The sequence below is a fragment of the Talpa occidentalis genome, unplaced genomic scaffold, assembly GCF_014898055.3.
Source record: "Talpa occidentalis isolate TD23 unplaced genomic scaffold, MPIMG_talOcc4v2.1 talOcc4.13, whole genome shotgun sequence".
Classification (NCBI taxonomy): Eukaryota; Metazoa; Chordata; class Mammalia; order Eulipotyphla; family Talpidae; genus Talpa; species Talpa occidentalis.
In genome coordinates, this window is record NW_023601322.1 from 74675383 (window position 1) to 74917039 (window position 241657).

Consider the following 241657-nt stretch of genomic DNA (forward strand, 5'->3'; position numbering starts at 1 on the left):
GGCCAGAGAAGATAGTGGAAATGAAGGGAATTATTCCAGGGAAGCAGTGGTCAAATGGTGCTGGGGTGTCAATGCTGCTGGGGTCTTCAGCAGATGGGGACAGAAGAATGACTATTCAATGTAGAGACAATGTAGAGAGTTTAGTGAGGCCTAGTTTGATGTTGTGAGGGGTCCAGAAGGCCCACTCTAGGGGTCTGAGGGGTGGCAGGGAGGTGCAGACAGGTGTTTCAAGGAATGTTGCTGTGGTTGAGGATAGTGACCTTGCAGTAGTTGGTGGGGTCCATTGAGATTGTCTTTTTTTTTTTTTTTTAAGATTTTGTTTTTATTTATTTATTTATACAAGAACCAGGGTACAGGCCAGATGAGTGGGAGGGTGAGAGGATTCACCAGAGACAGCGGGGAACAGAACAGGCAGACAGACGAGATACACTGCTGAGGGGAGCAGCGTGTGCCACAAGAGAGGTTTGCTGCGCCATGTGGGGCCCTCAACGGGGCCGGCCGGGATTGAACCTGCGCAGCAGAGGCTGCTGACAGCTTTACAACGTGTCGCGCTCAACCGCCTGCGCCACCAGGGGAGGCCCGAGATTTTATTTTCATAGTAGACGCTTGAACATAATTATAGGTCAAGGGAAGGATCTGTGGAGAGGGTGAAGGTTGAACATTCAGAAGAGGGAAAGCATGATCCACAGGGCAAGCTCCTGAGAGTAGGGGGGTGAAGGGACCTGGGCAAACAGAGGAGACTCCTGTGGCATAACAGGCTGTAGCAGATGCAGAAGGGTTGTTTGTTTTTAGTTGAGCTTTGGTGGGTGGTTGATGCAGGCCATAACAGTGACTTGTTCTGGGTTTTGTGTATAGTGTGTGTGTGTGTGTGTGTGTGTGTGTGTGCGCGCTCACTCCCCAGGTCTGGGCTGCCAGCCTGTACAGTGTGCTGCACAGAATATCCGCACAGCGCCTGGGCAGAGGCTGAACGCCTCCCACTCTGGGCTAGCTCCCTGATGAGATTCTCAGATCCTGTTTCCCCTCATCTATGACCAGGAAGGTTCATAGAACAGGCGTGGGAAACTGCTCTCCTGCCAGGGCCTCTGTCAGCTCAGGCTGAGGTCGGCTGCATCCCTGCCTTGCGCCTTCCCATCCTTGCTGAATGAGATGTCCACTGTTCAGGGCCGGAGTTGTACAGGAAACATGGGCTGGCCTAATGTGCCAGGCAGGCACTGTGACCTCACCTCCAACACAGTCCCTCCCCCCTCCAACCCGGTCCCCTCCCCCCCAACCCCACTCAATATTTGAAGGGTTCCCTTCTCATTAACCCAGCACCCACAGATCACCAGGAGTGCCTGCCTCGGAAGCTGAGGGCAGTCTGAACCCTTCTGGGAGTTTGACCCTGGCGGTGGACTCCTTGTTCCTCCCCTTCTGACACCCCAGCTCCTGGTCCCGGGGGACCCCAGCCTCCTGTAACCAGACGGTGGTGGTCCTGGGGAGCGAGCAGTGTGCCCTGCAGGACTGCCGAAGAAACGGGCTCGAGCTGAGGTCAGAGGAGCTCGCCTCATCCAGGCACGCTCCCCCGCTCCCCGCCCCAGCACGCGCGCCGGCTCGTGGGGTCCGCCCTTTTCCAGCGGCGCGGGCGGGCGGAGCCCCACAGGTGGGAGCGGGCCGGGGGGTGGCGCGCGGGCCGCGTACGTGCGGCGGCCGGCGGGCGGCATGAAGGGCGCGGGCGGGCGGCCCCGCGTGGCCGGAGACCCGCTCCCGGGGCCCCGCGCTCCGGCGACCGGGCCCTCCCCGCGGGAGTCGCGGGCGGTGGGGAGCCCCGCGCCGGGACGCTGGGGACGCGGAGGCCCGCGCGGGCGCCGGGGCGGGGGGTGGGGACGTGGCGGCGGCTCAAGGGGGCGGAGCTCGCGCGGGGGGCGGGCCCGGGGGGGGAGGCGGCGCGGGCGGGCGGGGCGCCGCCGCGGGAGGTTCTGGAAGCGCCGGGGGCAGCGCGTCCAGGTGAGCGCCCCGCGGGGTCCGCCCCGGGCTCGGGCGCGCGCGGGGAGAGCGGGGCGCAGCCTGCCCTCCGCGCTGGGCTGGGGAATCGGCGCCCGGGGTCGCGCCGTCGGCCGCTCGCGCCGGGTCCTGGTCCCCACCCGCGCGCGCCGCGCGGCTGCTGCCCGGTCCGGTTCCTGCCCCGCCGCGGCGGCCCCTCCCGGGCCGGGCGGGGAGGTCAGCGGCGGCCGCCCGGGCGGGGAAGTGGCCGCCGGGTCCTGTCAGGCTCCCCGACGAGGGGCGGCCTGACTACCCTCGGGGCTGCCGGAGGTCAGAGGCGCGGGCGGAGGGAGGGAACCGGGTCCGGCCAGGCCCTGCCCCCAGGGGCGGCGCTGCGTTCGTGATGTCCGGCACTTTCTTCCCTCGGAAAGGCGAGGAGTCTTTGGCCTTGGGCGGGCAGGGTCCAGCTTGGTGCCCATGAGAGGGGTTGTTGGATAACAAAGTTTCTTTTCCCTTCTGACACCCTTGCTGTAGCTGCCACCCTTTTCCTCAGCAGCTGTGGAGATCTAATTGGTGCTAATTGGTCGACTGATGCAAGGAACAGTCTCTTCTGTGTGTCAGTAATTGAGGAGCCACTAGTGCCCTGGGGCTGACAGACTGAAGACTGGAGAAAGTCCAGGCCCAGAGCTGTGTGGTGAGTGCTGTGCTGGGAGGGAGGATGGGGTGTGTTGGGAAGGAGGACCTGGGTGTGGTAGAGCACAGAATGCCCCAAGCCAGAGGGCTTCCTGGAGGAGGTGACCCGTGAGCTGGCCAGGTTAGATGAAACCTGAAGTAAAGGTGGTTTGGAGCAGACCTGGACACCAGTGGAGGCAGGTGATGGGAGTAGAGACACTTTCGGGGATAACTGCCCCTGTACTCTGTCCACCAGAAGTTCCAGTGAGAGGACGGTGCCTGGTATTGTCCCTTGTGTGTGGAGGGTGCCCAGTGAACCTTTGCAGTAGGAAGAGGATCAGGGCATTTCCTGCTTCAGGACTGCATAGTTGGGCCCTGTTTGTATTCTAATCTGACACCTTTGAGATGGTGTTGGAGAATGTTAATGAGACTGAGACTGGTGTCTTTGTAGAGTGACACCTCAGGCATGTGCTTCTTGATGTAGACTACGCTAAGCCTCACAACCTCACCTGTTTGCAGGAGGTCCTGGCTCTGAGAACAAGGAGACATCGGTTTGCAGAGTAGAGCATTCTTAAAAGTCTCAGATTTTGCAGAGGATCCACTGTCTACCTAAGAATTTATGGAATGTTTTTGCAAGCTTCTGCTGCTTCTCACTTCATGTCACAGGTTCCATGATTTAGTTCTCTATTAAATAAGCCAAAATCTCCTTTGGCTTGTGTTCAAATGGAAATGTCCAAGATGCAGCCATTCACTGTTTCTTGGCCTCAGCACTCAGTTGTTCTGTTCACTTCTCCCCATTTCTGAGATGTCTTGGCTTTGAATCCTTCAAGAGCTATGTTTTTAGATAGTCAAGTGTGTCCACTCTGGCTCAGCCAAGGAAGCCACGTAGCAAGGATGGAGTGAGTTGGCTGGGGGCCTCATCCCAAGATGTTGTCATCCAGCACCACTCTAGTTTCTGAGAGCTCAGCAGGCCAATGTGGTGATGATGTGACACCATCTGTGGCTTGTGATAGGCTCATCAACTGTGTTTCAGGCTCTGAAGTGGGGTGCCCAGGGGAGTGCTTACTTTGCCACTGGTTTAGTCTGGCCACAGCTGATCTCTTTTCATTCCTTGAGTATCTCATGTGCCTGGTTTCTTAGAGTATGCCTGGGGCTGGAATGAGGGAGGAGGGAGAAGAAGGTGACAGCCGCACTGCCCTTGTGGGTAGCACATAATCTCTCTGAGATTGCTGTTTCATGCTGGCAGCTGGCCACGCGCCAGAGGAGGCACTGAAAGTGTGAATGCTCATCAGAGGGAGAGACTGTGTGGGTGCAGCCCTGAGGAATGAGTAGAGTGAGAGAATATGGGGTCTACTTATTTCCCAAGAAAGCCTTTGATTCTGGAGTCTACTCATTTCCCTAGAAAACCTTTTGACTCTGCCCTCCCACATCATAGGGAGGGTCTGAGATTGGATGCAAGACCTTGGCCGATTTGTGGCCACGCTGGCTGATAATGTGCATTGGGCTGACGGGCGTGTCCCTGGCTCCTGGGATCTGTCAAGAGTTTAATTTTATGCAGATGGAGGTTGGCAGGAAATACTGTGATGCAGGCACGTGCAAGCCCAGACAGAATGCTGGAGGAGAGTTGAACTTTGAAAAAGCTGCTTATCTAGGCATTTTGGATTTTTTGAAGTACCCCAGGGTGAGGGCTGGTGATCTCTGAGATTTCTGCTGGGAATGTGGAGTGAGGGATATTCTCAGGAGCAGAGGGGAATGAAAAGCCTGGATTCTACTTTTTGGAGCCCTAGAAGAGAATTTTTGTTCCAGTGGTGTCCTTGCAGAGCAGGAGATAAAGTGCTTAGGCAGTGAATTCTCTAGCTCAGATGAGATCTGTCTCAACCTAATTGTTAGGGGGAAAGGATGTCCTGAGCAAACTCCACACAGGCTTGTGGACTCCACCCCCACTCCAGTGCTCTCAATAAGAAGGTCAGAGACACTGGGAACTACAGATCCCATGATCACCAAAGGGAAGGTTGCGAGGACCTGAGGGCGAAGTTAAACGACTATGTTCTCTGTTTGAGTATTTAACTGGCCATGTGGCTCAGCGAGCGCATTCTTTTTTTTTTTTTTTCCCAGAAAGAGATTTTTTTTTTTTAAAGATTTATTTTTATTTATTTATACAAGCACTGGGTACAGTCAGAAGCGCAGGAGGGTGAGAGAATTCACCAGAGCCAGAGCGGGGAGCAGAGCAGGCAGAAGGACCAAAGTACACTGCTGAGGGGAGCAGCGGGCAGCAGGAGAGGTCTGCGTGCCATGTGGGACCCTCCTCCGGTGGCCGGGGAGCAGCCGGGGATCGAACCGCAGAACCGGCACTGCAGAGGCTGCGGGCAGCTTTGCAACCTAGCGCTCAACCGCTGCACCACTGGGGAGGCCCCAGCATGCTCGTTCTTCCGTCAGCTGGGGGGTCATTGGGATTCCAGGTCAGCGGAAGGGGTAGGATGTATTTACAAACTTATCTCCCTCTTTTTCTCCCTGAGTTATTCATTCTCCATTTCCCCTTCCCTTGTAAATAAACTTTTTATCTACATTTTGTGTGTGTGCAGTTTAGCATTCATAAGGCCCCTTTAAGCACGTGGGTGAGGACCCACAGTCAGGCAACCCGTTTTATATCAGGGTTGCTCTGTAACATAATCACAGACCAGCATCTGCTCTAGACCTTTCAGGAAGTGCTTGCAAGAGTATAGCCAGCTCTGTACCTAGCACTCTTCGGGGATAAAGGTGTGGTGGAGATCCTGACACCTGGTACTTATCAGTGCTCTGAATAAGAAGGTCAGAGACACAGATATACATGAGACACTAGAGTGCTGGTCCAGACCTGTGCCTTTTGCCTGAGAATTTTCCCTGGTGAGCTTTAGAGCTAATGATGATCCCCTGATGATCAGTGTGCTATGTTGTGCAAAACTCTAGTCTCGGGCCTCCGCGGTGGCCTAGGGGAGGCCTCTCCTGTCTCTCCTGCTGTTCCCCTCAGCAGTGTATTTCAGTCAATCTGCCTGTTCTGCTCCCTACTCTGTATGTGATGAATCCTCTCAACCCTCTGCACCTCTGGCCTACACCCCAGATCTACTACAACAACAAAAAGGACTCTTAAAAAAAAAAAAGATTCTGGTCTATTCTGAATTAATGTCTCATCTCTTCTGGAGATTACCAAATATTTGCTTTGTTTTCATCTTCACTGTCCCCTAGACTGGGTTTTCTTCCTCCCCAGGGATCACTTGGGTAGCTGGCCCCTTCAGGTACACCGATGTTCCTTTAGCACCCTAGGTGCTTATGATTTATAAATTGCAGCTTGCACAGGGCTTCCCACTGATATCCCTCATCTCACTATCACCATTATTTCGATGGATAAGTCAAGACTTAGAAAACCTGCAACTTGTCTAATGGTCACAAAGCTAGGAAGTGGTAGCAGGGCTGAGGTTTAATTCTGGGGCTGTCTCATCCCAGGGTGGGTGCCTACCCACTGACTGTTCTTCCTTGCCCTGAACTGAGCTGGTCGCACATCTGTGAGGGCCATTGCTGTGATGTCTGGGGCTGGAGTGGCTCTCACCTGAATGCAGGCACCATGATCCTGACTTCTGGGCCCATGTTGCTGCCCTCCCTCTGGTGGGATCTAGCCAGGGATGTCCGTGAAGCTGTTGTGTGAGTTTTTGTCTCAGTGTGGCCACCCCATTTGGGAATCCATTGTGCTGTAAGACTATAGATATTACTGTAGGAGTGCATGGTAGCCACATCAAGTGGAAAATATGTTTTGGTTCAGTCTTGGTTCTGCCATTGATCTGCTGTGGCAAGTTAGGTGTAGTAAGCTCTCAGCCTCAGTTATCTTATATATCTGTATATGAAATAGAGATGATTATGTAGCTTACAAGGTTTTGGTGAGGATTAGGTGGTAGCAATGAAAGATTTTTGGAAACATCAATGGTGGTTATCTTAGTCTAGTTCCCAAAAACCAGAGCCTGAGGCACAGCTTAAGTGAGTAATGCTTTATTGGAAGGGGCAACTGCAGGGCAGCAAGGATGAAGGAAAAGAAAAGTGAGGTAGAGGATAGGAAACACATACAAGTCGTGTTTTAACAAGCTGGCCAATCTGCACACAGATGTACTAGTTGTTCAGCCATATGGGGCACCCCTGGGCAAGCGCTACAGAACTGCCATGCCATGTTCCTAGTCGGGAAGCCTGGAGAGGGAGCCTGACTGCTGACCTCCGCTTATCTTCTGTTGTTCACTGGTCAGAATTGCTTCATGAGGAGCTAAGTCCCCTTGTTTCTGCCTCTTGGTTGCATGACCAGCACCCTTCCATAGCCACTTGGGAGGCCAGTGTGGCACATCACTGGAGTTTGGAAGTAGTGGGAGGAGCCAGAGATTTGGGACCTGTATAGCCTCCTCTGTTGCATCTGAGGCAGAAAGAGCAGCTCAATGCTCAAGGGACAGAGAGGCTGAGAAACTATGACATGGTATGGCCAGGGCATCCACTAGTGATGTGTGGATGTTGTCCTTGTATAGTTCCCTCTTTTTTTCCCTTTTATGAAGATACTGTAACAGTGTGATATCCAGGGAACAGGGTGGTTTCAGGTTCCCTGTCCCACCCTAAGGAAGGGTAGAGCTGGGTAGGTAAGCTAGAGAGGAGCTACGAGAAGCAGAGATGGAGGGGGAAGAAGGCTGGAGGAGGCACACGATACAGAAAGACATGTGAAGAAGCCACTGTTGCAGGGAAGACTCAGGGTGTAGGCTGGAGGCTCTGGAATGAAAGAATTCACCAGAGACAGAGTAGAGAACAGAAAAGGTGGATTTATGGAAATGCAGTGCTAAGAGAAACAGCGGGCAAGACAGGAGAGGTCTGCTGTGCCTCATGGAGTTCTCTCTTACGAGTTCATCTCCCCTAGACTGCCCAGTCTCTGCCAAGACCATGACTGAAAACAACCCTGGCTCTTGCCTGTTTTTGCTGCTTTATTGCTTACGTATTGAAGCAGGAGACTGGTTTTGATGGTACTCAAGTGGGAAGTATAAATCAGCATGTTCATGTGCTGAGGACTGAGAAAACATTAGAATAGAAACAGGTAAACATTTAGGCTGCATTAGGTTCTCAGTGAAGGAGCGTATTTTTCATGTGAGGTAGTCGCTGAAGATATGAAAGCTGGAGTCATGAATTGGTACTGGAGAGGGTGATAGGGTCAGGTCACACTGAGTCAAAAAGGCCCTTAGGGTTAAGGAGTTTGAACTGTATCCTGAGGGCAGTGGAGAGCCTTTGGTAGTTCTTAGGAAGAGAACAAAAAGGAGCTTCAGTAAGCCATGTTCTCTACTCTGTAAAACAGAGGGGGAAGGGAGGTCACATCACATGGCAGATCAGCTTAGGCAGGGGCAGGAGAGAATTAGGGTGGTTTAGACCAGGTTGAGGACTGAGATATGACCTCAGGTAAGGAGAATAGGGTGCCTTCTATCCCAGGGGTATCCATGACAGCAGTTGTGGACCTGAATGGACGTTCATGTGCTTAGGTGGCAAGGCCTCCTGGAGCCTCTGCACAGCTCTTGTCAGTTGAGCTCTCGGCTCTGCCATCCCAGCATTGGCCACACCACCAGAAAGCAGAGTCACTGCTGGAGGTGCCCTGTTCAGGCAGGGTTTGCCCCTTCAGAGAAGACACTTGGTCTCTTATTCAATGCCAAGCAGGACCTGTTCTCAGTAAACCCATGTTCTATCGCTAGGCTGTTAAATACATTGTTAAAACTCAAGCTGTTGGATTTGGGCTGCAGCTGGGAGCTTGGCAGAGGTTCTTGCCTGATGAAATAAGGGGAGAAACTTAGGACACTGCTGGTTTGCAGCTGGAAACATCTTTTCGTGGCCATTTGGCCAGGTTGTAAATGTCCTTTCCAAAGAGCAGGCTTGTTGGGGCCTCTGATTGTATGTCTTGGAATTGACCTGTGCTTAGAAACAGTGGTGATCACCTAGTGGGTGAATCACAGTCATAGGGGTTTGGCAGGCTTTGGAGGACCTCCCCCAGGGGCCCAAACTTGGGCTATCTTTTTTTTTTTTTTTTTTTTAAAGATTTATTTGTTTATTCAAGCACTGGATACAGTCAGAAGCATGGGAGGGTGAGAGAATTCACCAGAGCCAGAGTGGGGAGCAGAACAGGCAGAAGGACCAAGGTACACTGGTAAGGGAAGCAGCGGGCATGGCAGGAAAGGTCTGTTGCACCATGTGAGACCCTCGCCGGCGGCTGGGGATCGAACTGGCGCTGCAGAGGATGCAGGCAGCTTTGCAGCCCAGCGCTCAACCTCTGCGCCACCGGGGAGGCCCTGGGCTATCATTTGAGAGGGGCCTACTTTGTTTTTTCTTTTCATTTTAAATGTGTTATAAATTATTTTAAAATTTTCCTGTAGAATTGCATGTAGAAAAAGTAGGACATACAAATAAACATGTAGAGAAAAATAAAATTGCCATGCTATAGCTCTCTTCTTGCATATATACATATATGTTATAGATATAAATTTTTCCTTGCAAAAATAGAATCATAGAGAACATTGTTTGAGAATCCTCCTTTTCCACTTAGCATTACACTTTGATCTTCTCTCTGTTAATATATATACTTTACTCTTAAATAATGCATAGCAAGCAATCCATTATATGAAAGAAACAAAATCTTCTCTAGTAGTTTCCTAATTTGAACAAGTCTATGATGAAATATTACTTATTGCGTGCCTGATAATGGGCCGGACATTGTTGTAAACTTTGGAATGCAGCTCAGATAAAGCATAATTGGTTTTGTACTTGGGCTTGATGTCCCTTTGTCAGAAAAGGAGGTTTGACTCCACCCGTTTCTGGGCCTATTCAGCATGGATTTCTGAGGGTTCCTGGGAGGGCTTTTGGCAGCCCTGGACACTTTGGGGTGGGTATACACACTCTTACCTGCTCTTTTCTAAGCAAATGATTAGAGGTATGAGATAGGATGAGGTAGGGGCCATAGGGTAGGTGTGGATAGTAGGTCTTTCCACGTTGTGGGTCCCAGTCTTTTCTGGATGCTGCCTCCTTCTAACCTGATGGTGATCAGATGACTTGCTGTACAAAGCCTAGGATCAGGAAATGGGAGGAGTCCTGGGCTCCCCTGTCTGAGGCGGCAGTGTTGATTGTGGTTGTTAGATGGCTGCTCCGGGGTGCCTAGCAGTGTTGTCATCCACCTCCTCTACTAGAGGAGAGTTTTGCAACTGTTGGTAAGCCCCCTCCCAGAACTCCACCTGTAATTCTTTGGGGCTCTGCCTCCAGACTCGGATTCATGGATAGGCTCAGTCTAAGCCAGATAGCACATTCCAGAGAAATGACAGCTGGTTTTCATGTAATGAAGGAACCTGGTTGCTTTTTCCTGAGAGCTGTAAGGCACCAACCATGCACGGGATCACGACGGTGATTTGAAAGGAGAGCGGCTTTTCCTTTTCCTGAATTTGTTATCTGATCTCTGAAGGGGTGTGCCATTGAAACTGGTAACATAGCTGGGAGAAGCTTTGGGACCTCGCATTTCTGACCATGCCTAGTCTGGTCTCCCAACCATTCCATCCTGATGGGCAGTCAATGGCTCCAGCAGCATCCACGGATACAACCTTCTGGCCCTGCATTTTTACTGTCCCTTCCTACATGCACATACAGAAGGTGCTCTCCTGGGCTAGTCAAACTTCTTGAGGTACAAGTAACAGAAACTCCACTCTCTGTGAATGTATAAGCAAGAAGCAGGGCTCCAGGCCTTCTGGAATCCTGGACTGGAGATGTAGTATTGTTAGACCTGGGAGCAACCTGTGTCCAGAACACCTGGCCTCCACCTCAGGGCCACTGTGGGCCTTCTCAGGGACTTGCTTTTCCTCTGCTATCCTAATCTATGATGGGTTCCTTAGCCCCATACTCCCTACCTACCAGCCGGTTCTGGGCTCTGCCAGACATTTGGCTGGGGCATGAACAAATGGGACTATGTCATTTAATGTCCCCTTTTCCTGATATAGGATATAGCCTGATAGGAGGGGGTTGGCGATGGGTTTTCCTGAGCCTAGCCTGGAACCACAATGGATTGGCGTTTCTTCTGAAAGGTGAGGTGAGGAGTGGTGCAAGTGGACTGTGTCTCATGAACCATGGCAGGTAAAACATTGGTGAGCTGGCATTTGTCAGCTCAGACCTAGAATTCTGCCAGATAAATCTTACAGTTTTGCGGGGGGTATTTGTATTTTCTTTATTTCCTTTGTTTCCTCTTAGTAAATTTCCAATGGGGCTTGACCGAAGTAGAGTAGGAAGAGGAGGGACGGACAGAGCTGGGGCTCAGATAGGTGCTAGTCCTCCATTGTGCTTGTGCTGAGTGGCAGAGTGGGGAGACGGATGTCTGAGCTGTTGTGTACTCAGGTCCTCAGCCAGTGGGGCTTACCCCAGGCTGTGCCTGCTGTCTTCAGAGCTGATACTGGTATTTCTAGGCTAATGAGGAGACAGCAGTTGGCCTCTTACCCATGTCAGCAACCCAGTCTAGCCCAGCCCAAGTTTTTGGCTCTGCGTGGCTGATTCCTTTTTGTGTCCCAAGTGCCGAGCATTGGGCCTGGCATATGTGAGTCTTTAGTAAATATTTGTGAATGGTGTCCTGCCAGTGAGGACTGTGTCTGCTGAGAAACCTCACTACAGGAAGAGCAGTGTCTGCCCAGAGTACCCATTCTCCTGCCTGCTCTCACTGTGGCCAGCTGTGGACTGGCAGGGGGCAGTTTTATTCCTCTTCGGCACAATCGTCTGAAGTATACCTCATTTTGGCAGTGGTTACCCTGGAGCATATTGTGTCTAGTTCTCTTTCTAAAATTGTCATTCCAACACTGTGGCCCTTGTAGTGGGCAGGGACTGTGCTTTAGGTCTGGGGCCCCAGCCCCTGTAGCCCCAGCACTGGCACATGTGTTGGAAAGAAAGACTGAAACGGACAAGCTGTCTGTAAAACAAGAAGGGGTGGGCCAGATTTTTGGACTAATTCTAGAACCTCTGATTCTACTAGTCCCTTGTGCACTTCAGCCTTTCCGTGTGGCCGGTAGTCACTAGTAAAGAGGACAGCATCTCTCCCAATGACAAGTGGCCTCCAGAGCAGAAACAGAACTGAACACATATCACTGTTCCACACCAAGGTCTCTACACTGGTGATTCTGAATATCTTTCTTAGCTTCTGTGTGTTAGCATTTTCCTGTTTTAATGCGTGTGTAGCTGTGCACATGCATATGTGTCTCCTCTCCTAAGTTGCTTTTTCCCTCTGTTAATCCAGTGACCAACCCTGAGTGGCCTGCAGTCACTGCTCCCTGTGACCATGAAACTTCAGGTGTCTACGTTGCTGATGGCCTGGTTTGGTGTCCTGGGCTGTGTGCAGGCTGAATTCTTCACCTCTATTGGTATGTGCCAGCATGACTGTTTCTACCTGAACTATCCTTGGCCCAGGTGCCAGGGATGTCATTGCCTGAGGCTCATTCTCATTCAGGGTAGATGTCTTCATCCACGGTTCTGACTAGTTCTGAGGAGAGTGGAACTTGCAGAGTTGCCATTTCTCCCTCTGAGGCTCTGATGACTTGCTTCTGATAGCCAGCTATCTCAACTGTACCCCCCCTCCACCCCAATCCTCCCTGGGAAGTACAGGCTGCTTCCAGGCTGTCTAACCTTTTTACCTGTCTTTCCACTGCACCAAAGAGTAGTTCTGAGCAGAGATTACTCTGTGGCCAGTGGACACCTGTTCCTGTCTTTCTGACCTGAAATCTCAGAGCATATTTTCATGTGATAAAGTCTCCAGGATTTCCATGCCCCAGTGACATGCCCCAGCTGGACGGCAGTAGGAGAAGATTTGGAGTTTCTTCCTTAAAGTATCCCTGGTACACTTATCTCAGCATCTTGGAACCTTTGTTTCTCTTTTCCTGAAGCAGTACGGGACCATGTAAGTTCCTACCACCCTTCTTTATCTTCTGGTCCCCATAATACAACTCTGAGAGACATGCCCTTAGCACAGGGGACTCCATGCTGGTGTTTGATGCCTCAAGGAAGTGGGCTCTCGACCTTATTCATTTCTCACTGGCTCTTTCTTCGTTCCCTTGCAGGGCACATGACAGACCTGATTTATGCAGAGAAGGACCTGGTGCAGTCCCTGAAGGAGTACATCCTTGTGGAGGAAGCCAAGCTTGCCAAGATTAAGAGGTATCTAGTGTTCTAAGTTTCTATGCCTGCCTTGAGTCATCCCTCCTACTCCTCAACAGACCATTCAGGATACCCATCGTGGAAGTCCTTGAGAGGGTGATTTGAGGATGACATGGAGTCGGCTTCATTCTAGCCCTTCACAGTGGCTAAATATGTGGGCTAAGGACACATGGCTTCCCAGCTCCTTATCTAGATTAAGGGGCTGGTATGTAGTGAGTTACTATATTTTTTCTTTTGCCTTTTGATGAAAAGGACCCTCAGTCTAACCAGAGAAATTACCACAAAATTACCTGTGGTGTAGGTTACAGGTTAGTCTCCCTTTTCCTCTGATACCACAGCTGGGCCAACAAAATGGAAGATCTGACCAGTAAGTCAGCTGCTGATCCTGAGGGCTACCTGGCCCACCCAGTGAATGCCTACAAACTGGTGAAGCGACTGAACACAGACTGGCTGGCACTGGAGGACCTTGTCCTACAGAACTCGGCCGCAGGTGAGCGGTGGTGAGCAGGTGTTGGATGAGCTGGTATGCTTGTGCCTGCACTTCTGGGCTACATGATTATATTGTCTTGATTCTGGGTGTTGGTGGGCATGTGCAGTTTGTGAACACAGGCCCATGGCTCTCTGCCTTTTCTGTGGGAACCTGGCAGTTGGCTGTCCCTATTTCTTAATACGTTAATAACCATCAGTTCTTGTCTTTTCCTAGTGTTTTCACTTCCCCTTTTTTTGTAGTGACTTCTTTTTCTATTTCTATTTTAGTAATACATGTTTTTATGAAAAAGGTGGTAAACATAAATAATCACAAATGAAAATTATAATTTTTTTTAAAGATTATTCCATTTACACAAGAACCGGGGTACAGGCCAGATGTGAGGGAGGGTGAGAGGATTCACCAGAGACAGAGTGGGGAGCAGAACAGATAGACTGATGAAACACACTGCTGAGGGGAGCAGCGGGTGAGACAGGAGAGGTCTGCCACACCATGTGGGCTGGCCGGGATCGAACTGGCGCTGCAGAGGCTACGGACAGCTTCACAGCGCTGCGCTCAACCACCTGCACCACCAGGGGAGGCCCCCAAAATTATAATTTTTAATCAACAGCCTAGAGGTAAACCCAACCAAAAATCCCAATCTTTCCTCCACACATGAATTGAAATTTTAAAATGTTAGAAATATATATATATATATGTGTGCATGCCAGGCAATGCAATCTGTCATTTGCTTTGACAGATCAAATGAATTAACAAAAGTTGGTTTGGGGTGGTGGGCCCAGGGCACACAGGGCACACAGGGCACATGGGCTTCTTCCTAATTGATTCCCATTCATATCACTTACAAATAAAACATAACCGGGTGACAGATTTGTGATTGTATGTTAGCATATACAGTTTTCCTGAAGTTTTGGCTTTTCTGCATGACTAGTACATGTTCTTCTGTGACATGGTTTTAATGGCCACCTAGTAATCTTTCATGCTGAGGTGTTGTAAGACCGGTCAAGTCATAAGATATGGGATTGTTCCTCAAATTAATAGTAATCTTGTACATAGATCTTTGTGCCCACCCCTTAGAATCAACTCCTAGAAATGGTATTAGCACGTCAGATTATGAACTTTTATAAAGCATTCATTCTGGTAGTACTTTCTAACACTTTCCTCTCAACTGGAGATGGTGGGGTGGGCCTGACTCCCAGCCTCACCAATCAGCCCCCTGGACTTTGTTGATTAACTTCAGACTAGTTGTCTCTCTAGCTGAGACATTTCAGCCCCTGTGGCCAGACTGGGCTGGGCTTGGCTGGAGGCAGGGTGGCCTCCGGGGAGGGATTGGTGAGCTCAGCCAGGCTGGAGCTGTGCCCAGTGAGCTCACTGCCTCCAGAAGCCATGACTGCCTTTCCCAGGCCCCTCCACCCCGCCTCCTCCAGCCTCAGCCTGGAGCTCAGAATCAATTGTTTTGACTGCACTATGGGGGACTCAGCCTGCCCAAACCCCACCCCCACCAGCAACATCTGGCTTCTTTGGAAAACCTTGTAATTACCTGAAGGAGACGGGACAGGCTCACAGAGCAGTAGGTTATTTTCACCTCTGACTTAGGATTCTTGACCCTGAAATGAAGGGGACACACAGATATTGTAGCTTTTTCTAGGAGTTATATTTTCTTACCCCTGAATTTTAAGGTCTTCAGAGCCCCTGACCATGCAGCCATGAGGAAGACAGGGTTGCAGCTTCTTGGTCCCTGGGTCCCAAGGCATGATGAGGAGTGGTGTTTAATCCTGTGGCCCTGAGTAGGTAGCTGGGGGTATTGCTGCTCTGCGGAAGAGGCTAGGAAGATGTGATCTTAGAGTTTGCCCTAATACTCAACTCACAGGCAGAATTGAAACCCCTGAATCAATATGGGAGGGCCTGACCCCCACCTGTAGTGCTGAGATTGTAGGAGATGCATATTTTGCTTGATAGTCAGGGCTTGGAGTCCTAGAACAGCCTCCTTGGGCTACTTCTGTGGCCTCTGGGGACTCTTGCAATTCTAGACTGTGATCTTGAACACCACAGTCAGGATGCTCGCAGCAGGTCTGAATGGAAGGAGTTCCCTAGAGAGTATAGTGAGGCCCATTGTGATCTCTCAGGGGACCATGCTGGGCTCCTACAGTCCCACTCAGTGCTTGCCCTGGCTAGATGCTACTGACTATCCCTAACCCAGAGGGTGGGGACAGCACCAAATGCCTACAGGCCATTTGGGCTCCCTGAGTTCACCGCCTCTGTCCTTGGGATCCTCAGCCTGAGTTGCAGGCTGGTTCAAGGTTGTCCATGATTCATTTTCTATTTTGTGGGTCAGCAAGTCTTCCCTGAGACTGCCCCTGCACCCCTCTAAATTAGCCTTCTTGTCCTCTGTACCTTCCAGGTCTGATTGAGTGCTTTGAAGCCAAGACTCCCAGACTCCCACATGTTAACCAATGTGAGGAGCCATTTCTATTCAGTTTTCAGTGAGCAGCATAAAAGCTTTTTGTGCAGTAAGGAGTAAACAAGGACAGGCTTGAATGGACTAGAGCCATCAGAGAGGGCATCCTGGTGGAAGGGGAAATGCCTTCAAGGGAGGAGGCAGGGATATTGTACTAGTCAGAGACCCTTCAGGGGTGTCTCTGGTCCCAGGTGGAATTCTGTCCCTGGATTGAGGGTAACCTTGTGTCTTGTTCTCACTCCTTTGGAAGATTTTATTGCCAACCTCTCACTGCAGCGGCAATTTTTCCCAACGGATGAGGATGAAACAGGTGCTGCCAAGGCCCTGATGAGGCTTCAGGACACATACAAGCTGGACCCAGACACAATTTCCAAAGGGGAACTTCCAGGTAACTAATTGCTCCAGGCTTTTTACCTGTCCAATGTGTGTCTCTACAGAGTTGGAACCACTGCCAACCCATGGTCTCTACCCTCAGGTGCACCCTCACCTCTGGCAGGGATCCTCTCAGTTTTCCTGTTGGTACCAATCTCCCCTTCTCATGACAGCCACCTCCTCTCAGTCCCTGTCCCCATCCATGTATTTTACGAGTCCACTTGCTCCTATATCTCAGAGAAGGAGCGGCTGCTAGGAAGAACTCCCTTGGCCTCAGCCCCCAGGGCTTCCACTCCTATCCTCTGCTTTCTTCTTTTTTTTTAAGATTTATTTTTATTTATGCATACAAGAACTGAGGTATAGGCCTGAGGGGTGGGTGTGGGGGTGGGGAGGAGAGGATTCACCAGAGACAGAGCGGGGAGCAGAACAGGCAGATCTACTGAAATACACTATGAGGGGAGCAGTGGGCGAAGGAGGAGAGGTCTGCTGCACCATGTGGGTAGCTCCCTGGCCAGCTTTCAACTCATACAGCAGTGCCTGGTGATAGCTTGATAGTACTGAGACTTTAATTTAACCCCTGTACCACCAGGGAAGCCTCTCTGCTTTCTTCTTACTCAAGACTGACCTCTGGTCTTACTGCCCTGTGTCCTGTGTGCCCCCAGTTAGGGTCTCTTCTCTGTCATTGTGCATTTTGTGTATCAGCCTCTGGGCTCTGGGCTCGTCCCCTTGAGAGAACTCTATTCTTGCATCTCTTACAGATTGCCCACCTCCTATAGGGTCCAAAGTCCTTTTCAATTTCTGTAACTGATTGATTTCTTCTCCCTCCTGTTTAGGCTACCTTTAGTCATTTACACTCTTTTCCTACTTCTACTTTCTGCTTGGTTCCCATGTCTTCCCAAACACAAAGTCTCTTTCCCCACTGCCCACCAGCTCTGCCTCTGGGAGGTCATTGGTGGCCACTTGTCATATTGGTTGCTCCCTTTTTCTTGATATTCCACTGTCCCTTGAATTCTAGAACACTGATTTTGGCTGCTTCTCAGATCATATGTTCTCTCACTGACTTTTCAGCAAAAGACCTATCTATGGGCCCCGGACCTGCTGAGTGGATGCTCACCAGGGTTCCTGCCACCTAATGGCCAGAAGTGGCACTGCAGTCTTGGCTCTGGCCTCTCTTAGTGTCTATCACTGCTCCAGCTCCTCTTTCTTTTACCTCTTAGTTCCTTCACAGCGTTAGTGACTGTCTGTCCTTTTCGTATAGGTGCTCTTGGGGGTCTGGCCTAAGCCACTTTCTCTACTATTTCCACAGACTCTTCCTGGAAATGATTATCTTCATCCTCGCCTTAGGCTGCCACCTAAGCAGTTTTTTATATTCATCAAATTTTTCTTCCCTTCAGACTCATATTGTTGGCTGCCCAGCAGACATCTCCTATGTGGCTCACAGGACCTTCGTATGCTCCTGCACACTAATTCTTGGAGGGCTTTCTGGGGTCCTCCAAAACAAGGCCCCTTTCCCAGTTGGGAGGAAAGTCTAAGACTAGAAGATTGGCTGTGAACCCAGCCTGCTTGTGCCCACCTTGCCAGTGGCCCTTTGAGGTGTGTGGTCTGAAGACCTGGTGGGACTCTGCTAGAATGGTGCCCCTCTTCCACTGCCCAGGCTCTCCTCATTGTGGGAATTCTCTCTCCCCAATCCAGAGGCTCTTTGGAGCCTGATGGTTTCCCTTTCCTGCTGCAGGAGCCAAATACCAGGCAGTGCTGAGTGTGGACGACTGCTTTGGGATGGGCCGCTTGGCCTACAATGAAGGGGATTATTACCACACAGTGTTGTGGATGGAGCAGGTGCTGAAGCAGCTCGATGCTGGAGAGGAGGCCACTACAACCAAGGCCCAGGTGCTAGACTACCTGAGTTATGCTGTCTTCCAGTTGGGCGACTTTTACCGTGCCCTGGAGCTCACCCGCCGCCTGCTCTCTCTTGGTAAGGTTCTAGGGGATAGGTTGATGTGGATAGGGAAATGGCAGAAGTCCCACTCTCCTGGGACTGAGCCACTGACCTGTCTGCTAGTCAGTGACTAATGCCTTACTGTGTTCAGGCCCAGTTCACCTGCCAATTAGCTTATTACCCACTTTAGTTCTGGTCTTAGCCCTTGCCCAGCTGCTGATAGTTATACTCAGAACTGTGTCGTCTGTGGCCCTCCACACTCCCTTCCAAAATATGAACTGAAACTGCAGTGCCTTCACTGTATCAGGAGTACTTCTGGAGGCAAGCTGTACTTTGGAGTTGCTCCAGTGACAGTGACCTCACCTGTTTAGACACCTGAGGTCTAAGGCATGGGACATTGCTGTTTTAAGTATTTTGTGCTGTTGAGCTAAAAGAGATCAAGAGCACTAGGTCTTTAAAGTCCATCAGCTCCACCCCTTAACTGACATCATACATTGTAGGTATTTCACAGATAGGCAGACTTTCTTGTGCTGCTGCTTTTCATGGGTCCTAAGTCTGATGTTAGGTAGCATATGAGTGTCCTGCAAGACTGATGTAGGATGACAACTCTGTAGATTCTGACACATTTGTAAGTGACTTGGGTGGGTAGTCGGGACATCTGGATTCCTTCTATCTATATAACCTTAACTTAAATCTCTCACATCTTTGGGCCTCAGTTTCCATATCTGAGAAAGGACACAGTAATCCTGCCTGCTGGCTCCTTCATGTTGTGAGACCCACAGATGAAGCTGTGACAATGTCATGTGGCTATTCTATGAGCCAGTATTTCAACCTGCCTTCAAACTGTGGCCAGCATGTCCAGGGTTCTCAGTAATAGATGTATTCTAGGGGTCAGGTGTTACCAGCACACATGTAACCAGCCAAGTCAGGAAAGAGAGGCAGGACTCTGCCTCTCTGAACCTATATCCTTGGGCCCTCCTGGGAGACCTGGGGGTGGGTAGAGCCACCTTGACTGGCTAAGCATCTCCCCTCTGCTGTTCCTTTCTTATCTCTGATCAAAGCAGAGAGAGCCTCTTTTGGTTTTTCTGCTCTGCCCAGCGAACCTTGGGTTGGTGCTGTGGATGGCGACATGCTGCGTGCAAATGAGCTGCTGGGAGAGAAACCGCTTACAGGATAATTTCTCTAAATGACCTAACAGATGTTTGTGGTTTCCTTTTTCTTCTTATTCTTTGCTTATTCTAGACCCGAGCCATGAACGAGCTGGAGGGAATCTGCGGTACTTCGAACGGTTGTTGGAGGAAGAAAGAGAGAAAAACTTATCAAATCAGACAGAAGCTGAGCTAGCAACCCAGGAAGGCATCTACGAGAGGCCACTGGACTACCTGCCTGAGAGGGATGTCTATGAGAGCCTCTGTCGTGGGGAGGGGGTCAAACTGGTGAGACACATGGGTGGGTCAGGGCCTAGGTGTAGACATCGACTTCAACTTTGAACAGGCAGATTTGGGGAGAATGTTTCCATCTCTGTACGTTGTTCTGTCATCATCATTCCCAGTTCCTTTGGAGCCTGTTGAGGCTGATGTCTAGGTGTTTTCTGAGGTATAGGTCAGGAAACTATCTCCCTTGATGCCCCAGGGAAAGTTTCTGACCTTGAAGTTATTACTGAGCGCCCCTCCCCACCCCAACATGCCCATCCTGCCTGACTCTTTTGTGAAGAAAACCATGGGAATGTGCCTCTGGCCCCGAGGGCAGTGTGGTCTCTGTAGCAAACAGGTGGCAGTTGCTAGAGCTTGATATTGGTCCCACTGACCTTGGAAAGCACTGGAACCCCAGTGCTCCTCAAGGAAACTCAGGTGTGAGGCACACTGTCTACCTTTTCTGTGACCCTACTTTTCTCCCCTAGCTCCACCTGGATGGCTTCTCCCTGTTCCAACCCCTTAGACCTTTGAAAGGGATGAGGGACTACCCTCTAGCACAGGATTTGTGGGTGTGAGATATTCTTGGGAGAAAAGAACCATTGTGTGATTTGTGGGGTGTCATTTCATGCCAGTCCAGGCAAGAGGCTTTTGTTTTCTTCTGTAGTGGGTGGGAGGAAGCAGCTGCTGGACATGGGGTATGAGACAAGGGTTAGGAATCAGTCAGTTCAGGGCCTGTTGTTCTCTGTTCCCCAGACACCCCGGAGGCAGAAGAGACTTTTCTGTAGATATCACCATGGCAACAGGACACCACAGCTGCTCATTGCCCCCTTTAAAGAGGAGGACGAGTGGGACACGCCACACATCGTCAGGTACTACGATGTCATGTCTGATGAGGAAATTGAGAGGATCAAGGAGATTGCAAAACCCAAAGTAAGTGTCTTCTGCAGGTCCCTCTTGGGTTACTCTTCCCCGGTACCATGGGGCAACTGGTTTGCTCACCCAGCTGGCCTTGCTGGAGTTTATGTGAGGTACTACAGGCTCACTTTGACCTTGTGAGTTCATGGTCCAGAAGGGAGAGAAATAAGAGAACCAACATCAACAGCCAAGGTCACAGCCCGTTATTGAACTTACTTATTCCTCTTTTGTTTTTTAGCTGATTTTTTTGGGTTGTCCAGATAGTATTATCACTTACAAATTAGAAAACTTTTTTTCCTGTTACTTGTAGTTTGTTTTTATTGTCTTATTTATTGTCTTATTGAACTGATCAAAACTTCTAAAGCATTATTAAAATAGACATTCTTGGATGTGGCATTTCACTACAAGTGTTGGTTTTGTATTACATTTCTTCATGTTATAAAATTATCCTTCTATTTCTCGTTCATGAGAGATTAACTACTTGCTGCCATATCCTCACCCTTCTCCTCTCACTGGTGATTAGGAGAGAGGATTTAGCTTGATACTCTTTTGCTCTGCCCCTAATGGAATTGTAATAGCCAGGAGGCCCAACAGAGACATCTAAAGTAAGTTCCTGGGGCCTTCCTGGTGGCACAAGGGGTTAAGACGCAACCTATGAAGCTGTCCACAGCCACTGCGGCACGAGTTCGATCACCGGCCAGGGAGGTACCCACGTGGCGCAGCAGACTTCTCCTAACTTGCCCGCTGCTCCCCTCAGCAGTGTATTTCAGTCAGTCTGCCTGTTCTGTTCCCCACTCTGTCTCTGGTGAATCTTCTCACCCCACCCCCCACCGCCTCTGGCCTGTACCCTAGTTCTTGTATGCATAAATAAATAAATCTTTAAAAAAAAATAAAGTAGGTTCCTATCCTGACACCTAGACATAATCTTAAAATGACTGTGTCTCATTCTCTAGGTCATGTAGGAATTAGAGTCAGTTGTTTGTATCATTAATGTGGCTGAAGGAGGGTCTCGTCAGTGTGTGCGGAGAATGGGAACAAGAATCCCTACCCGCTTACACATCCTGGGTTGGCTCTGTAGTCCTCTAGGGAAAAAATTATTTTCCTAGTTGCCAGAATAGAGGAACAGTCTCCTGGGAGATTCCTCATGTGTCCCTCTGGCCTAGGCACTGAAACATTTCTGTGTACGTGTGCGTTTATGTGGGAGGGTATATCCATGTGTGTGGCAGGGGCAGTGAGGGTGGAGAGTGTCAAGAAAACTTCTTTGAACTGAAGCCATGTGAAGAGCCAAACATGCTCACCATCACAAGCTGACCTTTCCTTTCCGGAGCCTGTGAGGGACAGATGCTATTCTGGCTTTGAAGTAGGGCCCGTGAGCTTAACTTGGACTCTGAGGAATGCCTGGCAGCTGCCTGTGTGTCCCCCGCCTGTTTTCAAAATAACCCTGTCTGTCCGCAGGAGCACAGCACAGCTGCCCAGAGACTCAGTGTGGGCTTCAGGCCAGCATGAGGCCCTAGTATTTGGAGGAGGTCTAGCTGCAGCTGCCCTTGTCATCAGAGAGGGACCAGCATGAATGGAAGCTCAGGAAGGGCCTGCAGGTAGCTCAGGGGAGCCTCTTTGCCGGGCGCAGGGCTGTTTTATGAGCACATGCTGCAGCGGCAGTGTCCAGCTAGGTTAATTTTACCTCCTCACCAGACTTCTCTTCTATCCGTGCCTCTCTGCTCCTTCTGCCATCACCTGCCCAGGCCACCTGGTACCCTGGCTTCTGCCCTAGGCTCCTCACTGGCCTCCTTGTTCCCACTCTGGACCTTCTTTAGTCAGCTCCATGAGGTGTCCACATTGATTCTTTTTTATATTGAGATTGTGAGTGTCCCTCCCTTGCATGAATCCTTTGCTTCCCTGTTCCTGTAGTTGTCCCCCACTTGGATAATTCCTGCTAACCTTCAAGTCCCAGATAGGTGGTACCCTCCTCCAGGAAACCACACTTGACCCTATAGACTGAGTTCCCACAGACATTAAACTTACCCCCTCTCAGCTCTTACTGAGATCTGATTTTCTGCCTTCCCCACTGACTGAATTATATGAAAGCAGTGGGGCCATGTCTTGGTCCCCCAGCATAGTTCCAGGCACATAGTAGGTAGTCCCTAAATATTTATTGAAATTAGGTGAAGTGTGGTTCCGGTGGGGCTCTCTGGGTCTGTGGTCTCACCCGTGCTAGATACTAGGACGCTGGGTGCTAGTTCTGTCTGGGCAGCAGGTCCTTCCTGGGAGTACCTCTGTGTTTGTCTGTGGAGTCGGGTTGTGTGTGTATATGAAGTGTGTTGGGGAAGTGGGGGCACGTGGCCTCCAGATAGCAGTTCACTTATTTCAGCTTATAGAGTCCTTACCTGATTCTTTCATCTGACCTTATGAGGCTCCTAAGGGAGGGAAAACTGTGTCTCCTGTCGTGGTTTCTTGCAGAGTGGGAATTCAGTGTGAGTTGGTACATCAGGAGGTGTTTTTTAGTAGTAGGTTCTTAGTAGAGAAGGCTGCTGAGGTTCAAAAGGTAGTGGACTTGACAAACTTGAGAAGAGCCTGCAAGGTTCAGCCTGGATATGGTGGAAGCAGCCAAGTGCAGTCTGTGCTCAGATGGGTTTATTGTCATGTGGTGAGAAAGAGACTGTCCAGCAGATGGGTGGATGGGCAAAGCTGGCAATGGCATAATTCTGCAGCAGCATGGATCTGCGTGGGAGCTGGAGTAGCCAGTGGCCTGCAGGGCATCAGCCAGCTTCTGATAGAAGTGCAGGAATGTGGAGGCTTCAGATTCATGTCCTAGCCTGGCTTTCAGGATCATGGAGACTTGACTGGCAGCAGTGCCTGAAAAGCTTCCCCCACTGCTTGGACTGGCAGATCTGGTCCCAGTCTCTTCAGGAAAACACTCCAATCCAAGAAGGATAAGTCTGTTCTTCTCTTTGCCTTTCAGCTTGCACGAGCCACTGTTCGCGATCCCAAGACAGGTGTTCTTACAGTTGCCAGCTACAGGGTTTCTAAAAGGTTAGCAAAGGTGATGGTGGTGGTGGTGGTGTGGCAGTGGTATAGTGGCTGCTCAAGTCCCACCTCCTGGACCTCACAGTCCTTATTCAAGGGAGGATGGCTTGACCTCGCTCTTCCCTCTAGCACTTCTCCCACCTGGATAATTCACCTGGTGCTGCTTGTTAAGTGTTGGCTTTGGGGAGAGAGTACAAGACTTCATCTAAGCCTGCTTTCCTAACCTCCCTCTTTTCCCCTTATTTTGATCCAGCTCCTGGTTGGAGGAGGAGGATGACCCAGTTGTAGCTCGAGTGAATCTTCGGATGCAGCATATCACAGGACTATCAGTAAAGACTGCAGAATTATTGCAGGTATGATTGGTCCATGGGGCCCTGTGATTGGGCTGGGATGCATATTTCTGGCTAGGTGGTTTCCTAAGATGCCTGAGGCCAACCCTACGAAGAGGTGGCCAATAAACTGAATGTGACTGAACGGTGCAGTGAATATGGAGTGACCTCCCATTGGGAAACCAGAATTAAGCCTGCTTGCCCACATTCAACAATTCACATTCAACAAATGGCGATTGAGTGTCTTCTGTGTGCCCAAGTGTCATGCAAGGACTAGGGATCTGTGGTGGGTATGGCAGGCCAATTTCTGTCTTCTTAACCATAGAAGCTAAAGTCCTGAGTTATTCCAGGGATACCTCTAAGAAAGATGTAAGTATCTTCAGAGGTCATGGTTCTGAGTCACAATCAAATGTACTTGTAGATAAAGTGTTCTGTGATATGTTGGTAGGAGAAGCGAGAAGACTGGACTGGTTGTTGATGAAGGGGAATGCTCTTTTCAAAGTGGAACGCTGGTTTCTTGCCTTTATTTCAAAGGTAAGATTGTCAGGACACCTGGCAATCCCTTCGTGAAAAGTTTTGGATAAAGCTCCTAATAATGTAACCTCTCATCTATTGAGTTGTAATCAGCATTGGTTTTCCTCCTTCTGAACATTGGAACTTCTGGATTCTGTACTAAAGTGAAGACCTGAGACACTGTCAGTTTTCTAGAGTCTTCTGGATCTTTCTTTGTGACCAGCTTTTATATTTTTAAGGATTATACCCTTCACCTTTAGGTTTGGCGTTTGGGCCTGATCTACCATAGATCTCATCAGAATATTGAACTGAACATCACTTGGAAAAGAACTTTTGCCTGGACACATGCAAGCAAATAGCATCTCCCTCCCCGCTTCCCCATGACCATATTAGCATTCATGGCCATATTAGCACTCTCTCCCCAATTTTAAAGATGATTTATGATTTATGGGTTTTGTGAAATTCACCACATTTTAAAAAATATGCTGACTATCTTACAAATAGATTTTTGAAAATTTCATATAGTCTTCAGTTCAAACCAACTTAGTGTTCTCTAATTTTTAAGTAAGTTCTGTAAACAAGCACATCAATATAGAACTTCAGTCACAAGTCCCACTCCCCTGTAATGTGTGAGAATACCATCATTTCAAAAGCTCTAGGTATATCTCTATTGGCTCTATGATTCATACCTTCCTGGAACAGGTTTTTTCTTTTTTTTAAAGACATCAAAACTGGTGTTAGGATTCCTATGACCCCAATTGAGGACAGTAGTCTGCTTGACTAGCTGATTGTATATCCTGGTCAAGAGGCTGAGAAGACTGCGTGGTACCTGTGCCCCTGTTGCACTCCAGCCTGGCTTCCCAGTGGCACCCTTGACACGCTGGCTTACACACACCTTCAGAAAACATCAGTGTTGTCCTTGGACTGGCTTTTCTACCACAAGTCTAGCTTCATCTTACCTGGCTCTAGTCATATTGTAGTTCAATTGATGGTAGGGATCTGAAGGCCAGAATTCTCAGAGGGGGTGTTCTTATAGTCAAGGCTCTTCTGGAAGATCCAGGCCACAGCTTCCAAAGGATGAGACATCATTTCTGTTTACTTCCTTCCTCTTTGCCAGTCTGCAGTATTGAAAGCTTTGATCCTGCAGGGTCTGGGGGACAGGAACCTCGGTTTCCTCCCTGGTCTCTAGGTGTATTCTACATGGTTGGCTTGCAGTGCAGTAAATTCCTAGGTACCAGCATAGCCTTCACACCAGGTTCTCTATGAGAATGCTGCAGGCTTCTGGAAAGGAACAGGTTTTCCTGCACCTGTTGACCTTCTTCCAGCTATAGTTGATGTGTTTGCCATAGACCACTTAGAAGGAAAAGGGTGATTGAGGTTTTCTAGTGAATTGGTTGAGGGCCTGTTTGGTAGAGGAAGAGATGCTACACTGTCAGATTCTTTACAGTTGGAGACGCTTGTGACTTGATGTCTTAACCTTACCAGAAAAGTGATTTCTAACAATTTTTGGGAGTCTTCACTCTGACCTCTATCACAAATAACCATTTACTTCACATGGTTGATGCTTTTTTGGTAACAAATGCAGAGATTCAAATGAATACTTCCTCACAGAGGACAGTTTTGATGTACATTGCTAGTTAATAAAGGTGTGAGTCTGAGGACTGGAATTTGCCAAAGTGGTGAATTTGAATGCTGCAAATCCAGAAGTTCCCATGCTACTTGCAGTGTTGAGGGAAAGTATTAAGTAATTTTGGTGCAGAAGCTTCAGCACCATGATCAAATGTGATTCCCCAAAACTGTTAAAACATGAGTCGGCTATGGCAGCACAGCTTCTTTTGCTAACTAGGGTATGAAAGTGTAAGCACTCCATCCTACCGGGGCGGTGTGTGTGTGTGGGGCAGGGGTATTGAAAACACAGCTGTACTTTGTAGCTCCAGCAACAGCAGCAATTGAATGTTCCTGCATTGGCATATTAATCAGTCATGTTTAAAATTTTCCTTAAGTTCTCAAATAGAGTAGAGCCAAAGAAAAACATTTGTAATGCCACTTAAGCTGTCTAGCACTTCCCTCCTTGGATGTACCTCCAGCCTTTAGGGCCATCTCCCCAACCAGGCCTCCCTGTGCTTTTTTTTTTTTTAATATTGCTGTGAACTTTATATTTTTTCCTATTATAATGGTGTATTTTATTTTATTTTATTTATTTATACAAGCACTGGGTATAGTCAGAGGCACAAGAGGGTAAGAGAATTCACTAGAGCCAGAGTGGGGAACAGAACAGGCAGACCGACAAAATACACTGCTGAGGGGAGCAGCGGGCGGCAGTAGAGGTCTGCATGCCATGTGGGACCCTTGCTGGTGGCCAGGGATCAAACCGGCGCTGCAGAGGCTGCGGGCATCTTCACAGCCCAGCGCTCAACCGCTGCGCCACCAGCCCGCTGCTCAACCGCTGCGCCCCTCCCTGTGCTTTTGATGGGGCTTCGAAGGGTTCTTGGCACAGGAATCCTGATGACCAAATCAGTTGAGACAGCATATTTTCATCCACTAATTTTTCATATCAACATTTTTATTTTTATTTTTATGGACACTGAAAATCATGCTTTCCAAATTCTGTACTTTATCACATTTGACTGTTTTTTGCTCCAGTGGGAGAATTTCCTCTCTTGTAAAGTCCACCTTTCCTTTCTGTCCCTCATGTCTATAGCTCTCCTTTATTGCCCATTTATAGCATCTCTCATCTGACTGTTGGAAAGAATGTACCAAAACAAAACAAACAACACAAAACAAAAAAACACCAGCTTTCTGAGAATGAATAGCCGAACCCAAAGTTGTTTAGGGTCGTAGCCCAGTGTTCCCACATGGACATTGGTGGTACTGCTTGATGCAAGCCTCCTTAACAGATCTATTTCATCTTCAACTTTGTCTTTCATTCTGTCTACTGAAACTAAAATCGTCATTGTGATGCAGGACTTACGTTGTGCAAGTAAAACTGATCACAAAGGCATCTACAGTTTCTAATCCAATAATGTTGCGTGGTAGCTGCAAAAGTCCCACTGGTGATGAAGTAAAGCAGCAGTTCTTAGCCACTCTGCAGCCCGCTGCCCACATCCTGCTGCTGAACCTGGCAGCAGAAGTGTCCCCTGCAGCAGGTCACTGACAATGGAGGATATGTGTACCCTTCTCAACCTGACCACAAACAGCTCCTGGGGCCTGGTGTCAGGAGCAGTGCCAGACACTGAGTAACTTCTAAATGGGTGTAAAAAGGAAAAAAATACCAATCTGGGGTTTGTTCTTGACTTTCCTTTGAATTATCTTCTCATCATCTCCTAAACAAATGGCCCAGAGCAGAGCCTGCCTCACAAAGGGCTCCCTGTGCTGCTGAGTGTCCCTGAAGGGCTGGAGCATGTCCATGGTGGCACGGTGGCCATCTGCAGGTTGCCCGTCTTTCTGTTTATGCTGTGACTACTCTGGGACATAGCTGTGCATATATTTTCATCATTTGCTCTGTCCATGGTTATTCCTCACCTTATAGTGTCTGTTCTTGGGGGTTCTGGTGGTGTGGGTATCCAGGTTCCTGTGGAGATGATACCCTTTGGGAGCTGTGCTGCTTCAGGGCTGTTTATGCTGCTGACAAAATCCAATTCTTTTTTTTTCCCACCAGGTTGCTAATTATGGAATGGGAGGACAATATGAGCCACACTTTGACTTTTCCAGGGTAAGACCCAAATCATGGGTGTTTTTAAAGGGCCCTGTTTCAGCTGATTTGAGAAGACTGGAGCTTCTAAGAGCACTTCAGTCTCCATACGAGGCTCACCCTTTCTTACTATGGCCTCCTGTTACTGGAGCCTAAATCTGGAACCATGGGCCCTGGGAGCCCGAAGCAGCCTGGCTTTTGCCCCTGTCATATCATTCTCTGTGATATCTAAAAAGCAGAGGACCTTACTAGGTCTTTGTGAAAGCTATTCCTGCCCCTTTCCCCCCATGCCCTGACCAGGGTTTCCTTTGCAGCCCTGGCTTATGATCCAGTTATATGGAACATTCTCCTCAACCTTTTGACCCCAATCTGTGGGAGGTGGGTGAAATCAGTTTGCAAACTTGGGTGAAAGTTGTTGTTTGTTGCAGCGACCTTTTGACAGCGGCCTCAAAACGGAGGGGAATAGGTTAGCGACGTTTCTTAACTATGTAAGTATCGGGTCCAGGCCCAGCTGTTCATTCTCACTTAATTTTATAGAACCATGAGCGAGATGCTTTCAAGCGTTTAGGGACGGGGAATCGTGTGGCCACATTCTTAAACTACGTGAGTATGATGTGTGTAGCATGTGGCCCTAAGGGACCCTGGGTCCAAAGTGCTTTCTTATACCCACTCCTGTAAGGGCTGACACACCAGCTGTTGCTCACTGACTGGAGCTCTCGCCCTTGGCACACATTTTGACTGGAGTGGAGTTGGCTTTTGTTCCCATGTGTGTGCCCCTTCCTGCCCCACCCCCCAACTTTTGTGTCCTTGGATCCTTTTTGATGGGCCCAGTGCTAGTCTGGACATGTGGGATGAATGCTCAGGAGGGTTCTCTCCTTGGCAGCAAGGTGATGAGGGAGCTGTGAGATGCTCTTTAATGAAAAGCTGCCTTTGTTTCCCCAAAGCTCAGTGCCTTCCACCTGCTGCATGTGCTCCAGCCACTGGCCTTTGGGTTTACCCCTCACATGAGCAATTGTCTCTGCTCTGTGAGAGAACCTACTCTAAAGAGGGATAGAAGCCATCAAGTAGCTGAGAGAAGCCTGTGTCCATTTTTTCATTTTGTGTCTTATTTCAGTTTTTATTATGTGGTAATTTTGTCCTGGGGAGGCAAGAAGATGCTGGTGAAAAGGAACTGTGTGGTCTCTCTTGGGTGCAGATAGTTTAATAGGGGAGACCTCTTTTAAACATAGGAAAGGTAATTTGTTACCATAGTAATGAGTACTTTTCAAGAAGTAGCTCAGGGTTGGTGTTCAGAGGTTTCCCTTGGTTAGTAATGTGTTCAATGAAGACTTGAAAGTTAACTGGAAATGAGTTGGTAGATGATGGTTTCTGGCAGAGGAGAGAGTGTGGAAACCTGGAGGTGGGAAGGAGCTTGGGATGTTGGAAAAATAGAAAACTTGTGTGAGTCAGAAGAAGCTTAGGAGTTGAAAGTGACTGGAATGAGAGGTGGTGCGACTGGCAGGGCCTTCGGGTTCTAGAATGGAGTTTGGATTTAATCCCTAGCACTATGGGAAGGCATAGAGGGTTTCATTTACTCATTTACCATATGTCTGTTGAGTGTCCTTAAGCTGTCTGGTATGTGTCCTGTGGAAATACTCATTAGCTCCAAGTTTTATTACATTAGTAAAAAAACAAAACAAAACAAAAACTAATAGTAAGACAGCCAGTTGAGAGCCAGCTCTCGTATTTTGGTCATGAGTTGAGACATACTATGTGGGCCTGAGTGCAGACTCACTAACACTCACCCCATTTAGCCTGAAGCCTCACTGTAGAGGAAAGCAGGGCTACATGACACCCTACCTGCCCACCCAGGTAGAGGCTGAACTGGCAAGATGAGGGTCTGACTAGAGTAACAAGTTACTGGAGCTAGAGAAACAGAACCCACACACGGTGTTGGAAGCAGCAGGGAGCTTCCATCAGAGCAGTTCAGGGGACACAGTGGCATAGGCAAGGCCCAGACTGGACAGGACAGGGTGAAGGTGTCCAAATACAGACTCAAATTGTTCCTATCTGAGGACAGCTGGGATGTGGGTCTCCTGCAGGCGCTCAGCTTTCTGCCTCTGATGAGCCACACAATTAAATTAGTGCTTAGGGAAGGTGAGGGTGTAGGAAGAGCCTTTCTTGGCTGAAGGACGGGCCTTGGAGCAGATCTTCCATGCAGTCTCACTTATGCTCAGGAGAGGGTAAGATCTGCACAACTTGTCAGTTCTTGTAGATCAGTTTTGAGGGCCTTGGCTAGATGGGCCAACCTCTATGCCTTGTATTCCCAGATGAGTGATGTAGAAGCTGGTGGTGCTACCGTCTTTCCTGATCTGGGTGCTGCAATTTGGCCTAAAAAGGTAAGTTCTGGTTCTCGTGGGTCAAAGGTTAAGGTGGGGCTCAGACCTTATCCATGTCCACCATTCCCATTCCTCTTAGTGTGTGAGGAGCCTTAGCCTCTTTTTGCTTGAACTCTGACCTTGTGGTCCCAGCTTCCATCTGGAGGTGATGGGATGGTGAGGGAAGTTGCTGGTTTCCAAACATCCACTCCACTGTGAAGATGGGTATGTTTTGGGGAACTTCTCTATCACTGGAGTCCCAAAACACTGTACCCTATACATGGGAAAGTGAAGGTATTTCTGCTCAGGGAGGATTCTTTGGTGCTTGGTGTTAAGTCCTGGAGCCCAGTTTCTGAGATATTGTTTGACAGGCTGTCTCTTTTTTCCAGGGCACAGCCGTGTTCTGGTACAACCTCTTGAGGAGTGGGGAGGGTGACTACCGAACGAGACACGCTGCCTGCCCTGTGCTTGTGGGCTGCAAGTGGGGTGAGTGGCTTAAAGTGTGGTCTTAGCCAAAGTCTGGGCTTTGATGGTTGACCTTAGACTCTGAATTGGAAACAACTGCTGCCCCAGTTTTCACAAAGTTGAGACCGTCCGTCCCTTCAGCTAGTCATGTGTCAAAACAGCTTGTTGGGTACACACTCAGAAATGCCCAGAGAACTGAGGAAGCCCTGAAGACTAGCTGTATCAGCATTGTAGGTCCAGGATGGCTCCCCAGAGGAAGGGACTCTGGCAAAGGTTCTGAAGGGCTATGGGAGATAACTGGATTCAGCGAGGAAAAGGAGAGCCCCAGGCAAGCATGTCCCACATAAAACAAGGCACAGGGTAAAAGCAGCGTCGTAAGTGTGAAGACTGGCTCTCTTGTCACTTAGATAAGAGGAGACATGTTGCATGGGCCAAGAGATGGAGGGTTAAGGCTAGAACCAAACCACAGAGGCTGAAGGTTGAGCCTTTTCTGGTATGCCATGGAGAGGCTTGGACCAGGATGTAGTAGGCAGTGATCACAAAGAGATGAGTTTATAATCCTCCTGAACTTTGGAGGATATAGTGAAAGGTTCATTGAAGATAAAGCAAATGAAAAAAAAAAAAAACAACAATGAGGCAGTTGTTGACACTGGAAAAGCAAAATGCGTACAAAAAATGTCAGTATAATCTGTGATCCTACTCAGGTGCAAATATCTTTTATGTCATATAATGTAAACACTGAATATTAAACTAAAACTTTTGATTTAACCATATTGGGAACTTAGGAGATTTGAAATAGGTATGTGTTTTAGGGATGGTATAAAAGAATTCCAAACTCGACAGGCAAATCGTACTGTAGACATGTTATTCAGAAATATGAGGTAGAATATTAGCAGAAACAACTAAAGTTGAAAATCCTCTGGAAGTGGTGATTAGCATTGATATGAGCATAGATTAGCATAGATATGAGATTACTACCTCATAAGCCTTGTAGAATAATTAGATTTTTTTCAACTCAGTATATTCCTTTAAAAATTGTGGTAAATTATATTTTTAAAGTACTGTGACTTCAGTAGTACATTAAAAACAATTTTTATTTTTATTTATTTATTAAGATTTATTTATTTATTTATTTATTTATACAAGCACTGGGTACAGTCAGAAGCATGGGAGGGTGAGAGAATTCACCAGAGCCAGAGGGGAGAGCAGAACAGGCAGACTGACGAAGTACACTGCTGAGGGGAGCAGTGGGTGGCAGGAGAGGTCTGCGCGCCATGTGGGACCCTCGTATGGTGGCTGGGGATCGAACCAGTGCTGGAGAGGCTGCGGGCAGCTTCGCAACCCAGTGCTCAACCACTGCGCCACCAGGGAGGCCCAAAAACAAATTTTTAATTCATTATAAAGGAGTCTTTGTTAAGGAAAGAATTCATGGCTCATGTATATATCACAGAGCTTTAGATGACAATGCTAGCACCCCTCCCTTCAGAAGAATAGTGAATCAGCACTGTAGGTCCAGGATGGCTCCCTAGAGGAGTGGACTCTGGCAAGAGTTCTAAAGGGCTATGGGAGATAGCCACAGCAGACAGATGGATTTGCTGCCCACGGCTCTAAGGTTGACACCCAGGTCCTCGAGAACCAGACAGGCTTCCTCATGCTCATCTTTGATCCCTGAGGTCCCACCCATCACATATCAGTAATATCATGCTGCGTGGGCTCCTAGACACACACAGGGTGGTTCTTGTTATCTCTCTCATCCAGTTCCCACTTCCTGGACTCCTGTGGTATGGGAACCATCATGGTCTATCAATCTTTTTCCCCTGGAAAACTACTCAGATTCTTATCCTACCTCAGGGGCTTGACCTCTTCCTCCCCTCACATGGTTAGACATGCATTAACTCTGTTTCCAGGCAACACACACACATGTATCTTGTGTCACTGGTGACTTTTGTAGTTAATCTGTTTGCACATCTGTCTTCCTCATCATCTATTGAGCAATTTTCCACTGAGACCATGTCTCATTGTGTCTGATTCCTGGGGCCCAGAGAAAAAAGTCATCATGAAGGAATCATTCATTTTGCTGCTAAACTATCCAACAGAATTATAACATAATTTATTTCTGTTCACAGTCTCCAATAAGTGGTTCCATGAACGAGGACAGGAATTCTTGAGGCCGTGTGGATCAACGGAAGTTGACTGACATTCTTTTTCTGCCCTTCCATGTCCTGGCCCCACAGCCCATGTCATCTTCCAGTTCAACAAGACAGACGCCTTTGTATGTTCCAGCCCATCAGGCAGGTCTTTGCAAGAGTGAATGTTTGTCTGGAACAGAGGGAGAGTGCATTAGAGTGGGTCTTAGGCAACCTGAGTACCAGCCTCTTTGATCAGTTTGTGCCCGTTTCAGCAACTGCAGCAGTCAGACTGCTTAGCACCTACCAGGTGCCTTTGTACCTCAAATATTTTAGGTGTGAGAGATGTTTCAGTGAACCAAAGTTCTGAAAATTTGTTTACATGTTTGTTTTTATGGCATTTCTATCAATATGGCTTTAACCAAAAAATAAAATGTCCCTGCCAGAAGCCTTAAAGAGCCTCATTTGGATGTATTTTTTGAGACTGGGGAGCTTTTACCAAATTCACCGTTTCCTGTGCATCTCCTCTATGCAGGCAGTCTGGATAATCCATACTTTAGTGACAAAATCCTGACCATGGATCTAGACCTGGTTTCAACACTTAATCTCTAGTAAGCTTCAGTGCCCTTTTTGGAAAGTAAGGAAAACAGACTATTTTTGCCTCCCAGAGGACACAGAGAGCATGTATATTCATGATTGTGATGGGGTTATAATTTGAAATTTCTTAAATTTAGAGATATATACAATAAAGTGTTTGTGATACATAGATATATGGTTTAAAGAATATAAAGATGAACACAGCACCCATGTCACTACCGCCAAAGTTAGAGATGATTCTCAAATCTGAATCTTAGAAGCCCTTTGTGAGCACCCTCGTAAGTCATATCTTCTTCCCTGCCACTAGCACCTTGTCCAGTGATTTTTGGTGGTCATATCTTTGCGCTTTTTTTTTTGTAGCCTTACTACCCATGTCTATATCCCTAAATAAATAGTTTTGTTTGATTTTGAAGTTTTTATAAATGGAATCAGAATAGTATTTTTTGGGTGTTTGGCTTCCTTTTGTTTAAGTTTCTTCCCTGTCTTGGGAATTTTGACTATATAATGAACATAAGCTCTTTGTTGATAATATATTTTGCAAATACCTTCTTTTTTGCAGTTTGTCTTTTCACATTTAGTTCTTTCGATGAACAGAGGTTATTTTTGTCAAGATTTTCCTTTTTTGGTTTATGCTTTTTTTATGTCTCATTCAAGAAATTCTTCTATGTTCCAACATCATGAACATATATTCCCTATTCTTTTCTAAAAACACTGTCATTAATATTTGTGGGCTTTATTTTTGTATAGGGTATGAAAGCGAAGGGTCTACTTAAATTTTTTTTCCATGTTTTGTTAGGGTAGAGCAAGTTTATATTAGTAATAACCCCTAAATAAATAAACCAAATAATAAATAAACCCTAAATTTCAGTGGCTAAAAAACAAACACTGAATCTAGTGGTAATGCTGCCTATCTACTGTCATCAATATTCCTATAGTGCTTTCCATTTCCCAAAGGAAAACAAGCAGTGAACGAATCTGGGAAGTACAGTTAACAGAGTAACAACTCCAGTATAACAACAGAGTGTAGGCAGATGAACTTAGAGCTGAGAAACAACAGAAAGCTTACTGCACACTGGGTGGGTTTTTTTTGTTTTTTAAAGATTTTATTTATTTTTATACAAGAACCAGGGTACAGGCCAGATGAGCGGGAAGGTGAGAGGATTCACCAGAGACAGTGCGGGGAACAGAACAGGCATACTGACGAAATACACTGCTGAGGGGACCAGTGGGCAAGACAGGAGAGGTCTGCTTTGCCAGGTGGGATTCTCTCTGGCTGGCTGGGATCAAACCCACGCTGCAGAGGCTGTGGACAGCTACACAGAGGGGCACTCAACTGCCTGCGCCACCAGGGAGGCCCACATTGGGTGGGTTTTAAAATTTTTTCTGCTTGAGATTCTAGGGACTTCTTGAATATAGTAGTATCTTTAATCATTTTTGGAAAATTATTAAATCAATTTACCTTTCACCGTTTCCTGTATTCCTTCTGAAACTGATTAAATGTTAGTTAGATTATATTGAACTAGTCTCATATTTTTGCCTTTCTTTCATTTTATTTTTTTTTTTTTAAATATTTATTTATTTATTTATTTATACAAGCACTGGGTACAGTCAGAAGTGCGGGAGGGTGAGAGAATTCACCAGAGCCAGAGCAGGGAGCAGAACAGGAAGAAGGACCGAAGTACACTGCTGAGGGGAGCAGCGGGCGGCAGGAGAGGTCTGCGCGCCATGTGGAGCCCTCCTCCGGTGGCCAGGGAGGAGCCGGGGATCGAACCGGCGCCGCAGAGGCCACGGGCAGCTTCGCAACCCAGCGCTCAACCGCTGCGCCACCGGGGAGGCCCTCTTTCTTTCATTTTAATAACCATGCTATGTTTTTGTAATTACAGGTGTCTTTAGTTTTCTAATTCTCTTTCCTATTAATGGCATCTAGTGGTTTTTCTTTAGGTACTTTTAAAGATATAGTTCTATTATTTCCTGGATTACACCATTCCTGTTGAAAAGTCAGCTATCTTGTTTTTTTTTGTTCATTTAAAAGTAATTTTCCTCCCACCCCCTCCCTTCTGTGTGGTATTTGTTGTTGTTTTTGGTTTTTAGTAGTTTTATTGTGGGTTTCTTTTGTTATTTTCTGGCTTGGGGTTTACAGAGATTCTTGACTTTGTGGGTTGATGCCTTTGATCAGCTTTGCTATTTCTCAGACATTATTCAAATTTTGTTTCTGTTCCATTTCCTGTCTCTCCTCTCTTTCTGGGACTCCAAAAATCCACGTTAGAGTGCTTCACTGTGTTTCATGTCTCCTGTCCTGTTTTCCTGTTATGCTTCATTTTTTTCTTGATCTATCTTCCAATTCATTGATCTCTTCTGCTAAACCCATCTACTGAGTTCTTAATTTCAATTCTTTTGTTTTTCAGTTCTAGAGTATCTATTCACTTGTTTTTAATAGAATCTCATTCTCTGGAGGGAATTTATCTTTTGTTTTCCCCAGGTTTTTCACAGATGAGTGGATCAGTTATTTGGAACTTCTTGTCAAATACGGGATGAAACTACAGTATAATTTTTGTCTTTCAGTGCTCTTGAAACTGCCAAGGGCTCTGCTGGTTTTTATGCCTTTTCATAGTTGCCCATTGGTTGGAGTCTTTATTTGGATCCTTAGTCTCTTATCCCAATGCTTAGAATCAGTAAATGACCTAAGGATAAAGAGGCTAGACTCCCAACCTGAGATTCATCCTTCTTCAGGATCTTGATGTCGAAGTTCCTTCTGTTTCACCAGTTTGTTGACACCTTCAAGATGTTTAAGAGTTATTATCCAGCTTTCATTGTTGTTTTTGACATGAAAGTTGGTCTATCATAACTACTCCATCTTGGCTGGAAATGAAAGTCTCCTGTTCCCTTGATTTTTAATTTTTTTTTAATGTGAAATAAAAGATGAATACAGAAAACCTTGTCTGGTACCTTACATGTATTACAACTGTTTTATATTTATCTTGAACTTTTCCTGTAATAAGCTTGAATCAGCCATGTTGCCTGTTTGTCAATACCAGCCCTGAAACAAACACAGGATACCTTTAGCTATTGCACTGTTTTCAGTAACCTTCATTAGCATGTTCTTATTAACATGTTCACTGTGGCACCAAAGAGTTGAGTATTTTATCAATAGCATGTACTTGATAGTGTGCTAGGGATATTATAGTCTATTATTTAAAACTCACAACTCCTGACCAAGCTAAAGGTTGAAAAAATTAGGCAGTGTACCTGAAGTTACATGAGGTCATATTGCTAGTTAGTGAAAGGCCTGGGACTCATAACCCTGCTCTGGCAAATTCCCAAAGCCTTTTCACTAAAGATTAATTTATATTTTCATCCATTTAATAGTTATTAAGTATCTAATGAGGAAGCAACGGTAAATAAAATACTGACTTTACCTTTAAAGAATTCATAGTAATAGAAGTGATTCTTAAATAAATGTGTAAAATGTAAGATATCTCATTATAGAGAACCCAGTGCTCAAAGTACAGGAGCGTGAAGATGGAATTTAACTAGGGAAGCTGGTACTAACAGGAAACATTAGATCTGGATCTTGGAGCATAAGTAGAAATTTGCTTTCTCTGCTATCCCAGTTTAAAATACATGCATATGGCTTAAAAAATAAGGAACAGAAGACTTTAGCATGAATAATTCTTCCCCACTATACTGCTCTCTTCTCCTATTCTCCCTTGTAGAGGGACCTGTTTCAGTTGTGTTTATTTTTAATTTTTCTGAGTATAAACCATATAAAGTACTGCCTCTTGATTTTTCACTAGAAATTAGAGGAAAGATCATCTAGCTGTATTCACTATCCTTTATTACACCTCTCCCTACCTTTGCCACTTTTAAATATATTATTCACAGTCCTCTCTGGTTTGCCTTTTGTTCCGTATGTCTAATGTAGTATTTCTGACATTTTAGTATCTGAAATGAAAGTTAAACTAGTGTTTGGCCAAATGATTGGTAATCGTCTAGCACACTGACATGCCCTCTTTCCCAATTTCTGTCATTTATACTTTAGATACTCTTAGTATTTGGGATAAGTTAATTCTAAAAGTTGAAAAATACTATGCTTTTTAAATGAACTTTCAGTTATTACACTGTTGATGTAGCTCATAAAAAGGAATATGCTTTATTTGTCTAATAAAATTCAAATTAAATTTACAATGTATATTCGTTTGCTAGGGCAGTCATAACAAAATGTCACAGACTGGGTGGCTTAAACAACAGAGATTTATTTTCTCACAGTTTTGGAGGCTGTAAGTCTGAGAGCAAAGTGTCAGGAAGTTGTTTTCTTTTTAAGCTCCCCTCAGCTGCTCTCTCAAGTGTCCTCATATGGTCACCGTTGATATGTGTGTTGTCAATGTCCTAATCTCTTATAAGGACACCATTGTAATGGATTACGGCCCATCAATATAACCTCATTTTACCTTCGTTACCTCTTCTTAGAAGGCCCTATTTACAATTTTAGTCTCATCCCAAGCTACTTGGAGTTAGAACTTCAGCAAGAGTTTTGGGGGAGGGTCCTCCCTGGTCGCTCAGGGGTTAAAATCTCAGCACTATCAAGCTGTTGCCAGCAACTGCTGCATGAGTTCAATCCCCAGCCAGGGAGCTGACCTACATGGCACAGCAGACCTCTCCTGTCTCACCCACTGCTCTACTCAGCAGTGTATTTCAGTGGATCTGCCTGTTCTGCTCCTCACTCTGTCTCTGGTGAATCCTCTCACCCTCACACCTCTGCCCTACACCCCAGTTCTTGTATGCATAAATAAATCTTTTTAAAAAAAGCATTTTAGGGGCCTCCCCTGGTGGCACAGATGACTGAGCATAGCACTGAAGCCTCTGCAGCACAGGTTCAATTCCTGGCCGGCAAGAATCCCACATGGCGCAGCAGACCTCTCCTGTCTCGCCCGCTGCTCCCCTTAGCAGAGTATTTCAGTCAGTGTGCCTGTTCTGTTCCCCGCTTTGTCTCTGGTGAATCCTCTCACCCTCCCGTGCATCTGGCCTGTACCCTGGTTCTTGTATGCATGGATAAATAAATCTAAAAAAATAATTTAAAAAAATCACAAAAAGCTTTTTGGGGGAACACATTGCTAAGGAAGTCATGTTAGATCTGAAACACTACTGGGAATAAAAGAGGAAAAACACTTTCCATTATAGTTTGTACACCAGGGGTATCCCATCACAAGTGTGTCAGATAAGTATATTTGCATTCAGAATATCAGTAGAAGGGGCCTCCCCAGTGGTGCAGCACGTTGAGTGCAGCACTGTGAAGCTATCTGCAGCCTCTGCAGTGTGGGTTCAATTCCCAACCTGCTAGAGAGAAACCCACATGGCACGGAAAACCTCTCCTGTCGCACCCGCTGCTCCCCTCAGCAGTGTGTTTCGGTCCGACTGCCTGTTCTGCTCCCCGCTCTGTCTCTGGTGAATCCTCTCACCCTCCCGTGCCTCTGGTCTGTATCCCAGTTCTTATGTAAAAATAAATAAATCTGGGCCTCCCTGGTGGCACAAGGGGTTAAGCACCACACTATGAAGCAATCCATGGCCTCTAGAGCATGAGTTCGAACCCCAGCCGGCCAGGGAGAAACACCCACATGACGCAGCAGACCTCTCCTGACTCGCCGGCTGCTCCCCTCAACAGTGTACTTTGGTCAGTCTGCCTGTTCTGTTCCCCACTCTGTCTCTGGTGAATCCTCTCACCTCACCCACATCTCTGGCCTGTACTCCAGCTCTTGTATGCATAAATAAATAAATCTTAAAAAAAAATGTCTACAACATTTAAAAAAAATAAATCTTAAATATCAGTAGAAGAAAGTTTTACCTTATTAAGAAAGAAAGGAACATGGGCTATCTTAGGAAATTATGACTAAATTGGAAAAAGATGATACTAGTATAAGTCTGTGATGCCTGGGTTTTGATAAATATACAAGGCTGTACCAGCCTTTTCCCCTTGACCCCTATGATTATGCCAAATTTGTGCCTTACCTAAATAATATTCAAAAAGACTGCTTTCAATGAATTTAAATCTAACCTTTTTAGAATTGTAGAAAAGGATGTATGTATTTTTTGTGAATTCAATGAGCAGATAGAATATTATGCTTGTTTTGAAATTCATATTAAAAACATGAGTTCTTAGTCATGAAGATCAAAAGTAATCAAGGTACTGCACATAAATTAAAGATGTTTGTCAAATACTAAAAGAAGTAACATCAAATAACAAAATACAATATGATGAAATAGAAAGCATCTTAGGACAAATTACAATTTTTTTATGTACCTTACCTGTACGGGAGGATATTATAAATTAAATATAATATTATATTATTAACTAAGAAAAATATAAAGGTTTACAATTTTTTAAAAAATCTGGACTAAACACAAAGCTATGTGCTTAACAGAAGCCCTATCCATTTGCTTATAACAAAAAAGAGTAAGAAACTCTGAAAGTAGGCTTGAGTAATCTAAAACTTTAGCAAGTATGAATATATTTTCTAAATATGAAAATGAAAATAAACTGGAATTGTACAAATCATCAGGTCAGTATCTATCATAGGAAAATTTTATCAAATACAAATTAAAGCAGATAAAAATATCCTGGAAATCAAGAAAAGAAAACTGTGTCTTCAGATATTTTCAATTTTCACCTGGAGAGAAAAGTTCTTTTCTTCAAAAAGGAGTCTCTTAGGGCCTCCCTGGTGGTGTAAGGGGTAGAGCACAGCACTGTGAAGCTGAATACAGCACTGTGAAGCTGTCCCTCAGCACAAGTTTGATCCGCGGCCAGGGAGCTGCCCACGTGGTGCAGCAGACCTTTCCTGGCGCCCTCTCCTCCCTTCAGCAGTGTACTTGGGTCTATCCTACTGTTCTGTTCCCTGCTCTGTCTCTGGTGAATCCTCTCACCTCCCGCACCTCTGGCCTGTACCCCAGTTCTTGTAATCATAAATGAATAAATCTTAAAAAAAAAAAAAGCAGTCTCTTAAATAGCCTCATGATTTAAATCGTGCTAAAATTTCCTCTGAAGTAGTTTTAGGCAGCATACAATGTCAACAATTTGTAATGTAAAATCAACATTGAGTCCTGTTATAAATTGTTACTTCCATAAAATATTTTACAAACCAGCATTGTTTGAATCCTCTAAAACTGATTTAAAATTTTCTTATTGCATTCTAACTCAAATTTGGAAGTGTTTGGGGAATTCTTATGAAACAATACTAGTCATCCTAGCATGCTACAATAGTTTCAGTAAACCGAATTAAAAATTATTTAATATCATTTGGTCAAAAGAAGTAGATTTTGAAATTTTTACTGAGGTGTTTGCTTTCATTAAAGCCAAGAGGATAAAGTTTATTATAAATTAAATTTTTAATAAAAATATTTAAACTTAATGTGAATTTTAATATACCAGTTTTTCAACTATATTTTGGGAATATTAACCATTAAAAATCACATTTCTTTTTTGTCCCATGTGGCCTGGTATAGCACTATTCTAAAGTTTCCAAAGTTGGCATCTGAACTCCAACACTAGGTTTGCCCAATTTAATAACAGCACACCCAGCTTAACTTCAGATAAACAACGAATAATTTTGCATGGCATATACTTAAATTAAAAAATTATTCGTTGATTATGAGAAATTCACATTTAATTGGGCATCCAGTAATATCTGACATCTCTAAACAATTATCTTCCACTTTTGAGAAGCTGCCTGCCTCACACCCAGTTTTATTGTTCTACCAATGCCTTCTTTTTACTCTGGCTACAGGCTATGCATTGGTGACAGGGGTCACATGGGGAGTGTCACGTGGCTTCCCTGTGAGCACATTGGCACTTACCAGGTCAGGGAGGGATACCAGTCCTCACCTTCACCAAGGGCTGGTGGCTGAGGATGGCCAAGGAGAGCACATTCCTGCTATCAATCGCCCTTCCCACTAAGGAGGGTGCTTCACTCCAGCCGCCTCAGGACCTTTGCACTCAATGGTCCATCAGTATGGAATGTTCTTCCCCTGGGTAATCACAGTATCTATTCCCATTCTTTTCAAGGCTGATCAAATATCACCTAATACGACAGGCCTTTCATGACTACTGTGATCTGTGCCCTCATTCACCTCCTTATCCTGCATTTTCTATATAGCAAGGACTACCACCCATTGAATGACATATTTACTTGTATATCTTACGCAACTGGTATAGAGACTCTTTGAGGGAAGATGCTGTTTTTCCCACTTCTCTAGCTCTGGTGCCTGAAGCGTTGGCCAGACAACAAAACGTTCCTCAAGAGTGACAGAAGAGAGGCATTCAGGAGGGAGATCAAGAACTGGGCAGGGAGATTTGCGGGCAGTCTCGTGAAGGGGCGGGGCTTGAGGTCGGCCACGTGAAGGGGCGGGGCTTGAGGGTGGTCTCGTGAAGGGGCGGGGCTTGTGGGAAGCCACAGGAAGGGGCGGGCTTGTCGTAGGCGTCTCCGGAAGGGGTGGAGCCTGTTGTTGACAGACTCGGGTAAGGGTGGGGCTTGCTTCAGGCGGGGCGGGGCCTGAGTTTTCTGGAAAAATCTTGGCCTGTGGCAGGAGTTTCCGGAGGTGAGAGTGGCCTCGCGGGTGTTTCCGACAGACCTTGTGGTCGTTTATATGCTTAAGGGTTTCTGCCTGGCCCCTCCTTTCAGGTTTGTCCTCACAACCAACTTTGGGGCGGCTTCGCGGGCCCTGGGGGGCTCCGTCCCTGTGAGGGGAGCGTGTTTTCCCAGGGCGGGGGGCGGGGGCGGGGGTGGGGGAGGGGAGTCAGAGGCTGTGGGAGGAGAGAATTCGCCCTGAAGCGGGGTGTGGGGGGCGTTGCCTAATGATTTCTTGGACATCATTTCCAAGACTGAGACTACTTAGAAGAGATTTTTTTTTAATTTTTGTGAGGACTTTTTATTCTAAACTCGGGGCGGGGATTTTTTTTTTTTTTCCTAAAGCGTTAGGAATTTAAGAGTGAATTAAATGATAGAAATAGATCATGGGTATTTGCCAAGCCCCAAGTTTTGTGTTTTAAAGGCATTTTGTGACTTTCTGAAAGTGCTTTTATAATGTGGAGGATTGGAATGCCCCCAGAGGCCTGTCTCTTTGAAAAGTATTGGCTGTCCTGCTAGTGGCCAAGCTCTGTAGACACTTTTGACTTTTTTCCTCTTTAATCGAGCACTTCACGGTTCTTGGCACTTTTCTTTCTCAGTCTTATTTGGTCTGCTTTTTCCCTTGCACATGTCCCCTGGTGTAGTTCCTGTTTCCTTTTTCACAAATCATACTGTAGGTGAGACACGCCTACTGCTTTCACACCATTTGTATGCTCATGACTAATTAAGCCATCTTTAGGCTCTCAAATCTTTCTGTTGAGTGCTATGTTGTACTATATAGATCCTTACAGCCAACTTGCTAGTGCACATATCTTCCTTGACTTCACATCTAAGCTTAAATAGGATTTCCCAAATTATTCATAATGACCATAAATAGGGCCCAAGGTAGGAAAAAAGATACAGTTACAGGGATATTAATCTTTGGGGTGACAGACTCTTGAGAATCTTCTGAAAAATCAAGACCTTTCACCCTAAAAATATGCACACTAATGTTTGCCAATAGTTTGAGAGCTTGCCAGGCCTGCTTCAGTTCAAGAACTCAATTCTTTTTTTTTTTTTTTAAGATTTTATTTATTTATTTATACAAGCACTGGGTACAGTCAGAAGCACGGGAGGGTGAGAGAATTCACCAGAGCCAGAGCGGGGAGCAGAGCAGGCAGACGGACGATGTACACTGCTGAGGGGAGCAGCGGACGGCAAGAGAGGTCTGCGTGCCATGTGGGACCCTCGACCTGTGGCTGGGGATGGAACTGGTGCTGCAGAAGCTGTGGGGCAGCTTCCAACGCTCAACCACTGAGCCACCAGGGCGGCCCAAGAACTCAAGTCTTAGGACTTCACAATATGATAAAGCTAAAATGAAAATGTGTCTTTTCGTAGAAAAAGGTCACATTTAGAATCCTACAGTGAGAATCATTGTATTACAGCCTCTGTGGTGCATTACTGCATATTAATCCATAAGTCTGATTTGTGGACTTTTGGTTTTTAGAAGAAGCATTAAAAAAAGAAAAATACAGAACCCAAGGAAGAGCATTTCTGATTAGCTTTGTAGATTGTATGTTTTACAGCCCATATGGGATCTACCTTAGCCTGGTCAGAGACCCCTGTTAGTAATGCTTACTATGTAGCCTGCTCCCCATCCTTTTGATGACCAGGGTATCACTGAGGTTCTGAGCCCCATTGCCTTGTAGGAGCCCTGATTGGGCAGGCAAGAATCAGAGGTGTGTGAGATGTCAGGGATTTTCTTGTATCAACAGCAGAATCTTCCATCTTCAATAATTTGTAAGACCATTGATTTCCTAGTTCTGGAGTTACTCCCACAGTGGTCTTAAAGTGGTACTTTGAGATTAACTCCACTCTTTCCTGAATTATAGCCATTTCAACTCTTTTGTTCTTGTGCCGGTAGGTTGCTTACTATTTTTTTTTTTATTATTATAGAGATGATGTCTAAGTAGACATAAGCTGCTCTTTCTTTACACCATTCTCTTGATCCTACTGTCTTCTGGTTTTTCTTTTATCTCTCTTGGTTGCGACTTCTTACCTCTCCTCTGACCCTCTGTTCTCTGTTCTCATTTATGGCTCACAGTTTCTTTCTAGCCTTTTTGTTTTCCCTGAAGGTTCATGACTTCCGAATGCTACTTATTTGTTGACAACTCTTGAATCTTAATGATAATGATAACATTTGTCACTTTCCAGCTAGCAGCTCCAGCTCTACTTAGATGGCCCACAAGTTCTTCTATCTTAATATATGCCAAACCAAGTTCTTTATACTTTACTTAAATGTTTTTTTTTCCTGTTTCACCTATCTTTGTGAAAGGTAAAAATAACTGATTGTACGTGTACCTACTGTGGGCTGACTACCCCTCTGTGAACAGATGGACTGGTTTTATAGCAGGGAAAAAGCTTTCTTTTGGTAGACTAGTTGAGCAGAATCTGGGTGGACATGACAAAAATCAGCCTTCTAACCCATTAAATGAATGGAAGAGGGGAAGATTGGGGGACTGGTCAGGGAAGTAGGTGTGGAGTTTTCATCTAGAAGGCATCAGGATTGTTGCTTCTTCATGGGTCACATGTTCTTTGGGGAGGAGGAGGAGGCTTGGAGAGCTCATGGTCATAAGGTTAATTTTGGTCGGGCGTCAAGCATGCCATCTTAAGACAGTCAATGTATGGTCAGTCTAACCCTCCCTTAGCCAGTCCCCACTGGTTATGCTGATTGATTCTATGATAACAATCAGGCTGTGTTGTAAAACCTAAGGAGGGGAGACAGTCCTCATAATCTGTGTTTTATGGAACAACTTCTGGCCACTTTAACAGGTTCTGGTATTTTTGGTAAACAATGTCTGGCTATCATTTCATGAACACTTCTCCTGGCCACAAACTCAGGTGTCATCCTAGGTTTCAACTTTACTCTCTACTGCCTTTAATAATTTTTCCTTTGAACTATCTCACATTTTTTCCCCACTGTACCAAGAAATTGGTAATTTTTTGTTTTTCTTTTCTTTTTTTTAATAGAGGCATGTTTTATTTATTTATTTGTTTGTTTGTTTTGTTTATATTATACATGCACTGGGTACAGTCAGTAGCGCCGGAGGGTGAGAGAATTCACCAGAGCCAGAGCAGGGAGTAGAGCAGGCAGAAGGACCGAAGGACACTGCTGAGGGGAGCAGCGGGCGGCAGGAGAGGTCTGCGTGCCATGTGGGACCCTCCTCCAGTGGCCGGGGAGCAGCCGGGGATCGAACCAGCGCCGCAGAGGCTGCGGGAAGCTTCGCAACCCATTGCTCAACCGCTGCGCCACCAGGGAGGCCCCCTTTTCTGTTTTTCTTTCAATAGTTACAGCAACCTTGGAGTTTAGGTATCAAGTTCCCACTTGACCTATGAAAAAATAGGCTTACTTTTTAAATGGTAGCATAAAGGTTATGTACATGTTTTCTATAAACACTTTAGAGGAAACAGAATTAGAACAAAATGTTACAATGATCCCTTCCCCCCATTTTCTTCCTATCTTGAGCAGTGGTTCTCAACTGGGGGTGATTTCTGCCCCAGGGAATATTTGGCAGAGTATAATAATAGTTTAGATAGATAGATAAATGATAGAATTTGTAAACAGAATGACTGTGGAAATGATTTTGGTTTTTTTGAATTGGCCAGCTCAAGGGATAGAGTTATAAGGATTGAAAAGTTCTGAATGAATTTATAGTATCACTCTCAAAAACTTTGGGATAAATGGGACATATCTTAATAAAAGCCATATATGACAGATCCACATGTAACATCATTCTGAATGGTGAAAAACTGAAAGCTTTTCCACTAAGATGGACTGACAAGGATGTCCACTCTCACCACTACTATTCAACATGGTATTGGAAGTTCTAGCTACAGCAGTTAGGCAAGAGAATGCTATAAGAAGAATCTAAATTGGGAAAGAAATAAAGCTGTCACTATTTGCAGACAACATGAAAATATACAGAGAATCCTAAAGACTCTGCAGTATATGAGTTCAGCGAAGTGACAGGTTATAAAATCAATACACAAAAATCTATTGCCTTCCTGTATGCAAACAATGAGCTACAATAAGTAGTTAAGGCACACAGACCTCTCCTGCTGCCCGCTGCTCCCCTCAGCAGTATACTTCAGTATTTCTGCCTGTTCTGCTCCCCACTCTGGCTCTGGTGAATTCTCTCACCCTCCCGCGCTTCTGACTGTACCCAGTGCTTATATAAATAAATATATAAATCTTTAAAAAAAAAGTAGTCAAGAAAGCAACCTCATTTACAATTGTATCAAAATTAAATAACTAGGAGTAAACCTAAAGGAGAAGAAATAAAACTATAAGACGTTTAAAAAAATAGAAGAAAGCACAAAGGAATAGAAAGATATGCCCTGCTCATGGATTGGAAGAATCAACTTTGTTAAAATGGCCATCCTACCTTAAAAAAAATACAGATTAAATAAAATCCCAATTAAAATTTCAATGGCATTCTTCAAGGAAATGGAACAAACATTACTGAAATTCATACTGAAATTCATACCACAGAATAACCCAGACTAGCCAAAGCAGTCCTAATGAAAAAGAGGAAAAATGGCAACATCACACTTCCAGACTTCAAACTATACTATGAAACCTTAATAACTAAAACAGCATGGTCCTAGAACAAAAACAGACATACAGATCAATGGAAAATAATGGAGAACCCAGAAATAAATACACACAGTTAATCTATCACAGAGGAGCCAAGAAAATACACTGGAACATGAAGTCTTCAATTAATAGTGTGAAAATTGGAAAATTGATGTGAAACTAGACCACTCTCACACCACACATAAAAATCAACTCAAAATGGATTAAAAAAAAAACTTGGATGTAAGTCTTGATACCATTAAATACATAGAAGAAAACATAGGGGGCCTCCCTGTTGGCGCAAGGGGTTAAGTACCGCACTATGAAGCAATCCACAGCCTCTGCAGCATGAGTTCGATCCCCAGCCTGCCAGGGAGCAACCCACATGGCGAGGCAGACCTTTCCTGTCTCGCCTGCTGCTCCCCTCAGCAGTGTATTTCAGTCAGTCTGCCTATTCTGTTCCCCACTCTGTCTCTGGTGAATCCTCTCACCCCAACACCTCTGGCCTGTACCCCAGCTCTTGTATGCATAAATAAATCTTTAAAAAATTAAAAAAAAACATAGGAACACTTCATGACATAAACTTTTGTGGATACATCTCCAGCAGCAAGGAAAACAAGCAATTATAAACAACTGTACATCAAACTAAAAAGCTTCTATACAGGGAAAGAAGCCATAACTAAAACAGAGACACCCTACTGAAATAGAAAACATTTGCAATCCATATACATCTGACTAGAAACTGATATTTAAGATCTATAAAGAACTCATGCCACTCAACAACAACAAAAAAACCCAGGTAACCCAATCAAAAAAATGGGCAGAAGCACTAAAGAGGCCGTTCTACAAAGAAGACATACAGATGACCAACCTCAAGAAATTTAAATTTTATTTATTCATGTTATTAAAACTGGGGTTTTATTTAATCATCATTGCTTATTGCTTATCATGCAAATCAAAACCACAATGAGATACTACCTCACACCTGGAAAGTGTGATGTGGCTCACATCAAAAAGACTATACACAACAAGTGATGGAGAGGATATGGAGAAAAAGGAACCTTCTTACACTGTTGATTGGAATGTTGACTCATCTAGACCCTATGGAAAACTGTGGAATTCCAGGAATTCTCCTAGGTATTTACCTGTACAAAATCACTAATTCAAAGGGATATACACAATGTTATGTTCATTGTAGCCCTATTTATAATAGCCAGGTTATGAAAGTAACCTAAATACCCATTGACATAGCAGTGGATTAAGAATATGTATATAGGGCCTCCCCGGTGGCGCAGCGGTTCAGCACTGTGTTGCTAAGCTCTCTGTTGGCTCTGCAGTGCTGGTTCAATCCCCAGCCACTGGCGAGGGTCCCACATGGCACGCAGACCTCTCCTGCCACCCGTTGCTCCCCTCAGCAGTGTATTTCATTACTCTACCTGTTCTGTTCCCGCTCTGACTCTGGTGAGTTCTCTCACCTTTCCATGCTTCTGACTGTACCCAGTGCTTGTATAAATAAATAAATAAATCTTAAAAAAAAGAATATGTATATACATGGAATGGTATACTCCCCAGCTATAAAAAAAAATGAACTCTTGCCCTTTGCAACAACATGCATGGAACTGAAGGGGTTATGCTAAGTGAAATAAGTCAGAATGAGATAGACAAATACCAGATGATTTCACTCATGCGTGGAATGTATAGAAGGAAACCCCACAAAGGAACTACCAAAACAAACCCTGGAAATATGACTGCAGAAGGATACTAGAAGATGAGGGAGGGGCATTAAACAAAAGGGGAGAGTGCTGAAACAGTAGGGGCTGTTGTAGCATACTCCACCCCCATGAAATACAGGAAGAATTTCAAGAAGAAAGTCTGATCAGGGATAGTGGCTTTCTCTTTGAGATGATGTCTGTAAGACCCATGTGGTCTAGTTATTTGCTTAAGGCTATAGAATTCCTATTTTCTGTCTGATTGGTGTGTCCATTGGTGAGAGTGTTGTGTTGAACCCCCCTATTTCAAATGTGTTTTTCAGTGTTTGTTTTCAGAGTTAGTTGCCTAATATATATATTGATGAGTATTATGTCTTCCTGATGTATTGTTCCCTTAATCATTATGTAATGTCCACCCCTATCTTTTGTTACCCTTTTTTTAACTGGAAATCTATTTCATTTGATATAAATAAGAATCCCTGCCTTCCTTTTGGGTCCAGTTTGTTTCTGGATTGTTTTCCAACCCTTTACATTGAGTCTCTTTTTAATCTCTGGAGCTCAGGTGTAAGTCATGGAGATAGCAACAATTTGGATTCTGTTTCCTGATCCAACCATATACTCTATGTGTTTGGTGAGTCAGTCCATTTACATTTACAGTGATTACTGATATGTGAAAATCTTGCTTCCATTTTGACCTTAATTTTGTGATTCTCTTTCCTTGTTCAGTTTTTTTTTTTTTTTTGGTCCATATTCTTCTCTTTGGTTTAGATACAAGAGCTCCTTTCAATATTTCTTGTGGGGTGGGGGACTTGTTTTTGTAAACTCCTTCAGTCTGTCTGAGAAAACCTTTTTTTATCCTTCATACCTGAGAGAGAAGCCTTGCAGGATAGAGTATACTTGGCTGGCAGTTTTTTTTTCCTTTAAGTTATTCCATCTCTCTGTACCCATAGTGTTTCTTCAGAGAAGTTTGAGGTTAACCTTCTTGGGGTTCTTTCATAGGTTTATTGCTTCTTCCCCCTAACCAATTTCAATATTCTTTCTTTGCCTTGAAACTCTTGTTAAGTTTCACTAGTATATATCTCGGTTTGTTTAGGTACCCTTGTGGTCTTTTTTTTTAATTTATTTATTTATTTTTTTTTATAGAGGTATGCTTTATTTATTTATTTGTTTGTTTGTTTGTTTTGTTTATACATGCACTGGGCACAGTCAGAAGCACGGGAGGGTGAGAGAATTCACCAGAGCCAGAGCGGGGAGCAGAGCAGGCAGAAGGACCGAAGTACACTGCTGAGGGGAGCAGCGGGCGGCAGGAGAGGTCTGCACGCCATGTGGGACCCTCCTCTGGTGGCCGGGGAGCAGCCGGGGATCGAACCGGCGCCGCAGAGGTAGCGGGCAGCTTCGCAACCCAGTGCTCAACCGCTGCGCCACCAGGGAGGCCCACCCTTGTGGTCTTTTAATTTTTTTTTTTATTTTTACAACATTGTTCATTTTTGTACAATGTTTGATTTCTCCTCTCAGGTGTTGTCCCATAAAATTACCACCACCAAGATAGCCATGAACCATCACCATAGACTCTTGCGCTCTTCTCGCCTGTTTTGATCCATTTCCCTCCCCCTCCCCTGATGAATGTCTCTAATTTATAGTTTGACTGCTAGCTTTGTCTTTTTTTCCCCCCAATCCCTTGTATGGTTTTACTATGGTCCTCTTATAAGTGAAACCATCTAATATTTTTTTCTTTCTGACTTATTTCACTAAGCATAATCCCTTCCAGCTCCATCCAAGTTGCTGCGAATGGCATAAGTTTATCTTTTTTGATTGCTGAGTAGTATTCCATTGTGTATATATATGCCACATCTTTTTGATCCAGTTATCTGTTTTTGGGCATTTAGGTTGTTTCCACATGTAATCTGTTGTAAATAGTGCTGTAATGAACATAGGCATTATGAACATAGGAGTGCAAGTATCCTTTTGAATTAATGCTTTTGTGTACTTTGGGTAGATTCCTAGAAGTGGAATTGCTTGGTCATATGGTAGATCCATTTTTAGTAATTTGAGGGTCCTCCACACAGCTTTCAATAGTGGTTGGAACAGTTTGCATTCCTAGGTATCCTGGTAGTCTGTTAGCTTCATGGATTGGTATACTTAGTTCCTCTCCAGATTTGAGAAAATTTCCTGTATTATTTTTTTAAAGTAAATTCTTTGTTCCTTTCACTTTCTCCCCCTTTCCCCTTTTCATTCCAATTATTACTTTTATATTACCTATATATGTATATATATATATTATAATACCTATATATTATTTATCATTGTGGAGGTGGGTAGTTCTCAAAGTATTTCTTTTTTTTTTTTTTAAAGATTTTCTTTATTTTTGCGTAAAAGAACTGGGGTATAGAGCAGAGATGTGGGGGGTGAGAGGATTCACCGAGACAGAGTGGGGAGCAGAACAGGTGGATTTACTAAAATGCACTTCTATGGGGAGTGGTGGGCGAAACAGGAGAGGTCTGCTGCGCCATATATGGGTTACCTCCTTGACTGGGGTTTGAACTCAGGCTATAGTGGTGATAACGCTGAGACTTAACCCCTAGGCCACCAGGGAGCCCCCTATTTCTTTATTTTTTCATAAAAAATATGCCATAGGTAGGTTTCTTTAAACTTTTACAGTATAAGTCAATTATTGTTTTGTGTCATGTGTTTCTACACATGTGCTTGCAGTTACATTATTCTATTCATATTAGTCACTCTATGTTCTAACAATGGTGTGGTCTAATGAATGTTACTAAATTGCCTTTCAGATGCCGACTTCTGGAACCATGAAGCTTCAAATGTCCATGCTAGTGGTGACCTGGTTCAGTTTCCTGGGCTTCACATGGGCTGAGATCTACACATCTGTTGGTATGGGCCAGAGCACATAGTTTTCTCTGCAAATGATTCTTAGTTCTGTTCGTCAGTTGTGGACCACTTGTTCTCTATCAGGGTGGAATAGCCTCACCCACATGTTTTAGGGGAAAGTGAGAAAGGAGTTTCCAGACATTAATACTTTTCCTTTTTGGTGGCTATTAACACACTGACCCAAAGGCTTTTTCTGGTTAACAGGTGTTTGTGGTATGTATCTTTTTTTGTGAAGTATAGATATTCTCAGGACCTTTAGGAATGTTCAGATAGTTCTTGTGAAATGTCTATGATTAGATCTGAAAGTCCTGTTTGTTCTTTTCTTTACCAGAATCTTAAAAATTAATTCCTATGTGTTGAAGTGGTTTGCCCCCACTCTTTTCCATGGTCTATGTGACAAGATTACCCTTAGGGTAAAAGAATGAGACAAAGCTTTCTCCCTGATAATAGAGTTCGCTTTATGGGTTCTGAACATACCTGTGGGTATTTCTGTCTGTCTCTTCTTGAATCTGGAGACTAGAAACATGACCATTAGCTCCCCTTAAGCTCCAACATCCAGTTATCCAGAAAGAGTTGACTGGAAGGGATCTTTCTTTCATTGAAACTTTTGTGCTAATGAAGCAAACTGGGATGTCATTTTTCTAACTCTGACCCTTTTTTCTGTTCCCTCGTAGGGCATATGGCTAGTTTGATTTCTTTGGAAAGACAACTGCTACAATCTCTGAAAGAATATATCCTTTTGAATGAAGCCAGACTTTCTATGATGAAAAGGTAAAGGTAATCTGTTATTCCCACAGTCTGCCTAAGATCTTTCCTTACTCTCCACATACAGAAATTAGTATAATTTTGGCCTTTTACTTTTGCTTAGCAGAAGTAATTACAATTTTTTTCAAAGACTTGTACATTTGAAAAGAAATATATTTTCTAAAAGTTAAAAATAGTTCTTGAAACCGAAATTCACCGAATGAATTATACACCATGTGCTAGTTATTAAGCTAACTACGAGACATCTTGAATCCAAACTTACCCTTTTATGTTCTTTGTGATGCTGGAGATAGTATTTGGCAAACTACCTTTCTACTTTATTATTTGACTTCCTGTTAGATTCTGTCAACTGAAGAGCATAGAAGTAGACTAAAATGAAACAGGAAAAAGAAATGACCTTAGCTCTTCCTGTTTTGATTGCTGTTCCTGTGAGTGGCAGTTTATCAATAGTTCTAAACTTCAGCATTGGTAATTGTTCCCCTTTTCCTGTTTTTTTTTTTTTTTCCCCCTTCAGTGCCCTAGAAGTGAACTTACTCTTCCTTCAGAGATAGCAGTACCGTCAATTCAGTGCTCTTTCCTTAAAGGCTTTAGTTCTAAATCCTTGGTGCTCCCCTTTTCACCTCCAGAAACAGTTGGAAAACATAATTCCCTTCAGAGGCCTGGGTCCTAGTACCTCAGAGTCCCTAGGTTTAAAGTTCTGTGTATAATACTTACACTTTTCCCTTTATTCCCTTGGTTGGAGCTGCTTTCTGCAGTTATTATATTGTGTTATTTTACTGTTTCTTTTTTGGACATTTCATTCCATGTAGTGAATTCTCTTTGATTTCATAGTGTGGTCTCACAACAGATACACAGACTATTATACATGGCTAAAAATACAAATAGTTTCCTGGAAAATTCCTGGAGAATTCTACCAAAGTACAATTTGGACAGATAAAGGGAGAAAATAAGAATGAGGTTAACATGTCATAAGGAATTCCCCTTTCAACAAAACTGAACAAGGTTGTTTTGGGCAAACATTCCCTTTGAGAGTTGTGAACTACTGGCCAGATTGTTGAAGGCATACCCCAGTACACAGGTAGAGACCCTTGGCAAAGACTAGGAAACCTGTTGGTTCAAGGCATCTAAGGAAATCTCTATTTGATCATTAGCTTACCAGTAAACTACCTGAGTAGAGACTTCAGTAGCCACATGAAACAAAGAATATAGATTTTAGAGATTTAGTCCATCTAAGTCACTAAATAAACAGACATCATGTCATAATCGTCATCATCATTATCAATAATAGATCACGAGAACAAGACAAGGGGAATGTGTCAGACTTTCACATTTTATTTAAATATCTAGTGTTGACAGATAAAGACCTGCAGTGCACTAGAAAGTAAGTTTCTACACAAGAAACAAATAGTCAAAATCTAGACTTACTAACCAAAAACCTTAGATCAGTTATTTTATTTTCAAAGAACTGAACACAACTATGTCTAAAGAATTAAATTATAAGAATGTAGTTTCTCCAAGTAGAAAAATCAATTAAAATGAGTGTAGTTGAAAGTTATAGTAGTAGATAGGTAAAAATTCACTAAAGGGGTTCGGTATCAGATTTATTGACAGAAGTAATCAGTGAACTTGAAGATAGGTAAATTGAGATTATGCAGGCTGAGGACAGAAAGAAAAAAAGACTGGAGAAAAGTGAAGAGAGCCTCATATACCAGTAGAAAATCACCAATTATACCACTTTCACACAAGGGACATCTCAGAGACAGCAAAGAGAAAAGGGCAGTAAAAACATTTGAATAGTCTAATCCAAAAATGTCCAAAGTTCTGTGAAAAATATTAATCTACATATCCATTAATGTATGAAAAAAGGGCCTCCCTGGTGGCGCAAGGGGTTAAGACACAACCTATGAAGCTATCTGCAGTCTCTGCAGCATGATTTTGATTCCTGGCCGGCCAGGGAGCAACCCACATGGCACAGCAGACCTCTCCTGTCTCACCCGATGCTCCACTCAGCAGTGTATTTCAGTCAATCTGCCTGTTGTGTTCCCCACTCTGTCTCTGGTGAATCCTCTCACCTCCCACACCTCTGGCCTACACCCCAGCTCTTGTATGCATAAATAAATAAATCTTAAAAAAATCTATGAAAAAAGAAAAAGTAGGATAAGGAAAACTGGAGATGCTGGGAATATTCTCAGATTCAATGAATAATTTTAGCTTTATTTTACAAAAACAAATATAAAAGCCAAGTTACAGAAAGGTTGATAAAAGCATTGTAAAATATACACCAGGCAATTCATAAAGCAAGCCAGTATGACAGTATCACAAAATTACCTTTAAGGCAAGTAATGACATTAGGGACATTAAAGTTGTTTGGACATTATAATGTAGCATACAAATAAAGTACAAAAAGCATGTTTACACACACAAGTAATGGGAAAAATTGATAAAGTCATAATTGTGATATATTTTAATATATACATGGTCGATGATAGAGTAAATCAAAATATGTTAAAGACAATTTGAGTAACCTAGTTAATAAACTTGATATAATAAATACGTACAAAACCCTGAATGCTCATTTTAAATGATTAAAAGCATTGATTTGGGGGGGTTATACCTTCCTAGGCTGATATCTTGACTTATTATTTACATGTTGTGTGACTTTGGGAAGTCATATGACAAGTTTTAAAAACTAGTTTTATTTTTACAGCTGGGGAGAAGGATGTTCATGTTTGATTTATGCAATAGTCGGGAAGATTAATGAAGATAATGTTTTCAAGTCCATAAATTAGGTAGTGGTACATAATTAAGTCACAGTATTTGAGAGTTACTTTTTAAGTTTGTTAAAATAAAATTTCTTAAGTTTGATTTAATTTTTATCTTTTGATTCCCTACTCCATCAAATTCCACAGCTGGGCTGACAAAAGAGATGGCTTGGACCTTATAATCCCAGAAGACAAGGAAGACTTGGGGAAATTAGTGGATGTGTACAAGGTGCTAAAGCATCTAAATAAGGATTGGTCAGTAGTGGAGAGCTTTGTCCTTGAGGAACCATCCATTGGTGAGCTGGACTGTGTGCATGTGCATGCATTCACATTCATATATGTGGGTGTTGATATGTTTATACATGATGATTCTCTGTATTTCTGAATCTCTTTCTGAGATTGAGACAGCACTTGAGAATGGGTTCCTTGAAACTATTAGATCTCACAATTAAAACTATGAAGAACTGGGGAATTTTTCAGAGATAGGTATTTTATTTATTTTCACTTCTTTAATGTTTTTGGGTCTGTTTAAGTGTTCTCTTTCTTCTTGTCAAATTTTGTCATTTTTTTCCCTAGATTTTAAAATGTATTGGCCTATATTTGTTATTTATTCCTTTATCATATTAAATATCCTTTGTATTACTGATCATTTTCATTCTTCATTATTAGAGGATTTATTTTTTTCTTAACCATTTTGATATTTTAAAAAATATTTTTTAAAGAATTAGCTTTTGTTTTATTTTTCTCTATTCTTCATTGTGGTAAAATATGCATAACAATTTTTTATTGTAAACATTTATAATTGTACGACTCAGTGTCATTAAATACATTCATGAGATAATGCTGTGCCTATCACCACTATCTATCTCAATACCTTTTTAAAAATCATCTTCAACATAAAGTATGTGGCTGTTAAACAATAATTCTCCTTTAACCCCTGGTAACTGCTATTTTGCTTTCTATCTCTGTGATTTCTAGGTTTTCTAGGTACCTTGTGTGAATGGAATCATATACCATTTGACCTGTATCTGACTTATTTCAATGTTTTCAAGATCTGTGTCATGTTGTAGCATATATAAAAACTGCATTCCTTTTTATGCCTGAATAGTATTCTATTATGTGTATGTTCCACATTTTATTTATTGATTCATCTGTTGATAGTCACTTGGGCTATTTCACCTTTTGGTTATTGTGAATAATGCTACTATGAATATGGTACACAGATACCTGTTCAAATCCCTGGTTTCAGTTCCTTTGGATATATATCTAGAAGTTGAATTGCTTGATCTTATAGTAGTTACATGTTTGACTTTCTTGAGGAAGTGGCAAACTGTTTTTCACAGTTACTTTTCTATTTTATTTTCCCTCCATCAATGCATAAGGGTTCCAGTTTCTCCACATCCTTGCCAACACATCCTATTTTCTATTTTTGAATTATAACCATACTTGTAGTTGTGGAGTGCTATCTCATTGTGGCTTTATTTGCATTTCCTCAATGACTAATGATGTAAATCACCATTTAATGGGTTTATTGGGCATGTTTGTGTGTTTAAACCATTTCTATGAATTTATCTTCTTTGAAGAAATGTCTTTAAGTCCCTTGCACCTTTTTTAAACTGTTTTTTTTGTTTTGTTTTGTTGTTGAGTTTTAGGAGTTCTTTATATAGTCTTGAATATTAATCCTTATCAGATACATGGTTTTCATTTTTTTCTTAATCAATAGATTGTCTCTTCATCTTTTGTCTTTTTATCCTTTGATTCACAAACTCTTAATTTTAGTGAAGTTGGAGGATTTTTTTTTTTTAATGCTGCCTATCCTTTGGTCAGATTCATGAAATGAAGATTTTCCCCATGTTTTCTTCTAAGAGTCTTACTGTTTTTATTTCTGAAGTTAAGTTCTTTGACTAAACTTAGTGGGTTAGACATTAAGAATTTTGAATTAATTTATATGTGATGTAAAGTAAGTACCTAATTTATTCTTTTGCATATGAATATTTGGTTTTCCTTGTACCATTCATTGTAAAGACTGTCCTTGAATGATTGTGGTGCTTTTGTTGAAAAATCAGTTGACCATATGAAGATTTATTTTTTGTGCATTCTATTCTATTCCATTGTGTATGTGTGTGTCCTTTGGCCAGTTACATTCTGTTTTTTAATTTTGGTAAAATACATGTAACATGAAATTTACCATCTTAACTATTTTTAAGTGTATAATTCAGTGGTGTTAAGTATTCACAGGTGTACAGCCAATCTCCAGGAATCTTTTTATGTTGCAAAATTAAGAGTCTGTAGTCATTAAATAACAACTCTCTTCCTTTCGTCCTTGGAAACCCCTATTCTGCTTTGAGTCTCAAAGCATTTGACTATTCTAGGTACCTCATATATCTGGAATCATACAATATTAGTATTTTTTGACTTAACAGATGTTCTCAAAATTTATCCACGTTGTAGCAAACTTTCAAATGTACTCCCAGAGTTCCAATCATTTAAGACAATTTCTGGCAGTACAGTTATTATTTAGGTGGAAAGACAGAATCCTGGCTCTTCCTACACCTCTGTATTATCTGATGTCACTCTGGACTCTGCATTTTGCTTACTTTGTACTTTTACCTTTCTGTTCTTCAGACTGGGCAATCTCTTTTGATCTGCCTTCAAGGTCAGTGATTATGTATGTATGTATGTATTTATATCTGCTGATAATCCCCGCTAGTGAATTTTACATTACAGTTCTTGTATTTTACAATGCCGGATTTCTATTTGTTTTTTTTCCCTCATACTTTCACTCTATATTGTTACTCTCTTTTTTGGTGAGACATCAATCTTATTCTTCCCTTTAATTTTTTAGACATAATTGCCTTTAATTCTTTGGAAATATTTATAATAGTTTTTTTTTCAGGTGTTTCTCTTCTGTATCACTTAGTTACAGTAAATGCATCAAGAAAGGGTGAATAATGCTTCCACCATCTTAATTTTTGCATTTTTACTTTGAGGAGGAGGATTGTTTATAATAGTTTATTTAAGTTTTATTTAATAAATTCAATTATGGGCTTCCAGTCTTCTTTTATGGACTTCCAGCTTTTCTGTATAGAGCTATACTTTTCTATTTTTTTTTTGCATGCCTTGTATTTTTGGAATCTAAAAATTGGACACAAGTAATATAACATGGTAATTCTGGAAATCAAATTTCCCCCTACCAAGGTTTGTGGTGGTATTGGTGATGTGTTTCATGGTATAATTCTGTACTGTATTTATTCTTTGTCTTGTGTGGCCACTTAAGTCATAGTTTTAAGGAGTGTTTGCCCCAGTCCTTCCATTTCCACTATTTCTAGATGATTTCAGTTTTATGCAAAGTAGATTGCATTGGGGTCATATTGCATGCTCTTATCTGTACTTTACTTGATTTCTCGCCTCTTAATTTTATGTGTTCTTTTTTACCTCTCTCCTTTGCTTTTTGCCTCTGTGGAATGTGAAAGAGTTTGCTGCTAGGCTCACATCTATGCGTAGGTTTTTCCCTACAGAGGAAGATGAAATTGGGGCTGCTAAAGCCCTGCTGCTCCTTCAGCGTACATACAAACTGGATCTGAAAGCTCTTTCTCAGGGTATCCTACCAGGTAAGCAATGTTCATGGGTTTTATTTGTGAATAGTTGCTTTAAAGTTGTTCTTTTTTTTGCCTTTTGAACTTGCTAGTTTTTCCTGTAGGACTTGAGAAATATAGAAAAAGAAGCGACTTTAGCTCTATTATCTTTTAGAATATCAGTCTTGTGGTTGTGATGTATTCTGGGTATTCTGAACCTTTCATGGGGATCTGGAAGAGGAAAACCAGGAAGACTTTACGTTTCAGGAAATAGAGATCTGACTTTAGAAATGAGAGAAATTGAACAGTAATCTCTTGTGAGTGCCTGTGGTATATTAGGCAGATTACTTTTAGTATCCTGCTTCATCAGGTATAGCCTTTATTAGTGTTTCCTTTATCATCTTAGATCATAACCTGTCCATATCTCCTGTTCTGTACTTACTCTCTTCACCCCACAGTACCCCTTTAAAAATGTTTTTTTTGGGGGGGGCCTCCCTGGTTGCACGGCGGTTGAGCGCTGGGTTGCGAAGCTGCCCACAGCCTCTGCAGCACCAGTTTGATCCCCAGCTGCTCCCTGGCCACTGGAGGAGGGTCCCACATGGCGCGCAGACCTCTCCTGCCGCCCGCTGCTCCCCTCAGCAATGTACTTCGGTCCTTCTGCCTGCTCTGCTCCCCGCTCTGGCTCTGGTGAATTCTCTCACCCTCCTGCGCTTCTGACTATACCCAGTGCTTGTATAAATAAATTAAAAAAGAGGAAAAAAATGTTTTTTTTAATGTGAAACACTTCATGAATTTTCATGGCATTCTTACACAGGGGCCATGCTAATCTTCTTTGTAGCATTCCTGCTTTACTATATATGCTCCTGAAGTGAGCACCACCCATCCCTTTTAAACAAATTATATCCCCATCAATCCACTGGTTTGTGGGAGCTTACCTCAGTACCTTCTGTTGGGGGTAAACCCTTTACCTTAACCAAACATAGATATAAAGATAACATGATTATTTTATGAAACATGTATCTGGAGATTAAATATGAAAGGAAATAGCTGAAAATAATTGTTGAATTTTTGGTAAGGGAATGGAATAGGGTGAATCTTTTCTTTATTGATCCTACCGATCACCCTTATGTCCTTTATTAGGAATAACACTGTTCTTATTGCTTCTAGGAACCAAGTATCGCGCTCTCATGAGTGTTAGTGATTGCTTCAGACTGGGCCAGACCGCCTACAATATCAGTGACTTTCATCACTCAATGCTTTGGATGAAACAGGCACTGAGGCAATTGAATACAGGGGAGCAAAGCCCTATCTCTAAGGTCCAGGTCCTGGATTATCTCATTAATGTCAGCTTCCAGCTTGGGGACCTGTACAGGTCTGTGGACTTCACCCATCAACTGCTTTCTCTTGGTAATACTCAGATACTCATACTCAAAGTGATATAGAGCAAGTGATTTGTTCTGTCTTGGCTTGACCCTTTATTTTTTTAATTTTATTTTTATATTCCCCATACAATTACAACCCCCTTATTTTGACCCCAATCCCTCCTTCCCCCCCACCATAGTGTGTCTCTGGTTCGTAGTTGTTTGTTGATTTTAATTTTTTCTTTCTTATAGTTATTCTTTTTCCTGGTCCATTATTTAGGTTTTATAGATTCCTGCTATGAGTGAGACCATCCGGTATTTTTCTTTTCCTTTCTGGCTTATTTCACTGAGCATGATCCCTTTCAGCTCCATCCATGTTGTGCAAATTTCATGTGTTTATCTTTTATATTGCTGAGTAATATTCCATTGTGTATATGTACCACATTTTCTTGATCCAGTCATCTATTTTTGGGCATTTGTGTTGTTTCCAAAGCCTAGCTATTGTAAATAGTGCTGCTATAAACATAGGGGTACAGGTGCTCTTTGGAATTAATGTTTCTATGTCCTTTGGGTAAATACCTAGGAGTGGAATTGCTGGATCATATGGAAGCTCTATCTTTAGTAGGTTGAGGAATCTTCACACAGCTTTCCATGGTGGTTGGACCAGTTTGCACTCCTACCAGCAGTGCAGGAGAGTTCTTTTTTTCTCTACATCCTCTTGGCTTGACCCTTTATCTCAGGGTCAAAGTCATCCCAAAATGGCCCTTGCCCTGACTTTGGGTGGAGTATTCCACAGAACTTTTGTGACTCGGTTGTATTAGCATGGGTTACAGTATGTCTGGTCAAACAAATATATTCCCAAATCTTTTTTTTTTAAAGATTTATTGATTGATTGATTGATATATACATACATACAAGCACTGGGTACAGTCAGAAGCGCGGGAGGGTGAGAGAATTCACCAGAGCCAGAGCGGGAGCAGAGCAGGCAGAAGGACCGAAGTACACTGCTGAGGGGAGCAGCGGGCGGCAGGAGAGGTCTGCAAGCCATGTGGGACCCTCCTCCGGTGGCCAGGGAGCAGCTGGGGATCGAACCGGTGCTGCAGAGGCTGCAGGCAGCTTCGCAACCCAGCGCTCAACCGCTGTGCCACTGGGGAGGCCCTATTCCCAAATCTTAATGACCCAACAGGATACATTTAGTTTTCATTCATGCAAAGTCATATGCTGGTTGGGTGACTCTCCTCTAAATGTTGATTTAAGATATAGATTTCTTTCATTCTAGGATGACTCTGCTATTTTGGAGTCTTTTCATCCTTGTACTTAAGAAATTTCATGATACATGTTAGAGTCCAGGCATGTAATAGCATCTGTCCCTGCTCTCCACATTCTGTTGCCCAGAACTATCGAGGCACTACTCTAAAATCAAGGAAGGTTGTGAGATGTAGAGTTTTTCTGTACCCAGAAAAATGAAATAGGAGTGATGAACAAATAGTATTTCACCTAGTAGTGGACATTTACTAAAGAGGTACATATACAGTGAAAATTCTAACTATGTGTTTTGGTATAGTATTTTTTTTTTTTTTACTTTTTTTTTTTAAGATTTATTTATTTATGCAGACAAGAGCTGTGGTATAGGCCAGAGGTGCAGGGGGTGAGAGGATTCACCAGAGACAGAGTGGGGAACAGAACAGGCAGATTGACTGAAGTACACTGCTGAGGGGAGCAGCAGGTGAGTCAGGAGAGGTTTGCCGCGCCATGTGGGTTGCTCCCTGGCTGGCTGGGGAATCGAACTTGTGCTGAGGCTGCAGACAGCTTCATAGGTTGCGTCTTAATCCCTTATGCCACCAGGAAGGCCCTGTTTTGGTATAGTATTAATCATTTAATGCATCGTCTTACTGAAGAAATGATTGCGGTACAGCCCACTTGTTCTTTGGTTCCTAAGCAAACTTAGATGTAATGATAACTTAATTATTTTCTTATGTATGTATTTAGTGATAAAATAGGAAAGTAAAAAACTGAAGAAGGCGGCTACTTTTAGGACCTGGGAATAGAGAGGAAGGAGTTGAAGTAGGTGATTACAATTCTTTTAATAAGCTTTTAAGAACTATTTGAATTTAAAATGTAGGCATTGACCTCAAACTATTAAGCAGAGAATCCTTTCACCATCAAAATGGTTTTATTCATATACAACAAAAAATAATTTGAAAAGTACGGTCTCATCGCAAAACATGCACATACTTCACCAGAACAAAAAGAGAAATATAAATAAATTCTTCTGTGGATTTTAGAGGGGTGTTATAAATGAAGAGTTCATTGAGGAAACTGGGAATTTAAAGTATAGTGGCATTTGTTGTGTTATGGCATTCTCTGTTCAGCTGGGCTGTTGCTCGGCTGGGACAACAAAGCAGTATCACTTTAGATGCAAGGTTTGTTTAACTGTTTACTGTTCACTGAGTGCATGTGTAAACTCTTCTAGCCTCCAAACCTCATTTAAATATGGGTTATGCATATTACCTTTCACATGAATTTGTATGTCTTTTTTTTTTTTTATAAATTATTTTATTTTATTTTTTTTTAAACTTTTTTTTTTTTTTAATAGAGGCATGTTTTATTTATTTATTTATTTTGTTTATGCATGCACTGGGTACAGTCAGAAGCACGGGAGGGTGAGAGAATTCACCAGAGCCAGAGCGGGGAGCAGAGCAGGCAGAAGGACCGAAGTACACTGCTGAGGGGAGCAGCGGGCGGCAGGAGACTTCTGCGCGCCATGTGGGACCCTCCTCCGGTGGCCGGGGAGCAGCTGGGGATCGAACCGGCACCGCAGAGGCCGCGGGCAGCTTTGCAACCCAGCGCTCAACCGCTGCGCCACCGGGGAGGCCCTGTATGTCTTTTATAAGATAAATTATAGGAAGAATAAACCCCATTGGTATATTGGAGCGGTGACTGTGAAATCATGACATTTAAATTGATAAAGGGGATATCAAAAAGAGAGTGAGAGGCCATTAGGAAGTTAGAATTTATGCATATCCACTAACTCTTAACCTCTTGGTGATGTTACTGAACTCATGGGGTTCTTCACTTTATTTGCATCAGCCAATTGATCAGACCTGTTGGGGATACTAGTGGTAAAGAGAATTTTATTATTCTTATCAAGCAAAGAGATGTGTTAGTCACTCTCAAAGCACCATCTTTCCTTCCTTCCTAAAGGGAATGAGGCTCTTTATGTGACTGTTGGTATTTGAACAGGGCAGGGGCAAGGTGGAATATCCAGATTCTTGACTAGACTGGTACGTTGTTGTTTCATGACCAGATTATGCCTCTAATAGATTGTATATTCAGAAAATGGTAGCTAAGTGTTCCCTTGAGTAGGAATTTTGCTATGTAAATGTTAAGGAACCTAAGGTAATTTTTGGTTGTGGAACTGAAACAGTGCCACAGCACAGTGCAATATGGGCCAAAGGACAGTGCCACGGTAGGGAACAGGTCACTGTCTATGTCACCTGTGCACTCAATTGCAAGACCACTCAGGGTTCAACTACAACAGAGTTTATTTATAAAAGAGAGAGAAGTGGGAGAGAAGTTGGGAGGAAGGAAAGAGAGGCAGCACCAGAGATAGTAGCAATGATTTGAAGGCCACGAAGGTCTTGAAGTTCTCAGCAGAGGTGGCAGCACAGATGTCAGCAACAGCAATCCACAGACTGGGCCCAGGCAGCAGTGAACACTGGACCAGGCAACACCAAAGGCAACAGCATCAGCCAGTGGTGCCAAACATGTCATTGGCAGGGACCAGTGTTAATTGCTCTCAGAGATGCGAGTCATAAAGCCAATAGCAACCAGCTCTTAGGGACATCTAACACAGGACCACTGGTGTCATTCGACATGCAACGCCAGAGGTAGCTGGAAGTCAGACCTGTGAAGCCTTGGTGCCAAAAGAAAGGGTTCAGTGTTACAGCTTCCAGATGAATCTGATGTTCCTCCAAGTACCTCTTCAAATCCTCTTCAAGTTTTCTTCCAAGCTCCCTCACTGGCTTAAATCCTCTCCAGGGTGCTCACCTTTTGCACCTGATTGGTCCTTTTAATTGAGTGGCATCCATGGGATCTCCAAACAGCAATGGGAAGCTTACCATCCTATATATGCGTAATTGTTAAAAGGGGTAGGGTAAAGTCAGGGGGTAGGTCTGCTCTTATTTGCATAACTGCCAAAGAGGGAAGGAGGCAACTCCAATACCAGCTGTTTGATTGGTGCTATTTAAGCTCCACTCAGATTGGTTCTTTCTTTAGTATATCCTAGGGCCTGCCCAGACTGGTCCTGCATTGAGGTCAGGACAGGCTCCTGGGCTGGAGGGTTCCAGTAATTTAAGGGTCTAATAATTTAGGGAGTCTTGCTTAAAGGGTCCTACTTCAGGGACCTCTCTGCACATGTTGCTTTAGGGCTTAGCCAGTTTGGGCAGAATTAGACAGCTCTAAACAGCCTTAAGGATTTTCCCTGGTAACACAAGTCTGTTTTGTCACCTTTTTATCTTTTGAATTTATAGCTGCACATATCACCACCATCCTAATACCTGAAACTGGGAAGTTTGGAATATCTAGATTGCTGCAAGCTTTAACAGAAAAGACTGATAAATACTAGCAGAATTTCTGCTTCAAAAAGGACAATCTTTCATCTACACAGGCATGCAGACATACCTCCCTTTTGCCTGTTTTCCCCTTTTAAAAATTTTTATTAGTTTACGTATAAACGGCAGCTCTGTCTATTTTAGCTTTGTATTTTTCTTCCTGCATTGGAACACTTACTGGCTTTGCAGAGTGTAAGATTACCATTATCTGAAATAAAAGCCTTGTTTTCACTTACAAATGAAATGCTGACTTATGGTTGAATTATTTGTACCAATATAAAGCTGTCTTTAAGTAACAGGGCTCACAATTGAGGCATTCTCTTTTCTGATAAATCTATTCTAACATCCCTCTCTTCCTATGTACTAGTATATCTTCTATTTGTTCCATAGTAGTCTGTGATTCCCTCTACCATATGTTTACTGTGCTTTATTTTGTTTGTATCACCTTTATGAAATTGTTCCCCCCCAAGCAAAGACTTACTTTTACTTTTTTTTATTTTTTTCAACTCCTAGTGTAATACTAAACACTTAGTTTGATCTGTGTTTACTGAATGTGATGTATAGTAGACATATATATTTGGTCTTCATTTGTTATATTAATGAGGTGAGTTTTGAAAAACTTCTAGATACTTAAGGATGAGGGCTACTTGCCAGGGGCACTAACCACGTTAATCACTTGGTTAAGGTTTTAGGACTTTCAGTCCCATGCCCCTGACCTTCAGTGAAACACACCTCCAAAGGCCAATGACTTAATCATTGCAAATTTGTATTGAAGCCTCCTTAAAAACCGAAAGGGTGAGATTTGGAGAGCTTCAGAGTGGGTGAATCTGTGGATGTGCTGGGAGAGTTGTATGCCCAGACAACGTGGAAGCTCTGCACTCCCTCCCACATGCTTTGTCCTGTGCATCTCTTCCATCTGGCTGTTCCTAAATTATATCCTTGTATGATAAGCTGTTAATTTTCAGTAAAGTAAGATGTTTCATAAGTTCTGTGAGCCACTCTAGCAAATTAATTGAATGCAAGTTCGAACTTCCAGTCTGTAGCCAATACATCAGAAACATTGATTGCCATGCCTAAAGCAGTGTGGGGGAAAGGACTAAACCCTTTATATCACTAAACTCTTAAAGCTGCAGAATCTGGGGTTATCTCTAGGTAGATAATATTAAAATTGAGTTAAATTATAGGAATTACTTGGTGGTATTGGAAAATCCACAAACTGGAAACAGAGTCAGAACTGTAATGAATAATTGAAATTATTGTAGGAAGGAAGTGTTAACTAAAGAAATAGTTAATTCTTTAATCATTTAATTCTTTAATTAGCTAACTATGTTTCTCCTCTGTGACTCTGAGGGTTAGCCCTAGAACATACGAATAGAGTACACAGACACAGGGTTCTGTATGAAGAGAAAAGACATAATTGCCAAAAAGTGGAAGGAGCTCCTTGATAGGTGGTACATTCCCTTTTTAGAGGAAGACGTTACATAAAAGGCAACCAATAAATAGAAGTATTATAGAGCCAGCTCATTGTTACTAAATTTAGCAAATGTTGTATCTGTCAAAAAAGTGAGATATATTCTTTTTCCCAGAATATCTTGTGGTATTATGGGGATGGCATTGGTAGATTAGACATACAAACAGATAAAGTCAGAGGATTTTGCAAAGCGATATGATAGAGTTTCAAAGTGCAGTAGGAGCTTGGTGAAAGGTACTCCAGAACTGGATTCATAATCACTTCACATGACCAGAGGGCCACCTCTAATTTGATTGTGTTATGTTTTCTTTTGAAATGAGCAGTTAAACCTCATCAACACCTCTTTTATAAGTTTGGAAAGATTTCACATTCTTAGACTTTGCTGCCCTGACTTAGATTAGGAAAATTTTTCTTATGTTGACAATACTGATTGTTGTTTGCTTTTCTTTGTTCAGACTACTCTCATGAACAAGCCCAATTGAATCTGCCATACTTTGTAAAATTATTGGAGGAAGAAAAAGCAGGAAAGCTTGGAAATGGGGGATCAGAGACCAAACAGGAGTCACTGAGCAGTGGTCAGCAGAAACATCTAAAAGAGCAGGAAGTCTATGAGAGCCTGTGCCGAGGAGAGGGTGTCAAACTTGTAAGATGGGAATGAGGGTCCGCGGGGTTGAAAGAATTGCTTATGGACTTAGGAGATTTTAAGTTCACTTGGCAATGTGAATACTTGAAGCTCTGAGCTTTGGAGAGCCAGATTTGAGAAAACATGCTAGTTTTGAACCTGTTCTTTGAATGCACCATTGGGTCTTTTTCAGTGTTACAGTTATAGTAAACGTTTATTTAAATTGATGACTAATTATATATTAGACATTAAGATAATTACATATTATTTACTCAACAATTTTGTATTATATTTCTATGGAAAAGAATTAAGCAGTTTTTTTTTTCAGTCCTTCAAATCTTTTTTGTGACCTACTTTATAAAACTTGAAAAATAGTTTGTTACTGTCTTTGGAAAAATACTTTTTGCGTATATTTTGGCATAGCTAGCATTAATGTTTTGCACCCACTATCTTTTTGGATCAGTGATAATGATATGTGTGTAAAATGAATATATGACCCTGCCCTGCTCTAGAAGAATGTAGTATAAAAAAGGGAAATTAAAAACATGCCATAATTTTTTTTATTTTATATATTTTTTACATCATTTTTCATTTTTGTGCAATGTATGCATTTTCATCATGGTTATAGTCCCCATACAATTCCCACCCCCTCTTGTTTTCATCCTTTCCCCCCCCCCCAGCCCTCATAGAGTGTCTCTGGTTTATAGTTGCTTGTTGATTTTGATTTTTACTTTATTATAATTAGTATTTTTCCTAGTCTCTTATTTAGGTTTTCTAAATTCCTGCTATGAGTGAGACCATTCGGTATTTTTCTTTTTCTTTCTGGCTTATTTCGCTGAGCATAATTCCTTCCAGTTCCATCCATGTTGCTGCAAATTGAATGAGCTCATCTTTTTTGATTGCTGAGTAATTCTCCATTGTGTATATGTACCACATCTTCTTGATCCAGTCATCTATTTTTGGGCATTTGGGTTGTTTCCATAGCTTAGCTATTGTAAATAGTGCTGCTATAAACATAAGGGTGCAGGTGCCCTTTTGAATTAATGTAAAAATATGTCATAATTTAATAGTGATATGTATAAGGTTTGGTGGTAATATGAAGATATTATAAACTCTACTTTAGGACAAGGAAGAATGAAGTTTCTTAAAGAAAGAACTCTTACACTAGATTACCATGTGACAGTGTATTAAGAGAAACTTTAGGCTAAGTCTGCATAGTGTGCAAAATGTATAGTAAGAAAAATTATACTGTGCTTTGAGAACAGCAAGCATTTTTTTATGTTAGTGAAATACAAAATTTGAGAAAAGAAACTACTGTGTATCAGATTTAATATATGCAGCCTTATATCATGGAAGGCTAGGTAAATTATGATATAGACCGGGACTTTACTTTCTTAGGCAGTGACATGCATAGGGATCACTGAGGGATGATAAAATGTAGATTCTGATTCAGCAATGTTGGGGTAGAGCCCAAGATTCTGTTTCTAACAATCTCCCAGCCAGTGCTAGTGGAAATGGCACATTATAAGTAGAAAGGCTACAGAGAACAGAAACTACTTAATTGTTCAATTAGGAAGTGATGCAGTCACTCCTGGACATTATAGGAAGCTGGATGGAAGGAAAAGGATCATGTAAGATGAATTGTCACTGTTATGCATGTCCAGAGCAAGGGTGGCCTCCCTCTAGGGCTTGTGCATGAGAGGAGGGATGTTTCTGAGAGAGTGGAAGACATTGACTTATTTATATGCCCTTTATGCTGACCAAGATATGGCATTTTGTATTCTTTCTTTTTCTTTTTCTTTTTTTTTAAGATTTATTTATTCATGCATACAAGAACCAGGGTTCAGGCCAGATGCACAGGAGAGTAAGAGGATTCACCAGAGACAGAGTGGGGAACAGAACAGGCAGACTGATGAAATATGCTGCTGAGGGGAGCAGCAGACGAGACAGGAGAGGTCTGCTGCACCATGTGGGAATCTCGCCAGCTGGCCGGGATTAAACTGGTGCTGCAGAGGCTGTGGACAGCCTCACAGTGCTGTGCTCAACCTCCTGTGCCACCAGGGGAGGCCCCATTTTGTATTCTTTCTGAGGGAAAAAGTAAATGGACCTAAAAAATGAGGCCAGTTTTTCTGTACCCAGACTTAGATCAGGGCTTGTGCTTTCTGCTCCCCAGACACCACAGAAGCAGAAGAGGCTTTTTTGTAGATACCACCATGGCAACAAGATGCCACAGTTGCTCATTGCCCCATTCAAAGAAGAGGACGAGTGGGACACCCCACACATTGTCAGGTACCATGATGTCATGTCAGATGAGGAAATCAAGAGGATCAAAGAGATTGCGAAACCCAAAGTAAGTTTCTCAGTTGATCCTGACCACGTTTCCCTCTGCCACCCGCTGGGATCTACCTTGCTGTTATTATTTTGGAGAAACTTAATGGAAATGCAGTTTTCTTAATTTAAAAAAAGACTTATTTTAGAGCAGTTTCATTTTTACAATAAAATTGATAAGACAGTGCAGTGATTTCCCATAAATCCCCTTCCCTCACATATAACAGTCTTCCCTACACTCAGTATCACTTACCAGAATGGTACTATTTTGCCAAGGATGAACCTATGTTGACACATCTTAATCACTCAATTTCCCTAGTTTACATTAGAGTATGTTTGTGCTATACATTCAGTGGGATTAGACATATGTATAATGACATTTATTCATCATTATAATTTCATACCGAACATTTCAACTGATCTGAAAACCCTCTGAGTTCTGCCTATTCATTCCTCCCCACCTGACATCCACTCATCATTTTATTGTCTCCATTGTTTTGTCTTTTCCAGAATGTCAAATAGTTGGAATCACACAGCTTGTAGCCTTCTCAGAAGGTTGACTTCTTTCACTTGCTAATAGGCAGTTTCTGCTTAGAAATATGCTGCTAATATTACAGGGATTCCCTTGTACATTACTAGTTATTTTCTCTTGCTGCTCTTAAGGTTTTCTGATTGTCTTTAATTTTTGGCAGTTTAATTATAATGTGCCTTGGTGTGGACCTCTTTGGGTTCATTGTATTGGAACTCTCCAGGTTTCCTGGAAGTAGATATCCATTTCTTCCCCATGTTAGGGAATTTTCAGTCATTATTTTTCCAAGTAAGTTTTCTGTCCTTTTCTTTGTGTCTCATCCCTGGGGCCCTAGTAATGTGAAAGTTGATCCACCTGATTGTCTCTCAAATTGTCTTGTGTCTCTCATTTTTTTTTTCTTTTTACTGTTTGGATAAATTCCACTTTATTTTTTTTTTAAGATTGATTTTTTTATGCATACAAGAGCTGGGGTTTAGGCCAGACGTGTGGGGGGTGAGAGGATTCACCAGAGACAGAGTGGAGTACAGAACAGGCAGATCGACCAAAGCACACTGCTGAGGGGAGCAGCGGGTGAGACAGGAGAGGTCTACTCTGCTATGTGGGTTGCGCCCTAGGCGGCCAGGGATTGAACTCATGGTGCAGAGGCTGCCAATAGCTTCACAGGTTGCATCTTAACCCCTTGTGCCACCAGGGAGGCCCAAAATGAGGATTATTTTAATAGGGAAAGGAGTAAAAACAATATCATATAGGTCACTATTCTGCCTCATCTGGTCAATGCCTAAGTGAGAATTGGCATGCCTAAGTGAGGGATACTTATGAATTTAATATATTATTATCCAAAGTTTTTTGTATGCTTGAAATAGCTCAGAATAAATTCTTTTAAAAAATGGGGCCTCCCTGGTGGCACAAGAGTTTGAGTGCAGCGCTGTGAAGCTATCTGAAGCCTCTGCAGTACTTGTTCGATCCCGGCAGTCTGGGGAGATACCCACATGGCGCAGCAGACCTCTCCTGTCTCGCCCGCTGCTCCTCTCAGCAGTAGTATTTCAGTCAGTCTGCCTGTTCTGTTCCCTGCTCTGTCTCTGGTGAATCTTCTTACCCTCCCGCACATTTAGCCTGAACCCCAGTTCTTGTATGCATGAATAAATAAATTGTTAAAAGAAATGAATGAGTTAATGATAGTTCTATATCCATGATTTCTGGATATAAGTTGATAGTTAGGGATATAAACTGAGACTATACTCATTCTCAGTTTCTATTCCCTAGTTGAGAAGATCCAGAATCTTTGCTAGTGCTTCAGATTTTGTGGAATCAGATGAAATCAGGGTCAGCCAAAGGTAATCTGGGGATGGAGTGGTTTGGCATCCTACTTATATATGTGAGAGTTCTCAGACATGGCTGTTTACTTTGTGTCTCTCTATTTGTTTACTGTTTGTCTCTTATACTATCCATAGGTAATACAAGACTGTGCATATCTCCATGTATGATTGTGTGTGTATGTGATGTGTGTTTGTTTATAATACCTAGGCATGATTTTGTCCTAGCCTGAATACACTCCTTTTGATTATGATTTGACTTAAATTTTAGTTTGGCTTAAAATATGGTTTGACTTAAAAATTTGGGAAGTCTTATTATATTACCAAAAAGTCACAGTACTAAAATCTTGAAGACTTGAGTACAATCCCAGCTCTGCCGCTTACTGCTTTACAAACTTGTGCAGTTCACTTTTTTAGTATTGTCTCAATCAGATGAAAGATTGAAAGGGATGAGTACCAAGGGCTCCCTGAATGCTGATGTGGGACTTTGAATGTTCTTATATGGCATTTCTGAGCCAGAAATGACAGTTGTGACACACTGTCCAGATGTGAGAAGAATTATTTCTGAACCCCTCTAAACTTTTCCCTCATTTTCTGTCCTATTCTTACTCACCTTGATTCCCTTTTTCCTTCCACCACATTTACCCCCATCCAGTGTATTTCTGGAAGAAGAGGAAGATCCCGTGATTGGCCAAGTGAATCGAAGGATTCAGATAATCACTGGGCTGTCAGATAAAACAGCAGAATTGCTCCAGGTATGCGATATCTGAGTCAGCCTGCAGGGGCTCTATTTCCCTTTCTTGCTCTTTACCATCTGGCAAGTGAGCCATTGTCTCTCTACCCTGAAACTTTCCATTACCCAGCCTTGGAACACTGACTTTGTAATATTGTGGACCTCACTTCTTTACCTCTTCCCACAGAAACCCACCCAGTCTGATTGTTGGCTGCCAACAATCAGCTTCTTTCTTCTTTCTCTGTGTCCACAAATAGCTAGACATTAAGAGCATTTAAGAGCATGGACTGAGGGACCAGAAGGCCTGGGCATAAATGCAAATTTCACTAAGTTCCACATTCTGCTTGATCTTAGTTTCTTTGTTTAGATGCTGGTGTTAAATAAATTGTTGATTGTGTCACTTTTAGGGAGCAGACCTGGGAAGGCAGGTTTTATGGGCTGGCCTGCAGGCTATCCACCTAGATAAACCTGTCTGTTTTTGTTTTGTTTTATTTTATTTTTGTTACTTCTAGGTTGCTGATTATGGTATTGGAGGATTCTTTAGACCTCATTTGGATTATTTTTTGGTAAGAGCAAAATATTACCCATTTGGGCTATGTTTTAGGTGGCAGGATAAGGTCAGGGCTGACATGAGAGGTTTGACAGAAATTTAGAGGCTCGAAATTCTTAGAGATGAATCTTTGGGGACTTTTGAAATCAGAAGACAAGATAACTTTTACCTTCTTCTCCTAATGTGATCTTGTCTCCACCTGGCACCTGGAATAGGGATGAATTCCTGGGCTGGAATATGCTGGAAGAAGAATCACATAGAGTCCTTTGCTCACACCTACAATCCCACTTTCCTGGCTTACTCTGACTCAGGCAGACCTCACTGTCTGCTGATAGGAGGAACACTTTAATCTGTTGCTCTGAGCTCTAATATGTAGTCTAACATAAGCCCCTGGAGTGCCTGAGCCAAAAATAGACTGAAGAGAGACATTTTGTGCTTTGGGAAAGATAAGCTGAATTAGCAAACTAAATAACAAATGTTCCTTTAGTACCTGTGATATTCTGGTTATTCTGCTGAGAACTAGGGATAGGAAGACAAAGAAAACTCTATCATTTCCCATAAAGAGTCCTTGTTATTGTTGTTATTTTTGGTTTTGTTTTTTCTCTGAAATATATAGAGGAACAGCTAATTTAACCCTTTGCACTCCGCTGTCCCCTCTCAGGGGACATTGGTAGCCAATGTTCAGAATGGTTCGGAGTGCAAAGGGTTAAAAAAATTGAGTAAGTGCTGTAAAGGAGTTAATATATACAGTGTTCCTGGTATCCAGTAAACGGGTGTGCAAACTGAACATTCAGAGAAGTCTTCTGTTCTTAAGAGCTAGGTCTGAGCTCAGATTCTTTTTTTTTTTTTAAGATTTTATTTATTTATTTATACAAGCACTGGTTACAGTCAGAAGCGTGGGAGGGTGAGGGAATTCACCAGAGTCAGAGCAGAGAGCAGAGCAGGCAGACTGATGAAGTACACTGCTGAGGGGAGCAGCGGGCAGCAGGAGAAGTCTGCATGCCATGTAGGACCCTCGCCATTGGCTGGGGATCGAACTGGTACTGCAGAGGCTGCAGGCAGCTTTGCAACCCAGCGCTCAACCGCTGCGTTACCGGGGAGGCCCTCAGATTATTTCTTTAAACCTGTACCTTCATAAGAAGATGTCCTGGGCTAAAAAAGGGAAGAATGATGGTATTACACTCCCACACTTCAAACTACACTACAAAGCTATAATAATTCTGGAACAAAACACACAGACCAGTAGAATCAAATTGAGAGCCCAGAAATAAAACCACATATATATGGTCAGCTAATCTATGACAAAAGAGCAAAGAATACATACTAGGACAAGGATAGTCTCTTCAATAGATGGTGCTGGGAAAACTGGACCACTACGTGCAGAAAAATGAATTAGACTACTACCTCACATCATACACAAAATACTCAATGGATAAAAGATTTGAATGTAAGACCTGAAACCATAAAATATATAGAGGAAAACATAGGCAATATACTCCATGACATGCATCTCAGAAACATCTTTGAGGATCATCCCCAGAAGCAAGGAAAACAAAGGGGAAGATAAACACTGCATAGTTTCCATTCTCACCTCCCTATTTGCTTGTATATCCGTCCCAAAAGGGTGGTGTGTCCTTCATTTCATCATGATGGCTCTCATTTTTACATTATATCCTTAGTTATAACAGATAGAAAAGCAGTCATTTATCATGCTTCATAACTTGTTAAGCCTAAGACCTGCATATTTACTTTCACTTAATACCACAGGGACCTGGGATCAAATCTTTGGATATTGACGGCATAGGGGATCGTGTGGCCACATTCTTGAGCTACGTAAGTGTGATCAATACTGAATTGCCCTATGAGCCCATTAGTCATGGACTGGAAGGGCCCCTACTGAATCAAAATACTGAGACTTGGGATATAGAAATTTGCATGCGTAGAAACACCCCAGAAAGTTCTAATCAACCTGTTACAGGAGCTGCTGTCACTGAGGAATTAGAAGTGGAGAAAGAAGGAAAGTATAGAGGAGAAAAATCTCCTGGGGGACTTTTACATTTTATACAGCACCTATTCATTCTATTACTCCTTCAGTTTCAGTCCACTGAGGAGTAAAAAATGCTGAGAATCATTTGTTTTCCCAATCAGCTATGATATCCTCCACTGGACAAAGACTAGTTTTTTAATTCTTAAAATAATCATTTTATTTTAAAGTGAATTTTAAAAATAAGCAATGAGGGGAAAAAATTCTGAGTCTTGAGACATATACCAGGTATTTTTTACTGCCTTTCTTTTTCTACCCATAATTGTATCAAATAATGCTCATGTTATCACACTGTTTTAAGATTTCTTATCTCTAAAGGTGTAATAGATTTAGACTTCTACTTTTGTGAGGGACAGTCCCAGAGAATATTGCTTATAACTAGTGACTACTTCAAAGGGAAAATACTTCTTACTCATTTTTATTCATTCCCCTTGAAAAGAAATGCATGGCATTATTGAAATTGTCATACTTTTACTCAAGGTGAAATTGATACAGTATGAAAATTCTTTACAGTTCTTTAATAATAGCATCATTGATGAGCAGAAAAGAAAAAGAACTCTATTTTTTCAAGGATTTATTTATTTATGCATACAAGAGCTGGGGTACAGGCCAGAGGTGCAGGAGCGTGAGAGGATTCTCCAGAGACAGAGTGGGGAACAGAACAGGCAGACTGACTAAAATACACTGCTCAGGGGAGCAGCGGGTGAGGCAGGAGAGGTTTGCTTCATCATGTGGGTTGCTTCCTGGCCGGCCAGGAATTGAACTCGTGCTACAAAGGGTGCAGATTGCTTCATAGTGTGGTACTTAACCCCTTGCACCACCAGGGAGGCCCAAGAACTCAGTTTAGACAAGGAGTTTTTTTTTTTAAGTTGAGGTAGCACTGGTTTATGATGTTTGTGTTTTAGAGGTATAGGATCTCCCCCTTCAGCTGTTGTTGTACACACCCACTACCAAAGCATCCACAGTCCCCCACCATAGTTCACTGTGCTCCCTCCTCTCTCCAAGGCATGTTTTCTTCATTCTTTTTCTTTCTGTTCTTCAGACTTTGTAATCTCAAATCACCTATCCTCATGTTGCTGGGCCTTTTTTTTAATTTGTTCAAATCTGTTGTTGAGATGATCTAGTTAATTTTTTTCACTTTAGTCATTGAGCTTAACTCTAAGATTTGAAAGTATTCAGTAAAACTGTTTAGTACTTTTTAAAATATAGTTTATATATTTGTATTGATATTCTGTATTTGGTGAGATATTACTATCATACCTTTAATTCAGTAGGCATAACTTTCTTTAGTTCCTTGAGCATGTTTAAAGTAACTGATTTAAAGTCTTTCCTCAGTCCTTAGAGACAGTTTCTGTTGGCGTTTTTCCTCCCTGAGTATGGACCATCTTTTCATGATCTGTATGTATGGTGATTTTTTTTTTTAAACCAAGTATTTTATGTTAGGTAATGTTGCTGCTCTGCAAATCACATTCCTCCTACCCCCCAGGTTTGTTGTTGTTTTCTTGTTTGGTGACTTTTCTGAACTAAATTTTAAAATTCTATATTCTTTGTTTTATCTAGAGGCTCCTTTTCTTACCTTTTAAAAAATTATAGTAAAATAATATACAGTAAAGTTTACCATCTTAACCTTTTTTTTTCCCTCAGTTTAGTAGTTTTAAGTACATTTACATTGTTGCGCTGTTGTTTGTCTTTTCCAGCTTCTTGAGACTGTCTACATGGTTTGCTTGACTTATGGTCCCTTTCTCCATCTCTAAAGCTAGCTCTTTAGTATCCTCAAATATCTCTGACTCTGAAAGCCTGTCTTCCTCTTCATTTGAAGAACCATTGTGATTATGTTAGGTCCACTTGGATAATGTAGGGTAATCTCCTTTTCTTAAAGTCATCTTATTACTTAAAATTCTTATCTTCTCTTTCCCATGTAATATGACATATCCATAAATTCCAATGATTAGGACATGGATATCTTTATGGGACTTTAATTTTCCTACTACACCCCTCTGTCTCTCAATCACCTAGGAGCTATAACAGCCAAAGAATTCGTTTCCACTGTTATCCCATCCCAGGTCACCTTTAGTGAAAATTTGAAAATTTATCACACTGGGGACTTTCATTATTCCGCTTAGCACTTGTGATGGAGTCTTCCATGCCAGGCACCAGGCACATGAACCCATGATATAATAATATTTTAGAACCTATGTCTTAGGGCACTCAGGGTACCAACTTTTTTTAGTGTGATTTGCCTAAATACTGACTCTGAATTAAAGGTTTGCATTCAGGAATAGCATTATAATGCATTTAGGGGAAATGAGGTTGGGCAGTGCAATAAGGTGAACTAGTTTCAACACAGACCTCAGTCAGTGCTATGGAGGGCTCTTAAACTTGGAAGGCTCTTTACTATTTCCTTAAATTGAGGCAAGATGCCTAAATGATTGTTCTCTAGGATCTGCAGTCTGTCTCCAGGGAGGCTGGATAACTCTAGGTAAGGCAGTTCTTTTCAAATGTGACCACTGTCTTGTGAGGGAGATACCTGTGAGCCATCAGCAACTAACAGAAACTTTAGGGATGAACATCTCAGTCCTGAAATAACCATCTAGATGGCTCACCACACTGCTTAACTTTGCCCTGGGCTGTTTGTTTGAAAGGAGTAAGAGAAAAGGAGTAGTAGATTTCCAGGGGTTAATAATATATTATTTCTTTTCAAGTGGCCCTGTCAAGGCAGAGTGGAGAACTCTTCCTAGGGCAGTTGCAGACAAAGTCTGGTCCAGTGACTGTTGGTGTGGTCTCCTGCTAGCAAACCTCAGGGAAGGGAAAAGTGGGCCAAGTAGTGTCTATAGAACCTTTCACATGGGTTCCAAGAAAGAGGTAGTTGGAAAAAAGCTAGGAACCTATCCTTGGGGCCTGCAGAGACAAGTTGTAGAGCAGAGATTCTAGCTTAAGTAAGGGAAAACAGCGGGACTTAAGCACCTGGGGGACAGATAATATTGCAACCTACAGATATTGTGCAATTCCGAAAATGGAAGGTTATGGGGAATCAGGGGGATCAGTCCAGACAGTTTCCTTAAGGGGATACATTAACTGACTGAGAAGTGAGTAATGAATTCTGGCTTAAATATCCTCCACTTGGACTCTGCCACTGACTGCTTTAGTGGTCAGACTCCTATAGATTTTTCTGCCCTCACTGTTTTCCTTTGGGGATCTCAGGATCCTATCCAGGTATATGGCTACTGTGACTGGGGTTAACCCTTCTGACAGAAGGAGTTTGTCAGGGGAAAAGTAAAGTTGAGCACCATGGTATGTTCCTGAAAGGTCCAGATATAAGTCAGGGAAGATAATGTGCCTATTTTGTCTGTCACTATGTCCCAGAGTCGGGATCTGTCTTATGGTATAGGAGGTACTTACGAATCCTGTGGAATGAAGGATGAGCAGCTATGCCAGGTTGAGGAGTTTGAGAGGTAGAGGACTCAGGGCTAGGAGAAGGAACCACAGGGAAAGTCTTAACATAAACCAACTTGTTTTATGAAACAGCTCCCCCTTCTTGGAAGAAAAGGGCCTTAGAATAAACAACCAGAAATAACTTGCGAGGCTTACTCTTCATTGAGTCCTGAGATGTGATGAGGAAAAAAACCAGTTTGATATACACCATCCCCACCCTGAGTCAAGCAGGATACAGTCTGGGAGCCTCAGAGAAGAAGGACCAACCACTGTGTTTTGTTTTCCTAGATGAGTGATGTAGAAGCTGGTGGTGCCACAGTTTTCCCAAAACTGGGGGCTGTGTTTTCTCCCAAGAAGGTAAGTTCTATTATTTGTAGATCACTGGTTGCTTTAAGACTCAGGCTTTTCCCATGTCCCTGCTCCATACTGTGGCCTGCTTGACTGTGACTGTGATGGCCTCAGGAATTTCTACCTAGACTCAGATCTTACTTTTTGGAGAGCCCCTACTTTTGGAGAAAGAGCAAGAGCTGCATCAAGGACTGGTGAGTTACCAGACACTCTCCATATAGCAAGGGATAGATGCTGCCTGGGGAATGTCCCTGGAGACCCAAAATTCTGTCATTTTTGTAGGAAGTAAGAGCACTTTCTTTCAGGTTGGAGTTTCAAGAGCATGTCATGGTCAGGTCCTAGAGATCACGTAGACTTGGGGTGATGTGTATATATGTAGCTGAAGACTTTCACTGAATAAAAACAAATCCCCTATTCATCATGCATGGAATATCTTGGAGTTTAAATATTATCTCCCAGAGACCCTCTGATTTGTTTCCTCAAAACCAGTTCTAGGATGTGTTCTGAGATATTGTCTCTCTCCAGGGGACAGCCTTGTTCTGGTATAATCTTCTGCGAAGTGGAAAAGGCAACCCCTTAACAATACATGCTGCCTGCCCTGTTCTTGCGGGCTGCAAGTGGGGTGAGTAATCTGAGATCTGGGGTTAGCCATGTTGGCCTCAGACTGGGATTTGGTGGTCTGAATTTTCTGGGAGTAAACTGTCACCAATTTCCTGTATAAAGACAAGAGAGTTGCCTTAAATAGAATTTTTCTATACTAGTTTACAAACTTCTTTTAGTTATCTAGCTCTCTATCCTCTTAGCTGGTTAAGTATACTAAGACAACTGATTGAGTGCTCCTTGAGCACCCTAAGAGTGCTATGAGAGCCTTGTAGAGGCTTCTTCAATATGGATGTCAAGAGGAATCAACTCTGGCAAGGGTTCTGAGGGGCCATTAGGGAGAACTGGAATCAGAGAGGGAGTGGGGTGTCCCATGCAAGCAAGGCCCATATAAAACAAGGCACAGGCTAAAACCAGCATCGAAAGTGTGGGAACTAGATGTGTTGTCACTAGGATAATGAGAGACATGTGACACAGGGGTCAAGAGATGAGGCTTGAGGCTAGGACCAAACCACAGAGGCTGAAGGTTGAGCCTGGAAACAGCTATGCTTTGCTGTGAGGAGGCTTGCATCAGGATGTGGTAGGCAGTGATCACAAAGAGATGAGTTTGGGAATAGTGATCAGTTCATAGAAGATAAAGCAAATGAAATGAGACAGTTGTTGACCTCAGGGAAAAGAAAAGGTTGTACAAGAAAGGAAATAAAAATATAATCTACTGGCTGGCTCAGGTATGAGCAATATTTGCATGACATAATGTAATGTCATAATGTAATGACATAATTTAATGACATAATTTAAATGTATTAATTTAAACTTATGACTTAACTATATTAGAGGATAAAAGAGGGACATATGTAGTTTAGGAGTGGTTAAAAAAAATTCCAAATCTTTGTCCTCTATGATAGCCCATCAATATATAAGACCTAAAATTGAAAGTCAAGAAATAGCATTATTAAATATGTTACTTAGAAAATGTGGCTATCAGAAGAAACAATTAAAGGAGTTGAAAGTTCTGTGGAAGTGGACTTTCCAGAGGAAATTGGGAGTGATTAGGTAGGAGATTACTGTTTATCATAATAAGCCATATAGAATAATTAGATTTTTTCAATGGAGTATATTATTTCTTTTTTTAAAAAAAAAGATTTATTTTATTTATACCAGAGCTGGGGTACAGGCCAGAGTTGTGGGAGGGTGAGGAATCACCAGAAACAGGGCGGGAGCAGAACAGGCAGACGGACCAAAAACACTGCTGAGGGGAGCAGTGGGAGAGACAGGAGAGGTCTGCCTCACCATGTGGAATTCTCCCTGGACAGCCGGGAATCGAACTGGTGCTGGAGAGGCTGCGGACAGCTTCACAGCGCTGTGCTCAACCTGCTGCGCCACCGGGGAGGCCCTGAGTATGTTATTTCTTTCAAAAATGGTGGTAAATTGTATTTTAAAAATAGTATGACTTAAGTAGTGTATTAGAATGAGTTTTTTTATTTATTTAAAGATTTATTTATTTTATTTATACAAGCACTGGGTACAGAAGCACGGGAGGGTGAGAGAAATCACCAGAGACACAGCAGGGAGAAGAACAGGCAGATCAATGAAGTACACTGCTGAGGGGAGCAGCGGGCATGGCAGGAGAGGTCTGCGTGCCATGTGGGACCCTTGCCTGCGGCCGGGGATCGAACCGGCACTGCAGAGGCTGCGGGCAGCTTCGCAGCCCAGCGCTCAACCACTGCGCCACCAGGGAGGCCCAAAGTTATTTTTGTATTCATTATGAAAGAGTCTTTGTTAAGAAGTCTTTGTTAAGACTCTTTGTTAAGACATGTACATGTCACAGAACTTTAGATGGGAGAGCTAGCATCAGCTCTGCCACTCTGTTACCAATACCTCTGAGGTTGATGCCTAGATCCTGCAAAACCTGACAGGCTTCCTCATGCTCATCTTCTATCCCTCAGATCCCCACCCATAAAATCCCAGTAATACCAAATTTCTTGGGCTTCTAGACACACAGTAGTGTGGTTCCTGTCTTGATATCTCTCTTACTCTGTTTCTACTTTCTGGACCCCTATTAATTAGGAGCCATCATGGTCTATCCATCTTACCAAAATAACTTCTACTTAACTTCTTGTTCTAGCTCTGGGTTCCCCTTTTTCTCTTACCTGAAATATTTAACTCTGCTCCCACTGTAACCTGTAGATACCTGTTCTTGTGTCACTGTCAGAATAATGTATAATTATTGTTGCCATATCTGTCTTCTTCATGGCTCATGAGCACCTGAGAATGTATCTTACTCATGACTGATTACCAGGTCCAGCACGAGACTGGGTTGAAGGGGTAATTGATTTTGGCTGCTGATTGAACTAACACCATCGTAACACACTTTTCCCCTGTTCAAAGTTTCTAATAGGTGGTTCCATGAGCGAGGACAAGAATTCTTAAGGCCATGTGGATCAACAGAAGTTGACTGATGTCTTTTTCTGCTCTTTCTCTTCCTGGCTCAAAGCTCACATCTTTAAGTACACTGTGGCAGACACCTTTCTGTGTTCCAGCCCCTGTCAGGCAAAAATTTGGAGAGGTATTTGTCTGGAGCAGAGGGGGGCAGCCAGGGTAGGTTCTGGGTAAACTGGCTTCTCTTTTGGTTAGTCTTTGCCATCTCTGTAACCAAAAGTTAGGGTCAAAGTGGCTGTAACAAAGTCAACCTTTGTAGTGCCTAGTGGTAATTTTATAACATATTTTAGTGAATCCAGGTTCTTATACATTATTTACACATTTATTTTATAGTATTTCCAATGATTATACATTACCCAAAAAATAAATTATCTCTGCAAAACACTTAAAGTCTTATTTTGGGTGTGTTTTTAATAGTGGAGATATTACCAGGTTCAGCATTTCTTAAGTATCATCTTAAGAACAAATTCAAGAGTTTAAGTAGTGAATACCTTAGTGGAAAGAGTCCTGGTTTGAGTTCTTGACTCAGATTCAGTATTCTCTGTGTTGACCAATCTTTTGTATTCCTGCTGCAAAGTGGAAGAGATGTTTTCTCCTTGCCTCACAGGGAATTATGAGAACTGTGATACTGTTACAATTTACAGTGATGCTTATTTTTAAATTGTGAGATGTATTCAGAGAAGTATGCATAAATCATACAGTTGGAAGAACAATAAGGTAAGTGGCCATGTAACCACCATCCAAATTATATCTTCTGTACCTTAAAAGCTCCTTGTGGGAGACTTCTGATGAAACAGTAGATGTTATTTTCTCTTTCCCTCTTGCTAAGTACAGGTAACATCTCTAGATTTAAAATATAAGAATGCTCTGAAAGGTGGAGAAAAGGCAGACCAACTAAGAATCTTGGGACACAAAGAATCATGCAGCAGTACATTCCCTTGGTTTTCTTTTTGCCTCATCTACCTAAGACATGGTGCTGAAAAAGTTGGCAGCCTGGGAATGCCAACAGATAAAATCAAAAAATGCCCAAAGAAAACCTTGCATCCTCTAGCCAGACACAGTCCAGCAAAGTAGAAAACTTTCTAGCTAATTAATAAATTTTCTTCTAGCTTTAGCTGTACTCTCCAAGTTTTATATTATTTCTCAGTCCAATGTATTTTTTTAAAGATTTATTTATTTATTTATTTATACAAGCTTTGGGTACAGTCAGAAGCACAGGAGGGTGAGAGAATTCACCAGAGCCAGAGTGGGAAGCGGAACAGGCAGACTGACGAAGTACACTGCTGAGGAGAGCAGTGGGCATGGCAGGAGAGGTCTGCATGCCATGTGGGACCCTCGCCAGCAGCCGGGGATTGAACTGGCACTGCAGAGGCTGAGGGCAGGTTCACAGCCCCGCACTCAACCACTATGCCACGGGGGAGGCCCAGTCCAATGTATTTTTATTTTCTATATGATTTGTTCTTTAACTCATAGATTATTTAGAAGCATATTTCTTAATTTGCAAATGTGCAGAGATTAAAATCTGTTACTAATTTCTGATTTAATTATATTGTAGTCAGAAAATGTAATCAGTTTTTTTTAGTCCCATAAAATTTTGTGAAATTTGTTCAATGATCCAACAGTCCTTTAGTTTAATATTCAAATAATGTACTATATTATTTAGCACTGGGAGTAGTATTCTATATATATATATATATATATATATATATATATATATATCAATTAGATCATATTTGTACACCATATTGTTCAAATAGTCCATCTCCTTATATTTTTTCAGTGAGTTATTAAGACAGATTAAGCAAGATTCATTAAGCTCTCCCACTATGATTGTTACCATCTCTAGTTATTCTTTTATTTCTGTTAATTTTTATTTATTTTATTTTTTTAAATAAGTTTCTGATTTTTTTTAAACTTTTTTAAAAAGATTTATTTATTTATTTATTTATTCATACAAGCACTGGCTACAGTCAGAAGCGCAGGAAGGTGAGAGAATTCACCCGAGCCAGAGCAGGGAATAGAACAGGCAGACTGATGAAATACACTGCTGAGGGGAGCAGCGGGCACAGCAGGAGAGGTCTGTCACACCATGTGGGACCCTTGCCAGTGGCCAGGGATTGAACTGGCGCTGCAGAGGCTGCGGGCAGCTTCGCAGTCCAGCACTCAACCACTGCGCCACCTGGGGAGGCCCTGTTAATTTTTATTTTATATATCATTTTGAAGTTATGGTGTTAGGGGCATAGAAATTTAGAATTGATAAATTTTCCATGATATAACTTTTATCATGATTCATTTATCATTTTTATCTTTAGTAGTGTTATTCTTAAAGTTTATATATTTTTTTTCTATTGTTTCATCAGATTTCTTTGGTGTTTGCATGATAGATCATTTTACATTCTTACACTTATGTTTTTTGTCTTTTATATGTCTTTTGCTAACACACAATATATAGTTGGACATTTTAATGCAGTCCTTTTTTGCATTTAACTCGCTTTCAATTAATTAAATTATTCATGTATTTGAGTTTTAATCTATTTTCTTAAGTTCCTTCTGTTTTATCCTACCTGTTCATATCCCTTTTTCCTCCTTGCCTTTTTTAAAATTACATTTTTATTATTCCATCTTCTCATTCTATTAATTGGAAGTTATAAACTTACTGATCTTTAAGTAGTGAGTTTACGAAGTATGACATGCATGGTTGACTTACCATCTTCTAATGTTACTTGGCACCTTTACCTTTTCCTCAGTAATTGATAGTGCAAGGATCTTAGAATGTTTTCAGTTTTTGTATATTCCTTTCTTAATGTTCTGCCATTGTTACCTTACTTGTTTAGGTTTTGAGATAATTTTAGATATATAGAAGAGTTGCAAAAATAGTATATTCTCTGGCCTCCCCTGGTGGTGCAGGTGGTTGAGCGCCGCGCTGTGAAGCTGTCCACAGCCTCTGCAGCGCCGGTTCGATCCCAGCTGGCAGGCAAGGGTCCCACATGGGGCAACAGACCTCTCCTGTTGCGCCCGCTGCTCCCCTCAGCAGTGTATTTTGTCAGTCTGCCTGTTCTGTTCCCCACTCTGTCTCTGGTGAATCCTCTCACTCTCCCGCACATCTGGCCTGTACTCTGGTTCTTGTGTAAATGAATAAATAAATCCTTTTAAAAAAATAGTATATTCTCATATATAGCTTGCTCTATGAGGCAACTATTGAAATAAAGACTGTAGTGAATACTACTGATAAAAGTGAAGAATTTTTTCAGGTTTTTTTTAATTTAAAATTTTTTTTAAAGATTTATTTATGCATGTAAGAACTTGGGCACAGGCCAGAGGTGTGGGGATGATTCACCAGAGACAGAGTGGGGAACAGAACAGGCAGATTAACTGAAATACACTGCTGAGGGGAGGACTGGGTGAGCCAGGAGTGGTCTGCTGTGCCATGTGGGTCACTTCCCTGGCCAGGGATCGAACTCGTGCTGCAGTGGTTGCAGATAGCTTCGTGGTGCTGTGTCTTAACCCCTTGCACCACCAGGGAGGCCCACATTGGCTTACATTATTGTTGGGATTTTAGAAATACAGGATTGCCAGTGTTGTTCACCTTCCATCAAACCACATACAGTCCCAGCACCATAGTCCATAGTGCTCCCTTCCCTCTTTGTTCTCATTCTGCTCTCCCCCACCCTCTCCTACTCTGGATGCTTCAGTTCTATAGTCAGCTTTCAAAGACTAGTTTTTAAGCTTGTCTTTATCAGACATTTAGTTTGGATTCTCTCTATTCCACATCTAAATGATGCCATCTGGTATTTATGTTTCTCCTTCTAACTTTTCACTTAGCATTATTTCTTCAAGCACCCATCCATGTTGCCACAAATGGCATGAGTTTATCTTTTCTGATCACTGCAAAGTAGTCTATTGTGTATATATACCACCACCACCTCTTGACTCACTCATTTGTTTTTGGAAACTTAGGTTTTTTCCATAGTTTGGCTATTGTAAATAGTGCTGCAGTAGATGTGGGAGTGCAAGGTTTCTTTCGAATTAATATTTTTAAATTTTCAGGTAGATGCCTAGGAGTGGAATTACTGTATCATATGGCAAATCCATTTTTTAGTTTTTTGAGACACCTCTATACTGCTTTCTATAGGTCCTGATCCAGTCTACATTCCTATCAACAGTGTTGGAGGTTTCCCTTTTCTCCACATCCTCTCCAGCATTTGTTGTTTCTGGCCTTTTCAATATGAGTGATTCTCACAGGTGTGAGGTGGTATCTCATAGTGGTCTTGATCTGCATTTCCCTCATAAGAAGTGATGATGAATATTTTTCCATGTGCCTGTTTGCCATCTGTATGTCTTCTTCGGAGAATGACTGGTTAGCTCTTCTGCTCATTTTTTTTTTGATGGTTTGTTTTCTTTTTGTTGAGTTGTATGAATTCTTTGTAGGTCTTGTTTATCAGTCCCTTGTCAGGTACATGATGTTCAGATATTTTCTTCCATTCAGCAGGTGATGGTTTGCTTTTTTTTTTTTTTTTTTTTTTTGCAGGCACTTTTCAAATTAATGTAGTCCCAGTTTTTATGTTCTCTTTTTTTTCCCCCCTAGTTTTTGGAGACAGATCACTAAAGGCATTGCTGAAGCTTATCTTGAAGTCTTTTTACCTATGTTTTCTTCTGTATTTTATGGTATTGAGTCTTACATTCAAGTCTTTTATCCATTTTGAATTGATTTTTCTGTATGGTGTGAGATAGTGGTCTAATTTCATTCTTTTGCATGTAGTTTCCCACTTTTTGCAACACCATCTACATCCTGAATCTCAATTGTTTTCTTATTCAGAGCTTCAATTGCTGTCTTCTGTTTCATGGTTTTATTTCTAAGGACACTCATCTCTTTTTCTGGGGTTTCTCAGTGTCCTTACCGTCTTTGAATTTCTTTATCATGGAAAGTTTTAAACTTTGCATCTGAAAAGAAGAACATATTTTCCATGTCTTTGAAGTTGGGGTCTGGAGGTTTGGTCTGTGTGTATTATCCCCCGAAGTCTCATGTGACTGTTTGTTGTGTTTTTCCTCTTCCCCATTATTTGCTTTGCTGCCACACTGCTATACGTGGATCTTCTGCTGGGCAGGACTCCTTGTCCCTCACTGGTCTGAGGGCTTACTGGTAGGGGCAAGTGGCTGGCAGGACGTCTTGGTGCCTGGGCAGCCTCTAGCTCCTTCCCCATTGGTTTTCTGGGATCCTCAAGTGGAAGACAGGAGGAGTGATGGGATCTCATGGAGCTCATGGGACATTGCAGGGCTTGAGGTGGGTCCAGCTCCTCCCCCAGTAGAGATCTGGGGTCTTACAGGGCTGGCTGGGCAGCTGGTAAGGTGTCACAGACTCAAGGAGCTAAAGATGAGAACGTCATGAATTCTCCAAAGGTTTCTAAATTCTTATAACCGTGTCCTTATAAGAAAAGGAACATAGCACAGAAAAGAAGGCCATATAAAGGTGGAGGCAGAGATTGGAGTGATGCAGCTAAGGAAGCCAACAGATGCCTGGTGCCACAAGAAACTGAAAGAGGGAAGGAAGTATTCTCCCTAACAGCTTTTGGAGAGAGTGCAGTCTTCTGACACTTTAATTTTTAGACTTTTGGCCTCCAGCATTGTGAGAGAATATATTTCTGTTCTATTAAGCTACCCAGTTTGTTGTAATTTGTTATGACAGCCATTGGAAACAAATGCATTTGGAAATACCACATTTTATTTATCCATTCATGAGTTGAAGGACATTAGGAGTGAACCTTTTTTTTTTTTTTAAGATTATTTATTTATGCATACAAGAACTGAGGTGTAAGCCAGAGGTGTGGGGTGTGAGAGAATTTACCAGACAGAATGGAGAGCAGAACAGGCAGACATACTGAAATACACTGCCGAGGGGAGCAGCTGGCAAGGCAGGAGAGGTCTGCGGCGCCATGTGAGTTGCTCCCTGGCCAGCTGGGTATCGAACTCGGGGATCAAACTTGCTCTGCAATGGCTGGCAATAGATTGATAGCACTGTCTTTGAACCCTGTGCCACCAGGGAGGTCTGGTGATCTCATTTTTTTTGACTATTATGAATAGTGCTATTATGAATATTCATATACAAGTTTTTATTTAAAAACCTATTTTTAATTCTATGAGTGGGATTGTTGAGTCCTATGGTAATTCTATGTTTAACTTACTGAGGAACACTAAGCTTTTTAACACCAACCATCCCATTTTACATTCCAGTTTCTCCATTTTCTTACCAACACATTCTTTTCCTTTGATTTAAAAAATTATAGCTTTTTTAATGGCTAAGTGATCTCATTGTGGTTTTGATTTATATTTTAATAATGAATACTATGTTGAGTACCTTCTAGTGTGTTCATTGACCATTTATACATCTTTAGAGAAATGTCTATTTAAGTCCTATGCCTATTTTTTTTAAATTTTTTTTTAAAAGATTTATTTATTTATTTATTTATACAAGCACTGGGTATAGTCAGAAGCGCGGGAGGGTGAGAGAATTCACCAGAGCCAGAGCAGGGAGCAGAACAGGCAGACCAACGAAATACACTGCTGAGGGAAGCAATGGGCGGCAGGAGAGGTCTGTCACGCCATGTGGGACTCTCACCCGGAGGCCAGAGATCGAACCAGTGCTGCAGAGGCTGCGGGCAGCTTCGCAACCCAGCGCTCAACCGCTGTGCCACCAGGGAAGCCCTATCTTTTTTTTTTCTTGCACAGAAGTACTGGGGTGTAGGCCAGATGTACAGGGGATGAGAGGATTCACCAGAGACAGAATGGGGAGCAAAACAGGCAGATTGACTGAAATACACTGCTAAGGGAGCAGCAAGTGAGAGAGGAGAGGTCTGTTGTGCCATATTGGGTTACCGCCTGGCAGGGAATGGAACTCAGGCCAGAGCAGTGATAGCACTGAGACGTAACCCCTAGGCCACCAGGGAGGCCCCGAAGTTAAATTTATTAATGTCAGAGTGGCCTTTAGTGATAGCCCTTTTTTCACTCCTAATATAGATAATTTTCTTCTTTTTAATATCAGTCTGATTAGAAGTTTTGACTTTTTCCAAGAATAAACTTTTAGTTTAATGAATTTTCTCTGTTGTTTCTTATTCTAGTTTCTGCCCTTAACATTATTTCCTTCATTCTGCACTCTTTGCATCTAATTTGTTCTTATTTTTCTATATCCTTAGAGTAGGTTAGATTGTTGACTGGAAACCTATCTTCTAATGTAAGCTCAATATTACAAATTTCTTTGTAAGCACTGCTTTGGCTATGTCATGTATACACACAAAGACAGAGTTTTCCTTAATGCTAACAAGTAGCGCAGTCGTGGTTTATTTTCCAAAACTAAGAAATTAACATTGATATATTACTATCAGCTTACTGTATGATAATACTACCTATGTTACTATCACCTTGCCAGTTACATTTCCATAATACCTTACTAATATTTTTGCTTTAGACAAGTCAGTTATCTTTTAGATGATTAAAGATATTTTTAAAATCTTTTATGTTTATCTTCAGTTATCTTCTCTAGAATATTTATTTGTTTATGTAGATCCACATTTTTATAGGGCAGTTTTAAGGATAATGAATGATCTGCTTTGGTTTTTCTGATAAGATACTTAGAACATCTGATTTCTATTCTAGCATGCAAAGAACTTAGAAGTTCTAACAAGAAGCTTCCTAACAAGAAGTGAAAAGCCTGAATAAACTTAAAAATCAGAAGTTCTTACATAATCTCCCAGAGAAGTAAGGTCACAGGAAATGTCTCTGTATCACAGAGAGATAGATGGATAAACAGAAAAAAAAAATCATGTTACTGGACCAGAAACCTATGTCCATGGGAATGAATGCAGGGGTAGAAAAACCTGAACTGAGATTAACAAATTGTTTCTGCTTTCAGATTTCCCAGTGCACTTGCACCTCAGGGGGCTTTTCTCGATGCATTCTTTCCTCTCTTCAAAAGTAATCTCTGTTGCCTGGTACACATACTTGCTAGCCTAGTGGTGGGGACCAGTGAGGATCTTCTATTGTCCTGGTCTAGCCTCAATCTTATATAGGTTATAAACTTATGTTGTCCTATTGTGTGGGGAGGGAAGGTTTGGAAGGAAATGCTCTGGCCCCAGATCTTTAGAAGTGTTCTACCACTGTGGAAGAGGGATAATAACTCTTGAAAAAGGCCCACCAAAGATGCGAGTCATAGAAAGGATGTCAGGATCACCAAGAAGGCCCAAAGGGTAGGAGATCAGTCTTCTGTAAGCACCCAACTAAAGTATGTGGAGAAGAGCATGTGAGAGGTGTGAATTTCCCTTGTGTGTTCCATTCCCAGAAGTTCCATTCTCTCACATAGCCTTACTTTGTCTTAACAGTTTGTTTAAAATTTTATGCAAATTCTTACCTTCTTCAGTGGTAGCCACTGCTTCTTCCTTTAATGCTCTGCCATAGGTGAAACCCTGCTCATGATCTGTCTCTCATTGGCGGCACCTGTTTTTCCTTTGATTTTAACTTTGTCTGATAATCTTGGATTTCTGATGGGTTTAGGAAAAGTTACAATTACATAGTTTTGTAATTTTGTTGTTATTGTAAGGGTGTGAGCAATACTCTCTTCATCTTGCTACATCCTGGAGTTTTTGTGTCTTAAGAAATTTTTTTCTCTAATCCATCACATATATATTAATATATAGTATGGTAATTGACATATGCTGTTAGTTATTAGCAGTTTTGATTTTTCTTTGACCTATAGGTTTTTTAAAAAGATTTATATATTTATGCATATAAGAGCTGGCTTACAGGCCAGAGGTGTAGGGGTGAAAGGATTCACCAGAGACAGAAGGGGGAACAGAAAAGGCAGATTGACTGAAATATACTGCTGAGGGGAGCAGCGGGTGAGAAGAGAGGTCCGCTGTGCCACGTGGCTCAGCTCCCTGGCTAGATCGAAATTGTGCTGCAGTGGGTGTTGATAGCTTCATAGTCCTGCAGCTTAATCCCTTGCGCCACCAGGGAAGCCCCTACAGTTATTTTTAATGACTTTTTAAAATCTTTCAAGGTGCTAGAGATTTTTATTTAGCCTTTTGCTGTTTTTGTTGATATAACATATCGTCAAAGAATGCTTCTGCTTTGGGAATATATTGAGGTTGTTTTATGACCAGAATACATATTCAGTAGTTAATGGGATGGGTGTTTCATGTCTCTGTTGAATCAAGTATATTAATAATTAATAATAGTAAAATTCTCTATATGCTTATTATCTGTTTGATCTGTTTAAGATGAAAAGAAGTATGTCAAAGGTATCCATTATGCTAACAATTCTACCAACTTTTCTTGAATACCTTTCTTCCTGGTTGTTTTTATAACCTGTTTTTCAGCCCAGAATATTTACATACTCATTTAGTAATAGCATAGTAAAATAACTCTATATTTCATTTAGTCCTTTTTTTCCTATTGCTACATCTAATTTCTCTTTGTTTCATATATCTTTGCCATCTCTTTATTTTTAATTTATCTATTTGTCCATATATCCCACTACAGAAACTTAAATCCATGTTTACTGTTATTCCTTGTCTAGGTGATTGAACTAGGTTCTTATTTAGTTTTCTTGTTTGTTTTTACCTTGCTTCAATCCATTCTTCACTCAGCAGCCAGGGTGATTATAATCCATCTAAAAGTGCTGGTTTTAGATGGTTTTCCAGAAGCCATGGTATCCTAACACAATTTTTACATTGATTTATATAATTTGCCTCAAGCCTACTTCTCCCTTCTCCAATCTCATATCATTTCCCTTGCTTGCTGTGCTTTAGCCATACTGTCCTTACTACTTTTCCTGAACCGTGCCATGCATTCACCTCAGAGCCTTTGCTGTAGTTATCTCTGCCTAGAAGGCTTCTTCTCATGACTTGTGCCTTCTTTTTATTGAGGTTGCCCCCTTAGAGAATTATTTCCTGACTACCCAACCTGAAGTAGTTATTCTATCACTAAGTCACTCCATTATGTTGTTTTATTTTTTTCTTTAAAGAGTTTACTAATATTTAAAATATCCTTGGTTATTTGTATACTCAGGAGGGCAGATACCTTGTATGAAGCATTCCTGCTATATTCCTGATATCTGGAACCCTACAAATTTCAGGGAAATTCTCTTCAGCTATTTCCTTGACCTTAGGTCTTCACCTTATCCATTCTCTCCTAAAACTTCCTTTTTACTTCCTTTCCTGTGTCTGGAGTTTTCTCCCAGTTACCATAACTTCATTCCTTTTTATTTTTTCCCTTCTATTTGTCAGAATTTTTTTCAGTTTTCCTAATTCAGTGATTCAGTTTTCTACAGTACAAATTGTTCTCTTCACTGTTGGAATTTTGGAATTTTATTTTTAGTTTTGGAATTTTATTTTTTAAGTGGTTAATAAATTTTACTGAAATAAATATCTAAGCCATAGACATAAATTCTATTTGTAGTTAAATCCAGTTTCATAATATGCCATTAACTTTATGGTTTTACATAGATCAGAAAACAGTTTTTCTTTCTTTATATATATTTACAATCAGCAATTCTTACTTTTAAATTTCTTTCTCATATCATTAATTTTTGGACAGTGTTTGATTTCCCCCTTCAGGTGTTGTCCCTATAATTCTCCCACTACCAAAGTACCTGTGATCCATCTCCACTTACCCTCCCCTGTCTTGACCCCTCTCCTTTCTCCTCCCATGCTGTATGCCTCAGATCTATGCTCAGCCTTGCAAGTTTTGTCTTTTTTTAAAAATTACTTTGTTAGGTTCCCTATATTCCTCCTATAAGTGATACCATCTGATATTTTTCTTTTTCCTTCTGCTTATTTCACTGAGCATAATCCCTTTCAGCACTATCCATGTTGCTGCAAATGGCATGAGTTTACTTTTTTGATCACTGAGTAGTATTCCATCATGCATATATAACACATCTCAATATATTAATTTATTTTGGGCCATTTGGGTTGTTTCCATATCTTAACTATTGTAAATAGTACTACAATAAATATCGGAGTGCAGGTTTCCTTTCGAAATTGTGTTTTTGTGTTCTTTGGGTAGATTCCTAGGACTGGAATCACCGGGTCATATGGTGGATCCATTTTTAGTGTTTTAAGGAACCTCCACCCAGCTTTTCATAGTGGGTGGACCAGTTTACAGTCCCACCTACAGGGTAAGAGAGTTCCTTTTTCTCCACATCTTCATCAGCATTTGTTGTTGTTTTTGTTTTTTTTTTTTTTAATAAGAGCCGTTCTCACCCATGTGAGGTGGTATCTCATTTGTAGTTTGGTTTTGAACATTTTTTCATAATTTTGTTTGCCATTTGCATTTCCTCTTTGGAGAAGTATCTTTTTAGCTCTTCTGCCCATCTTTTCTTTGAAGATTTATTTATTTATTTACACAAGAACCAGGGTACAGGCCAGATGCGTGGGAGGGTGAGAAGATTCACCAGAGACAGAGTGGGGAACAGAAAAGGCAGACGTACGAAATACACTGCTGAGGGGAGCAGCGGGCGAAACAGAGGTCTGCCGCGCCATGTGGGACCCTTGCCAGCAGGCCAGGATCGAAGCAATGCTGCAGAGGCTGTGGACAGCTTCACAGCACTGCACTCAACTGCCTGCACCACCAGGGGAGGCCCTCTTCTGCCCTTTTTTATTTATTTGTTTGTTTATTTATTTATTTATACATACAAGCACTGGGTACAGTCAGAAGTGCGGGAGGGTGAGAGAATTCACCAGAGCCAGAGGGGAGAGCAGAGCAGGCAGAATGACGAACTACACTGCTGAGGGGAGCAGTGGGCGGCAGGAGAGGTCTGCGCACCATGTGGGACCCTCGCCAGGCAGCCGGGGATTGAACCATCGCTGCAAAGGCTGCGGGCAGCTTTGCAACCAGGGAGGCTCTCTTCTGCCCATCTTTTGACTGAGTTGTTTGTTTTTTGTTGAGTTTTGTAAGCTCCTTATAGATCTTTGACTATCAGTACCTTATCAGTTGTATGAAGCACAGATATTTTCTTCCTTCAGTAGGGTGTCTCTTTGTTTTGGTTATTGTCTCTTTTACTGTACAGAAGCTTTTTAGTTTGATGTATTCCCAGGTCCAGGTATTTATCTTCCCCTTTGTTTACCTTGCTTCTGTATATGAATCCTCAAAGATGTTTTTGAGGTATATGTCATGAATCTTTTGGCTATGTTTTCTTCTATGCATTTTGTGGTTTCAGGTCTTATATTCAAGTCTTTTATCCCTTTTGAGTTAATTTTCTCATTAATGTGTGAGATTGCAATCTAGTTTCATTCTTTTGCATGTAGGAGTCCAGTTTTCCCAGCACCATTTATTGAAGAGGCTTTGCTTGTTCCACTGTGTATTTTTTGCTCCTTTGTTATAGATTAGTTGACTGTATAAGTGTGGTTTTATTTCTGGGCTTTCAATTTTATTCCATTGGTCTGTGTGTTCATTTTTGTTCTAATATCATGGTATTTTTATTACTTTAGCTTTATAGTATATTTTGAAGCCCATGCATGCAATACCTCCATTCTTCCCCTTTTTAGTCCAGAGAACTTTAACTGTTCGAGGTTTTTTGTGATTCCATATGAATTTCAGCAATATTTATTCCATTTCTTTGAAGAATGCCATTGAAATTTTAATTGAGTTGCATTGAATCTACAAATTGCTTTTTACAGGATGGCCATTTTGATAATGTTGATTTTTCTGATCCAAGAGCAGGGAATGTTTTTCTATTTCTTTGCATGCTCTATTTCTTTTAACAATGTTTTATAATTTTCTTGCATAGATCTTTCATCTCCTTTTTTAAGTAATTTGGGATAGTGTATAACTGTAAATGAGAAGGTTTTCTTAATATTTTCCTTTTCAGATTGATTATTTGCATATAGGAAAACTACTGTTTTTTGTGTTTTGGTTTTGTAACCTGCTACTTTACTGAATCAGTTTATTGTTTTTTGTTTTAGTTTTTGTTTTTGTTTTTTTTTTTGATGTTGCTAAATTTCTTTTTTTTTTCTTTAAGATTTATTTATTTATTTATAAAAGAACCGGGGTACAGGCCAGATGCGTGGGAGGGTGAGAGGATTCACCAGAGACAGAGCAGGGAACAGAACAGGCAGACTGACGACATACACTGCTGAGGGGAGCAGCGGGAGACAGGAGAGTTCTGCCGCACCATGTGGGACCCTCGCCAGCTGGCCGGGATGGAACTGGCGTTGCAGAGGCTGCAGACAGCTTCACAGCGCTGCGTTCAACTGCCTGCACCACCAGGGGAGACCCTCAGTTTATTGTTTTAATTAGCTTTTCTGTGGATTTTTTAAGGGTTCTGTATCATCTGCAAATAATTGTAGCTTTACTTGTTTCCCAATTTGGATTCCTTTTTTGTCTTTCTCTTGCCTAATTGCTCTAGCTAGGACTTCCGATATTATATTGAAAACAGCGGTGAGAGTGGATTTCCTGGTCTTGTTCCATGTAGTATTGTAAAGGATTTCAGTTTTTCACCATTGAGAATGATGTTAGGTGTGGGTTTGTCATATATGGCTTTTATGTTGTTAAGATATGTTTATTTTATTCCAAGTTTTTCAATGCCTTTCATAATAAATGGATGTTGAATTCTATGAAATGCTTTATCAAATGATATGATAATCTGGTTTTTCTTTTTCTTTTTGTTGATGTGGTGAATTATGTTAATTGATTTTCACATTTTGAACCATCCTTGTGTCCCTGGAATAAATATTACTTGGTCATGGTGCATAATCCTTTGAAGCATTGTTGGATTCTTTTTTTTTTTTTAATAGAGGAATGTTTTATTTATTTATTTGTTTGTTTGTTTGTTTGTTTGTTTGTTTATACAAGCACTGGGTACAGTCAGAAGCACGGGAGGGTGAGAGAATTCACCAGAGCCAGAGCGGGGAGCAGAGCAGGCAGAAGGACTGAAGTACACTGCTGAGGGGAGCAGCGGGCGGCAGAGAGGTCTGCGCGCCATGTGGGACCCTCCTCCGGTGGCCGGGGAGCAGCCGGGGATCGAACCGGCGCCGCAGAGGCCGCGGGCAGCTTCGCAACCCAGCGCTCAACCTCTGCGACACCAGGGAGGCCCGCACCCATGTTCTTTAGGCAGGTTGATCTGTAGGTTTCTTATTTTGTGTTGTCTTTGTTTGGTTTTGGTGTTAGTGTGATGTTGACTTTGTAAAATGTACTTGGTAATATATTCCTTCTTTCTCAATTTTTGAAAGAATTTTTGTAGGATAAAAAGATAAACAATGTTTGAAAGTAAAAGGTTGGAAAACAATCCTACAAGCAAATGGACCAAAAAAAGAAAGCAGTAACAGCTCTACTTATGTCAGATAAAATAAACTTTAACAAAGGTGAAAAAAGACATAGATGGTCTCTACGTTATGATTAAGGGGACAATACATCAAGAAGACATAACACTCATCAACATATACTCACCAAATGAAGAAGCACCAAAAGGTGTCAGACAATTATTATCATCTCTGAAAACATACATCAAAGAAAATACATATGTAATAAGAGACTTCAACACCCCACTCTCACCAATGGACAGAGCAACCAGACAAAAAATAAACACTGACACTAGAGCTCTAAATAAGGACCTAGACCTCATGGGCTTAACAGACATTAATAGGCCTCTGTAGACATCTATAGGCACCAAAAAATGTCACTTGTCACCATTTTAAGCTGGAAGTCTATTTTATCTAATATAGGTATGACTGCCCCGTCTTCTTTTTGTACCATTTGCTTAACAGAATTGTTTTCCAACCTTCTACTTTCAATCTATGATTATCCTTTGGAACTTAGGTGTGTTTCCCTGAGGCAGCAGAAGGTTGGATTCTGTTTTCTTATCTAACGTGCTACTCTATATCTTGTTATTGGTGAGTTTAGTCCATTAGTGTTTAGGATGATTATTGATTTGTGGAAGTGTGTTGCTGCCATTTTGTTCATTGTTTTGTGGTTCTATTCAATACTTTGTTCAATTTTTTATGTTCATTCTTCTGTTGGTTTAGATACTAAGTCTCTTTGTAACGTATCTTGGAGTGAGGGTTTAGTAGTAGAAACTCCTAAAGATTTTGCTTGTCTGAGAAAGTCTTTATTTTTTTTTTTCAGATAGGATAGGGAGTTTTGCAGGATAAAGTATTCTTGGCTGGCATTTTTGTCTTGGAGTTTTTTGACTATGTCACTCCATTCTGCTCTTGTCCATGTTGCTTTTTGGAGCAGTTCAATGTTATCATAATTGGTTTTCCTTTATAGGTTATCTGTTTCTTCTCCCTTGTCAGTTTCATTACTTTTTCCTTGTATTGGACTCTTAGAAGCTTTACTGCTATGTGTCTTCCTGTAGTTTTCCTTTCGTTATGATATTTCAATGTCCTTCTAGCTTCTCGTATTTCTATTTTCATTCCTTTGTTCAAAGTTTGGGAAGTTTTCTTCAACTATTTCCTTGAAGAGCTTTTACACTCCCTTTATCTCTATTCTTCTTGTATTCCTATGACTCATATTTCCTTTCCTCATGGTGCCAGCTGATCCTTGAACTGTTTTTTCATTATTTTTCATTTGTATCTCTCTTTCCTTTTCTTTCTTTGTTCTTTTCATATCTCTGTATTCAAAAATTTGTCCTATTTTATTTGTTCTTCCATATTGTTTATTCTATTTCCATGGCCTTTTCCATTGGTATGAGAGGGACAGAATGTAAGATGTCTTCTCTTGTATTTTTCTCCCTTATCCTCTCTGTCTTTGTTTCTTCCCTCCCCGCAACCTGAGTCAGTATCCTGAGATTTGCTAGAGTGGTTTCTGATTCCTACCATCCACAATGCAGTGATAAGGTCAACACCACACACCTTACTTGATAGTAGCTATTGTATTCTGTACCCTGGCAAATATGCCAGATATAGCCACGGTATTAGTTTTTCAAGGGGAAATTTTGCATCCTGAACTCTTATTAGGGGCATACAAGATGGATGTTTTGTTCTTTTCATATGGATTATGAAAATTGGTCTGAAGAAAATAAATAATGAGTGGAAGGAAAATTATATTGTCTCTTCATGCGTTGGAGCTGGATAGGGAGGAAGGAGTATTGGATTCACTGATTGTATGATCTTCTAAGATTTTTTTTTTAAAGATTTATTTATTTATTTATTTATTTATACAAGCACTGGGTACAGTCAGAAATGTGGGAGGGTGAGAGAATTCACCAGAGCCAGAGCCGGGAACAGAACAGGCAGACTGACGAAATACGCTGCTGAGGGGAGCAGCGGGTGTGGCAGGAGAGGTCTGCGCACCATGTGGGACCCTTGCCAGCTGCCAGGGATCGAACCGGCGCTGCAGAGGCTGTGGGCAGCTTCACAGCCCAGCGCTCAACCGCTGCACCACGGGGGAGGCCCTGATCTTCTAAGACTTTTTGCATTGTCTGACGAACCACCTATAAAGCACAGGAGATTTTCAGGTAGTATAATGGTTAGAAAGTTGAGGCATCTCTCAATCTATCACCCTGCCTCCTGAGTCACTGCCTACGGAAGACAAGGAAGTCCAGTCTTAGCATTGTGTTCTATGTTCCCAACCCAGTACTTCCTTTTGCCACTTGCCCAAATGGGCTTCTCATTCATGAGAAGATAGCATCCAGATAGCATCACAATAGATATCATCACCAGAGGCTCCCCAGGCACCATGACATCCTGCCAGCCACCTGCCCTACCAGTAAGCTCTCAGACGAGTGAGGGAGGAGGAACCCTGCCCAGCAGAAGATCCATTTATCATCATGATTATATTAATTACCATTCTGAGTCTGCTATATCGGTTTCATATCACTCCATTTCAGTAATACATTCCATTCCCTTGGACCTTCCTGACAACATCACTCATACAAAGTTTTTGTGTATGCAGCAGGACTTAAGACTATTTGAGGTGTCAAAGGTGTTTTGTGTAGCCATGTGCTCCTACCTTTATCCATCATGAGGTTTTTAGTCTTACCTGTCAGTAGTGTTTTCTGCTGCCAACCTCCATTGTCCATCTTCTACCTTTTGGTAAATTCTGCCCCAAACAAAAAGGACAGATTCAAGCTAGAAATGTGCTTGCTGTCCTATGCAATAGCCAGTAGGACACATACAGCTATTTAATTAAATATGAATAATTAATTGAAAATACTTAAAATTCTCAATTGCCTTAACCATATTTCAGTATTTAACCATTTTTCAAGTACTACATGTGACTTGCATCTCATTCATTGGGCTGTGAAGATATTTAACATCCTCATCATCACAGAAAATTATGTTGGATAACACTGATCTACAATAATACCGCCAAATTCCAGCAAGACTGTCCAGGTGGATAGGTGGGTATAGGTGCTCCAAGGCAAGTTCAAGTTTTTCATTACCACTATGTAAAGCAGATATACCTCTTTATTACTCCAGTTATGCATCTGGTAACTGTAAGATTAGACATGTACACAGTCACCCATTCTTACAGGCTGGTATTGTAAACTCAGAAGGAAGAAGAGAAGCATTTTCCAAATTACTCCATTAATTTTCCTTACTCACTATAATGTTAATACTTCATGTTATTATGTAAATCTTGTCTACTCTTTAAAATTGTGCCCATCTATGCCTATCATAAAGAAGAAATAAGCCCATCTCTAAGGGATGCAGAAGAAGCTCCTCTTATCTCTTCCTTCTAAGAGTATTCACCTTCTCCCCAGTCTCTGAGGAAACTTTAGAAGTAGACCCAGGGAGTCACAGCATTGGGAAGGCCTCAGATGTAGTCTTTCTTATTTTCACACCTTAACCATAAAGGAAGCCCTTCTTTTTCCTGGGATGGAGCATTGTAGTTCCCACAGCTATTCTATGAAATCATTATAGAGTGGGTGGAAGAGGGTGAGGGTAATGCTTTGGCATGAACTTTTTTGGTAACCTTAGGAGTGGATCTATAAAAACCAGAGGGTTTTTTTTTCCTTTACCACACCACCCCCAGGATTCCATTTCCTGCATATATGGCATCAGCACCTCTAGCCATGGGCCCAGGCCTTTGGACCTTGCCTCGGGAGGCCTTTGCCCTCTGCTTTGAGTTCCATTTATATCTTTCCAGTGGAAACAATGACTTTACCTGCCCTTGCTTGGTTGGCAGGCTCTTTCTTCTCTTACTTGGTTGACTGCTATGGGAATTTGTCTTTACCCACAAGGGTAAAAGTCATTTTGCTCCATGTTGAAGAAACAGGTCGGTAATGGTTTTATCTGCCAATACTACCCATGTATGTGAACAGAACCTCTGCTCCCAGTGAAGACCCCTGCTTCTGTCTCTAGCCCTTTCCTACTTCTATTCTGTTTGACTTTTACTCTCCTCATTTTCTGACCCTGATGTTGTCCCAGATCTTTATTTCTCCCTCACTCTACCCCAGATTCAAGGTGCATGGATAAGTACAAAATTTGGGCAAAGAACCTTGGGAACAGATGTTTCTGAGAGGCAAGGTAAGGACATGGGGAAAAGTGCACAGATTCTATGAATGCTGGTGCCTGCCTGCCAGACTTGACTTTCCACAGTGTTCTCACCTTTCTGTCTTAGAACTTCTTTCAACAGAGGAGCTCTTATCACCTGGCCCCCTGGCTGTTTTATGCCTTGTGCCTGTCCAACATGCCAAATTTGTGGTAAGTCAGCTATGCTGTGGTAATGAGTTGGCTCATGTCCCCACCTATAGGGGGGACCAGATTGATCTATGAGCATGGCAGTGAGGCTGAGATAGAGACAACAGGAAAACATCTCAAATCAAGTCACTCTTTGGCCACAGGGCTCCCTGCAGAGGGAGCAGTTCCCTGTAGCCTTTGCTTAGCTGACTCCTGATGATTTAATAAAAATTAATTTTGTTTTTATTATTTTTTAAAGACTTATTTATTTATACAAGAATTGGGGTACAGGCCAGATATGAGGGAGGGTGAGAGGATTCACCAGAGACAGAGCGGGGAACACAACAGGCAGATTGAAATACACTGCTGAGGGGAGCAACGGGTGAGACAGGAGAAGCCTGCCGCACCATGTGGGTATCTCCCCAGCTGGCTGGGATTGAACCCAGCCACAGGGCAGCACTCAATGCCTGCACCACCAGGGAAGCCCTAATTTTTTTTTTTTAATTATCTAAATGATGCAGGAATATATTATCTTCTTGTGACATATTAATATTAAATTTCTTTGAATAAGACAAAGTTATTTAACCTTATGATTGCAAAATTGTTATGTGAAAGTGGCTCTTTGACTGTCACACAGGATCCCAGTCCACTCCTCTCATTCCCAGAAGTTAAGGTTCTCACCTAAGTGTATATCCTTCCAGATCCTTATTTACATATTTATTTACTGACCCTAGATAACTGTAGAAAACAGAAAGGAGTGTTTTATAGCTTTCAGCTATTCTTTGTCCCCCTTCCTTCCTAAGTGATGTACTGCATTTATTACTGTGCATTTATCAGTCATTGAAATCTCATAGAGATCTCTCCATATTGCTTCTGAGATATATGAATTTTTTTAAAGATTTATTTATTTTTTATACAAGAGCTGGGGTACAGGCCAGAGGTGCAGGAGGGTGAGAGGATTCACCAGAGACAGAGCGGGGAGCAGAACAGGCAGAGGGACCAAAATACACTGCTGAGGGGAGCAGCGGGCACAACAGGAGAGGTCTGCCATGCCATGTGGGTTTCTCCCTGGCCAGCTGGGAATTGAACCCGAGCTGCAGAAGCTGCAGACAACTTCACAGCACTGCGCCACCAGGGAGGCCCAATATATGAATTTTTGAGTAGCTGCACAATATTCTCTAGCATGAACACACCTCAGTTTATTTCTTGTCTCTGGTTTATATTTTATGTATCTTCCAATTTTCACTATTACTAAATAAGATGCAAGAATGTTCTTATATATGCCTTATTAAAGCACTTGAGCAAGGGGCAGGCGGTTGAGTGCAGCGCTGTGAAGCTGTCCGCAGCCTCTGCAGTACCCGTTAGACACCCCCTCCCCCCAGCCTCGGAGCAACCCACATAGCGAGCAGACCTCTCCTGTCTCACCTGCTGCTCCCCTCAGCAGTGTATTTCCGTCAATCTGCCTGTCCTGTTCTCCGCTCTGTCTCTGGTGAATCCTCTCACCGTCCTGTGCATTTGGACTGTATCCCAGCTCTTGTATAAATAAAATAAATTTAAAAAAAAAAAAGATTTCTTAAAAAAAAAAAGCACTTGAGCAAGTATCTTTCTTAGGTGAATATGACAAAAAAATTACAGAATCATAGGGTATAAATATTTACATATTTTTTGGAGAAAAGTTAGGCCCCACTAACAGACACTAACATTACACACCCACTTACATCCTGTTGAGATCATTGTTTTTGTATGTCAAATGTTGCATACAGAATTTTCTGTTATATTTCTCAAGTTCTTTAGTTATGCCAAACATCCTTTTATCATATCATTGGGCATTTTGTTTCTTTTCTATAAATTACTTGTTCATATCCCTTTTTTATTGTTAAGATTTTGCTTCTTTACTTTTAGATACCCCTTGTATATTCTGGGCATTAATTCTTTGTCTATCACAAGTGTTAACAAATATATTTTCTGTGTATCTCATTTGTCTTACTTGGTGCCAAAGTGTTTTTCTTTTGATGGAGTAAAATTACCAATTTTTAATTTTTTAAGTTTATTTATTTATTTATTTGTTTAGAAAAAGAAAAAGTTTATTGAGGAGAAAAGAAACAGAAATAAAGTGGGACTCCCAGTCCATGGAACCAGGCCAGGAAGGGGCAAGGAAGCCCTATCAATTTTTTAAATGACTCAATTTTTTACATTTTATTTTAAAAGGTTTCTTTTCCCCCAAGGTAATAAAAATTTTGTCCTATATATTTTCTACTATGTTTATTTTTTTTTAAATTTTAATGAAGAAACATGGGTTTATGACACTGTATGGATGGCATTATGATTTGATTGCTCTATATACTATATACATTATGATCACCATCAAATGTTTAGTTTTTCTGTTAATACCGTATGGTTGAGTCCCTTTACCCAGTTTTTCCATTCCCTTCCTTTTCCCTGTGGTAACCACCATTTTCCTCTTCTAATCTAACAGTTGGTTTCTGTTTGTTTTTTTTTTTTATTTGTTTGTTTTAATATTTAAAGATTAACAAAAGGTTTATTTACAAGGGAAGGGGAATGAGGAAATGTACAACTCAGGGAGAAAAGAGGGAGATAAATTCTTAAATATGTACTACTCATTCCACCAACCTGGAATCCCAAATGACCCACCAAGACCAAACCTGCCTGGCCAAGAGCACGAGCTAAGTGTGCCGGACCCCACTAACATGGCTGGTTTTTATTTACAAACAGAGAAAATGGCTGCTTAACTCCGCCCTTAGGTTCTCGCCACTTCCCTTTGGGGATCCTGGGATTTGTATTTTCTGGTGTCTTGATGGAGTGGGGGTGGTATCCACAAAGCCTGTATGGAATTAGTTTCACTTTCTGCCATCATTTCCATGGTGTTGAAGATCAAATGTGTGGATGCTGGGGTATAGTCTCAGATGAAAATTTTTCTCAGGGTTCCCATTGGAAAGCAAACCAGTCTCTCCAGGTATTGTCTATTATGGAAAGCAAAAGTCCTCCATTCCTGGGAAATAGTTTATCAGTCCAAGCCAAAAACCAAAAAACAAATAAAAAAATAACTGGAGGCATTAGCCAAAACAAAACAGCAAAGATACCAAATCACAGGAAAAATATTAAAATTGATTCAACTTACGCAACAACAGGTTCTCTCAACCTTGATCCCAAATTGTTTCAACAGTGTAGCAAAAGTTTGCAATCCAAATCTACTTTTAAACCATATTACCTATTTTGCATAAAATCACAGGGCAGAATAACTAAGCAGCAATTTTAGCTGCTTTGTTGGAATACTTCATAAAGAATCAGAGCGAACTCTTGACATACGGTCCACATAGGATTCAAGAACAAAGTTGGTCTCATCCGACTCTACCTGGGCTTCCATTTCTCGAGGGTACCAGGGCTTTTTCTTTTTCTGGTTGTCCAGTCCTGCCATGGAGGCAGCTTCCCCACCTCCCTTGTAGGTCTCTGGAGCCTATGAACAAAGCAATAGGTTCTCTTCTTCTTGGTCCAGCTCTGTGTCAACTTCCTGGAAGATTCCACTCAAAGCCACACAATGAAACTCATGTCCATTTGTTTTAGTTTAAGCAGACAAAATCCCTATAGAAGTTATGCAAAAATAGACTCTGAGATAAGTAGTAAAAAAATTACTACCACTATTTTCATGTTGTGTTGATATCAAGGGGAGAGAAAATGTGAACACAAGTTAGCTTTGCTGGAAAAAAACAACATTGGTTTCACTTATAGCAGGAATATAGGGGAACCCAACAAGACATTAGTGTAAAAAAATAATAACAGTACAAAACACAACAAAGCAAAAACGGACAATTATAAATCACAGACATACTGCAGGGGAGGAGGAGAGAGAGGGATGAGAGGGAGGGAGGGAGGAGCACAGGGGACTGAGTTGATGGTGCACGGGTGCATTGGTGAAGGGAACTATGGGGACTACACCTGAGGGGGTTGGGAGAACCACATATTGTTTAAAAATGAACAGTGATGTAAAAAAAATTTTTTAAAAAGATGAAAAAAAGGAAAAAAAATTGAAGGTTATGTTTTGATTGTCAACATTGTAATACTGAACTAAGCTGGTGCCTTCATGGAGATTGAATGTTGTTGTTTCTGCTGTTTTCTGATATTTATGGCAAAGCTTCCCAGAAATCAAGTAAAAATTTGGTTGTCTGTCATTTGGTTGATAGAAGGAAATTTTGTGGAACCTCAGTAGAGCTCCTGAGACATTCCACAAGATTTCTCCCTTTCCTCTTGGGAAAGGCATTGGATGAATATGTCCTAGTAGAGTAAAACTAGAAGGGAAACATTGTCACTTGGGAAAATGGGAAACACTTTGACATGTACAGAAATGTTCACATTGGTTTTCTAAAATGTGTATATAACCCCTCAATACCTGATACATATGTAAATTGTCAATGGTGATTGTTGCCTTGCAGTGTTATATGGTACAGAAATTGTTTCTGGAGAAAATAGGGAGTAAAGGCCTCAACAGATTCCTATTGATGGAACTATTGAGAGTAAAAAAAATTTCCTACAAAGAACTGAATAGACCTGGAAATACACCTGATTTTTACTAAGTTTTCTTTGATATAATATTGGTAATTTTTTTTTTTTTTTTTGCGTTTTGTTCTGAATCCACAAAGTTTTCTTGTATTGAGTGACCAGGATCTGTTTTGTTTTAAATGCTTGTTTGTTTTGTTTCTTTGGCTTCATCATCTGACTTATTTCATTTATCATAATACCCTTTAGGTCCAACCATGTTGTCACAAATTACAAAATTTCACATTTTTTTAAGAGCCAAGGTAGTAGTCCCTCAGCTATATATACTATATCTTCTATAGCCATTCATTCATTGATGAGAATTTAAGTTGTTTACGTATCTTGGCTATTGAAAATAATTCTGCACACTTTTCACAGTGGCTAAAATATGGAAATAACCCACTTACCTGACAACAGATGAATGAGTAAAGAAGATGTGGTATGTATACATAATGGAATACCACTCAGCCATAAAAATGATAAAATCTTGCTATTTGCAATAGTTTGGATGTTTCTTAAGGTAATTATGCTAAGTGAAATAAGTTAGAAAGAGGGAAATACCATGATTTCACTCATTTGTGGAATATAAAGGAAAAAAAAAACAAAACAAAAAATAAACCCTTAGACTCTGACAAGAGAATAGTTATTACCAGAGAGGAAAATAGGGGAGGAAATAGGTAGAGGGAGCTCATTGTCTAGTGATAGATGGTGATTGGACATTTGCTGGTGGATGTGGTGAGAAAATGTAATCTTGGAACTTATATAGTGTTGTAAACTAATGCTACCTTAAAAAAACAAAGAATATTTTCAAGCTACATTGAAAAAAAGGAAAGGGAGGGAGGGAGAGAAAGGAGGAAAAAGAAAATGAGAAAGAGAGGGGAAGGAGGGAGGGAAGAAGGGAGAGATGAAAAGAAGAAAGGAAGGAAGGAAGTCCTGCTGCAGTGAACATAGGGGTACGTATGTCTCTTTGATTTGTGTTTTCATGTTTTTTTGGTTGAATCCTAGTGTAATAACTGGACCATATGGCATTTCCATTCTTAATTTTTTTAGGAATCTCCAGATTGTTTTCTGTGTGGTTTAACCAGTTTACATCCCCACTAATGATGCCTAAGTGTTGCTGTTTCTCCACACCCTGAAACACTTATTGTTCCTTGTCTTTTTGATATAATCTGTTCTCACAGATATGATATCTCATTGTGGTCTTGATTTTAATTTCCTTAAGAAGTGATAATGGGGCCTCCCTGGCGGTGCAGGGGGTTAATACACAACCCTTGAAGCTGCCCACAGCCTCTGCAGCACAAGTTCAATCCCCAGCTGGCCAGGGAGCAACCCACATGGCGCAGCAGACCTCTCCTGACTCACCTACTGCTCCCTCAGCAGTGTATATCGGTCAGTCTGCCTGTTCTGTTCCCCACTCTGTCTCTAGTGAATTCTCTCACCCCCCACATCTCTGGCCTGTACCCCAGCTCTTGTATGCAAAAACAAATAAATCTTTTTTAAAAAAATAAGTGATAATGAACACATATTATGTGACTTTTGGCCATCTGCATGTCTTCTTTGAGAAGTTTCTGTTTGGATCCTCTGCCCATATGTTGATCAGATTGTTTTTTTGTTGTTGAATTGTATGAGTTCTTTATATATTTTTTGTATTACCTCTTGTGTGAGTTGTGAATATCTTCTCCCATTCAGTTATTGTTGTAGCTGTTGTTTTTTGTTTTTTGGTTTTTTGTTTGTTTGTTTGTTTTATGGTAGTTTCTCTCACTATGCTAACACTTTGTAGTTGATGTAGTCATGGTGGCTTATTTAGCTTTTGTTTCCCTTGCTATTGGAGTTAAATCCCCAAAGATGTCTCTAAGGCCAGTATCAATGAACTTAATGCCTTTGTTTTATTTTATATATATTTAATGGTTTCAGATATTACATTCAAGTCTTGAATCCATTTTAAATTAATCTTTGTGTATGGTGTAAGTTTCAGTTTTTTAGGTGTGGCTATCTATTTTTCCCAACATTTATTTGAAGAGATTTTTCTTTCTCCATTGTATGCTCTTCACTCCTGTGTCATAAATTAACTCTTTATATATGTATGGATTTATTTCTAGGCTCTCAGTTCTTCCAGTCGATCTGTGTGTCTGCTTTTATTCAAATTATTACAGCTTTGTAGTGTATTTTAAAGACAGGGCACATGAGACCTCTATTTTTGTTTTATGTTCATTCTTTATATTCAAGGCTTTAATATATATGAATTTATTTTTGTGAATGGTGAGATTAGGGATCTAGCTTTATTTTTCCTCTTAAGAAATAATCATCTCCCCAGTACTTATTCTTGTCTTACCTTGATAACACTATTCTGAATTTCCCAGTTGTGTGGTTTATGTGGATCAGTCTTACCGTCATCTCGTAAAGTGTATACTACTTTGCTTACGTCAGTGAATGCATTCCACCCCCCTAGGTCATGAGTGGTTCAGGTGGTGAATGACCCTTTGGGGGCCACAATGAATGAATTAACATTTGATGGGAGCTTCTGAGTAGGAGGCTTTCTTTTTAGTACTGACTGTTTCAGTTGCCACTGATCATCATCTTCTTCCCTCAAGGAAAAGCTAGCTATAGGATGAGCCAGTACAGAGAGCAAAAGACACCAGGTTATTGCTGACATCTTTGATCTGCTGGATCAGTCCTTTTCTGAAATCCAATGTACCTCTGGGCATTTCCTTTACATGAGCCAGTAGATTTTCTCTATTGTTTAAGCCAATTTGAGTTGTTCTTTTTTTACTTAAAACTAAAAGTATGTCAAGTTAGTTTAATAACAATTATTTCAATACTATTTATTTTCAGATTCATCTGTTTCACCACTTGTGGTAGATTCAGGCCCATTCTTTGAAAGGTCCAAGTAAACATGAGCAGAAAATTCTTAAGACTCTACCGTTAGGTAAGGTTAGATTGCCTAAAATACTTGTGACAAGAATTATGAAGACCTAGAATATGCATATAAGTCTGTGTGATGTGGCTTACTGAAGAGCAGAGTCATCGCATTTGGTGGTATTAGCTGTTCCTGTTGCTAACATGGCTAGGATTGTAAAATGCAGTGACTGCTTTTCTGGGCTCTTCTGACTTGGTAGACATATTCTATGAAGGCTGCAATCCCATTAAACTTGGGGAATGTCTTGTGAGAAAACAAGAAGGTTAATGAGAAACCACAACTCCCTCATGTCATGAATATCCTTTGTGCTCCTAATTATTAACTGTCAAGAATAAACCAAATTAAAGGCAATTTTGAACGGAATCAATCAGCATTATCATCCACCAAGTCTAGATCCCTAAATCTGAACTTTTCCCATTCTATAAATCATATAAATATGTGGGATTATTTCTGGACTGTTCTCTGGCTCATTAATTTACTTGTTTGTTTTTTATAAACCAGTACTGCACTGTTTAAACACAGTTCCCCTATAACACACTCTATCATATAGGGAAAATCTTCCACCCTAGTTTTTTAAAATGATCTCAAATACTCTTTCACATGAATTTTAGTATCTATCAGGATCTATGAGAAGTTTTGTAGGGATTTTGATTTTGGTGGAATTGAGATAGTAGTTGAGATAGACTAATTGGAAGAGAATTAAATTTTGTGGTCTTTGAAAAAGCTGCTGATTTTTTGGTAGTTAATCACGTATCTGATCACATTACTCAACTCCTGGGTTTTCTGTGTAGAGCCTCGCATCATCACAGAGTAATATAATATAATGATGAAGAACACGCTATGAAGTCAGACTACCTGGATTTAAATTCTGGTTCTGCCATTTACTAACTCAGTATCTCAACTTCCTTATTATTTAGTTTCCTCATCTGTAAAAATGGGTGTGATAGTTATGCCTACCTCATAAAGTGGTTGTTAGGATTGAACAGCTAACATATAAATCATTAAATATACAGCAAGTGGTAACAAATTCCTTATTTATATTTAAATAGTCATTTTTTTTAATCCTTATAACTATTTTTCTTAATGCTCTGCCTAGGACTTAGTAGCATAGATAACAGCTGTTATTGTCTTATTCCTTCCTTTAATGTTTTCACCTAATGTTTTAGTATTAAAATACATTTGCTATAATTTTTTGGTATATTCTTTGATCTTATGAAGGATGCTCCCATGGCATTACTACTATAAATAGTTGGCTAAAATAAAAAACAAGGGCAAAGCACTAAGCACTAGACTAACCATGCCCAGAGCCTTTTAGGCATAAAGTAGCTGGAGCCACAAGGAAAGTGGAGGCTGCAGGTGCTCCAAGCAGCCAGCCACCTGCCCTCCTCTGTACGTGACTCCAGGCTTAGAGGGGCACAGTGGTGATGTGCTTAGATTGTGCATGTGGTTGTCTCTCTCTAGTAATGGTGAAGGCTTTGACCTCCATGGACAGGCATGTATGCAGGGATGTGTGTGTGTGTTTATGTGCATGCGTGCTTGTGTATGGGTGCTCAAACTAGTCTGGTCACTGTAGCATCAGCCATATGGGGTCCTTGTTTAGCCACTCTTTCTGCAGGAAGGGGTGAGGGACTCCTGGAAGTGGTGTCTCTTTTGGATTATTATAGTTTTCTTTGTGTACCACCCTACATTATCTGCCCCCACCCCCTAGAGGCAGGCAGGGTGATGACTGAAGCATCAGACCTGTGGTTTCCGTAACAGGAAGTGATTTAGATGCTGAAAACTAATTTTAGATGAGCTGATATGGGGTTTTCAAAGAATACTTTAGGGGTGGTTTTAGACTCAAGGCTCATCCCCCTTTTCCTCTCATCTACAAGGAACTGGCAGTTTCCCACTGTCTTTGTCACTGTCTAGCTGTGTGAACTCATGCACAGCTGGGCAGTGTACTTGGGTAGAAAGCCAGGATTGATTTTCCCTGGATTCCAGGCTGCCTGAGTCATTGTTTTTAGCCCTGAGCCCCAGGCAGACTCTTGTGACTCAGCACAGGCTGACTGTAGATCAGGCTGACCTAGTACCTCTTATCCCTCGTGAGGACAGATTGGAGACGCTGAGAGTCCCGTCAGGACAGGGCTGTCCATCCTTACTTGGACTGAGCCCTGGGCTAGAGGTGATTTGAAGCTTCTGGGGCAAGGGGATTATCCTCTTGGATTGCAAGCATTGTAATGGGGTATCTCCCTCCCAAACCTCTTAGAATGGAGGGCACTCAGACCTAGGATGATTATACTAGAGATGCCATTAGTGCTTTCAACACTGGAATTTGGGACCCCTGCTGGTAGCAGAAGACACAGAAAAGCAGAATAATAGGCAGAGAACTCTCAGAGAGAGTGAAATCCCACTGGTTGGCACCCCAGAGTCAAATGGTTTCTGTTTTTGCCAAGCTTTGAGCCCAGAAAACAGTAGTCTGGGGATCCCTGAGCACCTATACTAAGGTCTACAAAACCCATTTTCATCTGCTATTCCATTCCCCAGGGCTTCCACAAAACCCCTGAAATGGAGAATGCTACCCTAATCTCAAAGAAGCAGCCAGACTTCACTACACTAAGGGAAATGGCCCAGGGCTACATGTAATGCAGGTTGCATCAGAGCTAAGTCAGGTACTAACCTTTCATCATATTGCCAACAGGAGGCCCAACATTCCAGGGAAGAGCTCTGCACGTGTGATACAAGCAGTAGTCAGTGTGAGCCTCTGCCATAAGCATGGACTTCTGGAAGACTGGGAGAAGTGTAATTGAAGTCTTTGCCAGTGCCTATTCTACTCTTTGCCCTCTTGTTTTGGGGTATAGTGGAGTCTGGGAGATAAGATCAGGTCTCTAGGTATTGGTTGGTTTGCAAGAGGAATCACCTCCACTCTGGAGAGACTGTAAACAAACATTCCCGGGGCAAACAATAGTCAACCTTCTCTTTGGCCTCTGCAGCAATCAGTCTTCTGAAGAGGACTAATCAGCGCAGGACTGATGGTTCAGGCTGGCATCAGACCCAGAAAGGAGAAGCACATGCTCACAAAGTTCCAGTGTTTGCAGCCTAATGGCATAGAGTTGTAAACTAAGCTCTGCTTTGAGAGTTCCATAGAAGGTGTCTTTGACCTATTTTCAAGGGCTGTGGTGGCAGGAGGAATTTTTGGTCACATCATAAAGGGTTTTGTGGCCACCTGTGATAGACCCAGCTCAGGAAGTTGTAATTTTCCACGATTAGGTTATTAGTCATCAATGTGATCCCTGCCTCCAGCCCTGGTCCCTGTGCTCCTTCAGCTGACAGAAGTGCCACTTCAGTGTGGCAGCCTGTCTCCTTAGGTTAGATCTCAGCAGCTGGCTAAAGCCCTGGGGGCCCTGAACACTGAAGTTGGGCCCTCAGTATGTTTGCCTTGTTAGCGGAACTTCACAGTCCCATTCCAGGATTTACCCTGCTTTTTAAGTTCTTTAAGCACCAGATTTTTTTCATGGAAAAAATCCCTCAAGGTCTCAATGAAGTGATGTAGGTGGAGGAAATCTGTTACATGGAAGGCCTGTGTGCTCTGTGATATGGGTAACTATGAGGGCCCAGTCTGTGACCTTTCTGGGGCATTTCCATTTTCAAAACAGAGAAAGTCTTAAACCAAAGGAATACATTAATGGAAGTATTTTATAAAGTGCTTTCAGGGAAAGTGCTTGCCCTTTTGAAAGATGGAACTGTGTGGCAATCATTCTTGGTCCCCCCAGCTTCATTTAGGGGGAGAAAATTAGGTGTAGCCTATCCCTTCTTCCAAACTTCTGGATTGTCTCATCACAGCTCCTGGACTCAACCAGAAACTTCTGAGAAGCATTCCTGTGCTTGGTTGGTGGACCACCACTGAGATGAAGAGAACTGCCCCTTGAGCCTTATGAACAAAGCCATGAGGACAGTTATGAACCTTGGTTTCCAGCTGGTGATATTTTCCTAAATGGGAAGGGCCAAATTGGGTGTCCTCTCTGGCCTCTTTCCCAAGCCTGCAACTGCCTCTGGCTTGGACTCTCTGTTGATTCCTCGTTCAGGGCATGCTTGTGTTGAACACAAACACAAGAGGCAAGAGTTGTTGCCATTGAGGCACGCAGGATGGGATGGGGTTGGAGGAACTAGGCTTTTCTTACTCTAATTTCTATCGGAAACAGTCTTGATGTAGCCACAGGGGTGTGTGCATTTATTTGAAAGTAAACTCTTGTTTTCTGAAGTCCTGAAGGCTACTTTGATTCCGGAAGAACCAAGAATTAGCCCAAAGTTTGTGGTGTTTCAGAGCCTCCAAAGATCGTTTTTATGTCTGTAAAGTGCTGTAACCTACCAACTTGACCAACCCAGGTCTCAGGTGCTGATGTGAGTCAGAGAATGGGACTAAGAAATACTTTAGCCTCCAAGTTTTGGACAGTCTTCTCAAAGAATTCAGGAAGAGTATGGCTTGCCCCATGTGGGGAAGTGGGAGTGGCAAATGGGAAGACACTACATCCAGGGTAGGTTTAGAGGGAATCTTGTCAGGTGAATGTGGTTCATGTACAAACTATAAATAAGAAACCTGGAGGAGGGGGCCTCCCCGGTGGCGCAGCGGGTTGAGCGCAGCGCTGTGAAGCTGTCCGCAGCCTCTGCAGTGTGGGTTCAATTCCCGGCCGGCCGGGGAGATTCCCACATGGCGGGCAGACCTCTCCTGCCTCGCCCGCTGCTCCCCTCAGCAGTGCTTTTGGTCTGTCTGCCTGTTCTGGTCCCCATTCTGTCTCTGGTGAATCCTCTCACCCTCCCGCACCTCTGGCCTGTATTCCAGCTCTTGTATAAATTTAAAAAAAAAAAAAAAACTTAAAAAAAAAAAGAAGAAACCAGGAGAACTAGTGTGAACGAGATGACCACTCTGCCCTCAGAGAAACAGAAGTCTGAGTTCATAGGGAAATGACTTTTAAATATTCCAGGTGGGCAAGTCCCAGACATCATTGTATGCTTCTTTGACAGACATCCTTATCAATATGTTTCTCATTTCCACACCTTAAACATTAACAGTGCTGACCACAACTGAGGACTTTGGGAATGACTCAGGATCACTGCTTAGGCTGGCCATTGTGCATTGAAACCATCTCAGTGCAGGTGCAACTGGAGAAGGGACCAGCCCTAAATGGGCACCACCCTCTAAAAGAGTCTCTAGACTGTTTTTGAGGCACAAATCAATTTTCTTTGAATCCTTTTCCTCATTCTTTCTGAAATTCATTTGGTAGATAGAGCCGGATGTTTGAAGCACAAAAGAACCAACTCCATTTCTTGACTGTCACCTACTAGTTGCAGACCTCATTGCTCCTATTCATTTATTCATTCAGCATATTTTGCTTGAGCATATATGTGTGTAACAGTTTCTAGTTTAGCTACTTGGGAGTCATCGGTGGAGGAAACAAAAGAATTATTCCTGCCTTCATAAATATGTATCTTATTAGGGGAAGCACAAAATAAATACAAGTCTGATAACACATTAGAGGGGAATAATTGCTTAAGAAAAAAAATAAGAGCAAGGGAAGGAGGAATTGAGGTGCTGGGAATAGGGTAGAAGGGACTGCAGTCTTATGTAGGGCAGGGCAGATCTCTTTGAGAACACGACATCTAAAGGAGTTAGCTTGTTCCAGGCAAAGGGAAAAGTCAGTAGAAAGATGCTGACTGTGGTGTGTTGAAGGAACAGCAAAGGGGTGGCAGGACCGGAGCAACATGACTGAAGTGGTGAGGGCCACAGAGGAAGAACTCAGAGAGGTGATGGAAAGATGAAGGGGAAGATGACGTTGGGCCTTAAGATCGTGGGAACTTTGGCTTTCGCTCTGGTAAAACACAGAACCACTGGAGAGTTGAATAGAGTAGCATGACCTGACCTAGATTGTAACAGGATCACTCTAGCTGCTGAGTTGTGAGTTGACTGTAGAGCACGGTACAGGTAGAAGTAGGAAAATTAGCGAGGGTCCACTGAGGTATTTTCTAGGCAGAAGATAACCAGGGCTTAAACCATCATGGGTTCAATGGACATAGGAAAAATGTTGGATTCTGGATATATTTTGAAAGGAAAGACATCAGGATTTGCTGGTGGGATTAATTATGGGATATGAGAAAGAGAAAATAGAGTTAAGGATAATTTCAAGGGTTTTTCTCTGAGCAGGTGGGAAGGACTTGACAAGATCTGAACTAAAGAAGGCTAGGAATGGGATAGATTTGGAGGGGAAGATCAATAGTTCATTTTTTTTAAAGTTTTATTTTTATTTATTTACACACTACAAGAACTGGGTGTAGGCCAGAGGTGTGGGGGAGGAGGGAGTTGAGAGGATTCACCAGAGACAGAGTAGGGATCAAGATAGGCATATATCTACAGAAACACTGCTGAGGGGAGCAGTGGGTGAGTCAGGAGAGATCTGCTGTGCCAGGGATCTAACTCGTGCCACAGTGGCTGGTGATAACTTGATAGCTCTGAGACTTTAACCCCTATGCCACCAGGGAGGCCCAAGAGTTCATTATTGAATATATAAAATGGGACAATAAACACACATAGGGCTTTAGTGAGGGTTAAATAAAATAGTATTTGCATGGATAGCTCTCCATAAATGCCACTTTCCCTTTTTTTTTTTTTTATGCAGCAATTGGGACGCTTCCAAGCCAGTTTGACAGATTGCCTTTCTACAGATATATAATGAGCCAATCATATGCCAAAACCACTCAGGTGGTTTTCTCACTCTTAAACTTTCACTGTCAGTATCAGGGTCTTTCGATTTGTCAGTTTCTTGGTGATGTTAACACATGGATATGATGATGAATTTCCGCATTAGTGGAACCTCAGGCCCAGGCAGCCCCTCATCTCTATTCTCTCTCTTTCCATGTTTCTCTTGCCCTGTAGGTGTCAGATGAGCAAGAGGTGAGACCTTATAACAGTGATTAAGATATATGGAAGGAAAAGAATTTCTCCAAAAGCTACACTTCTAATTTAAAAAGGTAGCTGACTTAACATTAGGTCACAGCTTTCTTTTAGCTCTTTGACTCATTTGGTTCTGAATAAATTTGCTGGCATGTAGCATATTACAAATGCTGAATGAATAAAAAAATGGTTATGACATCCACATTAAGAAGCATTTCCATAAAGAGAATGAATGTAGGAATGGAGATTCTCAGGATGGAGAAAGACAAGTGTCCAAAGGATGCTAACCAAAGTGCCAACTGTGGATATGGAAAGTTCTTTATATGTTTGTGTTTTTAACAATGAACTTATTTATAAGATAGTAGATAAATTTTTAACAAGTGTCTGAAATGTTAGGTGATATTTGTGTGGTTACCCATGTGATAGTTTTCTCAGGGGTAACATTGCTTCATCTGAGTCACAGCCTGACACTGCTGTAATAGTGATGTGTGAGAACAGTCAAGTATATGTGAGGTGGCAACAGCTTAGGAAAACAGATAACCTTCTTCAGAAGTGCTCAAACTTCCCTCTTTTGCTGAGGTTGGTGACTGCCCAGACACAAATCTTTGCTCACTGTCACTCAATGGGTCACAGATACCTGCTTATTCTAAGAAAGAGCCTTTGCCCCAGGCAGAGATGGATGAACTCAAGTTTTTATGCATGTATATGCTGGCTGATGGCATGGGGGCTCCAGCTAAATACAGGACTTCTCTGACAGCTTCAAGAAGAACAAAATCTTTGTATCTAGAAATTGTACTTGAGGCACCTCTGGGGTGGTATATATGAGAACAGAAATTGTGTTTAAGTTCTGAAAATTAAGTTTGTGGACTCTTGTACTGTGGGTATTAGTATCCCAAATACATAGACTTTATTGACTGTAAAATAGTTCAAGATACAGGCTAAGTTCTCACATGGTCTCTCAAGAAAACCATCAAAATGTACAGATGTAGTATTTGAGTACCTGTCTTTGAGCCTTGGGGTCCTCAAATTGGAAGCCCTAATACTGTCTTGATCCAGCATTGTTTTCCTGGGCTCATCCTTAGAGCCCAGAGTAGCTCAGTTACCTAAAAATGACACCGTTCTCATACTCTCTTGATTCTTAAGGTTCCATTGCAGGGTGCCAAATCAGGTCAGGTAGGGAAATATCACTGAATGGGTCACAGGTATCTACCCTGCTCCCTAAGCCACTGAGGTGTGCTGATGGGAGTGACTTTGGTGGACAACTTTGCTTCAACACTGAATGCCCCCATAGGGCTGCTGCCTCATCCATTATAGTGACATTTATGTTGGCAACTGTCCTTGCTTCTGTTTATGTCCCCTTCATCCTGATGCCCCATGTCTCTTTTGGATTCTCTGGGGCTTGGGTGGTGAGTGCAGATGAGAGCTCTCTTCAGTACCGAGCAGGGTATGAGTAGATGGTAAGCGCTGAGCCTCTGCTGGCCACTTGCTATTCCTTCTCCTGGTAGTTGTCTTTCCCTGACTCTGCATTGCTAACCTCTGTCTAATACTCCTCTCTGCTTTCCCATGCCAGGCATTCAGAACTGCTCCCTGTGGGGAGAAAAGCAGCTTAGGTGCCTGGTGACCTACATGTTACATTTTCATTGGGCATTAGCCTGTTGGGTATCAGCCAAGATCATGGCTAGGTCAAGTTACTGTGTGGCAAATAGTTGCTGGGCCACCCATCAAACTTCTATCAGTTTAAGGTACTGAAGTATCAGACAGAAGAGTATTTGCTGCATCTTAAGTCCAAATCTTCATATGACCAGAATCAGGGTACCCTGAGAGTGAGAAGAGAGCCTGTCTGAATCCTGGCTCATGAATTCCCCTTCCTTCTAGTAATTCTGCCTCTGTCTAAGGGCATCTGGTAGCGTCTCCAAGAGCCCAGGCCAACTGAGGAGCAGAGAAAAGTTGAGGCAAGGAGCATCTACCTGCCAGAACCTTGAGACTGTGCCCTCCTCTTCCCCTTGTGCTTTATCCTCAGTCCCCTATTCCCTATGATCCATTTCCTGACCACTTCTCCTTTTCCTTGCCTGACCACCCAGCTCAGGTCATCATCTTGTCAGGGTAATTATAAGCCCCCTACTGACATTTTGATTAGCACAGTAGTCTGAGTGAGTCTTTAAAAATGAAAATCCGGGCCTCCCTGGTGGTTCAGGCAGTTGAGCACAGCGCTGTGAAGCTGTCCGCAGCCTCTGCAGTGCCGGTTCAATCCCCACTGGCCTCGGAGCAACCCACATGGCGAGCAGACCTCTCCTGTCTTGCCCGCTGCTCCCCTCAGCAGTGTATTTCATCAGTCTGTCTGTTCTGTTCCCCGCTCTGTCTCTAGTGAATCCTCTCACCCTCCCGCGTATCTGGCCTGTACTCCGGCTCTTGCATAAATAAAATAAATAAATCTTTTTTAAAAAAAAAAGAAAATCCATCTCCTTGTTAATCAGATCTCAGCTAATGTCACCTCCTCAGAAAGGCTCCCACTGACCCCTCTAATATCATCATACCATCATGTTTTATTTGCTCCGTTGCTCTTACCTCTGACATTATCTGAGAAATTCTGCTTTACTGTCTGTCTTCTCCACTAGAATTTAAGCACCAAGAGAATAGATAATTTGTCTTATTCCACTAGTTCTCAATCTTCAGGACAGTGCCTAATGCATATTAAGTAGGTTCTCAGTAAGTATTTATTGAATGAATCTCTTCATCCTCCAGAAGAGTTCACATTCCAACCACTGGTTGTTTGGCAATCCTTAGAGTGACCTGGGAGCTGAGTGGAGAAGAGATATCCTCTCCTTGGTGATTAGCAAGGTGTGAATCTGCCATGACCCCAAGAGATGGGGTAAGAGCATCTTGGCAGGTGGCCAACCAGTAGGCTGCAGGTCTCTTTAAAAGCAGCAGGAAGTCAGGCTCTGAAGATAAGAACTGTGACTATAAGTGTGATAAATGTGGGAAGAGGGCCAGAGGGCAGAAAGTTGGGGGTGGCCAGGCAGCCCCTGTGCTGCTCCCTGGGGATGCCCAGATCTCTGTGGCTGGCCAACCAGCACCACATGCTTCCTGTGGGGAGCAAGGAGAGGAGATCCCCTGTGAAGGCCCTGGAGTTGGGGCTGCCCCAATTGCTTCATCCTTGTCTTCACAAAGATGGCTGAGAGACAAGACTGCTGTCCCTCATATCACCGTTCATGGACACCTGGGGGGTCTGCCCAGGTAGGGCATTATATATACGTGCACTCTTGTCCTCTGCTCCTCTGTGTTTTTTTTTTTTAATTTTTTTAAAAGATTTATTTTTGCATACAAGAGCTGGGGTACAGACCAGAGGTGTGGGGCGGGGGGTGAGAGGATTCACCAGAGACAGAGTGGGGAACAGAACAGGCAGACTGACCAAAGTACAGTGCTGAGGGGGGCAGCGGGGTGAGTCAGGAGAGGACTGCTGCACCATGTGGGTTGCTCCCTGGCTGGCCCGGAATCACCTTGTGCTGCATTGGCTGCGGGTAGCTTCATAGGTTACGTCTTAACCCTTGCAGCACTAGGGAGGCCCTCCTCTGTGTTTTAGTTTTTACATTTGTAAATGCTTCCACCATACTAGTGGTGGTGAAGAGTCTAGGATATCTGGTGGGAACTGGGGGATGAAAGCTCAAGGAGGAATGAGGCTTCAGAAAGTTAACATATGAGGTATGAGAGGCAACCCAGGGCTGGTGGAATGGCCAGGTAAGACCCCTGTTGGCCACTCCAAACTCTCCATGCCATCATCCTTTTTGTTTTTAGGGTCCCGAAGCAGCCATGGGACTTAGAGTCCTCAAGTACTAGGTAGCATCCTAATGCTACAAAACAAATATCTGGCATCTCTCTTAGTATCTTGTCTTCACTGGTTCATTGCTGATGGCAGGGACTGGAAGAGCACCTAACGTGGAGCCTCAGGAACAAGAATTCAAGGGTCATATCTGCTATTCTCTGGCTCTGTGACTCTGGACAAGTTAATTCTTGCTTGAAGCTTTGGTTATGCCCTCTGAGAAGTAGAAGGTCATGGTCTCTCTTTCTCTCTCTTGCTCTCACACACATGATTGTGACTAGCATGAAAGAAATGGTATAAGTCCTTCCAGTGACTATGGGATTCAGCTCCCTACTGTTACGAGGGTCTTCTTCTGGGGTAGACAAAGTAGGGGATCTGTGGATACAAACTAAGGAAGCCAGAAAACCACTGTCCTGACTCAGTGTCTTGCCCCACCCTGGCCTGTGGCCCACATTCTGAAGGCCTTAGTCAAGACCTGGGGTTTCCCTTTAGATCCCATGGGACAAGAAATATAGCTCTGTGGAAAACCCTCTAAACAACTAGAGATAGCCCTGCCTCAGAAGAGCTTAGAGCTGCCAGAATAGATGGGTGGACCAGTTATGCCTGCCTCCTGGGGAAACCCAGGCATGAGTTGGCACCTGGACCTGAATTCAGTTCCTGTCCATCCTGCTCGAGTGAGACTCTGAGGGAAGCTCTGGAGGGAGGCTGAAGTGACCAGCTGAAGTGACCAGCAGGTCAGGGACTGCTCCTCTCTGAAACATGCAGGACATCCTACTTTTCCAAAGGTCCCCAGCCCCAGTACCTGAATTATTCAGTTGTCTTTCACTCATATTACTTCCTGTTCGATGTTTCCCTCTCACCCTAAGTCCCTGTCAAAAATGCCACCTCAAAAACCTGCTCTCCATAGGATTAGGGATAGTTCCTAACTTCTGGGTCTTCCCTGACTCCATGATGCCACTACTCATTACTGTCTCCCTCCTCTGTGACCAGTTACTGGCCATATCTACAACTGCCTCCTCCTAGTTTTGCAAGTTCCTTAGGGCTTGGTCCTGTCTTTTGTTGGCTTTTCTAGATGTCTCAAACTTATGATATAAAGACCAAGTCATGGCCTACACACTCAAACCAGAGTCCCTGCCTTTTCTTAATGTGCTGCCCCATGAATAAAAGACTTTATTCCCTAGGTATGCTTCTGCATGTCCTTCCTTGGGGAGGTATTCCACTATTATGGAATGACCCTAACTGTGAGCTGCTGGACCCAGAATTCTCCCATCTGATTTTAGCTTCCACCCTGATATCATCCCCTGCCTACCATGCCTCTCACTAGGCCTCCTATCATGGATGAGGACTTTCTCTAAGGCATTCCCATCACAGGTTGTTCTCCCTGACTCCTTTACTACTTGCAAATGATTTCTACTCCCTTCATATACTGCCCCGGGACTTCTTGTCCAAAGTAAACACCTCTAGTGATTGGCAAATGTGAGATGTACTTCCCTTCCCTAGCTGGGAAAACACTGAAGGACCATCCCAGGAGAGCTGGACTCAGCTGGAACTTTTATTGAAATTGCATGGCAGCTCAGCCTCCCTCTACCTAAGTTTCCAACCTCCCATTTCCAAAGGTGTCAGTCCCACAAACTCTCCTTTATAAAGGTCTTTTATGCTAATTTCTGACTCAGAGTCTGCTTCCAATGGCACCTACTGTATGGTATTTGATTCTAGGAATGACCAAAAGGATTGCTAAAATGGAATTTGGAGCTGAATGCCCATCATCTGGCTGCCGTTGAGGACCTTTCTTATCACAGGTGGCAAGTTAGGCAGAGACAAACTCTGGCACAAAATAATAATGCAGTTGTTAAAACTTTAGTTGCCATTGGAAAAGAATATATTAGTGGGGGCGATTTATCTGGTATTTGAGAAATATGGAGGAATGAGATTCTCCAAGGACAGAGGAATTGGTTAAGTATTGCTAAGCTTGAATCATTCTGGGGCAAAAAAATAAAAGATGAAAAGTTTATAGAGTAATTAGTGAGCGATTAAAGCTAAGTTTGAAGCCCTAGGCATCCTTGGTGCATATAAATAGCACTCATCTCTTACAATAAAACAGAAAAACAAACAAACCTGAGAACCAGGCCCACGCCTTACCTATTAAAGTATTTAAGCTTTAAAGAAGGATGAATTCTAAATCAAGACAGATTTCCTGTGCCAAGATGAGAGTTCAGGGTAGGGAAGAATGAGACCCTGGCACATGCAATGGGGACATCAATAGCACCTGAAAACCTTGAATCCTCAGATTTCTCCTGAAACCTCTGAGCCCACTCATCCCTATTAATAGTTAGGGGCTGTAACTCTTGCCTCACTAGAGATGATGCAGAGGCCTCTGTTCTGCAATACACATTCTCTCATCTTCTCAGGATCTGTTCCCATCTCCATTCTTGACCATTAGGCCAAAAACCAGGATTAAGTCACAACATTAAGTGGCCAGGGATGTGCTGGAACCTGCTAAGGGAGAAAAGGTTCTATACCTTTCCTGCTAGGAAAGGTAGCACCTAGCAGGAACTTTGGAGGACTAGATTGTGTATCAAGTGTGTGATACAGACACTTGGGTAAAAGAGTTTACGAATATAGGCTCACTCCCCAAGGATATGGTATTTTAAACTGTGGCAAGGACCCCAGGAGATGGTGCAAATATAACATTAGGACCATGGAAAAATAAGTGAGACAGATATGGCAGAATTGTTATGGTAGCTATGGAGGAAGTGGGTGTGCAAGAGTGGCTATACTAAGCAAGATCAATAAACCCACCCAAAGAGGTCAGTAGATACCAAAACAATAAGGAATGTGCTGAAAAGAAAGGTACCAGCATCACTAAAACTGACAGAAGATATTACAGAACTGAGCTCACTGATAACAATTCTGCTTGTTTGCACAATCCCATCAATCAAGGATGAGATAGTCACTTTAGTCAAAGGTTCCTTGCCATGTTTCTGGATTTGTACCAGTTTTTGAACTCAAGACACATTGACTGATGAAGCCAGATTCCTGGAAGGAAGGATCTGTAATATTACAGCACTTTTGCATGATAAACATTTCCCTAACCCTTGCCCATGGGGGACTTGCAGCCATTTATTTGAATAACTACAGATACTGGGAAAAGGAGACTACCCAACTTTCCAAGAACTGTTGTACACCAGATTTGAGCTGAAATTGTTATATGGAAATTGTTACCTTGCTCAAAACAGACCCTGCAGGTGCATAGATTCATTCAGTGACATAATTGGGTAAATGCACTTGTTTAGCATAACCTCCTACATTGGCCTCCTTCATGGCCAATGTGGAAACAACTATTGTGTAGTGAGGACAGCCATTCCAACCGAAATAAAACATCAAAAATATTATCATATTCCAGAGATAATTGCAGAAATTTGTGCCACCATTAAAGGCCTGAAGAAATTCCATTGTATCATCATTTAATTCAACAATAAAATCTAGATATATCCTAAGAGATGGCAATGGGCTACCACCAATTCAACAGGTAGTAACCACTGTTTGTGGTAACAAGTTGCAGCCACTGTGTCTGCAAGATGTGGTACCTTCACTATAGTAGATTAACATGGTTTCAGACACACAGTTTATGGACACCGATCTGGTGAATCCATTCTTTTTTTTTTTAAGATTAATTTATTTATACAAGCACTGGGTACAGTCAGAAGCACGGGAGGGTGAGAGAATTCACCAGAGACAGAGTGGGAAGCAGAACAGGCAGACTAACGAAGTACACTGCTGAGGGGAGCAGCAGGCATGGCAGGAAAAGTCTGTTGCACCATGTGGGACCCTCGCCTGTGGCCAGGGATCGACCAGTGCTGCAGAGGCTGCGGGCAGCTTCGCAGCCCAGCGCTCAACCGCTGCGCCACCAGGGGAGGCCCATGGTGAATCCATTCTTTCCCATCACTATCAGAAATAGTTTGCACTCACTTGTAACAAGCAACAATATAAATTTCTTAAGCTATGTTATCTCTCCCTCCTTCTGTCATAACATAGTCCCAAAAAATCTGGGCTATCTAGTATCCTGCAGAACTCTATCAGTAACATTATGCCAATCAGACAAAATGATCAAGAAGTGACTAATACATTGGTGACTATGACAAGACACATACTCTCCAGAAGATAAGCCCTGTGAAGATTCAGATCCTGCTACATCTATAAAGCTTTCAGAGGATCCAGTGGTCTGAAGAATGCCAGAAAATTTCCTTGATGTATAGGACAAATTACTGTGTCTTATACTTCCCATCATGAAGAAGGAAGTATGCTGTTTGTTAGGGTATAAATGTAACCTGTTGCACTCTTCAGAATATAACTATGACCCATATACCTGGCAATAACACAAAAACCTGCCACCTTAAAGTAGGACCCATGGCAGAAAAGGACTGTAACATTTGTAGGCTGTAGTACAAGTAGCATTACCATTTGGGCCATATGAATTGTGATTTGAAAGGTATCAGTAGTGGGAATATTTGTTATATCCCTTGGATTCTGGAAGAAGCCATATCATCTGCATAAATTACATCTTATGAAAAAAAAAATTGTTCTTCTGAGCCCTGGTGGGGCTGTAGGACCTGATGAAGTGACTAGTGATCTAGAACTAACTATGATAAATTAGTTTTTGTCAGGTCTTCTAAGCCATCAGGTAAAACAGGCCTAGTGGAGACTCATCAGAAGCTGAAAGTCGTAAAAAAAAAAGATGGAACTTGGGCCTCCCCGGTGGCGCAGCTGTTGAGCGCTGGGTTGGGAAGCTGCCAGCAGCCTCTGCAGCGCCAGTTCGATCCCCGGCTGCTCCCCGGCCACTGGAGGAGGGTCCCACATGGCGCGCAGACCTCTCCTGCCGCCTGCTGCTCCCCTCAGCAGTGTACTTCGGTCCTTCTGTCTGCTCTGCTCCCCACTCTGGCTCTGGTGAATTCTCTCACCCTCCCTCGCTTCTGACTGTACCCAGTGCTTGTATAAATATATAAATAAATAAACAAACAAAAAAAAAGAGTATCTATCTAAAAAAAAAAAAAGATGGAACTCATACATTTGTAATCAAGTATGATAATGATTGGTGGCACAAATAAACTGCACAAACATATAACCTGAACACCATGTTTCTCACCTCCATGGCAACACACTGTCTCCTGCAACTCACACAGGTGCCTACACAAACAATCCCTTCGAACCAGCTGATGGGAGAGGTAAAATCACAAACTTGGTTCACAAATAGATCAGATCAGTATGTGGGTCAAATAAAAAATGGCAGCTATACTATAGCTCAACTCAGGGATGATTGTGAAAAACAATAGTGAAGAAAAAGCCAATGAACTAGAGATTCAGGTGGTTCACCTGCCTTTGTGTAGAGAGGTAGTCTTACTCATGGGCAGTAGCAAATGACTTGACTGGATGGTCAGGGACTTGTAATGAGAAAGACTTAGAAACCTAGAACAAGGAATCATAGGATACAGGCATGCGATAGATAAATGTTAGTAGCCTGAAGTATGAAGAACTTCATTTGGCATATTAATGACCATCAGGAAGCACAGCGCAGTGGAAAAGGTATGAAAACATGGTAGACATAGTGACTCTTATAGTTGTGACTCTTATAGCTTCTGTCATTGCATCCCAGTGCTGGCTCAGGAATAGAGACTATGCATAAACCCAATACTATGGGCTCTCTCTTGCCACAGTCAAATGTCTAGCTTGACAGTAACAGAGTCCAAGCCCTCTTATAGCCTGGAAGGGCATGTGGTTTATTTTGACAAAATTTAATATACAGTCCAGGTATATCTTTCCTATTTGTAGCACCTCAGTCCAACGCTTTCAGAGTTTTTGATCTTGGGGCTTTCAGAGTATGAGATTCCCAGCATGTGAATGCTGGGAATACTTGTGCCTCCTGAGACCACAAGTGTACCTCTGTGATCCTGCATGGGAGAAACCTGTCCCTGGATGATGGAGCTGGCTTTCAGATGGAGTGCCTGATGGAGTGTTGGGCAATAGCTAGTAGACATAGTTAATTGATGCACAGGCTTGGGACTTTGCAAGGATAATGAGCTGTCCTCCAGGACTTAGTTCTCACTCTATGGAGCTACTATCTAATGGCACTCCTGATTTGAGGAGATATGCCCTTGATTCCTAAAAATAGTACCTCATCATGTCCACCACACTCTACCCCCTAGAGCTGTTTGGATCCACTTCTACATATAAACACTTGGAACAGGTTCTTGGAGCATCAACTCCAGGATTCCAGTGCTAAGCTGTTACATGTTTTAATAACTAGCTCTCCAAAACAGAGACAAACCGTACACTGTAACATTTGTAAATTCTCATGGTGTAAATACTCCCACCATGGTTCAAGCTTCTAAAAACTGGCAAAAATTTAGCAATAGGCTATCACAGGCCATTTTGGGCTCCAGCACACCAGTAATCCTTCTCTTCCAGGAAGGTTAGTGAGATGAACTACAGTCTCTGCTAATACAGTTAATTGCAGGATCACAACTCTTTTCTATTTTTATCTAACTCCAGATTTCCCCTTACCTTCAGCACATATGTTTATTCTGGTGACTTCCCTCGTGGTGACCCTCATCCCTGAGGGGTCTGATTCATGTTCTGATTCCATTGTAACCTGGGGTTGCTGCACAAAAAAAGTCTGGACTCACTGTGGTTCCTAAAAGACCTTTTCCAGGGAAAGCTGGCACACCAAGCTGAGTAGGTAGCCCTAGGAGAGACATGGGGGAAGCTTTCCCTGCCCCTCAGTGTTGATGAAGAGAGGCAGGGACAGGTTTGATTCTTCTCTCTAGTTCCAGGAACAGTGAGGGCCATAATCTGTTCCTTTCCTGAGGCTCTTAAGGTAGGGGGGGATTTTTACCTGGAAAGAGTCCTTCAAAGCCTCTGATCACAGTACAGTGGGGACAAACTCCAAGAGCTGCGGAGGCTGAGCTCAGGACAGAATTGCCACCTTTCATCCTGACCACAGGCAACCACTGTGTCTTTGTATGTACCAACCAGGGCTTAAATTCTGTTTGTCTGCATCTGTGTGTGTCAATCTGTCACCATCACTATCTCCTATTGGTCTCCCACCAGTCTCTTCCAAGCTCTCCCTAAATCTGCCAGTGCCAGGAATTCTCCCACTGTCTACCCACCTGTTACTGCTAGGAGTCTTGAGTTATGTTTGTTAGCTGTCATTCTTATGGCCTGCTCTATGTGTCTGCCTGTGACTCCTGGACCTCTGGAATGGCTGACTATGGGAAGGTGCTCTTTCCTACCCTGGGGATTCACAGCAACTTAGGAAGCCCCTGCCTAGGACAGTACCTAGTGTTCTTGTTTTGTCATGGAGCCTGAGACTGTTTCTCTGTCTGTGAACCCCATGGGCATGAAGTCTTCGGTGTGACCCAAAGCTTTTGCAGCTTCCTCTGATTTCTGCCTGGTTTCCAACACTGGCTGGTGTGCATTTCCAAGGGATGGACTGGTGGGAGGGGGTATTAGGTTCTCTCTGAGTCACAATGCTTCTGTGAATCCAGGTTGGGTGCTGACCTACCCCTAGCCCTGGGGAGGGCTAGAGCCTCTGTTTCAGTTAGGGACCTGAAGAGACCCTCAGCCACTGCCCCAGACACACCCTGGTGAGAGAAGTGGCCTGAGGGCAATGGAGGTCAATCTAGGAGAGTTTTCTGGGGCGTAGAGAGTGCGGAGGAACTTATTGACCAGAAGTTGTGGTTCCAGTAGTAGTTGTTCTTTCTCTGTCCTCCACTCCCCACAAATGAACTAACCCCGCCTTTATCCAGCCCAACTGGCGGAAGAGGCCTGAGCCAAAGCTCCGCTGGAAGAATTTGGGACTGCCCCAGGCACTAGGCAGGAGGAAGTGACACATTGCCCGAGAGCTGGGCTTCCCTTCCTTCTCCTGCTTCCTTTGAGATGGTTCCCAAATCTGTTAAGTGGGAAAGGGAGCAGGAGCCACACTGGTATGGGTTCCTGCTCGCTCAGCTCCTGGGTGACATAAGGTCACTCTTTTGTCTCATCTTTCAGATGCTATTGTCAATGAGGATAATCATCACTAGCCTCCTGGCTGTAGATTGAGAACCTTCTTATAGACTAGTGCAGTTCTTTGCCCCCACAGAGAATTTTCCTAAACTTTGGAAAGTTTATGGTGCCTTTCCAGCTTGACTTCCTTAAAACCTATGTGCATTTTTTTTTTTAAATCATAAGTGAAAAGACTCACTTGCATGAGACCCTGGAATATAGCTACCACTGGTACCTATGCTAAGGGAGTCTTCCCTAGACCTCGGGTATAAAGCAGTAGTTAAGAGCAGAGACTCCCACATTCCCCTGAGGGAGAGATGACTGTCCTTCTGAGACCCAGGAGATGGGCAGACAAGTGCCAGAATGTTATGAAGGATGCTTCAGTAGCAAACATGTCTACTTCCCACTGGTCTCTCCCATTTTAGGAAGGGAGCGGGTGCTGTTAGAGATATCAGCTAAATGACTGGGATACATTCCAGGTACAGGGGCTGGGAGATGGTAGGAGAGTGATGACTGGTTCTTCTTCCTGTAGCCCAGGACAGATATGAGAGAATAAGGCTGTGAACAGTGTGTCTGGGGGATTCTGGAGGGGCCATGGGGGCTGAGTCCCAGGGAAGGCTTTTAGGCTAGATCAAAGGACTTGAAATTCACACTGAGCCAGTAGACAGCCCATATGGGACACAGCCATACTAATCTCCTAAAATGTGAGCATCTTGTGGGTTGGGTTCCCTCCAGAGCCTGGCACAGTTTCCATTACTTCTTAGGCATTTAGTAAATATTTGTTGTATGAATTAATGGGTGTATGAATTCATCAGGCTTTTGTGGGGAGAGAAGCTAGAGGGGTCTGTTTAGAGACAAGTGCTTATGGGGCATTGAAGTGGTCATCTGCATGGGAGAGGAGAGCTGGACTGGGGAAATGCTGTAGGATAGATGAAAGTGGGCAGATTTGAAGGGGGCTAGGAAAGGGAAAGCACTAGCACATGGTGGGGGAGGGACTAAGGAACTGAGACCCCAAGAGAAGCCAGTGGCCAGTTTCCTGGGTGCCTCCCAAAGTCTTTGGGGCCAGATACTTGTGGCCAAGGGCTGCACTCTAAAAGCCTGGCAAATGGCATCCACGTCTGTGTCAGACTGGGCTCTTCTTGAGCTAACTCCCTCAAAGAGGAGATTGTGGAAGTGGAAGCAGCCATTCCACAGTTGTGGGAACATAAGAAACTGGCAAGTGATAAGGTGGCTAATATCTGCTCTTACAATGAGCTGACTTCACTGCTGCCTGCCCAAGCCAAGTCCCCCTAGCCCTGTGAGCAAGGTTTGGATTCGACACAGCTTAGTCAGATTTGGATTTTATTTCCTAATAATTGACTGTCAGAATGTGAATAGTTGGACAATGTAGAGAATAATTTCTAATAATAATATTTGGGAAGCAGCTTCAGATCATGTAAGAGAAAGGAAAGAGCCAATGTCTGATGGACAAGGCAAGAAAAAACAGTATTGCTTACAACACACTTTCCCATGGAAAATGTTTGGCATGACCTACTAAGGCTAAAATATGTATATCCCATGATTCATTGATTCCACCCCACTCCCAGCATTTCCAACAGAAATGTTTACATGTGCTCTCCACAACATGACTGCAAGGAAGTTCACAGTAGCTTTATTGATTTTAGCCAGAACATCAAAACAGCCTGTATATCCATCAGCAGTAGAATGGGAAAATAGATTGTGGGACACAACCAGGTAGTACACAGACCCTGTTGAACAGACCATAACTACATGCTGCAACTAGAAAGAATTTCACAGACATATGTTGGATGAACGCAGTTGAACAAAGGCGAGCACAGTCTCGTTCCACTAAAATGGTGTTTGAGAATGGGCAAAGTGAATTTATGATGATAGAAGTTGAAATGGTGGCTATACTTAGAGGGGTGGAGACTAAGAGGGAGTGAGCCAGGAAGTCTTTGGTGGTGCTGGGAAAAGTTCTGTATCTTGCTCTGGGTGTTGGTTATATCAGTATAAAGATACACAAAATCGTACTGAACTGTGCACTTAAGCATTGTACACTTCACTGTACAATAAGTCAATAAAAAGAAAATAATTCCTCCAGTAGAACCACTGAATCTTGAAGAATTCTGACCTTTCCCCATGTGTGACAACCTAGGTGGTGTTTTTGAGGGCAGAACATGGGGAGTTTGTGCTGATCTTCCCTTGAAGTTGAGAAAAAGAAAAAAGGAGAAAGGTTTTCAATTAATCATCTTTCAGGTTGAAAGAGCAGGTCTGGGCCAGAGATAAAATCGGTGGCAAAAACATGAAACTATTTACTGCTCTTATCTCAAACCACAGTGAAAAATAACTTAGATAGCTGTGTCTTTCCTGGCAGCCATAGCTCAGGGTCTCTTCACAGGAGAGAAATTGGTCAGCCATTTCCGAAGACAAGGTCTGTGCCCTGTAACCCATTTGATTGCCCAGAAAGGGGGCTTCTGTGGGGCCAGGCCTGAGAATTCTGTCTAAGTCACCTCCTGTGTGGGCCTGTGAAAGTCCCAGACCTCTCTGGACCTGTAGAGTAGGGACCTTCCAGCACAAACAGTAGGTGAGATAGACTTTCCTCATCCCCTGCTTCTGTCTTGGGGACTGGCCTTACTCTGACCTGCTCTGCAGACCTGGATGCCATGAGTTTTGCCCTTCCTTCTCCTGAGAACAGGACCAGCGACAGCCTGCTCTCAGCAGAGACAGCCTTTCCCAGCTCTGGTCTAGGCCTCAGGGGAGCAGGGCACTGCATTTTCCTTGTGCGTCTGTTCCTCCTTGTGTAAAAAAAAAAGATCTGGGGCTTGGGTCTCCCTGTCCTTGCCACATCCCTACTTCACAGATAAGAAAACTGAGGGCCAGGAGAGACCTACATGTCAGATTTCTAATTTGTGAAGCACATATAATAAGGTTGGAGAGTCCAGAACAAGAGCTACTGACTCAAGAAATATCAGCCATGTGCCTTCAACACAAACCAACGGCTTGCTCAGAAATACAGGTTGGGGCACAGTGTGTGCCTGGTCCATGCATCCCCTGCCCTCTACTTCTATTCATACAGAACCTGAATCCCCAAACATGTACATGTGCAGGTAGCCAGAAAGCATGAGGCTCAAGAGCATGGCACACCCTGTCTACCTGGGGCCTTGTAGCATGAGCCAGATGTGTAGCCCCCATCTTTGACTCCACTAACAGGGCAGGTGTGAGATTAGTTAGGATGCCTGAACAGAACCCTACAGGCTACAGGCCCACCTGAGAGCTGTCCTGCCTGCCAGGGAAGAGAAAATAGGCTTCTTCTGTCCATGCTATCTAAGGAGGAAGGTACCAGGGATCTTGGCCCCCATTATAAACTCATGACCAGCCCTTGGTTAAAGAACTGATCTGGGGAGTCAGTGGATGTAATTCAAGCCACCACTGAGGACCTCATTTATCTGAGCACACTGAAGAGGCAAGTTTTCTGTAAGCAAAGAGACAACATGATGCCCACTGATCCTGGCATGAATTCAGCCTTTCTCCACAGATCTGGTCATGACCACATTAACAGCTGTCACAGGCTAGAAAACCAAAGATGAAAGCTTAACTTTCATTCACCATCAAGTCATCATCTTAATACCCCTGCAATACATGCCCATGGCTCATACAAGGTATTCAAGCTTCTTATTGTTATGAATCTTAAACAGGTACCTTGCCTTGTTAACTTCACAGCAGTCATGTCATGGACTGAATGATTGGTCATTTCTGTGAATGAAGTGTCCCTTCTGTGTGATCCCCCTGAATGTGAATGCTCAAAGGACATGACCTTGCCATGTGACTGCCAAGAAGACTATTTGAGCTTTCAAGGCCTAGCGTAGGAGAGTGCTACATTGCTACTTAGTGCATTTCTTATATTCCTCGTTTCAACCTCCAAACTACTGATTTCTGAGGAGGAATGGCACCCCTAGGAGGCAGAATACCAAGAGAAGGTGATAGACACTTGGGTCCCTGGGGAGGCCCCTGTGAGGCGGGTAACTATTCCATTATCCTAGAAAGTTTTAGTGTGTAAATGAGCCTATTTCGTCAGGCCACCCAGCTGCTCTCCTTCCAGATCTAGGATGGGCCTAACAAAATTAAGAGTGTTTCCTCAAGTTGATGGTGTGCCTGCCCATGGTTCAGTCCCAGGGAGGGATGTAATATGAACCTATTTCCTGGTAAAGTGGTTGTCCAGGACCAGTCCCAGCCAGTTGGGTACCCAGGACCATACTTCTTGTGCCCAGGTATCCAGCCCAGAGTGGCAGCCTTCCATTGTACTGGCTTTTCCTTAGATCCTCAAGTAGCAGTGCCTGTAGGTTGCCAGAGAACTATAGTTTCAGGCCTGCCTGGGTCTCATGAGCAGTACTCACATGCCCTGCCACTTGGTTCCACCCTAATTGGAGGGAAATTTAGGCCATATGGAAAACCCAAGTGCCCCTCATTGCAGGGAGTCTTCATGAATGACTGTTTGGTGGCCTTTGCCAGGGCTGTCAGCGGGGGAGGAGGGCTGTTACTCCATGTGGAATATCCACCTTCCCAGTTGTATCCTTCCTAACTTCTGTTTACAGAATCTGTCAACCTGACTCCCTAGAGTTAATCTGGGGGGCCCCAAACCTTGGCAAGGACCCTTAGCTAAAACCTTGATCTGGCCTAGGGGCTGGAGTGTATTTGCCTTTGTGGACTCTGTGGCTGAGAGACCTAGCTACCTGTCCAGGGTCACATGGCAAGATAGAGCAACTTCATGTATAACCTGCTATCCTGAACATGGCAATGAGATGATAGAATGTATATACAAGCTTCCAACCATTCACTGCTAGGTACCTCAAGCTAGGATGAGGCTGAATCAATGAAGTGGTAAGTCTGAGCCTTCCTGACAGCATGTCTCCTGCCCCATCTTGCCCTGTATCCTGCAGTCCATTCCTCTCACAGAGGAGTGGCCTTATGAACTGCTGGCACCCACATGGTACACCTGAGGGATGGGAACTCACAACCCCTGAGGACTACACTGTGGGTCTTCTCAGGGCTGAGACTGCCTTTGGCCTCTGACCCTGTACTAAACCCCACACCCAAGCCTGAGTCCCAAGACCATCCTGAGATAATTCGACAACTTCATCCAGTCACACCTGCTGACCTCCAGCCTGATGCAGCCCCTCAAGAAGGAGATGAGCAGGGAGTGACCTGGGACTCCTAAGGCAGGAGGGTGAGCATGGGCAGGCTGCGTTGGGCCTGTGCACTGAGAATGTGTAGACATTATGGACTCTGCATGTCTGACCTGGGCTAAGCTGTGGTTGCGGCTTGATACCTAATTAGATTTCAGAACAGCAGATCTTTATCTTTCCTAGTTTGATATAAACGTTCATGTTCTGACTGGTTCGGATTGTAGGAATCTGTTTGTATTGTGTAGTAACCCCAGTCACCTTGGTTAGGGTTAGGGTGAGAATTAAGGGTAGGTGATCAAAGCTTGGGGAGCCCTTCAGGACTTAAATGACTTATGGACTCACCACAGGCAAGGCTCCATATTCTGGGGATGTGAGGGTGTTGGTAGATAGAGAAGGCTGTTAATCCAAGGAGACTCTGAAGGGGTTTGTGAGGGACTTTGCAGGCTATATGAGGGGTTGCACTTCATTTTTTTTTAAGGTTTTATTTTTGTGTAGAAGAACTGGGTTGCAGGCCAGAGGTACGGGAAGGGGAAGGGATTGTGTGTGAGAGGAATTTCCAGAGACTGAGTGGAGAGCAGAACAGGCAGATTTACTGAAATACACTGCTAAGGGGAGCAGCGGGGGAGACAAGAGAGGTCTGCTGCATTATATGTGGGTCAGCAACCTGGCTGGGAATCGAACTCAGGCCATCGTGGTGGGCCTTCATGGTGGTAGCACTGAGACTTAACCTCTAGGCCACCAGGGAGGCCCCAAGGGGCTGTACTTACAGTAAGATGGCTCTTTGCTGATCTGAAAGAAGCCAGATATTTAGAAGTGTCCTTGGTGCCTGTGAGTCCCCAGATACCCCACTGTGAGTAGTCCAAAAGCCCCTTTCCCCTGAGCCATTTACTAGGACTGACACTTCTGTGGCATCACAGTGGGCCCAGGGTGGAGATGGGGAGATGAATCAGAGCTCCCCAGGAGCTGTGGTGAAGAGCAGCGGAGGGAGGTGCCTTGAAGAGCAGTGGAGGGAGGGGCCTTGAGTCTTGGCCCTTGGATCTCAGGGTGAATGCATACTGACTCAGGTGGAGAGAGGGGTCTGCGAAGGGATCTGATTCAGTTTTGAGGGACACAGGGAGATGGGAGATAGTAACAAACTACACAGACTTTGATGGAGCCCCTACTGTGTGTCCACTGGCTCTGGAAGTGTCACAGAGGGAAAGATGAGGTAGGGTTCCTACTCACCCTCTTGTGCCAGAGGCACCTCTTGAGAAAATCCCGGCCCCCCAGGACACAGGTCACAAACCCCATGCCCCTGCCTCTTCTAGTCTATCAAGGCCCCTGAAAGACAGGACTCTCTCTCACCACTCTCAGTCACCAGCTTTTCCACATCCTGCCTTTATTGAAGCAACAGGTGCTGATGTGTCAGTTACAGAAATGTTTCCTCAGACACCATGTCCCAGCCCCCATCCCAACCTCATCCCCACCATTACCCACCCTCAGCTTCATCTGCCAACCTCGGGCTAGCAAACTCCCACCCACCCCAGCCGAAAATTATTTCTGAGGTTCCTCCAATGCCATGTCCTGTAGTTCTAACCACATGCACCAGGCTTCAGTGAGGGGACAGGGTCCCAGAGGCTGCCCTTGATCGTTTTACATGATATCCATCCTTCTATGGACATGACAACATCCCGTAAGGCTTTCTTGAACTGTGAGAAATCACTTGTTTCAGTAATACATTTCTTGGGTGGTCCTGTTGGCTAAATAAGAAATGCTCTTAGAAAAAATGAAAGTCAACTATTCTTCCAGCCACGGGGGTCCTGTAAGTCCCCATCACCTAGGAAGTAACTTGGGCAGGTCTTCCCCGTCTGTCTTAGAGAAGGTACTGGGAGCTATGTGGTGGTAGTGGAGCCCAGGCTTGGAGGACCACCCATAGCTTTGTGGGGAGCCAGCAGGCTGTGAGCAGATGCCTTGCTGCCCAGGGTAGAGACATGAAGACAAGCAAGATGGGAGCGCCCAGGGGATAGTGCAATTGGGGATCAAACAGGGAGGGCCAGTTTGGTCATTTCCCCCAATCCTCTGGCCATCCCTGCATCATGGGTTCCCAGCGGGGCTTATTAGCCCAGAAGGAGCCACTCGGGCAGGGCAAAACAGAGCCAGATTCAACTGGCCACCTGACCAGGTTTGGCACCAAGTGGTTCTTCTCTCAGGCCAAACTGAGTCCATGACCAGCCTGCTTTGACTGGCATTAGACCTGCTCCACACTGACCCCTGTGCATAGGGACTTGGCAGAGGTCACAGAAACCTCCAGAATGATCCCTAAATCCCAAATGCACAATGCCCCAGCCTCTGTCAGTGAGTGGATGTCTCAGATCAGAATACAGTTCCTGAGGCCTCACATGAGGCCTTAAGAAACCCTTTGCCACTCTGCACTCTGGCTGTGGTAGCAAAGAAATTATATCTGGAGTTCCCCTAAATGCAAAAAGCAACTTACTGTAAGCTTTGAGCAGATTTGGGTGAGTTTTTTCATGCCCTTATAAACCTTTTGTATGTGAACATCTTGCTGGTTAGAGTCCTTAAGTTTCTTCAGAAGTTCCTCCAGGTCGCGGATGAAATCCTTTGTAAACTCTCCATAGCAGGGTTCCTGCAACAAATTTGGGGACACTTGGATGGTGGTGGTGTACTTAGGAACACCAGCTGACCCCCAGCCTCATCCATCCCTGGTCACCCTGGACAGATGGTACCCTTGACCCCAATTTAAGGCCTTGCCTTATTTGCTCACAGGAGACCCATGGGCCTTGCCACCTATGCAGTGGGTGTCTGGTCTCTCCCTGGGCAAGAATGCTCTGGGACAGTGGTCAGGGTATCCAACAAGGCTCAGGGTGGGCCCAGCTACTGGTTTAGCATTTGGGATAGGGACTCCATCCCCAAATTCCCTGCTATCTCCCCAGATTTCTCACTCTTAACACCCCTGTTCTTATCTCTGCCCTGGGTCCTAACTAGGGTGATCCCTTTAAAATGTGGTCACAAAAGTCCATGGGGTGACTCCTCCTTACCTCACTGGCATTCTGAGGCCTTTTGAAGGAACCCTGGAAGCAGAAGAAGTTGGTCAGAAACACAAGGCACCAGTGAGAGCAAAGGAATGTTTGACGAAGAGTCAGACTTACATTGTACTTAATGTTGTCAGCTGAAAGTTCTTTCTGAATCTCAGCACAGATTTCCTTGTAATTGTCACTGGGAGATTCGCTGGTGATCTTCATAGGGACACAGTGGCTTTCCAAGACCCAGAGTACACAAGCCAGGAGCAGGAACAGGTGCATGGTACTTTGAAGGTGGCTCCAAAATGACCCGAGCTCTATGGAGAGGGGTACCTATATATGTGAGTCTAAGGAAATGCTAAATCTCTTATCAGTTATCACTGGCTTATGAGGAAAACAGAGAGGACCTTATCACTAGGCAAGATGTGCTTTTGATGCATTTTCTATGACCGCAGCCCACTTCATGGATTCTTGTCTTTGCTGAAATTCAGGCTTTGTCTAAGATTTTTCTTCTTAATCACATCTGGAGTCATGATCTTTCTGCTTGGTTATGAGAGACAGGTCTTTGGCCAGGACTGGCATAGTCTGCAGTTACTGGCTAGAGCAGAGAGAGCAGGTGGGGTGGAGGAAGAACCAGGCAGGGGCATGAAAATAGTTCCCCTAGGCCCACCTGTGAAGGAGAAGGTTGGCCGCACTGCCCACCTGACACTTGGGAACACACATTCTTCCTCACAGTCCCCAGGAGGGACACGAGAATAGGTCTTCAGCTTTGCCGGCAAAGCAAGGGGACAGAGGAGAGCTGCTGTTTCCTTGGTCTAAATGCCATGGATTTTAAGAAAATGTGCCTGAATGGTTGGAAAACCTCATGTAAAAATGAAAACTAGCACAGAAAAGCACCACAGTAACAGTCATGTTTCAACAAATTATGAACTTCTATTCTGACTCTCAAAGATTAAGATAACCCATTTTGGGGGAAATTTCATAAAAATGCTGAACTCTGACCCCTGTGGTTTGGTTATTTTGCCCTGAACAGCTAATCTACTGGCTCACCTTAGAATAGTTGAAGCCTAATTAAACCTGAGGGGCAGGATGTGACCAACAGGGTCCAGGCCTCTGAAGGACACAGTAATTTTCCCTGACACTAGTTTGGCTAGTGATTAGCCAAGCCCCAGGAAAGGTGATGCCCCTTCTCTAGACAACATTCCTGCTGGGCAGGTCCTTGGTTTCTAAGTGAACCTGGAAACCTCCCTCTGAGGTGAGAGCCCTTGAGCATCAGGGAAGCACATGAGGGTTTGCAGAATGCTGCACTCCGACTGGCTCTTACCTCCTACCCCTGTTCTGGCAACACGGCCTCTCAAGCAGTGCTGACCTTCTAGAGGCCCCTGCTCACCCCCACATTCCAGTTTCCTCCCCTCCCTGCCCAGTAGGGAGGAGAGCAGCATCAGCATTTACTTGTGATTGAAAATAAACTGGAAAATGGCACAAATAACAGATTTTTAATAATTTATTATTATGGTGAAGCATCTTGAATAAATATGGAGTATGAGCTTAAATAAATAAATATATAAATAAATAAATATTAAAATACATAAATATATAAATAAATATCACTGATCCCTAGAGGAGTATAAAACACGCCCCATGCCCCAACCACACCCAAATTGGGGTCATCATGATCCAGAGCAGATCTATGGGCCCAGCCTTTGGTCCCTCCGAGGTCAAGATCCTGAGTTTTGTTTGGCTCTGTGTGGTAGGAGGACAGTGATCTGTGAGGTAAGCTTCCAGGGCTGGCCCCTGACTGGACCAGGTGCTTCACTTCTGGACTGAGTCCCAGCAGTCTAAGGAGATGTCTTCCAGAAAATTCTTCAGGTTCTCTTTGAAACTTTTGAAGGTGACAAACTTGGTGCCACAGGACCTTGCCTTCAACAAAAAAAGAAAAGAAAGAATAAGAAAACTTTAGTCCAGGAATAGGTCACACAGGGGAAGCACAGGGTGTTTGTGTGCTGCCTCTTAAAACTCAGAAGCCAGAAAGCTTGTCTGTGGCCCACCTGCTGACCTGGGTCGAGTGCCATGTTGCCACCCATGTCTCACCCATGGGGTGCCCAGCTTGCCAGCAGCAGGCAGGGCCAGGGATTGACAGAGTGCCAGCCTAAGGCTGGTCTGCTGGAAAGGTGAGCCACCGCCTCATTGTTCCCAGGCCAGGCCAGAGCAGCTGGGCTGAGGCCAGTTTCAGGAGCTCAGAGGAGCAGAAGTCAAGGGCACAGACTTTACTCCCTTCCTGCAGGAAGAGTGTTTTGGGTTTTTGCCCTTTCCAGGATGTACCCCTCCTTGCTCCCATGCAGTCCTGGGGGAAAGTCCTGTTGGGAGGTGGCACTTGGGCACTGGAACTTCCTCTGCCTCAGGCAGGCCCTGGGTTTCTTTGGGTTTGCCTCACCTCTGACCTCATTAACCATAACAACAACAATAAGAAGAGTAGTAGCAGCCCCTAGGGGGCGCTGTGGGCTCCCAAATTCCTTGCATCATCTCCTGGAGATAAAGATGGGCGGGGCTGCTCCCTTTAAGGAGGGACTAATCATTACAAATCTGTTGAGTCAAAACCCCTTTGGGACTTGCACAGTTTCTCCTTACCCAGTACTTCACCCTCCCCAAGTAAGACCTTTCCACTTGGGGCCCTGATGTAGCTACCTGGTGTGGGGTAGGGGCGCACGATGGGTTGTAGTGGCTGGCCATCATTTCCAAGAGGCCCTTGAGATTAAGGAGGCTGCCCCGTAGGCCGTTCTTGTACAGGTCCAAGCGTCTCTTCAGGCATGTCGGCGCCTGTGGAAAATGTTCATTGTTTGGTGAGCAGCGGCCAAGCTCCCACCATCGGGCATAGGCTAGCCTCTCCATCATGCTTTCTTGTCCCCTTTCCCATTCCCCAAGAGGAGAGCCCGCGAGGGACACAGCATGATTTCTGACCAGTCGGGGTCCATGCATATACATTGCCTTGTTGCTGCTGTTCACCACAAGCACAAGTCTGACTCCTCCTCACCACTCAGCTCAAGTCACCCTCAGCCAGCACAAGCACATTCCCTTGGCCTGGCATCTCAAGAGGGTCCCAGCCCCCAGCAAAGGAGGTCAGTCATCCTCCACCACTATGAGCAGAGCAGGGAGGGCTTTGCTCAGATCTCTGTGAGCAAGGCTTGTTCCTGAAACCCCTCTGTGCCCCTCTAGCCAGCATGCTGTCTATATGGGTCTTGGTCTCAGGGCAGTGAGTGCCCAAGCCCACAGCCCCTGTCTCATGAAGTAACCCTTGTTTCCCCACCTGTTCCCTGCTGATCCCTGACCCCTTGAATGCTAGGTCTGCCCGTGGCTCTTAAAGCTAATAAAGGCACCCATGTGACTGCCCAAAGAGCAAAACCAGTGGCCCCCTGATTGCAGGGGGCAGTTAACTGGAGGGAAAGTGGGCAATTCAGTGGGAGTCCATCTAAAATGGGCCCTCCCCTGGGAAGAGGTCACTTGGAAGGTGTGTTAGAGAAAAACAACTTACCTGGGGGTCAAACCTTTTAGAGACGACTTCTATCAGTTCAGTCTGTAGAAAAGGAAAACATGTTATCAAACTGACAGGGCTGTTCCTGGCCAGCAAAGTTGGTCCAGGTGCGACTTGCACTCCCTCCCCACTCACCGAGTTAGTATCAGAGTCATTATTCTGATTTAAGAGTTGCAAGGCCTCCTTGATGGCATAAACATTCTGCGAGGGCTGAGTGACAGTGTTGGATAGGCCGGTGGGTGCGGAGATGCTGCAGACCACAGTGCCCAGGAAAAGCAAGTTCTGCAGCCACATCCTCCTGGGGACTTTAGCCTTTCTCTCTGAGTACTGGGCTCACTGGTAAAAGAGCTCTTATATACACAGTTAGAGGAAATGATTAATGGTGACCACAAAACGCCAGGAGGCGGGGGAACTACCTGAACTGTGGAATCTCCTGCCCCTTATCAGCTACACATGGGGATGGTGTGCCTTTTCCTTAGGTGGTCAGGCAAAGGGGAGGGCTTCATTAATGATACTTTCCAAGAACTAGCAGCCCACCCGCCCACCTCCTTAAGTCCTCTCCAGCCCTCCCTGGGCAGTCTGACCAGCAGAGACCACTCCCTTCCTTTGAGAGGCCCCCAGGGCACAGCTTGGACTTCCTGGCCTGAAGTGGGGGTGGGGGGGTGGGGGTGGGGCCTGTGAGATGCTGGAAGGGGCTTCTTTTTCCCAGGGTTTCCCAAACTGTCTGTTATCCTGAGAGGCCTTTGGGTTGACTGTGCCCACCCTCGTGCCCATTCTAACCCCAGCCTTGCCCTGCTATTTCTAGGGCCCTCTTCTCCGTCCACAGTGAAAGATTGGAATGTGAGGAGGACTCTCAAATGCCTGTCCCACTCTCCACCTAGGCGGAGTCCAGCCACATGGCATAATCCTGTGACTGCTTACCTCACCTCTAACCAAAGACCCAGAGTGGTTGGCGAGCTCTGCCCAGCCAGAGATGTCTGTCCCACAGCCCCTGTGAGCAGAGGGTATGACAACTCTGTGTATGCCAGCAAGACTGTAAAGCATCCTCCACATCAAGAGCCCTTCTGACAGCAATAGTCCAAGTTTACACAGCCATATCCAACCACCAAGCTTCAGAGGTGGGTTAGCGCTTTAGGCAGTGGTGGGTCAGGGCCCTGAATTCAAATTCTGCTTCTAGCACCATTTGCTGAGTCACTCTTCCCTCTGAGCTGTGTGAGCTTTGTTCCCCTGGGGCACAGCAAACTTCCCATCTCAGGTGGGCTTTGTACTCCTACCTAAAACCTTCAGCAGGTCCCAGGAGCTTCAAGGGGCAGCTGCCGGCTCATGGCTGCATCCACACCAGGCACCAGGGACAATAGCTTCTCAAACAATGTCTTCCAGGCTTAATTTCCCACATGGCCCCTGCCTCAGCCCACCTCCAGCTCCAGGGGCTTTTCTGTAGAACAGGAACTGCTTGTGGAAAAGCCACATGTTCTTTGAGGGGCTGAGAAGTGTTTGATTTTCACAATAGAGTTTGGAGAGGACAGCACGAGTTTGTATTTGCACAAGGGAACCAGCTCAAGCTGCCCTGTGCCGTGAGTTTCATGATTGCCGGCGTGTGGGTCCACATATGTCTGTTCTGAGCATCTGTGTGCCAGTGTAGCTGGATGTGTCTTCTCACAGGGAGGGGAGGGAGAGCAAATGTTTTACATGAGGTGTCTCCATGTGAGCCCCTATGCTCCTCTGGTATGGGAAAAGGTCACTTCTCCCATACGATGTTTGGGATGTTTCTGGGAGCAAGAGACTGATTCAGTCTACACTGATGGAGTTGGACACAGCAAGGACATTCTGCTGGGATCAAGTGGACAAGGGCTCTTAAAGGCTCTTAAGAGCAGGTGCAATTCATGGTATGAGGACTGTGACTTAAACAGGCGAGTTTCACTGTGCGACAGGAAGGTTGCTGTCCCTGCACAGGGAAACCAAGCCAGGCCTTAATCTTCTAGACCCCATTGGGATCCCTGCCAGAATCTGGGTGCCATGGTGAAGCCAGGCTGATGGAAGATTCCTAGGTGGCTGGGCTGGGGGTGAGAGTGGAACAGGCCATTCTCTACATATTCCATGAGTCCTCTGGAGCAGGAGCAGGAGGGCTGGTCAAAGACACCTGATACAGAGACCACACAGAATAGAGGTCTTTCAGACAGTGCCCTGAAGGCTGAGTGGTAGGGGTTGGAGGCCGCAGGTAGCAGCTCAGCTATTGGCCAAGGAAGCATAAGGGCTGATGTGGCTCCTTTGAGTTAGAAAGTCACTTTCCTGGATTTAAGTTGTCGCAGCTCAGTCAACAGACTTCCCACTCTGCGCTGGTAGAATCAACTGGGCAAGTCAGATGTTGGGAATGAGGAGGTGCAGAGGGGACAATAGGAGAGGAGGAGAGTGGTTTGGACAGAGAGGCAGAGGTGCGGTAGCAGGTATGGTAAGAAGGAGACCAACTCCAGAGAAATTTAGGAGGTGGACTAGACAGGACTTCGCGTTGTAATGGACTCATTCATTCAGTATTTACTGAGCACCGACAAGGTTTCCAGTTTAGCAGAGAGTGTTGGGTACAAAGATGATGAAAAACAGCTAAGTTAGTTTGTTTATGGACTTCTTGGCCCCATAGTTGGAGGTTAACCTACTCACCCTGCTCCCTAAAATGTGCTTTTGAATGTCAGAGGAGTTAGAACCACTGTCCAGGTATCTAAGGTAGGGATCCAGGGGATGAATAAGTAGGTCTGCAGGGTCTTCAGTTCATTGGTTCCTGATTGTCCATGTCCACATGATTTCTAAGGCCGTGCATATCATTCAGAAAGAAGGACAGAAGGCCTCCCCAGTGGCACAGTGTGTTGAGCGCAGCGCTGTGAAGCTGTCCACAGCCTCCGTGGCGCCGGTTCGATTCTTAGCCGGCCAGGGAGATTCCCACATGGCATGGCAGACCTCTCCTGTCTCGCCCACTGCTCCCCTCAGCAGTGTGTTTCGGTCCTTCTGCCTGTTCTGCTCCCTGTTCTGTCTCTGGTGGATTCTCTCACCCTTCTGCGCCTCTGGTCTGTACCCCAGTGCACGTATAAATAAATAAATCTTAAAAAAAAAAAAAAAAAAAGGACTGGGAGCCATAAGAGCTGTGTATAAAGGGCTAGGGTCATGCTAGCTGGGCAAGAGCCCGGGCAGTGACCAAGGGCCCTGGGAGAGCGGGAAAGGGGCCCCAGGGAGAGAGGTCCCTGCCTGTAGTGTGTGGCCTATGGGCACCAAAGTCAGCTTGTAAATGACAGAGCCCTGTGGATTTGGTGGTGAGGTTCATGGTAACCACACATCTCTTTGCTGAGAAGATGACATCAAGGGTGAGGCCATGACACAGGCAGGCATTCCTAGATTGCATCCAGTGGAAAGAGGCAGAAATGGCATTGAGCTGCACCAGGGCCCTGACTCAGGGGTCCCTGTGGAACTGTGGGAGGGCAGGAGTGAAGACCATGATGAGCAACATGACTCCTTTTTGGCTTCCTTCTCACAAAACCAGGAGAAAACCCTTTGAAAGGGGTTTCTTATACGTGTCCGTCCCACAGGTTCTGGGGGAAACTGTTGCTTGTGGCTACCCTATCCTTATCACAGTGGAAATTATCACCAGGGGAAGGAAATGGCCCTCTAGATGTCTCACATCCCGTGGGAACTCTGCTTCTCAGATGACCTCACCTTCCCTGGGCCTGCCACCACTGGGGTGGGGTTCCTAGTCCTCGTTGAAGACTTGAGGCCCAGGAGCCCAGAGACTTGTTCGTCTACACAATCAGTGTTGATAGAGATGGAGTTTGTGCTCATATCTGTTCCTGGTCCCCTTGATAGTCTACTATTTCCAGGACCAGAGAACCAGGAATGCTGGTCACCTGGCTAGGCCAATGGAGGGATGACTCCCTCAGGTAGCTGTAAAGGGTATCAGCAGGGAAGCTAGAGTGGCCTGTCATTGGCCCAGGAAAGCCCTTGGGGCTGAAGGCAGAATTTCCCCAACAGAGCCTGCTATCTAGGTATCTGTGCACTCAACTTGGACTCTCCTCTCCTGTCTTTAGGTAGGTAGCCTAAGAAAGTCCCTCTTCCTTGAGCCTCAGCTTTGCCATCTGCACCAAGGATTTAATTATCTCTGCCTCACAGAGGAAACTGTCCCAGAAGGCTTTGTAGGGGAATTCTTTCAGGGAGGAAGCAGTGCTTCAAACTTTCCCCTCATCCTCACCAATTTGGATGGTTTCTGAGCCCAAACTGAGGAGAAGACTCAGCCTTGCTGAAAATTTCAGCAAGGCTCCTTGTCCAACCCTAACCTCAGGGAGCATCTTTTTGCATAGATGTGGTGAGGTGGGGAGCCCAACCTGTACTCAGATCCAGAACTCATGGGCCCTGCATCACTCTTTGGAGACTCTAGTGCAGGGGCAACACTGAGAGAAGCTCAGTCTTCCAAGAGAGGGGGTCCTGGTCACTTCAGGCCACACCAGACACTTGAAGCAACATTGCTGGCCTTTGTGTTTGTAGTTCCCATCTACATTCCTAGCTGTGCACCTTAAAAAGGTCCTGTTCTGGTCCAGCATACCAGTGTCCCCAAGTCCCTGACACTGGTGAGTCTTCACTGGCCTGCAAAGATCTGAGGGTGACTGACCCCCAACCATGTGTGGATTCTGTACCTATCCAGGCAGACTTTCAGAAGGGTGTCCACCATGTGTGGTGACCTTGTGGCCGCCTGCACTCAGCACTCGCATGCAGTGGACTTATGGGAGGGAGACAGGGAAGATGAGGCCCAGACTCATAGGTACAATAATAAAGGGTACTGAGCAAACAGTAAGGGGCAGTAATGAAATGAGAGTGATATAGTTAAGAGAAAGCCTTAAAGGGACTGGGATGTTTTGGATTTGGGGACAGAGGTGAGTGAGGTCTGGCACAGCATCAAGGTAGACTGTGGGGCCATTTGCTGTGATGGGGGAGACCCAAAGTGCAGAGGTTTGGGGAGTCAGTCCAGACTGGGCTAGAAAAGGCAAGTTTGAGAGGCCAGGGCACCTCCAGGAAGGCTCAGTTGTGGCACATGGGTCATAGAAGTCTGGAAGTGGTCAGGGCCCAAGACATTTGGAAATCACTGATAAGGAGAGTTCCTAGCATTAGAGGGGTACACTGAGCCAGCGAGGCAGTGTTGTGCTCAGGGATGCCAATGAGACTGCCTTTTTCACTTCGTTCCTTGGTTCTTGGGGCAACTGCTCAGGCCAATGAGTCATGGTGGACACAGTCACCACATGCATCACACCTACGCGCCGGTGTCCTCCCCTTCCTCAGCTTTCAGCCCACCCAGTGTACTCCCTGCAGGGCTGGAGATTCATCCCCCACTGATGACTCTGTCCCCAGCTACAGTGTCATCAGAGACCCAGAGGAGCCTCTCCTTTTATCTGCCTCCCTGGAAAAGAGCCATTGGGAGCTGCATGAAAAGTTAAAAGTCCTGAGGTTTCCCTCACTTTTTTTTTTAAAGATTTGTTTATTTATGCATACAAGAACTGGGGTACTGGCTAGAAGTGTGGGAGGTGAGAGGATTCACCAGAGACAGAGCGGGGAACAGAACAGGCAGATAGACCGTCTGGGGACCTGCCTCTGTGTGGACCTAGGCTAGAATCAAGGTTGCAGATATACTTTACGTTCAGGGCATGACAGGTAGTTCTGGAATGAGTTTCCTTTAGGGCTTTTCCGAAGTGCCAGGGCTCTCTCAGACTTTCCCTGAGGACCTGTTTGGGCAGGCACGTTTCTTGCTTCCCAGTTCTTCAGTTCTGAATGGACCTGACCTTGAGCCTCCCCCTCTGCTCCCTGTTTGGCACCACTACCTCTGTGCAGAGCCTCCTTTCAGCATCTCCTCTAGGCCCCTCAGCCCCTCACAGGGGTGAGAGTCCCCCTGCCACCTCACAGGCTGAGGACCTAGCAGAAGTAGTGGTAAAGGTGACAGTGAATGGGAGGGAGCAGTGGGGTAGGGAGAAGATGGAGACCTCTCCTCCCAGCCCTAGGGTCCCAGCTCTCCTTCAATGGACACTCCCTAGGACCACATCCCCATCACGGTAGTGCCAGGTGCCCTGTGTAGCCTCTTGGGGGCGAAGCAGCCTCCTTTGTGATGGATGCAGCCTTGCCTTCAAGCTTGGCCTCTTCTCCCTGCATGACCTCAGGCTATGACTCCCACCTCTGAGTACCATTTGGCTCATCCCCACAAAAGGGTGGAGGCCCACTTTGTGGTTTTTTGTGGCGTGCTGTTTTATGGAGGGCTGCTTTTTAGACTGACTAGCTATCTTCTCTTCTACCCTCAGCCTCCTGATCTGTGAGGGATGGGAAAGGGGTCTGGAGCAGTCTCCAGAAATTTCTCATGTCCTGGTGAAGGGGGTAGATTTAGGCTTCCCTGATGCGGGGGTTTCCCTGTGGCCCAATATCTCCCCATGCCTAGTAGTACCAGGAGGCAGACTCCACAGGGCAACTTGAATATTTGAGGCAGGCTGACTGGTTAGTTAATCACCTGGATTTTCCTGGAAAGAAGCAATTGAAAAACTAGAACAGGTGACTGACCTCCCCAGTCCTTCCCCTATTCTGACAAGGAGGAGGTGATTCCAGCTGCCAGGCTTCTAGGGTCATGCTTTGTGAGAATAAGCTGCCCTTGACTCTGACCCTCAGCCCAAGGAAAAGACGGCAGGAAGCCCTTCGATGAGGATTCCATGGATCCCAGGGCAGCATAAAGGACTCATGGAAGGGAAAGTGTGGTGGAGCGGGTCACAGCATGAGCCACGGCCCAAGGTGGGAAGTTTACCCTGGGGTCTTTATGGAGCTGCGTGGAAGGGAGAAACTGTCAGCCAAGAGAAGAGAAGACTGAGCTGGTGGTTTCTCTCTCAGAGCTCCCTTGGGGCATGGATGTGGGGGTCACATGGACAGGAGTACAGAAGACCAGACTCTGGATCTGAGCCCCAGCATGTGGTTTGCTGGGGAAGAGGATGGACTGATGGGCATGTAGAGGACTTTGTTGACAAATGTGGGAGTGGTTGGGTGAATGGAGGCTATGCTGATTGGACCTGGGCTGGAACCAGGAGGTATCTCTGGAGGCCTGAGTCAGTCAAGGGGGATGCCCCTCATGAGACATGGGCCAGAATCAGAAGGCTCCTGTGCCCCAGTTGGCATGGGCCAAAGCACTGTGGCTTCCGGATTGTGAGACTATGGACTCAGGCTCTCTTAATTTCTCTGTGCCTCAGTTTCTCCAGATATAATTATCATTGAGAGGATTCCCCAGTTTAGGACAGCAGCAACTGCCTGATCCGTCGCTCCCACCCTGAGCCTGAACTGAGGTTTGGAAGAGGAAAGTTGAGTTCCCAACACCCAGTGAGAGCTCACTGGACCCTCCAAACTGACATACACACCTCTGCCCTCTCCTCCTCCCACCATGGGCCTAAGTTCCTCTTTTCTCCACCATCTCTTTCCCTCTATTCTGGCTGCTTCCTCATGGTATTAAACACTGTCTGATGTGGTCCTGTAATATCCCTCCTCTTCCATATTCCCTCTACTTCTCAGGCCATGGTTGTCTAGTCTTACTGTCTCCACAGTAGCCAGGCTGAACTGGGCATTCCCGGGACCAGAGAGAGAGAAATGGGAGGAGGGGATCAGGCTAAGGCACAGAAGTACCTCAGGCCCAGATGGCAGTAACCAAGGAAGCTAAACTGTTAGACCTCCATGTCCTTGCTCCCCAGTGCCATCAACCTGATGTCCCTCCCTGCACTGATTTCTGATTTCTGCCTGAGGATTTCCTGATCGTTCCTCAGGCTCTGCTTCTGTCGCCTGCTGTTAGAAGCATATCTGACAAGATCCACACTTGTCCATCACCACTCTATAGAATAAGCCCCGCCACCTGTGCAGGGTGGTGTAAGACCCAAAGTTGTGACCTAGTGTCTCCTCAACCCCCTGCCTCAGCCAGGGGAAGCTTTGGTTTACTGAACTTATCAAATGTAGGTTTGAGGCCAGGCTGGGAGGAGCAGACAACCTTCCTGAAGTAGGAGGATTCACATCATGGGGTGAGATTGGTGATGCTTCCTGAGTTGTCTATTTTGGCACTTACTTTCCTGGCAATTTGTTTTGACTCTGTTTTTCTGTATTTCCATGTACTTCAGTAAACAGCATACATGCTCTCTCATAATTCCCTCCCAATGGAAAGCTATAATATATATATATATATTTTTTTTTTTAAAGATTCATTTATTTATGCATCAAGAACCGGGATACAGCCAGAAGTGCAGGGGGTGAGAGGATTCACCAGAGACAGAGCAGGGAACAGAACAGGTGGATTGACTGAAATAGGCTGCTGAAGGGAGCAGCAGGTGAGACAGGAGAGGTCTTCTGCACCATATGGGCTGCTCCCCGGCCGGCTGGGGTTCGAAAGTGTGCTGCAGAGGCTGTGGAGAGCTTCATGGTGCAGTGCCCAACCCCTTGCACCACTAGGGAGGCCCTGTAGTATTATTTTTAAGACTTATTTATGCATACAAGAGTTGGGGTACAGTCCAGAAATGGGGAGGTGAAAGAATTCACCAGAGACACAGTGGGGAACAGAACAGGCAGACTGAATGAAACACACTTCTGAGGGGAGCAGTGGGAGAGTCAGGAGAGGTCTGCTGCGCCATGTGGGTTGCTCCCTGGCCAGCTGGGCATCAAACTCGTGCTGCAGAGGCTGCGGATTGCTTCATAGTGCAATGCTTAACCCCTTGCGCCGCCAGGAAGGCCCTCCTCTAATATTTTTAAGTTAAAAATTTTTTTTCTGGTTGAGGTAATCTGTGAGACACCTTAGATTTGAGTAGTAGGCCTACAGAGGGTGACAATGTGGCGTTGCTGCCCCCTGGTGGCAACTGAACTTATAGACCTGGCACTAAGGACTGGGCAGGATAGGAAAAAAGACATAAAACTGACAAAACCTGTAGGGGGGATATGAGCACCCACATGCCTCTCATGAGTTAGAGAGTTATCAACCCTCTCCCTCTAGGTAACTCTAACATGGCCTAGAAATGCACCCAACCTGACTTGGAGCTGACTTGATTCTGGGCCCCGGTCCAGGGTTTTGCTTGGATGGTTGTGCTGGGAAGGATACAGGCAGGGAGGAAGTATTAAAGTTAGTCTCTAGGGCCTCCCCTGGTGGCACGGTGGTTGAGCGCTGGGCTGAGAAGCTGCCGGCAGCCTCTGCAGGTTTGATCCCCTGCCACTGGCGAGGGTCCCACATGGCGCGCAGACCTCTCCTGCCACGCCCGCTGCTCCCCTCAGCATTGTATTTCGTCAGTCTGCCTGTTCTGTTCCCCGCTCTGGCTCTGGTGAATTCTCTCACCCTCCCGCGCTTCTGACTGTACCCAGTGCTTGTATAAATAAATAAATAAATCTTTTAAAAAATTAAAATATTAAAAAATTAAAAATAAATTAAAAAATAAAAAAATAAAGTTTGTCTCTAAAGTAGGAACTCATCATGCCGAGTCAGGATCAGGCCTGCAAGGCTGAGGTGACCATGTGGTTAAAGGTTGAGAGGTGTGTGTTTGAGGTGGCTGGTAGCTATGGCAATAAGGAAATAGAAGCAATAGGTAAAAGCAGACTTTTTTTTTCTATCCTGAGTATATAAACAAGGCCCAGAAGACTGACAACTGGAAAGTTGGTGTTAGACTAATCTAGTCACATTTGCATTTTCTAAAACTCAGTCTGATTCCCCAATAGACCACAGATTGCCAGAGTGTGGGTTCTGGGGCCCATCTGGTGGCAGGGAGGTCTGCAGTGGGAAGGATAAAAGATGGCTGTTAATTCATTAGGCAGGAGACTTAAGATGTGAGTCAAAGTGAGACACTGGTGACAAAACATTTTTCAGAGACTAGTTTATTTTCACAGATGTGTAGAATCCAGCGTAAAACCTGAGGTACAAGAGAACATGTTCTTGAGGACCCTTCCTGAGTTTTTTCAGAAGGAGCAGGTCATGGGTCCTCTGTTAAAATAAATACACTTCACACTTCACAAGGTAATAAATAAATAATAAACAAATAAATAAATACATACATATATAAATACATAGGATAAAGATGAGAACATAATCACAAAATAGGACCGGCACATCGTAAAAATTAGATAATTAGCAATATGCCTGCCTCCCCAGGAGAATTGAAATTGTTCCAGTCCTGGATGGTGTGAGAGATGTCTCAGAGTCTTCAGATGTTCTTCTGTTTCTGGTTCCCAAGGCCTTGAGGTGAGAAGGCCCAGAGAAGGAACTGGAGGTCACCCTGAGGATTCTAGGGCTCTGTGTTATTTGTAGTTTTGTTCAGAAAATTTAAAAGACAATCCAGATAATAAGTCAGTTTGTTCTTAAAATCATTCCAGTTATCCTTAATGACAATGGGGTTTTCCTGCAAAGAAACCAGGAAGAAGACATTAGACAAGACCAAGTCAGGAGTGATGGCAGGCGGTGGGGGCAGGTTAGCACCGCAGGGGCATCTGGGGGCAACTTACCGTGGAGGTGGAGTTGGGAAGGCGTGGCCAGAAAACCTGTGGGAAGAGCCCAAAGCAGACAGTTAGAGACTCCACTGAAAACGGAGCTGGCTCTGCTACACATCTTTCCAGAGGCAGGGTTGACAGGGTTCTCAGAAACCCTCAACGAGTTCACACACCTGAAGATTCTTCTTGATTTTCAATCCAGGCTCGGAGAAGTTTTCAGCAGCTTTCAGGAATACATCCAGGTTTGGCTTCAGAAGGTCTTTGTGCTAGGGGAGCAAAGACTATGCATAAGCATACAAGGTTGGGGAGTGTCCTTCCCATGGCCAGACTGAAGTTATCTTCAATTTTCCATGTTAACTTTCAGGGACATGCTTGGACAACCCCCTACTAGTTCCTCTTGCCCCAGGTGAGTCCCTGGGCTGCCCAAGGCACACAGGCCTAGAGATGAATGCATTCTCTGGGTACGGCCTCCTCTTTCCAGGGCACAGCTAAGCTCCATAAAGGGCCTGAGTGGATCTTTCAACACTAAGAGGAAGAAAAACATCTCCTAAAAGACCCTCTCCAAAAAAGCAGAGGGCTGGCCAAGGGGAATAATGACATTAAGAGGCCAGATATCAGAGTTAATGCCTTACTCAATTAAGGGCTTCTAAAATCAGGAAGAAAATCACAGAGATCCCAGCATTGATATGAATGCAGCACATGAACTGTGAGTGTTCAAAACAGGAATGTGCAAATGCCCCATACAGTCAGGGGCAATCCGGTCTCTTGCTTGACCCAAGAAATGCCATAAAGGCAGGGTGAGACAAACACTAAAGCCAACTGGAACTGGCAAAAATCACTGTGATTTTTTGGGGTCCATCAGGGTGGAAGCCTAAGTCAATTTTTTTTAAGATTTATTCATGCATACAAGCACCGGGGTACAGACCAGATGCACGGGAGGGTGAGAGGATTCACCAGAGACAGAGCGGGGAACAGAACAGGCAGACTGATGACATACACTGCTGAGGGGAGCAGCAGGCGAAACAGGAGAGAGGTCTGCCGCACCATGAAGGATTCTTGCCGGCCAGCAGGGATCAAACCAGCACTGCAGAGGCTGCAGACAGCTTCATAGAGCTGTGTTCAACCACCTGTGCCACCAGGGGAGTCCCCTAAGTCAATTTTTTAAGAAAAGGAAGGCAGCAGATATATTCCTGGGGGAAATTTTAGTCAGCCAGTCCACTGGCTGCACCACTGAAAACTGGCTTGCAGACCTTTGGTATGGTTAACCTAGAGCTGCGAAATGATTTTCATATTATAGCCCTTGCTGGGGAAATGTACCGGACACCTGTCAATCACTAGACACTACCCTGGGAACTATGCACACACACCATTTAATTCTCACAAACAACCCATGAGACAACTGCTGTAAACCCTGTTCAGAGATGCAAAAGCTGAGGGTTGGTGAGGTACAGTGATATGTCTGCGGCTGCACAGGTAGGAGGAGGATCAGGACCCAGGTGTGCCCAAGTGTGGGGTGAGCTCTTACCTGCAGAGTATATTTGTCACTTGTGTTCAAGGATTCCTGTGGAGGCTGAGAGAGAGAGAGAGAGAGAGATCCATTAGTCCTGTTGGCCTGAGGTCCCCACTCGTCCTGCCTTGCCCGGTGCTAAGTGTCTCCCAGCTACTCACTTGTAAAGGTAAGGCTCTTTCTAGGGTGATGATAATTTCCATGATGGTCCCTGAGTAAGATGTGGGCATCCCTAGCGCCTGAGGCACTTGGAGTCCAAGCAGGAGGAGGAAAAGTTTAAGGATGGGGAGGCTGCTCATGTTTGGGATGGCAGGACACGTTCTCCCTTCTTCTGATCTGTTGTGGCGTTCTGAGATGTCCAAGACAGGCTCCTGTCTTTTATATGCAGCGGTTTACTCACCCCATGGGTCGGAGGGGGGGCGGAGTAGGGGAAAAGGCGTCGGAAGAATCTTTTTTATCTCATATGGAACCTCCATAGAAAACCACAGACTTATTCATCACTTTCTAGTACTAGAGAGCAGCGAAACCTGGAAAATAATTACTCAACAGATATCTTTTCATCTTTCCAAGGAGGATACGAGATGGGCTGGCCACTGGGCAGAGTGGAGACAGTTGGGAAGGACCCTTTGACAAGTGAGGAACCACCTGACTCTGAGCTCCCTTGAACCTCCTGCCCAGTGGCCCTTGGCCATGTCATCCCTGGTGCCCATGTTGCCTGGCACAACCTTGTCCTTCCTGTGTGGTGGGGCAGACAGTGTCTGGCAACCTATCAAACAGCCACCATCAGTTTGGGTTCATACTATGAAGCACATGCTTGACATCCCCGCCCAACACTGAGTTACCATCATGGAACCTTCCACTGGTTGGCCTCATGGGCTTTGGGCAGCTTCTCCATCCTTTCTGTTCCTGGTGGATGTCAGATGGCGCTCAGGCATGAGATGCCCACTTTCATATTGGCCTGACTGTAGCACAGCCTGACTGTGCCCGGTGTTGTGGGACCGTAGCTGCTGATGGAGCCTGGCACATCTTCTGTGAGCACAGAGGAGCTGGATTCGGGAACCTCAGGATAGGGCCCTTGAGGAAGCGGTCTTTAGGAGACAGGGCAAGGAACTTGGCCTATGGAGGCCTAGGAGGTAGATTGGCCATGTCTGATGGGGGATGAGAAGGGAAGCGAGGAGAGCAACATTCTGGTTTCAGGCTGGACCTTTGGTGATCATAGCTGGTTGTGAAAGGAGAAAGTTGGTTGATGCTGGTCTGGATTCCATTCTTGGCTGGAGTATGGATTTGGCAGATTCAGGCTCAGTGGGAAGTATTTTCAGAGCACTGAGGAGAGCAGGGACTGACCATGGGGAAGTTCATGAAGGGTTAGAGAAGCAGCAGCCAGAGGAAACAAGGGAACCGGAAGGGTGGGAGGTACAGAGTGCAGTCTCCCAAGCAAGAAGTAGTCTCCCTGCCCCATGGGTTGTGTCAGGCCCTAACACAGACCCAGGGTTGGGGGCCAGACGGGGAGGTTAGTAAAGGGATGAGTGTGATGGCGACATGGGCAAGAGTTGAGATAACTAGCCTGAATTAGGGGCAAGAAAGAGTCAGGATGGAAAAGCCAGGAGTCAAGAGTGTGGTGTGATATGGTCAGGTGGGGAGATGAAGGATAGGAGGTGAAGCTCAGGCAGGCGGATTCAGTGTTTGGGCTTCTGAGCAGGAGAAGATCTGGTGAAGACATGTGCCAGGAGGTGGCTACAGATAAGGCAGGTGAAGAGACTATGGCAGTGAGGTAAGAATAATGCCCATCTGAATGCATGCAAATCCTAGGTCAGTCCTGAGCCAGGAGGAACCCCAGCATCTGGATACACTCCAACCTCAAAGAGCAAGCGGGGTGTCTCAGGCACTGGCAAAGTGAGGTGACACATGGTGAGCCTTAGGGCTAGGTACCCAAATGGCATGATTCATTCCACAAGCCCTTAAGTACTTGCTGTGTTCAGGCACTGGGAATAAAACAGATGCCATCTGCTCTGTAAGACATGCAGTCTTGTACCTCTGACCCATGACTTCAGCAATACCAGAGAAATTGTTAGAAGGGCACACCCTCACACCTCACCCCACACTTTTCTGAATGGAAAATCACATTTTGAATGTTCTTACACCATTCACATGACATTTAAAAAGTTCTGATTTGAAGTACTCAGCTTCAGCAGGGTGTGAGTTTGGACCCCAGTGTCATCTTCTGTATAACATTTTGGAGGAGGGGAGATTTGTATACAAAAACCCGTGATTTCTTACAGAGAAAAACCTCAATTTTTCTTAAATGTAAATGGATTTTTGAGGGAATTTTATTTTTTTAAAGATTGATTTATTTATGCATACAAAAGCTGGGGTACAGGCCAGAGGAGGTGTGGGGGATTCACCAGAGACAGAGTGGGGAACAGAACAGGCAGACTGACTGAAATACACTGCTGAGGGGAGCAGCGGGTGAGACAGGAGAGGTCTGCTGTGCCATGTGACTGGTTTCCTGGCCCGGTGATAGAGCTCATGTTGTGGAGGATGCAGACAGCTTCATAGGTTGCATCTTAACCCTTTGCACCACCAGGGAGGCCCTGAGGGAATTTTAAAGGTCAGTGGATTTTTGAACTATGAAGACTGAACATTCTGGGAGATGTTTCTTTAGAAGTTCTAACTTTGCATTGCATTGTAGAAAAGAAAAATCCTGAGTACTGTTATAAATCTTGATATTTACAGCATTTGCCTCTGGCTTTAGAAAGAACTAGAAAGTCCATTAAAGGAGAAAGTGGCTTAAGCTTGTGCTCATAACCCTGAAGCAGCCTCTCTCTGGCCTCAGGTCCCAGGAAACCCGGTCGAGCAACATGGGGACAATGTCTGGCAACAGTCAAGACAATGGGGTGGCCAGTGAGGTGGTAGCGGCAAGGTTCTGAGGACCATAAAAAGTGGGGAGACAGGACTACGTTGATTCTGGTGGAGACTGGGAGAACTAGATAAGAGGTTGCAACTCCAATAACTACCCTCCACTCAGTGGTACTTAGTAAATAGCTGGCAGGGGTTCTTGGTAGATCATTTAATTCTCACAGTGGGCCAATGAGGTATTATTATTATCCCTATTTGTGAGGAACATGAGGCTTAGAGAGGCTGAGTTGAAGCTAGGAAGTATCATTCCCAAAACTGAATACAGGCTGATCTCCGACCCCAAAGAGTGAGCACCCACCCCAACAGCACTGGAAAGTAATAGATTTGGAGGTAGTGCACTGTGGTGGAAAGGGGGAGGGTAGGTTGAGGATAGATGTGGCCACTGGGATTATTGACCAAGAGGTCACTTGGGCCTCTAGAGGAGCAATTTCAGTATGTGGTGGGGCAGAAGCTGATGGCCGTGGGCTAAGGATAAGTAAGGTGAGACAGACGGATAGAAGACTTTGAAGAAGTTCTATACTGAAGGAAAGAGAGAAATGGAGGTATCTGAGGAATCAAGGAATCATAAAAGGGTGTTTCCAGCAGAGAAGCTTCAGTATTTCTCTGCTGGAGAGAGCTGGGACTGAGGGTCTGCATAAGAAGGGCGCCTAACATCACGTACCACATGCCCACCTGAGCAGAGAGATCAGGGACTGCCCACCTGGGTGGGCTCAATCCACGCCAAGCTGGTGGTCAGATGGCACAATGGCCCAGGCAGCCCCTGAGGGTTTGCAGAGGTGCTGTTAGAGTCATAGAAGACATAGAAGTTTGGATGTCTGTGAGCGGACTGCCTGAGAATGGCATGGAGGGGGTGGCAGTCTAGAATGAGAGGGCAAGGAAATTGGGAGAATCTAGGTACTCCTTGAATCAGAGTGTATCCTGGACAGCCCTTGAGGGAAGGGGCCACAATAGGCAGGGAAAGGAGAAACAAAGCCAGGAGGCAGGAAGTGGTGCTGCCCCTAGAGAGGCCCATCATATGCAACCCAACATCTATTCCTATGTTTGGAACAGAAAGTCATAATCTACAAAGCAATTAGAATTCAGAAGGGGCTGCCCAACTGCCACTGTGGAAACAAGGGGGCGACCTCCATGGAGCTGCTGTGACCTCTCAGGGGAATCAGGCCTCCCCTGGAAGCTTCCTTTGAGGTTTGTCTTGACTCTAAAGGAGTGGTTTCAGGTGAAACTACAGAAATTCCTCTTGCCTTCCCGGAAGGCCACAGTCCCACCTGGTCCTTTGGGACAGGTGTGGGCCTCCCCGTAAAAAAGTGATTCCACCCCAGGCAGTTATTTGCGTCACTCAGCCCAGGGAAAGCCTCCTCCGCAGTGTGAGCTGATTGCAATCAGTAAGGGAAATGAGCTGAGGGTGCTCAGCCCTGGGTGGCTCAGCTCTGGTGGCCCTACTAGGCCTGGGCCAGAAGAGCCAGCCCTGCACTGCTGCCTGGGGTCTGTAGAAAAGAGAGCCCATCCTGAGGAATTCCTTCAGGCCTGGATTCACTCAGACTGGGATACAGTGTGAGGTCTGGGTTCTTGGGGCCCATTCAACCTGCGGTGCATGCCTGATCCTTCACATCCCTTACCTCCACAGGCTACTGGAATTTTCTCGGATTGCCACCACCAACAGGGACCCAGGCCTCAGTCATCATGATGAACTCCCTTGCCATTCCTCCCATAGCATCATGTGTCAGATTTAGTCTGCCCATGACCTCAGTGGTACTTCTGCAGGTAGCCCTGGCCGCGCCGCATGGTTTTGTCAATGCAACCAGCAGCTCTGGGTTCCTGGTTGACCAAGCAGTCCCATTAGTTTTCATGAACCCGTTTGAGTAGAGAGCTCAGGAAAAAGTCACCTGGGTGGGTCCAGATGAAGAGGCCTGGCCTCCTGTCATACCCAGCTCTGTATTCCTTCCCTCAGCTTTCCATCCCATCCTTTAGCTCCCTGGCTGGGGATGGAACTCGTGCTGCAGTGGCTGCGGATAGCTTCATTGTGCTGACACTTAACCCTTTGCGCCACCAGAGAGGCCCTTTCCATCCCATCGTGCAGGGATGCAGCCTCCTTGGGGCCCACCTCATTCCCAGACACAGTCTAATAGAGAGGAAAGAGACTCACAGTTGAGAATGATAAGCCTTGTGGTGGGGAAAGCCTAGATATGGGCAGTCATGCCCAGCCTGGACAATTGGGAGGGCTGGAGGAAGAGACAGAGAAGACCTGAAGGATGATCTGGAGGCAGGCAAGTTTCAGAGGAAGCATTCCCAAGCAGAGTTGGGTTTGGGGATGCAGAGGTTCTGTCTCCGGATCTCAAGCCTAATGGCCACTGCTCTGCTGTTGGGTCACTGTGGAGGGTCATATCATTCTTGTTATTAATAAGCATGTGGGCATTAAGCACCCATCATTCTCCCGGAACGCAAAGATTTGGGACGTACATTCCAATTGCCATCTTCATATTTATCTCAGTAAGAAACAGAGGCCAGGGGAGGGATGGCCTAGAGCGCCCTTAGCTGCATACTCCCCATTCTCAAAAAGCTGTCCCTGAACTGTGAGGCATCCATGTTAGAGGCTAGTGACAGAGTGTTCAGGCTCTTTAGAAATGCTCTTCACAGTGGTTCCACCTTCAAGCAGCTTATTGGCCACATAGATTGTGTTGCCAGGCTCTCTAACAGAGGGGGAGCCCAGTAAGGGTGGGTGGCAGAGGGACAGAGCTCTCTAGGAGACTGCAGGACCAGATCTAGCTGGATGCAGGCACAGACAGGTCCAGGTGAGCTCAGACCCAGGCTGCTCTCTCACCTGTACCCATTCTGTGCAGTAACGCTTACTCTTCTTGGTAAGGTAAGGCAAAACCATTTGAGAATGTTTTTTCAAGTTTTACTGATCTTGACTTCCAGAAAATGATGAATAAATTGTTGTGTTTGTCATAGAATTCCATGTCAGAAAAGGATATCAACCATCTGGGGCTCCTTCGCAAACCCCACCATCACTCCATTTCTCACTTTGCCTTATCAGAGAAGAGGCAGACCAGGCCACTTCAGACTTCCACGAAGTCAGGAAGGATGACAGTAGCTTCCAGTAGCTGAAGATGTGGAGATCCCTCTGCCTTCCACTTCTCCTCATCCTCCTTTCCCTTAGCCAGTCAAACTCCTGGCCTTCAGGGATCCGTGGAAGCCAGCTTCAGGCCTGCTTCTACTGGTACATCATCTCTGAAATCCAGAATGACCTGGCCAACACCTCTGTGAGTGGCTGGGGCCACACTGGGCATAGGGCGGGGACAGCGGGGCTCAACCTCAGGCCAGCAGCTCTCACAGGCTGTCTCCCTTCCCTCTGCAGGAATCCGTAGACTTGAATCAGTGGCACGTGCTGAAGGTAAAGGCTCAGCCCTGAGGGCCGCCTGCACAACCCGCCATCCCAGCTGGTGACTGGTCGCTGTCCTGGACTTAGGTGCATTTTGGCCAGGGTCACCTGGATGGTCCCACCTGAGTCTTAACCCTATAACTGACCCTTTAACTACAAATACTTCCTTCAGCCTATTTGCTTCGTGTGGGAATTGAGTAGTAGCTATTTTTCTCCATGAGTGGGAATTCTGAAGTTTTATGTTGGCAAAGCTGGTCTCCTTCCCTTTGGGTTCTTCTCTGGCAATTGATTCATGAAGTTTCCCATTCACCCAGGCCCCTTCCCCTGTCTGCATGGAGCCAGGAGGTGGGGTGGGCCCTGCTTTGGCTGGGCTTGCCTGGAGTGTGCAGGGGACCACTTTCAGGGCCATACCCTTGGGACTGCTGGGTTCTGGGGCAGGACATAGCTGGTGAGGCAGAGTGCTGGGGAAGATGATGGAGGATGCTGATGAAGAACTGTCTAGAAAGGAGTAGGAAAGATAACAAGGCTAGGAGGACAACCCTTCCTCAACCCTACTGCACACACTCTATATCTCTGCAGAACAAAACCCTTCTGACGTCTCATCTGGCTGCCTTCCTGAATTCCTCAGAGAACTTGGTCAATATCTAACTCATCTTCAACCATCAGCAAAAATCTGAAGACACTGGAGGTATGTGGCTGCCAGTGGGCTGTCCTTAGCCTACTCCAGGTCCGAGTGCATGGCCTTGCCTTATACTTTCCCAAACAGGAACAGCATTTTTCACCCCCACTCCCTAGTTCCTCTGCCCTCCCTTGCCACCAAGCCCACCAGAGTTCAGGTCAGGGCTACCACCCAGCACCTCTAATCGATGGCCTCACACTTCTAGTGAGACCCTCATTGCCTACCTGGTTTCCTGGATGGCTGATTGGCCTCTCTTGTCTCTCGGCCATAGGGACTCCTGCAAACCTTGCCCATACCCCCAGCCACATCCCAGGTAAGCTATCACCTGGGATGGTATATCCACTCTCCAGACTGAGCATGCCACCTGCCATGCCCCTGCCACCTTTCTTGTACCTTTCCCAAATTTCTGATTTTTTTGAAGGGAGAAGAACACATTCAAGCTAAAGATTTTAATGAATTCTCAAGGAGGTTGAGTATCTTCCTGGAAAACCTAGCTGATGCCCTTAAGTCCATACTGAACTGCCCTCCTAATATTGCAGTTAATGTTCCACTTTGTCATAGATCTCGACTACTGATGTCTGGTTTCTGAATGGGGCTCCTCAAGTATGGTCTCAGTATTACTAATGACCATGTTTATTTATGTAGCAGCTTATTTATTATGCATCCTATTGTGGAGTTACTTATTTTAATAATGGGGTTCTTCTCAGCCTCTGAGCTGAGCTCAGAGCAGGTGTGGAGCCGTTTTCATTTGTATCTCAGGTTTTAGAAGGGTTCCTGCTCCTCTGGGAAAAATAAATGTTTTATAAATGGTAACTTTGTAAAAGAAAAAAATATCATTTTTTGCCCAGTGTTGCATATCTAGAGAGTTTCTCCATCAAACTTGGGTCTGTGTTACAATTTCCACACTCAGAAGTTAATTTCTTTAATGTGTCCCCTCACGATTTTGTCTGAGTATCTCTAAGGTCAATCCCAAGTGGGCAGACCCTCCTCCTCTCTGTCTTGGTAACCACCATAAGCCCCTTCCCCTTGCTTATGCCTGCCCTCTGTCCCGTGTGCCTCCTAGTACTTTCCTTCCCTGTCCACTTCTCATCATTCCAATGGGCACCGACATCCTGACCCAGACACTATTACCTAAATTCTCACCACAGCAACCAGGCCAAGCCTCTTCCATCCTATTTCCATGGCTATGACGGCAGTCTTTGTGGACACTTCTGCTTACGTCACTCCTGTTATAGTCCCTTCAGTGACTTATGATTAGTCCACTTGTCTTAAGCCCCAGGAGAAACAGTTCCACTTTCTTCCTGAGAAAATCCCTAGTGAGGATCCACAGGACTCCTTCCAGTCCAGGGAACAAGTGGTTCTTGTAATCACAGGCCCAGGATAGTAGGATCCTGGTTTCCCAAAGATCCCTCATTCCTATTCTTTCTTGCCCCTCTGTCTCCTGAGAGCTGTACCCATGGGTCTGCAGGAGAAGAAGGATGTAGCCCACACAACATGGTATGAAATATGTTCTGTTTTTTTTATATTCTAAAGTCCTTCCATTGGACTCAATATAAAACAAATCTAATGCCAGACACTAAGCAAGTGAAGTCTGTCTTTATTCCTAGTGAGCAGTGAACTGGAGGCCATTTTCTTATTCTAAACTACTGCCTCTAGATTAAATAACAGTTTGATGGGATTTTGAGTAGATTTTACCTATTGCTTTGGAAAAAGATAACCAACATCCACCCTTGTGCCTTTCTGAGCCATTAGGACAGAAAGCCCCGGAGCCTTCTGCCCTCCCACATTTGGTGGAGACAAAATGTAGGCACAACACAGAGATATTGCGAGTTCAGTTTTAGACCACCACGATAAAACAAACATCACAATCAATTTAATTATATAATTTTTTTGGTTTCTCAGTGCATGTAAGAGATACATGTAACATCTTAAATCTGCAGGAGTTTAAGATTGAAACATATCCTTGACTATTAAGTGTTAATTTTTTCCACTTACTCCCTTGTGTCCTGGGTCTTACAGATTTGCAATAGACTTTTTCTATTTGGAAATCTTTTCAGATTTCACTACTGACTCACATTCTTGTCATTCCAGTGAAGGTGTTCAGTATTTCATGAGGCTGGACTCAATTTAGGAGACTCATGACTTGGAATGACCATACTTCATTTCTATTCAGATACCTGTATAAACAAGGCCATGCAGTCATCAGCACCAGGTAGGAAGTGGATTTGGAGTCTATGGTGTCCCTCTGGCCTTGGGTAGTAGTAACTGTACTGGTCTCCCTAGTGGTTGTTTTCCTAACTAAAATTGTCCTAGCAATCTATATTTACGTGCCAGTGTTCATAGCAGCTATCTCACTCCATTTGGGCTACTGTAGCAAAATACCTAAACACTTCTCTCTCCATGAATTTGATTACATGAGATACCTCATGTTTGTGGAGTGAAATATTTGTCCTTTAGTCACTGGCGTATTTAACTTAACACAAGTCGTCGAGGTTCATCCAACTTGTAGCACCTATCAGACTGTCTTTCTTGTAATAAACAACAGAAATTTATTTCTCCTAATTCTGGAGTCTAGGAAGTTCAAGAAGCTGACAGATTCAGTGGCTGATTAGAGGACTTAACCTGGTTCATAGGCCACAGCCTTTTCACTGTAAAGTCACATGGAAGAAGAAGCAAGGGAGTTTTCTGGGAGACTCTTTAATTTTTTTTTCATTTTTGTATAGAAGAACTAGGGTGTAGGCCAGAGGTGTGGGGGTGAGAGGATTCACCAGAGACAGACTGGGGAGCAGAACAGGTGGACTGACTAAAATACACTGCTGAGGGGAGAAGTGGGCAAGACATGCTGCACCATATGGGTTAGCTCCCTGGCAGGGGATTGAACTCAGGCCATGGCAGTGATAGCACTGAGACTTAACCCTTAGGCCACCAGGAAGGCCCTCTCTCTCTCTGGGAGACTCTTTAATAAAGGCATTAATCCCATTCATGAAGGATCTGCCCTTATGACCTAATCACCTCTCAGAGGTCTACCTCCAAATCACACTGAGAATTAGATTCCAACGTGTGAAATCAATAATACGAATTTAAAAGGACAGAAACCTTCCATCTGTAGCAGCAGAAGCAGCATTATTCATAACCAAAACATGGAAACAATGTTAAGTGTCATCAATAGATGAATGGATAAACCAAATGTGGAAAATAATTCAGCCTTAAAAAAGACAGTCTGGGCCTCCCTGGTGGTGTAGGTGGTTGAGCGCAGTGCTCTGAAGCTGTCCGCAGCCTCTGCAGTGCTGGTTCAATCCCCGCCTGCCTCGGAACAACCCACATGGTGAGCAGACCTCTCCTGTCTCGCCCGCTGCTCCCCTCAGCAGTGTATGTCGTCAGTCTGCCTGTTCTGTTCCCCGCTCTGTCTCTGGTGAAAACTCTCACCCTCCTGTGCATCTGGACTGTACCCCGGTTCTTGTATAAATGAAAATAAATCTTTAAAAAAAAAAAAAAAGACAGTCTGACACGTGCTACAGGTTGGATGAACCTAGACAACTTCGTGCTAAGTGAAAGAAGCCTGTGACTAAAGGACAAATATTTCACTCCACATACATGAGGTACCTCAAGTAATCAAACTCATGGAGACAGAAAGTAGAATGGTGGTTGCTAAGAGCTGTCAGGAGCGGGGAATGGTGTTAGTGTTTAATGGGTACCGTTTCAGTTTGGGAAGATGACAGAGTTCTGGAGATGGATGCTGGTGATGGTTGCACAACCACGTGAATGTGCTGTATGTCACCGAACTGTAGACGCACAAGTGGAAAAATTGTAAATTTTATGTTTATTTTATTGTAATTTTTTAAAAAGTCTAGCCTGGATGTTTTCTCAGTAAAGCCTTGGATTCTTCCAGAGGTTTCTTATCACCCAGATTTCTCAGTGCAGTGACTGGTCCTTTGGGCACCAATCTCAGGGTCTTCTCTACCCTCATCCCTGGTCCTTCTTCACCCTGTAGCCCTTGGCCCCTTGCTGATCTGGTGAATGCTTCTTTGAGACAGTTCACAGTCACTCCTCTGGGTGACCCTCCCAGCAACTCACTGTCCCAGAGGAAGGTGCCTGTTCTCCTTTATGTGACCCCCCCAACTCCCATTCTGATGTACCTGCAGTTCTCTGTTTATGCGAGCACACATTCCTAGTCCAGAGGTTTCCATGGTGAAGCTACATTAGCTTCCTCCCTGTGCCCTCAGAGGCCTGGGTCAGGAATAGTGCACTAGCCTGAGAGTCTGGAAGAATAGATATTCTGGATTCAGGTATGAGGCAGTCCAGGTAGCAAGCAGGTAGAAGCCTCACATGAAGATAACTCTAGTGACTGGCAACCTATTGTTCACTTCAGGGTCTGGTCCAGCCCCAGGCTCTCCTTGCATAATCATGCTCTCTATATTTGATGTTTGAAAATGTCAGCTAAGTTGATTTAGATCTCCCACGGAATATCCTCAGGGTGGGAGGTATGAAGACTGGTGGAAAAGGGAGTGGTTCTCTTGTCTTGCCTTCTTCATTCTAGAAAGTTTTCTAATTGTCTTTGGTTTTCAAGTATTTGAAGTGCAAGACATCTAATTTTATTATTTACATTGAAGAAGTGGAATATAGAGGAGCAGAGATACAGAAAGGACATAAAATATGTGTGCACAGTTTTACAAATAATTATAAAATAATCATATGTATATAACCAGTGCTCATTGAAAAATATCACGATGCTAAAGGTCCATAATTTTCCCTGAATTTACCCTCTGATCATAACCTCCTCCCCCTTAGAAGTAACCTATTAGTCTGTATTTTATGGTGATCATTTTCCTTGGTTTTCTTTGCAGACTTGTTGACAACCTATGCGTTCCTAAAAACTGTAATTTGGCTTTGTCTGTTTTGAAATGTTAAATGATGGATTTGAGTTAGCTCTAGTTTGTGCTATAGACAGATTTGCTGTGCATATTATCCTGGTGTACATGTACATTTTTTGTTAGACAGACTCAATCCCCATTTCACTCCTTCCTTGTCCCCTCCAAGATATTCACAACTGAATCCCTGGAAACGGAATACATTATCTTACTTTTGCAAAGGTGATGAAATTCGAAATTTCTTTTGAAATGGGTAGATCAGCCTGGCTTATCTAAGGGGACCCAATGGAGTCACAAGGGGGAAAGGAGAGTCAGTAGGGTCAGATAAAACAACAGAAGCATAGGAGTCAGAGAAATTTGAAAATGACCTTGAAAATGAAGAAAGGAACTAAGAGCAAAAGAATGCAGGGAGACTCTAAAGATGTAAAAGTCAAATAAATAGACTCTTCCAGAAATGAGTCCTACCAAATACCTTGATTTTAGGACTTCTCAACTTTAGAATTGTAAAATGATAAACTTATGGTAAGCCACTAAGTTTGTGGTTTATGTATGTATACACAAATACCTAGGAATTGCTGGATCATGGAATATATTCCAGCTAATGAACAATTTCACAAAGTTGTACAATTTGTACTCTTACAAACACTATTTGAGAATTCTTGTTATACATTCTTTTTTTTTTCCAAGTTCTAATTTTTATTTTTTTTTATAATAAATTTTATTTTTATATTCCCCATACAATTGCATCTTGTTATACATTCTTGCCAACATATCAAATTGTCAGGCTTTTCTAAAAGGATCTCATTGTGATTTAAATTTACTTTGTCCTCATTACAGGTGAAGTTGAAAACATTTTCCTATGTTTACTGATCGCTGGGCTTTCCTCTAATGCTAAGTGCCTGTTCAACCTTTGCCTCATTTTCTGTGAAATATTTGCATTTTTTTATTTGTAGGATTAAAAAATATATATTATAGATACTAATGCTCTGTGAATTACATGTTTGGCAAGTTATCTTCTCCAACTCTGTTCCTTATCTTGTCAAGCCATGATATCTTTCTTTTTTTTATTTTGATAAAAAAAAAAGTTTAATAATAGCATGTATACTTTCTGTATACATAGGAGAAAGCCTGTAAGATGGAGTAACTCACCCAAGTGATTTAAAACAGTCTTAAATAACTGCAGCTAATACAAAGGAGGTTTGGGATAGTGGGGAGATACAAGGAAGATCAGTTATTGGAAGTTAGCAAAAAAGGCACAGCAGAATTAGTGCTGCTTTCTCCATTGATAATAGTTAAAGAGATTAGGTCTTCCCAAAAACACGAGGGAGATTCTCTAGCAGACAGATTTTCCTTTACACATGTAAATCTGTCTTATAAAGAGAAACCTCTATCTGACTTTCAGAGCCATGCTTATGAAATAATCCTTTTCTTTTTTTAATTAATATTTTATTTTATATAATTCTTATATCATTTTTCATTTTTGCACAATGTATGCATTATCATTTTGGTTATATTCCCTGTACAATTGCACCCCCCACCCCTTATTTTGACCCTAGTCCTTCCTCTCCTCTTCCCTCCCCCCCACCATGGTGTGTCTCTGGTTTATAGTTGTTTGTTTATTTTGATTTTTTACTTTGTATTAATTAGTCTTTTTCCTGGTCCCTTATTTAGGTTTTCTAAATAAGTCATGATATCTTTCGAGGAACCAAAGTTCTCCATTTTAATGTAGTCAAATCTTTTTTTTTTAATGGATAATGCATTTTCTATCTTGCTTAGGAATTGTTTCTTTTCCTATGAGGTCATGTGATTTTTTTTTTTTTTTTTTTAGTACCACCTAAAAACTCATAGTTTGACTCTTCACATTGGTATCTTTAATTGTTTGGGGATTGTATGAAAGAGGACTCTGGATTGACTGTTTCCATGTTAATACTCATTTGTTCCAGCACCCTTTTTTGAGACTGTCATTTTCTACTGCTTTGCATCTTTGTTATGTTTCAAGTTTTCATATATAGGCAGTGGGTTTCTTTCTGGGCTCCCTAGTCTGTCCCATTTATCTACTTATCTTTCCTTCATTCACTAGCACATTGTCTTAAATATTATAATCTTATAATTCATTTGGATATCTGATAGAGCAAATTCTCCACTTTGTCCTTTTTCTTTAAGTTTGTCTTGGCTATTCTTTATCCTAGTGAATTTTAAATCAACATGTCACCTTCTTCACTACTCCTGCTGTTCCCTCTAAAATGCTGGGACTTTGGCATTGTATTGATTCTATAAATCAATTTAAGTAAAGTGGTATCCTTAAAATGCTGAGACTTACAGTTCATGAACATGGCATATCCATTTTTTTAAAAAATATCTTTCAATAAGATTAAATTTTTCTCAGTAAAGAACTGGTATCTCTTTTGTTTGATTTAGTCTGAAGAACTTGATATTTGGTGTGATATTAAATATGTCATTAAAAATGTATTAATAAATGGGCCTCCCCGGTGGTGCAGCGGGTTTGTTATAGGGCAGCCCGGATACAAAACAGGTTGCCTGACTGTGGGTCCTCACCCGCGCGCTTAAAAGGACTTATCAATACTCTACTGCAGGCACACACGAAAGGTTAATAAAAGGTTTATTTACAAGGGAAGGGCAAATGAGGAAATGTACAACTCAGGGAGAAAAGTGGGAGACAAAGTTTTAAATGCGTCCTACCCGATCCGCCTATCTGGAATCCCAAATGGCACTCTGAGAGCTGGCCACAAGCCAGGAGCTGTGAAGCCAGGAGGCGAGCGAGAGAGCGAGCCCCCCAAGGCCCACGTGTCTGGTTTTTATACCCAACCTGGCTGCTTAACTCCACCCTCAGGTCCCAGCCACCTTCCCTTTGGTGGTGACGGGATTTGTCTTTCCCGATGTCTTGATGGCTTTGGTCTGGAGTGGGGGTGGAGTCCACAAAGCCTACATGGAATTAGCTCAGGACATCCTTTTCCCCTGACAGGTTGAGCTCAGTGCTGTGAAGCTGTCAGCAGCCTCTGCAGCATGGGTTCGATTCCCGGCTGACCAGGGAGATACCCACGTGGCACGGCAGATCTCTCCTGTCTCGCCCGCTGCTCCCCTCAGCAGTGTTTTCAGTCTGTCTGCCTGTTGTGCTCCCCGCTCTGTCTCTGGTGAATTCTCTCACCCTCCCGTGCCTCTGGTCTGTACCCCCATTCTTGTATAAATAAATAAATATTTTAAAGAGTATATTAATAAATGTCTCTCTGCTATAGAAATTTAATTTATTTTATAAGTTATTGATATTAGATCTAATTATCTAACTTATTGACTCTCTTATCATACTAAAACTTTACCTGTAGATTTTTTTTTGATTACAAACACACACGCATACACACACAAACATACATCAGTGAATAGTAATAATTTTGCTTCTATTTTTATTTTTATACTTTTTATTTTACTTTCAGTATTACAGAGACTAGAACATAATATATAATATTGAATAGAAGTAGTGCTATCAGATGTCCTTGTCTTGTTACAGATCTCAAAGGGAAAGATTTCATCATTTTACTAATGACTATGTTATGTTTCCTCTAAGTATTTTTCAGATATCCTTTATGAGGTTAAGGGAGTTCTCTTCCATTCCTGGTTTTGTTGAGTGTTTTATCATGAATGAATGTTGATTTTATCGACATTTTTTCCACATAGATTAAGATGATCATATGAGTTTTCTTGTTTAATCTGTTTTTGTGGTGAGGCACTTTAATTTATTTTCTAATATTAACATAATCTGTATTCCATATAAATCCAATGTGGTTATAATTTATTAGTACCATTTTTATTTATTGCTACCTTGTGTATTTTTTTTTAAAGGATTTTGGCTTACATGTTTATGAGTGAGATTTAGAGGATCATATGTAGTTATTTGTCTGAGACAATCTTAGTTTTACATTTGCTTTTCTGGTATCACTATAAATAGCACTTCCTTTCACACTCAAGTACTCTGGTTTGCATATTAAGGTGTATACTGTGGTGAAAATTACTGTGAGATTCTTTTCTCTGTCCCGTTTTGGTATCACAGCAATGTTTCCCCATCTTATGTTTTATGGAAGAGTTCGTATAAGATTGGAACTGTCTCCTTTGAATATTTGGTAGAATTTACTGTTGAAGTCATTAGGGATCAGAACTGTCTTCTAATCCCATTATTTTATGGATTATAGAATTATTTATATTTTCTACTTCTTGAGTCAATTTTGAGTTTATAATTGTATACTAATCTGTCATTTTTCTTAAATTTAATAGTAAGTGGTTTTTCAAAATTGTTCTAATTTCATAATGTCTGCAGCATCATTGTGATGATCCTGTTATCAATGACTAATTCTTTGTATTTCCTTTATTATTTCACAAGAATTTTATTAATTGCTTTAGTCATCTCAAAAAAAAAAAAAAACAATTTTTGAGCTTTGTTGGTCCTCTCTATTACATGTTCATTTTCTATTTCATTACTGTTTTCTCTCTATTTAATTTCCCCTTACTTTTTCTTTGGATTTATTTTAATGATCTTTGTAAACTTTTGACATGAATGCTTAATGTCTTACTTTTCACTGTTTATTCTTTTCTAAATATATAGTTAAAACTCTAAACTGAAATTTTTTTTAAGATCCATTTTGTTTATGCATACAAGAGCTGGGGTGCAGGCCAAAGGTTGGGGAGAGTGTGAGAGGATTTGCCAGAGACGGGCAGATTGACTGAAATACATTGGTGAGAGGAGCAGCAGGAGAGAACAAAGAGGTCAACTTCCTGGCCAGGGACTCGTGCTATAGTGGCTGCTGATAGCTTTATAGTGCTAGCACTTACCCCCTTGCTAAACTGAAAATATTTTCTGTAAAAGGCCAGATAGTAAATATATGTAGTTTGGCAGATCTTTTAGAACTGCTTAATAATGCCATTGTAGCACAAAAGCAGCAATAGGCAAATTGAATGAAATGAAATGAATGAAAGTGACTGTGTTCCATTAAAACTTTATTTACAAAATTAGGCAGAAGGCTGGATGTTGGCTGAATTTTGCCAATCCTTGTTCTATACTTTGCTCTATGTACTACTTTCTATCAGTATCTCACAAATTTTGATGCATTGTATGATTATATTTTCTAATTTTAATAATATATTTTAACTAACCTATACATAAATTAATATCTTTTCAGCATGCAATCAATATAAAAAATATTGACATTTTACTTTATCTTCTTCACTGTCTTCAGAATATAGTATATATTTTACTCATACAATAATCTTTAGGTTTAGCCACATTTCCAATGCTTAACGTGTGCCTAGAGGCTAGTGTATTAGACATTGTAGAACTAGGTGATGTCACCATTGGAAGTTTATTAAGACTCACTTTATCATCTGGTATGTTGTCAATTTTAAATAATATTGGTTATTATTTGAAAAAAATATCCCTTAGTCATTGGATACAGCATTTTATACAAAATACATATATCAAAATGTCCCTTTGGGCAGATTTTCTCACTGTGCTGTTCAAATCTTTGCATCGCTACTGAATTTTTAGAATTTTGGGTATGTCATTTTGTCAGTAACAAAGTGATATATGAAAATCTGCCACTATGATTATGAATTTTTTTTTTTTTTTAATAGAGGCATGCTTTTATTTATTTATTTGTTTGTTTGTTTTGTTTATACATGCACTGGGTACAGTCAGAAGCACGGGAGGGTGGGAGAATTCACCAGAGCCAGAGCGGGGAGCAGAGCAGGCAGAAGGACCGAAGTACACTGCTGAGGGGAGCAGCAGGCGGCAGGAGAGGTCTGCGCGCCATGTGGGACCCTCCTCCGGTGGCCGGGGAGCAGCCTGGGATCGAACCGGCGCTGCAGAGGCCGCGGGCAGCTTCGCAACCCAGCGCTCAACCGCTGCGCCACCGGGGAGGCCCTGAATTTTTTCAATTATCCTTTTAGTTCTATCAGTTTTCTTCATACATTTCAATGTTATACATGTAACTCTTCAATTGTATCTTCTTTTTTCTTTTTTAAAGATTTATTTATCTTATTCATACAAGAGCTGGGGTACAGGCCAGAGATGTGGGGGGTGAGAGGATTCACTAGAGACAGTGGGAAACAGAACAGCCCAATTGACTGAAGTATACTGCTGAGGGGAGCAGCGGGCAAGGCAGGAGAGGTCTGCTGCCCCATGTGGGTTTCTCTCTGGCCGGCCAGCTGGGGTTAACCCCTTGTGCCACCAGAGAGGCCCCAATTGTATCTCCTTGAACAGTTTATTGTTTTGTTTTTTAAGATTCATTTATTTATACATACAAGAGCTGGGGTACAGGCCAGAGGTGTGGGGGGTGAGATGATTCACCAGAGACAGAGTGGGGAGCAGAACAGGCAGATTGACTGAAGTACACTGCTAAGGGGAGCACTGGGGAGTAAGGAGAGACCTGCTGTGCCATGAGGGTTGGTTCCTGGCTGGGGTGGTGGGGGTGGGGAATCAAACTCGTGCTGCAGAGGCTGAGAACAGCTTCATAGGTTGCGTCTTAACCCCTTGTGCCACCAGGGAGGCCCTTGAACAGTTTATTGTAATATAACTTCTAAAAGGATATTTTTCTTAAATTCTATTTTTTCTTTACATTTGGATGATTTAATTCACATTCTTTTGGTTATTGCTTGCAAGGTATGTCTTTCTTCAGTATTTAACTTTCAACTTCTCTTATGTTTGCGAATGTGCTTCTCATCAACAGCATATAGTTGAGTTTTTTTTAAAGATTTATTTATTTATACAAGAACTAGGGTACGGGCCTCCCCGGTGGCGCAGCGGTTGAGCACTGGGTTGCGAAGCTGCCCGCAGCCTCTGCGGCGCCGGTTCGATCCCCGGCTGCTCCCCGGCCACTGGAGGAGGGTCCCACATGGCGCGCAGACCTCTCCTGCCGCCCGCTGCTCCCCTCAGCAGTGTACTTCGGTCCTTCTGCCTGCTCTGCTCCCCGCTCTGGCTCTGGTGAATTCTCTCACCCTCCCGCGCTTCTGACTGTACCCAGTGCATGTATAAACAAAACAAACAAACAAATAAATAAATAAATAAAGCATGCCTCTATAAAAAAAAAAAAAAAAAAAAAGAACTAGGGTACAGGCCAGAGATGCAGGAGGGTGAGAGGATTCACCAGAGACAGAGCAGGGAGCAGAACAGGCAGATGGAGCAGTGGGTGAGGCAAGAGAGGTCTGCCACACCATATGGAAATTTCCCTGGCCGGCTGGGAATTGAACTCATGCTGCAGAGGATACAGACAGCTTCACAACACTGCATTCAACTTGAACCACTGTGCCACCAGGGAGGCCCTCATATAGTTGAGTTTTGCTTATTAATCCAATTTGACAATCTTGATCTTTTACCTGAAATATTTTGGTTTTAAGTTGAATGTAACTACTACTATATTTTGAGTAAAGTGTATAGTAATTTCCTTTTTCCCTGTCCTTTTTTTTGTTTTGTTTTGTTCTACTGAAACATCTTTTCCTCTCTACTAGTTTGGAAGACCTCTAACTAAACCAGAAAATGTAGTACCTTCTGCACTAAAGTCTGTTACATTCTTCTAGCCAAATTCAAGGAAAGTTCAGGACTTTCGCTCCCCATTCTCCAGGGTTGTTCACTCTTCTTGACTACCCCTACCAGAAACATCCTTTCCACCAGTATAGAGAACCTTTATCAAGTTAGGCGAGAGACCTAGCTCTTAATGATCTTGATTCATTCACTATGTGCCAAATCCCTTCAAAGTTTAGACTTTTGAAATTCAAATCCTTTTCTCTGTGTCCGAGTAAACATATCTCCCTTGATGTACCTTTCCAAAAAATATCAAGCTGACTTCCACTAAGCATGATTCCTAGGTCATAGAACACCCACCTTGGGCCAGTCGCTGAGACAGTAGCTGTGGCTTCTGATGTCAGAAGGAGACAGGAAGCTGTGGCCAAGGCCCCAGCAACATTTGCTCATCTAAAAGGAGAAAGGAAGCATGTGCCAGGAAATACATGCAACAGACACTCCCCAGCCTGGGCCCACGTGGCGTCAGTCCAACAGAATCCTGAGTCTGATACTGTGATGGCAGCTGTGCCCATTTCCTTCCTGATGGCATCACCCCACCGCTAAGCGGTCAAAGAGTTCTCTGGGCACCAAGGAGTTTGAGTCCCAGCAAATGTGGAATTTGTGGCCAAAGTCTTCAGGGTGACTTGAGACCTCCCCCCTGACACTCCTCCACAGGGCCTCTCTGAGTTGGGACTTCCTGACTGCAGCCACAGAGGTTTCTCAGGTCATTTTTCTCCGACGCTTTTTCCATCGTACAGTAGAGAACTGATGTGAACCGCCATCTGGAGCATGTCTCTGAAAACCTCCTGGATTCTCCCTAACACTGTCTTATCTGCCTCCACACCCCCGCTCTACCCTGTGGCCTAGTGGAGAACTCTTGTTTTCCACTGCAGCGGTCCATTGCAGTGGCTAAGCAACTCACATTAGCAGGGCCTCCAGGATCTTCTACAACAGTCCCCAGCTTGGCTGGAATTCACACTCTGTCCAAAGGCAATGTTAGGTCCTAGGATATAGCAATGAACAAGATGGGCCTGCCATCAAAGACTTCCAGGAGAGGAAGCAAGATAGACAATAAAGAAGAGAATGCATGCACAAACAGGATCATTTTATTACTAAAATAAATGAAATAAGGGCTCATGATAGAGTTTGACTGGGTGGGCACCTCAGCAAAGCTTCCCTGAGGAGGAGACATCCAAACTCAGACCTGAGATAGAGAGGCAACCATAGAAGAATGGGGGTTCAAAGAAGTCATGTCAAGGCCTTTAGAGGGTAGACAGGGAGTTTTTGAGGAAGAAAAGGCCAGCTTCGTTGTGGAGGACACAGTGGGAGAGGATGAGTCAGAGAGGTAGGCAGGCTAGCTACCTTATTGGTCTGATAAGGACTCTGGATTGTGTTCCAAGTTGGAAGATGTTAAAGTAGGTTATGGACATAATCTAAATTATTGATAGATTGTTAAAGTTTAGTCTTGTTGCTGTGACAGAGCAGGTCAGCAAAAGGACTAGAGTAGGAGTGAGTGGATTCTCCATATATTTTGAAAGTAGAACTGAAAGACATTGACAGACAGGATATGAGATGTGAAAGTATGAAAGTCAAAAATGAAGGATGTTGGGCCTCCATGTTGGCGCAGCGGATGAGCGCAGTGTTGTGAAGCTGCCCGCGGCCTCTGCAGCATAGGTTCAATTCCCCGCCGGCTACCCGCATGGCACAGCAGACCTCTCTTGTCTCGCCCATTTCTCCCCTCAGCAGTGTATTTCGTCCATCTGCCTGTTCTGCTCCCCGCTCTGTCTCTGGTAAATTCTCTCACCCTCCTGCGCTTCTGGCCCATACCCCAGTTCTTGTATAAATAAATAAATCTTAAAAAAAAAAGAATGAAGGGCGTTGACTGAACCACTGAATGGACTGGGAAGCTATGGACTGAAATGAGGAAGATTGCAGAAAAGACGCTGATCGAGATAGTGGGAATACAAGAGTTCTGTTTACTGTTACATGTATCACAATGCTCCAGCTGACAAGTAACAGAAAGTACAAATAACACTGACCCTAGTTTTGACTCTGATACTGAAATGTTCAGAATGTAAGCATGGTTTTATGCCCTTGAGGATGAGCAGGGGTAAGGCTCTTGGGCCTCTTTGGAAAAGACATTTGGCTTAGATTTGACTGGATTGAATGTCACCGGGGTGTTTGGTGGGAGAGTCAGAGCCTCTCACTCCACAACTCAGGGTGTGGAAAAGGATCTTGGTCACTCATGGCCAGACACTAGAAGGAGTTAAAGTGATAATATTTGATGAATTGGAATAAGTGATCAAATGATGTGTCCAAAAAAAAAAAAACAAAACAAAACAAAAAACAAGTTTGGAAGAATTGAATCAAGCCAAGTGACAATCTGTTCTGGTTGCTTAGGAGATGCCTGGGCCTCAGCCATGCCTGAGAATGAGAGGACACTGACTCATGGGAAAGACGATGTAATCAGGATCTGTGTGATTTTGTGGAGGAGGATATTAAAGAAAGACCTATAAGATGTTCCTTTGCCTGGAGTTTTCTTACCTCCTACTATTCATCCTGTGTTATTGCAATCCCATACCCACTCTGTGGATGGGTCTTTCCCAGTGCCACCTCACCTGCATTCCAGAGCAGCCAGCCCACCTCCATCCAGCCTGTCTTGTCTATAGCCATGGAAAATGTATTTACAAAACCAGATCCCATGATGTTGAAAAGCCACCTATTTACATCTGCATTCTTTTAAAAAAAGATAACATTTTTTGTTTTCCTTTTTAAATACTAATAGGATATATATTCATTACAAAAAAATTGGAAAACATGGGAAAGTACCCAATAGTACCAAAAAATCACCTCAGTCTCAAACTCAGGCAATCACTTATTTTTGACACATGTGTGGCCTTCTAATGCCTTCCAGTTACATCTTTTTTTCCCCCTTTGGGCCCACACCTTACATTCCAGATTATAAATTTCATAAGAGAAGGTAAACTTCCATGAGAGCAATTTTATCTGCTTGGTTCACTGCTATTTACTGGCATATGGAACTCATTTAATAAATATTTGTGATTTATTATAAGAATGGATTTCGTAGCCTGTTTTCACTTAATGCAGTGTAATCATTATCTGGCACTAGAATGTATTCTTTTATGTCATTATTTTTCATGGCCGCCTATTATTTTGCTCTATGTGTACACAATCATTTATTTTTCTAACCCATTATTATTAGATATTAAAGCTGTTTCAAATTTTTATACTCTAGGTAACATCATACTGAACATTTTTGAGTATTCAGATGTAGCTATTTATGCACACCACTTTCTTAAGATAAATTCCTAGAAGTGGAATTCCTGGATCAAATATACTTAAAATTTCTATACATATGCCAAATTGCCCTTCCACCTCCAACAGTCTCATCTAAATGCTTTCCAGTGGAACTTTTTTTTTTTAAAGATTTATTTATGCATATAAGAACTGGGGTAAAGCCAGACGTATGGGGGGGTGAGAGGATTCACCAGAGACAGAGTGGGGAACAGAACAGGCAGACTGACCAAAGTACACTGCTGAGGGGAGCAGTGGGCGAGTCAGGAGAGGTCTGCTTCGCCATGTGGGTTGTTCCCTGGCCGGGGATCGAACTCATGCTGCAGTGCTCTAGATAGCTTTATAGGCTGCATCTTAGCCACTTGTGCCACCAAGGAGGCCCTCCAGTGGAACTTTTTACCATGTTTTAAACTCTGATTGATCAAAAAGATGTACCATATTTTAAGTGAAATTTTCTTTAATACTTGTGGGATTGAGTAATTTTTATATTTTATAATTCCTTTCCTTTTTTTTCCTTTTCTTTATTGCTCAGTCATCTTCTTGCCCCTTATTCTTTCAGGTTATATTTTTCCTATTTGAATTCTAAGATTTCCTATTGTGGTAGTTGGCAAAATTTTTAAATTTCATATAGTATTTTTTATTTAATATTTGGGTTGCTCTGTTTCTAAACAGGCTCAGGTTGTATGTTATTCATGATGTTCTTTCTTGTGGCATTTAATTTTTAGTGTTCTTCTCCCTTCAAAAATACCTCTAAGCCAGCATTATACAAGTAGATTATTTATTTATTTATTTATTTATTTTTTATAGAGGCATGTTTGTTTATTTATTTATTTATTTATTTATTTATTTTATTTGTTTGTTTTGTTCATACATGCACTGGGTACAGTCAGAAGCGCGGGAGGGTGAGAGAATTCACCAGAGCCAGAGTGGGGAGCAGAGCAGGCAGAGGGACTGAAGTACACTGCTGAGGGGAGCAGCGGGTGGCAGGAGAGATCTGCGCACCATGTGGGACCCTCCTCCGGTGGCCGGGGAGCAGCCGGGGATCGAACCGGCGCCGCAGAGGCCGCGGGCAGCCTCGCAACCCAGCGCTCAACCGCTGCCCCACCGGGGAGGCCCTACAAGTAGATTATTTAAATTAAATATAAATCTATTTTGATAAGTAAAAAAATGAGATTTCATTAAATACAAAGCTTACTTTAGGGAGATTGACAGCTTTGTCATATCTACAATTTAAAAATTGTAGTATTTTAATCGAAGAATGTAGTTCATTATTTCAGTCATCAAAATCTTCTTTTATGTCTTTTTATCAGGTTGTCTTATTCTTCAGCAAGGTCCTGTCTATAGCATAAGTTTATTCCCAGTTACTTCTGTATTGTTGCTGTTATGAATGAATTTTTTTCCTGTGTATTTTCTGTTGTAGTTATTGTCACATCTAATGAATATTCAGCCACCTTACACATGCTTCTATTAAGTACACAACTTTTTGATTGCTTTTGTTGGAGTTTTTGCCCTCTAGGTACATCACTTCCATCTTTCTCTCTTCCATTCACATATGAGTGCAGAACTGCCGACTAAGTGTGAGTTCAGATTAGTAGGAGAGCAGATCAGCATGTACTTCTGTCCTCAGAGGAATATGAGTGACTTTCCCCCATTGGTGACATTTCTGCTTGCCTTAGATGAGTCTGATCTGAAACCATAGTTGTCCAGGGTAGAGACAGAGACTACACAATCAAGGAACCATGGAAACAGGTCTCGTGGGAGGAGTAAAGTCATACAAAGCAAAGAGCACATGGAGGAATCTATGGCTAATATGGCAGGCGGTTCGGCAGACCCAGGCTCTGAGCACTTGGGACTGGCTGGAGACCCTGAACTTCTTGCTCTGGCTCTTCTTGTTCCTGTCCTTGAGGAATATGGTAATGAAAATGGAAGAGCCCCAAAAGGAGGAGAGACTACAAGTGTATATGCTGTATGACAGGGTTCATGGAAAGGGGCCAAAGCGGGATACCTAGAGAAAGGCCCAGTCTGCCCTTTGTGCCCAATGGTCAAGTGCCATTGTCTTTCCCCTCACTGCCCAAGGAAATTTTTCCTGATCCTTTTTGAAGGCACAAATTAGAGGTCCACCTTCTCTGCTCCCAGAAGGCCCAGGGACTCTGGTACAAAAGGTAATACTTTAGGGTAAACTTTCTAACTTTTCACCAGGACAGCTCCTGTAGGTGTTTACATCTGCTTTATGATTTAACTTTCATCCTGAAGTTCTACGGTATCGAACATTGTCTCTAGAATGCCAGATGGCTGAGAGCCAGCATAGTGGAGGACGTGACAGGTGCCTCACGTCTCCTGGATGGAGAGTGCAGCCCTGTGGGTTTCAGGCTGACTCTCCATGGGTGTGAGTAGTCAGTTATCTCCCTCACTTCTCACCCACAGTTCTTGGGAATTCACCTGTGAAACTGTCCTTTCTTCATCATGGTATCTTCTTTATAAGAAATTTGTGTTTGGTTGTGTAGATGACCAAAGTATATTCCTCTCACATATTTGGTCTTCATCCATGGTTCCTGGCTCACAACTCCCAAAAGACTTGGAATTTCCTATGTATTGAGAACGTTAAATGTGTCTCTTGTTATATTAATGAAGGCAACTTTTAGAATACACCTGAAGAGGGGACCTGGTGTCAAGGCAACCAGTCTGAATAGAGGGCAGGACTGAATGTCTCAAGCCTTGAGGGGAGAGGGTCTAGAGTTTAATTTCAATTGCCATTGGTCAGTGACTAAGCCAATCATGCTTATGAAGCTCCATAAAAACCCACAGGAGGGGGGGTGGTTCAGAGAGATTTTATGTTGGGAAGTGTGTGGAGATTTGGGGAGAGTGGCATACCCAGAGAAGACCTGGAAGCTCCCTGCTCTTTCCCCATACCTTGCCCTATGCATCTTTTCCATCTGGCTGTTGTTCAGTTAATATCCTTTGTAGCAAACCAGAGATCTAGTAAGTAAATATAAATAGGTTTCCTGAGTTCTGTAGCTTTTCTAGCAAAATCTGAGAGGGCCCTGGCAACCTCTAATTTGTAGCCTGATGGTCAGAAGCACAGGGTATATCTGCCTGGGCTTGTGACTGGCATATGAAGTGGAGGGTGGTCTTGGGAGACTGAGTCCTTAACCTATGGTATCTGGTTGTTCTCTAAGTGGAAACTGTCAGAATTGAATTGAATTCTCAGATATCCTGCTAGTATCTAAGAATTGCTTATTGGTATAAGGAAGCCTCTCTACATTGGAATCAGTTCCAAGAACACTAAACACTTGGCCCAGAATGTCCATCATAGATGTTTTACCTTTTCTTTGTGTGGGAGCTTTCATTCTGCAGAGTAAAAATATTTTTTTGAAATTACTTTGAGTGGGATTGAAGTTGTACAGTACATTGGTAGTTCAAATTGGTATTTTGGGTGGATTCCCTGCTACTGTGTCATCACTGAGAGCTCACGGTTGGCCATTGTGTTTCTATAAATGCAGGGGATAGTCTTTTTCCTTTCACCTGGGGTTTGCCCCCACATAAACCACAGTGACGCTATAATAACTTTAGGCATCACAGCAAAGATTGTGGTTACTGGGGTTATGCTTGTAATCTTTTCCCACTAGAAAGTGTATTTGCTCTTGAATTCAAAAATTCCTCTTTCCCAGACATTAACTTTTCCTTTTTTTCTTTTTTACATAAGAAATCCTCTGTTCCTAATTTAAAGAGATTTTATTGAAAAACACTGTTGAATTGCTGAGATTCTTCTGTACATATTTTTGCCAGTTTTCCTGTTAGTAGGTATAATGCAAGGAACACAAGGTTGGGAGTTAGAAGACTTTGGATTCAAATCTCAGGTCAGCTGTGAGAGCTGGAGCAAGTTAATTCAGTAAGCTAAGCCTTAATTTCTTCATCTGAAAAAAAAATGTTTATAATAGTACAAGCAAAAGTAACCTACTCAAACAGGCTAAAGACTGATCAGGGGTTCACCAGGAAGTATCTCACATGCTCCAAATGTGGGCATGCAGCTGGACCCCCAGGCCTGCTGGAATCAGGATGCTGAAACACTGGAAATGAGGGCCACCAAAGTTCAGAGTCCATTATGGAATAGCTGAAAACCTTTACCTAGGATTTGTTTTGAGATGCAAACTAGTTGAACGTGCATGCTCTTCTAAGTTTGGTTTTTTTGACTGGTGTCTTCCACCCTTCATTGGCCCTGAAGAGAACTCAATAATGAATTCCTATTTCTCATCTCTTCTTCTCTATTCATGTTCTGTCTGCAGAACAGGATGAGAATTCCAATTCCAAATGTCCAGGGAAGAGTTATGATGGGTCCAGCTGTCAGACCAGTTGTGTTCATCTGGACCATTCACCAGTGACCAGGGGACAGAGTAACAGTATGTGAACCTGGTAGCCCCTATGGTGAAGTCATGGGTGGAATGAAGGGCATAGTGAGAGTAACATTTTTTAAGGGAGCTGCTGCCAAGATCATCCAAGTGTCCTTATATCTTAGAGTTGACTGGGACAGAATAGGAGTTCATCTGGGATGATGTGCAACATATCTTCAGGTAGCAAATGCAAACTTCTGGTTGTTTGTTCCATATCCTCCTGGTACCCTGGAAGCAGAGCCTGTTTTCTTTTTAGTGGAAAATCAATTTGCATATTGAATCCATCTGTTAAAATTTCATTTGGGATTTGCACCTATATTTGTATCTGATAGAGACCTATTTTTAATTATTTAAAATTTAATGTTGCAGGTTATAGATTTCTCTCTGTATTTACCTCATAAATTGAATTGGTTGACAAATAATGTTTTTGTATTGTTTCAAATGATTCATATGCTCTAAGGATTATTTATGTTTTCAAATTAAAAAGCAAAATCCCCCTAGGGGATAATAGATGCTACAATGGAGTGGGAGTCAGACTGCCCAAGACTTGATTTGGTCTTTGTCTCAATTTTCTTTGTGACCTTCCTTGGGCATCTATAAAATCAGGGAGGACAGAACAGTTGGCTCAGATGTCTCCTTTCTCCACCAGCTCTTGCGTCCTCTTCCAATTGGCCTTTCTCAATGATCAGCCACTGGCCTTTGGGATTCTCTTTTTTCCTTAAGATTTATTTATTTATGCATACAGGAACTGGGGTGTAATCCAGAGGTGCTGGGGGTGAGAGGATTCACCAGAGAGAGTGGGGAGCAGAACAGGCAGATCTACTGAAATACACTGCTGAGGGGAGCAGCAGGTGAGACAGGAGAGGTCTGTGCTCCCTATGGGTTAGCTCCCTGGCCAGCTGGCCAGGATCGAACTGGTGCTGCAGTGGCTAGAGATAGCTTGATAGTGCTGTCTTTAACCACTGTGCCACCAGGGAGGCCCCTTGGGATTGTTTCTTTCAGCAGGCCCCTCCCTGCGTATCTGGTGTTCTCTGGTGGATTTCTAACTAGCGTTTAACTCCACTATCACCTTTGAAGTGTTTGGTATTGTGTTCTGGTTCCTCCTTAGGTGCCCTCCAAAACACTATTTTTTATTTCCAAGGGTCGGAGCACACCTAGGCAGTGTCTTAGGGATTGATTTCTTGGTTCCCTGTAATGAGCTCTGAGAATGGCAAGTATCTTATCTGTCTCTGAGGGCACAGCATCCTTTTCTGGAAATTTTCTTCTCTTTTGACTTGTCTGGCACCAGGCCCTACCTTTAGTTCCCCTTTCCATCACCTCTAAAAGGGTCTGCCTCTGTCTCTTCCATCATCCAGGCTGACATGAACCACACTGAAGGCCCTTGTAGCCACATCCAGTCCTGACCTCTCTTCCAAGCCCCAGCTTAGCATATGCTTCTAATGGCCAGCAGAGAAGGGAAAATGCCAAGAGGCCCCAGGGTCAAAGAGAGGGGTCCTGTAAGAGGGTCCCGCTATTCATACCCTGTGCCTCACTCCATGTGGGAGGGAACATAACTGATTTCTCTAGTGATCTTCCCATGGCCTACTTCCCCCTCTGTAGCAACCTACCCCTTTCTGAATCAAAAGAAGGCTCTGGGATGGCTTCTTCCTTTAAAAGATTTTTCCTACTTTTAAAAATATCTGTTCATTATAGAAAACTCAGGAAGTACAGGTAAGTTCAAAGGAAAAACAAAAATCTTATACTCCTCCCTCTCCTTGATTACCACTATTAACCTTTTATTCCATGTATATATAAATACTTTTAAACCTAATTAGAAGTATACTGAATGAATATACTGTTTTATAACTTGCATTTTTCAATTGACCACATGGCATGAACATCTCTCTGTGTCCTCTCTGTGTCATTGTGCAGTCTTCTGCGTCATCATGTTTATGGGCAACAAAGCATACACCTCTAGATGCACAAAAATGAATCTTGTGTTTGGGCATTAAGGTAGGTTCCAACTTGGCACTACTCTAAGAAATATTATAATAACAATCTTTATGAACGAATGATTCCTGATATTCCCCTTTACATTAACTCCTAATAAACCTATCAGCAGGAGTCAAAGATTAAGACTTGTTTGAGGTTTGTGGCTCATCTTGACGAGCTGCCCTTCATAAATGTTTTGCAGGATGTCAGACCTCAGATGTCAGACCTGCAGGATGTCAGAGCTCTCAGAAAGTGCTCACACTTTCTCCTGATCACTACCCTGCTTTTATAGCTTGATGTGATCTGGCCTGGCTAGTAGATGAGATGGCCGCTAGAAAAGGGGGTCTGGATTCTGGGTAGGTGAGAATAGTGATGGAAGTAGGATTCCAAATGAGTGAGTTGGGTTTTGTGGGGTGCTGTTGCTCCCAGGGATCAGCAGCCCTGTTGCATGTCTGGGAGAGGGGACACAGTCTCTAGTGGAAGGAGACAAAAAAATTAGTGGTGACATTCAGGCAGTAGCATCACATTTCACATAGGTGGCAGAGAAGGGCAGCATTTCTTCTCTCCTGTATTGCCTCTTGTGTCCTTTGCTTATTTGCATTTTTACTCTTGATTTGCTAGACCTGTTTTCTATTGCCTGTGGTATGCAGATTTTTTTTCAAGTTAACTGTCCTTTAAACTTTTTTTAATGATGGTTTTAAAAGTGCATACAGGGGCCTCCCCGGTGGCGCAGCGGTAGAGCGCTGGGTTGCGAAGCTGCCCGCGGCCTCTGCGGCGCCGGTTCAATCCCCGGCTGCTCCCCGGCCACCGGAGGAAAGTCCCACATGGCGCGCAGACGTCTCCTGCCGCCCGCTGCTCCCCTCAGCAGTGTACTTCGGTCCTTCTGCCTGCTCTGCTCCCCGCTCTGGCTCTGGTGAATTCTCTCACCCTCCCGCGCTTCTGACTGTACCCAGTGCATGTATAAACAACAAAACAAAACAAACACGCAAAAAACAAATAAATAAAGAAAAACATGCCTCTATTAAAAATAAATAAATAAATAAAATAAAAGTGCATACATTTTAAATTTGCATGTATGAGATCTTCAAATCTACCAGTGTTTTCCTTTGTGGTTTCTGTTGTCTTTGTTGTGCTTAAAAAGATTTTCTTTACCCCTAGATTGTTTAAACATTCATCCATATTTTTTATTTTTTAAGATTTATTTATTTATTTATACAAGAACTGGGTACAGTCAGAAGTGCGGGAGGGTGAGAGAATTCACCAGAGCCAGAATTGGGAGCAGAATAGGCAGACTGACAAAGACACTGCTGAGGGGAGCAGCGGGCGTGGCAGGAGAGGTCTGCACGCCATGTGGGACCTTCGCCAGTGGCCGGGGATCGAACCGGCGCTGCAGAGGCTGTGGGCAGCTTCACAGCCCAGCGCTCAACCACTGCGTCACCAGGGAGGCCCCATCCATATTTTTTAAAAGATTTATTTATTTATGCATGCAAGAACTGGGGTGTAAGCCAGAGGTGCAGGGTGGTGAGAGGATTCACCACAGAGAGTGGGGAGCAGAACAGGAGGATCTACTGACATACACTGCTGAGGGGAGGAGTGGGCAAGGTGGGAGAGTTCTGCTGCACCATGTGGGTCTGGCCAGCTGGGGATCGAACTCATGCTGGAGTGACTGGTGATAGCTTGATAGCACTGTTTTTAACCCCTGTGCCACCAGGGAGGCCCATCCATATTTTTTGTTGTTGTTGTTTGCTTCATTTTCAAAGTCTTAAAAATGTGTTTTATTTCCCATCAAATTCTGACCTTGTTTGAGTAGGAGACATGCACAGATGCCTATTCAGGGCTGGGTGCTTGTGGCCTAATCCGCCTTAACCCCCAGCCCCATGGACTCAGGATGATATTCAAGACTTCATCTTTGTCTATGACTGGGAAAATCCCAGGAATCCTCTACTTATTTGATTGAGCTATTTATTTATTTATTTAAGATTTATTTATTTATACAAGAACTGGGGTACAGGTCGGATTCACTGGAGGGTGAGAGGATTCAACACTGAGACAGAGTGGGGAACAGAACAGGCAGAGTGACAAAATACACTGCTGAGGGGAGCAGCGGGTGCGACAGGACAGGTCTGCTGCGCCACGTGGGACCCTCGCTGGCAGGCCGGGATCGAACCAGCACTGCAGAGGCTGTGGACAGCTTCACAGCATGGTGCTCAACCACCTGCACCACCAGAGGAGGCCGTGATTGAACTTTTTAAAAGAAAATAATCTTGCTGCCTTTATTTATCTGGTAAGCTCTTCCTCGAATTTTCAGTGTAAAGAATCCTCCTCAAATAAGTGAGTTAATTAATGTCTTGACAGCCAGGCAAGGGCATTCCCATGCAGCAAGTGCACTCCATGTGGGCAGGGACCAAATTTTGTTTGCCCTGTGCGCTGTGTTCCTGGTACCTTGAACAATGCCTTGAACATAGTGGGGATTCTAACTTGCACTTATTAACCCTTTGCACTCTGAACCATTCTGGACATTGGCTACCAATGACCCCTGAGAGGGGACAGCAGAGTGCAAAGGGTTAACTAAATGAATGCTAGAATGACTATGTTCAACCTATGTCTTTTTATTGCATAGTAGTAGAGTCCTCCCCCACTCCAGATTAATAAAATTGTTCAATGTAAAAACATTTGAAAATATGGAAAAGTAGAAGCAAATAAAATATTGTTATATCCACCCTAGATGAATGATACAATGTTAACTTGTATCCTTTTTTAAAAAATGTATCCTTTTTTCCCCAAAGATTTATTTATTCATGCATGCAAGAACAGGGGTACAGGCCAGATGTGCCAGAGGGTGAGAGGATTCACCAGAGACAAAGCAGGGAACAGAACAGTCAGACTGACTGAAATACACTGCTGAGGGGAGCAGTGGGCGAGACAGGAGAGGTCTGCCATGCCATGTGGGTCTCTCCCTGGCTGGCTAGGAATCAAACCCACGCTGCAGAGGCTGCAGACAGCTTCACAGTGCCGCGCTCAACCCTCTGCACCACCAGGGAGACCCAAATGTATCCTTTTTTTTTTTTTTTTTTTTGTGGGACCCTCGCAGGTGGCCGGGGATCTAACTGGTGCTGCAGAGGCTGCGGGTAGTCTCACAACCCAGCCCCAACCACTGTGCCACCAGGGGAAGCCCACCAAATGTATCCTTTTTAAAAAAATTAGAGTGGTAATAACTTGGGGAAAATACTCTTGTGGTCAGGTTTTTAAAAAGTCAGCATGTGGTACTAAATAAATTGTATCCATCATTCATTCATTTGACAAATATTTATTTCACTGTGCTATTGTATATGAGGAAAAGATAGGGTTGATCTAAGGATTAAACAAGTTAACATTGTATCAGTCTTCTAGGGCTGCTATAACAAAATACTTTTATTTGTTACTACTTTTCTACAATTTCAAATGTTTTTACATTGAACAATTTTATTAATGTGGAGTGGGGGAGGACTCTACTAATATGCAATAAAAAGACATGGGTTGAACATTGTATGTAGCTCTCCAACCATCTCATCATATATTCAAAGCCTTTACTCCTGATATGGTTTCAAATTCTTCGTTCTGCTCTTTACATTTGTGGTTGTCAGAATAAAGAGAAACAAAATTCTGGCTTGGTTTACCCAGTCCTACCAGCCAGAAAGAGATCCTATCTCCTAGTGTATGCAGTGATGGGGCAGAGGGGTGTATTGTGCTTTGTTCCCCAATCCATATCCACAATCCTGTAGAGCACTGGAAAGAACTTTAGCTATGGGGCACTGAGTAGGTCAATCTGACTTCTCAGTTGTAAAAACAGACTCCATGCTGAGCATTTTAAGCAGGAGAGGGAGGAGCATGTTAAAGAATGTTAGGTAGGGTCTCCCTGGTGGTGCAAGAGGTTAAGACACAACCTATGAAGCTATCTGCAGCCATAGCAGCACAAGTTCTAGCCCCGGCCAGGGAGCTACCCACATGACGCAGCAGACCTCTCCTGACTTGCCCGCTGCTCCCCTCAGCAGTGTATTTCAGTCAGCCCGCCTGTTCTGCTCCCCACTCTGTCTCTGGTGAATCCTCTCCCGACTCCTCTGGCCTGTACCCCAGTTCTTGTATGTATAAATAAATAAATCTTCAAAAAAAGACAGAATGTTAGGTAGCTCACAGCATTGGCACAGGCTCACATCTCAGATCCCAGAAACAGTTACCCAAATTGCCCATTATCCATCAGTTCTGCTACCAGCCTTGTGTCAGCAAGAAGGAGGCCACATAAAGGACTTTCTCCCACTCATGGCTGGGTTTTGACTCAAAAGTTATATAGGATGCATCTTGTTGGCATAGCCAAAATCATTTATCCACCCCTCCCTGCAAGGAAGGGCTGGAAAAGTGAGTCTTCTGGATTCTGCCTTGGGGAAAAAAAGAATGTAGGAAACTATCAAAATATAGAAGGGGATCAAATGTGTTGGAAAGCTACAAATAGTAGAAGGCCCACCCCTCGCAGAAAAACAGGACCCTGGTGTCCTAAGTGCAGAAATCACCTGAGCCCATTCTAGGTGCCTCTTAGGGTAAATAGCAAGCCAGACAGAGAGTGGACACTGGACCTCACAGACTAGAGGGTGGCAAGTCATGATGATGAAAATCTAATTAGTTAATGTGCAGAAGCCTCTGAACCAGCCCCTCCTTGTGCCAGTGAACATAGAGAGAGAGAGAGGCAGAGGCATGCCCAAGGCTATATAGCATGACAGAATCAAAGCCAAGGCTGGGAGTGGTATCCTTTGTCCCACTTTGATGCCTGGAAAGATTTAGGGCCCAACTAGAGTATTTCATCTTCCAGGAAGTCTCCATGACTTAGGCTAACATCAAATATATGCCATAATATTCACCACACTGGACTACAGTTCCTGTTTGTCTTCCCAACCCCTGAGTACCCAGCAGGGATCCAAGTATATATTCATTCATGACTTTAACTGAATGAGTGAATGAATGAATAAATAAATGGGAAGTCTGCAGTCCAGAACTGCTGAGTGAACTGCAGCAGATGCTCTCCTCTCTAGACTTTAGTCTCCTGCTCTGTTAAATGGGATAGTGTTTTCTGCATTATCTGGGCCAGAGCTTTTACTGGGGTTGAAAACAGAATCAACAGCCTGCCTGCCTTCCAGAGATGTTGACCTGGGAGGAAACAGATGTGATAGAATTGACCACTACTGTGGCTGATATTGCTGACTAAGAGGGAAGTCCAAGGGCCTCTAGCCTGGCATGTACATCTTTGACCCTTACATTCACTCCTGCTGGGTTCCATGGCTGCCATACCCATGCAGTCTGCAGGTCTTAGACAAATACTGTCACAATTGATGGCCCATGATGGAGACCCACAGAAAGGGAAGGAAACCTCTATAGTCCAGGACAGGAAAGAACAAGTCCTCTTACCCAGTAGTGAGAACAGGCCTAGAGAGGAGATAGCTGGCCATGATCCCACAAACAGGTGTAGGGCCTTCCTTTCCGCATCCCTCAGGGAGGACCAAACCATCCTCAGAGGAAAATAGAAAAATACTCAGTGAAACTGTATCAATCACAGCTCCAGAACTGGTTTTTGAATTAAGCCATTTACAAGTAGCAGAGACATCTGTAGGAAGAGTAATAGGATACGACATCCTGCAGGAGGCTAGTCTAAATGTGTCCCATGACATCACTCTGGAGAGGAGGCTGCCAGGAGCTGTGCCAGGGTCTGGAGTACTTCTGCAGCTGAGTGCTGCAGAGGAGGGCTTGCTGTGTGGCCCCTTGGCCCCTGATCTGTGAAGAAATGTTTTGTTGGATCCCAGGCCTATGAAAGAATTGTCTGTACATCTCCTGAGGTCAGTCTTGTCTGGGGAGATCTCACCTGGACCCTGGTTCCACGTGGGCCTCCTTCTGAACCCTGGCACATGTTTAGTTAATACACTGCCAGTGGGAGTGGATGGAGCAAGGAAGAGAATCTGACAGTCATGTCAACTGCTGGGAATCTTGTCACACAAGCAAGATACCTCTTGAGGAGCCCTGCCAAGCCTGGAGCATAAGTGATTCCATCAAAATCTTTGCTAGGCTGTGCCTGAGTTCCAGCAGGAACAGTGCTCTCAGAATCCAGTTCCTGTGACAGAGGAAGTGGCACAGGAAGTGGCTCAGAGGCACACATCTACACACTTGCACTTGGAAGGTACACACAGATAGGCCTGGGCAGATTTACGCCATATACTCATAATGCAGGCAGAGACCCCTCTACAATTCACACCCCAGCTGTGCACAGTCACACAGGACAGGTGTCGCTAGAGGGTTTGAAGAGACCTCTGGCTCTTCCACCCTTTGCTCCCTAACCTCTGCTTTCTGATTTCTTAGACTTGTCTTGCTGGGTCAGTTAGTCCTTGGCCTGAGAGGGCAGCTTCTACACAGGGTTGGGCCTCCTAAGCACTGTCCTTGGTGCTGGGGACCTAGTGGGGCATGCAAATTGAGAATAAGAAAGTTGGGAGGAGGTGACCTTGAAATTAAGGTATATGTATCCACAGGGACCCACCAGAATATTTATGCTTACTCTTAGAAGAAGAATGTGCAACTGGCATTCCTTTCAATCTCAGACAATACAACAAGATACCCAACTCCTCAACTAGCACTGTGGACATCGGTGACTTGTGGCCATTCACTGTAGGTAGGAGGGACTTCTTGACATCCCATGGCCACATGTGGGTATGTAGGAAGACCGTGGCTGCTTGTATCCCCATGAGACACCTTTCATTCCATGTGGCTTCCTCTGACCCCATGTGACTCAATATGACAGTCTGTGACCACATGGAGTCTTTTGTGACCTTGTAGCCTCAGATCCTATATTCCCAGGAGGAGAGCTCTGAAGTCTGGTGTTTCTGGAGCATCTGCACACTATCTGGCCTAGCTGCCCCTTTGCTGGAGCTTAGCTAGCCCTTCAGCACCCTCTCTTCTCACAGGCTTGCGGACTTGGCACCCAGAGCCTCCCCTGTCTGCAAACTCCGGTCCCAGGGAGAGTCAGCGTCAGCGGGCCCAGGCTTGGGGTACACAGGATTGTGTACCTTCTAGGACAGGTGACCACCGCGAACCCTCTGCCGCGGAGGCCTCAGGTACGCGTGAGGTAAGGGTCGCTCTTCAGTAGGCGGGTCGCAGGGGTGGGGGGAGGGCGGGAAGGTGGGGTAGGCGCGGTGTCACCCTCAGTCTCTAGGCTCGGGCGAGCCCTTTTCCCTCCCTCCCGCGCGCGTTTCCCCAGAACGCCTGGTCCTGACGTTGGGGGGCGGGGGAGGAGAGCAGGGTCCGCGCAGCGGCCGGTCCCTCCCCCGCCCCCGGGCCTCGGCGGCTGTGGCTGGGCTCTGAGACCTGAGGTGCCCAAGACCCGGGCGGGCTGCGTGGCTGGCTGGGGGAGCTCCCCGAGCCCCGCGCGCGCCGCGCCCTCCCCCTCCCGCCGAGACTCCGCAGCGGCGCGGGGAGGGGGGGCTCTGCGGAGCCAGCGGGCGGGGGCTAAAAATACCCGGCGGCGGCGGCGCGGCGACTGCTGGGGCTGCGGGGCTGCGGGGCTGCGGGGCTGCGTGCTGGGGAGGCCCTGGCGGGCCAGACCGGGCCCCGCTGACCGACATGCTGACATTCTTCCTCGTCTCCGGGGGCTCTCTCTGGCTGTTCTCGGGTAAGTCTCCATCCGGTCTTCCTTCCTGATCCCCAACACCCCGACACGATCTGGGACCTGCCTGTGGTGGGGATGAGCCCAGAAGCTCAGGCTGCTGAACTGTCCCGTCAAGGATCCTGGGTTCCACCCAGTTCAACCCCTTCCCCCCAATTCTGGTGGGCTGTGGGCCAGGTTTAGGAAGCAACTGGGTCTGCAGAGAAGAGGGGCCTTGCTTTCTGTGGCACCACAACAACCTGCTCTTTGCCACCCCTCCAGTTTTCAAACCCCCTCCCCATGGCAGGACCATCAGATCCTTGGAGTAGGCCGAGTCTTCTCATCCCAAAACGCCAGATCCAGGGACAGACTAGTGAGTCCTTGTCCATCACCAAGGTCCAGAAACCTAAGGTATTGGTCTTCCAAGTCCTTCAGCAGGTCACTGCTGTAGCCAGGACTGGCCTGGGGCATCCTGATCCTCATGGGAGGTGGCTCAAGGCCCCTCCCCATCCACCCTTCAGCCAGAGTACAAGATTTATGTAAAGCAGTGTTTACCTGGCTCCTCTACTCTGTCTAGGGCTGTGTCCCCAGTATTGCCCGCTCCACCCCTCCACCTCACAAAAAACAGCCCTGTGCCCTTGTATCTTCTCAGGAAGCTGTGAGGACCCCTTCTGAGTCCCTGCCCAGCTCTCCCATCCTAACCCACATCTGGAGTCTCACCACAGGCCTACTCAAACACCCTTTCTGCTGCCTGCACCAGTCACTCCCCTCTGTGAATCTGGGGTTCCTCCAGGATATACCACTAAAGAGTCTTCTCCACCCCCACCCCCATGTGGGTGTTCAGCCTGATAATATATGTGAAGTGCTTGAATCCTAATCTGGCCTTAAACCAGACCTAACCTGGAGCAAATGAACCTGTGCTCTGTGAATGCTAGTATTTATTGTTACACATTCAGATAGCAACATTAGAGGAAGTGATAAAGCTCTTTCTGAGCCAAAGAAGAGGATGAAGTTGTCTTTTTTTGAAATCCTTTCCCAAAACTTGTTTGTGCTATTTAATATGCACAGCAAACCCTGGGAGGCTGGTCCTACTACCCCCTTTTTATTGGGGTTCAGAGGTTAACTGAATTGCCTAATGTCACATGGATAATATCTTGCAAACTGGGGTTCTCTCTGAGCTTTTAACTGAATAGCATGGTGGTATCAATGAGGCCTGAAACTGGAGGGTTGATGGGCTGGATAATCACCTCACCACTCCCTCCCCTACCCCCAATTGCCTTGAGTCAGGTCATAGGGACACCTCCCTTGAGCTGGAGAGTGAGTGTGGCCTCTCTAATCCCCTCAATTCCCTAAGCTCCTTCTGCCTGCTGGTATCTGAGGACAGGCTGTGCAGAGCCACTCTGGGCCCATTGTGCTCATCCAACAGGCAAGACTGGGGTTAGAACTAGAGTCAGGGGTGAAAGCAGAAGTTAACAAGATGATGATGATATTAACAGCCCCCATTTACTGACTGGTTGATGACCTCAGAGCCTCTTCCCATTGCTAAGACCCTTCTCTCCTATCCTCAGGAGACCCCTACCCAGCCATGGGTCCAAGGGAAACTCTCTGGAGCCTTGTGTTTCTGTGGCTACAAGGGCCTCAGAGCCACATCTGGCAAGATTATTCAGCAGCCTGTGAGCAAAAGCCCCCCATAGTGTGGGGTCCTAGCCTGAAAATGGGGTTTGGCAGACACTACTCAAACTTCTGTCTTGCCTTCTGTCCTGCTTTGTTTGGTCTGCTTTCCCAAGGTAGTGTGGGGTCTCCCCAGTGTTCTGTCTGCTTCCCAAGGTGGTCTGAGGCCTCTGCAAATGGGAAAACTGACTCACTGAGAGACTGTACAGGGGCCTTGGCATGGTCAAGAAGGGTGACTCTTGAGCAGGGTAGCTCGTGTTGGGGTGGAAATTGTTTCCATAGAGGCCAAGTGTCTCATTGCAAATAGGAAATTCCTCAAAGATGCCACATTTGGTGTAGAGTGAGAGATTGAGGCTGGCATATGGTGCTCGTTGGATGGAAAGCCTTAAACATACCTGGACTTTGTGTACCTCACTTGGGACTTTGCCTGGACTCCAGCCTTTCTCTGAAGACAAAGGGGACTCCTGAACTAAGACAGAGAACACATTCTGCCAGGGCCTCTTGACAGCTGCCAGATCCCTTTGGCTCAGCCAGCAATAGGGGAGAACCCCTGGGTGATGTGACTTTTTAGTAAAGTTATGTGCTTTTTGCCACCCAGTCTAGCACTAAGGAGACAAAGGCTGTCCTTAAGGGGCTTCAGGGAGAGTATTGACCTGAAGGACAGGGAGTAGCCACCTGGAGGAACAACTCCATATTTGAGGGAGGCAGCCATGTGGTTTGAGCCATTGAAGATCAAGAGCTGCATCTGTCTTGTTCCCTACTGAGGAGGCCAACAGAGTCCAAATCCCACTTCTGTTGACTAGTAAGCAAGGAAAAAATAAAACAGATCCCTCATAAGTCTGTTGCTACTCATGGCCCCAGAAAAACATGATCTCTGTGCTGTGAGCATGGAGGACTGTGGGAGCAGTGTGTACCATGTGCAAAATAGAAAGAGATACCCCTCTTAGTGGATGGATTTTAAGATTTCTCTAGGCTGATGTAGCCCTGGGTCCTTAAGAAGGGTCATCTATAACATCACAACAGACTCCCATGATTCTCCTAGCCTCCACTCCCCTCTCCCTGGCTCAGCCTGGCCACTGTTGCTGTATAGCCATGCTCAGTCTGCTTGGCTGTATACCCAACTATTTGTGACATCTGATAGGCTTCAGCCACATATGGGGGTATTTGTAGAGGCAGAGAGTAAACTCCAGGTAAGGTCAGGCCAGCAAAGGTGTGTAGCAAGAACTGTAGTTCTAAGGGGCCTAGGGTGTGAGAGGAGGATGGAGTCTGCATGGGAGGGGATTCTGGAGGAGAGGGTTTTATTTGGAAGCCAAAGGAGGTTTCAACTGAGCAACAGTGGCCAGGGTGAGCCAGGGAGAGCCAGTGGAGGCTAGGAGAGTTGCAGGAGTCTGTTGTGATATTATGGATGAAAATAGCTGAGACTCTGGGGTGATTGAGGCCTGTCCGTGGTGGGGTGCAGCAAGGCTGCCAGTCTAGACTGGTGTGGCAGCCATATGGCTGTAGGTGTCCTGAGGAGATGCACCTTGCACAGCTTGGCTTGGCTCAGCCCCATCAGTATACCCCACCCCCACCCCAGGCTCCAGTAGGGTGGAGGACTAGTGTGAGGTCTGGGGCCATCCAGTGGGGCCAGAAAGACACCTATGACCCCAATAAATACTGGGATTTCAGGCACAATGATTGGGGATATGCCTCATTTTTAAAAAGACAGAATTTGAACATGGCATATCAAAATGTGTGGGACTGTTCTGACCTCAGCGACTTAATCCTCTCCAGCCTATGATAAGACACAGGGGCCTTCCTAGTGAGAGCACACCAACACCAGGGGGCAGCAGAACCCAGCCACTCTGCTCTGGCTGTTTTCCTTTCTCTTGTGATTATAAAGACTCCTAGGATGACCTTCAGAAGGCCACATTTGGCTCAACTACAGTCCCAGATGGGATCCAGGCTGTTCTAAACACACAGCAAGCAGGATAAGTGTGCATGAAGCTCTGACTTGTTTGCAAAAAGAGGGAAAAGTTACAGGCTTATCAGTGGGCATAGACAAGGGAGAAGTCCTTGGACAGGAGACAGTTTAAAGCAAGGACATGTGCAGAGTGCCAGAGCATTGCCTGGCACACAGGATAGAACTCATTAAATGTTAGCTGAAGTTATAACAACTTGAACCAGGTCTTCCTTAAAAGAGGTATAGGATTCTGACATGCAGAGAGGGAATAGGGAAGAAAGAGGCATTCCAGGCAGAGGGAGGGATCTGAGAGAGGGAAGATTGGCAATAGGAATGAACAAGATCTAAAGACAAACTGTGTGACCAGTGAGTCACCAGGGCTGGACTCTCCAAGTCCTAGAGTACCAGGCCAGACAGTGTGGATCTTCCTTATTCTGTGCAGTGACTGTGCTAAGGGCGTATGACCCAAACTGGGCATGTGAATGACCAAGGTGATACTCTTCCTGAATCCATGAGGCACATGCATCCTCTGGTGGCACAGATTCTACTCAGCTACTCTCTTTGGCCTTCTCTACTTGCCCTGTGAGCTTCTTGAGTGCAGGGCCAGGACATCTCTGCTTTATACCCCCAACCTAGGGTCAAAACACAGTTTGTGTCATTGTTTATTGCATATGAATGATGTAAAGAATTCTCTGAGATTATTTTGATAATGATGTGTTTTACAAGCTGTGTGAAGGTCTCTATACTCAGGTGGCCACACAGCAAGGACAGTCAGAGATGGGGAAAGAAAGGTAGTCAGAGCTAAGATAGAGAGAGCAGCAAGATGGGATGTGAGCCAATCAGTGGACAGGAAGGTGGCCAGAGGCTGGGCAGTGAGGTCGAGAAGCCAATGAGAAGAAGGCAATTACCAATATGAAGAAGGGGAACTCACATGGGACCCATCCCGACCTGCAGTGACTCCTTTGTAAGGGGCAGTGCTTTTGACCCTCTATTATGCCCCTATTATGCCCCTTCACCGTGAATCCATTAGCAAACAGCAGACATTGGGTGCACTTCTACTAGGGCCAAGGCTTTATACTCAGGTGGGGATGATGTCAATGTGGTAGAGGCAGTGGGGGAGAGCTGGGTCCCTTCATTGAAGAACTCTTAGTGCTGAGAACCTTGAACAGAAGGGGGTGTTACAGAAGAGCTTACTGAAAGAATGAACAAGTGAACCCATAGCTGCAGGTTAGGTGGTTTGTAGAAGATAGTCTTCTTTGAGGGTGATGACATTCCTGTTGTTACCTTAGAACACCAAGTCTCACAATGGCTGGGAGCTGGGAGCTCTGGCCAGTCAGAGCTGAGTGAAGGTCTCAGTAAAGGTTTTCAGCTCACTAAATGGTCTGGTGTGATGGCCTGATTCTCTACCTTGGCCTGGCCAGAACCCCTATGAACCACCCATTGGTGGGGAAAGGGAGCTTTGTGGGTCAGGTGTTACTTTGGGGCTGTCCTTCTGGATGCTCAGGTCCCCAATCATCACCCATCTGCGTTAGAAGTCCTGGTAAGTGTGGTCATTCCCAGATTTGACTTCTTTGTGTGACTCCTGATTCATGTGAGGTTTTGGATCTGTGAAAGGCAGAAGTGGGAAGAGGGAGAGTGGGCTCTGACAAGCTCTGAACCAAGCTGAGCTGTCTATCGTAAGGCCTAACCTATGATCTCAGAGTCTGAAGGATTTCACATCCAGGGGAGTCCTACTTGTTCTTTCCTGCTCACCTGCTCTTCCGGAAATATCCTTCCTCTCCCAACATCTGCTCCAGGCATTTAGCCGGTGGTATCTGCAGAGTTAGAGGTGACTGGCTTCCGATTTGCCATCTGCCCACTCAGGCCTGCATTCTGAGATAGCTATCTCCTGGGGTTTTAGAGCAGAAAGCCAGATCAGGATGGTGCCAGTGAGGGAACAATTAGCATCTCAGTTTTCAGACCCTGGGATAAGCAAATCTAGGCTGGCACTTGTGGGGGCCAGGAACAGGCCCAGTGATTGATGGCTACTGGAGAGCTGAGAGAGAGGACAGGCAGACCCAGGTTGAATGGGCAGCTCTGGGACAGAGCCTACTAACCAACAATGGGCACCTTGCCCTACTCTCAGCACACCCCAGCCTGGCCCACGAGCCTAGGAGGTGGATCCCAAGGGACCGGGCAGAGCTTGGCCCTGATACAGAGCCCTGCTTTTCCCTCCAATGTGTGGTTTGTTGTTGGGGCTAAGACTCCCCAATAATACTCCTCACCACTAAGCCCAGCCCCAACTTTGGCTGTAGATCTTTCTGGACACTGACTGCAGGTTCTGCCCAGTAGACAGAAGGGCTGCTAAGAGGACAGTGAGGTCAACCAGAGCTTGGACAGCAAAGCCAGCTAGAGGCCACACAGCAAGGACAGTCAGAGATAGGGAAAGAAAGGTAGTCAGAGCTAAGATAGAGAGAGCAAGCCAATCAGTGGACAGGAAGGTGGCCAGAGGCTGGGCAGTGAGGTCGAGAAGCCCATGAGAGGAAGGCAATTACCAATATGAAGAAGGGGAACTCACATGGGACCCATCCCGACCTGCAGTGACTCCTTTGTAAGGGACAGTGCTTTTGACCCTCTATTATGCCCCCTACAACAAGGCTGCATGAAGCCACCCAGACCCCAGGACTGTGCTTAATGGCTGGAGAACTTTAGTGTTAACAGTGACAGTAAATTCAGAAGATTCAGAAGACAGGTTAAATGTAGTCTCTGGGGGACACCTTCAACTCATCCACCCTCAAGCCCCAGCCTGACTGCAGGCTCTTCCCCCCTGAAAATGGGCTGGGGACAGATTTGGGTGCATGTGTCCCTAATCATGTTGCTGCAGGTCAGACAGCAGAACTTGTGACAGTTCCCTTTCCATCTGGCCTGATGTAGTCTTTCCTCTCCTCCTCTGCTTCCTGCTTCTCTCCCACCATGGCAACTCCAGGAACTCTCACAGGGAAATGCCTGGCCTCTTGGCTTCATGGACATACTGTGTGACACTAACTAACAGTTAAGGGGACCTTCAGTGGACAGTCATCAGAGATGCTTGTTTTCTTTGCCTGAGAGGCTGGCCTGCAGGAGATCTATAGAACATGCACCAACCCTCATTGGTTCAGAATCATTCCTAAGTGGTTTTGTCCTAGATCTCCTCTCAGGCTAGAGAGGTGTGTTTCAGGTCCTGCTGCGTGGTTGTCCATTAATGTGAGTCTGAAAAGCTATGCTTTTGGCCTCTGAAAGTCTGAGTAAGATTGATGTCTGACCTTGTTGTGGTGCCTCTGTTGAAGATGGAATCCAAATCCTGAGTGTGCCCCAACCTAGTGATGGGCATTCTGAGTCACCACAGACCCCACTTGTGGGCACTTGTGGCAACAGCACTGTGGGTGGCAGGCAAGGACACCAGCAGCCTCCATTCTTATGGCCTTTCAGGATGCTGCAACATCTTCTTTACATTCATGTTTTCTCTCTGATTTCTCTCTCCATATTTCCATCAAGAGCATGAGGTTTGGGCCTCCCCTGGTGAGTGCTGGGCTGAGAAGCCGCCCGCAGCCTCTGCAGCGCCGGTTCGCCCCTGGTGAGGGTCCCACATGGCGAGGCAGACCTCTCCTGCCGCCCGCTGCTCCCCTCAGGAGTGTACTTCGGTCCTTCTGCCTGTTCTGCTTCCCGCTCTGGCTCTGGTGAATTCTCTCACCCTCCCGCGCTTCTGACTGTACCCAGTGCTTCTATAAATAAGTAAATAAATCTTAAAAAAAAAAAAAAAAAAGAGCATGAGGTTTACCAAAGTTCCTAATACCTCAGACCCAGCCATTTTGAAAAGAGCACAACCAACAGTCTTAAAATGGGCCTATCCCATTTCTCGATGTCTTCTCTGACCTGACTTAGTGCTTTCCTCAGGGGCACAGAGGCCTCAGACTTCTCTGAAAAGATGGCAGTTTAGTGAGAGTCCCAGCCATGGGTGCACTCGGTGTGTCGGAGTGAGCAACATCCAGGCCAGCCAGGGCCTCGTTTTGCTTCAGTCTGAAAGAGATTTTTGTTTTTCAGTGAGAACAGCCCCAGCCTGGCCTGGCGCTGGAGCCAGAGGCAGGAGTACAAACCCTTTCATGTGACAGACCCTGAGTGGAGTGATGTAGGCCTGCCAGCAGCAGGCCCTCCCTGCTGCTTCTCAGGAGGCGATCATTTGCATATTCCCCATTCATCCTGGCCTTGAAAAGGAGGCCCTAGTTCTTAGTGCTCCCTGCCCAGAATTGGGCTGGACTGTGGGGCCTGGCCTTAACCCTGTAGACACCTGGCCTCCAGAGGGATGATTCAGGAAGTGGCAGGGTCCTGTTGAGTGGCATAGCTTTCCTTTGAACTGAGTGAAATTCAATTTTGTCTCTTCCTGCAGCATTCAGAGGAGCTACTTTGTCAAAGTATGGGGAAGCCAGAAAATTAATTGTTTATAAAATTTGCCAGAAAACTGACCTTAAACCCAGGCAAACTCTCTTTTTTCCCCATCAAATCTTATTAGTGTGCTGGGTGTTTACATAACCATGTGACTTGGGGAGTGCAACTTCACCCCTCCAATGGTGCACAATGAGCTGAAAGAGTGGACAGAGGAGCCATTTGACCCCTGCTTGCAGCAGCAGGCCATGGGGGGCAGGCAGTCTGGGGGCCCAACTTGCATCCTGAAATCCCAGGGTGCCAGGTCAGGTGAGCTGGTGGGCCCCATTAGCTTGTACCTGTGTCTTGGAAGGCATGGGGCATAGTACAGTACCAACTATAATCTTCCTTTTACAGCTAAACGCTATCCTCCCAGCCTCAGCTGCCAGCCTTAGTCCTCAGTACAACCAGGCCCCTGCAGTACAAACAGGCCCATTCCTACCTCCTTCCTAGGAGCTCTGACAGCTTACAAGATCTTCCTGTGACTCACCAACCCTAGAACACCCTGCCCCTGATCCTTCCCACCCTTCTCCATCCTCTCCTCACTCCCCCTCCCTGACAGAGGAGGTGTCTCAGGTTCTGTGTTCAGTACATTTCTCCCTGAGTAGGGTGTCCCCAGCTGCTCCTGAGAGAATTCCTCTCTTGCTCCCTCCACCTCACTGACCCCAACCATGTCTTAGTAGTCCTCTCCCTACTTAAGGAACTTCCCCTGAGCTAAAGGAGATCACATCCTGTACCACCTATACACTGACTGCCCACTGGGCTCTGAGAGCTTGGCCCTGCCAGGAGCATCCCATGATCTCTTTACTGAGCTTAAAGCTTAGAGTTTGCAGGGTGTCCTCAGTTTGGGCCAGTGATGGAAATGGATCACTGCTCCCGAGGCCAGGACACTGGCAGTCCTAATGTGGACTGGCTGGGAAGGGTAAGGATCAAGTTGCAGTCCCAAGATTTGGCTTCCTTCACAGTAGGGCCTGGCCAGGGGGTTCCCTCTGCTTATGTGGTGTACATGGTCCTCCCCAGGTTCTCTAGGGTTCTGCCTGCTGTCCCAGCACTTGGTGTGGAAGGAAGGCCAAGGATCATTCACAGTATCGGTCCTGGTCATCATACCCTATAATTATTTCCAAAGGGTCCACTGCCATTGTCTTAGCCTCTGCTGGGCCTCTTTGCTCTGGGAGTTTTGTCTGACCTGATTTGTGGTCAGGGTAACATTTATCTCAGTTTGTGAAAAACACTGTGTTTCTGTTTCCTTGCCTGTTCTCAAGGCTATTTGTAATTTTTAAGTTCCCGAAAGTGTTGTTTGAGCCTGGCTTCCCTGTGCTATCATGAGGAATGCGAGCCCATGTACTCTGGCCAGGGATTAGGGAGAGTGAGATTCTTGGGAGGTGCTGGCATGAGGTTGGGGGCAGAGGGGCAGTGGAGGCCACTTCCTGGGCCGAGTGGGCGGCCTAGGGGAAAGATGTTCCCAGCAAGGTCAAGCTAGCTGGGACAAGTCGCCCTGCGAAGTGATCAGGCACAGCCAACCTTAGTTGGGCTTTTCCACATTCAAGAGGCTTAACTGAACCTTCAGAGCGACAATCAGCCTCCTCAGGAGACTTAGCGGTGAGCCACTGGGTAACCAAGCAACCCCGCATCATGGGCCTGTCTCTCAGGGGGGATATATAGTGGTTCTCACCTGGCAATTCCCGAGTTGGGAAGGCCTTGGGCCTTGTCTCTGCCCCAATCGTCCATGGCTCTTTGGCTCTAATTAAAACCCAAGAGGACAATTGAGAGAAAGGTCCTCTCTCACAGCAGAGACAAGTGTGAACCCCTGTGTGGGCGGCAGGGTGGAGGGGGGTCAGGGGTGCCGGCCATGTGTTGGCTGCTGTGCTTCTGTCAGGGTCACACAGTGAGATCTGTGGTTTCCTTAACCTGGTGCCTGGGCCACATACTTCCTGGGGCAGAACTGCTGCCACGTCTCCATGCCCTGGCACCCTGGCATCACCAGCCAGGATCTTGGTTGTGACTGCTACATTTCCTAACCTAGAAGTTTCCCTGTGCAGCACGGAAGGAAATTTTCATCTATGAAAAGACATCTCTGAAGCTGTCTGGAGAAAAGGAAGGGTCCCACCGAAAAGGGTGAGAAAGGGCTTTGTGACTGAAGGTGGGTCCACATGTATTTGTGCATTATAAAGCTTTCTTCCAGTGGATTGGCCCTGTCTGCCAAGATCCAGGTAAGGACTGCCAAGCTCTCTCTCTGCCAAGTTCTGGAAGTTTTCCTCATGGTCTTCCCCAGATGGTGGGGTGAGCAATGGAAGCCATATTAGCCCCAGGGAAGATGTTGCAAGGCCTATGGGCTCTGGAGTTGCTAGGCAGGTTGTGCAAACAGCTCTTCAGAGGGAGCTCAGAGCGGTGGTGTGTCCTGTGGCCTATACTCTCCTTTTACTCTGTAGCCGTGGCTACTGTGTGCATACTGTGTGCCCAGCTACATGCTGGCCACAGAAGTAGGAGTGAAAAAAGGGCGGACCTGATCCATACCCTCTAGCTCACCTCATAGAGACAGACCTCACGGGACCCCCAGCCCTGGGAGTTCCCGGGACCTCAGTGTCCCAGGCTGTCTGCCAGAGGTACTGAGGGAGTTCAGAGCTCAGCTTTGGTTCCAACATCCCAGGGTGTGGATTCTGGCTCCAGGATGGCATCCCTAGGCAAGCCAGCAAAGTGTCATCTCGAGGTGGGCATGAAGGAGGGGCTGGTAGGTTGCCCTGGTCTTGTGGAGGAGGTTAGCCAATATCTACCACCTGCTGACCCTGATCCTTGGTCTGGAGTGTTCCCACTGCCCGGAGCATCTCAGAGCAGATGTTTTTCTCGGGCTATGCCTGTTCCCTTCGTCTCCCAGGTAGGTTGGCTGTGACCTTGTGGAAAATGGGAAGAAAGGGGGTTCCCCGGGAGGGACTGGAAGCAGAGTTTCCTGGAATGGTGCCCTCAGCCCCCAAGATCAGGCAGCCCCACTCCCCCATTCCATTCATGCTGGCTACAAATCCCAGCCCCTGGCCCCTAATCAGTGTCACAGATGGACTTGTAAAGAGGCTTTGTCCTTAACCCATTTGGCAAACTCCTTCCTAGCACTGAAGACAGGGTGGGGGCTGGGGAGAGAAGCAGGGAGTATGAACTGAGTCTCTGCTCAGGCAACCTGGCAGAGTGTGGGTTAAGGCTGGGTTGCTTGGCTCTGAGCTAGTCTGAGCCAGCACCACCCCACGTGCACAGGGAGGGGTGGCCAGCGGCGCCTTGAGGGGCCAGCAGCTCCTCACAGAGCTGTTCTGCACCCAGGTCCCTGCCAGACCCACAGCTCCATAGCTGCTGAGAGAGTCTCGGCCACCATTGCTAATACAGCCGCCACCACTCAGCTTCTCAGAGGAGGCGCCGTTGCCATCTTCTGTCCCCAGGAGGGCAGACTTGGGGCAGGGCCTTCTCCGCTTTTGTGCTTTGATCAAGATGTGGTAAGCTCTCTCCCTGAGCCCCACACATATAAAGGGAGGTTGGTACTAGTGGGAGCAGCTCAGCCACCTCCCCAGTGCCAGAAGCCCGCTGGAAAGGTAGGGTGTGAATGCATGTACTTTTGCAAGTTGTCTTTGAGCCCTTTTGACTGGCAAACAGATGGAGTAAATGCTTCCACTAACTCCTATCTGCTGAGTGCTTCTCTTCCTGTGAGCCTGGCTCTGCACTCTCTGTCTGTGAGCTTGTTTGAGATGAGACCGAGAGGGGTGAAGGGTCCTGTCCAAGGTCATACAACTGTCAAGAGTTTGAGGAAGTCTGAAAAATAGAATGGTGGTTATCAGAGGGGAATCAGGGGGGCAGGGAGTGGGTAGAGGGGACCAACCAGTTGGTGGTAGATGATGAATGGACATTTGGTGGTGGGGCACGTGGGAAGAAAATGTAATCTTGGAACCAACACAATGTTGTAAACTAATATTACCTCAATAAACAAACAAAAAATTTTTTTGAGTGTCTGAGTCAGGATTTGGGCCCACAGCCCCCTTGGGTCCCTTCTCTTAGCTTTTTACTGGAGACCGTGGGCCCAGGGAGAAGTTGTGAGTTTCTTTTTGGTGCTCCTCCTGCTGAGGAGGTTCTTTAATGATCTGATGGCTTGCCTTGAACTTTCCCACTACTTCTGAAGGGCTCAGAGGACTGCAGAGAGAGATCCAGAGCCCTCACTACACTCCAAGCTGCTATAGAAGGAAGCTGGAATGATCCTAAGGGAGGGAAAAATCTGAGGATCATGGAGGGCCTCAGTGACAGCAAGATGACTTTTATCCTAAGGTCGTAGGGAGCCAGATAAAGTTTTTGAGCAGTGACATGGTCACATCTACGTATGAGAAAAATAACATTGGTGTCAGTGTAAGCATGGCTTAGATCAAGGAGACCTATGAGGAGGTTGGTGAGGGAATCTACCAAGTACTTGCTGGTGGCTGGACCAGGCCAGGGACTGTGGGGGTGGAGAAAAGTAGTGCGGCTTGAGAGATCTTCAGTAGGTAGTTGACAGAGTCATGGAGCTATGTTGTCAATGTCTGTAGTGCTAGGATTAGGTGGCTGAACCAGCAGGGGGCTCTTGCCGCTGAGTCATGGGCCCATTTCCACAGGGACTGTGCTCTAGGGCTTTACCATGCTGGTCACCCTCACATCTTGGGGCCAATCTGCTTCCCACCAGAGCCTCTTTCCTCCCATTTCTCTCCCTTCCTGGGCTTCAAGAGCTGTGCCTCTCACTACCCACCTTCCATGAGCCTCCAGTCAATAGAAGATGTGGTAAAGTGGGGACGTCCCAGTTTCCCCAGCCTGAGTCACCACTTGGTATATTAGAGGAGAAAAACACATAGGATATGTTGAAAGGAAAGGAAGCTAGTTAGTGCTGAGGGCTGGATCCTCCTGCCAGGTGAATATTTACAAACACTCACAGCCGCTCACTTGGCAACACCTGCACTACTGATTCCCTGGGGTGCTCCCCACCCCCCAGTGCTGCAACCAGGAGAGCCTCCTGGGGCCTAGAAGGAGGCAGACAGGGCTGGAACTTCAGGGACCACCAAGCCCCATTCTAGATCGACAAAGAAAGTGGAGGTCAGGGGAGGCCAAGTCCTGTGAAATAATGAGATGAGACCAGATGCCCAGGGCTATTCGCTGCCTTACCCCATGCCAAGTGCTTGGTGGCACAGACTGGCTCTGAGGTCTGTGTCCTCAGAGGACCTGAATTCACAGCTTTGCCTGACAATGACTCCCAGGTTTGAAGGGAATCACAGGGTAAAAGGCAAGTAGTGCTGACTGCCTGGGGAGGTCTGTGAGCCCAGAAGAGTGACACCCTCTGGTTGCTGCCCAGCAGGGAGGAGTGCAGAGTGCAGGCCCAGCCTCATGGCCAGAGGAACTGCAGCCACTTCAGATGCTTCTTTGGAGTGGGCGAATAAGTAGAAGCCTGGGGAGAAGTGGGTAGCCAAGCCCTTTTCCATTGCCCTCCATACTGCAGGCGAGTGGGCTACCTGAAGAAGGACCAGCCACCAGAAAATGGTGAGTTCTTGATGTGAGGCCAGGAGGGAGCCCCCTGTATCATGTGCATGGGAAGGAGAAAGTGACTGACCAGCTTATGTCTGTAATGGTTGCCTGTGGCCCTCCCACCCGTTAGAGCCTGTGTTTGGGCCCTTCTGAGCAGGTCTGGAGCTGGTATTTTGTGGGCTGAGCAACCACTGCAAAGGACAACATGGACTGTGGGTATGGATAGGTCCAGTGTGGGCAGAGGTGGGGTGGTGATCACACACAAGGCAGTGGTTTGTGAGGGTGCAGTCTGAAGCTTGAATCCTAGCTGCCCCATTTACTTACTGTGTACCTGTAAATGGGCGGTAACTTCTTCAGGGAAGTCTTTTTGTTCCCACCTTCTAGTGAGCATGTGGGGCTCACATTCAGCAGGGCAGCAAGTGCTTCCCAGGCTCCAGGAATTCAGGACATTTAGACAAGTTCCATTTTTCCCCCTCCTGGGAGTTGGGGTACTTTGGTCATTACTAAAAGTTTGGACATCTGGCAGACCAGCCTCACAGACTTGTGGCACCAACCCCAGTCGAACATTTCATGGGCTCATAACTCAGTTTCCCGAATAGAATGTTCAGCTCACTTAGTGAACGGTTCTCTCTCTGCCTTTATCCCTCAGTCTCAGCTTCAGTACGATGTTTAGCTAGAAGCCCGCTGTATCTGAGTCAGGTACCTCCTCTGACTCACCATGTCTGATCAAAGACCAAACTACATCGCACAACACTGCCCTCTCCCTCCGGTGTCTCCCACCACAGGCCTGAGGGCAGACCCCCACCTGGCTTGTTTCAGGGCCCAGCACTGAGCTAGATAAGAACGTGGCCCATGTGAGAGCCTGTTAGGTGAAGGGATGGTTGGGTGGGTAGGTATATGGGTAGGTGGGTGAATGGGTGGGTGAGTGGATGGGTCGATGATGGGTGGTTGTGTGAATGACTTGACCATTCTGGGCTGTGCTCTGTGAAAACCCCAGCATTTGAGCAATTATTGCAAATTCCCATATTCTGCTGTAGCATCAACTGCTGAGGACCAGAGACTGATAGCAGTGAGGCCCCATTCCAGGGTTTTTTCTAAAACAGACTGTAAAACTGAGCTTTTAGCAAGTAGGCAGGGCCATATTGGGCTTTTGCTTCCCAGTTCATTGAGTCAGTTGAGCACATTAGAGCAACTGGCAATCAGTTAGAGCCGACCCAAAAGATGGTGTTCATATCTGGATTTTCTGCTACAGAAAATCCACGGTAAGCCATGTAGCTGAGGGGTCTGGCTATGTCTTGGTCTTCCCATCTTTAGTTTATAAAAGTAAATGTTCCAGGGAAGTCAGCTGGCTACCTGCCCAGGGTCCTTCCCAGAGTGGTTTTTCTTGGTGAATTCCTGTGGGCTATACGTGGGTCTCTGCTTTGCTAATGTACAACCTTAATATGATCGATATGCCAGGAGCAGTTTGCTCCGTGGGATGACCTCAAAACTGATCCAGCTTGAGGAGGCTGCCAGTAAAACTGGATTTCTGGCTCAGGAACTTACTGAGAATGTGCTAGCTGACTGGGGGTTCGCTTTCTCTACTCCCTCCGGAGCACCCAGAGCTCACGGGTGGTTGATGAGTGTTCCCAGGTCTCAGACAGTCTGTCGCACCATCTGCAGAACACAACCCCTGCTGGGTCACAGTCCCTGGGCCCAGTCACCTCTGTTCAGTGTTGTGACCGGCCTGGGATGAGCAACCTCCTTGATCTGACCCTTAGCCATCTCCATAGTCCAGCCTCTAACTATGCCAAATGAACTATGAGGAATTTTTAAAGCCTGAGTGATCCATTGTAAAGATGGGGAAGTGGAGGTCAGAGACATGGGGTGTGCTCAACCTTGTGTAATTTATGAGAGGTGAAGGGATTTGAACCCAGGAATTTTACTGCTCTCTCTGCAATGACTTTGCACATCTCTGACCACATCTCCAGGGTGGTGATGTTACAGTTAGCACAAATGCCATTTATTGGGATTTCAGCAGATCTCTCCTCTGTCAAGGGTCAAGCAATTGCTGTTTGGCTCCTATCCCTTGGCTGCTGAGTGGTTGCTGTTGAGTTTCTCATTGTTTACCAAGAGGGGAGACGACAGCCATTTCCAAAGGTGGAAGGCCTGTGAGGAGGGTGCCAGTGGACCCACCTACCCCCTGCTGGGCCAGAAGACGTCTTCTAGAGATGTCAGGCAGCACTTCTAGCCTCAGGTCCCCCCTGGACAGTGACACCAAGGACATTGCAGTGAGGATAAAAACATCCAATGCCTGGCCCATCTGTCTACCTACCTCATTCTTGGCAGAAGCAGGCCCCTGAGCTCTGTTTGTCTAGCCTGCCAAGGCTACCTCACTTAGCAGCTCATAGGAGGGTGTGGTAGCCCCAGGGCACCTCTCTTTGGTGGAAAGTCACTCACCAATGTCTCTCACAGAAACAGTCCTACTCTCCACCCAGGGTATCTTCCATGTTCCCCAGATAGGACTACTATGTCCACTTGGTCTGCAGTAGGTAAAAGTGGCAGACTGGCCACCATATGCAACATTACAAAAATATGCTGGTTACCCCTCGGAGCCCACAGCACTTCACTGAGCCCTTACTCTCTGAGCCTTGGTTCCTTTCCCTTCCCACCAGTTTAAAATCTGTTCCCTCTGCCACCTCTCCTGTTCCTCTGGACGTTGTGGGATGGGACCCCAGGGAGGACAGCACAAGGCCAGTTAGTTGTGGGTCCAGCTGTGCCCCCTGGTGCTTAATCTGTGGTGGTGCAGCACCATGGAGCAAAATGACCAGCATTCTGGGCCCAGGGGAGCAGTGCTGCTCTTGAGAGTGCTCTGCTATTCCTCAGTAAGTTGGCCCCAACATGATCTCTGACCCTAGCAGGCCTTTGGCGCCAACGTTTTTACAAGGATGCCCATGGAGGGTCAGGATTTGGGCCTGAGGGACTTGCTATATGTCACCCACTGGACCCTTGTTAGATAGGTCATTGCCATCATGTCTTGATGACTGAAAGTGTCTGTCAGGGCTGGTCTTTGGGCTCTGCCCCTTATCTCTTCTCTGTCTCCAGAAGGGTGAGGGCCTGGGTTGGGACCGTTGAGGTGAAGGAGGAGAAGGCTGCGTTCCTCTACCCCTACTCATTCTAGGCCCTGTGCTAGATACCCCTGTTGATCTTCTGTCTTCTCCACACCCCAGGGAAAAAAACAAGCAAAAATGCCATGACCATGCAGGTAAGGCAGAGCACCCAGGCCTTAGGATTCAGGAAGCATTAACTCTAGACCCATCAGAGCATGTCCTGGTCCCTGAAAGATATGGAAGCAAAACTGCCAGCCAGTGCCCAGGGCCTGAGTGTATGGTTTCTCAGTAAAACTGGGTCAGATGTTTGACTGCCAGGGGTGAATGCTGGTTCTGGCCTGTCAGTGGGAAGGCTCTTCCAAGCAGCTGCTTCCAGAATACCTGTACAGCACCAGAAGAATATATACCCCAGGGCGTGCCCTACAGTGTATTTGGCCAGGGTCTCACCGAGGTCACTATGTCACTCATGATCCAAGTCAGGTGGGGTCAAACCAGGTCTCCTCTCTCACCACCTCTTGTTTCCTGCAGAGATTATCCTTTCACTTTTGGAGAAGATGCAGACACAGGAGATCCTGAAGATACTGCGGCTCCCTGAACTGGGTGACTTGGGTCAGTTTTTCCGCAGCCTTTCAGCCACCACCCTCGTGAGTATGGGTGCACTGGCCGCCATCCTTGCCTACTGGTTCGCTCACCGGCCAAAGGCCTTGCAACCACCGTGCAACCTCCTGATGCAGTCAGAGGAAGTGGAGGTGAGCAGGGTGGCAGCAGTAGGGCTGTGCAAAGTAGCGGGCAAAGGACAGGCATCTTGAAGGTAGAAGCCAAATTTGTGGCTGATTTGACTACCAGTAACCCAGAGAATCTCAAATTCTGGCAGCCAGCCAGTAAACCCCACAGTGAGCAGGCTTGGGCAGGGTCTCCTAACATGCTCCTTCTGCCTCGGGAGAACCTGAGCAGGCCTCACCTTGGCACAGAGTTTGCTCTTCTTGCTTGGGGGGCCTGGATGCACAGATGTCTCCATAGGAGGCCTAAGCAGCCTCTCCAGGGGCTACCAGATAAATTCCCACAACTCTCCCTGTTCCCAACCCCCATGTGCTGCTGGGGCCCACAGCTGAGCCCACCTCAGGGCCTGGCCCTCTCAGAGCATATGGACTCACAGATAGATCCATAGAGGTAAAGAAGGTACAGCTGTCCAGTCTGGACAAGTCTAGAAGAGCCTGTGAGGTTTAGTTATTAAGCTTATGGAATTTGTTTTGCCTTTTTTAAAAAAATTGTGCTTTTTTAATCCCCTAAACTTTAGTTCCATTCATTTTGAATAGATGATATATTCACAGTTCTCAAATAGACTGAAAAGCTTCCACCTCTTTCCCCTAGCTTCCCAGTTATCCTCCCTGGAGAACTGCATTAACAAATGTCCATGAGCAAATGTATAGATATCTACCCCTCTTTTCAAATGATATGAAGCTACCTACATGGTTCAGCACCATGCTTTTTGCTCTTGACGGTGAGTGTTGGCAATCATAAGCACAGCAGACTTTTGCCTGGTGGGAGAGGGCACAGGTTAAGATAGGGCCACATCTTCAAGACCTTTTTCCAACAGAAGGAATGGTGTATGCAAAGGTGTATGAAAATCCACCTAGTGGCTTTGGGAAATGGTGTTTTGTGTGGCTGTGCCATACAGGGTGGCTGGGCAGTAGAGATGGGCTACAGAAGGGCTAGCAGAGTAGTGATGAGAATGGCCTTTGGTGACCTGTAGCCCCTTAATGGCTGTACCTTTTGCTGGGTGTATGGTCCCTGACAGTTTCTTAACGCTCTAAGCCTGATTTCCTGTCAAGTGGGTAATGAAAAGAATATCTGGTTGTGTTAACTTGCTGAGACAACTCAGAGAAAGGTTTTGGTAAGTTTGTCATTACAACTTACCTGTAGATGCCAGCAAGACCAAAGCCCCATGAACTGGACAGGGACCCTCAGAGTGGGCAGCATGGTTTTATTTTGGGTTTTCAGTGGTAAGTCAATTTGTAGTGTAGAAGGGGATGGGGCAAGCATGATGCGGCAACTGGGATGTCTGGGCAGAAAGTGACATTGAGCATAGAGTCAGGATGGGGGGTGGGCCTGGCTCCATATAGGGGCCACAGAGTAAATCACCTCATGGCACTGGCTTGTATTATAGGGTGTGGGCCATAGCTAAGGCCTCCCTTGCTGGGAAGACTGAACCTTCCCTTGCCTGGGCATCCCCTAGAAGTCAGAGGGGGCCCAGATAATGGATGGCCTTAGTGTTTACTTTGTGTGTTACATGATGAGAGACATAGTTCAGATCATATCACTCACCCCAGCTTACAATTCTCCTGTGACTCCCTATTGTTTTCACTCTAAAGTTTAGAGTCCTTCCTTTGATTGGCAGCTGCTCTGGCCTCCATGTACCACTTTGAGCTCTATGAATGACCTACAGTTCCCAAAATGCACTTGTGCCGCCTGCTCCTTGCATTTGTATTTATTATTGCCTCTGCTGAGATTGCCATTCCTTCCTCTTTCTGCCTGGCAAACTCCTATGCATCCTGCAAAACCCTACTCCATGACCACACCTTGACACACATACCCTCTTGAACCTGTTCTGTCCCTGGCACACAATCTCTTGCTCTGTGGTTTCTTTCCCTCTGAGTGCTAACCAATTCTGACTCTGTGCCCCCAACTTCCTGCATGCATCTCATATGGACCTGGAGCTATGGTAAAACAGAACTTTATACTGCAAAACAGTTGGGAGCTTCCTGTAGTTTTGAGTTTGGCTCTTTACTCTTTTTTTTTTTTTTTTTTTTAAGATTTATTTATTTATTTATTTATCATACAAGCACTGGGTTACAGTCAGAAGTTTCACCAGAGCCAGAGCGGGGAGCAGAGCAGGCAGAAGGACCAAAGTACACTGCTGAGGGGAGCAGCGGGCGGCAGGAGAGGTCTGCGCGCCATGTGGGACCCTCACTCAGCCGCAACGACCGGCACTGCAGAGGCTGCGGGCAGCCTTCAACTGCTGCGCCACCAGGGAGGCCCTGGCTCTTTACTCTTTTTCCTCAGACCTGATCTAAGAGATGGTGGGCCATGGGCCAGCCCAGTGCAGCCCAGAGAGTGCTCAGCAAAGAAACAGAGTTGTGTTGGGAAGGAGTTCTGGACTCGGGGAGCCTGGGAAGGGTGGTTTAATTAAAAAGATGCAGGAGAAGAAACCCAGCTCCTTTCCTTAGACCCTGGTGCCGAGGGTGTTTGCTACCTGTCCACTCTGGATCCCTACCACTGAGGGCACAGAAACTCACTTGCCCTGGCCTCTTTACAGCCCTTTGGACCTATGTTCCTGGGAAAGTACCTTCAACCTAGTAATCAAACTAATTCACACTGATATTGGATGGCAGCCTTCTCAACCAAGGACTGCACCCAAGTGTTTTTAACCTAGGGGCGTAGCAGAGGCAGTGGATGGGAGATATATTGACAGATTGATAATGTTGCCAGGGGATACTTGATTCCAGCCAATACTCCCTATTCCATTGTATGAGTGGATATGGGAGTGTATAATACACAGTAACTGAAAATTCTGGATATTTTGTGTATGCTGACCCGGTATGTGGGTGGTGTGTGTGTGTGTGTGTGTGTACTGGGCCTATATGTGCAGAAGCCTACTATGTTTGAATGCGGATGCATACAAGCCAACTGTGTACAAGCCATGTGAACATGTGTAGAGGTTGTTAGTAACTACACCACCTGTGTGAATGTACATCAGGTGTGTTTCAATCCCAGTTGTATGCCTGATGTACATCCCAGCTGTGTATAGCCTGGTGCATGCTGGTGCCATCTCCTGGCACCTCTGCCTGCCTTACCCAGCTTCTCTGGCCTGTGCTTTGCTCATAGGATAGTGGCGGGGCCCGGAGATCCGTGATTGGGGATGGTCCTCAGCTACTCACCCACTACTATGATGATGCCAGGACCATGTACCAGGTGTTTCGCCGTGGGCTTAGCATCTCAGGTGAGAAAGGTTGTGAGGGTGTGGAGGGGCTGTGGCAGGGATTGAGCAGCTACGAGGGCAAGTGTGGACTAGCATGGTGTCATGGGCATGGCAGGTGAGTGGTACCCAGGTTCAGAGGAGAGAAGTCCCTCTGACCTTTCTCCATCCAAACAGAAAAGTAGCTGTATTATGTGGCCAATGGGCTGACCTCAACTTTGTCCCAGTCTTTAGTTAGGACTCCCAGATCTTAAGCCATCTCCTAGTCCATACTCTTAATCTCCCATTTGCAGTCCCTGCTGAGTCCTGCACTGCCAGGGCCCTGGCTGACTTGGTTCTGAACCTGAGCCTCTGAGATATCTGGGTGACCAGTCTATGGGGCGCATCCCCCAGTGGTCCCTGTGGATCTTCTTGCATCTGCATCACACAGGTCAGGGAACCAGGACTGCATCACTTCCCATTCCTAGACCTCCCTGATTCCTGGGGAGATGTCATGTTTAGGTATATTAGGGCCTCAAGGCCTTCAACAGGTTAGCTGGGAGGGGGGGCAGGTCATTTGTTTCATGGACCGCCCCACTGAATGGGATGTCCATTCAGTTCTCTAATGGGCAGGTATGCCTTTCCTCCTGCCTGGCACAGCCTTCTCTTCTATCTACAGGGAATGGACCCTGTCTTGGCTTCAGGAAGCCCAAGCAACCTTATCAGTGGCTGTCCTACCAGGAGGTAAGTGATAGAGGACAAGCCCTATCCTGTGCACTTGGGCTTCTTGTGGGCACGTTGCTGGGTCTCAGCGGGTCTTTTTTTCCCCTTTGTCAGCACAAGTGTCTTTTCCAGTTTTATATTTAATAGAAGTATTACTTTACAGTATTGTAGAGGTTCCAAAATCACATTCTTTCACCACACCCACAACCACATGTCCCCATTCACCATCTACCACCAACCAATCAGTCCCTTCTACCCACTCACTCCCCCATTCTTCCCCTCTAGTTACCACCTTTCTGTTATTGTCAGGGTATAAAGGTGTGTTTCTGTTTTCTTTATATTCCACAAATGAGTGAAATCCTACATTATTTGTCTTTCTCCTTCTGACTTACTTCACTTAGCATAGTCCCCTCAAGGCCATCCATATTTTCACAAGTGGCAAGATTTCATCTTTTTTTTTTTAAAGACTGAGTAGCAGGCCATAGCGTGCATATAGCCCATCCTCTTTATCTATTCCTCCTTCATTGGGTGCTTGAGTTGTTTCCATGTCTTGGCTCTTGTAATTAGTGCTACAATGAACATAAGGGTTCATAAATCTTTTTGTGTTAGTGTTTTCATAATCTTGAGGTAACTACCCAGAGGTGGAATCACTGGATCATGTGGTAGTTCTATTTTTAGTTTTTTTATATCCAAAAGAGCAGGTTTATTATTAAAAAGGGGAGGAGGGGTAAGGACACTTGCACAGACACAAGCAGGCAAGTGCCCCTGAAAGGGACAGGTTTGTTAAAAGAGAAGCCTGCATAATCACAGTTGGGCGGTCTCCGGAGCAGAGCTGCTGCTCCTGCTTTGCAAAGGGAGAAGGTCGTGAAGAGAAACACCTGCATAGTCATAGGTGGGCAGGGGAGCTGCTGCTCTATTTTTAATTTTTTGTGGTTTGTCTATACTGTTTTTCACAATGGCTACACCAGTTTACATTCTACCAATACTCTTGAGGGTTCCTTTTTCTCCACGTCCATGCCAACACTTACTTCTTAACTTTTTGGTAATAGACATTCTAAACATTGGGAGGTAAAATCTCATTGTAGTTTTGATTTGTAATTTCCTGATGATAAGGGATCATAGAGCATTTTTTCGGGTGTCTGGTGACCAGCTGTACATCTTCTTTGGTCAAATGTTTACTTAGATCCCCAGAAAGTCTTTTTTTCCTTCCTGGCCTGTCTGCCAAATCCCTAACAGCAGTGCCACAGAGCTTCCGGCATAGGAAGCCCATGAGAAAAGCTTCCAGCACTTGGATAGGGAGTTGAAGAAGTCTGTGACACGTGTAGGATCCCCCTTCCCTGCCAGAAAGCACCTTGTTTTCTCATCACTCTCCATGTCTGTATGCAGGCGGCCGACAGGGCTGAATTCCTCGGGTCTGGACTTCTCCAGCACAATTGTAAAGCTTGTACAGACCAGTTTATTGGTGTTTTTGCACAAAATCGGCCAGAGGTTAGTATCTGGTTTTAGAGGAATCAGTGGTTTGGAAGATTGGGTGCCATAGGCTAGCCATGTCCCCACTGTTTGTAAGGACTGGGACAAGAGGAATGATGGGATGTTCTTGACCTATGCCATCTCCTCCACCTTTACCTTTACTCCTTATCAAAACTGGACACCCCAGCCAACTTCCACTCATACCCCAACAGGCCTCACCAACAGCTTCTCCTTGAGTCATAGAGAAGGAGGACCTGGGGAAGAAGCCCATGCACGCCCTAGAAATGGGCTTGGGACTGCTTGACGTAGAATTCTAGAGCTCCAGAATTCCCTGGTCTAGAAGGCTGTGGGTAAGCAGACACAGCTTGTTAGCCTCATGGACTCCCTGCCTCGTGTTGTGGGCCAAAACAATACTCTCGAGGCTCAGGACCCAGAACAAACACCCTGGTTACCTTATCCAAAGGGCATATGGCCCTTTTGTCACCTCTGTGCTCCCCTCACCACTGACTCTTATGTCTCCACAGTGGATCATCTCAGAGCTTGCCTGCTACACCTACTCTATGGTGGTGGTCCCACTCTATGACACCTTGGGCCCTGGGGCTATTCGCTACATCATCAACACAGGTGAGGCCACCTCTACTCCCTCCTGCTACTGGCAGCCAGCCCCTGGCCCCCAGCCTCAAAAAATTGTGCTGATAAGAAACATTTTGCTTTTGCTATCAAAAAACACTAGCGATTTCCTCTTCAGCCCCTGAGTTGACTTCCTGTGTCCAATTGTCCTAAATTATATGTCATTATATAAAGGCTCCTTCCACAGGGCTGGGCTGCCAAGAAAACACCTGCACCAGCTCTCACATGGGTTGCAAACCCTCTGAGTTTCACGGCAGCTTATAGCAGATGCTGGAGGTTGGTAACTAATTCAAGGAGACCTGGGATGATGAGGGCTGAACCTGGAATCTACTGCAGATTTCCTGGCCTTCTTCCCTTGACTCAAATCCATGCACTTACCTCTGTATGCAACACATGGCCCACACGACCTGTCTATGTATATATCTACATGCAATCTGTGGCACATGCAGCTCCTCGCTCTGCCCAGCACATGCTGCCCACAGTCATGGCCTGTGCCTGAATGGCCTGACTCCCCTTCATGCCCCTCCAGCTGACATCAGCACCGTGATCGTGGATAAGCCTCAGAAGGCTGTGCTTCTGCTAGAGCACGTGGAGAGGAAGGAGACTCCGGGGCTCAAGCTGATCATCCTGATGGACCCATTTGAGGAAGCTCTGAGAGACAGAGGGCAGGAATGTGGAGTGGTCATTAAGTCCATGCAGGCTGTGGAGGTAAGGTTTGCTCCTGGGCTGCTTGCTGGGCACAGCTTGTTGGCCACTGAATGGAGCCATCAGAGTTGTCTCAGGCTCTTAGTATTGAGACAGAACAGACTTCAGAAGGACTGGTTGTGGGAGATGGGGTTGATGCCCATAGGCATCCTTGAGGCAGCAGGCTTGATTGACTGGCAGAGTGACTGACACAGGCACTCGCAGGTGGATGATAGTGCTAGGCTGCCCCAGAGCTACTCACACAGCTGCTTAAGCCTCCTTATTTCCAGCTCAGTCTGTCTGTGCCTGAGGGCTATAGACATGAGGTCTCAGAGTCTTGGAAAAGTTCTTGCAATTGTGTCCTGGGCCCCCAGCAGTTAGCAGCACCAGTTTGTCTGTGCAGCACTTCCCAAGATGTCAGGTTGCTGGCAGCTTATGGCCTCTGTGAACTCAATCAGATGACTCCACTGTGCCATATTGAATTAAGGTCCCTGCATCCTCCAGGTCAACCCTGTCTTCCTGTCTTCTCCTAATTGCACCCCTCTGTGGTTTTGGGGGCCTCATCCTCTCTGCCCCTCTAGCTCTCACCATTCATCAGGAAACACAGGCCATCTACTTGGTCTCCTGAGAAAGCATCCAGATGTGCTGTGAGCACCTCAAGCCATCCCCCCATTGTGGATGTGCACAATACCTCACTTCTCCCTGGGCCTCAGGCCCCCATCTGTAATGTGTGGCATGGTCTAGACCTGGAGAGACCACTGAGGTGGTATGTCCCATGAGGCTACATTTAGACAGGGAGTCCTGGGCTCTGGACCTGGTGCAAGAGTAAGGCATACCGTGAAGATAATTTTGATGCATTTACTTTTTAAATTTTATTTATTTATGTATACAAGAGCTGGGTGTAGGCCAGATTTGTGGGGGAGAGGCTGGTGAGAGGATTCACTAGAGACAGAGTGGGGAGCAGATCAGGCAGATCTACTGAAATACACTGCTGAGGGGAGCAGTGGGCAAGCTAGGAGAAGTCTGCTGCACCATGTGGGTCAGTTCCCTGGCTGGGGATTGAATTCATGCTGCAGTGGCTGCGGATAGCTTCTTAGTGCTGAGACTTAACCCCTTGAGCCACCAGAGAGGCCCTACTTATTTATTTTTGATGGATGAGAACTTTTGAGCTTTTAAAAAAAGTGTTTTCCTTTTCCAGGAGTGTGGCCAACGGAATCATCAAGCTCCCGTGGTAAGCTTATTTGCTAGCATGTGTCTAATGAGCAAGACAGTGTGCAAGGCCTGTCCTCACATAGCTTCTCACTGTGCACAGGGCCTTGGAAGAGAGGCCAGAGCAGCAGCAGCACCCCTATGCCAATACACAACTCTTGTGAGCAACTCAGGAAATGCCCACTCGGGGTGCCTCAGGACTTCTGTAGGTGAGGGTTCAGAGAAGGAACTGCAGCAGGAATCAGATATTGGAAAGGGAGAAAAAAGGCCAGCCAATCGTGACTTTCCCTTGGTCCTCCAGCAGTTTTTTCTTTTGGGAAGTCTTATTTTTTCCCTTGAGTGGAGTGAACTCTCTAGAGGATAGGATGAAAAGATGCAGCAACAGATCCAGAAGTGATGCTCAGGGACCATTGGCATCTGCTGTCTTTGTTCATCTTTCTTTGTGAACTCTTCATAGTGTCATTGCTCAAGTGACACTGCCCGGGGTGGAGTCACCTTGAGGGTAGCTGCCCCCTGGGAAGGTTCTCAACTTTTTAATAAGTCCTCTTGCCTGTCCTATGTCCTATATCCCTCCCTTCTCCTTCAGCTCAGCCCTTTCCATTCCCCTCACCACCTCTGTGAGATTTCTCATAAGCAGACCCCAATAGGTCATGTCCCTGCTTCCCAGGGCCTTCACAGGTAGCAGCTAGTGAGTGTCTGCCTCCCATAGATCCTGCCCCAGCCTTCAAGAATGGCTCTCTGATCCCTCAGTGCTCCCTGCCTGTGCCTCTCCTAGACTGCCTACCCTCACCTCATCTGGAGAAATCTTATTTGTCTTTTGGTCTCAACTCTCATGTCACCTCCTTTGGGAAGACATTTGGCAGCTCCTGCCAATGACCCCAGGACTATGTGCCAGGCAAGGGCCTGATGCAGAAAGGCCTTGGTGACACAGTAGGCAGCTCAATTCCTCAACTGTACTTCAGTCTACCCCCAGACATTTGGGACAAAATGTGAAGGGAGGAGGGAGCTGGGTCACAACCACTAAAAAAGTAAGATGTCTATTAGAGGTCCAGACATGGCCACTGCAGCCAAATCTCATGTAGACCTCAGCTCAGGCTCTAGTAAGGGAGACAATGAGACCAGGAGTGGAGTTAGATGCCCAGGCCCTCAGATGTTTCCTTAACTTCTTTTCCCCTTCTCTGCCCACCTTTGTGACCACAGCACTCAGGGACACACACACATACTGACACACACCCACACCCATATACAGCTCACCTGTGCATGTACAAAGGGGCACACTGCTACAGGGGGCCCAGGGTTCTTGAGCTCTGGTGGTTGGCACCAGGTATCCTAACACACCCTTCTTCTTACCTCTGCAGCCCCCGAAGCCCTGTGACCTCTCCATTGTGTGTTTCACAAGCGGCACAACAGGTAAGCCGGAGGCAGCCCGATCACCAGCCAGAGCCACCTGCCCAGTTCCTCAGCAGCCTGGTGGGGTGACTGCAGGGGTCTCTGGTGCCCTCTTTGGTGTGTGCTGAGCCATATTCCTATGTCTGGCTCCAAACATTAGGTCCCTCCTGCTGCTCGCAGTTACCATTGTTGGCTGGATGCAGATGAACAGTGTGGACTGGGAGATCCAGGCTGGGGAATTGCTACCTTATGGAGCTGGGACCAGAGAAGGCCTGGGTGGCTGGGTCACATGTTGGGCACTAGGACTTTTCCAACTGGAGTCTTTCCTCTTTGAGAAGCAGCTCTTGCCCCTCTGCTTCCTGTCCCTCCCTGTTCTTTGTGTCAGCAACTGGGGAAGGAGTGGGGTCTGAGAATCTGATCATGCTTCTTCCGCCCTTGCCAGGAAGCTGTGAGCCAGTCACTTAACCTCTCTGTCACCACTTTCCCCATTTTCTCACCTATGGCAGAGGTGTTTAACGGTGCCATGTAGGAGATAGGATGGTGTGTGAGAGGGCATTGCAGACGCATGCAGACTGGGGCTGGTTACCAGAGGCAAGACTGTCAGGAAGAGGACTAGCAGAAATAACACACGCTATGCCTGGTTGGTGCTGACACAGGCGCACATGCATCAGCATTGGTGGAAAGAGGCAAGGAAAGAAGGCTTCCTGGGGGAGGCAGAATGCGCATGAGAATCATCACCAAAGGCAGTCAGCAGTGCCCTGCTTACCCTCCCACGGCTCCACTTTCCCAGCACAGCCTCAGATCGGAGGTCAGCAGAGTTGGGGGTGCCGCCACCAGCCAATAGAAGCAGAGGACTTGTACCCTGCTCTCCTAACTCCCAGTCCAGTGCTCTTGCCATTGCTGCTTTTCTTACTGGATGACTTGGGAAGTCACTTTCACTTGTTCTGAATGGGAAGAAGTTTCCAGCCTTCTTTTTCCAGGCCAAGGAGTGGCCCATCTGGATGCTGGTGCTTGGTGAGCATGGACATGCTCCCAACATCTTCCACGGACACAGCTTGTCAGTCATTTGTCAGATCCTTGACCAGCCCCACAGACAGGACTGTCCTTGAGGGGAGATCATAATAAACCTGACTTTATTGAAGTGAGATGTAGTCTTGCTATAAACTCAAGTGGATTCAAGGATTTCATCCCACTCTGCTAAACCCTGTCAGAGAAGAAATAATATGGCCCTCACTCTCCAGGAACCAACATCTAGAACCAACCCAGACTCCAAAACTCCCCTTCATGTTTGTTTGTTTTATGTCATGACTTTCACAATGTGAACTCTGAGTGACGTGTCTCTCCACTCTGGATTGGGGAGCAGGTTACTACTGTGGCCTCTAGCTATAGACCCTTGCCTCCCAAGAGTGCCCTTAAGCTTTTAATGGGTTGCTGGGTTGCAGATGCTGCCCCTGAGTCTGGAAGAGAACCACATGATGCAGAAATATGCTGTTGCTCAGTGGAGAGGGAAGGCCCCACGTCCTGCGCTTTTCCAGACTATGGAATCACAATCGAGATCTAAGCCATCTGCCCAAAGTCTATGTGGTAGAAGCAGAACATGAAGTCTGGGATACTGGTTGTGGTTTCAAGCCCAAATCTCCCTTTCCAAAGGAGCGGCTGTAGCTGAGACAGGCTTGGAATAAGTAGACCTCTCAATGGATATCACCCTGCCTGGACAACCTTTGATTTCCTAGGCATTAGCATAAGCCTGTGTTGTGCCTCTGGTAGTTATCCTCTTGTTGAGCACATCAGCCACCTGTGCTCTCAGCATCATATTCCTGGATTCAGCTTTCCTTCCACGCTGAGCATCCTGTCTCCCAGCTTCACCAAGGGTCACATGGTTCTTTCTATGGGGAAAGATGAAGAATATAATCTGAACTTGACATTTAGTTCAGAGTTCTGGTGGAATCACTATGGAAAGATTTTCTTCTTGCATGTGATGGAAACATCTCTGGAGATTCCCAGGATAAGTGCTTTGGAACCCCTAATGAGCTTGGGGTTTGTCTGTACTGTGATGGCTGATGGGTAAGTATGTTCAGCTGAACAGGAATCTGAATGCCCCCTCCAGGAAATAAAAAAAAGAGATAGTTTGTGGTTGTAACAGGCCAGTTTGGGAAACTGAGATCTATGAATGATAGTTAAGATATAGCCTTATGAGTTAGTTACCCTCTCTTCCCAGAGTAGAAAATGCTGTAGTCTAAAATACATGCTTCACATGCTATGTGTTTTTACCATCCTCTTTCTAATTTATGTAATTTCATTCATTCGGCTCACTTACAGAACACCTCCTATGCATCAGAACCACTGATGAGGAGTAGAGTGAGGATACAGGGACAGACAGACACAGCCCTGCTCTCATGAGCTCATGGCTCATGTCATCAGGCTGCTCAATACAATGTGGTCACTGCCTGGAGGGGCTGCATCCTGGGATGTTTAGAGTACCAGGCCACCAAGAAGTCAGAACTGCGGGACAGACAGGGTGATGAGAGAAAGTGAATCCAAACACAGTCCTGAAGGCTCAGTCACTGAAGGAGAAAGGGGGAAGGGTATTGTCAGTGGCAAGCGCTTGGGCAGGATGGCTGCTGTCAAGGAAGTAAATGTTGCTTAAAAGGGAGAGTTGAGTGAGGAAAGAGGTTTAGGAACAGGGTCTGGGAACACAGACAGGAGGGGAATAATAGTGGTAGGAGTTCCAAATGGAGGCTGAGTGGAGCAGCCAGAGAAACTAGAAGAGAACAGACTCCATCAGTGTTGTCTGGTGGGGAAGCTGTGCCCGTAGGTTGCCTCCCCCAAAACACCTGCCAGTGCTCTTTGTAAGGCTTGGCATGGGGCCAGTGGGGGACAGGCAGAAGAGTAATGAGAAGTGAGGGTGTGTATTCAGCAAGTGTGGATACTTCTTTCAAGGAGCTGTCCCTATCACCAAAATGTCCGTAGGATTGGAACAGTCAAAATCTGAAAGCAGCTCAAATGCCCATCAGTAATAGAATGATAAGTCTACAAGAGAATGTTATAACACAATGTGGAGTGGAAGAAACCTGGCACAGAAGATCTTCCTTTTATATAATAGTATAAGCACAATAAACTAGGCTTTGGTTTTCACAGTCAGCATGAAAGTTGCCTTCCAGGGTAATGATGTCCTGGAATGTGATGATGTGTTTCTTGTTCTGGGTGCTGGTTGCACAGGTAAGTTCACTTTGAAAACACTCTGTTGAGTCCAATGCTTATTTGATCGCTTTCCTATATGTGTGTGATGCTGCAAGAGAATGATTATTTTTTAAAAAATGATTATTTTTAAAAAAGATTCATTGTGAAGGAATGGCAGAGAACAAGAGTGGCAGCTGGTGGGAGGAGAATGGGTTTTCTGGGTGATTTCCTGGAAACACCTCCAAGTGTTTCTTACAGTTGAGATTGGATTGCTAGAGATAGAGAAAAGGGAGGCAATGCTTGATGGAGCGAGGCCCCCAAAGCTTTCATAGATTGGGGATGGGGGAGAGAAGAGACTTCCAAGTGCCAGGAACTAGATGTTCCCCACAACTGGGGGGAAGAGAGGAGAGAGGAGTCTGGGAGGCTACACAGATTTGGCGGGGTAGGGGCTGCTCTGTGTAGCAGCAGCCAGGACCCTGATTGGAGGCTGAAAGGAATGGGGAATAGAGCAGCATTCACCAGCCATGGTGTGATGCTTTCAGCGAGGAGAGCCTTTCCCCAAGCCTTTGAGGTCTCTGGTGGGACAGTGGAAAAGACAGACAGCTGGATTGACTTAGTGGGATGGTCAGAGCCGGGTGCTCCAGAGGAAGCCTGGGAAAATGACTGAAGTGAGAGAGAAAATGACTGCTTGGGAGGAGGGTTACAGGGAAGATGGCAGGAGTCATAGGTCTGGAGTCTGTCAAAGAGTCTGAGCAGGAGAGTGCTGGGAGTTCTTAGTGGGGCTGGGAAGATTGAGGATACCCAGTTAAAGCCAGTCATCTTCAGTCATTTGGCTGAGCACATAAATGTCCATCCACCCCAAAGCTGTGGCTGTTCGAGGCAGTGTCTCTGGAGAAAATGCTCACTTGATCAGTCACTCCTTTTGTAATCTCTAGCTTAAGACTGGTGCCATCATTGCACACAGAACTACATTACAGCATTCCTATTGCGTGGCTTTAGGAGACTTTCTTATCCTCTCTTAAACCTCAGTTTACTTGATTATTTTTTTTTAATAGAGGCATGTTTGTTTATTTATTTATTTATTTGTTTGTTTGTTTTTGTTTATACATGCACTGGGTACAGTCAGAAGCGCGGGAGGGTGAGAGAATTCACCAGAGCCAGAGCGGGGAGCAGAGCAGGCAGAAGGACCGAAGTCCACTGCTGAAGGGAGCAGCGGGCGGCAGGAGAGGTCTGCGCACCTTGTGGGACCCTCCTCCGGTGGCCGGGGAGCAGCCGGGGATCAAACCGGCGTCGCAGAGGCTGCGGGCAGCTTCGCAACCCAGCGCTCAACCACTGCGCCACCGGGGAGGCCCTCAGTTTACTTGATTATTAAATGAAAACATTTAATACCTACAGTATAGGGTTGTTTCAATAAATAACTGAGCTACTACTGTATGTATGAAATGCCCAGAGTGATGCCCACATTAATGGGTATCCCGTAATTGGCTGTGATTACAGTTATTACTGTATTCCTACCAGCCTGATTCTTTAAAATTATGGTGTCGATGAAAGTAAGGCGCAATCTAAATAAGATTTGGGAAACTTTAGCAGGGAGATGAACATTATCTGCATTATAAATCTTCTACAGTGTTTCTCTCAGAGCTATGTTTTGTAACTCTCCTTTGAGTAAGTGTAAGTGGGAACAGGAAGCCTGAGGGTCCAGCATGGCTTCCAGCCCCAACTCCCACCCCTAGAAGAGAAACTTGGAGCTCAGCTTCACTCCACAGCTACTGTCTCTTGAAGCCATCGTCCATCTGGGGCAGGTCTTCACTCAGTAAAATGCCCACTAGGTATCATCCATGGGCTGCCCACCCAACACCGGCTGAAGCCAAAAGGCCATTTCCAGAAATTGGATCTAGGAGAGTTGTTTTCCCGTCTGTGGCTGGAGAGAAAATGAAGTTCATGAATGGCCAGCTTATGAGTAGAGGGAGGAAAATGGAAAGTGGGTCTCATAATGCTGAAATGCTAGGGCCTGGTGGCAGCACCTCTCACTGATGTTGCAGTAAATCTATAGGAAATGTGCACCCCTCAACCTGGATTGCATATAGGTATAGCTAGGAGTAAGTACTTAACCTGTTCCTCCATGTCAGCACCTTGGAAAATTTTCCAGATCATGATTAAAAGCGGTGCTGCCAAAGGAATGTATGCACTTATCCTGAATCAGAGCCAAAGAAGCAGAGCCTTTCCAACAGCCCACCCTTTACCCCCAGCTTGGGCCTTTTGTCTCCCCGCAGGATTGGTGGTTAACATTCACTTCTCCAACATCCTTTGGATGACATCTAGATATGACTTGAGGACATAAGTTGAATATTTCTTGGGATTTTTTTAAATTCTGTAACTCATTAGAAGGTTGTAAAATTTAATTCATAACTACGAGAAAACATTTGTTTCTGAAACTTTTCTCATCGCGTTGGAAGGGAACAGGCTTGTCTGACCAAGCAGACTGAGAAACTACTACCGTTGTGTGTGTTTTCACCGAGTTAAATGGAGGCTTTAGATATTTTTCATCAACGAAGACAATTTTCTCTTGAGATTCTTAAACTGTCCACTCTGATGTCCTATTAGGCATGAGTGAGTCAGCCACTCTGGCAGATCTAAAACTCTCTAGCACTAATATTTTGTGCAGGTCTGATTCCATGCCTAGTATTTCAGGGATTTCCTTAGAAAATTCTAGAGCCTGAGAATCCGCAGATGAAAATTTCCAAGTAATACTTCACAGTAGTTTGGGGGCTCAGCAACTCTATGCTAGAAATTTTCTGATAGGGGCCTGGAATTGAGAAAACATGTTGGGATGAAAGAAGGATCAGTAGAGATGAAACAGAGCCCATTGATCTTATTATTTTCGGAAGGAGGATATTTTAACAGCTTTCTATTAAAATATAAATTTTAATAACGTAAATTTTTAATTTATAAATTTAAAAATCCTGTACCCGCGTCCCCTCTGTGATTTGCAATATAGTTTAATTTTTTTTTAAAGATTTATTTATTTATTTATTTATACAAGCACTGGGTACAGTCAGAAGCACGGGAGGGTGAGAGAATTCACCAGAGCCAGAGCAGGGAGCAGAACAGGCAGAAGGACCGAAGTACACTGTTGAGGGGAGCAGCGGGCGGCAAGAGAGGTCTGCACGCCATGTTGGACCCTCACCTGGCAGCCGGGGATCGAACTGGTGCTTCGGAGGCTGCGGGCAGCTTCGCAACCCAGCACTCAACCGCTGCGCCACTGGGGAGGCCCTGCAATATAGTTTATTGCCAGAGCACATGTTAAAATCCTTCCCACCACACATTTTGGTCAGACAGAGATAAGGCGATTATTGATGCTCTTGTCTCTGACAAATAGGTCACCAGTAAGTTGAGCAAACAGGCCTCATGAGATATAATTATGAGAGCAATTTTGTTTTTGTCTCCATCTGTTCCTTTAAACTAACTCAGTGGGGGTAATTCTTTTTCTTTCCCTACATAAAAAGTAGGTATTTTATGCCACTTTTGGTCACTCCCAGGTAATTAAAAGCCCCATGGTCATTGCAAGTCACAAACATAGTCTTAATTCAACTTTACAATCATCAGTCCCAAAATAGGACTGTGTCTACTTCATTGAGACCTCCCCTCTCCCCAGGTAGGGCTGGCAGCTGACTTGGTGGGGAAGGCATGGTCTGCCTTTCCTCTTCTTGTCTCTGGTGTTTCTCCTCCCCCAGCTTGCTAGTGAAGGTTTCCACTCTCTCTCACCAGGTGTAAGTGGAGAGAGAGAATAAGTAAGTGGAATGTAAAAATTGGGAGATGGTTTCAGGCAAATGTTTAAAACTTGCTCTTTGCTTCAAGGATGCTTTCAGTTTTCTTGATGCAAGCAGTGCCCTTCCTTTGGTTGCCCACTCCCCTACTCCTCTACAGCTTTTGCCCCGGTGTGCACTGTTATCACTTCCCCCTGATGTGTGTGTGTGGGTGATCCCTCTGCCATGGCAAATTGACTGGTGCACACGATCCCCTTTTTAACCCACCCCCCACCCCCTCCCCTTCAGACTGATTTTCTTTCTGCAGACTCCATTTCCAGTCCCTGGGATTTACTGTTTTTTGGCAGCCACGGGCTTATTCACCTTTCTTATTGGCTCCCCTAGTTGCAGGGAACATGATCAGCTCTCCTCACAGGGTCTGAGTCAGCTTGGGTATCAGGTGGGGTTGGGAGAGAAGATCCTTCATTCCTTCCCTTGATGGGTTATAAAACGCTCTCCAAAGAAATCCTCCTCACAATAATCTCTCTTTTTCCCCTTCCTCTTTTTTCCTTCTCTCCTCCCTCCTTCCTTCTCCCTCTCAGTCTCACTAAGGTAAAATTTACATGGCATGAAATTAACCATTTTAAAAGTGAATAGTTTTGTTCACTCTCTTAATCTCTACTCATTTGCCCCTTTTATTACCTCTTTCTGGTGTGGGTTGCAAAGTTAATGTACTGGTTTATTTCCTGGATAAATACTGTGCATGGTCTGGCCCCCCCTTGTGGAGTTTCACAGCTATTATATCTGCTGCCTCAGTGGAAACTTCTGATTTAACATGTTTTGTACATGGATTATATCCTTAGACCTTATAGAAGGCCTGTGACCTGTGTTCCTTTCTTATAGGTGAGGACAGTTACAGAGGGGAAATGACTGGCCAAGGTTATGCTAACAATGAAAAGACCTGGATTTGAGCCCAGTCAGACCTACCCAACATCTGCCTCAGTGTTGTGTCCATCCCAACACGAAATGGTGACCAACCTGGTCTCCCTTTCTAGGATCCCTACCTAGCCTCCAACTCAGTCATCCTGTGAGCTCCCAGGCTTCCTCATGAGCAGTAGATCATGTCAAGACAAGCACATCGCTATCCCATCTTTGCCAGTGAGCAGCAGTAGAGGCCTGGGCTCTCTCCAGGGGCTGGATGTGGCAAGCAAGTCCTAAAGTGCCAGATTCTGGACACTAGACCTGTGTAGGCCCCAAGGGCAGCAATGAGTGCTGGCTGTATGTGAGAAGGTGAGGCCGAAAGCCTGTGCTCCCTGAGAGACGGGAGAGGGGAAGGTACAGGCCAAGTAACCAAGCCTTCTGGCCTCAAGGCACCCTACCTCTGCAGCTGTGTCCCCTGCCTTCCGATACCCTGCTGCTCGGCACCTGATGGTGGGCTTCTAGTGTTCACAGGATGAAGGGCCCTGAAGCAGCAGTCATTTTGATGGTGGCTGTGGATGCTGGCCTGAGGCCCAGGTGGATGGCAGTGGGTATCCGGGAATGCCGACTCAAGCACTGTTCTCTAGGAGTGGCTCTTGAGCTTCCAACTAATTAGCCTTCTTGCTTTCTCTTTTCAGGGAACCCAAAAGGTGCGATGCTCACCCATGGGAACGTGGTGGCTGATTTCTCAGGCTTTCTGAAAGTGACAGAGGTGAATAAAGTAGACTCACTAATGCAGGTGTCTCTTGAGGACACCTTGAAGTCTCAGGGGTTTTTTGTTTTATTTTTTTTCTCTCTGATATACTTGGCTGCTATTCACTGGCAGAAGTGTCTGTTTTCATTAGGGCAGCCCCACTTTTATAAATACTTTTAACCCGAGCCTCTGAAATGATCCATATCTGATAAATATTCAGTTGATTTCTGAGAGCATTCAGATCCCAGAGAGAAAAACATGTAAACTATTTTCCATTCGTAACTTCAAAAACTGAGATACTTGTGGTTTTGTGTGTGCCTTTATTTAGAAAGTATTCCTTAACTTGTTTTTCAAGTAGGTCAGGGTTTAATTCAGTCATTTTGTATTTAAGGACTACTAGAGTCTGAGAAACAACGGCAACTGCTAATTTATAAGGCTGTACTTAAAGGTAAATCTAAAATCCAAAAAGCTTGATATCTTGGCCTGACAAAAGCATGTTAGCATTTTATAACCAGCTAAGAAAAGAAGGACCTTTTTCCATGAGTGGTGAGTATCCAAATGCCCTACAGTTTCCTTAAGGAGAAAGAAAGGTACTTGTTCATGTCAGTTATACTTTTTCTCCACTGTGGGGAAAAGCATCCACATTCATGCTGGATGACATCGTGGAGCATGTGCCCCGGGCAGTTACATATGTTGGTAGAAAAGTCAGGACCCTAGACTCATGTTCTCAGAGCTTGTCGAAACTCATTCACAAGTCAGCCCAGGAGAAAGATGGCCTCTTTGAAAGGGCAGTGAGCTGGGGAGTCCAACATGGCCTGTTCCTTGTCCCTGAGGTCAGTCCCATCTGTGAGATGTGGGCCGACAGGTCTCCCTCCGCTTTCCCAGGCCATGACTTGTGAGGCCTGGTTCGGCTCATACCCCAACCATACTTGATGGAGACTTAGGGTTTTCTGGGCTCCTTTCTATGGAAGGAGTAGAAAGTGCTGACAATAGGAGATAGGAGACCCTCTGAATCCCTGCCCAGTGGCCAGGGGAAGTCCAGGAAATGGGCCCTAGGGCAGCTCCTGCAGCTGTGGGGAGGCGGGTAGAGAGCCAGGCTGGCGCCAGCTGACTACAAGTGAGGTCAGTCCAAGAGGAGACTTCCCTGCGGAGCTCAGCTCTGCTGGTTTATGTGTGCTTCATTTGGCTCTTTGCTTCTGCAGATAACCTAGACCCACTGGCGCTGCGACCTAACACTCCGCTTCCTATGCTGCCCTGTCTCTCTGTCTCTCTTTTCTTTCTGCACCTTTCATCTTCTTCCTTCTCTCTCACATTTTTTCTCTCTCATCTTAACTCTCTCTCTCTCTCTCTCTGTCCCTCCCCCTCCCAACTTCCCTCCCCCCCTTCCTGTTTGCCCCTCTAGGACCATTTTCTCTTTATTGTTTTATGACTCTCTTGTCGTCTTCCTGTCAGTGTTTCTTTCCTTTCTGTCTCCCATGCCCGTCACCTGCAGAAAGTGATCTTTCCGAGACAGGACGATGTGCTCATCTCCTTCCTGCCTCTGGCTCACATGTTTGAGAGAGTAATCCAGGTAAGACGCCCACCTGACTGACCGGGCCTTGCCTGGGCTCCTTCTGTTTTCTTACAGAGTCAGTGGGCTCCCACTTGTGCGGATGTGCACATTTCCTATTTGCCTTTAGCACACATGTTTGAGCGAATGGTGCAGGTAAGGCCCTGGCTTCAGGGAGGCACAATCTGTACCCAGAACCCTAGTGAAATGTCACTTGTCACTCTTGGCTTGAAGTAGAACTAAGTTGCCTGTCCTTGGAAGGTACCTAAGGGTCAGAGGGACCAGAGGATCTCGACCATCCCACCCATCTGTCCTGGGAGCACTGCTCCAGGGAAGACCCCAGCTGATGGCATCTCCTCAGAGAGCATTGCAGCTTTGCAGAAGGGTTCCACCATTGACCCTCTGCAAGTGTGGCTCATTTATAGCCAAGGCACATCTATACCATAGCTTGTAAATACCTAAGAAAAAGATAACAAGGCAGTAAAGTTAGGGAATCACATGTAATTCTTCCTGAATTACATCTCAGGCTGTAGATGGGACTGGAGGAGTGACTGGTCCTAAGACAGGCCTTGAGGGGTAGAGAGAGAATGGGGAGGTGGAATCTATATGAGGTGGTGGAGGGGAACAAAGAATTCTCCACATTTGTCACTCAAGGGACCAGCATGTAGACAAACTGTGTCTTCTAAGCCTCTCTCATTTTCCCTTGGGATGAGGATTGGGTGTAGAGCTGGTATAACAGGACATGCCTTCTAAACCTGGATTATAATGCCAGCCGTACTGTGAAATAGTTTGGTGACTCTGGGCAAGTCCCTTTACATCTCTGGGCTTTGTTTTCCTCACTTGTATAATGGAGACAAGGAACACTGTCTCCCTTGCAAGGTTGTCGTAAGCAATAAATAAAGGAGCATATAAAAAGCCCCTGATGTACCCCTAGTCTCATGGGAAACTAGTCAGGCCTCCCACCAAACAACATCCACAGCCAACATTTGCAGCATCTCTAGTACTCATGGGCGCTGTGCACTCTTACAGAGCTGCTGAGAAATCTTTAGGGGAAATTTCTACCCTCTAAGATGGGAAGCAGACCCAGTGATATGGGCTGGTACAGCTCAGAGGCCCAAGTCTGCAGGGAGGCCCCATAGGAGTGAGCGTGAGGGGCAGGCTCCAGTGAGACCTGACTGGCTGCTAGGGTTTCTCCCACAGGCTCAGGATTCCACTCCATCCCTTATTTCTTCTCCTCATACCTGAGTGAGACTTAGTGCAAAGGTGGTGGGGTGGGAGGGGAAAGGGGGGATTACTTCAGTGGTTCATGGCAGCAGCCAAAGCTGGGTTAGAGGGTCATGGGTAGCAATTTGGATAGCTCTGGACCGCAGCCAAGGGTGCCTCTCTGAGGGACTCTTCTTTCCTGTCCCCTCCCTCCAGTCTGTCGTCTACTGCCATGGAGGCCGTGTTGGCTTCTTCCAGGGAGATATTCGCCTCCTCTCAGATGACATGAAGGCTCTGTGCCCCACCATTTTCCCTGTGGTCCCTCGACTGCTGAACAGGATGTACGATAAGGTCAGCCCTATGGGGGTGTCTAGCAGGGCTGAGTGGCTGCCTGTCTGCTTGTATGGAGGACTCTGGAGCCCAGGCAGTCTTTCTCTGCCTTCAGTCCCAGGTCCTGGATGTTATCTCCTCTCTTGAATTCTTGGCTCTCCTATTTTTCTTCCTATTTTTCTTCCTATCCTTGAAGACCCTGGTTGGCAAGATTTTTTTTTTTTTTTTTTTTTTGTAATTTCTAGCCCTACAATGTATCTGACCCTTGTTAGTGTAATCCTGTGGAGATACACATTCACCTCTGGCAGGGGTAAAGGGATCAGGGTTTCCCTTCTCTGCTGGCCAGTCGGGCCTTTTCCTGGGTGCAGGGTTACATCATGGAATATGCAGACCCAACAACTGTTTCCAACTTATGTTCTTCAGATCTTCAGCCAGGCAGACACGCCATTAAAGCGCTGGCTCCTGGAATTTGCAGCGAGGCGTAAACAAGCTGAGGTTCGGAGTGGAATTGTCAGGAATGATAGCATCTGGGATGAACTCTTCTTTAATAAGATTCAGGTAAGAAAAATGAATGAATGATTATAGAGCCACAAACAAATGTCTGGTGGATCACCTTACAGAAGAATTAGATTTCATTCCAGTGGCCTGTAGTCTTATAAAATGTCTCATTTGCTCATGAAATCAAAGTTAAAACCACCATTGAAATTCTAAAGGACTCATTTTTGGTTCTTTGGAGATGTGTTATCGTTGCCAAAAAGCAACCAGCAAGAAGTACTCCTGGAAAGCAGGTCCCCCACCTTCCAAGGTGCTATGTCAGCTTTGCCATGGGTGCACAGATCCACCAGTGACCCCTGGGGCTGGAGGTTCCCTTGCTCTGCTTTGTAGCCTTAGCCATGGCTGCTTTCCATCAGCGCTAGGCTCTAGCCAGATGGCCAAGAGTCTTTCTTATTTATTTATTTATTTATTTATTTATCTATTTATTTATTTATTAAGATGTATTTATACAATCACTGGGTAAAGGTCAGAGGTGCGGGAGGGTGAGAGAATTCACCAGAGACAGAGCAGGGAGCAGAACAGACAGAAGAACCGAAGTACACTGCTGAGAGGAGCAGAAGGTGAGACAGGAGGGGTCTACTGTGCCATGTGGGAATCTCCCTGGCCAGCCGGGAATTGAACTGGCACTACAGAGGCTGTGGACAGCTTCACAGTGCTGTGCTCAACCCACTGCGCCACCGGGGAGGCCCTTTCTTTTTTTAAAGATTTATTTTTATTTATTTATGCATACAAGAACTGGGGTACAGGGCCTCCGCGGTGGCACAGGCGGTGAAGAGCCACACTGTGAAGCTGTCTGCAGCCTTTGCAGTGCAGGTTCGATCCCTGCCGGCCAGCGAGAATCCCACATGGTGAAGCAGACCTCTCCTGTCTCGCCTGCTGCTTCCCTCAGCAGTGTGTTTCGTCATTCTGCCTGTTCTGTTCCCCGCTCTGTCTCTGGTGAATCCTCTCACCCTCCCACGCATCTGGCCTGTACCCCGGTTCTTGTATAAATAAATAAATCTTTAAAAAAAAGTGTCTTTCAAAAAAAAATAAGAACCAGGGTACAGACCAGAGGTGCAGGGCAGGGAGTAAGAGGATTCACCAGAGAGAGAGTGGGGAGCAGAACAGGCAGATCTACTGAAATACACTGCTGAGGAAAGCATCACGTGAGACAGGAGAGGTCTGCTGCATCATAAGGGTTAGCTCCCTGGCTGGAACTCATGCTGCAGTGGCTAGCAATCGCTTGATAACATGAGACTTAACCCCTGTGCCACCAAAGAGACCCCCAAGAATCTTTCTTTTCCTGTTTCCTTTCTTCCAAACCAGCCCCATCATGAATTACTTCTTTATCCCACTAAAGTTTTCACCTGTGCCTTACCCAAGCAATTTGTAGTTAATTAGTAGCATTACTCGTTTTTTCTTACTACTCTATTTTCAGCTCTGACATTAATATTTAAACTGTCTTGGCTAAGCTTACAGAAACAAAGTCTTTAAAGAATTCTTTGTCCTATGCAGTGCATAGTAAATAGAGCATGGTATTGATTTATTAAAGGAAAAAGGGCCATGCCATTAAAATGGAAGTGGGAAGAAATTGTCCTAAGTAATTGTTTTGGATGCTAGCAAATGATGGGAGAGTGAGGGAACAGTTGAGTATTTTAAGGAAGAGAGACTCAAGATTATAGAATGCCACACCAATTAATGGCACTTATCTTAAAAGGTATAAAAGAGTTGGTCATATTGTGGGTTGAGTTACAAAACTGATTTATTCTTTTGAAAGGAGAAGGGTCTTCTCAACTCATGTGTTGTTCGGCTTCAGGCCTCCTTTCTGGTCTCTACCCTAGAGCCGGTAGGGTGCAAATGTTGAATGTGTCTACCCCAAATGGGGTAGACACCAAATGGGGTAGACGCTACCTCCGGGGCACAGCCTCTGACCGTTTCTTCTTTTTTCCAGGCCAGTCTTGGTGGGTGTGTGAGGATGATTGTTACTGGAGCAGCCCCTGCATCGCCAACAGTACTTGGATTCCTGAGGGCAGCACTGGGGTGCCAGGTATTGCCATTAGATGGCTTTCGCTGGGGGCAATAAATTGTGCATTAGGGCAGGACACCCTTTACTGTGCAGAAAAGATTAAGGGAGCAAGATTTTAGTGGGATAAAAGCTCGCTTCTCTGAGGATAAAAAAAGGTCCACAGCAGTGAAAGCCAGGATAGCCTTGCAATAATCTGGAAAGCCCAGGTGTGTCCATGGGACAAGGGAGCCAATAAACTATATAGGGATCATCAATGTGCTAGAGAATCTGTCACACCTATATTGTGACTGCATTTCTCAGCCTGCGAAATATCTCCCAACACAGAAAAGGGGTACAGGGAGGGGGGATGAAGATCCATTTATGTTTGTTTTCTGATTCTATGGGTTCTATCATCTCTTAAAAATGAAGGAAATGATTCCTTCATTTATCCACTCAAAATTAATACATATTAAGTTCCTACATACACAGGATATAATAACGTGGTTGTGACTGATGAGTTTTTTTAAGTAAACTAGTCACATGTATTTCAAAAATGCTTGCATTTTTATACTTTGGGTGCCATAGGCTTCTTACACTGTCTTCTTGTTCTACACCAACATGGCCTGAACACTCCCAAAGACAGACTCTACCACATAGTTTATTCCTGCAATCACATGGGGCTCTGGAGGGGAATCTCTCACAGACACAAAATAAAACAGTGGATCTTAAAAATATTTGCCTTTAATGCATACTTTCCAAGTGAAAAGTAGCATCAGTGTTTAAAAATAGGTTAGAAATCTTTACCCCAAAACCACATAACCTTCTGTACTAAGTGTCTGTGGTAATAGCACTTCTGCCAAGCCAAGTAGTTGTCTGTGTTCAGCTTCACATGAAGTTACCTACCTCCAGAGGCCCTTTCACCCTCCCCAGCATGGTGCAGCCAGATACTCAGTGGGAGGTGGCTGGCTGCAAAGGGCAGCCAGTCAGCTGCAGGAGCGTGTGTGCCTACAGTGTGGTTTCCATGTTTTGCTTGAAGGTTTATGAAGGTTATGGCCAAACTGAGTGCACAGCGGGATGTACCTTCACCACACCTGGGGACTGGACCTCAGGTAGGATGGGTTAAAGATGAGAGAATGGGTCATAGGGCACTGCTGAGTAAAAGTGGCAGGCTCTACAACTTCATCACAGAAAGTATATTTACATACTTACAAAGAAAGCAAAAGAAATAAAAGAAAAACACTGATTTTGGATATTTATAGGTTGTGGCATTATGGATCTATTGTTTTCTTTGTTACATTGTTTTGCATTTTTCCACTTCTTTTATAGGTAAATAAAAGTCATGTAAAAATAACAGTTCAGAAGATAGCTAGAAAAATCAGTAAATAGTGGTGCATTGAATTTGCTATACTTGCTTATACTTGCTTATAGTCGCTTTAGAATGAAGGAAGTAAGCTGTGGTTTAGCTATGATTTAGGAAGTAGAGGTAAGTTTGTAGAGGTAAGAGCACTCTTTCTTATAGTGCCATTTCAGAGACCCTTCAGGACCTAGATTTTCCAGTGACAATAAGATCTAGAAGGCAGGCTGCCTGAGGAAGAAGCAGCCCCTATCCACATCCTCATTCTGAAGAGACTCACTTTTTAGGGCAAGGAGGAAGCAGTAGGTAGCTCATGGGATGTCCACCAAATTAGACCAGACACTGAAACAATCTGAAAATAACTCAGCAAAAGAATCCTTCAGGATACTGTCTTCCTCTTCATGCCTAAGTTTGACTAACTACACATCAAAAAAACTTGGGATGATGTGCACACAAAAGAAATATGCTCAGTGATGCAATACTATTTTCAGAGCACTTTACAGAGTCAGCAGAAACATGATAGGTGGATTCTGAGTTGAAATCACATTTGGCCAAGTCACATACAGAAGTTTTTTCTTTCAAGTTTTAACTCTTAAAAGTGCATTTTATATATAAATACCTCGACATATCTACCATTGGAAAACCTACTATAAGAACTGTCTCTGAGGTGCTGGTTCACTAACTTTTTTCTTATTGCCACCAACACATTTCCTGATTGCTCTCATATATCTATCCTCTTTGGCCATTTTTTTTCCCTTTTATGTCATTCTTTTCATCTTCCTATGTAAGACTTTTGAGGTTTTGTATTTTTTTCATCCTTACCATAAAAACTTCCAGAGAATATTGAGTATGAGAAATGCATACCTTTGCACAATTGTGAAAGATTTGGCAACTTCCTTACCTAAAAGAGAAACCAAAGTGTCACAACCTCATTCTTCATCTGCATGACTCACATCTCTTTCAGGACCTTGGCCAGCACCTGCCTAAAAATCCTCCACCTTGCCACTGAATTATTTAGTAATCACTAGAAAACTTAGATGTCATTTTGTGGTTGAAGTGTATAAAACCAAGAAAACCTGAGGCCTTATTTTTCAGGTGTGAGTTTCCTCATCCTTGTTTTCTATTCATTTGTTACTCAAAGTGTGTGGGACAGAGACTTCAGCCTCAGCTGGGCACCTGTAAGCAGTAGAAAATCTCAGCCCTCATTCCAACACCTAGTCTAGAGCTATCAGACTCTACATCTTAACAAGACTTCTAGATGATCACTGTGCACCTGAATCCAAAGTCTGGTAATTGTTGGCAAAGATGGCTTTATTTTATGATCCCAAACCAACATGTATTCTGAGAAGAGGGAAAATGTCTTAATATGGGCATTATTGTAGAAAAAAACCTAACTGTATGTTCGGGTTGGTGTGAGCCCCCAGATCCTGTGTATGCTGGTGCTAGAACAGCTGTGCCTGTCCCACTTTTTAAGAATAAAATAAAGGCCCAGCAGAGGCTGGCCTCTCCTTTCTCTGGAACTTTATTTTGTCATCTGTACTCAGCAGTTGCCTATTACAAATACCCATCTAACAGCTTTTCACCCATAATTGCTCACTTTGAACACTCAGGTCAGGGGGTATGGCAAGGGCCATCTTCAGTGCTAAAATTGATCTGAACATTGACATGTGCTCTGTTGGTCTGGTGTTCTAGGGCACGTAGGGGCACCCTTGCCCTGCAATCATATCAAGCTGGTTGATGTCGAGGAACTGAACTACTGGACACGCAAAGGAGAGGGAGAGGTAAATTGAGGCATTCACTCATGTCTGTGGGTGTTACATGTAGTGAGTTAAAAAATGGAAATGGAATTATCCTTTTTTCACCCAATGTGTAAATCACTTTAAATCACTGATTAAATATGACTGGCCTGAATTCAGCTCTTCCTCTCCTGTTTATGGAGCAGTCAAACCCCAATGCAGGCTGGTCTAAATCAAGATTTGGAATTCCCAAACTTTTAAAAAAATTCTTTTTTTAGTCCTGCTTGGCATGGTCTTCTGCTGTGTGTCTGTCCCAGCAAAAACAAAACCATTAGCAAATAGGCCAGATGGGATAGATAGAATTGGCTTGTACTTGTTCATTCCCTGAGAGTGAGTGGGAAAGCTGACTGGTCATGAAGCAGGGGTCTCAAGCATCTCTGGTATAATCAGCCAGCCATCAGCTTTTGATGAGCCCCCAACCAGTGTCATCAAGTACCTTATGTGGACAGCTAGGGAATTCCTGAAGAAGGAAAGATGACAGAGGGAGGCCAGGGCATGGAGGAAAGATGGAGGAGACACTGCTTGGGAGAGGAAAGGAGAGATTTCAGCTGGAAGTGGCTGTTCCTGTCCTCTGTTGCCCTCATTGCAATTTCCACAATGGATTTCCTGAGGGATATTATTCTCCTCAAGCCTCTTGACAGCTTCACATTAGCATTACTTACGCTGTGGGCTGAGAGAAACTAGGTGTTTGTCCCTACAGATATGTGTGAGAGGACCAAATGTTTTCAAAGGTTACTTGAAAGATCCACTCAGGACAAAAGAGGCCCTGGACAGTGACGGCTGGCTTCACACTGGAGACATTGGGAAATGGTTGCCGGTGCGTATGTTTGGAACAGAGCTCTAAACATTTTGGTGATGGGAGGGTGTGTATTCTAACTCAATCCTGAGATGGAGCTTTCTCCATAGACACTGTGATAATCCTTCAGGAACACCTCTAGGGATTGGGAGGTTCTTCCTTACCTTGCCCCACTCAATCTTCCTCCTCCCTCCCCCATCCTCCTGATGAAAGTGATGGGGATCTTTGTGAGAGGGCAGAGCTAGAATTTGAGACCCACTCCCTACTCCTAATGGTTTTGAAGAAGACAGTGCTGTGGAATACAGGGAGCAGGGGGGTTATAACCCTAAGAAATCTGAGAAAGGTTCTGGTATTTCTTTTCTCTGGAACTTTGAGCTGAGAGATGGCCCTGAGCAGTGAGTAAAGCTTGGAGCTGGGCAGGAGGATGCCTGAGTTCCTTTGGCTCTGCCAGAAGTTATTCTTGTGATGTTGAGCAAAGCCTGTCCCCCTGAGGGGTCCACATTGGTTCATTTGTAGAATGAGAGCAAGGCTACATCATTTTCTTTGGCTCTGACCCCCAGCTCTTAGTCTAAACCTTTTATTGTGCTTCATTCTGTTACTTGTGAAATAGGGATAATAGCATTGCTTGCCACTATGGGTACTGTTGTCAAGAATAAATGAAATGATACCTGGAAAGCACTGAGCAAAATGCCTCTCACCCCAAAGCTGCTTAAAGGAAAGCTATGACCAGATAAAGCCTCTGTCACTGAAACAGAGAATCCCCACCTCATGCAGCCACCCAGGAAAACCTCTGGGAAGTTGCTATGATTCTGGTTGGACATTCTGAGATGTTGAGTTTATCAGGTATGTGAATAATGTTGAGCCCTCTGGGGGATCTTTAGGCTTGTGCACTGAGATCTGTGTGCATTCTTTCAAGAAACTCATTCCTATAGCAGATGAGATATATCCCTGGCATGTGCCTGGGTCAGGGATTCTGCTGGGGGTTGGAGGGTGATGCATCTGTAGTGTGATGATTAGCATGAACTGAGGACCATGCTCACTAGGGAGAGGAAGAGGAGGACAGGATCCCACAGGATCTGTCTCAGAATATGAGTCATGTTTCAAGGAGAGAGGAGACAGTGGGAAGGACAGGGCAGGAGCAATAGCATGTGTTGAGCAGAGAGATGCTTGAGGTGTGAGGCAGGCAATTCCAACTGGGGGCCATAGGTGTGAAGGAGGGAGGCTGGAGGTGCTGCAGGGGCCCTGGATGCCAACAGAGAGTGAATTGCTCCATTAGCTAGAGAAGCTTACACTTTGGAGGCTTCACTTGCATAAGTCCCTTCCAAGGCTCTGCACTTCCTTTTATATTAATTTTTTTGAAGAGAGTACCCAACATTAAAAAAAAACCTTGAAACCCCCCAAAAATCTTGGATCTACTGATGATTCTCTGTAAGTTGGATAAAAACCACCCACCTTGGAGGGTACTGTGAGGAGCAAGTAAAAATTAATTCCTATAAAGCACCTAGTGTTTTGCTTGAACTCAAGGCACACACAAGACAGTAGGTGGGCAGTCTGTGGGAGTCAATTTTTTTTTAATTATTTTGAAATAATATCAGCTAGGTCAAGTAAAAGGTTAAGCCAATGAAGAGATAAATGGTAGTTACCACAAGGAATCCTGTCAGTGGAAATGATGAGGAAAGTGCAGTTTTCAAGGGCTGAGCCAGAGGGAAGAGATCCACCTAATCACCTCAGAAACTCAGAAAGGTCAAGGGGAATCAGGAAGGTGACTGGTGTTCTGGAGGCCAAAGGCAGATGTAGTCACTGCTGAAGGGGTGACCTGTCTGCTGCAGAGGTCCTGGAAAGATGGACTCCTAATACTATCTGGCTGGTCAGGTAAGAGCGCTTGGGACCTTGGCCAGCACTGTGCTATGTGCCTGGGGAAAGAAGAGGCTGCTCTTTGCTTTGGGAGTGGAGGCAGTGTTGGGCGAGAAGCCCAGGGCTGGTTTAAAGGAGTGAATCTGACATGCTGGTGAAAGGGGGACAGCTGGAGCAAGGGCATAGCCAAGAGGTGAGGCCTAATGGGATCTGTTGCTGGGCAAGAGGGTGACTGGGGTTGGAAGGACTCATGTGGACAGCAAAGTTGATGAGAAAGGATAGTGCCACTATCCGTTCTCAGGGCCCAGGAGTACTTGGGAACCATCAACCAGTGGGGCACAGTGATTCTCTCCAGTTGTACAGTAGCACCAGAAGAGCAGATGCCATCTGGAGAAGCAGACATGGAGGGGTCTGCAGGATAGGACAGGGCAGGGGTAATGGCACCAAGGAGTGAAGGGTTCAGGTTCAGGAATGCCATATGTTTATGAAACTATTTGTCCAACTCCACAGGCAGGAACTCTTAAAATTATTGATCGGAAAAGCACATATTTAAACTTGCTCAGGGAGAATATGTTGCGCCCGAGAAGATTGAGAACATCTACATTCGAAGTGATCCAGTGGCACAAGTCTATGTCCACGGGGATAGCTTAAAGGCAAGTCCCCTCTGCCTCAGTCCTCCCACTCTGAAAAATCTAGAGTTATCTTGGAACAAGTTGCTATGTATTTGGTATTTTATTAAATTGGTAAACATTTTAGCAGTTGACTCCAATCAGACACTGGTATTCTCCTATGCATATTGAATCATGAGAGAAAATCCCTTTTTATTTTTTTTTAAAGATTTATTTGTTTATACAAGAACAGGGGTACAGACCAGATGTGCGGGAGGGTGAGAGGATTTACCAGAGACAGAGCAGGGAGCAGAACAGGCAGACTGACGAAATACACTGCTGAGGGGAGCAGCGGGCGAGACAGGAAAGGTCTGCTGCGCCATGTGGGATTCTTGCCGGCTGGCCGGGATTGAACCCACGCTGCAGAGGCTGGGGACAGCTTCACAGTGCAGCGCTCAACCACCTGCGCCACCAGGGAGGCCCCGAGAAAATCCCTTTTTAAAGAAGAAATCTCAACTGCTTATAGTTTATTAAACTGCTATGAGGTTATTTTCTTGAGGTAATAGTAATACACATTCCCACTACTTTAAACTTATGCTCTACTTACTTCAAAGAGAAATTTTGAGGTAAGATGCTAAAGCAAAATACAAGATTTTTGCTGTTTTGAAATATGTAAATGAACTTTATAGCTAATTGGATGGAGTTTTGCAAATAATGATACTGATGGTAAGATAGCTAATTAGGATTAAATTATTTGAAGAGGACATATGTTCTACTTTCAACATCTTTCAGCTTCGAAGTCAAAAATATCACTGTGAATATTTTCTGAGTTGCCATTAGGTTTATATAACTAGGTATTGTTAAAGATTTTTAAGAAAGTGCTTCAAGGGCCTCCCTGGTGGCGCAAGGGGTTAAAACACAACTTATGAAACTATCCGCAGCCACTGCAGCAAGAGTTCGATCCCCAGCCAGGGAGCTATCCACATGGCGCAGCAGACCTCTCCTGACTCACCTGCTGCTACTCTCATCAGTGTATTTCAGTCAATCTGCCTGTTCTGCTCCCTACTCTGTCTCTGGTGAATCCTCTCAACCCCACACCTGTATCCTATACCCAAGTTCTTGTATGCATAAATAAATAATTCTTTTAAAAAAAAAGTGCTTCAAAAGATTAAAATGGAGTCCATGAATGAGAACAATATTAGTACAACAAATTCATAATAATCTGGAAATCCTAAAAAAAAAGATGTTTTTGCTTCAGGGATTTGTTTGATTGGCATCCCGAAATGTATTCATTTAGGATTGGCATGAGAATCAGAGATACATATGGGACTGATTGTCTTTAAACTTTACTGATTGTCTTTAAACTTTTTAGTTTTTAGTTTGTTTTTCTTGCCAATTTAGGGGAATAAGTTAGTAAATAAACAGTCAAGAATGTATAATATATTGGTGGAAATGCTTCATAACTGAAGCATATTCTTATTTTTAGAAAAGGGTGGAGTCTGAGAATACCAAGAAATTATTTTTAATGATGGATCACAAATAACCACTTTAAAAGGCTTTTGTCATGATTGTTTTCCTTTCATGGATTTTCTAGGCCTTCTTAGTGGGCATTGTTGTGCCCGACCCTGAAGTCATGCCCAGCTGGGCCCAGAAGAGAGGAATTGAAGGGACATATGCAGAACTCTGCACAAATAAGGTTGGTACCTTGGTGCTATTTCCTAAAAGGCTGTTGGAATTTTTATGATACTGTATAATGAGAGGCACAAAAGCAGTATATCCATGAAATTTGGACATGTAGGGGAATTTCTAACATTATTTTGTGAATGGTGGAATCTTTTACCTGAGGTTTTGCTTTTTTGGAGTTGTTGAAGGAACTCCTACTTCTTTAAATTTGACAAACCATTGAATTTTAGAGCCAGGAGACATCACCAAAGCTCGCCCCATTGTTTCAAAGCTTGGAGGAAAGTTCTGAGAGGGAGGTGACTTGTCCAAGGCCATACAGCGCATTAGCAGCAGAATCAGATGAGCTCAGGCGTTTGACCTACTGACCTGCTCTTTTCAAAATGTAAAGTAGCTTTTGTTTTTACTGGAATTGAAAGAGCAACACAGTTATTTCTGTGTAGCATTAGCATTAGCTACTCACAACTTCTAGAAACATTCCCATGGCACATGTAAAGTCCTGTGGAGGAACATATCTGTTGTCTGGCTCAGTATCAGCCCTCTCCAGTCACATGGACCCTCTCTCTTCAGCAGCTATGGACTCTAGCTCTCCTACGGGGCTCTGGGGATGACAGAGGTCCACTTTTTAAAAACTCAAGTGCATTTGGTCATGCCTGGCCTTACTTGCCTGATGAGAGGTGGTGACTGGCATGTGGTCCCAGAGTATCATCTTCAGTGGGAGGCAGGGTAGAGCCTGTTAGCATAATCACCAGTTGTGCTTTACTCAAAACTCAATGTTTTTCTCTACCTCCATTTTGAAATGTGTTTGTTTGTTTGTTTTTTGCCTTGTAATTTTATGTATATGGGTCAATTTAGGAGCTGAAGAAAATCATTTTGGAAGACATGGTGAGGTTAGGAAAAGAAAGTGGACTCCATTCTTTTGAACAGGTAACTATTACCTTCCCCATATTTGTTACGGGCCTGTATGCAGAGATGAAAATTAAATTAAAGCCCTGATGGCCCTGACCTACATTCCCTACTCATCTGCTATGGCCTGCGGTCAGGCTGTGTACCAGTGGACCCCTGAAAGCCTGTTGCTCACTGACTTTGCACCAGCCTTCGTCTTGAACTAAAATAGGTCATATGCTGAGTGAGGCTGTCCTTTTCATCATCACAAACATTCATAAAGCTGAAACATTATCCTAGCTGTCACAAATCATGTCTGTGTGGTCTGTCTTCAAGCTGCCAGCAATACTTGAGACCAGAGTCCTGTTATTTTTATTTTCATGGAGACTGTCTTGGCTGGAAGAGGCCAGCTTACTTGCTTGCTAGGATAGTGGAAGGATTGCATTCCTGAGGCCATTGATGTGTCAGCCCATCATGCCCTCTGCAAAAAGAAGGAAGTAAAGAATGTGTTGGGAGAGGACACAGCAGTTCTCTAAAACTTTTTGTCTCTGCAGGATTGGGGTTCTTACTGAGCTCCTAAGTATATTGGGTCTTTTTTATATACAGAATTATACACTTCCTCTTCAGTCAAAAATCTTAAAATTCCCCCAGCAGAAAAATATTATTATACCGATTCAAAAAATTTCCCTGTATTTAATATAATTGCTTTTCATAAAAGTTTGTTTCTCCAGTTGAGTTCCCAAATAATTATATAAGAGATCTGAAAGGTTTATAAGAATTTTTGATTTTGTGCTCATTTTGATGATAACCTGAAAACATTTTTAAACCAGTTTTAAATACAAACTCTTGTAGCAGTAATTTGCAACTTAAAAACCTTTACACTGATCAAGACTTTAATTGCTTAAGTTTTAAACTGTGAAAATTAAAAAGTAGTTTCAGGGGCTGAGAGAATTGTTTTTCTTTTAAAATAGATCTTTCCAGTGTTCCTTTGAAATAGATGACTTTACCCTCATCTATAAACCTGTATAAGGGTAAATAATGTCTGGGTAAATCAGTATTTTTAAAAATTATGAAATCTAAGGTGTTCAGGCAAGTTACATTTATCTTTCTTAATGAATGGTCAGTTCTGGCATAATACTTATTTAAATTTCAAAGTTTGCTGGAACTAACATTATTGCTTTTCCTTAATGGGGAACTGTATGACTGGGTCATATGTGGCTATGTGGAACAGGGACCTTACCTGGTTGGTCTGGGCCTGTGTGTTGATCTGAAAGATTAGCGCTAAAAGCACTGGTAGTGCTTGGGGCCTAAGGACACTATTTTGTAAGCTGACTTCATTTAGGGGACATCTTGCACACTCCCAAGGTCTGCGCGCCCCCTGCTGGTATTTGGATTCGTGACCTCACCAAGGGCATGTGAGAAACATCTAGGTTCCTCTTCATGGAAAAGACTACCAACTCTGCAGATTATACTTAAGAGGGATCTTTAGTTTCAGTTTTAACCTTTACACTAGTTTGAGATTTTACTGAGAGGAGATGTATTTTTAACTTTCCGTGTGCCTTTAGCAGCATTTCTGCTCTAATAACCTGCCCTCACCACGGTAACCTCAACTACAGGGAAGTCATGTGGCATCCCAAATGCCTGAGTTTTACTGCCAAGGCTGTAACCTCTTCATTTTCTCTGTTCTCATTTTCCTCTTTGTTGGTCTGTGGTATCCTCCCACCCCCACTACCCCCACAAACTGCCAGTGTGTGCCCTAAGTTGACCAAAGAGCAAAAACTAAGCCTCATGCCCGAGGAGATTGTGTTCCAGAGTTCAACATAATTATGAGTTAATCCAAAATCTGTTGTCAACTTGTTCTTTTCTCTTTTCCTCAAAAATGAATGATTAAGGTTTAACACAAATTTTTTTAAAACACAAACACAAATAGATTTGTAAGTCTAAGGTTTAAATAATTCAATAAAAGCTTTAGGGCTTCAGACTTACTGGACTGGATTGATCTGCATTAAATTTTGAATTAGGAAAAAGTTAATCTAATTTAATTTTCAAAAGCAGTCAGTCCCTAGATTAGGCCATTATTAATTTATGGAGATCTTTGGAAGATATATTTTAATAGATAGATAGAAAGCACTGGGAATAATACAACTACAAATTACAAGTAAACCAACATTACCTCAATAAAAAAATTTTAAATAGCTGTATTAATAATTAAAATATGTAGGTACCTGGAAGGTATATGAGCATGCTTAATTATGATTTAATCGTTTTTGACATTTCTATGCCTTATTAGTTTGCATAGGCAATACAAAATGAACTTTAACATTTGATAGTTTTTTCAAATTCTGCTTAGTTAAAACCCTTACTAAAAACACTGTATTTCCTGTCATTAAAATACTTGCCTAACCAATTTGTGTTTAAATCAGATATGAATTGATTGTAATTAGGGAAGTGTTCCTAATTACAATTTTTTACTTTCCTTATTTACTCTGTGTTTATTATGTACAAGTAATACATGTTAAAGTGTTGCATTGAGTAATACCATTGAAAACTTCAACTACTATGTTTCTCAAGAAGTCCTGTGTTTTAATGAGTTGGCATAAATTAATGATTTTGAGATTTTTTTTTGTTTTGTTTTGTATTTTTGTATAGTATTTCAATACAATACTTGAATGTTACTATATTTCTAAATTTAAAAAAATTAGAACCACTTTTCAGTGCTAATAGATTCAGGAAAGGAAGCTAACATTAATCATACCCCTCCTCCTCTCCTCAACCAAACTTTGCTTATTAAAAATGAGAAAACAAGTTGTATGGTGTGTTAGGCATAAAGGAAGAATAAAAATGCTCATTCCTTTCTCCCCATGTTTTAATTTTGTAAAAAACACATAATTATGGGAAATAAAAATTGGTTTTATCATTGGTTCACTTCTGAAAAAAGCCTATAGGTTTGGCTCTTATTAAGGTCAGTGTTAAGCAACTGGTCTGGCCCTTTTCTCTCACTGCTACTTTCTGTCTCTTTGACTTTTACTACTGTAGGTACTGCAAAGTACTTCATATAAGTGAAAACATATAGTAATTGTCTTTTTGTGACTTAGTTAATATCTAATATATGCTGATACATTATTATATATTATGCGCTTGCTAGTACATACTAATATAGCTAATGTGCAAACAATACTTGGGGGGGAGGTCTCAGAAGCATTTCAAGCTTATTAACATGAACACTTGATCCTCCCGCCTGAAAAAAAAAAAATCTATTTGCTTTTCTCCAGTTTTTCTGCTCAAGCAGAAACCTAGAGCCATTTTTATTATCTCTTTCTTTACCACTTAACCAAACCAATTGTAAGTCCTGAACTTTCTGCTCCCAAAATTGTTTTTCTTTTTTAATAGTTTCATCTCTGCTATTTATTTCTTCATATATCGTTCTTCCTTTTTGTACAATGAATGCTTTCTTTCTTTCAGGTGTAGTCCCCGCAAAATTCCCATCACCAATTCACCCTTGCACCATCACCATAGTCCCTTGTATAAGAACAGATTCCCTCCCCTGTTTTGATTTCCATCTTTGCTGTCAACTTTGTAGCCCAAATAACCTTCAATCTTGACAGGTCTCCCGATTCTCACTCTTACCTCTGTCCTATTCATTCTGAATAAAATAGTCTTCCCAAGGGTCATTCTGTCTCTCACTGCTTAAAAATTGTTTAAAGAATCATGTCTACACTCCCCACCTTGACACTGATCCTTTATAGTCTGGCCCCAGTCAGCCTCTCCAGACTCATCTTTTTTGATCTATTTATACCGTATGCTTTACCCACACTTGTAATGCCCCAGATATGTTTTGGCACATGTTGCCTCTGCCTTGCGCATCCTCCTCTCCTCAGACCATATAATAACCTCCCTCCCTTCCCCTTACTAGTTTCATCTGGCAGAAGCTTACTTACCCTTCAGAGTTCAACTCGGGACTCAATTTTCAATGAATCCTGTCCAAACCTGGAGTTTGTGGTATAAGCAAAAATGCATTCAGCTCAAACAGAAAACCTAACCCACAGTATTTTAAAAGACAAAGAATATGTTTTTTTTCCACCCTATGAAATCCAAAGACAGGCAGTCAAACGTCCTCAAAGATCTCTACTTATCTTTCCACTCTCTACTTTTAGAATGGTTTCTTAGCACCTCTTGGTGACAAGGTAGCTGTAATAGTTTTGGACATTGTCCATATTCAAAGGAAAAAAGGAGAGTTTTCAATAAAGGGTGGAGTGTCTGAATCTTTTATTAGAGAAGTGAAATTTTCCCTTCTCTCTAGCCAAAAATGGTTGACATGGCCAATCCCTGGCTGCAAGACAGACTGGGAAATCAGGAAACAGGATTGTCATGACTGACATAGACTGTTTTTGCCCAAACCATTCCAGTAGAATGGAAAAGCAGGTAGGGGGATTGGAAAAGCATCTGACTCTGCCTGTGTTTGTCCCCATAGTAGCGGCATCATACTGAAGCATCTCTCATTAGATTGAAAATTCCATGTGGGCAGGGAAATTACCTTGTTCTGCTTTGTATCCCCCCTGGATGCCTAACACAGTAGTTGCTCACTAAATAGCAATTGTACAAAACAATAAATTAATGCATATGCATATTTAACACATGTATTGGGAATGAACTTATTAAAGTCTATTTTATAGCATTTTATAACCCTGTTAATGGCTTAGTGATATGGGTCTATTATCTCAACAAAGTCCTTGAATTTAGACCAAGTTGTCAGTCAGGATGCACTTTCCTGTAGAGAGTGTCATTTCAGGAGTCAGCCCAAGCTGACAGCATAAAATTCTCATAGAACTGATAGTGCCCTTTAAGCTGGAGCCTCCATAGGAGGAACTGAACAGGACCTCCTAAATTAGTTCCTCTGTCTTTCTGGACACCCACTTAGACTTGCCAAAGAGACTGTATGAGAAGGCCTGGAATCAGTCTCATGGAAGCAGGCAATGTAAGCACTCATTCTGATCCCTTTGTGCCACCTTCCATTAGATGTGATAAAATCCAATGGCAGAACTTTTCCACTTAGACTCATCCTGTCTCTCCCTAGACATTATATTCCTTCTGTGAATGGCTTCACCATCCATGTAGCTATCCAAGCCATAAACCTGGATGTCTTCAATTCTGTCTCCCTCTTTATTACATCTTTACCAACTATCTGAGTCATTTTTAGAACTGTTTACTTGTCTGTCTCTATCACTGCTGTTAAGTATAGGCTCTTTCTTTTCCTATTGGCCTGATCCTTCTGATTGGTTTCCTTGCTTCCAATCCTAGCTTTCCTTAAAACAATTTTTGCATCTCTCTTAGAGAGATCTTTCCAAAACATATATTCAGCAATACCCCTGCTAACTACAACAAGAAGCCACTTGGATTCCTTTCTCACACTTTGCCACTCCTCATACCCATGGCTTTGTCCTTGGAGTTGCCTCTGCTTAGAATTCCCTTCTCCACCCACCTCTTTCTTTGCTGACTAATTCTTATTCATTCCTTAACACTCAACTGATTTGGGAAGTCTTCCCTGACTGTTCCTCACTCTCCCCCACCAGAACTGAGTTTGGTGCCCTTCAACCTGTTCATACAGAGTCT

General features: G+C 44.5%; 4 protein-coding genes, 1 long non-coding RNA gene and 1 other non-coding gene across 34 annotated transcripts; 3 read left to right on the plus strand and 3 right to left on the minus strand.

Moving 5' to 3' along the window:
- Window positions 1–1620: 1620 nt before the first annotated feature.
- Window positions 1621–33378, plus strand: P4HA2 (prolyl 4-hydroxylase subunit alpha 2). 7 transcript variants are annotated; one of them, XM_037509378.2, is made up of 16 exons: window positions 1621–1639; window positions 2494–2653; window positions 11921–12044; window positions 12738–12834; window positions 13173–13324; window positions 16030–16167; window positions 17884–18123; window positions 19330–19523; window positions 20256–20432; window positions 23377–23447; window positions 23695–23794; window positions 27942–27995; window positions 28512–28577; window positions 30284–30352; window positions 30721–30817; window positions 32923–33378. In XM_037509378.2, the coding sequence occupies exons 3-16, from the start codon at window positions 11963–11965 to the stop codon at window positions 32991–32993; spliced, it is 1608 nt and encodes a 535-aa protein (XP_037365275.1). In that variant the 5' UTR covers window positions 1621–1639; window positions 2494–2653; window positions 11921–11962; the 3' UTR covers window positions 32994–33378. The 7 variants fall into 7 exon arrangements, with proteins under 7 accessions (XP_037365275.1, XP_037365277.1, XP_037365273.1 ...); XM_037509380.1 differs by lacking the exons at window positions 1621–1639; window positions 28512–28577 and adding exons at window positions 1940–1983; window positions 28403–28462; XM_037509376.1 differs by lacking the exon at window positions 1621–1639 and adding an exon at window positions 1940–1983.
- An 8661-nt stretch (window positions 33379–42039) lies between these two features.
- LOC119243497 (prolyl 4-hydroxylase subunit alpha-2-like) lies at window positions 42040–185607 on the plus strand. Of its 10 annotated transcripts, none has more exons than XM_054694427.1 (18): window positions 42040–42188; window positions 51248–51347; window positions 52019–52115; window positions 55019–55167; window positions 58345–58482; window positions 59614–59853; window positions 66347–66534; window positions 68687–68863; window positions 70634–70704; window positions 71339–71438; window positions 71929–71982; window positions 73734–73799; window positions 77731–77799; window positions 78316–78412; window positions 149467–149586; window positions 156292–156400; window positions 158483–158603; window positions 185469–185607. In XM_054694427.1, the coding sequence occupies exons 2-16, from the start codon at window positions 51248–51250 to the stop codon at window positions 156387–156389; spliced, it is 1764 nt and encodes a 587-aa protein (XP_054550402.1). In that variant the 5' UTR covers window positions 42040–42188; the 3' UTR covers window positions 156390–156400; window positions 158483–158603; window positions 185469–185607. The 10 variants fall into 10 exon arrangements, with proteins under 10 accessions (XP_054550402.1, XP_054550406.1, XP_054550410.1 ...); XM_054694431.1 differs by lacking the exons at window positions 158483–158603; window positions 185469–185607 and adding exons at window positions 155368–155593; window positions 155689–155799 and having other exon boundaries at window positions 156292–156326; XM_054694430.1 differs by having other exon boundaries at window positions 42043–42105.
- On the minus strand, window positions 59216–59322 carry LOC119243914 (U6 spliceosomal RNA). The gene has a single exon (XR_005124898.1). It is a non-coding gene; the product is annotated as a U6 spliceosomal RNA (small nuclear RNA).
- On the minus strand, window positions 113656–131710 carry LOC129145635 (uncharacterized). The gene is made up of 3 exons (XR_008551475.1): window positions 131638–131710; window positions 124209–124305; window positions 113656–113809 (listed from the first exon to the last, which is right to left on the minus strand). It is a non-coding gene; the product is annotated as an uncharacterized LOC129145635 (long non-coding RNA).
- On the minus strand, window positions 135605–137710 carry CSF2 (colony stimulating factor 2). The gene is made up of 4 exons (XM_037508244.2): window positions 137552–137710; window positions 137417–137458; window positions 136573–136704; window positions 135605–135807 (listed from the first exon to the last, which is right to left on the minus strand). Exons 1-4 carry the CDS (start codon window positions 137708–137710, stop codon window positions 135700–135702), a joined length of 441 nt encoding a protein of 146 aa, XP_037364141.1. The 3' UTR covers window positions 135605–135699.
- Window positions 185608–186086: 479 nt separating the features above from the next.
- ACSL6 (acyl-CoA synthetase long chain family member 6) lies at window positions 186087–236140 on the plus strand. Of its 14 annotated transcripts, none has more exons than XM_054694423.1 (22): window positions 186154–186172; window positions 196235–196335; window positions 199540–199721; window positions 203324–203544; window positions 206681–206795; window positions 207430–207494; window positions 208860–208961; window positions 209468–209567; window positions 210103–210281; window positions 211456–211488; window positions 212825–212876; window positions 221398–221471; window positions 223081–223158; window positions 224422–224556; window positions 224959–225093; window positions 227021–227116; window positions 228111–228183; window positions 230121–230209; window positions 230925–231041; window positions 233385–233527; window positions 235077–235178; window positions 236018–236134. In XM_054694423.1, the coding sequence occupies exons 4-20, from the start codon at window positions 203350–203352 to the stop codon at window positions 233523–233525; spliced, it is 1779 nt and encodes a 592-aa protein (XP_054550398.1). In that variant the 5' UTR covers window positions 186154–186172; window positions 196235–196335; window positions 199540–199721; window positions 203324–203349; the 3' UTR covers window positions 233526–233527; window positions 235077–235178; window positions 236018–236134. The 14 variants fall into 14 exon arrangements, with proteins under 14 accessions (XP_037364248.1, XP_054550390.1, XP_054550388.1 ...); XM_054694422.1 differs by lacking the exon at window positions 186154–186172 and adding an exon at window positions 193516–195794 and having other exon boundaries at window positions 196219–196310; window positions 199537–199721; XM_054694417.1 differs by lacking the exon at window positions 186154–186172 and adding an exon at window positions 193516–195794 and having other exon boundaries at window positions 196219–196310.
- Window positions 236141–241657: the final 5517 nt, after the last annotated feature.

Bases quoted from the DNA above. Each gene is read 5' to 3' on its own strand.
- LOC119243497 (XM_054694427.1), top strand. From the start codon at position 51,248: ATGCCGACTTCTGGAACCATGAAGCTTCAAATGTCCATGCTAGTGGTG. The intron at 58,483-59,613 runs GTAAGCAATGTT...TATTGCTTCTAG, and splicing joins TTCTCAGGGTATCCTACCAG to GAACCAAGTATCGCGCTCTC. The intron at 77,800-78,315 runs GTAAGTTCTATT...GTCTCTCTCCAG, and splicing joins CTGTGTTTTCTCCCAAGAAG to GGGACAGCCTTGTTCTGGTA.
- ACSL6 (XM_037508351.2), top strand. From the start codon at position 186,124: ATGCTGACATTCTTCCTCGTCTCCGGGGGCTCTCTCTGGCTGTTCTCG. The intron at 207,495-208,859 runs GTAAGTGATAGA...GTCTGTATGCAG, and splicing joins AGTGGCTGTCCTACCAGGAG to GCGGCCGACAGGGCTGAATT. The intron at 230,210-230,924 runs GTAAATTGAGGC...TTGTCCCTACAG, and splicing joins CACGCAAAGGAGAGGGAGAG to ATATGTGTGAGAGGACCAAA.
- P4HA2 (XM_037509383.2), top strand. From the start codon at position 11,963: ATGAAACTTCAGGTGTCTACGTTGCTGATGGCCTGGTTTGGTGTCCTG. The intron at 27,996-28,402 runs GTAAGACCCAAA...TGTTTGTTGCAG, and splicing joins CACACTTTGACTTTTCCAGG to CGACCTTTTGACAGCGGCCT. The intron at 28,578-30,283 runs GTGAGTATGATG...TTGTATTCCCAG, and splicing joins TGGCCACATTCTTAAACTAC to ATGAGTGATGTAGAAGCTGG.
- CSF2 (XM_037508244.2), bottom strand. From the start codon at position 137,710: ATGTGGCTGCAGAACTTGCTTTTCCTGGGCACTGTGGTCTGCAGCATC. The intron at 137,459-137,551 runs GTGAGTGGGGAG...CCTTTTCTACAG, and splicing joins ATGACTCTGATACTAACTCG to ACTGAACTGATAGAAGTCGT. The intron at 136,705-137,416 runs GTAAGTTGTTTT...CATTTTCCACAG, and splicing joins CTAAAAGGTTTGACCCCCAG to GCGCCGACATGCCTGAAGAG.